Genomic DNA, 288358 nt, shown 5'->3' with positions numbered 1-288358 from the left:
ATAAAAATCTGATCTAAGCATAGAGCTTCATGATATAGCCATATTCATTATATGCTACCCTCCTCAGCAACTTTACAATAAAAAGCCTGATTACAGCTAAAAACAATGAAAAAAAGTTTTAAAAAAAATTATTTAAAAAAAATTATTATTATTATTATTGACATTTACATAGCGCCAACAAATTCCGTAGCGCGTTACAATATTATAGGTGGGGGAGATTTAACAATAAAAAGCCTGATTGCAGCTAAAAACAATGAAAAAAAGTAAAAAAAAAAAAAAGAATTTTTCAAAAATTATTATTATTATTATTGACATTTACATAGCGCCAACAAATTCCGTAGCACTTTACAATATTATAGGTGGGGGAGATTTAACAAAAAATGAGACAATTACAAAAAGTTACAGGAACAATAGGTTGAAGAGGGCCCTGCTCAAATGAGCTTGCAGTCTATAGGAGGTGGGGTATAAAACACAACAAGACAGGAGGTAGCAATCGAACTAGGTGAGAGTGAGGCAGAGCTGGAAGAGAGAGTGCTGTCCTTTAGGAGAGAGAAAGAGACAGGTATGTGAGATAGCGTTTACTCTGGGAGAACATAAGTTTTCCTGAAGAGATGGGTTTTTAGGCACTTTTTAAATGATTGAAGACTAGGGGTGAGTCTGATTGTGGTAGGGAGGCTATTGCAAAGGAAGGGAGCCGCCTGCGAGAAGTCCGGCAAGTGCGAGTTGGCCGTACGGGTGTAAGCAGCGGACAGGAGAAGGTAATTGGCAGAATGGAGAGAATAAAAAGGGACATGTCTACAGATCAGTGAAGAGATATGAGAGGCTAGAATCGTTCAGTGCTTTATAGGTGTGGATTAGTACTTTGAACTGACTCCTATAGGATACAGGAAGCCAATGTAAGGACTGACAGACGGGTGAGGTGTGAGAGGAGCGACTGGAGAGGAAAATCAGTCTGGCGACAGAATTCATTACAGACTGTAGTGGGGCAATACGGGGAGATGTTGACAGAGACACTTTAGGTCAGGGGTAGGCAACCTACGGCACTAGTGCCATGCACGGCACTCGAGGTGTCTTTGCACGGCACTCAAGGATGCTAGAGCCAAACAGGCTCTGGCTTATCAGGAGTCCTAGTAAAACTTCAGATATCTGCTAATACAAAGAGGTTGTGAAGGACAATCCTAAATTTAAGCATTGTAGCACATGGAGGAAGTGATCTGAGATCACGTCCTCCCAGCACTTGTGAATGGTAATCCACATGTAGTAAAGCAGCCCGCAGCTGCTGTTGCAGCTCCTGTCCTTGACCTGTACCTGGCCAGCCTGGTCCCCACTGGACCCCAGGGAAGCTACCCACACTGCTAGATATACACAGAAATGCAGAATAACCCTCACCTCATACAAATAATACAAACAGCCCACACACAAACATACACACAATCAGCACAAATGTAACCCGCTAACAATCCACATGCATGCACACAACCCCGCAGCCTCTCACATGCAATACCCCAAACAGCCCCCACACACTACTAAACACACAATGTGACATATGCATCCACACACAATTCCACAAGCAGCCCCCATACACAGCCCACATTCATATGTATCATACATGATACCATAAACTACTAATGAACATATACAATATAATGGCTTATATACGCACAAATACAACGATACCAAACAACTGCAGTATAAATAACACAAGCAGAATACGGCAGCATACACACCTCAATTTAAAAAAAAAATAGGACCGGCACGCTACGGGACATCACAATCCTATATCGGCACAGTGCTGCTAAAAGGTTGCCTACCCCTGCTTTAGGTAATAGTGTTAAAAGTTACTTTTTTTCTTCTTTTAGCATTGAGGTATTTTACTGCAAAATGTGCAGGTCCCCTTCAAACATACATCATTAATAGTTGAGACTGGATGTGATGTGCAGCAATTGCATTGATCCTAAATTAGAAACTTGGAACTAATAAAGGACCAGGGAACAGTTCTCACAGCTGACAAAAGGTTTGTTTTAGGTGAAGCAGAAATTATCCCTGTAACAAATGATCTGCTCAGATACCGGGAGGGATATACAGCCTGCTGTTCAATAACTATGCACGTACAGTAATAAGTGGCCTGCTGGCATATGATTACATGACTTACAGGTCGGCGTGCCCTGCTGACAGATGATCTAGTTAAGATTAATAGAAGCACTTAGGAATCGATTTAAACTTACAGTATTTTTAAGGGCCAAAGTGAATTAAAGTAACTTAAATATTTATTAACTGTGAATATGTGTGCAGCTGCAGCAGCTAGAGGCAAAGCCATTTTTCTTTTGCTTTAATAAATTATTACATTATAGCCTGAGAATAAAATAATTAGCAAACACCTCTTCCAATGTGCAAGACAGAGAGAGAGAGAGATAATAAAATTAGTTACTTAATTTTCTCAGTGTTCTTATCTTCATCAAAAAATTTCATAAATAGCATATTGTATGTTTATATTACACATTCTAACTTATGTTAAAATCATGTTTCGTAGAGCCAACATGACCAGCTGTATAGTTTCTGTCATGGCGTTCAAAGTGACAGAGTGAGATGTCATCCTTGCATCTGTGATATAGATATATATTATTGGTGAAAATAAAATTGTGAAGTGTATCAGAATATGAAAACTACAATATATAGGTATGCAAATTAATTAGAACAGAAAGAACAGATGCCTAATAAAAGAAATGGCTTACAAATAAAAAGGTTCACATAATGCACTTAAAACCAGTTCATGGCAGCTTGTATGTAAACACACAATGATTCCAGTATTTTCTGGTTTTACTATGTTTATCTTCAGATCGTCAATATGTTTATATGCCAGTCAAGCTAATTTAGCAGGTTTTCTAATGCTCATAACCAGCTAATACCATGTCTAGTATTTTTATTTTGTAAGATTGTTTTGCCCTTTTCAGTTAGCATGACAGGATAGCCTAAACATGCCAATTACAATACCTATATAACTGTGCTCCACCACTGAAACACCGTGCCCCTATACATCACTCTGTATGACTTCAGAGACCCTGTAATTCCAAGACAGCAGCTAATCTTATTGCTGCAGTGCCGCAAAACAGCCAGGTTGGCCCACGTGAGACCCTTCCCTTGGAAGCAGACCATACCAGCCAATCTAGCAAGCATTCCTTCCGCTGCTGTCGATATCTGTTTGGCTCATGATGGGCATGCTAGCGTAACCATCATCTTAAAATATGCTATTTCCCTATGTTTTAAACCTAAGCACCCAGTGGCTACCAAGCTCCAGAATTAATCATAGTTTAGCATGAGTAAATAAATCTCTCTTCTTTGACAGTGTTAATGTCAGCATATACATGACGTCTCAATCACGCTTATTGCCTTACCATTATCTGACATAACTTTTATTAATCTGTTTGTTACTTTAAAAAAAAGTACAGTTCTCTTTTATGCCACAGTATTATGCCTTTTGAAATATCTGTACATGCTGTCGTGACAAAACAAGCATGTCTGTTAAACTTTTGCACAACAAAAATAAAGAATATAAAAAAAAAGAGAGACATAGAAACAAACAGGAATGCAATAGAGTAATACGTATGGTATCATTTTTAACTAAAAAATTATCACTCCCATGAGACAGAGCTTAAGGCAAGCTCTAGTAGTAACAACATGCAGTGGTATAATCCCTGCTTCTGGATATGTGACTTGATGTATTCTCAATGTAACCAGTTTTTATCTTGCAGGGAGGGGGACTTTCAGAACCCTGATGATCTAGTGGTGCTGGGTACCAGGTCTGCACCTTCGCCGGATGACCAGACCTTGGGAGACAGCTATGCATGGTCTGCACCAACCATAAATGCAGACCAGAGACTGCCGGGCTGTCTCCCATGTGCAATTTTAGTGGGACAGACTATGTTGAGGGGCCTTGCATTCAGCGGCATACTGGGCAAGCCCCTTACCGATGTTGGGCCCATAGTCCAGCACTTATTTGTGACAGAGTGTCCAACTGTTTAGTCTTCCTCTGGTATCAATGTTGCAGGTGAAAAGTCAATGCCTAAAATTTTCATCAAGTCTTTTTTCTGTGTTTTTGCTGCTGCAGAGTAGGCAGAGAAAGAAGTCTTTCTCACTAGATGCACATCTGATGCAGATGGAAAGATAAATATTGTAGAAATTGTAGATAAGTATTATTCACACACACACACACACACACACTGTGTTTTCCATCTACAAATCTGTGAAAATCGCAATTCATTATCATTTAAGTAGTTTAGTAGGGATCTGAAAATAGATTGTTTGGTGTATTAGGAGTTTATAGATTAATCACCACAGTCTGAAGACCACTTACATCCTGCTATATCTACCATGCTTTCTGTACCTTCCCACATCTGTAAAATCTCTAATATGCTCAGTATACCTGGAAGTGAAATACAATATTGTTTATATTAAATATAGAGCTGGCTAGTAAAGGAGCACAACCCCCTGTTCTAATTTGATTAGAGACATTGTTGTTGTTTTTTTTTTTATTGAATGCTAAGAGTCTTTATTTCGTAGTAATTTGGATTTTTTTTTTAAAAAAAGTTTAGAGAAATGTATCTATGTCTTTGAAAAGTTGATATTTATTAATCTATTTTGGGATTGTTTGTCTGTTTTTCAGGTGTTTTCAGACAGCATTTTTCATGGACGAAATTGTATTGAATTTTCCCCCAGGCTAAAACCTGTCATTTTTTGTATGATTAAGCAAACATTACATTTACTCAACGTTACATGACTAGAACTATACTAAAACCAAAACTTTAAAAGTATTTTGCTATTTTCCCATGGGTAATACAAAAATCTGTCAAAGCTGTTCTTTTAAAGTAGACATTGTTTAAAGGTGTCATGAACATTTTTTAAACATTTTCACCTGTTTTCACAAATAATCATCATGTACAAAAGCACTATTTTCTTTATAAACTGAATGGAATTATGCTTTGAGGAGCTACTTTATAATGTCTACTTTAAAAAAAGAACCTGGCTATACTATGTATACACATTTTTTTCTCAAATAACATATTATATATTTTTTTCAACACGTGAAAAAATGTTAACAGAACATATAGGAGAATGTTTTATTCAATAATGATATAGGATGTGTATTAAAAAAAAAGTACTATGGTGCAAGTATCCATAACAAATAGTAATTGTGTATAGTACTTTCCTTTCATGGAGTCATAGCGGATAGCATCTACAGTGTGGTCCACTCCATTTCCAACATGCTTTATCAAGCTAACCTCTTAATGGCCCTTGTGACATACTATTCGGTCTCAATTTGCCCAGGCTCCATGGCAATAGTGTGGTTCATTGATTTTGCATGAGCTGGGCTTTCAACCTGCTGATACAGTGAAAACAAAGCTGTACCCTGACTGCCTTGTTTTCCATCAGACAGCATGAGAACTGTGAGCTTGGTTTCAAGCTCACTCTTAGAAACAGAGATTGTGATGGCAGCTGTGAACCGATATGCCCATCTAGTATGTCTATAAGGAATTCTCATATTGATTTGATTTATTATTCCTTTAAAATCAACTAATGCATATCTCAAGCACTCTTTAATTCCTGCATTTTGCTAATCTTTATTACTCCTACAACGGAAAGGAAACTTTACCTATTAAATAGGATGTCCTCGAAATACCAAGCAAAGTTAATCCCAAAGGTAATGTTCTTCTAATGCCATTGTTATCCTGAAGCTGGTTCCTTCCTTAAATGTAATTAACTAATTAAATGATTAGGTTTCTATTATACTTCCTCTATATGCGTCCTCCCCTAGGGTATGTCCACAGGGTATATATCAAGATATTAGCAGGTAAACTATAAAGTATTTAATGGTGGGGGTTTTTTGCAAGGAACAGTGTACACCGATTCAGTGGCATTTCATTGTACTTTGTCTAAATTATTTACATTTTATAGACATTTATTAAAGTGTGATGTTCCAAGAAGTCACACAACAAAATGTATCTGCTGGTTCCATTGGTTTCCTTGCTGTTTGTCCCACGTTTAGTTTAGGCTACTTTTCTCCCATATTTAATGTTTATTAAGTTTTCAAAATAGCAATTGACAGTAATGCAATGCACATGACAAAAAAATGTATGTCTAGCACACATTAAACCCAATAGTTGTATACTCTGTTACAATCAAAGAAAATAACGAATGTAGCAAAATAAGGCAACATAATTAGGCATTTCATCACAATTGATCATACTAATCGTTACACTGAAACAGTCCTCGTACCTGTGTAGGCCTGTATTGCTGCAGTAGATAGAGGACTGCAAATAGACCACTACTTGTAAGCCAACACCCTTTTAGTGTCACTCACTACGCCCTTCATTACAGGCTAGAGAGAGATAGGAGATACTTCAGATTCAGCATAGTTGTAATATCTGTTCCCAGCTTTCCCAAACTTCTTTATATTTATCTAGCTTTCCTACCATTCTATAAGACATCTCCTCATAGAATATCCAACAAAGTTTAGTGTACACCTGAAACACTGCGGTGGAGAGGTTGATTTCCACAATTGTCTCATATAAGATTTAGCAGCTGCTAAGATGTGTACTACTAGATTTAACTGGTCCCATCATTTTACATATTGTGGAAACGTACAAAAAAGAAACACTTCTAGAAGAAGGGACTTGGAAATGTCATACACGACTGAATGGAGGATTGGATGTCTTTCCAGAACTTCTGCAACACTGGATAGGACCAGAAGCAATATAATAATGTGCCTCTCTCTTTATAACACGACTAGCATGTTGCCAACATATCTGGGAAGACATGAGCCTATGTATGTAGAATTAAGTACCATCTCATGAATATTTAGCAATAATGCATCTCCCAGTGATTTAAACATTTTGAGAACTTTTTCATATGAACAAAAGACTTCCTCCATCCTTCCGCAGTGAAACAATTACTTAAGTCAGATTCCCAGGTCTGGTGAAAGACATTGCAGACAGAGAGTGGTTTTGCATGCACCTCAAAAGTAGCACACAATTTACTCTATATGGTGTAATTGAATGGACAAAGCCATATTCCTCTGACAAAGTCGCAAAAGAGCGGACAACTGTAGAATTAACGACATGGGAAACCCTAGTGATTCCCACATTAACTCACCCTCACAAGTTTATGTCAGGCATGTAAAGTGATTATTGGAAGTGTATAAAACGTATGTGATAAACCTTTCAGAGACTTCTGGGAAGATCCTGACCTCCTCACCTGGGACTTGAATACAGAGGATATGGACAGCTGCAAAGCAGTTGTCCGAACTTTTTGTGTGTAGTTTAACTGTGCCTACAAATTTTCATATTCGGTTTCATTATCCATATTTTAGACTGTTGTTTGGCTAGACATAATACATGGATCTGATCTAGCCCAGCTAGTTAAATGGAGCCCCATCCACCCGTTGATAGAAGCTCCAGCTTCCAGTAGACAGGGCACTCATCCATTCAGTACGGGGATCGCTCTAGCACCTACAATCCCGCGACCCCCCACTGCCCCTTTGGTTAGGGGTACTCTTAGAAGGCAGCTGTACCACTCACCTGATCCTTGGTCACAATAAAATGTACATTAGCTATGCCGCTGTTCTCCCAAAGCTACTATGCTCTCATGTTCCAATGTCAATGTTTGGTTGTCACACTCTTGACCAGTTTGTCATCTCAAGACTTAAGTTGTCACCTGTAACATATTTTATATGCCCCATGTCCCCTCTTATTTTCTGTACCCAACCATGCGCTGACATAACAAAAAAAGAAAATATCAATAAAAATTGATTGTCAAAAAAAACCAAAAAAAAACTTTCAGAGACACTGATGAACACAACTCATAAAGGATAAAGGCACCTCTATGCACTGTTATCGTGTTCAACTTTAGATCACATATTGTGTAGTGGCCCCTTTGGCATTGAGTAAATAACGAGAGGAGCACTTCTGACGGGTGCAGTACTTTTATTGTTTTGCATCAAAGGTGTACAGGAGGGTTGAACACCACCAACGTAAATCTCTTTCACACCTTGAGCACCATGAAAACTGTAAAATGACATACAATACATTTGTTTACAGAGATCACCAAAAGGGGGTTACAGCAGAATTACAAATGTGGAGTTACAAGGTGGAGTTCAGTTGTCTTCACACATATCTAAATTACATTAAACATCTAAGGAAACATGACTATATGTACAAGGATTTGGATTACAATACTTAAAGGACCACTGAAGTCACCCAGACCACTTCAGCTCAATGAAGTGGTCTGGGTGCCAGGTCCCCCTGGTTTTAACCCTGCAGCTGTAAACATAGCGGTTTCAGAGAAACCGCTATGTTTACATTGCAGGGTTAATCCAACCTCTAGTGGCACTTCCCCGATGCTCAATGCGAATTGAGAAATGCTTTTCTATGGGCGTTTTTAATGTGCGCACAGCTCTGGCCGTGCATGTGCATTCAGCACCACTAGGGAGCTGACGTCAGAGGGGTAGGAGAGGTCACCAGCACCGAGGTAGCCCGACGCTGGGAGGGGGGCCCTGAGAGAGGGGGGGACCTAAGGATTATATATTGTTTTCCTGACACTATAGTAGTGATCCTTTAATATACAAACATTTGGATTATCTACAGCATATCTTTTAACTAACAGCATGGACACAATTTATGCCTAAGAACAGGGAAAAAAGAGGAAAGCAGAAAGGTTCCACCTGTGGCAGTCAGTGCTGAACAAGGACTTAAAGTAATAAGCGGACAGTTACATATTGCCTGTTCTCTCTTTCAGGTGTTGTCTCAACGGGCCCCACTGTACCTACATCAATTATCTGGATAACAACTCCGGCCTGGCTCTATTTGAATTACCATAGGACTGATTTATAAGTTACAACCAAAACTCTTTTACGGTAATTACCTTGGCCTTGTCTCTGGATGTCTTGGTTTGAATGCGGATTGCTCAAAGGAAACTGCTTTCTTCTATTTGGGCTGATACTCTGCTGACAACGTGGACTGGTTAACAGATATCACTATTTACTTTTACAGATTACCTGCTGTTAACTTGGACTGCATGACATATTTTCTCTATCTCCGCCCTGAGCTGACTTTATATTACAGAACCTCGGACTGGATCCTGGACTTTGCTCATTTGTTTAACCTAAATGACAAAGCATTTCACAATTCCTATGACTTTAAACTTATCAGCCGATGAGAACTATTACCTAGTAATCTCAACCCATTTAAATCCAGACATAAGAAGATATTAAAGGTATTTGCATTAACAAATTATACCTATTAATACATTTAATAACACTTTGATAAAGTCTACAGAACTACTTGCAGTATTTCAAATGAGGACTGACCAGTTTTCTAAAAGGTGATCTAATAATACATCACTAGTTGAGTCTGTGCAATTCTTCATATCCCTGTTTGGCTGAACTGGGACACATTTTTCTTAGAGTGACAATATTTATTAAAGAGTTACTTTAACCCTTCTTAAAAAATGATAAGAGTTAAAACTTTCCTGTAATCCAGCATGGGCTGAGGGCTCCTTCTTTGTCTTATATCAGCAGGGATCTCGCGAGGTCCAATCACCAGTTCAAGTGCATGTACATGCGAAGGGAGGGAGGACAGGAGTGGGAAATTATATATATATATATATATATATATATATATATATATATATATATATAAATAAATAAATAAATAACCAACAAGATTTGAAAACAAATTTGGGAAGAGCTATAATCTCCTATCCAGGGGCGGGCTGGGCTGGGGGGCAGGGAGGCAATTGCCCCCCAGGCCACCCTAAATTCTTTTAGGACCGGCCGCTGCAGGGCTGGCCCTTTAAATGCTGCAGCCGCCTGAGCACTCTGTTAAAAGTCTCAGGCAGCTGTAGCTGCTTCTCCCCTCCCCTTCCCTGTAGCCTGGCCGAGCTCCTCTCCGGTCTGCGGAGCCCGGCCAGACTGATAGGAAGGTGCACACTCAAGGTCATAATGCTCAATAGTTTAATAAGAAGGGAGGCAAAAGTTTAATGTCTACATGCAAATAAGTCAGGACTGTCCATCATTATCTTTAACCATTTGTTCTTGCAGCAGGTTTAAATACAAATTACTGATAAGATAATGTGTAAACATTTAACCCCTTAAGGATCGATGATGTAATTATATGTGATGAAACATCTCATTAATGTAATGAATGCAGGGCTGTACAGAGCTAAATAATCAGTTTACTTATTACTAAGAATGATTCTTTAAGAGTCAACTTGTGATCTGTAAGGGATTCAGTTCCTAGTCTGTAAGCGGTTAAGACGTACAGTAGGGTTTGTAGTGTGTGAATTCATGTCACACACGCAGTCTAATAGTCACTTTTTTTAACAAGATCCTTATGTAACCAATGTCCACCACATTGAAAAACTGTGTGAACAAGCTCTACGGCTACGCCACTTGTATGTGAGTGAAAATAAGACACCTTGCCTCAAGAGCCTGGATGTAGTGTCTCTGCACATTTTCTGATTGCACAATAGAGTAACTGTGACCTGTGCAAATTGCTGCATCCCAGCATCTCCAAAAAGCCTTTTTACTTCACTGGTATATAGGGAGAAAACAGAAATAAAGAGGAGGGAGTCATAGCAACAACAAGGCGATATCTGCTGGGCACCTTTCATCATTCTCTAAGGAATCGAGCGGCCAAATCAGACTTAATATCCCTTTTATACTGAAAGAAACATTCCCTTTTGTTCATTTTCCTATTTCGGTGCTCTATATATCTATTGTACAATGCTGTGAAATATATTTAAATCTGTATGAAATACAAATTAAACATGACAGCTAAACATTTTACAGCACTGCAAAATATGTTGGTGCTTTATGAATACAAATAATTAAAACGAAGCGTACTTTTTTTTTAAATGGAAAAATATTTAAAGCTGTTAAAGGTTAATTATAAATTAGTGCCAGTAAGAATCATACGTAAAGAAATTACAAACCATCTCAGACCCTTTCTTTGAGCATTGAAAACATTCCATTCTTTATTCTTAGTGTGTTAGCCCTCAGCAAGCACAGCCACATAGCTACAATGATCTGAGAGTAGGAGTCAAAATCATCTTGGTGGTGGATGTGAACTGGGTACGATTTTTATCTGTCATTAAAGGACGGAACTTCACCTGTTGCATCACTTTGTTCTCAGGGCACACACAATTGCTTGTGCTGTATGGGGCTGGAGTGCTGGTTATCATGGCACTGACTATTGTTCTCAGTTACAATGCAACACTTATCAAAAATGTGCTCTGATCACTGTAACCTTTCCTGTTCTATTAGATACTTGGCAAACCCTTCAACCACGCTCCCCAGAAATCATTGAAAACTTGCCCTGTTTTATTTATTTTTTCAACCACATATGACTATGCTGATAGATTTAACTGTGACTCACAATTTACTTCACATTGGTGCATTCTGGGAAAATGGGCCTGCGGAAGCAGTGTATTGGGATGGGATAATTCTAGTGTAGTGGGGCCAGGTAAAAAATATATCTATTTATTTTTAAACAAAAGTTGTCACTGGATATTTAGTTTGTTGACAAAGAACTGTTGATTAATATAAAATCATAGAGAAATCACAGTCATGTTGAGAACCGATAAGGTAACCATTATACCAATTTATAATACACAAAATCCCATTTGTTTATCATAATTGTGAAAATAGTAATGGAACATGCAGTGATTTGAAGTGTTCATGGTGGCACATTGACAGTATTGTTTTATTTTTTGCCAGGGGGTAGTGTGGTGGAATCTCGGTAAAAATAAATTTAGTAGGCCGAGATTACCACGTGGCATGTGTACGTGCATATGCTGACGTATCGGTCGGTTGGTTGCACGTGGTAAGATACGATCAGTAGTGTACGGAGCATGTGCAAGAATACAGGATGTAGTATTCCCCTCCTCCATTGTGCTGGACAAGCCATGCGGTCAAGCAGGAAGTTAGTTCTTATTTGTTTTGATTGGTTAAGAGAATGTGCGGGTGGAGCTTAATATGGGAGGAGTTATATGCCTATATAAGGAGCCTGCACTATTGTCTGGGGCTCAGAACCTGTTGTATTTTGGTGACATTAGTCCCTCTGAGTCCCGATCGGTGAACCGAATAAAGAATCTCTTCCTTCCTGAAGAAACCTGTGTCCATCTCTCTGTGCTTGGCTTCCGTCAGTTTCTCCGGTATCATTTGGTGCATTGGCCGGGAAGCTCATCGTTCAACGGTAGCTGAGAAGCAGAGGCGTGAGACGGTCTATCTTTGCCCACGTTCTCTACGGCTGCACCCCTGAACTTCTGCGTGGACCTCCCTTCGTCTCGGCGCCACTGGTCTGTTGTCCAGGAGATCATCGGCCTCTACGTAGTAAGTGCTGGGGTGTCCCCGTCGATGAGTGTGAACTCAGGTTCAGGAACGAGGAGGTAAGACGACCGCTGTTTTAGACGGCGGACCCACTAGGGGTATACCGATTGTGCGGTAGGCCCATAAGGGGTTAATCTGTGTATGGAATCTGCCCCCTCTGTCGGAGGGAAGGAGCGAAGGCGCACCGCTCAATCGAACGCTCTTTAGTAAGACCGATTGATTTGGTTTGGAGTCAGGCGGGGTTCTGTGTAAATAGCCCTAGCCGGACACCGGTGTCTTGTCTAGACTAGCGTTCTAGGGTGTACAATTTGTTCACTAGGTCGGAGGGACCGGGAGACTAAGTGGCGTCTGTGTAAATTCGGTCCGCTAGCTCTCAACCTATCTTGGCTAAGTGGGAAGGCGTGTAAATTTGGAACCCACTAGACTATTGATAGAGTAGAAAGACTAAAAGGGTTCTGTTGTAAATTCCGCCCTCTAGTTCGCTATATGTGGTGCTTGGGCAGTGTGGCTAACCAAAACGGATGTAGATAGTTTTAGGTAGTCCATCAAGGTACTGGCCAATAGATTAGTTGGGATTGTATATGTGATAAAGATTGTTTAATAACGTGTATATCTTGTTAGATAGCGTGAGCTCTGCCGTCTAGCGAGAGTGTTAATAGTGTGTTGCTGTATTATAGTGCACGGTACCATAACCCTGTATATTTACTGATACTGTATATAAGTACTAATAATTGTCGTCTATTGCATGTCTAACACCATAACCACTAATAATTGTATTGTGACCTTAAATTGTACTTTGACCTATGCTAACCGTACTGTAACTGCTATTTGTAAAAGACGATGTTACTGGGGTGTGTTATACACGGGTAATTCATATATAGAGAATTATAGTGTGGGTGACGGTATAGTTTCGCCAAAGGGCATAATATTGATTACTTAGTGACTGGTGTAACAGCTGTGTGTGTACGGGAATTCCCTGAGTGTTTTATTGTGTTACTGTGTACGTTTCACTTGGTAACTGTACCACGTGGTGCTGTTGCCGGAAGAAACGGGTGTGACTGTTGAATAGAGTGTGTGTATAGCATTCGTTGTCAACGACGCTCCATTGATAAGTATGGGCGCGTCGGAGTCGACGATTTTGGATCCCTTAGGATGTATGGTAAAGAATTTTAAAAAGGGATTCACAGTATGTGATTTTGGGGTTAAAATGTCTTCTGCCCGTTTGATCACTTTGTGCACTAGGGAATGGCCTACTTTGGTTGCGGCATGGCCGCCACGTGGCAGTTTGGATCCAAATCTGGTACAGCGTGTACACGTGGCTGTATCAGGTAGGCCTGAACTTTACGGACAGTTTCCATACATTGATTGTTGGAGGCAGGCCGTAAACGACTTGCCAAGATGGGTCCGAATATGCCACGAGGAGCAATGTCGCCTCATGGTGGCCAGGACTTGTTTGTCCACTAGGACTACGGTTAAGCCCATTTTGGACACGCCCCCTGAGTCCGAGATCCCTATGCCGCCCCCTTATTTCCCTATAGAGGAAGGTGATACGAGTACAGGAAGTTCCACACCCCCTCACCCATCTACTGCCTCCTCTAGCTCAGAATCTACCCCACGCCGTAATAAACCTCCCCTTCCGACACCAGCCCCCGTTAAGTCCATCTATTACGATTTGGCGCCATTTCAAGCTGCCGGTCAGGCTTCCTCTAGCCCGGCCCGGAATATTTTATTCACCGGCCTTCCCCATGATGAAGCTTCTCTATCCCCACGTCTTATTACCCCCCGACCGGAACCTCTAACCGACGCCCCTCCACGAAGCCCTATACTAACCCGACAACTGACCGGTGCCCAAAAACCCAAACATTACCAGATGCCTCTTCCTTTGAATCCTGGGTCAGCCTATCTTAATGCCTTAGGTCAAATGGTGTATGCTGACCCAGTCTTCGTATATGTCCCGTTCACGACTACCGATCTCTTGAATTGGAAGACCCACAATTCCTCGTATACTGAAAAGCCACAAGCCATGACCGACCTGTTCACCTCGATAGTCCAGACACATAATCCAACTTGGGCTGATTGCCAGCAATTATTAATGACATTGTTTAATAACGAGGAGAGGACTAGGATAAATCAAGCGGCTATTAAAGCGCTGGAGGAAGAAGCCCGTACTTTAAACCAAGCAAATCCAGCAGCATGGGCCGCAACTCATTATCCTAATGCTGATCCCGACTGGGATGTTAATGGCGCAGATATGGTTAGACTAAAAGCCTATAGAGACGCTATAATTGCTGGCATGAAAGCCGGAGGGAAGAAAGCCATAAATATGTCGAAGACGGTTGAGGTGATTCAGAAAAGTGATGAAGCGCCTAGTGTCTTTTATGACCGATTATTGGAGGCATACCGCTTGTATACCCCCTTTAATCCGGAAGACACTGATAATTCCCAAATGGTAAACTCTGCCTTTGTCAGCCAAGCTTATGGAGATATTAAGCGCAAGCTACAGAAGTTAGAAGGGTTTGCAGGAATGTCCATCACCCAACTAATGGAGGTAGCAAATAAGGTGTATATGAATAGGGAATCAGAAAGTAAGAAAGAGGAAGAGCGCAAGATGCGTAAAAAGGCGGATATGCTAGCGGTAGCGATCGCAGGCGTAGATAGACGGGGCCCAGATAGAGGCGATAGTAGGTGGAATAGGGAACCCCTGAGTAGGAATCAGTGCGCGTATTGTAGAGAAGAAGGGCATTGGAGAAGCGAGTGTCCAAAAAGAGAGCAATACGAGAGAGACCCACCCAGGGCAGGTTATGGAAACTTTAGAGGCAGAGCGAGAGGTAGAGGAGGTCCCGGAGGGAGTAATAGTGGTAACAGAGGAAGTGTAAGAGAAGATAGATACTATCCCGCAGCGCAAAGGTCCCGCGATAGAGAAGATAGGGACTTTGTAGGATTGGCTGACACGGTCATGGAGAACTATTGATGCCGACCGGGCTCCATCCCCCTTGGTCGAGCGGAGCCTATGGTCGATGTATCAATAGGGGGAAAAAGGAGTGCATTCATGATCGACACTGGTGCTGAACATTCGGTGGTGACTGATCTGGTTGCTCCTCCATCTGGAAGAACTATTACTGTAATAGGAGCAACTGGAAGGAGTGCTGCAAAACCGGTTCTTAAAAGTCGACTCTGTACATTGGGAGGCCACGTAGTAAAACATCAATTCCTTTACATGCCTGAATGTCCAGTCCAATTGCTGGGACGTGATATGCTATCCAAATTACAAGCGCAGATTACGTTCCTACCAGATGGAACAACATCCTTAAAGTTTAATGGACCTTCAGGTATTATGACATTATCCGTACCAAAGGAAGAAGAGTGGCGACTTTATACAGCGTTGACTAGCCAAAACCCTAAGAGTGATGAATCCTTATTCAACATACCAGGAGTTTGGGCAGAGAACAACCCACCAGGACTGGCCCGCAATATTCCACCCATTCGAATCGAACTAAAGCTTGGGGTTTATCCAGTGAGCCTACGGCAATATCACATCCCGCAGAAGGCTAAGAAAAATATTCAATCTTATCTGGATAAGTTCATACGGTATGGTATCCTAAAATTCTGTACTTCCCCCTGGAACACCCCATTGCTGCCTGTTCAAAAGCCCGGTACAGATGAGTATCGTCCTGTGCAGGACTTGAGAGCAGTCAATGATGCGGTTGTTAGTATACACCCAGTTGTGCCCAATCCGTATAACCTGCTTGCTTTAATTCCGGGCGGGGCTACCTATTTTACAGTCCTAGACCTCAAAGATGCCTTCTTTTGCCTTCGAATTGCCGCAGAAAGCCAATGTATCTTCGCTTTCCAATGGGAAAACGCTGTAACGGGCTCAAAACGCCAGATGACTTGGACAAGACTGCCCCAAGGGTTTAAAAACTCACCAACCCTATTTGGTTCAGCTCTAAGTCAAGATCTACTGGATTTCAAGTCCATCCCAGGAGAGTGTGAACTATTACAATATGTAGACGACTTGTTGATAGCAGCAGTCACAAGAGAAATATGTCAGCAAGCAACACACGATCTACTACACATTCTCTGGAAGGCAGGATACAAGGTGTCTAGGAAGAAGGCCCAGTTGTGTCTGCCAACTGTCAAATATCTGGGATTCCATATCTCTGAAGGTCGAAGGATAATGGGGCCAGAGAGAAAAGAAGCTTTGTGCCAAATACCAACACCCAAGAATAGAAGACAAGTGCGAGAGTTCTTGGGGGCAGCAGGCTTCTGTAGGATATGGATTCCCAGTTATGCGATATTGGTGAAACCTCTGTATACAGCTATCAAGGGTACAGAACACGACCCCTTCCTATGGACTCAAGAACAGCAAACGGCATTTGAAGATGTGAAGGGGGCTTTGATGAGTGCCCCAGCATTAGGTCTACCTGATCACACACGACCATTCTACTTGTATGTACACGAGCAGAGAAGAATGGCTGTGGGAGTATTGACACAGTACTTGGGATCATGGCAAAGACCTGTTGCCTACATGTCTAAGCAACTGGACGCAGTGGCCAGCGGTCTTCCACCTTGTCTAAGAGCCGTAGCTGCAGCCGCCCTGCTGGTAGCTGAAGCCGATAAACTCACTCTTGGTCAAGAACTTTATGTACGAGTTCCACATGCAGTACAGACGTTGTTGGATTACAAAGGAAATCATTGGTTCAGTAACAGCCGTATGACCAAGTATCAAGCAATGTTGTGTGAAAACCCAAGAGTGCATTTAGAGACTGTAAATACCTTAAATCCAGCTACCCTTCTGCCGCAACCTACTGAAAGTCAACATGATTGTTTGGAAGTAATGGATGAAGTATTTTCAAGTAGACCAGATCTTCGTGATTTTCCCATCCAGAACCCCGATGTCCAATATTATACAGACGGTAGCAGTTATGTGAAAGAAGGGATTCGCTATGCAGGATACGCAGTAACAACGATAGATAAGGTGATAGAAGCTCGGCCACTGTCAAAAGGAACATCAGCACAAAAGGCAGAATTGATAGCACTGACACGAGCGTTACAATTGGCTGAAGGTTTAAGAGTGAACATCTACATGGACTCCAAGTATGCGTTTTTAACCACTCATGCCCACGGAGCTTTGTATAAAGAAAGAGGACTATTGAATTAAGAGGGCAAAGAAATCAAGTACGCAGCTGAAATACTACAACTATTGGAAGCAGTATGGGAACCGAAAGAAGTCGGTATTATACATTCATCTGAGAGGAGATGGTGATGTAACCAAAGGAAATCGGATGGCAGATAGTGCAGCTAAGCGTGCCGCTGAATCAGGAAGACAGGAATATGTGGAACATATAGCTGCTCTTATTCCAACTCCACTGTCTCAATGGACTCCGGTTTATACAGCTCAAGAAGAGGAGTGGTTAAAGACTGAACCTGGAAAGTATTTGGAGAACAAATGGTATCAGTTAGAAGATGGGAGAATAGTCATTCCAGCATCACTAGCAATAGAAATCGTCCAAAACTATCATAACGGGACGCATTCTGGAAGAGATAGTACAGAAGAATCTCTAAGAAAACATTTCTACATACCAAGATTGTCCAACTTAACTCAAGCCATTGTTCGAAGATGTGTAACGTGTGCTAAAAATAATGCAAGGCAAGGACCAGTAAAGCCACCAGGAGTTCAGTATATGGGGGGACTCCCTATGTCCGATCTACAAATTGACTATACAGTAATGACTAAATCTGGTGGACATCGCTACCTACTAGTAGTTGTGTGCACCTATTCAGGCTGGGTAGAAGCATGTCCTACTCGTACAGAGAAAGCAGGAGAAGTTGTGAGATTCCTGCTACGAGAAATAATACCCCGATATGGACTACCCTGCTCTATAGGATCGGACAATGGTCCAGCTTTTGTTCATCAGTGCCTACAACAACTGACTCATATGCTTGGTATAAAGTGGAGACTTCATACGGCATATAGACCTCAGAGTTCTGGTAAAGTAGAGAGAATGAATAGAACTATTAAGAACCAGTTGGCAAAAATGTGTCAGGAAACCCAACTTAAGTGGAACGTCCTTTTGCCTATAGCTCTGTTGCGAATTCGCAGTACACCTACCAGAAGGATGGGTCTCTCTCCTTTTGAAATCATGTATGGGCGTCCACCTCCCGTACTTGGTAACTTAAGGGGGGATTTGAGTCAGTTGGGAGAAGGAATTACCCGGCAGCAGGTTGTAGAGTTGGGTAAGACTATGGAGGAGGTACAGAAATGGGTACAAGATAGATTACCTGTGAATATTTATCCCCCAGTTCATAGTTACCACCCAGGAGACCAAGTGTGGATTAAAGAGTGGAATAATGTACCGTTAGGGCCCATGTGGAGAGGTCCTTATGTTGTTCTTTTGTCTACCCCTACAGCGATAAAAGTGGCCGAAGTGACTCCGTGGATTCATCACTCCAGGGTTAAACCAGCAGCGGTGGATTCTTGGCAAGCTATATCAGATCCAGAGAATCCCTGCAAGATCCGGTTAAAGCGCACAACTCAGTCGGAGTGACGAGGAACCTTGTGGATTACAAATTTTATTGTTTCAGAGATTGATAAGTGAGTGTTGAGACGGCCATAATAAAGCCTGTCCGCTCACCGACGTGTAGTTTAAAAGCCAGGAAAGTCTCGAAGGGACCCCTGTGAAGACGAGCAGAACTCCATTCCCTGCAGCCCTTACATCCTGGAAGCTGAGGTGCCATCGCACGGACGAAGACTGAGGATGCAGCCAACGAAAGATGTATTTGTGATAATGTTTATTTATATGTATTTTTATATTCAGGAAGGTAGAGGTACCGACACTCCTAGCTTTGAGGTATGCATTAAGACTACAAGAACAGGTAACCATATTTCCCAGACCCTAATTTGGCATTCGCAATATGAGTGTAAAGGTGATGTGTCTAGGTGTAGATACTTAAATGTAGAGTATAGTGTATGCCATTTAGGGATAGGAGAACCTAAATGCTTCAATCCGGAGTATCAACCCCGTACAATTTGGTTGACTCTCAGGAATGGAGATCCTCAGGGGACCTTAATAAATAAAACGGTGTTAGAATCCGTACATTCTTCGGGTGTTCTACTATTTGATGCATGTAAATCAATATCAAGTGGTAGAAAGCCGTGGAATGTATGTGGGGATCTTAGATGGGAGAGAACGTATGGGTCTAATGATAAATATATATGTCCCAGTAGTAAAAATAAGTATGTGAGTCCTAGATGCCCAAATAGGGATTATAATTTTTGTCCATATTGGTCTTGTGTGGGGTGGGCAACTTGGGGACAAGGACATGATTGTGACTAAGTTGCCTACCAATCCATACTGTAAGTCTATGGAATGTAATCCAGTCCATATTCTTATAAACAATCCTGACCAATTCTTAGATAGATATGGTAATTTATTTGGGTTTCAAATATACGGGACGGGTTTAGACCCTGGGACAGTATTGTTTATAGGGATAGAGACCGATACGGTAACCTCCCAAACTCATCAGGTATTCCATTCGTTTTATGAAGAGATGAGTATAGATAATAAGATCCCCCATAACGCTAAAAACCTGTTCATAGATTTAGCTGAAAGTATTGCCGGTAGTCTTAATGTAACCAACTGCTATGTGTGTGGAGGTACTAACATGGGAGACCAATGGCCTTGGGAAGCAAAGGAGGTAATGTCCGGTTCTGAGGCAGTTGAACAATTAATATCTTCACAAGCCGATTATCAGATGAGTGTTAGAGGTAAATCTGAGTGGAGATTAAAGACCTCCATCATAGGTTATGTTTGCATAGCAAGGAAAGGAATGATGTTTAATACTTCTGTAGGAGAGTTAACTTGTCTAGGGCAAAAAGCTTATGATGATGATACAAAGAATACAACTTGGTGGTCGGCTTCAAATGTCTCAGAACCATCTAACCCGTTTGCAAGATATGCCAATTTAAAGGACGTATGGTTTGATTTATCTATCACATCTAGTTGGAAAGCCCCAGTAAATTTGTACTGGATCTGTGGTAAGAAGCATGTGTGTTAGGTATGCTCAAACCATCCTTCTTCTTGTTACCTATTGAAACAGGTGAGACTTTGGGTGTTAAAGTGTATGATGTGAATCATAGAAAGAAAAGGGGACCCATAGAGATAGGTGCCTGGGAAGATGATGAATGGCCTCCCCAGCGTATTATAGATTACTATGGGCCAGCCACGTGGGCAGAGGATGGTACCTTCGGATATAGGACCCCAATTCATATGCTCAACCGCATTATAAGGTTACAGGCGGTGGTTGAGATAATTACTAATGAGACCTCACAAGCGCTCAATCTTCTAGCGAAGCATAATACCAGGATGAGGACAGCAGTGTACCAAAATAGATTAGCCTTGGATTACCTATTGGCAGTAGAGGGAGGTGTATGTGGGAAGTTTAACCTGAGCAATTGCTGTCTTCAAATAGATGACGAAGGGCAAGCAATAGCTGAGCTTACTAGCCATATGGTTAAACTAGCGCATGTGCCTACTCAGGTATGGAAAGGGTACAATCCAAGTAGTTGGTTTGGTAACTGGTATGAGCAGTTTGGAGGGCTTAAGGCATTGGTAGGCGGAGTCATACTGATTTTAATGTTGTGTCTACTCCTGCCATGTCTTATTCCCTTAGTGGTTAGGTCTGTGCAAAGCCTGATAGAAAATATAGCAGAAAGGAAGGCTGCAGCACAGATAATGGCCGTATATAAATATAAGGCTCTAGATCAGGGAGAACCAATGGAGGAAGAGGAGTGTTGAGGGATTCACATCATAGGAAAAGTCTGGTCTGGTTCATGGTAACCTGAGGTGTATGCAAACCAAGGTTAAGTGATGCCTCAAGTAATTGTGAAATATCAAGAGGCATCAAAGGGGGGAATGTGGTGGAATCTCGGTAAAAATAAATTTAGTAGGCCGAGATTACCACGTGGCATGTGTACGTGCATATGCTGACGTATCGGTCGGTTGGTTGCACGTGGTAAGATACGATCAGTAGTGTACGGAGCATGTGCAAGAATACAGGATGTAGTATTCCCCTCCTCCATTGTGCTGGACAAGCCATGCGGTCAAGCAGGAAGTTAGTTCTTATTTGTTTTGATTGGTTAAGAGAAAGGTTTCCCTGGACTGAATAAGGAAGGGAAAAACATGACTGCTGCCCAGGAAAGGGGGGATGGATTAAAGGGGATACATATGTAGCGAGTAGGGTACTGGTATATATGGGAGCCTGGGGGGTGGGCCCTGGCCACTCAGCAGGTAGTAACAGATCTAACAGGAGCTTTCTTCAATCTCCTCCTTCCTACACCTCCTGAGAGTTTTCAAAAAAAAAAAAAAAAAGTTATAAGAATAGAAAAGAAGTTTTTACTGACCTTAACAAATTTATCTACTCACCTTTCCAAGTGAAGAGCTATGGCAGCGGTGTCCAAGGATTCCCTGGTGGAGATGCTGCAGGCATACATGGCGGCGAATGGCTCTGGGTCGTTGGATGAAGTGATGGCCGGCCTGCAGGGTGGCAGCGACGTTGCAGCAGTGACGGAGCCCGAGGAGAGGCAAGATGGCGGTAGGAGGCCTAGGCGATCCAGACCTCCTACGCGCCTTTCCCCCAGCCCGGTGCGGCGAAGCAGCGGGAGACCGAGAGTGACCGGGGCGAGCGGAGTGAGCGGAGCGGCTGGAGGTGTCCCCTTATCTACCCGGGCTGCAGGAGGGCGGCTGCGGCGGGAACTGGAGGCTGTTCGGCGGGATCAAGATGGCGGCGGACGAGGTGCGAGGTCGAGGAGTCCGGCTTCTTTTCCGGCCCAGCCGGATATGACGTCTGAGCGCGCCCGACGCGCGGGAAGAGTGACGTCAGCAGAAGCGCCGCGGGGCGCGTACGTGACGTCTGTGCGCCGGAGTGTGCGGACGTCACAGGCCCCGCCATCTTGGAACCGGGCAAACCGGTCCGGAGAGTCGGGCAGCCGGGAGGCTGGCCTGGAAAGTGCCCAGGATTCGTGGAGGGACGGCGGCCGGGCTGCCGGTCGGCCCAGCACATCGGGTGATGGCGGCCATGGCGGTGGTCGGCCGGAAGCAGCGGAGGATGGCGGCCTGTGGAGAGGCCGGCTGGATCTAGAGGAGGAACCGGCCATGGGAGAAGAAGACAGTGCAGAGGAGCAGGAGGAACAGCTGGAGGACCGTGTGCCTGGCAGCCTTCCTGTGTCTGGTGAGTCAGCCTGCGCAGGCGCATGGGGTAGCCTGGGTACCGGTATAGGGTCCAGGGAGTCGCAAGGCGAAGTTTTGCGCTTGCTTAGGGCTCTAGTGGCAGGGTTACCAGGGGCAACGCAAGGGGGGGCAGTAGCGCCTGCGCTAGGGCCCGCGCCAGCAGCTCCAATGTGCGCTTTTCGCCCCAGCATACCCGGGTGTGAGTTGTCTCCGCTGGGCATGCATGTCCCCAGTGAGACGCGCGAGAAGATAGTGCGTGGTGAATTTGTGGATTTGTTATCCCTGGTTCCGCCAGACAAGGATTCCGTAGATAGGCCGCGAAGGGGGGAGCCGGGGGAAGGGGACAAGGGCAAGCAGCTCCCGAGGACTTTCGGGAACTGGTTGCAGGGGTTTGCGGTTTTCGCCAGCGTCTTGTCCAGGCGGTTTCCGGAAAGGGCCCCTTCATTATTTGGATACCTAGATCTCATTTGGGGGGCTTACAAAATTTACGGCGGGCAATGCTGGTTTCGTTATGACCAGCAATTTCGGCAGAAAATGGCGGTGTGCCCCGGGTTGGACTTCGGGGTGCAGGACGGCAGCCTCTGGCTGCTTCTCATGACTCCCAGCCGGCCGGCGCCCTTTCAGGGCGCAGCCGGTGGCCAGACAGGGACACCGGCTGGTCCCAAACGAGGGGTTTGCTGGCTCTTCAATGAGAGCCATTGCAGGTGGTATAGTTCCTGCCGTTTTAGACACGAGTGTTCTCACTGTGGAGGAGCGCATCCTGCAGCGCGCTGTTTCAAAAAGGGAAAACAGGCTCCTCCAAAAGGTGGGGCGGACGCCGCACCTAAAGGCCTGGACCCCGGTGAGCGGGGAAAGGATGGCGCCGTGGCTCGCGCGGTATCCTAAGCGGCGGGAGGCGTTGCTGTTGGCGGACGGGTTTTCGTCGGGGTTTTGGGTTCCGTTTGTTCCCTCGGCGGAGCCGCGTTTTGCTAACAACTTGCGCTCGGTTCAGGGTAGGGAAGGGATGTTGCGGGAAAAACTGGAAAAAGAGGTATGTTTGGGGAGGATGGCGGGGCCGTTTGCCCGCTTGCCATTTGAGAATCTCCGGGTGTCGCCGTTGGGTTTGGTTCCCAAAAAAGAGGAGGGAGCTTACCGCATGATTCATCATTTATCATATCCAGCAGGTGAGTCTGTTAACGACGGCATTGATAAGGAGTTCAGCCGCGTCCGGTACGCGTCGTTCGACAGGGCGTTGGAATTGGTCAGGGACGCCGGGGTTGGAGCCTGGTTAGCGAAGTCCGACATTGAATCGGCTTTCCGCTTGTTGCCAGTTCACCCGGAGTGTCATCACCTCCTCGGTTGCCACTTCGAGGGTAGTTACTACTATGACATGTGTCTGCCGATGGGGTGTGCGATTTCCTGCTCCTATTTCGAGTCTTTTGCTTCGTTTCTGGAATGGGTGGTCATTCAGGTTTCGGGTTTCGGTTCAGTTACACATTATTTGGATGATTTTTTGTTTGTAGGGAAACGGGGGACAGGGGTATGTGGGGACCTTCTGCGCGTTTTTCGTGGGGTGGCAGCTGATTTTGGCATCCCGGTCGCGGAACAGAAGACGGAGGGCCCGGCAGAGGTGCTGTCGTTCCTGGGGGTGGAAATTGATTCCACCAACATGATTTTTCGGTTGCCGGAAGCCAAGGTCGCTTTGCTGTTTTGTTGGATCGACCTAGTCAAAGGAGCGCATAAAGTACAGTTGCGACAGATGCAGGTGCTGCTGGGTCACCTGGCATTCGCATGTCGGGTTTTGCCGATGGGTCGGGCGTTTTGTCGCCGGCTCTCTTTGGCGACGGTGGGGATTCGGGAGCCGTATCATTTTATACGGGTTACGAGAAAGCTTAAGGCGGACTTGCAGGTGTGGAGTTCTTTCCTGGAGAAGTACAACGGCCGATCGTGTTGGTTGCGAGCGGCGGTTGGTAACTCGGTGTTGGAACTCTTCACGGATGCGTCCGGCTCCCTCGGTTTTGGGGCATACTTCCGGGGCCGGTGGTGTGCGGAGGCCTGGCCGGACAACTGGCAGGGTAAGGATCTTATGCGCAACCTGACCTTCCTGGAGCTCTTCCCGATTGTAGTTGCAATGGAGTTATGGGGTCACGATTTACGGGACCGAACGGTTGATTTCCACACGGACAACATGAGTGTTGTACATGTGATAAATCGTGCAACGTCGGCTTCGCCGCCGGTGCTGGTGTTGCTGAGGCGATTGGTCCTGTTGAGTTTGCAGCATAATGTGTGGGTTAGGGCGTGTCATGTTCCGGGAGTGTTGAATGTTGTGGCTGATGCGCTTTCTCGGTTCCAGTGGCAGCGTTTCCGAGAGGCGGCACCAGAGGCGGAGCAGGTGGGGCAGCCTTGCCCGCAGTCTTTATGGGAGCTCGGTTCCGAAGATTGATGGGGTTGGTGACGGAGTCGTTGTCAGCATCATCGTGGAATTCCTACCGGGCAGTGTGGTCCAAGTGGCTCGGGTTGGTTCCGGGGGAAGGTAGCCTGGCGTCGGACTCGGGGCGCTTTGAGGTAACCTTACTGTTTTTGGAGCAATTGTTGGAGGAAGGGCGGTCATGTGCTGCAGCGGAGAAGGCCATGTCGGCCCTGTCCTTCTTGTTTCGGTTCCTGGGTTGGAAGGATATGACCAGGGAATTTAGTATTCAGAGAGCCCTGCGTGGGTGGCGTCGGAGGAGGGTCCCGGATCAGAGGAGGCCTATCTCGGTGCAGCTTCTGTGGGAACTCCTGGCGGCGCTGCGGCGGGTGTGTAGCTCAGAGTACGAGGCGTTGTTGTTCGGGGTCGCTTTTTCTTTGTGTTTTTTTGGGGCGTTGCGGATCGGAGAGGTGGTGGCCGCCAGTCGTCGGGTGGCGCCGCCGCTGTTGGTGTCGGATGTGCGGTGGGCGGTCAAGGGGCTGGACATTCGGATCCGTAAGTCCAAGACGGATCAAAGAGGTGAAGGAGCGTGGGTACGTATTGATGCAGCGGGCGGAGAATATTGCCCAGTGCTCCTGTTTCGGAGATTCTTGCTGGTCCGCCCTTCGGGCGGGGGTGCGCTGCTGGTGCATCAGGATGGATCTCCTATGACGCGATATCAATTTAGCAAGATCTTGCGTGAATCCCTGGTGGCGAGCGGGAGGAGCCCGCAAGGGTACTCGGCCCATTCCTTCCGGATTGGGGCAGCCACACAGGCTAGTGGGATGGGATTTTCACCGGCGGAGGTGCGGGAATTGGGGCGGTGGAGTTCAGGTAGGTTTCAGCTGTATGTCCGGCCGTACCTCTTATAGGGTTTAATGTCGGGGTGAGTAACAGTTTCTTCCCGTTCAGTTTTTTCTGTTTGTTTATTCTAGGTTCTCGCCCACGTTACGTATGGATACTAGGGCATTCTTACATCTATTGGGCAGCGAGGCGGGCGGATGAGCGCCCTTATGGCCGCAACCTGGGGTTTTCATATGATCAAGTACGGGTCCGATGGAGGGGCATTCGCGGGTTGTCGTGGAGCCAGGTGTACCCAGAGTGTCGTTTTCTGAGCAGGTTTGTTCCCAGTTCGGTGATGTTGGTCATCCATGCAGGGGGAAATGACCTGGGGCGGGTCCGGACAGTGGATCTCATACACGATATGAAGGACGATCTCGCCCGTTGCATGGCACTGTTTCGGGATGTAACGTTGGTGTGGTCCGAGGTGATCCCGAGGCCCTGCTGGCAGCTGTTGCCTTATGCAAAAGGGCTGGAGCGCAGCAGGCGCAAGTTGAATGTGGCGGTTTCGAGATTTGTTCGTCAGCTTGGGGGCATCGTAGTCCGGCATGTGGAGTTGGAGGGGGATAACAGCGCACTGATGCGATCCGATGGGGTACACTTAAACTTGATTGGTTTGGATATTTTCAACGTGGGAATGCAGGGTGGGATTGAGAAGGCGCTGGCGGCGGGGGGCTCGATGCCGGGCGAGAGGGTAGGGGGCCGGCATCGCGGTGGCGGAATACCTGGCCAGCGCATGGGAAGGCAAGTGCCAAGTCGGATTGGGGAGTCGCAGCATGCTTGGGCTGAAGGCGGAAGGCAGGCTGCTTTGGACTCTGGAAAAAGGATGTGAGATCTGTCTGATGGATGAATCACCCCATCAGCTGACAGTTGGTTTAATGCTGGTCAAAATGTTCAATAAAGCTGTGGCCGTTGCCCTTATCCATTATACAGGTGTTGTGTGTTTATTGGGCAACGTAGGGGTTGTGGGTCTGCAGTCAAGGTTTCCCTGGACTGAATAAGGAAGGGAAAAACATGACTGCTGCCCAGGAAAGGGGGGATGGATTAAAGGGGATACATATGTAGCGAGTAGGGTACTGGTATATATGGGAGCCTGGGGGGTGGGCCCTGGCCACTCAGCAGGTAGTAACAGATCTAACAGGAGCTTTCCCACCCTCCCTCCCTAGGATTGTGCCTTTTGGTAGAAAAGTGGCGGTGGTGGTGGTGTCTTTTTTCTTTGTGTCTGGTTGTCTCTGTTTTTGTTTTGTCACAGCGGAATACCTGGCCAGCGCATGGGAAGGCAAGTGCCAAGTCGGATTGGGGAGTCGCAGCATGCTTGGGCTGAAGGCGGAAGGCAGGCTGCTTTGGACTCTGGAAAAAGGATGTGAGATCTGTCTGATGGATGAATCACCCCATCAGCTGACAGTTGGTTTAATGCTGGTCAAAATGTTCAATAAAGCTGTGGCCGTTGCCCTTATCCATTATACAGGTGTTGTGTGTTTATTGGGCAACGTAGGGGTTGTGGGTCTGCAGTCATGTGCGGGTGGAGCTTAATATGGGAGGAGTTATATGCCTATATAAGGAGCCTGCACTATTGTCTGGGGCTCAGAACCTGTTGTATTTTGGTGACATTAGTCCCTCTGAGTCCCGATCGGTGAACCGAATAAAGAATCTCTTCCTTCCTGAAGAAACCTGTGTCCATCTCTCTGTGCTTGGCTTCCGTCAGTTTCTCCGGTATCAGTAGTTGCACCCCTACCACAAATGACTTAGGCAGCTCAGAACTCAATTATTTGCATATTTTATGTCTTTTGTCTGCGTGCACTGTACACTAGTAACTGACATAATAATCTTCCTCTTGTAGGCACGCTGATGGGGCCCATCGGGTGGCCCATGCACTTAGGGCCACCCGATGGGCCCCCTCCTTCAGGGGCCCGGTCAGCGCTGCGGCCATGGTATAGAGCGGCCGGGCCCCTTTAAAAAAAAAAAATGCCGCCGCAGCACAAGTGCTGCTGGGAGGAAGTGGTCACTTCCTCCCAGCTTACTCCGCGCGGGAGGAGCGCACGCCCGACAATGAAGAGGGAGAGCCAGCCGACTGCCAGTCCCATTAGCCCCAGCCAGCCTCCTGCAAAGACAAGGTAAGAAACAGGAGGGTGGCTGGAAAATGAGCTGTGTGCGTGTGAATGTATGTCGTCTGTCTGTGTGTCTGTCTGTATGTGTCTGTCTGTGTGTATGTCTGTGTGTGTTTGTATGTCTGTCTGTCTTTCTGTGTGTATGTCTGTCTGTGTGTATGTCTGTATGTATGTATGTCTGTCTGTGTGTATGAATGTCAGTGTATGTATGTCAGTGTATGTATGTCAGTGTATGTATGTCTGCATGTCATTATGAATGTGTGTCTGTCTGTCTGTATGAATGTATGTCTGCATGCATGTATGTCTATCTGTATGCATGTCATTATGTGTGTATGAATGTGTGTATGTATGGAAGTCAGTGTCTGTATGAATGTATGTATGCCAGTATGAATGTATGTATGTAACTATATATGTCTGTATGTATATCTGTATGTATGTCTGTATGCATATCTGTATGTCTGTATGCATGTATGTCTACCTGTATGCATGTCATTAAGTGTGTATGAATGTCAGTGTATGTATGTCTGCATGTCATTATGAATGTGTGTATGTATGTCTGTCTGTCTGTATGAATGTATGTATGCCAGTATGAATGTATGTCTGTATGTCATTATGAATGTGTGTGTGTATGTATGGATGTCAGTGTCTGTATGAATGTATGTATGCCAGTATGAATGTATGTCTGTATGTATGTATGTCTGTATGCATGTCTGTATGCATGTCATTATGTATGTATGAATGTCAGTGTATGTATGTCTGCATGTCATTATGAATGTGTGTATGTCAGTATGAATATCTGTCTGTATGTCATTATGAATGTGTCTGTGTCTGTATGTCCTTATGCATGTGTGTCTGTATGTATGTTAGTATGTGTCTGTCACTATGTATGCCTGTGTGTCTGTATATGTGTGTATGTGTGTGTCAGTGTAGCGGTACTTACCTTATCCGGGGGCCGGACGCGGTCCTCTCTTCAAGCCGCGCGCGGTCCTGCGGCTGCACGAGCCGCGCGCGGCTCGTCCGACTGTTCTGACAGGAAGGCGGGCAGTGACCGCGAGAAGCGGTCACGTGTCCCGCCTGCAGCTAAGAGCGCGCCGCGAATCTCGGGCGCGCTCTTAAAGAGACAGTGGGAGCCTAAATTGCAAAAAGGCTCCCATTGGCTCCTGTCATGCCAATCACCCCATACACTTACCTGTTGGGGGAGTGGAAGTGACAGGAGCCAATCACATTAGTTTGAAGGCTACTTATACTTACCCTTTTCCCTTAGTTCCTTGCCCTATCGTGGTTTCTGCTACAGTTCCCTTTAGTGCTTGTTGTGTTCAGTTGTGTTTCTCCGTATTTGACCTTGGCTTTGTATTCTGACTTCGTTTTCGCTTTATCCTATTCTGTACTGTTTGCCGGCTTGCTGATTCCTGTGTACCAGTCCCCGGCTAGTTTTCGTTTACGCTGTCTCTTTGTGCCCTTGACCTCGGATCGTTCCTGACTCTGTCTTATCCTATTACGTCGAGTCCGGCCACTCTAAGGTCCGGTAGACGTATCTCTCCTCTGTACTGTCATCTGTTAGGACTGGATCCTGCGTGTAGGGGTATATACTCGTTACATTACGATAGGGCCATGGACCCCGCAGATTTAGCTCAACAGATGGCGACCCATGAGGCTAGATTTGTAGAGCAGGATCACCGTATGGATCAAATAGCTCAGGCTCTCCAGACGCTCTTAGCTAGAACCATTCCAGCAACCGCACCTAACCCTCCTGCACCCCTGCTTCCTGAAGTATCGACTATGCCTAACGCTACAGCACATTTAACGCCTCCTCCTAGGTATGGAGGGGATTCTAAAACATGCAGAGGGTTCATTAACCAAATAGAGTTTCATTTTGAAATGTATCCACGTTCATTTCCCACAGAGAGGTCTAAAGTTGGGTTCTTTATGCACCAACTTACCGACAAAGCACTTGAATGGGCAAACCCTATTTGGGAGGCTAATGGACCTATGGTGCATAACTTTCACAGTTTCCTAACAGCTTTTCGCAGAACTTTTGATACTATGAAAAGGTCTAAGAATGCCGCTAGAGCATTAATGAGGGTTAAACAGGGTTCTAGGTCTGTGGCTGATTACGCTATACAGTTTCGTACCCTTGCCTCACAGGTCGATTGGACCAATAATGGGTTAACTACGGCCTTCATGGAAGGGTTATCAGACTCTATATTGGATGAGGTAGCAGCTAAGGAGCTTCCTATTGCCTTAGAGGACCTTATTGACTACCTCATCGATATAGATAATAGGATTCGTGACAGGCTCTATACTAAGAACAGGAATAGACGTTTTGTTACACCTATTCAACCCAGAGTTAATATACCGGAGAGTGTTAAAGTACCTGAAGAGGAACCTATGCAATTAGGGGTTGCCAAACTCTCAGATACTGAGAAATTACATAGGAGAAGGGAGGGACTCTGCCTATATTGTGGTAAGAGAGACCATATGGTAAAGGAGTGTCCTCTGCTCCCGGAAAACTCTCGCACCTAAGACCTTATAGGGGACTGGCCTTGGGTGTGATTTCTAAGTCTCCTACTTTGCCTCCTAACCGACTGCTTCTCCCTGTTTCTTTACATATGGGAGAGAGTTGTATAGTTGAAAACATATACGCCCTGGTTGATTCTGGGGCAGCCGAGAACTTTATAGACTCTGGTTTTGTAAAGAGAAACAATATTCCCATCAGAGAGAAGGAGATACCCTTGGCCGTTGAGGCCATAGATGGTAGACCATTGATATCTCCTGTTGTTACTCACGAGACTGCACCGCTACACATGTACACAGGGGTTCTACACTATGAAACCATTCGGTTCCAGGTCATCACCTCTCCCTCTTCACAGTTGGTGTTAGGGTATCCATGGTTACGTGCCCACAATCCCATTTTTGACTGGGAGACAGGGCAGATAAAATCATGGAGTGAAGCCTGCCATGAGTCATGTACTATTGAAGTCACGCCTGTGAATTCTATTAACGTTCCTACTGTTCCTCCTTTATCTACGACTATACCCTCTCAGTATTTAACTTTAAAGACTGTCTTTGATAAAAGAGAGGCTGACAAATTACCGCCTCACAGACCCTACGATTGTGCTATTGATTTGTTGCCTGGTACTATACCTCCTAAGGGCAGGGTGTACCCCCTATCGGTTCAAGAAAACCGTGTCATGGAGGAGTACATTAAAGAGTCATTAGACAAGGGATTTATTAGAAGATCCTCTTCTCCGGCTGGAGCGGGGTTCTTCTTTGTATCAAAGAAAGAAGGTGATTTAAGACCTTGCATTGATTATAGAGGTCTTAACAAGATCACCATCAAAAATGCTTACCCTATACCTCTAATAACAGAATTGTTTGACAGGCTCAAACATGCTACGGTATTCACCAAATTAGATCTTAGAGGAGCATACAATTTGATACGTATTAAAAAGGACCACGAATGGAAGACAGCCTTTAACACTCGGTCAGGTCATTATGAGTATACCGTCATGCCATTTGGGCTTTGCAATGCCCCAGCAGTGTTCCAAGAATTTATTAATGATGTCTTAAGGGATTTTATTCACTCATTTGTTATTGTGTACTTGGATGACATTTTAATATATTCTACAGACATTCACGCTCATCACAGACATGTTACAACAGTTCTGAAGACCCTTCTTGCTAATGGTCTTTATTGCAAATTAGAAAAATGTCTATTCGACCAGTCCGAGGTCCAGTTTTTAGGGTATTTGATTTCCGCCGAGGGTTTTCGGATGGATCCCCAGAAGCTCGCTGCAGTCATAGAATGGCCTCTGCCGCAAGGTCTGAAAGCCATCCAGCGTTTTCTGGGGTTCTCTAATTATTATAGACGTTTTATCAAAGGTTTTTCGTCTATAGTAGCGCCTATAACTCGTATGACTAAAAAGGATGGCAATACACGTGTCTGGTCTACTGAGGCACTTCAGGCTTTTGACTTTCTTAAGACTACGTTCGCCTCTGCCCCTATTTTACAGCATCCTGTCCCCTCATTGCCATATATACTTGAGGTTGATGCTTCCGATATAGGGGTAGGTGCTGTCTTATCCCAAAGAGAGTCTCCTGACAAGCCATTGCATCCTTGTGGCTTCTTTTCTAAACAAATGTCCAAGGCAGAGAGGAATTATGATGTGGGTAATCGCGAACTCCTTGCTATCATTTTAGCACTCAAAGAATGGAGACATTTGCTAGAAGGAACTAAGGATCCTATTCTCATATTTACAGATCATAAGAACCTATCCTACCTTAGCGAAGCTAAAAGATTGTCTTCAAGGCAGGCTAGGTGGTCACTGTTCTTGTCTCATTTTAATTATATAATCACCTATAGGCCAGGTGACCGGAACACTAAAGCGGACGCTCTGTCCAGACAATTCGAGACTATTGACAAACAGGAGATTGATGTCACTCCTGTCATTCCCCCAGACAGGATAATAGCAACTACTATATTGTCTATTTCCTCGTCCCTCTTGCAGGCCATACAAGCGAAACAAGGCATGGCACCCAGCGAGAGGCCTAATGATAAATTGTTCGTTGACATTCCCGAGAGACGGGATATTCTGTCACTTTATCACGATACTAAGACTGCTGGACATCCTGGTATTTCCAAAACAGTGTCAGCCGTTTCTCGGTATTTCTGGTGGGATACCTTACGTAAGGATGTTACTGACTATATAAGTGCTTGTACTACTTGTGCATGTATGAAAACCTCTCGTAGAGTTCCTTGTGGGCTGTTGCATCCGTTGCCCGTTCCCGAGAGACCTTGGTCTAATCTATCAATGGATTTTATTGTTGAATTACCCCCTTCGAATGGTAACACAGTCATCCTAATGATAGTAGATCGGTTTTCCAAAATGGCTCACTTTGTGTCTCTTCGCAAGTTGCCCACTTCCAAGGAATTGGCTCTTATCTTCGCTAGAGAAGTGTTTCGATTACATGGTATTCCCTTATCTATTGTATCCGATAGGGGTAGCCAATTTATTTCCAGGTTCTGGAAAGCCTTTTGTTCGGAGATGGGTATTTCCCTCTCATTTTCTTCCGCTTACCATCCCCAGTCTAATGGAGCTGCTGAACGTGCCAACCAGTCTCTAGAGCAGTACCTCCGTTGTTTTGTGTCTCACCATCAGGACAATTGGTCTGACCTGCTTCCTTGGGCTGAATTTGCTCGGAATAATGCCACTCATGATTCTTCCGGCAAAAGCCCTTTTTACGTTGTCTATGGCCAGCATCCCGTTGTTCTTCCGGCTGCATTCTCCTCTCAGGACATGCCAGTTCTGGATGAGCATTTGGCTGGTTTGCGTAATACTTGGGAGCAGGTTCAGCGTTCTTTGGTGGACTCTGCTGCCCGCCAGAAGGCTCAGGCTGACAAGCATCGCAGAGCGGCTCCTTCCTATGTTGTGGGGGACAGGGTTTTGCTTTCCACACGGAATATTCGCCTCCGGGTGCCTTCTATGAAATTGGCTCCCCGCTTCATTGGTCCTTATCGCATTATACATAAGGTTAATCCCGTTTCTTATGCCTTGGGTCTGCCTAAGAATCTGCGTATACCCAATGTATTTCACACCTCTTTGTTGAAGCCTTACGTACACAACCGCTATACCCGGCATACTCCCCCTCCCCCTCCTGTCTCTGTGGAGGGTCATGAGGAGTTCGAAGTATCTGCTGTTATTGACTCTCGTTTTCTTAGGGGTCGGCTTCAGTACTTGGTACATTGGAAGGGTTATGGGCCTGAGGAGCGCAGTTGGATTTCTGCGGATGCTGTTCATGCTCCCCGCCTTGTACGTTCTTTCCATTCGCGTTTTCCTGCCAGGCCTGGTCCTGCCCGCCCGGAGGGCGTGTCCTCAGGGGGGGGTACTGTAGCGGTACTTACCTTATCCGGGGGCCGGACGCGGTCCTCTCTTCAAGCCGCGCGCGGTCCTGCGGCTGCACGAGCCGCGCGCGGCTCGTCCGACTGTTCTGACAGGAAGGCGGGCAGTGACCGCGAGAAGCGGTCACGTGTCCCGCCTGCAGCTAAGAGCGCGCCGCGAATCTCGGGCGCGCTCTTAAAGAGACAGTGGGAGCCTAAATTGCAAAAAGGCTCCCATTGGCTCCTGTCATGCCAATCACCCCATACACTTACCTGTTGGGGGAGTGGAAGTGACAGGAGCCAATCACATTAGTTTGAAGGCTACTTATACTTACCCTTTTCCCTTAGTTCCTTGCCCTATCGTGGTTTCTGCTACAGTTCCCTTTAGTGCTTGTTGTGTTCAGTTGTGTTTCTCCGTATTTGACCTTGGCTTTGTATTCTGACTTCGTTTTCGCTTTATCCTATTCTGTACTGTTTGCCGGCTTGCTGATTCCTGTGTACCAGTCCCCGGCTAGTTTTCGTTTACGCTGTCTCTTTGTGCCCTTGACCTCGGATCGTTCCTGACTCTGTCTTATCCTATTACGTCGAGTCCGGCCACTCTAAGGTCCGGTAGACGTATCTCTCCTCTGTACTGTCATCTGTTAGGACTGGATCCTGCGTGTAGGGGTATATACTCGTTACAGTCAGTATGTATGCCTATATGCGTATCAGTATGTGTGTCTGTTAGTATGTATCAGTGTGTGTGTGTGTGTGTATCTGTGTCCTTTTGTATCAGTGAATGTGTTTGTGTCTGTGTGTGTATTCCTGTGGGCGGGATTTGGAAGCGGTCTCTGTGGGCGGTTTTGGAGTCGGGCCTCCAGGGGCCCAGACCCTGAGCTCAGTTAGGGGCCCCAAAATTTCTGGTGGCAGCCCTGGCTGTACTGAGAAAATTATAATTTGGATATTCTGGCCTTACATTTGAAATTCACTTTACATTTTCACTTTAGTAAATAACCCTGTCACATTTATTTTACATAAAGCATATATAGAGAAAAAGTAAAAACGGAATATGTAATTTAACATAAAAATAAAATAATAACCATAAATATGTAAATAAAATCATATGTAGTCAAGTTTTGAAGTCAATATGTTTATTAAATAGTTTGCTTTCCAATAAATTATTTTTTTTCTTTTTCTTAAACTTAGCTTTTAGAGATCACAGAAATGTAAGGGGAAAAAGTAAAAATGTATTGTCTATTCCTTTATATTGCTATAAATGTCACATAATGTTTGTCATTTAAACCTCTGTAAGAATGTACATACCAGCACGTAGAACCCTTGCACAGTCGTGGCTAAAGGTGGACTTACCTCCCATATGGAAGGTGATCTCCAACCTGAAAGAAGTATACTTAATGGACAATTTGACAGCCAGGGTGAGAGGCTCCAAGTCTAGATTTGAAAAAATATGGGAACCATGGACAAGTAGCGAACTTATCCACTACACAAATTAGCCTCTGCCCCCTCCCCCCCCCCCCTTTCTTTCCCTTAGGGCAGAGATCTCAACTTGAAGGAGACACCTCAACAGATAGGAATGGAAAGTGAGACATCGGATGCCCCCGCGCTTCGCGGACCTGACTCATTCTCCCGCCCCCTTTTATTTCTCTATTCCTCTTCTTTCGCACAAAGATAAAGTATTGAAAAAAAAAAAAAAAAGAATGTACATACCGCAAAAGTCCATTGGAGTGTAAATGTATTAAAGCTCTATTTCTATCACATAACTGTACCCCAGAGGTATCATTTTGATCTTCAGAATACTTAAAGGGACTCTCCAGTGCCAGGAAAACATATCAGTTTTCCTGGCACTACAGTGCCCCTCTCCCTCTTAGCCCCCATCCCATGTTGCTGAAGGGGTTAAAACCCCTTCAGTAACTTACCTGAATCCAGCGCCGTTGTCCCTAGGCACTGGGTCAGACTCCTCCCCCGCCGATGTTAGCCAGTGGGGGAGACCTAATGTGCATGTGTTCTGCAATGGCCGTGCGCGCGCGCGCATATTAGGCCTCCCCATAGGAAAGCATTATTCATGCATGCTTTACATCACGGTACATCACGGTATGCTAGGGTATGAGAGAGCAGGGTAGTAGCAATCCCAGTCCTCATGCCCCAAGTGCTTGGAGGCATGGAAAATATTGTCATTAAAGGGACTCTATAGTCACCCAGACCACTTCAGCTCAATGAAGTGGTCTGGGTGCCAGGTCCTCCAGGTTTTAACCCTTCAGATGTAAACATAGCAGTTTCAGAGAAGCTGCTATGTTTACATTGCAGCGTTAATGTTCCTGACAGCCGCTAGAGGCGCTTTTGCGACGCTGGATGCAAAATTCGTATCCAGCGTGCAGAACGTCCATAGTAAAGCATTGAGAAATGCTTTCCTATGGACTGTTTGAACGCGCGTTTGGCTCTTGCCGCTCATTGCAGCTGACGTCGGCGGGGGAGGAGAGGTCATGTTGAAGCATATAATTATAGAACCAGAGGACCCAGGAGGGAGAGAACTTAAAGGTGAATTAATAATGTACTTGTCTCCCCTCAGGGATATTTCCAAGAGAACTTATGTCTTCAAGTTTGGCTTCTTAAAAGGATATAAAGAAAAAAGCAGATAGTGCAATATGTATATAAAAAGGATACATTTAATTCAAGGTTGCACTTACGCATATAGGAAAAAGCAGGCTTATCTCCACTTGCAAATGGACCACAGTGAGATCTTTCAATCTCGTGGTTCTTATCAGTAGGATAAAGTGAAGATCACCATAAAACCAGATACAAATTATAAAAAATAAAACGAAAGTAGTAGCAGCTATCCAACGCGTTTCGTCCAATTAGACTTCCTCAGGGATATGTGTTGATTGATCCTCGTCCCAGTTTAAATAGAGGATAAATGGAGATTTCTAGGTGATCTTGATTGTTCCTGGGGAATTTTCAGTGCCACACTTGGCTTGTGTGTAAGCACTGATTATATACCGCAAAGAACTTTCATGGTCTCGGCCGGTTAGGACAGAAGTTCTGGATAGTATGCGTTCCACAGAGGAGCTCATACTTCGAGAAAGAACTGGATGCCGTCATTGTGGACCACGATGGAATGCACGCTACAAATCAAGATCATCCGGAAATCAGGATATGTGAGGCCCCTTAGCAAGACATAAGTCAGCAACCTACCAAAGGTGCAGTGTCAAATTATAGAAAGCTGTATTACTGGACCGAAAGCCTGGCTTAGGATAAAAATCAGAAGTATCAGAACTAATTCTAATCCAAAATTCAGACCAGGAGAAGGAATACTAGGAAAATAGAGGATAACCTCTGATACAGTGCAAGACTTAACTCAAGGTCAGGAACATAGCCAGGACTGGTATTTGGGAGTCTGTACTGACAAACTTGTGGTAAGGAACGTAGTTGGGTCATAACACCCAACTACATATACTGTCAAACACAGCCACATGCACACAGTCCCAGACACATAGTAACTCGCACACAGTCAAACACACAGTTACAGGCAGACAGACAGACAGACACACACACACACACACACAGTTACAGGCAGACTGTAACACAGTAACAGGCAGCATCACACAGTCACACACACTCAGTGACATGCAGACAGTCACACACACACAGTCACAGGCAGTCATACAGAGTCGCACACACAGTCACAGGTCAGTCACACACACAGTTACAAGCAGACAGTCACACACAGTCCTAGGTAGACAGTCATACACACAGTTACAAGCAGACAGTCACACACACACAGACATTCACGCACACAGGCACAATCCTAGGTAGACAGTCCCAGGCAGCCATTCACACACACAGGCGCAGGCACACACACAGTCACAGAAAGTCAGTCACACACACAGTTACAGGCAGACAGTCACAAGCAGTCCCAGGTAGACAGTCACATGCAGACATTCACACATGCAGGCAGGCAGTCACAGTTAGAGAGTCACAGGCAGACAGTAACACACACAGTCACAGACAGTCCAAGGCAGACAGTCACACACACACACACACAGAGTCACAGGCAGACAGTCACACACACACAGTCACAGGCAGACAGTCACACATACAGTCACAATCACAGTTTTAAACACACACACAGCACACACTCTCTCTCACTTACTGGTGGAGGAGTGGAGTCAGTGAAGTCCCTGGTGTGTAGTAGTTGGGGAAGCAATGAATCTCTGTGCAGTACTCCTGCTGTATTCCCGGCCCCTGCGTGTGTGAGCTGTCTCGGCTGCTCTGGCGCCCTGTGCAGCCACACAGCTCACAGAACCCCAAGCCTGGTCAGCCCTGGTGGCACCCCCTACCTTGTGGCTCGTCACTCTCTTCTCTCCCCCCCCCTCGTCACTCTCTTCTCCCCTCCCCACTCTCATTCCCCCTCCTAACCCCGTCAATTCCACTCCCTGTCAATTACTTCCCCCCCACCTTGTCAATTTATTTCCCCCCTTTCAATTTATTCCCCCCACCCTGCCTGTCCATTTATTCCCCCCTCCCTGTCCATTTATTCCCCCCCTCCCTGTCCATTTATTCCCCCCTCCCTGTCTATTTATTTCTCCCCCCTCCCTCTCCATTTATTTCTCCCCCCCCCTCCCTCTCCATTTATTTCTCCCCCCCTCCCTCTCCATTTATTTCTCCTCCCCCTCTCCATTTATTTCTCCTCCCCCCTCTCCATTTATTTCTCCTGCCCCTCCTCCCTCTCCATTTATTTCCCCCCCTCCCTGTCCATTTATTTATCCCCCCTCCCTCTCCATTTATTTCTCCCCCCCCTCCTCTCCATTTATTTCTCCCCCCCTCCCTCTCCATTTATTTCTCCCCCCTCCCTCTCCATTTATTTCTCCCCCTCCCTCTCCATTTATTTCTCCCCCCCTCCCTCTCCATTTATTTCTCCCCCCTCTCCATTTATTTCTCCCCCCCCTCTCCATTTATTTCTCCCCCCCTCTCCATTTATTTCTCCTCCCCTCCCTCCCTCTCCATTTATTTCTCCTCCCCTCCCTCTCCATTTATTTCTCCTCCCCTCCCCCCCTCTCCATTTATTTCTCCCCCCCCCTCCCTTTATTCCCCCCACCCTCCCCTATCTATGGTGTAGCGTGGCCGAGCTCTGTACTGTCCGCGGGTACAGGGAGCTTTTGTTTCCTGTACCCGGCCGGACTAAAAGGAAGTGAACACTGAGTGTTCACTTCCTGTTAGTCCGTCCGGGTACAGGAGACAAATGCTCCCTGTGCCGGCAGATCATACAGGGCTCGGCCACGCTACAGTGAAGGAGTGACAGGAGGGAGAGCTGAGCTTCCCTCCTGTCAGCTCCTCTCTTCATGCTGCGCCCGGGCGGTGCGCCGTCATGGACGCACCAGCCCGGGCGAAGCTGCAGCCGTCTGAGGCGCTTTACAGAGCGCTCGGGCGGCTGCAGCATTAGGGGGGCCGGCGCTCCTGGCGGCGCCCCCTCCCAAGGGGCGCCCTAGGCGGCTGCCTAGTCCGCCTTAATGGTAGCGCCGGCCCTGATTATATTCTTCCCATTTCTACCCTATTATACCCTAATATATTATATTCCCATTTCTACCCTATTATACCCTAATATATCATATTCCCATTTCTACCCTATTATACCCTAATATATTAGATTCCCATTTCTACCCTATAATACCCTAATATATTATTTTCCCATTTCTACCCTATTATACTCTAATATATTATATTCCTATTTCTACCCTTTTCAGAGTTCCATGCTCTCCCTTTTCTCTTATACCATCTTACTCAAGTTAATTTTCCCTGTTTCTTCTCATTTTCATACACACCCATTTGACATTTCATTTCATTGCTCTTCTAAAGTGCATCATTTTTCACATTCAAAATCTGTCTATCGCAAACCATCCTTGTAAATATACAATTCCCTCTCTCTTCATATACCCATACCCTTCTTCATCAACTGAAACAACTATATTTATCCATACACTATTTACATTTACATTGCCAGGTCATCCATTTCACATTCCCAAATTCTCCCTCTTCACAATCTCATATCCACCCACTTCACACTTGCCAACCTTCTCTCTTTAGATTCCTATACTGGCCCTCTACACTTTTCCATTCTCTTCACCTTCAAAAACCTTCTTTATCAACGTAAACCACTATCTTGTACCTCTTTACATTCCCATATCATCCCTTTTCACATTCCAATTCACGCCCTTGTCACAATTTCAAACCCTATCTCTTTAAATTCCAATTCACACCATCTTCACATTTCCATACTCGCCTCTACACTTTCCCATTCCCATCTTCTTCACATTAAAAAAAAAAAAACCTGTCCATATTCATATTTTAGGATCTGCCCTTCTCACAATCCCATCTTGGCACCACCTCCACATTCTCAAACCCTCCCTCTTTACATTTCAATATCCGTCCTCTTCACATTCATGTATTTAAACTCTTCATATGTGCATTACCACCATCTTCACATAACCAAATCCTACCTCTTCATAAACTCATTCTATCTCTCTTTACATTGGCAAAATCCATAACTAATAGACCCATTTTCATTACACCGTCTTCATAAGCCCATGCCTGCCCTCCTCAAATTCCATATCACTCACTCTACATATTTTCATACCCCTTCATATTTGCATTACAACCATCTTCTCTGTTCTAAACATTCCCTCTTCATATTAACACTTTTAACATTCTCATAATGTCGTTCTTCATCATTCTATAACCTCCATCTTCGTATAATTTTTATTCTGAATATTCCCATTTCTAAAGTCTTCATATTTTATCCATACTTTCCATCTATAGATTAAGGTACATTTTTTTACTTCTTTTTATAACATTCTTCACATTTCCTTTTTCAATTTCCACCATTCTCACATTTACATCCCTCCCTTTAATCTTCTGCAAATAGATTTTCCCTGTTTCTTCATATAAGTCCCCAAATTGAAATTTCCATTTCATCCTTCATCTTTCTTGCATCAACTTTTTCAAACACAAAATCATTATCCCATATCCTCCTCCTTCACATTACCAAATCATCCCTTTTAATATTTACAAATCCTCAATCTCCACTTTTCCCATTCCCACTCTCTTCATATACTTTGACAAACTGAAGCCACTATCTTGACCCATACTCTACCTCTTTACATTCTCAGATCCTACCTTTACACATTCCCATTCCAGCCATAGTTTCAAACTTCGTTCTTAACAATTCAATCCCCACACTCTTCACATTCTAATATTTGCTCTTTTCACATTTCCAAAACTTCCTTTTCAATATCTCGTATTAGCAGTCTTTACACTTTGATACGCTTCCTCTCCATATTCCCAAACACACTCTCTTCACTTTCCCATCCTTTTCACATTCATATAACCCCCTCTTCAGATTCCAATCACTCTCTTCACATCCCCATTACCACCCTCATCATAATACAATATTCCACCTCTCCACCAGTCAATCCTCAGCCTGTTTGCAGCCTTAACTTACTTATAACCTTCACCTTTTCATATCCATAGCTCAATTTCATTCTATAACCATCTTCACAGGTCCATACTTGCCCTCCTCACATTTCATATTCCTCCATACACAATTCCATACAATGCATTAGCACACTTTTCTCACTCCTAAACTCTCCCTCTTCCTATCCACATTCTACTAGCTCTTCATAATCTTGTACTATCAATCGTTTGTTCATGCTCTGCTTCTAAATATTCCCAGTTTTTGTCTTCAAACTCCCATAGTGTTCATAGTTTATCCATAGCCTCCATCTTTAAAGTAATGTACTCTTACCCTTTTTCTTTTGTACTCCCCTTCCCTTTTTTCATATGCACACATTCACCTTCTTCACATTTCCATACCTTAACTTTACTTATACCATTCAAATTTCTTTAACCATGTCATACTAATCAACTTGAAATTTCTATTTCATCCCCTTCCTCTTCACTCTCATAACTGTCATCTTCATATTTACTAACCCTCCCACTTTGCATCCCCATACCCACCCTCTTCAACCCTCAGTACCGGCCTTCAGTACTTTCACATTTCCATCCTCAGAAAACACTTGCTCTTCTCATTGCAATAACCCCCTTTTCCCATCCCCCAAACCTACCTCCACACATCCATCCTCACATTCTTCTCATTTGCAAAACCTCCCTCTTCCAATGCCATCTTAACAGCATTATGGGCCCACAGGCAAAGCAGTACACTGGGGCCCTGCCTACACAACTCACAGGAATAAAAATGGAAATTTTCAATAAAATTAAGCTTATATTTATTGATAAATAACACAAAATAGTCACTATATACAAACACATGAGATGAATATTAACCACCCAAAAAAAGTGTACCTCACAAAACTCCAGAAAGGAACCAACACAAGATATATACACCACAGAAGGGGAAGTATAAAATAGGGGGCTGTAAAATATACAAAGTGAATTAGTAGAAATACAACCTGGGAATCAGGGTGATGGTTATGGTATGGGATCTAAAAACAAAAAACTAAATATGGTGAAATACGTATGAATAGGACAGTGACTCCAGGAGGTAGAGAACTTACAAGACGTAAGAAAATATGCGCCTGTCTCCTCTCAAGGATGTCTGGAGATGGTAGGAATCTTCCCAGTGGAGCAAAACCTCAAGAGAACAAAAAATACAGATGGTGCAATAGTGTATAAAAATATAACAAATTGGGGGGGGGGGGCAAGGCAGCAAGCGGAGCAGACGCACGAAAGCTGAGCTCCTGCTGGACTCACCGATTATCACCGATAACTTGCCAAAAAAAACGTGACATACACCAAACCGGGATACTCTACCTGCATAAAGGAGGTCCCGGTGACACGCCTGACACTTTCCACGAGCGATTTGGTGATCGGGAGCCCAAGATGGCTAGCTGGGGCCTACAAGCGATGGAGACAGGGAGAGACGGCCGCTCTCCCAGTCAACAAACCGGAGAAACAGACCCGCCAGCACCCTGACCGGTGGGGGTTCTCCCGGTCCAACCACAAGAGGACACACACGGGCACAGAACCGAAGGGAAGAGGCATACGAGCTGAGAGACGAGGCGCGGCCCTGCAAAATAGCCGTCGCCACGTGGAATCAAACCGCAGAAAGACCCAACCTCATGGCCAGGCTAGATGCCATAATAGCTATATTCTGGGAGAAAATGGTGGCTAAGGAGCAAAAAGCGGAGGCTCACAGACAGGCCACACGCTCACCCAAGGTACTGCCGACACACTCCCAAAGCAGGCGCAAACTCCCTCCCCCAGATAGAGCAAGCAAAGGACGCCAAAACGGACGGAGCTCCCGGCGGGCCCGTAAACCCAAACGACTGACCTTGCTACAGACAGGGCACCGCTGAGACAACCACCCTGCACACTCCAGCTCACAATCCTGGCAAGCAAAGGTAACCCTCCGGGCTCCACACTCAGCCCAGCGACGGAAACCTGCACCATTGAAGGGACCCGGGCGGCACCCTACAAGCCTCCTCCACTTACCACGCATGGACTCCACTCCTCCCCCAGACATGCTGGACTCGCTTCTAGTGCAACCATTAGACTCTAAAACACCCCAACAGGGCATCGGCTGATCCCGGCACAGTGCGACCGATCCCTACATCTACAATTCGCAAGGACTGCACCGATTAGTTATATTTACTTTAGACTCAACGCATTTTGTTTAGCAAGTTTTGATTTGTTCTAGGGGGCACCAAGCATACAGGGAGGGAGTAGCCTCACGCGACCCCCAGTGTAACCCAGAAAAGAACACTTGGAAAACGCCCTAAGCGTATCCAACCCTCGTAAACCCAACACACTATTAACTCTCGCAACCCAATCTCACCCACACTATGGGTATATACCAAAATGAAAATAAAGCTTATGGGTGCATCCAGCCATGAAAGCCCCAATTACCCAGCCTTTCAACCAGCGGTCTTCTCTAAGCAATTAAGCACCGAAACTGCACAGCATGATACCCGCTGCCCCTAGCATACCCTGTAAGTGTGTTCTCTGAGTACTTTTTTTTTTCTAGTTTAGCTTACGTTACAAAACATGTTATTAGTTCACAGGTACCATCTGTTACTTTAAATTGGGTAGCCTGGCTGCCTGCATGGTTAATATACCGTATTTATCGGCGTATAACACGCGCCGGCGTATAACACGCACCTCTTTTTCAGAAGGAAATTCCAGGAAATTTCCACCCCTCCCATAGTATTCCCCCCCCTCATCCCATAGTGTTCCCCCCCCCTTTCCATAGTATTCTTCCCCCCCTCCCATAGTATTCTCCCCCCCCTCCCATAGTATTCTCCCCCCCTCCCATAGTATTCTCCCCCCCCCCTTCCATAGTATTCTTCACCCCCTCCCATAGTATTCTCCCCCCCATAGTATTCTCCCCCCCTTCCATAGTGTTCCCCCCTCATCCCATAGTGTTCCCCCCTCATCCCATAGTGTTCCCCCCCTTCCATAGTATTCTTCCCCCCTCCCATAGTATTCTCCACCCCCCATAGTGCCCCTCCCATAGTGTGTCCCCCCTCCCATAGTGTCCCCTAGTGCACTTTCCCTCTGTCCCATATTTACTTACCTGTCTTGAAGCGTGGGCCGGCTTCACAGCGCGCACCGCGGTACTGGAACTTAAATTTCAGGTTCCGGTTTCCGGCGGGACTGAAAGGAAGTGTGCACACTATTGTGTGCACACTTCCTTTCAGTCCCGCCGGTTGTGGAACTTAAATTTCAGGTTCCGGTTTCCGGCGGGACTGAAAGGAAGTGTGCACACAATAGTGTGCACACTTCCTTTCAGTCCCGCCGGAAACCGGAACCTGAAATTTAAGTTCCAGTACCGCGGTGCGCGCTGTGAAGCCGGCCCACACTTCAAGACAGGTAAGTAAATGTGGGATATCGGCGTATAACACGCACCCATGATTTTCTCCCTATTTTCAGGGAGAAAAAGTGCGTGTTATACGCCGATAAATACGGTAACTAACTAAACTCTTAAAGCAAATAAGCATATATATTACTTATCAACCACCTAAAACACCATGGTACCTCAACAATAACCTGAACAACCAACCACCCCCCTGCTTAAAGTTTCTCTTGTATATAAGCATACCACTAGCATTGTGCAGGGTAGCTACGTAACTACAATGAAAAAGCGAGTCTAAAAAATAAAAAAAATTGCATTTCTTTTATGTGACATGACACTGTACAACTGCATGAATAACTTGGCTTACTCTGCTGTCGTGGCACTGCAGACCATATTGTATTTCTCTGCATGAAAAATAAAGAATTAAAAAAAACAAAAATATAACAAATTTAATACAAGGTTGCACTTACATACGGAAAAGAAGCTTGTCTCCACTAACAAGTGGACCCAATAGGAAATCCTCCAATCCTAGGAGATAGAGTAGTATATTGGGCAGTAATACAAATACAATGGACATTAAAAACAAATGTATAAAAGTCTGAATATCAGCTTATCCAATGCGTTTTGTCATAATAATGACTTCCTCAGGGATATACAGTTCATCGCAAACCTCCCGGTTTTAATAGTGGTCCGTTTGGAGCTTTCAGGTGTTTCCTGTTTGATTGTGTGTGCTCCACAGTGAAGCGCAATATTCGGTGTAAGCACATTTTCATGCGTTCCACCGTGGAACGCACGCTGGGACTTCCTCTTCCGGCTTAAATATGGGCAAATGACGAGAACACAGTGTTCACACACGAGTAGTGTGACACTGAATCTCGTCTTACATAAACACTGCTATGAATAAATGGTTCCTAGGCAGAACATGTACAACAAAATACAATATATATTCTTGAGATGGCTTGAATCCCATAGCAGGAATCATATGTGCTAAATATTAAAAACAAAATATAAAAATGTATAAAATGGTCGTCTAAGGGACCATACTGGAATAGGATAGAATAGTACAAAAAGAGATGTACTGGAAAATAAATATATTGCTAGCTAAAAGGCAATGGGGAAAAAGGCCAAATCCATCTGTGGTCCAAAGCTGGAACAAGGACCCACATCACAATATATAAACAAAATATTATATGACTTGAAAATTCTGCCTATGTATTCATCGTCATCTTATCTGATAAATACAGCACACGAATACAAGTTAAATATGGGGATAAATTATCAGTTTTTTTTATTGGATCTAAAAAACAAAACAGTAATTAGAATCCATAATAAACACCATATACATAGGGCAATTAGAACAAAATATTGCAAAAAAGGGGGACAACCCAAGATACCAAGATAGAGAAAAGATAGTGAAGTGAGTTAATGGAATTAAATCAGGCAAACTACATCGATGTCTTGGATTAGACCGTTTTTTCAAGTTCTCAAATTATCCATTGGGCTTCTCTTTTAACTAATTCTTTAATTTTGTTCCCTCCTCTCCAATGGGTATCTATTTTATCTATGCCCATGGCAATAAAAGTGGACCAATCAAAAACTGTGCGTGTACTGCAATGTCTGGGTACACAGTGATCTAATTTTTTTTTCTTTATATTGTTGAAATGTTCCCGAAATCGAATGTGTAAGTTTTGAGTGGTCCTACCCATGTATTGGGCCCCACAGCCGCACTGTAACAAATAAATGGCATATGTGGATAAACAATGTAAAAATGTTTTTATTTGATATGATTTATTGGTGTATGTACCCATGAAACTTGTGGTCTTTTTTCCTTGATAAGTAAACATTGAACATGTTCCACATTTGTGGAATCTATGGGATTTTGCAGATTGTACATTTTTTAAATTTTTTTTATTATTTTTACTAGGTAAAAGACTGGGGGCAAGTTGGCTTTTAAATTATCAGATTTCCGATATATAACCAAAGCATTTTCAGGAATAATTTTTCGCACAATGTCATCTTTTTTCAGAATTGCCCAATTATTTTTTTTTTAGGATTTTTTAGATTCTTTTTGCATGTGTGTTGTATTTTGTAGTAAACGCAAAATCAAAATTATTGTTTTTCTTGGCATTCTTTTTAAGATTATCTTTCAAGAATTCAGACCGATCTCTACACTTGATCTCATCCTGTTCCATCTCCTTCTTGTTGTATCCTTTCTCTAAATATCAATTTTTTATTACTTGTGATTGTTCTTCCAAGATCTGTATATCAGAACAATTTCTCCTCATACGGGTTATTTGTCCCTTTGGGATGTTTAAATCAAAACAGAAACAACCAAAAAGGGTCCTAGGAAAATTACATGAATACAAGCTGGAAATAACCAAACACAGAATAGGTGAATAATAGAAAAATATTATACAACCGGAGTAAAACACTCTATAACAAAATCTGTAAAGTAAAACATATATATATGGTGCAGTATATAAGGGTTAAATATCAGGGTGGGGGTGGTAGAAAACTCACTAGATGGATGTATGTTTAGGCATTTATCCCATAAATAGGGTCAGAGATATCTTCAGGAACGATCTTCTTAATGGCTCAGAGTAGCAGGGAGAAGAAAAAAAATATATATAGGGCAGATGGTATTAAAATATAACACATTTATTGCACAACATTGCCCTTACAAGATTCCAAATATAAAAAGGTATATCACCACAACCAGCGTGGTTACCGGACTTCAGGGTGTAGGAGGAAGCTCCAGATGGTTTCAACAAGTATGGTGGTAAAATATACAATTAAAATTGAACTAACAAAGTACAAAGGATAAAGGAAAATGCATATGCAGGTTCTAATCCTGAGGAAAGTCCACAAGGGCGACTGAAACGTTGATCCTAATTTTAATGTGAAACAATAAAGAATCGACGGTTGTAACTACAGACCGTGAGTGCAGCTACATTTGCAGCTTTTTTTTTTATATATATGTATATATATATATATATATATATACACACACACAAACACTAGACATGTGCATCAGTGAAATTTTTATTTCGTACAAATGATTTCGTACCAAATAAAAATTTCATTAGTCAATCCCTAAGTCTTCATATTCCTAAACCCTCAGTCTTCATATTCCTACATCGTACCTCTTTACATTTTCATAACATTTCTCTTCATAATTCGATATCCTTTATCTTTATTTTATACCCTTTTCCTGAGAATTCCCATGCTATTTATCTTCACATTTCCATATTCATAATTTTCCATCATTAGTTAAAGGAGCAATATAGGGTCAGGAGCACAAATATGTATTCCTGACCCTATAGGGTTAAAACCACCATTTAGCCCCTCCTGGCCTCCCTAAATATAGTAAAATCTTACTTGTATTCAAGTCTGGAGCTGCTGGCTTTATCCTGGTTTCCTTTAGACCTGCCCACTGCCTGCTGCCATCATCAGAAGTGGTAGCCTGATCCAATCACAATGTTTCCCCATAGGATTGGCTGAGACTGACAAAGAGCCAGCACAATTCAAACACAGCCCAGGCCAATAAGCATCCCCTTATAGAGATTAATTGAATCAATGAATCTCTATGAGGAAAATTCAGTGTCTGCATGCAGAGGGAGGAGATACTAAATGTTTGGATGCATTTAGGCAGCCATGACCCAGGAAGGATCTTTAACAGCCAGGAGTGGCCAGTGAAGTTATCACTAAGCTGTAATATAAACATTACAGTGTTTACAGCAAAAAGCCTGAAGGTAATGACTCTACACACCAGAACAAACTCAATAAGCTGTAGTTGTTCTGGTGACTATAGTGATCCTTTAACCCCTTAAGGACCAAACTTCTGGAATAAAAGGGAATTATGACGTGTCAGACATGTCATGTGTCCTTAAGGGGTTAAGGTATTCTCACACTTTTTAATTAGAACATTCCTTCACATTTGCCTTCCACTTTTTTTTCTTCATATCCCCATTTTCACATTGATATACCCTTTGTTTTCTTTCTTATACCATTGTCTTCCAATTCCAATACCATTTTTCTTCATATTTCCATACCAGCCACTGCCCATTTCCATTTTACCATTCTTCTTTTTTTATATCGTCTGCTTCACAATGTTCTTTACATTCTGGTACCCTCCCTCTTCCTATTCTAATACCCCCTGTAGCGGAGAGGTAGTATAATCCAGCATAGGCAGGTAAAGCATACAATATTCCAGGTAGCGTAGTAAGAATCCTTCCCTCCCAAGAACTAGACGAAACATAGGCTGGGAGTCAACTGAGTTCTTTATTCACAGGTCACAGTATTTATGCGATTCCCCATGCACGGGGTTTCCCTACTGACATTACAGGGGTTGTACAGTAGGGGATTACATGGGGAACTTAAGAACCTGGACATTTCTCCCATAATACCCTGCTGCTCGAGAGGGACACTCCCACTAGAATATGCCGTTAAGTGGATTATCCCCTCGTGCAGCAGAACCACTATTCTATATAAAAATACATAACTTACATTTTACTCTGTAGATTTATACGAACGGACGTTTGGTAGATAGCTGGGGTCTGAGCACACATTTCGTGAAAGTGCCGCTCCAATCCCAGCTTAAATAACCGAACGCCGCACGAAATACTCATTTTTTCTAAGTTACCCTCAAACTACCGAATGACTCTAAAGAAACACATTACCGAAGGACCGGGGCTCCCGAACGGCTTGGAAGTCCAGCGGTATTCGTGCCGTCGAGTAGCCGATTTTAGTTCCAGGCGCTCGACGACCAAATACCGCTGGGCTAACAAAGGATCCAAGATGGCCGACCGTCGCGTGGTCGGTATCCGAACGACGGCCACCCTGAATCCTCTTAATTACCGATTGCAACAATGTTGCAATCCTTAATGGGAGCCACACGACCTCCTGTGTGTGGTCTCCATTCGGCAATTTGTTTGTTTCACGGATGGTGTTGAAATTCACCGTTCGTGAAACGATTGTAGAAATGCTGGCGTTTTTTTTTTTATGCCGGCAGCATACGGACGCTATAATTCCCCTGAACCATTTTACACAGAATACAAGCGCTTGGTTCTTAAAGGTGTATACACATGCAGAACAATATATAGATACATAAAGGACAAGGTACAGTGGCTGGATTTGCCACACCCCCCATTTGCATTCCATAAACGCTCTTAACATTTCAGCCCCCATTTTTCCCTGCTTGCTATCAGTATTCCATAATTTTTGTCTTTACATCCCCATACCCATCTCCACATTGTCAAACCCTCCATCTTATTAGAGATTTATCTTCTTGACATCCTTCTCATTCCCTCCTTTTGAACACTGCAATATCACCCCTCTTTTTTCTCAAACCCATTGCCACATCATTGCATTTAGATACCCTTCTTTCTTACATTGCCACATCCTCATTTTTTATACCATCCTTTTACACATTTCAGTACCCTCCCACCCTACATCCCCTTACCACCCTGTCCATGATTTTACCAGCCACCTTCTCATTCCATCTATTGTACTAATCCTCTTCATTCCATTCCTTTTTTCATTGGCCATTTAGTGATTGTTGCTAGTAGAAGAAAGTTGAAGTTTTGTGCCAAGTAGATCAAAATATAAACATGTAATAAAACTGTAATTTGTCACAAAAAAACTTGTCTCATCCCTTATATATTAGTAATGTGTATGTGTACTATAAACAAATGGTAATTACAAGCATATATTTATATTCTTATACTGTAAACAGTGTGTATAACCTACTTTATGCAGCTCACTATACAACAGTAAAATGATTGTGTCCAAATGAAGAGCTAAAAGTCCTAGTTATTATCAAGGAGGAATTATCCCCTACACATAAAAAAAACAAACAAACATGGTACAGGCTGAGCAATGCTTTCCTGTGGGGTAGTCCTAATGTGAGCGCGGCGCTGGTTGTGCATGCCCCTTAGGTCTTCCTCTTCGGGTGTCATCAGTGGAAGGGTGCAGCCTGTCCCAGCACCAAAGGACAGCGGCGCTGGAATCAGGCAAGTGATGGAATGGTTTTTAACACTCCCAGTGCAGGAGGGGTGCGCTGTAGGTCACTATAACAACTTTGTTTTCCTACCACTATAGTTTCCCTTTAATCATGCATGTTTTGGTAGCTGTTAAAAATAACTTCACAATAAATTGATATCGGTTGTGCCACCTCTCTTGCAACCTGTTTTAGTCTCTTTGCAATCCACACAAAACAAGGAGATGTCGCGTAGGCTCTCAGGTTCTACGCAGAAATTCCACAAATTAAGGAATGGTTGGGATCAATATCACAACACATGCAAACCCACTCCAATCCAAGGGCCCTCCCTATGCTTTCAAGTTTCCGGTTTGATATTTAATGCCTTTGCTTATGCAGTGTGCTCCAGAATTTGTCTAAATATTTTGTACAATATGAGGAGTACTAGTTTCCTAACACAGGATTAATAATATTCCAATGTCTAAGCATTGTACACCTTTAGCACCTATGGAATGCGTTTTTCTGTTCTATATTTGCACATGTTTGGTAAAAATGAAACATACCCCCAAGAAACTCCCAACAAACAACCTCTAATAAAAAGATTATAAAAGTTCTCTTTGCAAATGATGTGTTACATAAGTAATAATGGTAACAGTACCCATTGCTGCAGCATTTTCAAGGGTCAGATGTGTACAAAAAAAAAAAAAAAAAAAAAAAAAGATAATTGATAGTATATGACTGAATATTAAATACAATGATTGGAAGGTTGACATTATGTTGTAATGAACATACTGCTGGTAAGTTTGATGATGATTTTATAATAGTATATATAATTTAGCCTTCCTCTTCACTGCTACTCCATGCATCTTCAAATGCAGGATTTAGATATGCCTTTGACCCTGATTTTACAGAGTCCTCATCAGGAACAGGCTCACGTATTGCTGGCACCCAAGCAAGAACATTGCAGTCTTTGCTGCCACTATACAGCTCCTGAAACTGAGGCTGAAACACACAGCAGTCAACATTGTTATAATGTCCTCTTAATACACTAACCTGTCGTCCAGAATAAATAGTATATACCACTATAGTACTGTCATATGGTACAAACACAAACTCAGGACTGCAACCCTCAGACACTGTGAACTTGAGACTTTTCCTGCTGCTGTTACAAACCTTGCCATAATTTACAAGTGTATTTTCACCTGACGCACTGTTCCAAAGCCTCATTCTATCATCAGTCCCTACAGTTATGAGGTGAAGACCATCACTGGTAAAACATAACCCATTAACTCTACCATTATGGGCCGTATTTGCAGTTTCCAAAGAAGACTTGGACTTCTCTCCATTGTGCTGATCAAGAGTAATTAGGCAACCAGTTGCTTTGCGGACATCCCATAATTTAACTTTGCTATCAGCACTTGCAGTTGCTAAAATATGATCATATCTTGGAGACCAACGGACTGCAAGCACCTCTCCTCTATGACCCTGCAAAATATGAGAACAAGAACCAGATTTTAAGTCACAGAGTTGCACTTTTGGGCTTTTTGTGCCAACTGCTATCAAACTATGCTTTGTAGCCAGAGGAGACATGTGGTGGCTGTATACGGTTCCTTCAAAATGAAAAACTTCAGCGAGATGTAAGGAATTTGTGTCCCATATCTTCAGTGTCTTATCAAATGAGCTAGATGTAAACATTCCAGTGTCGTGAGGATACCACTGTACAGTCTCAACACTGAACTTGTGCACATTGGGGTGACTTTTTCCTACTTTGCATATTGCTTTACAAGTGTAAGAGAGAGACTGACTCAAATTTTCAAGGTCATACACAACGATGATGCCATCAGCTCCACCAGAAAGCATGTATCTGCCCTCCACAGGATCAATATCAAGTGTGTTGATGCCATTTTCATGTATTCGCTCAACATCCCTATCTTTGTTTAACTCCAAACTCAGAACTCTTCGAGTGGTTTCTGCACGCCTAAGAGAAACTGGGCTATCTAAGCCACAAATTCGAGCCCATAGAGATCCAAGCATTCTCAGAATTTTACATTTGGAACTGCAGAAATCTATAAATGATACATTAAAACATTGACAGAAGTAGTATTTTCTTGATGGATGATGGAATCATATGGTCAAACAATCCAAACTTGAATACGATTTCTTCAGAATATCTGTCAAATATGTGATGTCAAAAAGCTCTAAAACAAAGTGAAAATTAGTAAGTTGAGTAAATGACATAACAAAAAAACACCAATAATGTTTGTGTATGAGATATATAGATATATACACACAACTTATCTGGAAATGTAGATCATCTTATTTATTTATAAAATCTTATTCTGCTATAAAGCATTTCTAAAAACATTGTAAGTATAAATACATAGGTTAAAAAAAAAAAAAAAAATGAAAATATTTAGAATAGGTTCATAGTGATTTATTTAATATGCTACATAAAACACTGGGGGGTTCACTCATTACATTGTAATTTACATGCCACCTTGTATAACATTTGGTAACAGATTTTAAAGGGTTACTCTAATCATCATAACCACTATGGCACACTGTAATGGTTGTGGTGTCCAGTCACAGTTACCTAGTATTTGGGCATACCGTTTGGCAATGATTTTAACATAATATATGCAGTGTTTCAAAGCAAAATGCTGAACTTAGACTCCACACACCATGACCACTTCAATTCACTAAAGTAGTCGTGGTGCTAGGAGTAACCCTTTAATACCTACACATTAAATTCTTCAGAAATTAAATGTCAACATAATGGGTTTTATAGACCTGTGCTACAAGGCTCAACATTTTAAATCCTAAACTACTACCCTGGCTCAAAACAGTGAGTCTTGGGCAGCTATGTTGCAAGCCTTTAAGTCACACTGTGTTGGGCCCAGCTGAAAACAAGTGGATTCTATGAACAGTAGAAGCTCAGACCCTACAAATATCCGTGCTGAATAACCCTTTCAAAGTAGCAGTTACTTGCTGTTACGGTAAACAAGAAAACAATACACATAAAGGGGCGAGGATGTCAGAATTTTTAAAGTCTGGCAACAATGAAGAAAAAAAAAAAGAAAAAAAAAAAAAAAAGAAAATCGGTTCCCTACATGAATGCCCTTTGAGATCAGTAGCTCAATTTATTTTAACCTTTCAATCAGCTGCTTATTTAAAACTATCAACCTGTGCAATGTTTGCATTCAAAAACAAATATAAAATGTATTATTATAACCGTTAAAGGACCACTATAGGCACCCAGACCACTTCAGCTTAATGAAGTGGTCTGGGTGCCAGGTCCAGCTAGGTTTAACCCTTTTTTCTATAAACATAGCAGTTTTAGAGAAACTGCTATGTTTATAATAGGGTTAATCCATCCTATAGTGGCTGTCTCATTGACAGCCGCTAAAGGCGCTTCCGCCCTTCACACTGTGATTTTCACAGTGAGAAGACGCCAGCGTCCATAGGAAAGCATTAATAATGCTTTCCTATGGACTGGCTGAATGCGCGCGCGGCTCTAGCCGCACATGCGCATTCAGCCGATGACGTCGCTATGGAGGAGGAGAAGAGAGTTTTAACCCCTTCCTCTGCATTCAGCCTGGCGGGAGTGGGACCCTGAGGGTGGGGGCACTATAGTGCCAGGAAAATGAGTATGTTTTCCTGGCACTAGTGGTCCTTTAAGCTCGCCTAGCAAAAGTCTATTGTTGATATAAAATGCAATTCCCACAGATACATTGCTTAGAGAGCTTTACTGCGAAGAATTATTATTGCCATTTACATAGCGCAAACAGATTCCGGAGCGCTTTACAATATTATGAGAGGGGGGGGATTTACCTATAAATAGGACAATTACAAGAAAACTTACAGGAACGATAGGCTGAAGAGGACCCTGCTCAAAACGAGCTTACAGTCTATAATAAGCTGGTCTGATTAAATCATGTCCAGCCCTGAGGTCACACAGTCACTATGGACCATAACCACTGTCAGTGCTAGGTGTACAGGCTAAAAGTGCAGAGTACCTTCAGTGTGGGAGGGCCAGCCCGGCCAGCAGGCTCACAATACGAGAAACCATCACAGTGCTACGCCGCTCCTGCCAGCCCTCTTCTTCCTGTCTCGTGTTCCGTCTCCCATGGATGACCTCACTCAGAGCGCGACTGCGAGCACAGCACTGGTTGTTGCCGAGCGACTGACGTCATCCCAGTGCGCCCTGTCTCTCTCTCGCTCTCTCCCTCCCGTGCCTGTGTGTTTCTCCGCGAGCACCCTTCCGCGAGCGGCGCGCGTGCCAGGGCATGCAGAGGGACCGGCCGGACGGATCCAGCGGCACGTGATAGGGAGCAGGTGAGCGGGTATCCGCCGGCATTACCGGCTCGGAGCGGGGGAGGGGGCAGCTATATGGGGAGTGTTTAAAGGGGCAGAGGGTCTTCACACCCCGCACACTGCATGGACTGGGTTCATCTTCATCATCATGTGTTATCTGTGTGTGAGCACTGCATGGCCGAGCTCGGGGAGCGGGGGACACACACAGCGCTACCTACATGTGTCAGTGTGCTCTGTGTACATGGATAGGGATATATAGGGACACACTGAGCGATCTCTGTCTGTAACTCTGTGTACATAACCAGCTCATTGTATACTGTAATAACAGCATTTATTGCTTGATAATATTGTACAGCGCCGCAGAGTAAGTTGGCGCTATATAAATACCATTATTATTAATAATAGTAATATATATATATATATGGTGTACACAATGTCCTTCCACATGTATTGCTGTGTATTTATACCAAACTATGTCTGTGTCAAGATGTTTATTATTTATCATGTTTTAGTGTAGAAGTCACACTGACCAATAAGCTACTTACTATAATTACGTTTTTTTTTATTTATTTTTATTTTTCATCTTACATATATCTGTGTGTGTGTGTGTATATATATATATATATATATATATATATATATATATATATACACTAAACACTCTATCATTCCATGTTGATTTTCATAATTTCACATTTCTGTGTGATTAGCCATATATTTGCCAGTTGCATTGTACAATTACCGTAATTACTGCAATTTTGTAATAGGTTTGAGTGTGAATGAAATGCACAGCGTGTAAGTGAAATGGTGTTTTGAATCCTGACCCATATGGGTACAAAGAAACCCTTAAATAAACTCCTTTACTTGTCAACCTGTACGGCTCTGTCCCTGATGGTCTAGAAGGGTGGAAATTCAGATGTTACCACTTCTGCACAAATGTGTTCTTCTGCCTCTTTCAGTGAATCCAAATGCACCACCCCACTAACAAGGCAGTGCATGTTAATTACATGATGATTCTGTAGTGTATACAAAAAAGGAAATGCACCTTTTGTAGTTTAGACAAGAAATTATTTTTCGGAGGGCACTTCAGATAGTTAGTATGTCAACAGTTGAAGACTCCTTTTGCTTCCAAAACTGTAGCTGTTTTAATTTGTTCACAACTAATATTGACACACTTTTTTGAATAATCTACTATGCAATGTAGAGATCATTAGTGAATAGAATGTAGCATGACAAATGGTAGTGGTGGGAGTATAGTCGACAAGCATGTCATAACTTTCTTTTGGCTCTTCAGTGTTTAGGCTTGATGACATGGAGAAATAGGGCCCAGAAGAACAGCAAAGGAATGTAGTGCTAGAGGTGTACACAGTAATATGCTTTCGGTGTAATAACACATTGAATGGGGTTTCCCAGTTAACCCCCCCCCCCCCCCATCATCTTTTGTCATCTAGTTAATAGCTGAAAAGCACCTCTCCATCAGCAAGTCTTGATGACTGAACTTTGAGTATACATGATTAAGGCTTGACGCTAAAATGTTTTCCATAATTTTGTTCTCCTGATTTTGAATAAAACTCCCCTGTCTTTGCACTGCTCTGCAAAACCTTTGGAATTTAATTTTGAATACTTCTAAGGCACTGCGTATCTCTTCCATGGTGCTCCAGTTGTGGTAGCAGACTTTATTGGGTTCCCTGAGTGCAACACTACTTTTAGAATTGGCTTTATTAAAGTGATCTAGAAAGTGCCGGTTTTCTTTATAGTAAATTCTGCCTGTTTTCACAGAAATTTCCATCTCGGAAGACTGCTAAATTTAGAGTGGCGGGAAAAAATAATAATTTAAATAGAACACTTGTCAGAAAAAGTGCTGTAAAAACCATAAACCTGTTATGTTGCTGAAAAAAATACCATGCACCCAAAAATTATTGTTTTGGGTGTAAAACCAGCAACAAGTTAAAACATCTGTCAGATGTAATAAATTGCACAAACATTTGCTGAAAATTAGATGGACATTTATTTATTTATAATTTTTTTTTTTATAAATCTCCCCTACTGTGTCTTTCTTCTATTTTCTCTATGCTGATATCGATACAAAGAGCAGAAATTGTGACAAGCATCTAATATGGAGCTGTACAGATTTTACATTACATTGTATTTTTTTTTTTCAAACCTTGCAAACACATACCTATCTGTATATAACTATATATATATATATATATATACATATATATATATTAGTGTATATGTATATTGCATTATGTTACAATTTGTTTCACATCAATCTACACCCCATAGTGGCAAAGCAAAAAACAATTTTCTACACCAAAATATTTAAAAAACATTAAAGCGAAAGATATTACATTTAGAGGAGTATTCAGAAACTTACTTCAGTACTTACTTGAAGCACCTGTGGCAGTGATTAAAGCCCAAGTGTTTTTTTTCAGTAGGATGTGACAAGCTTTGCACACCTGGATTTGGGTGGTTTCTGTCATTCGTTTCTGCAGATTCTTTCAAGCTCTGTCAGGTTGGATGGGGACACTCAGTGGACAGCAGTTTTCAGGTCTCTCCAGAATGTTTTTTTTTTTTTTGGGTTGAGAAATGGGTTTTGCTGGACTTTCACAAGGTACTTAAGGCAGTCTTGGATTGTCTTGGCTGTGTGCTTAGGATTGTTCTTTTGGAAGTTGCACCTTTGGCTCAGGTTTTCATTAAGGGTATATATGTATTTTGCTGTGTTCCGCTTTCCCGCTACCCTGACCAGTCTCCCAGTCCATGGCACTGAAAAACACACTCAGAGCATGATGTTACCACCATCATGCTTCCCTGTTGGGATGGTATTGTGCAGATGTTGACAGTTGCCTGTTTTCGTCCAAACATGACTTTTTGAATCAAGGACAAACCGTCTTCCAATCTTCTTTTCATCAGACCGGATGATCTTTTTTTTTTTTTCTTCAAATTCTCGCAGTTTGAGAGTCCTTTATGTGCTATTTAGCAATTCCACACAGACTTTCATGTGTCTTGTAGTGAGGAGAGGCTTCCATCTGGACAGTCTGCCATTAAGGCCAAATCAGTGGAGTGCTGCAGTGATGGCCGTTTTCCACGAGTTTCTTCCATCTCCACTCTGGAGCTCACCCATAATGACCATCTGCTTATTGGCCCTTATCCCCCAATTGGTTAGTTTGACCAGGCAGCCAGCTGTAGGAAGAGCCCTGGTTGTTCCAAACTTCTGTTATTGATTTTTGCTCTGATGTGCATTTACAGCCGTGAAACCTTATATAGACAGGTATTTTTCTTTCCAAATCATGTCCGAGTTATTGAATTTGTCACAGGTGGACACCAATCAAAGTGTAGAAACAGCTCAACATTAATCCAGAGAAAATGGATACATGTGAGCTTCAAGTGTAAGAGCTTTGTCATTATGGGGTATTAAGTATTGATTGAGGTGAATATAAAACAATATAAACAATTATAGCATATGGCTGAAACACAAATGTGAAAAGAAATTAAGGGTCTTACATTTGGAATGTATTGTGTGTGTGTGTGTGTGTGCGCACGCTTACTTTTACTTACTTTTTAATTGCCTCCGAATGAATAGGATAGTAAATGGTGACTAATCATACTGCAGATTAAGAAGGTCTGGATGATGTTTTTGTGGGTTGTGGCAGGAAGTGATTGCTGTCTGTAATAGACTCTGAAAAGCATGTGTAACATATAGGGTGTTAGTAAGTGGATTTGAGTGTTATGTGACACTGAAATAATTACTACTATAGAGTTAGGAATTGTGATATTAAATATTCGTGAATTTGAAATGCAATAAAAAAGCAAAAAGAAGCTATGCTGACAGTACGTTATAAAATTAGCCTACAACATAAGTTAAAATTCTTTTATTGACAGGCAAGTTTGTTAAAAGGTTTTAGCAAATAATATTTAGTTCTTTGTTAAAGGGTTAGTCCAACCACCATGACCACTTCTGCTTTTAGAAGTGGTAGTGGTGATAGAGATCTCTATGTGCAGTGTTTCTGCTTGAAACGCTGCATGTTCAGAGATATAGGCACATTTGTTCCGGGGCTAGTTACAGCCCCTGCACATGTGACATAGGCAGGCCAGAATTCTATTCTGGACTTACTATTGCCAATTCTGTGTATAAAATACTTTTGACATCAGCATTCACATCACACTGGCTACCGACAGATGGTCAGCTTCTCTAGAGTTCTTCTAGAGTGCCTGCAAGTTTAAATTGATTTTATACTGCTAGGAAAACAAAGCTGTTTTCCTGGCACTATAGAATCCTGCAGTGCCCCCCTCCCTCCCGCGCAGCTGAAGGGGTTAAAACCCCTTCAGTCACTTACCTGAATCCAGTGCCGATGTCCCTCGGCGCTGGATCAGGCTCCACCCACGCTCCTCAATCATAGGGACATAAAACATTGCACCCAGACCACTTCAATGAGCTGAAGTGGTCTGGGTGCCTACAGTGTCGCTTTAATCCTTGGTCTCCACTTCCTCTTTCTATTGAGCCATGCCTGCCGTCCCCAACTCCCTATAGTAATTAATTTTTTTCTTTTTGTGATTGGTTTTTTTTTTCTTTTTCCTCCCTCTCTGCCTCCCTAGCCTTCATGGCACAGAATATGCACTTGCGTTCTGAGTTGGGAGAACACTCCAATCAAATGCTTCTCTATTCTCTAAGCATTTAATTGGACCACAGAGAGGGAGGCCTTGATGTTGGATGGGGCGTGGAGACCTCTGTGGAGAGTTCCAGTGCCGGCTTCTAAGTAAGTGGATTCTTTCTTTTATAGGGTGGGTCTTGCACCCTGCCCAGTACAGATAATATAATGATTATGCTAATTTAAAACAGCCCCTGAAAAGACACCTTTTCAAGTACTTCTAATTTTCGTTATTATAATTTTCAGCTCCCAGGGTTCATCGCACTTACAGAGACAGGACATGAGGGAACTCCAGTTTCTTCATCACATGGCTACTGCTAAGGCTATGCAAATTGGTCTCCTTCACTTGCAGGAGCTGTGATGTGAACATGCGTGTGTGCATGCCTTCACACAGCACCACTCAGAGCATCATGCAGTTTATGACATCTAAGTGTTCATATGACTCAGGACGAATACAGAGAAAGCTGTATTTTCCCATATGTTCACAGAGTGTGGTTTTTGGATGTTCAATGGTTCCTAAATCTGCCCTCATGGCCCACCAACAATCCATGATTTATGTATTTCCCTTTTTTACTCCAGTGGAGATACTGACAAAACTTGGACTGGTTTGGGAACCACTGCCCTAGATCAAGATCGAAATAAAAGAAATGGCAAGGTGATAAAGGCAAATTAAAGGTAAAAATCCTAGACAACTTCTAGCACGAGGACCACTTCAGTAAGCTGTAGTGTTTCTGGTACTTGGAGTTTTCTATTTGATATAACAGATTCACACTGCGTACCAAATTTAAAGCAAATCGTTTTTTCAATTTTTTTATTTTTTTATTTTTTTTTAGTTATGCAAGGTCATAAATACACATATTTATTTATTTGCTGTGAGCAATATATCTTTAGAACCCTAAAATGTTTACAAATATGTGTATATACTTTATGTATCAACTTAATGTTGGAACTAGCCAAGAAGCATATCCATAGAGCACTTTATAAAATATTCAAAATGTTGTGCTACAGCAGAACTGATATATTTTCTAAAAGTACTAAGAGTTGATTCCCCCCCCCATGTATTGTAAATCTGTCTTTGTCTCCCTCCTTGTATACCTTCCTGTTACTGTCCTCTTTCCTTTCTACTTGTTAGCGTTATCATCATTATTATTAGTTTTTATATTGTGCAAACATTCAGCAGCGAGGATTTGAAGTAGGCGGATATATATATATTGTTAAGATTCTTGCCCAAGCACACTTACTGGTGAAATTGTTTGGCCGTACACAACTGTGGCAGTGATCTGGATACTGCCCTCTCCCATGGCATTGGCATCCAGCTTTGTAATGGCGAAACAATGATTTTCAATGGCTGCGCCTGGTTCATCCACCAGTGGCCAAGTAACAAATTGTTATGCTATTAAAGAATCACTATAGTGTCAGGAAAACAAACTTGTTTTCCTGACACTATATAACCCTTAGGCCCCCCCTCCCTTGGCGCTGAAGGGGTTAAAACCCCTTCAGTTACTTACTTTAATCCAGCGTCAGGCTCCCTCTGCGCTGGTGACCTCTCCTCCCCCACTGACGTCCGCTCCCGAGTGGAGTGAAATGCGCATGCTTTCCTATGGACGTTCTGCACGCTGAATGTGATTTTCACATCCAGCGTCACAGAAGCGCCTCTAGCGGCTGTCCGGAAAACAGCCACTAGAGGCTGGATTAACCCTGCAATGTAAACATAGCAGTTTCTCTGAAACTGCTATGTTTACATCTGAAGAGTTAAAACCTGGAGGACCTGGCACCCAGACCACTTAATTGAGCTGAAGTGGTCTGGGTGACTATAGTGTCCCTTTAAAGACCATTTTGGACTTCGTGCACTGCCCTGTTGCTGTTCTTGACCTCTTATAACATTTATTCTTATTCCTGGGGATTTATTGTTTCTGACTTTGACTTGATATTGTTGACGTTGATCTCTGTGACTTTTGATTTGGCAAGTTTTCCAATATAGTGTTATTCTTATTCCTTTGACTACACTAGTTGTCCAGAGTATTTATGGTTTCCTTGACCTTGGTTTGCATTTTGACCTTACTATCTCTTTTTGCTTTGTGTGCTAGGATCGTGAACTGTAAGGATTAGTAATACGCTTGGTCTCTATTTTCTTGTTTCCCATATTTTAATCTATCATAGGCATGTTGGCTTAGTACCATACAGTGGCATTAATACTGTCCCCATCTTTCTCTTTTTTTTTTAGTGTGTCTCTCTCTCTCTCTCTCTCTCTATCTATCTATCTATCTATTAAAAATAATGGCAAATACAAAAAGTTAGATGCGCAGAATAAAATTTTGGAGCCACAGCTATCACATGGAATATGTCCAGAATTGATTGATTATAGTATGTAAGCTAAATGGTTGTGATAAATGACTCGGTTATTGTTAGTGTGTTCTGTGACAGTAGGCAATTGTATATTCCTATCTAAAGCACACCCTCACAGCACAATATTACACACCCATACTCCCTTTCTTCCACCTTCTGAAAACAGCAAATTAAATCAAGCATATCACCATCTGCTGCACCCTTTAAAGTGGTATTGTTACAGGCTTGGAAGGATAAGTAAGCTGTTAGAACAATAGATGTAAATGCAAACATTATTGAACTTGGAATAGTTTATGTGGAATTTTCAATTAACCAATGCATAAACAGTGATACACTATAATGTCACACAGAAGGTTTACTGCAACCAAGTGGTTACATCTCTTATATTTGTATGACACCGTATATTTATTATATATTATGTTTGCATTAGTAAGACTATGATTTTCTTTAGAAGATTACTCAAAGCACAATGACCACTTCTGTAATTTGCACACATAGAGATTAACCCCTCCGTCAGAAACATTGCACACTCAGTTCTGAGCACAATTGGCGCCTGCCTCCAGCATGCTTGCACCAGACTGCCAATGGCAGCATAGCCCCCCTCTATGAAAACCATGGTGAGCGAGCCATGGACTCTCCAGGCTTGCAGTAACATTTTAGTTTGTCTGGCACTGGCAGCATAGGACTATTTTGAGCCCTGATATAGCTTATTATGAATACACTGCATTAAGTCAGGCATTCATGAGAAATGACACATTTAAGTGCAGAATAACTGAGCTAGGAACAAAGGTGTAATGGAGAAAGGTCTAAATCTGATATCACCTGGTTAATTCCTGACAATTCACAGTTTAACAAATAACCCCTGGAATTATATTTGGAACCATTGTTAACCAAATTAGCCTTTTAAATATTAGAATGTAATTTTGATACCGTATGATGATGTTTAAAAAAATAAAAATAAAATAGAAATTCCATAGATTGCAGTATGTTTCCAGGTTACATCCTCCACACTATCCTCCAATATTAACATTCTATCTTCATGAAGTCAAGATTATTTTCTTACTGTGCATTCCATTAACTGCACTTAACCCTGGCACTTCATAATTTGCAACTGCACAGCCTAACATTTTCTGTATATGAATCTACACATTGTTTTACTTGTACATGCTATGCTTTTAACATCATTACTTCTCTCTGCAGATACTGCCTTCTTGGTACCAGGCATGCTTGTAATTATTACGTGGGCAAGCTGATGTTCTTCTGGCTAAAGAAATAAGGGCCCTGGCTGTTTTGTATCAATTTGACTATTCCACTGCCTGCTCCTATGCATTTGTGGCTGCAGATATATAATGCTCAGTGGATATTACTTTGGACATTGCCAAAAATTCCCGGAGATTGAATAAAACTGAACTAATGGGCAATTGACTTCAGAAGAATTTGGACCAAAAGGTCTTCTTGTGTCTTGGTCAAAAGCGGAGAAAACCGGAGAAAGGAACAGACTGGTTTCAACATATATCTCAATTTCTTCGTCTTGTGTTGTTGCTGTGAACTTATCAATTCCGTTCATGATGGCAGCTGCTCTTGAAGCTGTTTGGCTTTGAGACTAAAAGAAGGGAAGTCTTTCTTCTGTGTAAAGGGAATCCTGCAATCCAACGTCAAACTGTCTCCATTAAGGTGTCACTTCAAGCAGGTATGTTGTCTCTTTTCTTACAGAATGGCACCCTGTCCCTTATGGCCCTGCTTTTATTGAAGACGATGAGCGTATTTGCTGGCAACTTTTTACAGTGTAAACAATGTTGTGTGGATTATAAATAGTATTTAACCCCTTAAGGACACATGACATGTGTGACATGTCATGATTCCCTTTTATTCCAGACGTTTGGTCCTTAAGGGGTTAAACAAACATATTTGAAATAATAATATTGAACGGCCCTTGTATTGTATTAAAGTGGCCGTTTATTCAGGAATCACTACCGAGCTCTGTGCACGTGTTTCAAACTGTTTTTTTTTTTTTTTTTAAAGCACATATGCGGTTTAAAATGCTTAAAAACAATGGAATGTATATATTTTTTAAATCTGTTTTTAATCAGTTCTACATGGATATTCACTAAAGTGAGAATGTCATTGAATTCAAAGGGAATTTCAAATTGAAGGCCAAAGTAGCCGAACTGAAAGTAACGCAAATGTCCCGGCTCAGCTATTTTGACCTTAAATTTGAAATTCCCTTTAAATTTCCTGCAATTTTCACTTTAGTGAATAACTGTATTCATTTCGGGATATGGACTGTTTGAAATGTTTTATCCAGATAATTTGTCTAATTGCAGCATCATACAAGAATTTACTTCTGTGAGTGTTACCGGGTGCACATACAAATACAACATCAATATTATCTGATTGCCACACTTCTGAGACATTACATGGGAACTCTGTACTAATACATGAGCAGGGATATTTGTGCTGCTCTAAGCAGCTGAACGCTGCGATTTGTTGTGAAAAAGCACCAGTGACAAAAGTAAAACACAGTAGCAGTTTATTACTGCGAAATAAACACACACAAATATTTTCTCTTTACAACAGTTGCCATGATTTTCTGCACTTTCTCTGATGCCCATCTGAAACCATGTTAAAATTATTGTGGTAAGAAGATACGACTTTAGTTGTGTGCCTATCCCCTCCTTGAAGGTTTGATTATTTAATGTATTAGGACATTACGACACAGATTATTTTACTAAAATATTTAATTTGGCAACGCAAGCAAGGCTACCTAAGTAAACCATACATGGCCACGCTGATACCTCACCTCTCTCTCTGTAAGGAAATTTCGACGCTTTTTGACTTAACCATAGTAATACAGTTCTTATTTCTTTTACAATCCAGCCTTTCTTTGAAGAAGAGAAGTCTCTCTTTTATACAGTGGCCAGAAACATACCAAGTAAGAACCCTCATAAGGGGTTTCTGATGTTTCGCAATCTAACAAAAGGTTGCATTATTAGTAGCTTTAATGAACAAATCACTTTATTGGCGAAGACATACTGGTAGCTTTGTAGGTCTGAACAGCAAAGAATTCTTGTTTCAATTAAGTATTGTGTTGCAGAAGGGAAGTGATAGCCATTGACCTTCACGTAATGCACAGTAAATAGGTTTTTGATATTTTTTTTTACATTCTAGATGAAGCACAAAGATCCCAAGGAAATATATGTTTCGGTGTCATTCTTCATTTAACACAGAGTTGCTGACTTTGCCATTTAAATGTTATGTTTAAAAATGTTGCAGTTTAGATTAGCATTGCCTTTCTATTTGTTTAATTGTTCTTATTAAAGTAATCTCAAACTTTGATTTGAATATGCCGCCATTGTAACTTTAAGCTGGATGCAGTCTGCTTTGTGTTTGCTGCATAAAAAAATAGGTGAGAGGAAATGAATACTATAATAGTGTGTAATAGAGTGCAGTGAAGTTATACTTTGACCAAATATATATATGATCTATTGTATTTATTTATTTGCTGCCATATTTAATAAGGATAGGAAGAGCAGTTTTTCTTTTGTTACATCACATGCTGCATATGAGTAATTTTAAAGCAGTATTTATGAGTCAGATATTCATCAATGTGTATATCTAGGTAAACTTACAGATATACCCTTGGAAAACGAGTCATGCAAACAAGTCTTATTATAATGTAAGCTTGATATTGTTTTCAATATGGTTTTATTGGTCTGTGCCATTTTCAGTACATAACATACAAGTTGTATAGGATTCAGAAAATGACCATCTACGTGTATACAAATACAACATCAATATTATCTGATTGCCACACTTCTGAGACATTACATGGGAACCCTGTACTAATACATGAGCAGGGATATTTGTGCTGCTCTAGAAAGGGATGCACCATTTGCTACACTGTGTTGACAACATTTTAAAAGTGAGAAATTACACTCTCGTTGGGTATCTGCTAGTTTTTAGGATATGTAGATTATAAAGGGAGAACACCAGAGCCTCCACTGCCTCTCTCTCCACTCTGGCCTCTTCACCGCCACGGGTTCCACTTGGCACCCAGGCCACCGGTTTGCCAGGGGCCTCAACTTCGCCTGCATAATGGTGCTCACGGATAAGTGGGTAGTCAGATACAGAGGCAACGCTGCGCCCCTTAACAGGGGAATGATCCCACCATCTACGGGCCATGGCTCCCAGGACTCAGTCAGTATGGAATCCAGCCTGCGTTAGGATGGCCATCGCTTCTAGTAGAATGTAGATCAGGCAGTCTGGAAATTGTGATGCAGTCTGTAGAGATTAATAACAACTAGTATTTATATAGCATCTTTCTCCCAGTGGGAGAAAGCACTTTTCAGCGCACGCTCTCGGAATTAACCAAATCAGCAGCTGAATAGTAATACATGTTGTTATTATTACCCAATTGGTGGTACTCATTTTATCGACCTCGGAAGGTTGAAGGGTTGAGTTGACCCTGCTGGGATTTGAACCTGTGGCCAGGCTTTGTAGTCAGGGAATTTACCAACTGAGCTACCTCACCGACTAACAGGTGCGAGGGTGAGTAGGTGGGACCAGCTAAACATAACTTATTTACAGAGGCCGGGATGACCTCTCTGGGCCAAAAACATTTGTTGCTGGTGTAGATTTCATTGTACAGTGTTTGGAGCCGGGGCCAGGGCCGGGGCAAGGCCCCGTCAAGCTGCACGGATGTCATCCATAAGCTTGATATTAAATAAAAGTAAATTTTTACATTTGCATAAATTAATGGGGCATATTGTTATGTCTTCCTCTCATCGCAACTTTAATACTTGGCTTTATTCTGCTAGGAATGCTTTAACTCTTGGACCAGAACTAACACCGTGCTAAAGAGATATTAACAGTCACAATTGTGCAATATGTGGTCCTTTTGCATGCTGGGTCCCTTGGGCTTCCTCTTGCATCTAGTCTTCCTTTGCATGAGAAGTTGGATGTCTTTGTAGAATAAAGCACAGATAATCAAAGATTTCACTTATTGTCTGAGAACACTCAGCTGACGCTCTCAGCCAGTGGTTGCTGTCCCGTATGGCCCTTCTTTCTTTGGAAGCTGACAGTGTTTCCCTGCAGGAAAAGACCGAAAGCATAGGCTGTGGCTGTGTACTTAAACAATTTGTCTGCTTACTGTGGGATAGAGCCAGTGCACTCTTGTCACCATAACCACTACAGTATTTGGAGTGTGCCTTTAAAGCTGTGCTTCTTTGCTTTGAGGGCCTGCCGTAATGCATTAACTCTGAAATATATTGCCTGTCTCTGCTCGTTTTGGTTATAAAGTAAGGCATTTTAAGAATGGTGGAAACCTAATTGCTCAGAACGGATGCTCTCAAGACAAACCTTTTCCAAGGTGGTCTTGTGATAATGTAGGTATTTTTTTTTTTTTTTTTAAATTGTATCTACTTGACTTCTACATTTGCATCACAGCACCTAAGGGTTCAGATTTTTTTTAATGCATGAGAGAAATCATACAAGCCTAATATAAATATTATTGTTTAATTAAATCTGACTGTGGTCATATATTGGACAAACATATCCTAAAGAAATGTGGGAGCTCTGCAGCATAAGTGATGGGCCTCCTTAAAGGGTTGCTCCAAGCACCATGACCACTTCAGTGTTTTGAAGTGGTCATGGTGCCTGGAATCTGTATGTGTGATGTTTCACTATGACACGCTGCACGTACAGAGTTTACCTCTCTGCTGCCGGTGGTGTAATTCCAACGTCATTGGAGTGTCATCAGCCAGCCTGAAACCTGAGAGCTGGTCTGTTTATTGATTATTGTCAATTCTGTGCTAATTTCACTGCACAGAAGGTCAGTTGTCTGAAAGTGGTCAGCTGAGGCTCTCAGCCAAAGAATGGCTGCAGAAGGCAGAAGCGCGTCATTGGACCATCAGGTAGCATTGAAACCTGGCAGATACCAAGGCAAGAGGACAAACCATTGCTACAATGTGCTGTAGTGGTTCTGATGATTAGAGGAACCCTTTAACTATTGCATGTAACATGCCTGTGATGTTGCATAAAGTCATTGCATCACGGAATATGTCTATTTTTGACATCTGTTTGAGACCAATTTAGTGTAAGGATTCTCACCCTGTATTGCTACTTGGTTACAATGATACCCAAAAGAATACCAAATACTAATGGTGACTTAATGAAAAGTTGAGAGTCTTCTTTAAGGTATTAAAGTTTCCATTAGCAATTTAATGGAGTCTTCATTTTTGATATCCTAAATTATACTGTTCCTCTGATTCCAAGAACGTTATCTCTGCAACACTTTCTCATGTGATATAAATAGATGGAGCAGTTTATTACACAGCTATAATGGGTTGCACCCTGTATTGGTATGTTTCTGCTTCTAACAAGAACCATTGCGAACATATTTATCCAGACATGTACTACTCATCATCTGATTTCTTTCCAAGTTCCTCTACCAGCCCTTTCGGAAGCAGAAATATATTAACAGACGAGAAACTACTTGTTTATTGTTAAGGAGGAATTAAAATCTGCATATGAGAAAATGGCACTAAATCCTGTTAAAGCAAATACAAATAAGTCACAGTATACAAAGAAGAGCGTTTGATAGCTTATGTAGAAAGGTATGTAATATATTGTCAAATTTCAAAAGTCTTTTGGGACTTCACGCACACAAGAATGTTTTCATTAATGTGGAATTGCTGAGAACGGACTGTGTGAGAAAGTTGGAGCTTGTTTCAGCTTCTGCTATCTTTGCCTCAAATGTACAATTCTCTTGTACATCTGTTGGTTAAATAAGTAGAGCCCTGCATATTTCAAGTAGTACCCAGTGTTACATTGTTATTTGCCATTGTATGAATTGTCAGAAACTTAAAGTGAATATGAAGCAAATTCAATTTCCAGGCTAATTCTAGCAGGATAAACACCACATTTATGATGAAAGGAATACAGTCTTTTTTTTTTTTTTTAATGCAAACAAAATGTATTACAACTAAGACCTATCTCCTCCCCCCCCCCCCCCCCAAAAAAAATGTGATTCATAGGGATTTGTTTAGTTTAGTATATAGTAGGTTATTTTGTGCATTAGTTTAAGCAAGGCCAGCCTAGTAATGTAATAAAGGGTTCGCTTGCATTGCACTGCTTTGACACCAGCCATCTTGGGGAAATAATGCATGCCTCATCGATATGCATTTATTCTGGTCATGGAAAGAAACCATGCTGCTAGAGTGACTGTATTCCTAAAGACCAGTTCTACCTTTTAGTTTCTCTGCTTCTTTTGAGGACAAAATGAATATGCAACAGCAAATTTCTCTAAATAAAATATCTTTCCTCAGGAGATTTCCTCAGACACCAGCATGACTATAAAATATGTTTCTATCAGTGTAGTCTTTTTGCTGCAGATTCATAATAGCTGTGGATGTTTGTTTTAAAAAGCTAATGTAATATGCATTCATAGTACCACTATATTGAATCGTTCAATAATTCCAAGGCATTCTTCTTTTCTTTCTCCTGAAGAATATGTTCACCATCAAGCCACTTGTTGTTAAAGGGTTAATCACACTACCATGACCACGTCTGCTTTTAAAAGTGGCCATGTTGTTAGCAGTCTGTGAATGCAGTGTTAAAACGATGCACATATTGAGATTCTGCAGTTTAGTGCCGGGGGCTAGCACACGTGACTTTGTTCTGGACTGCCATATTTCAATTCTGTGCAAAAATGTAATTTGTCAACCCTCCCTATATCTCTATAATACTAGGAGTGCTCATAGTTTATTTTTACTTAAAATCCCCTCCCTCTCTTACTCGCTCCATCCCCACTCCCTACCCTTGTTGGCTCAGAGTGTGTGTATGATATCTGAGCTAGTGAAATTGTCCAATCAAGGGCTTATCTGAGAAGCCTTTGATTGGACTGTGTAAAAAAATGCTTATGACATAATCAGAAAATGAAGTTGAAAGGTAGGGCTTACAACAACCTTACTGGAATTTAAAAGCCAGGCAAAACCCCATCAATCAACAGATAGTTTTAGAAAGGTGCCCTTAACACCCTGTGTCAGTTTGGCAGTGCCAAAAGGGTCAATGATAAATCCTGCAAACCTTTGTTCATATTTTGGACAGATAATTATGTAAAATATCCTCATTATCAGGTTTGTGGCAAAAGGTGCATGATGTTTGGGTGCTGGGATATTTTTTTTTTCTGGTCTTGGTCTTCCATCTGCTTGAAATCAGTTTGGAAAACTGGAGAAATGCTAGAGATGCTTGCGCTGAGTTTATCTTGGTCATGTTCTGGTCCTTGAGGATGCCGAATGCCATAGAGTGCAGCTCATAGAGAAGTATTACATTCAGTGCTTCCCTATGAGAAGCATTTGATTAGATGTGCTCGCTGCGCACTCACATCTCATCCCCCATTCTATTATATGAGGCAAGCGACGCCTCCACAATGATGATGTTGGTGGGGTGGAGGCAGCATTACTGAGTGAGTCTTGACACTCGCAAAAAATGAAGTAAAGCCTTTATTCACAATCTTTTTTTTTTTTTTTTTTTTACAGGCAAAAGTGAGGTCTTGAAGTTAACTTTTGTACTCCATTTGAATTCATAATGCTAGTGTTCCTTTATACACCGTTACTCACACACATGCAATTGAAAATTGATTCTCCATCTTTAGTTCTACTTGTGAGGTGCAGGTTTCTGCCCCAGTGATAAGATGTGAGCTGCCTCTGCACTCTGCAATAGCAGGGACAGTTTCTGGGCCTGATGGTATGTCACATCCTCACACTGCTTTCAGTATGTCAGTATTCGGGAAAGCAAAGGGATAAGAAAAGCTCTCTCTATTTTTGTGGTATGCAGTGACAACTGGCTGCCTTGCAGACCATGGGGGCTTTCAGGGGAGATCTCGTGATCTCCCATAACCGTCAGGGGACATATTTTCGGAACCAATATACATGCTTGTGGAGCCCAGTTAAAAGATGTTTTGTTGGTTTTCTTTCCATATTTTCATCAATAAACGTTTATTTCCTGAAGAGCTGACAGGCTGTTAAGACCCATAAATCCAGATTAAGGTATACTGGTTGCTTGTATGACATGTATTTTCATCCATATCTTTCATTCCATGAGCTAAGCTGATTGCTGCTATTTTTTTTTTCTGCCAGGGATGGTAATCACTTGTCTATTTGGATTGATTCCACAGAGTATATTGAGACAGATGTCTTAGAAATTCCAGCCCAGCTGGCTCCAAACCCTGCATGTGTGTAAAGAATGTACACTAACTGTGATCTGTTGTTGCTGGACAGAATCCCATGTTTTTGGAATTCTTTTTTTAAATTAGTAGCAGTTCATTGAGGAGTTTCTAAATGGATTCCAAAGTTTGGAATGCCTTGTAAGGAATTCTTTACGCAACTAATTCCATTAGGAACCTCGTAAATGAATAGTACAAGATTATTAGCATGTAGAAATCATTGAGCAGGCCTGCTAGTATACATGCAGTAAAGTCTGTTCGATAGGCAGAGTTGATATTCCCATCCAAGGGAAAATCCCAAAGGTAGCTAACGTGAAAATTTTACTATACTGAACACCATATACTATGTCAGTCCAGCACACTAGACTAATCTAGTATTATTCAGACTATTGAGCTAAAATGTGTGTGTGTGTGTGTGTGTATACATGTATGTAATAAATCAAACCAGTGGTTAATTGGGATCATCCACATAAACAAGTATACATTCATTAGCAAGCTAATCATGTTTCTCATCGTACAAAGTATTCTTATTTAAAGGAATACTACAGCGTTATTAATACAAACGTGTTCCTAAGGCTGTAGTGTCTAGCAACTATTTAGATATCCGAGTCTTCCTGTGTGCATTAAACAAAGCAGTTTTAATTACATTTCTTCCACAGGCATGCTGGTCTTGCGATGGCTGCCCTGCCTCCCAAAGCTAAGATAATCAGTCCTTATTATCTTTGGCAATGCAATACTTCTTCATAGGGACAAACATTGTTGTGCTGTACCAGTCTGCATCTCCTCATAGAAAAACACTGAGTGAGTGCATGTCTATGAGGAATGTCTATCGTCTCCTTGCAGACTGTGGAGATACTGAACCCAGGAAGTCCCTCTTGTGACTGTTGGAGTGACCGCCACTAAAGGTGGCATTAGGCAGCACTGTCACTGCGTTGTTTTGGAAAAAGGCAGTGTTTACACTGCTCAGCCTACAATGGCAGGCTCTTTGCTCCAGAAATACTACATTAAAGGATCACTATAGGATCAGGAACACAAACATGTATTCCTGACCCTGTAGTGAAAACCCACTATTTAGGTGACCCCCCATAGCTCCCTCAGAATGGGCTAAAACTCACCTTATTTTCAGCTCTCCACAGGTCTGCCGGTGCTGGCCTCGCCCCCTTGGTGACATCATCAAAACTGCTGATTTTTAGCCAATCCAATGCTTTCCAATGCTTTAGCCAAGGGGACGGGGGCCAAACACCGTTATAATAGTACTGGTGCCTATAGTGTCCCTTTAACTATTATGCACTGATTATTCCTTTTAAAGGCACAAACATGCACATGGTTTTTGTGGCCATAGTCTACGGGAAGAGGATAAAATACATTTAGAGTGTTGAACTGAGTTAGATATTATTGGTGCAATGTTAAAAGAAAGGAGAAATTGTAAAAAAAAAAAAAAAAAGTTTTAATGCAAGCAGTCAGAGTACTACCAAAAAGTTAAAGGACCACTATAGGCACCCAGACCACTTCAGCTTAAAGGACCACTCTAGTGCCAGGAAAACATACTCGTTTTCCTGGCACTAGAGTGCCCTGAGGGTGCTCCCACCCTCAGGGACCCACTCCCGCCGGGCTCTGGGGGGAGGAAGGGGTTAAACTTACCTCTTTCTCCAGCGCCGGGCGGGGAGCTTTCCTTCTCCTCTCCTTCTTCCTTGCGACGTCATCGGCTGAATGCGCATGCGCGGCAGGAGCCGCGCTCGCATTCAGCCGGTCGCATAGGAAAGCATTTACAATGCTTTCCTATGGACGCTTGCGTGCTTCTCACTGTGATTTTCACAGTGAGAAGCACGCAAGCGCCTCTAGCGGCTGTCAATGAGACCGCCACTAGAGGTTTTGGATGCTGGATTAACCCTCAGTATAAACATAGCAGTTTCTCTGAAACTGCTATGTTTATAAAAAAAAAAAAGGGTTAATCCTAGAGGGACCTGGCACCCAGACCACCTCATTAAGCTGAAGTGGTCTGGGTGCCTAGAGTGGTCCTTTAATGAAGTGGTCTGGGTGCCAGGTTCAGCTAGGTTTAACCCTTTTTTCTATAAACATAGCAGTTTCATAGAAACTATGTTTATAATAGGGTTAATCCAGCTTCTCACTGTGATTTTCACAGTGAGAAGACGCCAGCGTCCATAGGAAAGCATTGTAAATGTTTTCCTATGGACTGGCTGAATGCGCGCGCGGTTCGTGCCGCGCATGCGCATTCAGCTGAGGAGGAGAAGAGTCCCCCGCCCGGCACTGGAGAAATAGGTAAATGTAACCCTTTCCACTCCCTAGAGCACAGCGGGAGGGGGGCCCTGAGGGTGGGGGCACCCTCAGATCACTATAGTGCCAGGAAAACGAGTATGTTTTCCTGTCACTATAGTGGTCCTTTAAGTTAGTGGTAGAGGGTATTTTAATAGCTATAACGTTAACATTGTTGTGTAATAATGAAAATAAACTGCATGGGAATTAAAATGAAATTTTGTAGCGACTGCTTCGTGACACCCAACTATGTTGCTTGGGGTGTCCCTTTAACCCCAGATTGCTACCTGCTTCATTTGCATATTTATTAGTAATGAAGTCCACTTGTATTATTAAGAAATCCATAATTCTAATATAGATCATGTTATTCAACTCTTTGGTATTGAGACCTGTGAAATAATAGTGATTGAGATTTTGTACAGTAGATTTGGAAATTACATTTCATTGTTGTTGCTGATTGGGGAAGCGCATTTGTATAAATAAAACCTGTCAAATAGCTGAACGATAAGTAGTGTATTGTGAAGGGGAAACAAAGAGTTCCTTACACCGTAGCTCTTTAATAATTAAAGTTGTCTTGTTTTTCTGCTACTTCATAGAAGATTACATTTTATCTCTATATTGTACAGGTCAAATGGCTGCAAATTGAATGGATTTTTTTTTTGTAGACTCTGCTATATGCCTTTAATTTAACTATTATGCTGTCTGTGCCGTGCCATTGGCATAGAGGTCAAAATGACAAAAGTCTCTTTTAATACATGTTGAATTCAAGAGAAGAAAAATAGACACTTTAATACATTCCCTTATTAACATGTCCCAACTGCCAAATAGGTTTGTGTCTCACTTGTTTTGAACTGGAGTTCAAAGTGGAAGTTAGAGCTTCTTTATGCGAAGAAGTTAATTGGTTACAGTTTATGTGAGAAGACTCTCCTGGAGCTGGAATAAAGGCGAGTTTAGTGGATTTGAACCTTTTTAGCTGAAATTAGGAGAAGGGGAGTTGCATAAAGATTTTAAGCAATACTTATACAGTATATATAAACAAACTTCAGGTTGGTATTTCAGGTAATCTGTACATTTTCAAGATATTTTGCCTAGAGGTTTCTTACATACTTGAAGCTGACTTTGTTACATTTTATTAATGGCTGCCACAATTTAAAGGGACAGACTATGGTTTGCAATATGCAATATGCAATTCTTTGGTAACCCCTATACACCCACCACACCCTTCCCCACAGTTATTGTCTATTGTCATAGTTATTGTCTATGACACGTTATAAAAAGAGAATACTTCAATCATAAAGGTAACACTTTGGCAAAGAGTTTGCAGATCTCAGTTTGCACATGCTGTAAAAAGGCTTTGTTGTGAAAATGCAACAATCATTCAGACCATTTATGTATGAAATCTGAGCAGTCTTTTCTTTTGAATTGATTTAGTCACTGAACTTGGAAGGCTTACAGGGTTACAGGTTGAAAACTATCGCTTGAATGGTCTGTCTGCCTGTCTGTATCTGACTGCCTGTCTGTCTGGCATTTCATCTGTAAGCAAGTTTACACCATACCATGGATCTAGAAATAGTTCAAGTGTTAATCCAATCCTTTTTCCATCTATTTCTATACATTCTTACAAATAACCTATTGTCCACTTGTCACTTGGTTCCCCCTTAATTTTTGTGAAAACCCTGTGTAATAAAGGTAAAACCTACTTTGAATCCAGTGTTGGGCTACGTTCTCCCCGATCTTTTTCATGTTCTTTCGGTCGTCCCACTGTATCGTTTCTCCTTCTCCAAGATCCATTCAAATGCTTGTCATTGTTGGACCTCAGATGCATGCACAGCTAGCCTTGTGACCTGCCAGTCCGCTTCTCCTGATAGAGAAGCAATGGATTCAATGCTTCTCTATCAGAATCAGTGAATGCCACATTGTGCATGTATGTAGTGTGAGTGGTCACTAGTGGCAAGAAGACATATGTTGTAACTCATCTAGCGCTTCAGTCCACCAACCTCCCAATCCAAGAGCAGAGAAGTTGGAGGAAGGGACATACAAAGAGTAGGAGAAGGAAAAAATCTGCTGCAAAAAGTACTGTAGAGAGGAGGGGATTTAATAATGAGCAAGTTGGCTTCCCCTTGCAGGCATGATCACAGCACTGTCTGCAAGAGAAGAAGCCCATTATGACTGCCCGCTCATGTGTGCAGATGATGGACATATTTTTGCACAGGACTCACATTAGTCAGTCAGGAACAGAGTTCTGGACCGACTAACTCACGTGTGCTTGGAATGTAACAACACTCCTGCATAAAATCACTAAAAGCAACCACATGGTGGTTGGACTAACTCTCTAATAGACCACACTTGCAATCTGTCTAGCAGAGCCTTGATTCCATAACTATGTGTTAGTAATTCAAAAGGACACAAATGCTGTGTTTTTATACAATGCCTATTACATATAATGTAGTATTAATTTGTGTAAATAAAGTATTTGCATATATAAAATTTGGTGCACATTGAATATTTAATGGTACTGTCATACCAGCCAGTTAAAGGAACACTCTAAAATTAGTAATATAAACAAGACCACATCAGGAAGGGACTCTAGGGGCTGTCTGAGTTACTGCCACCATATGTGTCCCTAGCCAACAATGTAAATACATTTTAGAAAAAGCCTTATATGCAGAGGCTTCAGGGACAGTCCTTTAAGGTGACATGCAAAGCGGAAGCCACACATGTCTAATTAATATGACACATATTGTGCCAGACTTCGATTAACTAGCTGCTCACATGCAGTTCTGCTTTAATCTTATGCACAACATTGCTTAAATCAGATATGTAGTCTATTTTCCTCTTGTCTTCTGAAAAAAAAATCTCCAAACTGAGATTTTCTTGCTTCAGCCAGCATACCTGCATGAAATACTTGACAGACATTTTATAATCTTACACTTAACGAAATGCTTGCCTTATTTTCATTTGGTATTGCTGTAGAAATTAAGCATTCTCAATAGAGATTCATGAAGATATTTTATGTGCAAGAAGAATTTTTGTTATTTACAGGAACACTACACTAGCGTTAGGAATGCAGATCTTTAGTGTACCATACAGACTGCCACCAGAGAAGACCTTAGAGGGTTACTCCACCCACAATGCCCACTTCAGTGATTTAAAGTGGTCGTAGTGGTCGTAGTATGTATGTGAAGTGTTTCAGCTTGAGTTATTGTTAATTGTGTGTTGTTCCAGGCTGCCTATGTCACATCGGTGCATTAAAATAAGGCTATTCAGAGTGCCCACTGCACGCTGCCGACAGATGTGATTATCTTTTCCTTGCAGGCAAAGTGCCTGCAAAGGATGCTCCCTACGTCTTTCCCTCTGTTCTAAAAATGGGATAAATCCGCCCTCCCCATGCCGGCCCAGTGAGCAGGTATGTGCTCTGATACAACAAATTGGATCTATGTGGTGCTTGTGATTGCACTGCGACCCTGTGACATCGGAAGTGGCATGGAAGTTATCGCTTGTATTTTCTGGCACTTGATTCAGGGTAAGTAAGCCTTCTTCTTTTTTTTTTTTTTGCAGGTTTTATTGGAAATCTGGGGGACGGCTTCTCCATAGTACCCATTAGGACATTTTACAGTAAGGGTACCCCCCAAAAGTTTGGAGTAATCCTTTAATCTTGTAATGTAAACTGCAGTTTCCTAAAATCTGCAATGTTTTACATTGCAGGACAAGGACACTGCACTCGGACCACTTCATTGAGATAGAGAATGAGTTTCTGTGATTGAATGTGTCTTGAAATTATCCAACGAATAGTTGCCTGAGTTTCGAAAATAATTTTTTTTTTTTTACTATTTTTCTTGAAATTACCCCTGATGACTTTCTTTCTTTTTTTTTTAATTCTTTCTTTTTGTTGTGCACGCATGAACATAATGCTTGTATAGCCACAACAGCTAAAGCAAGCTTATTTGACCATAGAGTATAACAATAGTATGGCATTTTGAGTATCGGCACAATTTTTAAAAGGTATAAAAGAGCAGTTACGAAAGTTAACAACAAAAGGTAATATATAATAAAGCAAATTCCATCCTGGCCGTATGATTAGTGTCGGCGTATGTGCGTATGGCCTGGAGTAAGCCTATAGTTAAAGGCAAGGTGTGCGCTTACGTGTCTCATGCCCCAGGGTTAGAGTGAGACTCTGCACTTGAAGGGAGCATGTCGATACGCCTTTGTTGTGGGGCATATGGAAATTCCATTCATAGACCATGTGGGTGGTCGTAGTGTATCGTGAAATGTGAGGGCTGTGCATGGCCTAGAGTGTCGTATGTGTGGGGGATTAATAGAGAATGCTGACGCGCAACCTGATGATGTAGTTGTGCAGCTCCTAGTTAGTGACCTCGTTGTGAAGTAGTAAAGGCGGAACTGGGGGTGTGTGGTGGTAAATGGAGCCAACTAGTAGTAGTAGTAGTGTGGTCGAAGAAGGCATGAGTCCCATATCTGTCAGGACAGTGTCCATCTCCGCGGCGTCCGTCGCTTTATATTCCTTGCCTTGGTATTGGAAGAGGAGTGTGTGTGATGGTCCCCAACGGTACTTCACTCCATTAGCCGTCAATGCCGCTGTAAGTGGTCAGAGAGATTTGCGCCATTGCAGGGTTGTGCGCGAGAGATCAGAATAGAACGTTAAGTCCATGTCTTCAAAGCGGTACGGATTCTTCCCTTTGATGGCGCCCATTAGAGCAGCTTTGTCTTGCCCGTTTTGAAATTTGACCAGGAGGTCACTTGTCGCTGAACTTGCGAGTTGTGGTGGCTTGGGGAGGCGGAACATGCCATCCAGCTGTACCCCTTTAGCTAGTTTGGGGGACAGGAGGGCCGTGAAAAGCCGTCTTAGAAGATGGGGAAGCTCGGCCGGGGATATTGCGTCTGAAAGGCCTCTGATCTTGACATGCTTCCACCTCCTTTTGTCTTCCATAGCTGCCAGTTGGTGGGTGAGTGTAAAGTGGGCTGAAGAGAGGTCTTTGACCTGATTCTGCAGCTCTGTGATTTGTGCTGTCTGTGCCTGAGTGGATTGCTCCACTGCTGAGAGGCGGTCAGTGAACCCCTTAACATCCTCCCTTACCTGGGAGATCTCCGTGGAGAGTGACTGGCGTAGGTCTGTCAGGAGAGAGGTAAGTATCTCCATGGTAACTGGAGCGCCCATCGGCTGTTGCTGAGGTTTGGGAGGTCCCTTGTAACCCAGTGTCTCAGGGCAATGAAGGGATGTGTCATCCGAGCTCTCTGAAAAATCTTCGTAGTCGGCCGCCATGTTGGGTGCCGCCGCACCATGAGGCCTCCTCAGTAAGTCGCCGATATCGGCCGTGAACCGCGGGCGATCCGGCCGTGGTTTTTTTGTTTTCCTCCCCATTGAAGGGGGAGTGTGAGCAGGCTGTCTGCTGTCTGGTGGAGTAACACTTGCGGTTGATTTTGGGCCGTTTTGGGCTGCGGTCGTCGGAGAGCAGTGAGTATGCGACCGTTCATGCCGAGAGCTGGCTCCGCCCCCCCTGATGACTTTCTTAAAACTCCGTTATATGTACCTACAACAAAAAAATAGAACTACTAACAAAAAAAACCTCCTTTACCTGTCAAATCCTTCTCTGAGTTTTGCCCCTACCTGTATATGATAACATGGAGTAGGTGTCTGTAATCAATAGTCAAAAACAAATAAAAGTCAAATAGCCTATAGTAGATACAAAAGCCATGGTGAGTTTATCTTCTATTTAAAGAGCCCGCTGTTATGCAGATAAATATTACCGGTATATTGACTTGGATGGGGTTAAAAAAGGAAAATGGAAAGCATTTTGAGGTGTGAGGAATATAATATCATTTTTCATATTTTGGCTGTGCTGCTTTGATAGGCTTGTGTTTATATTGAGCATCTGTGCTTTTGTGCTCAGAGGAAGAAAGCTTGTGCCTCTAAACAATGTGTTATTACTGCAGTCTGTATGTCTGCTACAGATAACACGTCACTGGCATTGCCTGTGTGCTTCGATTTGCAATAGGGACTAGACTGCTGCAGCATACATATGCTTATTCTGTCCCCTTTCCCTCCGTCACTGTGTTTTGATACAACCAGGCACAATTATTGAAGATATCTAGTTTCCAATGTGAATTTAAACACTGTTGGAACGTGTTTAAATAATTGCTCACACCAGTGAGTCACAGTTATCAATTGATACCTGGGGCTTCCCCATGGTCAGTTGACTTATTAGTTGCAAAAAAAAAAAACTAAAATGAATTGAAATCTCTGCAGCTGAGCAATCATGCTCAGCCAAAGTGTTTTTAAGTTAGCGGTTGCCTAAGGGAGACCCCCAAGGTTTGAACAAATCCTGACTGCGTCTCCCAGCAGGGCCCCATGTTGATTGTGACTGGTGCTGGGCTTTGCCAGCTTCCCAATACTAATTAGAGTATAATCAGAGTGTTATGGTTTCAGCATTAGTTATCCGTGGGTTAGTTGTAGGGTTAGGGCTACTGCTGTTTTAGAGTAAGGGACAGTATAGGGTTAACGTTAGGGCAGTTATATGTTTAGAGTTAGGTTAAGGGTTGATAGAACGTTGGTGGAGGATGTTGGTATATGGTTAGCGCACCTAACACAGCTTGTTTTCCTTAGAAGTTTTCATCTCCTGTACTGGTAATTGAACTTTAATCACACACAAGAGCTGCAGCGGGCTCTACCAGGCAGAGAGAGGGATTGGATCAGGAGAGCAGGGGTCGGTAAGCTTCGGCTCTCTAAATATTATGGACTACATTTCTCCTGATGCTTTGCAATATGTGAGCTGTAGTCCACAACATCTGGAGTACGAAAGGTTGCCTTCCACTTGCCTTATTGGATTGAAGGATGCTTTGTGAGCCAAATATAGTATATCTGTGGAAGCCTGGAGTTGTGGGAGGTACTTCTTTCGGCTATTTAAAGTTCTCACCTCCTCTAGCCAGTAACTGTATCTTGATTGGCACAAAACTTATCTCACCATCCACTCCCAATTTTCAGAACACTTTTCTGAGCTAATTCCGGTTTGTTGGTTTCGGTACATAGCAAGCGACTTATGTATATTCCCTATTCCCTATGTTACCTTTATTATGTTTATTTCTTACAGCTTATTACCTTTTGTGTCCCAACCACAAATATATCTATATAATATAAAATTGTATGTATATTGAAGTAACCTCCATAGAAGGGTAATAAGCCTTTGCAACCCGTCACCACCCATATCTACATACCATATGCATAAAACCCTTTTGATATGTCATCAGATATGTTGCTCATTTACATAGCAGGTTTTGAGCTGTGTGTACTTCTAAATGTGTGAAGTTATTATGCAGTGAATGACAAGAATAGTGATTATCTTGAAGTGGCTGCAACCTCTCTGTCATAGGAGATGCATGCCAGGAATTTTAAGTAGTAATGAAGAAAGATTCCTGAAATATGACCATTTTAATTTTGTTACAGATATCAAGGTTTTAAGAATCATACTTTTATTGGGAATGGACTTCTTACCTGTTATAAATACAGAATGGCTTATAAAACTATTAAGGTTTAGCCTGTGATTGCAAGTCACATTTCTCTGTCAGCAGCCATAATTAGCTGATAGCCATATGCATTTCCTGAAACTGCATACCGTACTACCTTTTCAATTAAATTTCTAAAGAAATTTTAGTTCTTTGTTGATCACAGTAATGTGTATGATTAGGCAAGCACAGTGCGTTTCTTTGCGTTACCAGCAATGCACTATTTTATGAGTGAGTGAATGGAAGCCATAGTGGCAGCCGTTATTAGTGATAGGCCAAAAACATATTTGAAAAAAGGTTTAAAGCCTGTGGTAAATTTGTAGCAGCTTCAAGCTACAAGCTCTTGTTAATAGGAACACTTCAGTTACCATAACCACTACAGTGCTCTATAGTGGTTGTGGTGGCATGAGTATTTTGGTGTCACTTCCCCTGCCAACTATTTCAGAAGATTTGACTTTTAACCTGGGGTCTGTTGGGCTCCATACTCTGCCTCCCCTACAGTGATAGGTTGGCGGTGCAAGGCTTAGCTAATTGGATGAGAGAGATTTGCTGATTGCCAATATGCTAGCCCTCACTGTGCTCATTGGGTGAGAACCTCAGCTGAAATCCTGCACCTCCGATACACATGGCACCCAGCTCATTGTAGTGGTTATTGTGCTTAACGTGTTCCTTTAAAGCAAATGTTTGTTTGCTGGTACAGCTGTTAGGCTAATACAGCAAAATAAATCGATATACTGCACAGATATGTTTCATCCAAAATGTTAATTTCTTCAGGGACCCCCCCCCCCAAAAACACACAATCTGTGTAGAAACTGTTTTTAACATACAGTACATGGTGCCACAATCTTGGGTATATTGGTATATTAACCATTTTATGTAAGGATCTTTTCACATGAAAAATAAAAGAAAGAATCACAGTGTAGCAATTTAATACAATAAACACAGGAATAACAGAAAAAGGAAACACAAAGCAAATGGACAATTAAGAGCATGTTAGTTGTGCAAATGCGCTTAGTAGCCATAGATGCTAAGTCCCACAGGATACAACAGCTCTCTTTCTTTGTACCTCAGGATACAAAATGAAAAAAAAGATGAATCCAAATACAAAACAAAAAATAACAGAACATAAAAACTCCCCACAGGGGAGCAAGCAGCTTGCCTACACCTCCAGAGTGCATCTTAAAATAGTGCAAGATCCCTGTCCCATTGGTGGTCGGTCCGTTGGCTGTGTCAGCTTTGTTCCATTGATTTTCGTCTTGAATCCATGTCTGTGTCAAGTCCCATCCGCTGCGCAAAGTCTTTTCCGGCGCAATATACCGTAAGTGACACTTGTGTTCCATGCCATGTTCCAGACTGAATTGGAACGCAATTGGTGTCCGCAACTTGTGTTCCATGCTTCTGGAACTCCTGCGTTCCATTTTCTTGACCTGACATAAACTCAGCATGAAATAGTGATAGAGAATTTTAGTAACGCCTTGGCATGTCTAATAATCTGACTCAAAATAAACACATAGTATTTAAAATTAAATACACCATAACCTTCTAATAAAAACAATCATTGCTGTTCTTCACTTGTAATGGTGGATACCACATTTCTTCTTTGTTATTTTAGGCATTGTCTTGAAGACAACATTGGTCTCAGTTTCTCCTGAATGTTGAAATGTTATTTTTAATATGTTAACCAATTAATTCTATCACGGACAATGTTTAATTGGACTTTTGGGACTGCTTGTTTACATGGATTGCTATAAGTAACAAATACATTTTAAGATGGAATTTTTTTATTCTTTAGATTTAGAAAACCATCATACTTTTATTCAAAGGGCAACCTATCAGATTCATTGCTAAAACGCAAATCTTGACTATTTTTCAGAAAATATTAATTCTTTCTCCTACTTTGTTCCATGGATGTGCACATTTCATTTCATCCTTTGCTTTGTTAATGAGTAGATGTCGACAGCAATTATGATGAATCCATTCACTGAATATTGTATAAATGAGCAGTAGCCAATGTTGTGAGTAAAACAAACATTACCTATTCTCTGTGATAAACACAGAAAGAAATATGACAAAACGTACTGACAAAAAAAATTACAAGGGCTCTGAGTTTTGCAACAGTAGTTACAGTTATTTCCCCCAATGTAAGATAATCACTCTTGCCTTTATAACACCTTCAGTGAGCTGAAGTTGTTTTGGGAGTTGGATGGTCCTTTAAAGGATCACTATAGGGTCAGGAACACAAACATGTATTCCTGACCTTATAGGGTTAAAACCACCAGCTAGCCCCCTGGGCCCCTCATGCCTCCATAAATATAGCAAAATCTTACTGTATTCAAGCCTGAAGCTGTAGATCTGCATGCTGTTTGTCTAAAAAAAAACAAAAAACAAGCAGTCTGCTGACATCATCAGAAGTGGTTGCCTGATCCAATCACAGTGCTTTCCCATAGGATTGGCTGAGACTGACAAGGAGGCAGATCAGGGGCAGAGCCAGCATGATTCAAACACAGCCCTGGCCAATCAGCAATCCTCATAGAGATGAATTGAATCAATTAATCTCTATGAAGAAAGTTCAGTGTCTGCATGCAGAGGGTGGAGACACTGAATGTGTGGATACATTTTAGGCAGCCATGACCCAGGAAGGATCTCTAACAGCCATCTGAGGAGTGGCCAGTGAAGTTATCACTAGGCTGTAATGTAAACACTGCATTTTCTCTGAAAAGACAGTGTTTACAGCAAAAAGCCTGAAGGTAATGATTCTACTCACCAGAACAAATGCAATAAGCTGTAGTTGTTCTGGTGACTATAGTGTCCCTTTAAGTCATTGGGGCAGAATAAAATTTCAGGGTTAAAATCTAGAGTCCAACCATCTTTAAACATCATCAGCTGCCACTGATTAAACCGTAAATCCTCGGTCATTATTCTCTGTAAGCAGAGATTGCCAACAATTAAATAATATAGGTCTCCGTGTGCTATTTATATAAGCAGGTGCTTTCTACGTAGCAGCTATGAGTGGTAGGGGGAAGCCCAGAATGTGTGCTTACTTGCTGCATGTATGCAACCTACACATGTTCTTTGTAGGGAGCTTCCTAGGAAACAATAGTCGCTTTTAAGTGAACAGTGTTTATTTTTAAATTAATTCTTACATTCTGTAGTTTCCTTTGATGCTGTTTAAAGGACTGTATAATAAAATTCTGTAGTAGTTTGAATCTCAGTCAGAGAATTTTTTATTTAAAGGAAATGACAATATGTCTATGAGTGTTAGAACTTATTCATGTGGTAAGTCTACCAGTGCACCTCTCCTCCCATTTCCTACAATTTCCGGAGTAAACTGTTAGACTTGGTGACGTGAGTCTATGAGGGAATTTACATTTCTGCACTTTAGTAGCACTGTGCTGGTGTCTGATCATTTTCCTCCAGCCTGACACCTTCTGGTTACATTATAGGAATACAGGGTAATTCAAAGTCAGAGTTTCTGTGTACTGTGAATATTAAGGTCATTCAAAATAATTTTATATAGCAAGATATTAATTTACACCATCTCCTAAGGGCTTGAAATGGCATTCGAGTGCATGTAACAGGAGTAATAGTACATGCCATTTTGGAAAAGGGTACTTAAAGACTAGACTAGTTTTTCATTAATTCCTTATAATTTAAAATGAATACCATTTAGAAAATGGTATAATACTTTTATTTTTATTTAATAATAGATTTTGAAGATTTGTACCAAACACCAGTAGGAGTCAACATCAATTTATGAAACACAGGTCAGAGCAAACTAACTTAAAGTAAATTAAATTGTTATGGAGCCCTGAGGTTCCTAGCACTTTCTTACCTGATGGGGTAAACCGTTCTCAAATGGTTTAAACTCAAAAGTTGCTCTCCAGAGCTGGATCTTCCTTTCCTCAGCGGCAACTGGCTTGTTCATTTGACTTTCAGCTGTGATTTTTATTGGCCTACACAGTGGGCTAAATTATGTTGTTCATGAATGAAATTATTGCAAAATGGTAAAGTGCATTTTCGACAGGTGATTTATGGAAGGTTCTAATTACTAACATAGAGAACATTCTGAGGACCAGGATGGAGTGTGAGACCTGAATCCAGATCTCCCTCTTGATTTCTGGCTTATTCAATTGAATTTCAGGAAGAGCGGAGTGCTGATTGGAGTGGTTGTCAAACTCTAAGTCTAACACTGGCCTAATAAACAAGGTTTAAGTTCATGTGGGCCGCAAAAAACCCAAAACTTCAGTCTTCATAGAAACATATGTTTATTTAGGAAAGTACAGTGTAAATAAAGTTGCCTAACTGACACTGGATTTCCTCCTGCTCGTAGGGATTCAGAGTTAACAAAAGAGCTAATGTATTTGCATGTAACCAATGCATCAGTCCAACTACCTTGACCCAGTGGTGTATCCTGGTTTTGTGCTGCCCTAGGCATGACAAAACTCAGGCGCCCTCCCACCCAACCCTCCCCCCCCCCATCCCGCCTTCTAAATATACACACACACACATTCACTGACAGATACGCATACACTAGCTAACAGAAACACACTCACTAACAGACACACTAACAGGCAAACACACTCACACTAACAGACGCACACACTCACACTAACAGACGCACACTGTCAGACACGCACACTGTCAGACACGCACACTGTCAGACACGCACACTGTCAGACACGCACACTATCAGACACACACACACACACACACATATGCAGGGAGGTGTGACTAGGGTTCATAAACAAAGGGATTTAACTCCTAAACGGCAGAGGATTGAGCAGTGAGGCTGCAGGGGCATCTTCTATACACCAAAACTGCTTCATTAAGCTAAAGTTGTTCAGGTGACTATAGTGTCCCTTTAACACATATAGTGGCTGCTGGGCGGGCGGACGGCTGTCGAGGGAGCACTTTCCCCTTAGCACTCTGCTCAGCTCCCTCGTGCGCCGCAGAGTGATGCCGGGAGCCGGAAAACACACACTCACTAACAGACACACACACTCACACTCAGACACACACACTATCAGACACTATCAGACATATTACGGCTCCCAGCCTCACTCTGCGGCGCGCGAGGGAGCTGAGCAGACAGCTCAGAGGAAGGGCTCCCTCGCCCGCCAGCACCGCCCGCCTGACCGGCTTGTCAGTTAGCCGCAAGGCAAACAAGGCATTTGCCCTGGGCATTTGGGGGCGGCTTTTTCTGCCGCCCCTTGGAAAATGCCACCCAAGGCAAATGCCTTGTTTGCCTCGCGGCTAAAACGTCCCTGCGTTGACCAATTAAGAAACGTTTGGTAATGGGACTGAAATGGTGAATGTATGCTGTTCCACAGCTGTAAAAAACTAATTACCGTATTTATCGGCGTATAACACGCGCCGGCGTATAACACGCACCTCTTTTTCAGAAGGAAATTCCAGGAAATTTCCACCCCTCCCATAGTATTCCCCCCCCTCATCCCATAGTGTTCCCCCCCCTTTCCATAGTATTCTTCCCCCCCTCCCATAGTATTCTCCCCCCCTCCCATAGTATTCTCCCCCCATAGTATTCTCCCCCCCCCCCTCATCCCATAGGGTTCCCCCCCCTTCCATAGTATTCTTCACCCCCTCCCATAGTATTCTCCCCCCATAGTATTCTCCCCCCCTTCCATAGTGTTCCCCCCTCATCCCATAGTGTTCCCCCCTCATCCCATAGTGTTCCCCCCTTCCATAGTATTCTTCCCCCCTCCCATAGTATTCTCCACCCCCCATAGTGCCCCTCCCATAGTGTCCCCTAGTGCACTTTCCCTCTGTCCCATATTTACTTACCTGTCTTGAAGCGTGGGCCGGCTTCACAGCGCGCACCGCGGTACTGGAACTTAAATTTCAGGTTCCGGTTTCCGGCGGGACTGAAAGGAAGTGTGCACACTATTGTGTGCACACTTCCTTTCAGTCCCGCCGGTTGTGGAACTTAAATTTCAGGTTCCGGTTTCCGGCGGGACTGAAAGGAAGTGTGCACACAATAGTGTGCACACTTCCTTTCAGTCCCGCCGGAAACCGGAACCTGAAATTTAAGTTCCAGTACCGCGGTGCGCGCTGTGAAGCCGGCCCACACTTCAAGACAGGTAAGTAAATGTGGGATATCGGCGTATAACACGCACCCATGATTTTCTCCCTATTTTCAGGGAGAAAAAGTGCGTGTTATACGCCGATAAATACGGTACATTATCTTGCTGATTTTGAAGTCCTATGAGTGTGTTCTTCACTTTGGCTGAGATCATCAAACTTGATGATCTCAACCAATTCAGTGCTTACCCATAGGAAAGCGTCAGAAGGCTATTTTTTGGCCAATCAGCATCTCCATGTGGAGCGTTCAATTCCTGTCTTGTGGTAGGTCGCAGCCACACAAAGTGGCTCCGGGGCAGGTGGGCCGCAAATATATTAATTGTGGGCCGCAAGTTTGACATGCTTGATCTAAGCCAATCTGTATCTTCCTGTTCAATTAAAAAACAGTTACTTTATAAATTAAAGGAGATATGAATAGAACAAAATTCTTGTACTTGGAGTGAAAGGTGGCTTAAACTCAACATGTTTTTTAAAAGTTTTAGTTTTTGGGAGATTTAGACTGTTTCCCTTGCATCCAGCACAGCCATGACTGAAGCTCTACAGTGTTACACCATTGTAACTGCCTGAGTTCCCTGCCCTCTGATAGAATCTTCCTCATGTTGTTGACATGCTTCAGTGCATCAGGGTTTGTAAGGAGTAACATCAGTCAATCTGTTCTCATTCTGCTGAGGGCAAGAAGTGCTTACTAGAGGACTAACCACAGCGCATGCACAGCATTTGCTCTCCTTGCCGGTAAGTCCTATCAGGAGAGTTGATTGAAAGGTGGGGGAGGAACATATTTTTAAATAGGTTTTACTTCCAATCTAACAAAAATTGCTATAAAATACTTTTATAAAACTTACAGCGCCGAAGGGAGTAGTTAATGAAAATGTATCATATTGGACAAAGGTGATGATCTGTTAACTGCCAGAGTCTGCATTCAGTCCTAGGTTTATCAATGTCCTTCCAGATTACATTGAAAATCATTACTCATTATGCTGAGATGACCCATAAGGCACTGTCTGAGAGATGTTGACAAATTGAGGGACAGGATGTGGATAACATGGACAGGGTGGGTGGGGGGAGATCAGTAAATAAGAAGAATATGATATGTATCATATAATAATTGCTAGATTTTCACACCTCAGCAACACTATAAGCACCTTAACCCCTTAAGGACCAAACTTCTGGAATAAAAGGGAATCATGACGTGTCACACACGTCATGTGTCCTTAAGGGGTTAACCAATCACAGCCCATTGTAAGGGTTATAATTTATTTATTTATTACTGGCATTTATAAAGCGCCAACAAATTCCACAGCGCTGTACCATTGGGAAAAAGACAAACACAATAAGAACAGACCGATATAACAGGTAAAGCGCCCTGCCCGTGAGCTTACAATCTAAAGGTTAAAATGGGGAGATGAGACAAGCGGTAGCAGAGGAATTTGTATGTGATGGCAGAGAGAGTTAATGGTATAACTGCAGCAGCTAATAACATGTGCAAGTAATAGGGAGGTGATTGCCTGTGGTTCCAAACAGCTGGAGGTGCATGCCATATAGTTAGAAGGAACGCGGGTGGGTAGAGCCAAGCAATATTAAATGGCCTTCATGTTGCAGGGATGGATGGTTTGGGTCTTAGGAAGAAAGGTAAGACCGTTACTTTACTTAAAAGGAATTTACTGCTAGAATACAGGTACCATCATCTGGTTCGGTGTCAAAACCGATTTGTAGTGATTTGACACAAAGGATCCCCCCAGGGCACCTTCAGCCCAGCATCTTGCTTATTGAATTATTAAGGTCGACTTTACACTTTCACATTACCTGTGTTAATGTTGCCTAACTTTGCCAGTAGTGCCAGTAGTCTGCTAGCACCATAACCATTAAAATGGACTGCAATGGTTATGGTGCTTAGTGTGTCTTTAACCTGCACCAGAAATCTATTTGGAACAAAAATATGTTTTGATACAGATGTTACCCACATTTGATAAGCTGCCCTTCTGCCTTCAATGAATCTCTATGGGAAAAGGTAAAGTTCAGCGCCTCCATGCAGAGCGTGGAGATGCTGAAGTCCATACTGCACGTTGTGCAGCATAGACCCAGGATCACTTCTAGTAGCTGTCTCAGTGACTACCGCTGGAGGTGTTCCTAGGGAGCAATGTAAATACTGCATTTTCTCTGACAAGGTAGTATTAACATGAAAAAGCCTACAGGGGCATGTCCCTTTTTATTTGTGGCACCTAGGAAAAGTGTGTAGGCATGCAGATGAGCACCACTCACTTACCTTTTTAGCCTCAATAGTTTCCCTGTTTTAAGTAGAAGGTTGTTATTTTGTGAACATGTACACTATTTTGATGCAGCTCGGTCTATACTGTCAACGTGATCTTGGTCAACATTAATGAGGTTGAATGAGTTCCCATACAGATATGTTATGTAGTATTATCTAAGTTCTTGTGTAAATTGCTCCTGAATTGCAATTACAAATTTTGTGTAAAAAGCCAAATACCCTGTATGCTTTAAAGAAGACGTTCCACTAAAGTGTACCTTACTCTCTTACTCTCATACTCTCACTCTAGTAAAAGCCATCAACGTGCTTCCTGGAGTAAGAAATTAAGCATAGATAAGTGTAAAATGCACCTACCTCCACAGTACTTGTGTGTACTTGAGCATTGCTTTAGTAGTGGTCTAAATGTGCATATCACCACCACGGTTAAAATAGCGCAGTTCTAAATTAAGTGAATAGACAAGTTGGGATTTTTCACCCAGTTTGCAAATTCAGGAACAAATAAGTATTTAGGTATTCATTCTTATGGTGTTGAATGCTGCTATCTATATCACATGACTCCTATAGATGGAAGAGCCTGTGCAGTGCATGACTGTGACTAGCTACATAAATTTAAAAATGTAATCATTGCAAGCTATTGTTACATAGTTATAGACATAGCTGAAAAAGGATGGTGTGTGAGACCTGTTCAGAATCTGGGGTTTGCTTGAATACTATAGCATCCCAACAGTGTGGATCCTTTAAATTTATTTTTTGTTATTTTCAATTAATTAATTTGCTTATTAACACACAATCCATTAAAAAAAATATCAATTCCAGCCCAAAACTCCATTTAAGCATTTCTGTGCTTGTATCCCTCAATTTATCAATATGAATACAAACCTAGACAGTATTGTCAATTAATACCGCTGATACTTTTGTATATAAACCATAGCCTCCTCCTCTATTCATTTCTAGGGAATGCTTGATATTTGCCTGCTCCTGAAATACCATATAATTGATCATCGTGTGAACATTCCACCAAAGCGATACTTGCTGTAGCCATGGATATCCTGTAGCTCCGTTCTCTAACTTCTTTTATTAAATATATCTATATAAGGCTTTTATCTTGTTAAAAAAAACAAAAAGAGTAAAGTGTAATTAAAAATGTATGGTTTTACGAGACTCCTCCCTCTATGTCTTGCTGGTAATTAATTTCTTTGATGCAGAAACAGGAGGCACTTCCTGGATCACTGCTGCACTATGTGCAGCACTGCCAATGAGCGTCTCCACGCTCTGCATGGATGCACTGAAGTTCCTCATACATATGCATTGATTCAATGAACCTCTGTGAGGAGATGCTGACTGGCCAGCATGGAGTTTGGCCGCACATGCGTATTGGCCTCCCCCACGCATGCTTAAACTCCCTCACTGTGTTAACCTCTACCACTTCAACTGGAAGGCTATTCCATGCATCCACTATCCTCTTAGTAAAGTAATACTTCCTGATATTGTTTTTAAACCTTTGCCCCTCTAATTTAAGACTATGTACCCTTGTTGTGGTTGTTTTTCCCTTTTTTTTTTTTTTTTTTTAAATATAGTCTCATCCTTTACTGTGTTTATTCCCTTTTATGTATTTAAATGTTTCTATCAAATCCCCCCCGTCTCGTCTTTCCTCCAAGCTATGCAAGTTCCTTTAACCTTTCCTTGTAAGTTTTATCCTGCAATCCATGAACCAGTTTAGTAGCCCTTCTCTGAACTCACGACAAAGGTTCAATATCCTTCTAGAGATATGGTCTCCAGTACTGAGTACAATTTTTCATATACCTAACAAAAAGGAAGAAGGTGAAAACAGCTTACCCATCACACAAAGCCACCTCACTGACAGTGGTGTAAGAATTTGTTGGAAAAACTATTGCACCTCTCTTAGACATTGGGATAAGACACTTTTTATACCCCTGTAGCATGTCGGTGAACAAAGAGTAGGTGGTTGTGAGTAAAATTAAAGGAACACTATTGTGTTAGGAATACAAAACCGTATTCTTAACACTATAGTATCCCTCCACCTGATGCACTACCCCTCTGTCCCTCCATCATCCATGGAAAACCCATTTAAATAATTACCTGACTCTAGTTGCGAAGGATCAGTCTTCTCCTCCAACTACAGTGCAATCTGTGAACCTAATTCACATGCACGATGAGCCCCATGCAAACGCATTAGACCTTCCCCACAGTAAAGCATTGACTCAATGCTTTCCAATGTGGTTTTGCATGATGCTGGATGTCCTCAAGCAAAGTGTGAGGACATTCAGCGTAATTTCACAGACACTAGACTAGGGGACTGGGACACTGCACCCAGACGACTTCAATGAGATGAAGTGGTCTGGGTGCCTATAGTGTCCCTTTAGGCAAAACAACAGTTTAGGGCTATGCATATGAATGGAAATAATGTGTAGATATGTGGACCTATTAAACTAGAAAAATTAGTAAGTATACTGTTTGGGTATATGAAAGTATGAAGAAAAACAGTATGAGTAACAAGTACAGACTCTGATAAAGATAAAACATCTAGAGCAGAAGCAGCTGGGATGATGGAACAAGGGGTGTTATATTTGAGGTTGGAACCAGACACTGGCATATATGCAATATGCTGTTTAGGGAATCATCCAACCTCATATTGCTTGAAGTTAAAGGCCGATGCCATGGAAACCAGACTCCAGGCAGGAGGCAATGAAGGGTATACAAGAGGAATCTGCCAATACACACACAATGCAGTAAACTGTTATGTATGCTTCAGCAATGGCTGCTGGGATCAACACGTTTATAATAGTGGAGAATACGTGATCATAGCCATTCAACAGAAGTCTATAAAGGGAAGCGGGTGATGGTAAAAGAATCCAGTAGGGGAGAAAGGTTAATACCTGTAGCATAATGTTCAACATTAGAAGTGCAGGTTAGGGTAGATAGCGGTAACCAAAAAGCCCTGAGATCAGTGGTATTTACAAGTGGGTAATAGTGCTCTCTCTTTGGTGACTGTTTCTGCAGAGAAACTGTTAAAAAAAACCAAGCACTATATTAAAAAATACACTGCTTTCTGCCTTTTAAAAGACATAAACTCAGTACATCTATTCACAACTCAATGTTCATGATGAATTCTCTTTTAATTGAAAAAGTATTTAACAGTGTGGGTTTGTGGAATATAAGATTGATATAACATTTATATTGTCTTTTTTTTCCAGTCTGGTATCACTGGAAATATTGGACAACAAGCATTCTGTACTTGGATGTATATCTGCGTACATTTACACATCAACATTAATATAAAATCCTATATACATTAAAACACTGGTTTGATATTGCAGGCACATTGTTATTTTTTTAAATTTTTATAAACTACATTCAGATAACACTCCATGTGATGCTCAATGTAGTGGGTAATCTGTGCATGGTTCTTATTCTTTACATTTAGTTTAAAAGCACACATCTCTCCATCAAATTGTAGTCATGCATGTTCTCCATGTGTGCCTCGTTTTATCTTTGATCCCTAATAAATTAGTAGAGTAACTTATGGTTCTTGATAATTCAAAAGAAATTGCAGTGGCGATTCTTCCATGACCTGGATTCGTTTGCCCCCACATTTACTTGGTTCCATGCATGGTAGCTGCCATTTTTTCTAAGCCCACTGCTAAATCCCAATTTTATTACCTGACTGGGATTTCATTCTATATTAAAGAACACATTTTTTTCTTTATCTGATCAGTCTTCCTATGATTTGAAAACAAGGCTGTCAGTAGTTTTTTGTTAAAATAGTTTATTTTATCCTTTCCTTTTATGATGAATAAGATATAAAACAAACTGGAATCCATCCTACTGTTCAGTCCAACATTTTCTGCACAAACTTTGTGCAGTCTTCCCAACCAGTTCCTCATTCAAATACACAAATAATGCAAGCCCTGTAGTTATAACCTTGTGATGTAAAAACGATGATCGATAATGTCACAGGAGCAGTGCTGAAGGGGTAGACCCCTAAAACCTTTTTGTTATTTTTTATAGAGCAATCGGGGTGAGGGAAGGCCTGGATATTACTAGGGAAAGCAACATTATGGTGTTATAACTATAGGTTTATATTGCTAATGCTATAGTGTTCCTTTAAAGGACCACTCTAGGCACCCAGACCACTTCAGCTTAATGAAGTGGTCTGGGTGCCAGGTCCATCTAGGCTTAACCCATTTTTTTTATAAACATAGCAGTTTCAGAGAAACTGCTATGTTTATTAATGGGTTAAGCCTTCCCCCTAATCCTCTAGTGGCTGTCTCATTGACAGCCGCTAGAGGCGCTTGCGTGTTTCTCACTGTGAAAATCACAGTGAGAGCACGCAAGCGTCCATAGGAAAGCATTGTAAATGCTTTCCTATGCGACCGGCTGAATGCGCGCGCAGCTCTTGCCGCGCGTGCGCATTCAGCCGACGGGACGGGGCAGAACGGAGGCGGAGAGGAGGAGGAGAGCTCCCCGCCCAGCACTGGAAAAAGGTAAGTTTTAACCCTTTTCCCCTTTCTAGAGCCGGGCGGGAGGGGGTCCCTGAGGGTGGGGGCACCCTCAGGGCACTCTAGTGCCAGGAAAACGAGTATGTTTTCCTGGCACTAGAGTGGTCCTTTAACAACAGAACATGGAGTTGTTCAGTATGTTGTGCAAAAGTTACACTCTGGGCTAGGGTAGACTCCTATTTTCAAACATTCTATGCATGCATTAAATTCATTACTATATAAACCAAATAAATTAAATCGGTATATATTTCATTTAAAAAAATGCAATTTTACAGCAATCTCAATGATTTAACTTACACAGTGAAATTTCCCCAAACTGGAAGTGGCTAAAACATTTCAGCAAACCTTTATCATCTTTTTCTTTTATGTTTTTTTTTTTCAGGGAGCAATTTTACTGAGAACAAATAAATAAATCGTTGTTCATAGTAATGATAGTCATGCTGCAGCTTCCATTATATTCCTGCATTCATCCATTCATTGTATTTTCATGAATAAAATTAACCAGTCTTAACCTCATCTGCGTATCTCTAATGGAAAGCTAACAACCCTTTCAAAAGCATGCCACTTCCTCATGAACACCCACCATAAGTCCAGCAATGCTGCTTTAGCCAGGTCAGAGCCAGTAATGCTTGTAGCTGTTGGTTTTCTGTGTGTGTAGAAAAGCCATAGGTCTTGCCTGAGCAAGACTGGCTGCCTGTTTTATTAGCCTCCTAGTTATCCCAGCAGTCTTATTATCTCTACAATATAAGGGATTTAACCCGTTATCAAAAGACTGCCAGTAGGTCTCTGAACTATATGGTTTATAGAGTTCCAGTACTGTGTATCTACATCATTTTAATGTAGTCTGCGTGTATGACTCAATTATCAAGGCAATGTGTGCAGAGAAGAGGAAATAGCCCCGGTGTATGGATGCTACTGAACAAGCAAACTAGCATTGTTTTGTTGAAATGCTTCTAAAATGAGGTACGTAAGCTGTAAAGATTTCACATCAGCATCATCTGTAGTAGAAGAATAAACTCATTTTTGTTCAATTTTCAATAAACACTTCGAGAATCTGCATTTTGGTCCTGCATTGGGTTCTGAGGGTTAAAAGCAATTTAGTTTTTCTCTTTTCTCTATCCCTGAGCCGGATGATAAGCTGGCTATTACACCAAGATCCATGATGCCATTATGCCATTTCTCAGCCTTTTGTTATTTTTATCTACACCAAAAACCCTCAATTAAACATTCCCATCATTTAAAAAATGTGTGAAAAATTGAGGTTTGATTAGAAATAGTATATTGTGTGTTTGTTTAGAGTGTGTGTTTGTTTACAATAATATATGTATATATATATATAATTTATTTTTGCCATTGCAGTTTACTCTTAAGGTGAGTAACCTTTATAGAGATGTTTTACTTTCTAGAGTTTTGCTATATATATATATATTCCTATCCAGGGATCATACTTTCAGTTCTGCATCCATCCAAATACAAAGTCTGTAGAAATTCCACTTTGATTCAGAAGTACATATCTCAATATCTCAACCTGCAAAATATATCATTCATTTAAACCATTTAAGAAGCTAGATAATATATTGTGATCATTGCAAAGCATGTCAGATCTGCTGTGCTTATTTCCCTTAAGGGGAGCAATGCTCTGTCTCACAGCTCTGAAGCAGCAAGCTAATTTTATCTGGCGGTTTCACAGACCAGAAATATAGCATTAAGGATAACATCGGTTTAAAAAGAAAAAAAAATTTTTTTTTTTTTTTTTTTTTTAAAGGAATCTCATTTTGTGACTCAAGTTTGGTGATGGAATTTCCTGTTATGCTCATTGAATGAGAACAAATATCCCAGGGTTTGTGTGATTGTTCTTGTGATTGTAACTGAAGGCCTACGGTTGCTTACCATTAACAGCCTTTAGCTTTAAGACTGTGCACCATGGGAAGTAGAGTCCACTTTAGCTGTAGAGTCCAAGATTACCAATCATTTAGTGGCATATTCCTCAATCTCTCAATTGTAGCTTATTGAGATCAGAATAGCAAAAATAAGGCTAGAATTGCCAAACTGTGACATAGCTCAGATGAAGAATTTATCGAAATCGACTTTGTTTGTCTTAAAGGATCACTATAGGGTCAGGAACACAAACATGTATTCCTGATCCTGTAGTGCTAAAACCACCATTTCGGTGGCTGCCCCCCTATCAAAATTTAAAACTCACCTTATTGCCGGCGCTGGCTCCTCCCCATTTGTGACATCATCAAAATTACAGATTTTGTTTCCAATCCAATGCTCTCCCATAGGGAAAGCATTGGATTGGCTAAAATCGGCATGGGCGGCGCCAAATGCCATTTTGGCCACTCAGGACCTCCTCATAGAGATGCATTGAATCAAAGCATCTCTTTGAGGAAAATTCAGTGTCCCCATGCAGAGCGTGGGGACGCTGAACGGCAGGGCTGCTTACTGTGAAGCCCCTCCAGTGGCCATCTAAGGAGTGGCCACTTGGAGGTTTCCCTATGAGAAGGCAGTGTTTACATGAAAATGCCTGAAGGCAATGATTATACTCACCAGAACAACTACATTAAGCTGTAGTTGTTCTGGTGATAGGTGTCCCTTTAAGTCTTGTAATTTGGATTACAGCTTGTTGCAATATGGTAATAACACAGCCAGAGTGTTTCTTGGGCACAATGTTAGGTTTCTATGTGCACCCTTAATGATGCTGGCGCTCAATGGGTTAGCCGTCTTCTTGCTTTCGCCCAGATTGTATTAGGGAATATAATCTCATTTTTTGCCCCTTCGATATCAGTTTGCACATACCTCCGGTGAATATATCATTTGTTCTGTGGATGTGCATCCTCCAAATCAATATTACAATAAAGAAGCTGACACACAGAAACCAAGCTGTAAATAATTGATTGCAGACGGTACTTTTAATATCTGGGTAAAGTAATTTCAGAGGCTATGGCGAAACTGCCTCACATGGCATATTATAATAATATGGATTTTGTCATGTACATATGTTTTGAGGGTCATACTTTTTATGTAAATAATAAAATAATAATAATTTGAATATCCAATGTCCAGAATATTATGAACTAATTTAAAAAAAATAAAACTGTCTTGCTAACTGCCAAAGGAAATTAATATTGAAATACTTTTTTACAAAATGTTTTGACTGCTATGGTTTACCAGTCCTTTTTATCTTTATCTCCCAGTTAGTGCCCTTTATGGAAATGCTTGCTTATATAAAATGCTAATTATCTGCTGGTTCCCTTTTATTCCAGAAGACTTGAAATTGGTAATTTATTGTTTATTTTTTTTAATAAATCGCTCTTGTACATAAAATATTTCTGACCTCCGTACAAATAATATTAATGCTCTGTTTACTAGAAAACCTTTTGGATGACCAGCACATATAGGTTGACGAAGAATTACCAGATTTTACTAATTACATGACGTAAAGTCATGATTTTATTAAGGACACAGAGGCGAATCTCTTTATTTTATTCCTCAGCAGCAAAGAAAGATGAGATATTCATAGCAGAAAAATAAACGAATACCCTCAGAGGGTTAACCATTACATCACAACATCCTAGCCTATGAGAGCAGTCCACATAGCATATACTCCCATGTGACCCCAATCTACTCCTCTTTCCTGTTGATGCCGAAGCCCATAGTCGATGACAAGACAGTAGTGATTGAAATTAGACCATCTAATCAGTTATGTTTAAATAAAGCACATTGCAGGTAACTTTTTCCTAGGACCATAATAATAACCAACCGAGACAACAATCCAGACATTTAAAATCAATATCTATCGCTTACCTGGGTTGGGCGAATTTCGGGTCTGTCCGTTGTGGCGCAGGCCATGTTGGGGACCGTAGGGTGCGGGCATTCCGCCCTAACCTTTTTTTCTTGTGGCCTTATCCAGGTGTTTCCTGATTCTAGCAGCTATATATTGTGCCACGTGCTCAGTCGGGTACCATTCGACTGACCTTGGGTTCTGTAAGGAATCTGGGTCAAACAGGGGTTCACCCTGTGGGTCTAGAATGGCGGAAGCATTCGCAACTTCTTTAGTGCCTATGGCCGGTTTGCATGCCAAACTACGGTCTAACTACTAAGTATCCAATCAGCTCGCGCCCGCCCCCTAAACTAGCAGCGCGAGCCGAGGAAAGCTCGACAAAACGCTTTGCCACACACAATATGGCTGCCACGATCCGCAGCCGCGACTGCGCATGCGTGAGTGGCCCCGGTCGCAGAATAGGCCGTGTTGGAACGAACAGTTCCTGCGAGGTGCCAAAATGACAACTGACAACACTATAAACACCAAGAAAAATAATAAAATATAAAACTTAAAGTCAATGAAAACACAATAAAGCAAAATATGGCAGAGCAATATTTTTGTAATACTTAGCTGAGGCAGCAGCACAAAGAAAGAGGAGTAGATTGAGGTCACATGGGAGTATATGCTATGTGGACTGCTCTCATAGGCTAGGATGTTGTGATGTAATGGTTAACCCTCTGAGGGTATTTGTTTATTTTTCTGCTATGAATATCTTATCTTTGCTGCTGAGGAATAAAAGAAAGCGATATGCCTAATAGGAGCCTCCTTGTCCTTTCTATAAAATCCAGTCTGGTTTGAAATGTTGCCATGGTCACCTTTTACCATTTTGAGAATGCATCCTCTGATTATCTAACACTGTTCTTTTGACTCATATGACTGCTTAGAATGCATGTATTGTATATACAGTATTGTAACATATTATAATATATGTTTGTCTCAGTTTATACTTTTACGGGTTGGAATTTTTAGTGAAACTTCCAACACAGTCACTCTGAGTATTTCATAAAAATTAGATCCTTGTGAAATGCTTATTTTTGATGGTGGGTAACAGAGCCACTTCAAATAACGATTACTCACCTAGATTGCAGCTTCAAGACTCCTCTGCTGCAGCCGCCTGCTGCACCTCCCAATACGTCCGCTTGCCTGCAGTTTTGTCCAATCCAATATGAGAAGCATTGGTGGACAAAGTACACATAACAAGACCCCTGCATTTAGACCACATTATTGAGATGAATTGGTCTGGATGACTTGAGTGTTGCTTTAAATTCACAGCCATGCTCTCAAACTAAGTAGCAGTCAAAAGCATTAAGGTAAGCAGAAGCTGTGTGTGTATGAGTATTTCCATGACTGTCTATCTATTTCAGGGCTCAACATTTTCACTTGCCATTGGCTAGTGGAAATTTGTATATAATTTTAATTTTTTTATTTTTATTTTGATACACAGTATTTGCATATAAAACCCAGAGCTGTCTATAACAGCACAGTAGAAGCAATGTAAACACTGGACACCCTTCAGCATCCTGATCTAGTCATTCCAGTCATAGGACCCAGCTTAAGTTGGTTAGCCTTCTTCTCGTTTCAGCTCGGTGAAGTTAATTCACTTGGTATTACTTTAAATTTTCCACACAATCGGCACTTTTTGCTGAAAGGCCCCTGTAGAGGCAGCAAAAGGAGGGGAGAAAAAAAAAAAGCCTTGGCAAAAAGCGACTGAATTGCATCTGCAGATGAATGAGGATTTAAAATTCTATGCAGCAGACAGTATATCCAGCAGGCGAGTAAAAGGTTACTGAATTATTTTGCTTATTTGCAACCACAGTCTCCATAGCCAGAGAGCATTCTTACCCTCTGCATGCCCTGCCTCTGTGTCCTCAAGCACATTTAACCCTTTCAAGGTGTTACACACTGCAATGGTTAACTGATCTGTTTATGCCAAATGGTACAGCTATTTGATTAGGTGGGTGGGTTTTATCTCTGTCCCATGTTTTTATTTAGATATAATAGCTGTGTGTCACTTTTAGTTTTCAGCCATAGTGATGTCTTCTTTCCTTTCTTTCTGATATTGTCTCTAAAGCTTAGTTAAAGGGATCCCACCGAAATAGAATTGGTGATATTACTGCAAATTGTTGGTAGCTGAAAAATTAAATGGTGTAGCTTGGTTTTATAAAGAGTTCCTGGCTGTAGACTGCTAAAATAACCTTTTGTAATGGCTGTATCTGTAAGTGACATTTGAAATGCCTCCTGTTTAACCCCTTAAGGACACATGACGTGTGTGACACGTCATGATTCCATTTTATTCCAGAAGTTTGGTCCTTAAGGGGTTAATCATGTGACTTTGTTTGGCAGTTCATTCTCTAGGTTCCTGCGTGCATGGTGTGGATGTTTGGATCCATGCTATTGATGCCGGATTGTACTTGTCACATAATTACTGTAGAGCTTGGTGGATAGAGTAGGATTGTGCTCTCCGTGTGTAATTGGCAGATCTCCTGTGAACAGTGGAGTCAGGAAAGGTCAGTTGCTGTGATTGGCAAGTGGATGAACACATGTAGTGAACCACTGCCCCATTTTCCTGACTAAAGAAGGCAGTTCCTTTCAGGTATTGACTATTTCTTGAACAGGGTACCTTAGGACAGAGAGAAGGGGAGTGGTTGATTCCTGTTGGCCACTTGGAACAGAGAGCTTCACTATCAAGGAGGAAACAGGTTGGGTAGGTCGTAGAGCAATAACGTCCAAACAGACATAGCGTGACTGGGCAGGACAGAGAAAGTACATCTGAATGTGTTTGCAATGCTCAGTATGTACAGTGCATCTAATGACATTGACATAGCTCAGATGAAATATCTGCAAACAGACTTACCTCATTCATGCACTGGTGCTTTGCGAATCTCAATCCGTGAGCTGAGGATTCAAAAGCTGCATTTTGTTCAGAGAAGCAGTAAAGTCACTGGCTTAGACTACAACAAGATTTTTTTTTTTTTTACAATTTATTTCTTGTTAAATACATCCCCCTGTGCTATTGATCAGTGTTAATTTCATCCAGGGATCTGCGTAATGAGGCAGCCAGCTAGTCTTGAGTACATGTGGGACAATATCAGTGCTTAGTTTCTAAGCAAAGAACTCATCTCCTGAGCAAGTCAATGTGTGGCTGTGGCTGCAGCATCGTTTCTTCTTTAATGAAGAGGCTGGGCCGCTCGACCTGCTGCTTCGATTTGCTTTCTTGCAGCTATACATCAGACCCTTTGCAGAGGCTGTCCATCGAATGCCTCAGCCAGCCAAAGGTAAACCATAAAGATTTCTTTCATACAGAGGTTCACTCTGGAGGGGCATGCAGGGTTTAAACCTAAGGCTTAACTCTATACTAAAGGGAGGTGCAATGTAGTGGCAGCACCCTTGACCTTGTAGGACATGCCCAATATCATTTGGCTGTCATCTGCCTGTGTTGCAGTGGAAGTGTGCTGCAGTAATTGATTCTGTAATAGGATCAGTTGATTTACTGGCAGCCCAAAGATGCAGTAGCTTGCTTGAATCCAGGAGAACTCTAATGGATTTTATTACTGTAGGACTGCTGCGTTATAGTCTGGGAAAGTACTTCTGTGAACATTTTCTCTATAAACACAAAACATACCTGTGGTAGACCTGATGAATTTCTGTGTTAAAGCAAAACCGGTTATAAAATATTGCCCTGCAAGTTATTCTTTCTCCTAAAGTGGAAACTGAAAGTGTTCTCAAAACTTTTTTCAGTTCAAGAGAAAACCTAGTAGCTTCACTTCCTGGAATACATAACATAACCTCTTCAAATGCTATGTAAAGGATCACCAGCATATTAATATTACGTGTATATATATATATATAAAACTAATAAAACAAATAACAATTGCTAAAACATTTGTATTTGTACCTAAAAGCAGATGTTTGATTTTTTTTGTATCAACTTTCCATGCCTTCAGAGACGTGAATTAAAATAGCTTTACTTTTTTTCTTGCTTTGTCCCCTTCCTGCTCTGTGTATTATTAAAAGTTACTGTCCCCTTTTCAGGAAGTAAGGTGAGCAGGGCAAGATGTCTCTCTCAATCGTGCAGAAGCATCATGTGTGCTCAAAATCACATATGCTCAGTTCAATTATTGACATTTTTTTCTTTTGAAAGAATATGTAACAATACAAAAAAAAAAACCCATCTGTTTTGATTTTCTTTGAAACTATCATTTTTTAAATGTATTTTTCACACTGAAAGCTTACAGCTTTGTCATTCTTCCAGTTATACTGTGTATCTTTTCTTACAAGCAGTAGGTGCCCAGTATTGTCCGATAGTCTACTAAGTTTTCTACATTGACTTTATGCATGCAACCCTGCTCCTTTTCATTGAGTGGGCTCATTTATTGAAACTATAACATAAAGAATGCCTCAACTAGGGAAATATTTATTATTGCTCCCTTGAATATTGTTAAAAAGATAAGCTTATTACAAGCAGGGTACCAACAATTTCCTGCGGGCACCTAGCTTTTTGAGGAATTCAGTGCTAATTCTAGTTTTCTACCATATCACAACGATGGACATTGTTGTCACGTGACATGACAAAGCAGTCTAATGAATTATAAAGACTGCTGAGATGTATGTCTGTAGAGTGCCATTTATCATTCTCCTAATAGATAAGTGGCATACATTTTAGTTGTACAGTTTCATTACACAATTATTTAAGCAGGATCTGTTTTTGAAGAGCGAACACATTTCATGATAACGTTTAGATGTTTGTATATGCTTCAAATCTTAGTCCACTGGAGGCAGGTTTTAATTTAGTGTTCATGTTTTGATGATTAGTGTATAGTTTGAGTAACTGTTGCTTTGTTCTAAACACAATTGAAACCAGGTGATTGCCTGTCTTTAGGAATACTTTGATTTTAGAGCTCTGTACTCTCGGCCTCAGACAAACACACCCTTTATTAATACATTCTTAAATTGTGATAGGTTGCATTCTCTTAGATTACTGTAGAACCAATTTATTAATGTGAACAGTTGAAGTATTGAAAACGTATAAATGGGAATAGCAGAGGTCCAACAATGGAATATTACCTGTACTTTGTAATTTATAGATGAAACTTTGAGTGCACTTCTCAAGCAACTAACCTACTCCTGTTCTTACCAAAGAGAAATAGGAAAAAAACAAGCATATACCAGCATTGTAGTAGTTTTACTTTGTTGTTTTTCATACAAGGTAAATATGCTGCAGTTTTATTTGATTTTATGTGATTTATTTTTATGTAACATACATTATGTGATAGTATTGCATTTCTGATTAACCCCCCCCCCCAAAAAAAACAGCTTTCTTCAGTTTAATCCAAAATACATCTGTACAAATTCCAAGTTTCACAAAATATGTGATTCTACTGTTTAAAAAATATATATATATGTTATTGCATTTTGTGTGATCTACAACATAAAAGACCGTAGTTGTGTAGATAATCTTGAAATACATGTCCATAATGGAAGTGTAGTATCCGCTGGCAAGTGGTTATTTATGCACAAAACAAATACTCACTGCGCCCACAGTTACCTTCTTTAAGCAGTCTATTCTAGGAAGCTTACCATGCCTTCATTAATTAACATGGTAATGCAAATTTTCAAAGTTATTTTCAAAATTCTTCTGATCTAATGCAGCGATTTTATTACAAATATTTCTTAATCACAGAAAAAGTTATACATCCTAGACCTAGAGTGTTCTCTTGATACTGATTTTTATACTGTTTGAGCTTGGAATTTTTTTTATTTTTTTTTAAGATTTATTATATTTTTAGCCCTTATTGTAAGTATACTTGTTTACCAGTTTTGTAGCCTTTCTCACATTGGTTTTAGACAATCACTCCACAGTTATCAAGATCTAGTTATACCAAATGTGGCTGTGCTTAGAACTCTCAGCAATCACGGCTCTTATTCAGCAAACTATTTGCACCAGAGTGTGTAATTGTTTACCTATCTACAGAAAAGTGCATCTGTGACATGCTGTAATTATGAGATTGCAGAGAGCACAGCAGCATGCCTGGGAGATTTTCTTTCACTTAGCTGCCATGACTGATTCCGAGGAAATTGAAGAACAACCCACAATATATGTTAAAACAGCCTAGCTCCATTTAGCAGTTCATCTGTGTTTTTTTTTTTTTTTCTGTTTTTTTCCCCCTCTCCAAAAGCTCGTTATTTTATATAAAAGTTAGTTGGTATGTGATACATGATATAGAAATTAACCAGCATATTTAAATAAAAAAACGTGTATGGTTTCTAAAATATATTATTTAAATATCGTCAGGATTAAAAAAAAAAAAAAAAAAAAAAAAAAAAAGAGCTACATTGAAATCTGAAAAGAGAGAGAGAAAAAAATGTGCTCTGCGTTACCCAAATAGTGACTAAACCATTGCAGGAACTCTGGTGGGTGAAGGGATTTTCAAAGTACCATAAAAAGTACGGGGTGCTGTAGAAGATGTGGCCGAGATGTGGCCGAGGCAATGCCGCGCATGCGCATTAGTGCACCCATAGGAAAGCATTGAAAATTAATTTCAATGCTTCCCTATGGGGAATAGAGCGACGCTGGAGGTCCTCACACAGCGTGAGGACGTCCAGCGACGCTCTAGCACAGAAAACCTGTGCTATAGAGCAGGAAGTTCCCTCTAGTGGCTGTCTAATAGATTTCATATCATATCATATCACTGATTTAAAACACTAGCAGATATATAGACACGCACACAAACACAGATACACACAGACTCTCTTATAGACTGACAGACATACATAAACACACACACGCACATTCTCTCACACACTCACTTTTTATTGGTTTTACTTTTTTTTTTTTTTTTTTTTAAAGGTGGATCTTTTCCATGGGGTCCAGTGTGGCTGCTGCACTCTTCAAGCTCTTCTTTATCTGCTCCCGTGCAGTGATGCGGGGATATTACATCACAGCACTGTGTGCAAGGAAGCAGAGGGAGCAGAGCAGGAAGATCACAGATCCACCATGGGGGTGTGAAGGGGGCTGGCTTCACAGCCTCTGAGCGGGTTGACAAACAACCAGGCAACAGGACAAATCTCCTAGTTGCCATGTTTACCTGATGTCTGGGGTTTTGTCGAGTAGTGGCTTGGAGTATTCCTTTAAAAGTCTGGGTGTGACCGTTATTTGTTAATTAATCTTATAGATAGTTCATTAAAAACAGAATAGAAAAACAAATAAAAGCTTTGCATTGTCCCTCCTTTGCTTGGTTTCCAGATTTTGCAATGAACTGGTTCAGACCAGGATGTCACTCAGCTAGTCAGCAGACTCGTATTCTGTTGAAAGGATTCAGAATAGAGGTTTATGTGATATATAGCTAAGGACTCCACAACAATGCATTCATTATAATAAATGGATGCAATGACTAAACTGCTGCTGAAACCCCCCAAAGACAATATTGCCCACTATATACGGTCTTATGTTAAGGAGCAATTTTACAGGGGGGGGGGGAGGGGGGGAAGGGTGGGGGAGGGAAACAACAACTTGTATCTTATTATTATTATTTATTCATTTATGTAGCACTCTACAATGGGTGATATGCAAGTGTCACAATTTTTTGTGGGTTGGCCCTTTGCTCAGTGTTCATTCTTTTGTTTTATGGCACTTTGGCTATATAAATATGTGGACATGCAGAGAAAAAGTATAGCTTCCTTGCCTACCCCGAGCTCAGAGAGGGTTAATAAACCCTTTCTGTACTCACATGATTCCACCACCTTGGGTGCTGGGCCTGCACTTTGCCTCCTCCAACGTCACCTGACATGTGCGACAAGCGCCTGAATTGCATTAGGTCCTCCCCATTGGAAAGCATTGCTGCAATGGTTTCCTATGGGTATTTAACCAACTGGATGTCCTCATGCAGAGCCTAGCAAGCAGCAAATGTCTCTTGTGGCTTTCTGACAGCCACTAGAGGCAGACGTAGCCTCTATGTAATGTAATGCAATGTCATTTTTGATTTTTTTTTTCTAGAACTGCATTGATTTACATTGATTGATTAAGGGGGGCAGGGACACTGAACCCAGACCAGGCCTATAGTTTTCCTTTAAAATATTGCTGTTCAAAATAACTTCATAATCAATTATGTACAGGGACATAGGAACATGTTTTTTTCGTTTTTGTTTTTTGGCCCAAAACAAAAGCAATGAGCAGATATTTTAATGGTGCTTGGGATGTTCTTTTTTTTTCTTTTCTTCTGAAAATAGTAAAATCTAGCATAGATGCTGCCTGTAGTGGTTATGATGCCAGGAGTACCCTGGCTCTTCCCTGAGAATGGGGCAAAGTATTTTGCAACGGTTTTCTTCAGAAGAAGCCAGATACTGATCCCACAACTCATTCATTTGCTGTGAGTGTCAGCTGGGTGCTCTCAGCTAATGAATAACATTATGTGCTCATAATATGCACAGAATTGACATTAGCCAGCCTGGAACTCTTGTTCAGTGCTGGTAAATGATGTAATAATGACTCTGCCAGGGTTGGAGATACACCTCCAGCAGCATCATTAGAGGGTTACACCAAGCGTCATAAACACTGCAGCCTGCTGACTGCCCTCAGCAAATTAATATGTACAGAATTGACAGAGAGCCCGCAACTCTACTTACGAGATGACTAATGACACTCCAATGATGCTGTTATTCCCTTCAGCAGAAAAGGGGTTACATTTTGTATGTCTATTGTTTCTGCGTGTTTTCTGGTGGTGTTTTGTCCATATTTGGACAGCAGCGAGAGGCTGAGTATCTCCGTGCATGCTTTTAAAGTATTCCCTGATTTTAATAATACACTTAGGAAATTGAGTTGCCAATACACTTTTGCAAATAATAGAAAAGAAAAAAATATTTGCAACAAAAACAAAGAATATGAGAACTCTAAAAACGGACCTGCTCAGGTCTCAAAATAGTTTTTGCTCACTTGTGCCATTACAGAGAGAACAAATTCTGAAGCATATCAGATGCCGGCATGTTCTTTCTGCACGAGAGATACAGCAACCCCGGACGAGCTAATATCCCTCTAGGCACAGTGAGCACAAGTTAATGCATTGCAACAAAAAATAGAGAATATGAGAACTTTGAGAATGGACAAAAGCAAGTTTTTGCTCACATATGCAGTTACAGAGAGAATACAAACATATATGCCTGAGATCTACTTTTTTATATTTAGTCCTAAAGGAGACCCATGTTTGTAAACTGCAGAGTAACAATTCACAGTAATGCTTAGCTTCAAGCAACATGTGCCTCTACTGGGCTCCAGCTTTTTATCTGTCATCTTGCCAGCTTTCATTAACTTAATTTAACAAGTGACGATTTGTAAAATGTGCTTTGTTATTAACTGAGCTCAGAAAGCAGTAGCCTAGTAGTGCTGGTGGCTATTGAAATTAAGTTATCATTGAACTGTGCCTGGTTGCTGTTCTTAAAGAACCACTATAGTGTCAGGAAAGCAAACTTGTTTTCCTGGCACTATATAATTCTTTGGTTCCCCCACCCCTCCCTCTCTCAGGGCTCCCCTCCAGCTGGGCTGAAGGGGTTAAAATCCCTTCAGCCACTTACCTTTATCCAGCGGCAGGCTCCCTCGGTGCTGGTGACCTCTCCTCCCCCTCCGACGTCAGCTCCCGAGTGGTGCCGAATGCGCATGCGTTGCCAGAGCCGTGCGCGCATTAAAAACGCACATAGGAAAGCATCTCTCAAAACTTTCCTATGGACATTCTGCATGCTCAATGCGATTTTGCGCATTGAGCGTTGAGGAAGCGCCTCTAGCAGCTGTCAGGAAGACAGCCACTAGAGGCTGGATTAACCCTGCAATGCAAACATAGCAGTTTCTCTGAAACTGCTATGTTTACATCTGAAGTGTTAAAACCTGGGGGGCCTGGCACCCAGGCCACTTCATTGAGCTGAAGTAGTTTGGGTGACTATAGTGGTCCTTTAACCCCTTGAGGACGCAGGACGGTTCAGGACCGTCATCGGCATTTTTGCGTTGCCGACCGACGACGGTCCTGAACCGTCCTAAATTTAAAATGTACTTACCCGATCGCCGTCGTTCCCCCGGCGGCGATCGGCGGTGCTCCCGGTGTGGGGAGACTGCCTGCAGCCCAGACAGTCTCCCCATGGCGGTTTAGGACCCCTGGGGCCATGTGATCGCCCAACAGGGCGACCACATGGTCACAATAGGTGTCCTAGTCTCTGCCTGCAGGGGGACTGTCTGTGCTGACAGGCAGTCTCCCTGCTGCTGTAAAATCATAAAAAAATGTAAAGTTATAGTTAATAAAAAAAAAATATATTATTATATATGTGTATATATATGATATATAGACATATATTATACCTATATAATATATGTCTATATATCATATATATAATGTCATGCTAAGTGTATTTTTATAATAATGTGTACATATATTAATATAAAAATACACTTATAATTAATATGCACACGTATATATATAATAACTATATATATTGTATATATATATTATTATAAAATACGAATAATAAATAATTTAAATTAAATTAAAAAAATTAAAAATAATAATAAAAAATTTAAAAAAAATTATATATCTATACGAAATTTTATTCTAACTGTATTTTGATATTAATATATATATATTTATATCAAAATACACTTAGAATGAAATTGTATATATATCTATGTATATTTAAATAAATAAAAAGAATACGAACTATTCATATGTCGATATACAAAATTACATAAATAATTATATAAATATACACGTAGACTTCAAATATATAAATATGCATATATATTTAAATTCTACGTGCGTATTTAGGTAATATTTTTACATAATTAAGTTATTTTATTGATTGCAATTTAAGGGACCTGCCTGCCAACCCAGGCCGAAAGACCAGAGAATTTAATTTGCTATCACTGTATTTTACCCTGTAACGTTCTACGACACCCTAAAACATGTACATGGGGGGTACTGTTTTACTCGGGAGACTTCGCTGAACACAAATATTAGTGATTCAAAACAGTAAAACATATCACAGCGATGATATTGTCAGTGAAAGTGATTTTTTTTGCATTTTTCACACACAAACAGCACTTTTATTGATGATATAATTGTTGTGATACATTTTCCAGTTTAGAAACACTAATATTTGTGTTCAGCAAAGTCTCCTGAGTAGAACAGGACCCCCCATGTACAGGTTTTATAGCGTTTTTGAAAGTTACAGGGTCAAATATATCGGTCAAATATTTTACATTGAAAATGGCCAGGTTGGTTAGGTTGCCTTTGAGAGCGTATGGTAGCCCAGGAATGAGAATTACCCCCATGATGGCATACCATTTGCAAAAGAAGACAACCCAAGGTATTGCAAATGGGGTATGTCCAGTCTTTATTAGTAACCACTTAGTCACAAACACTGGCCAAAATTAGCGTTCAATTTAGTTTTTTACTTTTTTCACACACAAACAAATATGAACGCTAACTTTGGCCAGTGTTTGCGACTAAGTGGCTACTAAAAAAGTCTGGACATACCCCATATTGAATACCCTGGGTTGTCTACTTTTAAAAAAATATGTACATGTGGGGTGTTATTTAGCAATTTATGACAGATAACAGTGTTACAATGTCACTATTGATACATTTTAAAAATGTATGTTTTGAAACCGCAATATCCTACTTGTACTTATAGCCCTATAACATGCAAAAAAAAAGCAAAAAGCATGTAAACACTGGGTATTTTTGAACTCAGGACAACATTTTGAATCTATTTAGCAGTTTTTTTCATTCGCTTTTGTAGATGAGTAAAAGATTTTTCACATAAAATTAAAAAAACGTGTATTTTTTTCAATTTTTCATCATATTTTTTCATTTTTTTAAAATTAAATTAGATGAGATTATATAAATAATGGTATGTAAAGAAAGCCCCTTTTGTCCTGAAAAAAACAATATATAATTTGTATGGGAACAGTAAATGAGAGAGCGGAAAATTACAGCTAAACACAAACACCACAAAAGTGTCAAAAAGATGCCTGGTCGCAAATGTACAACATCGCAAAAAAAGTCCAGTCCTTAAGGGGTTAAGTTTACTTAGAAAAAAACTCAACTTTTACTTTGAAATAAAAAAAAGGATACATTGTAATTATGTCTATAATGAAAGATCTATAAGAGATCAAATAGGATTGTTATCACATTATTTAGATTTTATATAAAACTGTGTAAAACCATAATTTGTAAACAGCAAACTTGCCCTAAGCCATTTGGTATAGAATGTCTAATCCTCCAAGGACAGTTGCTTGGAATTTAGAAACTGTCATGATCTTGACTGCTTTCAACATGAAAGAATTCCTGTATTGAACTGGGAGTTACATCATTTTACAAGGTAATTGAAAGTGAAAGATTACACACATTTGTTTATCAAGACAGCTCTTAAAGGGACACCAAAGTCACCAGAACAACTACTGCTTAATGTAGTTGTTCTGGTGTGTATAGTATGTCCCTGCAGGCTAGTAAATGTTAACATTGTCTTTTCAGAGAAAAGGCAGTGTTTACATTACTGCTTATGAACACCTGTAGTGGCACAATATGCTGACATACAGCATCTCCACGCTAATTTAGAATATTATTTTGTATAATAATCTTTGCTCTTTAAATGCTAACAGTTGTTTTATATTCTAGACTGATGAAAAATAACAACTATAGAAAATCTCCCTAAAAAGGCAGAAATCAGAATGAAGGAAAGAAACACTCTATCCTCTGAAAATTTGAAGAAATAGTTGTGTTCCTTGATCCATATTTTCACAAATTGTACTCTAGTTTCACGACTACAAAATCTAGATTTCTATGTGTCCAGCAAAAGCCTGAGAGAACGTGTACCAAGTAGTTGGAAGTTTATTGTGCAAGCAGGTATAATTGCAGAGCTCAGCATAGTTTCCCTATGATACTGTTGGAGAGTTAAGATTGTATGCAGTGCTTCTCTGTGAGAGGCACAGCCTTTCACTTTGTGCTGGGGAGCCACAAAGCAATCAAAAAGACCACCCTCCTCCTGGCAGGGTGCAACCATGTCCGTTTAGAACCCTTCTGATTTCTCTTAGATTTAAGATTAAAGACACAGGGGAGACGTGTTGCTGATCAGTGGAGCTTAGGGAAATAACCCCTCGATAAAGGTATTCATATGGTTTACCTGCGTAATGTGCTACGTCAGTCTGACACCATAAGTATGATGCAGTCTCCCCTGCCATCATCCTTCACGGTAATTTTCATTATTAGAAGAAGTGTCTGTTGCAGACTTTTAAAAACCTCAGCCTGTTTATGCCATTTTATGTTAATGAACAATTGATACAGGTTCTGTTAAGAATTCAAAATGAATAAATGCAGAAATGCTATTGTACAACAAAGGATATTGGGCATTAAAATGTTTCATTATATGTTGCAAGCATTTTATTTCTATATCCTATATCCACAGTTTAGCACATTTTTGGTAATTCGAGCAAGCATTGTCCTATTTCTGACATTGTGCAGTTTATTTCACTTTTTTCTTTCATAGAATTAAATGTATAAATATAGCATGCCATTTGAGAATTATGTGTGCTTTTCTGTTTTCCCATAATAACATTTTAAAAATATAGCAGTACCAATTTATTTTATGAATTTCCACTTAAAGGGAACCTGTAGTCCTAAATACACCAATTGTTATTTCGAGAGTAAAGGTTCCCTTCTGTCTACCTCCCCTTTGGTCTGTAAAAAAAAAAGAGTACAATAAATATTACATGCATCTTTTCCTGCACATCTTTTCTCTGCTGCAGCCTCCAGCTCCGCCTCTAGTGATATCAGCAAGCATTCTTATGTCATTCATTATCTCGTCCAATCCATTGCTTCTCATGAAGACTGCCACTAGAGGTGAATTTAACCCTGTAATGTAAAAATATGTTCCATTGCAGGGTTAAACCTAAGGATCATTGCACCCAGACCACTTCACGTCAGTCTGGGTTAGTATTATGTACCAATACAATGTATCGTCATGGAATCCTTACACAGAGTATAAGAGGTGTACCATTTTTGACTTAAATTGGATAAGCTTGTCTAACTCACATTTAAAATTTTACCTAATGGAAGCAGTCTTGTCTCAGTTACTACTCATTAAGTCGTGCTCTTAATTGTTCACTGCATCACACTCCTCATTAATGGTTCAATATAAACAAAAAATCTTGGGCAAAGTTCTAGACATTAAACAACTATCACAGAAATCATGAGATATGTCTGCTGACATTTAAAAAAAACAAAAAAACACACACACAAACACATACATATATATATATATTACTTTACAATTAAATAATGATATTTATAATATTATTTATTTGATGCTATACTGTGATTAATGTATATACTGAAAACCAGTTGAGAGACTGTCTAACAGAAGATAGAGCCTGTAGCCTGCTGGTGGATTGATTAGTGGTTTGTCTATTTTGAGCAGTAATAGATTGTTGGTCTGCCTGGATATTATTTTAGAAGTGGCTTCTCTACATCTGTGCATAAATAATGTGCATATGTGACTTACCTTGCCCTTGGATACTCATATTTCCTTAGAGTAGCAACTCAGGCATGCATCCGAGGATAGAGTGCTCTTAATTAACTCATAATATTGTTTTGTTATCAAGTTGAGGTTTGTGTCATATTATGTTATTTATCTCAGATTTTAACTTATAAATGCATTTTTCAATGCCCATTTGATATATTTTGTCTACATATGTTGTCTACACCAGTGGTAGTCAACCTTTTTTTACCTACCGCCCACTAATGCATCTTTTTGGTTGAAAAAAATTTCCTTACCGCCCACCAGTTTTCGCGCAAATGCTGAATAATTTTTAGAAAGGAGGGTGTTTTACAAAAAATAAATGTACGTACATTTATCTTTTTATTTCTACTTAATGCAGGTTTATAAGGTTTTTAACTTTATAAAGTTTAATGAGAAAACAATAAAGTAAATTTAAATTACCTTTACTAGTGATTAATGAGATCCTTGAGGTTGATGCTGCGAGACTAAATATTTGAAATCTGGTTCGATTTTCGTAAGGAACAAACGAAGGTCTCTTTCAGTGATATTCAGACGACTTCTCTGTTTGCGCATAATATGATTTCTCATCTGTGCGTCAGCTCATCTCCTCTCCCTCCTCAATTCCCCTCCCCACCTTTTTTTTCCCTTTTTTCTATTTTTTAACCTTCCTTGTAGCAATGCCCAGTAGGAAGGCTGAGCTAGGTAGCCCACTTACTATATAGTCCACTATAACAGACAGACACACGTACAAGACACACGTACAAGACACACATACAGACACACATACAGACACACACACACACACACGACACATACATACACACGACACACACAACACATACAGACACACATACAGACACACATACAGACACACATACAGACACACATACAGACACACATACAGACACACATACAGACACACATACACAAATACAGACACATAGATACACACACACGACACATATATACACACACACACGACACATATATACACACACACACGACACATACAGACACACGACACATACAGACACACACGACACATACAGACACACACACAACACACACATACATACACACATACATACATACACACACACACGACACATACAGGAACACAGACAGACACATACACACAAGACACATACATACAGACACACACAAGACACACATACCAACAGACAGTCACACATACATACACACACACACAAATATACAGACACACACACACACACACACACACAAGACATACATACAAACACACACACACACACACACACACACACACACATTATATTTAAGTCACCCTCCTGTTTCCTACCTTTTAGATTCAGGAGGGTGACTTTCCCTGGGGTCCAGTGGTGGCTCAGGTGGATGGGAGTCAGAGTTCCCACTCTGACTCCCTGGTCTTCCTCCCGCGCGGCTCTCAGTGTTAGCTGGGAGGAGTGACCGGGAATCACTTCCTCCCAGCTCTGCGATGTCATCACAGGGGGCCCAGTCGCGCAGTTAAAGCGCCCAGCGCTGACCGGGCCCCCTCACAATCCACATCCATCGGGTGGCCCTGACAGCATGGGCCACCCGATGGACCCCTCCATATGCAGCCCCGGCGGTTTGCCGCGCGGGCCGGGGCCGCAAATTGTCACGGCGGTACCCAGTCACAGTAGTACCGCCGGCTCGCACCCGCCCGCCCGTCCGTCAGGTCGTCAAAACCTGGAAATCCCTACCGCCCACCTGAAATCCTAAAACGCCCACTAGTGGGCGGTAGGGACCAGGTTGACGACCCATGGTCTACACTATCACAGTTTCAACACATGAGAAGTGAAATAAATTTTTTTCCAAAGTGAAAGAAAGAGAGCTCTGAAAACATTTTTGACATTATGCATCTAAACTCATGAAAATACGATATTCACCAATTTTGGGTTTGCTTTAGTTAAAAGGAACACTATAGTGTCAGGAATACTAACATGTATACCTGACACTAAAGGGATGATAGCATTGTTTAGGTGGCCCTTGTTATTTTACATACCTTTCCAGCTCCTAGCGGTTGGCACTGTCCATGCTCCGCATCCTTGGCTGAGATAATCGATTTTGATGATCTCAGCCAATCCAATGCTTTCCCAAAATTCAGCACTGCACCAATCAGCATCTCATAGAGTGGCCATCTGAGTGACTGCTACTAGAAGTGTTTCTAGGCAATAATGTAAATGCCTTCAGGGACATGCTATACACGCGCCGTGTCCTTGTGGGTTTCCCCATAGTTCTGCAATATCCCCATTAATTGTTTGTTGCATATGCCAGATTGGTGACAGATATCATGGGCTGAACAGTTAAGAAGTTGGTTTGTTGTGGAAAAAAAACCGCAACAAAACGTGAATCCAGACCAAACTGAGATTTTCATTGTGGAGTCTAAGAGTTGACTATGGTTCGGGTAAGGATATGTTGTATGTCCAGTTTTTAAAAGCTTGAGACAGCTTTTGTAACAATTGTGTACAACCTCATTATGCATTTTACCTTAAGGTGAAGTATATAAGCGCTAGGTGCAACTTGGTTAAGGTTAAGTTTAGTTACATAAAACTACCGTGAAGGTTTTGTGCACTGCAGATCTTGAATTGGTAGCTCATGTTTTTGTATTGATGTACCTGATCTATATGAAATTATATGTTTGCAGAGCTATCCTTGAACCATGCATCACATAGTGAAGTCAAAAACATTATTCCTATTTACTGTGATATGCCTTTCATTAGCTTTTTGTGATGAGATGGATTATACTTGGGTATGACCGCCTATAAAAACCTTGTTAGGGTTCACAGTATTTGTGTTCTTAGTTTTGCTCCAAGAATGCTTATAGATGCAATGCCATCTAGGATTGCCACCTAGCAGGTATTTTGACAGCTAACTCAATCAATGATTGGCTGTTGGCCGCTGTTCTTTAACCTGCCTGCAGTTAGCATAAACCATATTACTGCTTGCAATTGGCTCATTGAACCAAGTAGAGAGCAGAGGAACATGCAACGTTAAAATTGCAGAACTTGGGCTCATCCAGTCAGTAAAATCCTATTCCATTCCATTTGCTTAAATAATTGCACCCTTCCCCAAGACTAACATTTTGTTTATAGAGTGCTTCAGAAATGGAATATCAACAGTGACAGTGTTGACATTAGCTAAAGAGGTCTGTTTTAGCCTTCCTTAAATCCATTTATTCCCAAACCTATTTCTATCCTTTTACATATAACATAAATAAAATGTAGTTGTACTTTTTCTGTTGGCGCTAGTTTGTTTAACATTTGGTGGTCTTTTTATTGCTTGATTCTTGGAAAACCTCCCCTGGACAAGTTTGCAATTCCCATCTTGCTCAATATATATTTCACTTACTGTAAAAACTAAAGAAAAAGTTACCTGCGCTCTCTCCTAAATCCCTATGTAAATTTAAACAAATGGATTTCATTTAGTTACTCCAATGGGCATTGGAGGGAATGCCCGCCTGCCAGGAACCTTGCTTCCTTGAGCTTCTGGCAAAGATATCTCTAATGAGACAGATGGCCATTGGAGTAACTAAATAACCTCCATTTGTTTAAATATACATAGGGATTTAGGAGAGAGCGCAGGTAAGTTTTTATTTGTTTTTTACTGTATGTATTAGGGCTGATGTGTACTGTGGTTGTTGCTGCTGCCAAGGAGAGATAGGAGTGAGCGCAGGACTTGTTTTTTTATATATATTTCACTTAGTCTGCTCTTGTTTGTGCAGTAATATCTCTACCATTATCAGTATCTCAGTGCCAAATCAAAGCTACTTCATCCTCCTTAAGCATTGCACACATTAGGAAGTAGCTTGGCCACTGGGGAACATCCGATTCAGGTCTGTGGAGTCTGTACTACTAAACATACTTCACACATAACAATGAAAGTTAATAAGCAGATGGGGCAACCGGTTTTGCAGAGATTAGAAATGTGACCTACTCGGTTGCACACAAACTGCTTACTTGTGTAAGAGTGTGTCGAGTGGAGGGACTGACTAACTGTGTACATCTTTACTTCTGCTTGAAGCAGGAATTTATGGGATTTGCAGTTCATTTATCAGAACTACAGCTCCATGAAAGATTGTTGCTGTACTTTCAGAGGACATGTACATCAGTTATTAGACACAGTAGCATAAGAGGGAGGGACTATTAGAGAGCTGTGAACAATCAAAAAGGAAGTATTTTAGAATGAAGGATATAGCAGAGACATGAAGGCAAAAATGTATTTGTTCTGGTGAGTAGAATCATTCCCTTAAAGGAGCACTATAGTGCCAGGAAAACAAACTCTTTTTCCTGGCACTATAGGGTCATTATGTCCCCCCCACCCTTAGGGCCCCCCTCCCGCTGGGTTGAAGGGGTTAAAACCCCTTCAGCCACTTTCCTTTCTCCAGCGCCGGGCTCCCTCTGCGCTGGTGACCTCTCCTCCCCCTGCCGACGTCAGCTCCAAATGCGCATGCGCAGCACGATCCGCTCACATATTCAAACAGCTCATAGGAAAGCATTACTCATTGCTTTCCTAAGGACGTCCAGTGTCTTCTCACTGTGATTTTCACAGTGAGAATCGCGGAAGCGTCTCTAACGGCTGTCAGTGAGACAGCCACTAGAGGCTGGATTAACCCTCAGTGAAACATAGTAGTTTCTCTAAAACTGCTATGTTTTCATCTGCAGGGTTAATACTAGAGGGACGTGGCACACAGACCACTTCATTGGGCTGAAGTGGTCTGGGTACCTATAGTGGTCGTTTAAGGCTTTTTGCTGTAAGCACTGTCTTTTCAGAGAAAATGCAGTGTTTACATTACAGCCTAGGGACGTCTTCACTGGCCATGCCTCAGATGGCTGCCAAAGGTTCTTCCTGAAGCAGTGCTGCACACCACTCATCATTCAATGCCTCATCCCTCTGCATGGAGACACTGAACTTTCCTCATAGAGATGCATTTATTCAATTCATCTCTATGAGGAGATGCTGAGTGGCCAGGGCTGCGTTTGACTACTGTACTGGCTCTGCCCCTGACCTGCCTCCTTGACAGTCTCAGCCAATTCTATGTGAAAGCATTATGATTGGCACAGAACAACACTTTCTGATGATGTTGGCCAAGCAGGTAGATCAAGGGCAGAGCCAGCAGCTGAAGACTTGAACAAAAGTAAGCGTTTACTATATAATAGTAATAGTGTGTGTCTGTCTATCAGTGTTTGAAATCAGTGAGTGTGTGTGTATGTCATTGTTTGTTAGTGTATATAAGTGTGCGCGCCTGTCAGTCAAAGTGCTACCTTGACAAGAAGGGGTGGGGAAAAATTAATTTAGGGGAGGTGTCCGAGCTTCGTCCTGCCTAAGGCAGCACATAATAGTAATAGCACACCTACATACTCAGCTGTCACATGGAAGTCTGTCTGCCAAACTGTGACAGTGGGAAGAGTGTGGTTATGGAGGGGCTAATAGCATCCAAACTCTGGCTACCTTTTACCTCCACAAGGTCATAAAGTATCTCCAAATGAACCCCCATATCCTACCTACACCACCCCAGATTAAAGGGTTACTTAAATGTCCATGACCACTTCTGCCTTTTGCAGTGGTCATGGAGGAAGGATCTCTACATTTTTGCTTGTTAGAGTGCACACCCCAAGATATTTGCACCCACCGGCATACGTGATATATAGCACACTCGCGCACGCACACTAGTTCACCAACATAAACCTTATCACATGTTACCAGCCAAAAACTACCGTACATCTGAGGGTGGAAAAGAGCAGCAAGGTTTAAAAATTAACATGAGAAGTGATCATTAAATGGAGTTAAAAGTGCAGTGTATAAGTTTTCCATTCGTGTCCTTTTCTCTCCTTACATGTATTTCATTTTGTCTAGCAATGTTGCAATATGTGTTCAGTCTTATAGTTAAGCAACACCATGTAATTTTCAACTCTTTTATAAAATCCTGCTTTAAAGTGAACGTGTACACTCCTTGACTCAGATCTGCATATTAACATTTGTTTTTTTGTAATCACAATTATATGATTGAACTCCTCTAACCTAGGACCTCCCACATCTCTAACTAGTAGACCTACCCGAGTCAGCCGTGTCTTCCAGATTCCTGTTATAAGCTAGCTTTACATACTTTATTAATATAATTAAATTTTTGACATCATATAATCATTCTCCAAAATCAGCACTACTGAGTTGGCGACACGTCGCCTCCTTTCCTGCTTGCAAAGAGCCTTTTACGTCTCATAAAATGTCTTTTGCCTGTTCGTTTACATAATTGTAGGTGTTGAGTCAGTGAAGTACAAAATATTTCTAAAAGAAGGTCACAAATATGTTCTAAATACAGCACTAATACACACTCTCAAATCATATGTATCCATAATTGGATCTTCGTTCCACTGGTTGCTTGCTATTTCGTTTCTTCCCCAACTTAATAAGAACGATTTGTTAAAGGGACATTCAAGGCAACAATACAACAAAAGGTCATACTTAACTTTCGGAGATGCATGCACTTTGCAGAAAACAAACTGGCAGATTCACTGTAGTATACTTCTGATATTTTTCCTGGGATAGCCTGTGAAACAGACATTCAGGGAAGATAATTTTATATCTTAAAGAGATTTCTACCTTCAAAATAACTTCATCTCTGTGATTAAGAAAATGTTTGACCGCTTTCCCCAGAGGAGTGCCTGACATGTCTGGGATAAATAAGACAGCAGCAGCAGTATGCACTTACACGGTTATTTACTAAAATGGGAATTGTGTGGAATTCACTAGGGATTTGCAAGGTCAAAATAGCTTACATGGAAATATTAGGGAATTTGTTCCTATAATTTAAAATTTCCTGATAAATTGGTGGTTTAATGATTTACCATGTTAATATAAAGCCCCTGTCTGAAATGTTTATGTCCTTTGTAAAAAATAATTTGAGAGACCCCACTCGGGTACACAAAATCAAAAGCTGAAATGTGATATTTTGTGAAAATGCAGCAATACAAAATACCTACAAGGCTCTAAATCTCTACTCTTTCTATTGCTGTCTGCAAGAGGAAATTGAGTTCAAACTTTTCATCATCTGCACTGTAAGAGTGAAGGATTAGATATGTACTAAGGACAAGTCTGAATTTAGGATTTTACATTTTCTCCACCACTTTTTTGTAGATTGGAAATTTAAAAATTTCAGAAATCTGGATTAATTATGTGTGAGAAAGAGAGAAGAGAAAATACTTTAATTTGCCTACACTGCCCTGGCGTTAAGTTGGTATTTGGGAGAGTAAATAAAAGTAATAATATTGACATCTGGTCTTCCCATTTATTTTGTGTCCAGGACAGCAATGTTCCTTTAATTCTTCTGTTGTATTACTCTACTCCCCATCCATGTTGGAAGGCTTTTAGTGAACCTTCATCTCTTTTTGTAAAAAAAGTTTTGATTAAATTGACACTCAAGTCTAAAGTTGAGTCCCCAGCCAATGTATTTTAATGCATTATAATACTACTTTCAAAGGGACACTCCAAGTTCTATTACCAGCTCATTGTAGTGAGTATAATACAGCAAGACTGTGGATGCAGTGAGTAATGTTTTTAAAGAAACTTGTGGTCTCCTATGCAGTAATAAAGAGGTTTCCTTGGCCAGGTTAGCAAGTTTCAGATGTGCTGGATATCTTGGTTGCACCAGATTGTAACTTCAGTTTGGTACAAAAGTAAGCAAAAAAGATAAATGTTCTAATGATCTTGGCGTTATGAACATAATACAATAATATTTAAAATAACATACTTTTCAAAATATATGCCATTTCTCCCCAAAACTCATAACATGCTTGCTTCATCTATACTAATCAGTTAGTGGCCTTCATGACCCTATCTGAATGGTTTTAGGCCATTCTATCTCTTGATTAACCTGTGAAAGCAAGCATCTACCTTGCTGTGAAGATGATTCCTCGTTTTAATATTTTGTAACTGTGTAGAATTTAACACTTAATAAAAAGCCTGCCTTTGTAATATAGGTTTCTTTCTTGCTATACAGATTTTATATTACAAAAATATATTATTTACTTTAGGCTACAAGTGAATTTTTAAAGTAACCTTTAATAGAAGGTGGTAAGAAATCCTTTTAACTGGAAATGTGAATTAAATATTAATCTATTGCTTAGCAATAATTGACTGGAAAAACCAAAGGAAAGGAGAGGTGCAGCAAATGAAAGTTGGTATAATTTGTCTTTTACTCCACACAGCATTGCATATTCTATAAAACACATCTCAAGGCAACATTTTACAGAATGCTCTTCTTTCAGAAAAAAAAAACAGATGAGTTATACCCAGTTTTGCCCTTGGATATTGTATGAGACTAGGTGATTCCAGGCCATGTGTTTAATACTTTTTTTCTCGTTCTTTTTAATGCAGAATGTGAAAACATTTGCTTCTTCAGGCAGTCTAGCAAATGTCCATGAAGTAGCAAGCTGGCTTTTGGAAATGAATCAGGAACTGCTGTCTGTGGGCAGCAAGAGACGGCGAACTGGCAGCTCTGTGAGAGGTAATGCTTCGTCCAGCCAAGCAGATGAGGAACAAATGGACAGAGTAGTGGAGGAGGAGGAACAGCAGCAGCATTTGCGACAAGAGGGTGAGGACATTGTGCAGAATGGTGAGATCAATGATGAAGGTCCTGGAAGTGTGGAGAGAAATGACCCCCAGCAGGAACATTTAGAAGAAAACAACAATAGCTGTGTCATAGCTGACCATGAGTCAGCCAATCAGCCTGAAGAGCATGAGCAGCACCAAGAAGAAGATGAAGAAGAGGATCAAACCGGTGATGTGGAAGATGAGGACGAAGAGGAGATGGACCAGGACAGTGATGACTTTGAACAGTCTGATGACAGTAGCCGGGAGGATGAACATAGAAATGGCAATGATCTTTCCAATTCCAATAGAATAATGGACATGGAGATCCAACAGTCTACTCCTTTCCACACGAAAACTGTGAGTACCAATACGTTTTATCATTTGCCTTTTCTTCAACTGTTGGGGTTTTCCATAGTCTGTGTTTGAAATAGCTAGGTTTGCATTAAATGTTGTTTTTAAGTTTGTAGGAACATTAAAAATGGTAACACTTTCTGGTTTGATTAACCGACTAACACATTATGTGAAGCCCAGTGCTTCATGGAGCGGTACCTAAATCTTCCTCTTATCTTATTTTTACATGTTTTTCATATATGTATTTTTAATGTGTTTTTCATTATTGGTTTGATGGCTGGGAACCTACTTTCACATATAATGCTAATATCTGTTTGTTAAACAGATCAGCTCTTGTGTAGTTTATATAGGTGTAGGTTAACAGTATGTTAATTGTTTTATAGATATGTTTATAGAATCCCGTTCTACATGTTTTATAGGAAGATTTATGGTAGTCTAGCCAACAGGGCCGGCGCCACCTGTAAGGCGACCTAGGCAGCCGCCTAGGGCGCAACTTACCAGGGGGCGCCTGATCCCTGTCCCCGCTGCGCCTCCTCATGCTGCGCCGCCTGAGTGCTTTAGCAAGCCCCAGGCGGCGCAGCACTGCTGCACGGAGGGCGGCCGGGTTTGTGACCGGCAGGAGGGAAGCGCAGAGCGCTCCCTCCTGCCGGTCTCTCCATGTAGCGTGGCCGGGCGGCGCGGAACCAGGGACAGGAACCTTTGTTTCCTGTACCCGGCCGCCGGCGGAATGACAGGAAATGCTCACTGAGTGAGCATTTCCTGTCATTCCGCCGGCGGCCGGGTACAGGAAACAAAGGTTCCTGTCCCGCGTTCCGCGCCGCCCGGCCACGCTACATGGGCAGGAGGGGAGGGTAAGGACCACTAAGGGGGGGCAGGGGGGGGGTTTAAGGACCACTAAGGGTGGGGGGAGGGGGGTTTAAGGACCACTAAGGGGGTGGTAAGGACCACTAAGGGGGGGAGGGGGGGGTTAAGGACCACTAAGGGGGAGGGGGGTTAAGGACCACTAAGGGGGGGGGGGGGGTTAAGGACCACTAAGGGGGGGGGGTTAAGGACCACTAAGGGGGGGAGGGGGAGGGTTAAGGACCACTAAGGGGGGGGGTTAAGGACCACTAAGGGGGGGAGGGGGGGGTTAAGGACCACTAAGGGGGGGAGGGGGGGTTTAAGGACCACTAAGGGAGGGGGGGATTAAGGACCACTAAGGGAGAGGGGGGGTATAAGGACCACTAAGGGAGAGGGGGGGGTATAAGGACCACTAAGGGAGGAGGGGGGTATAAGGACCACTAAAGAGGGGGGGGGTATAAGGACCACTAAAGGGAGGGAGGGGGTATAAGGACCACTAAGAGAGGGGGGGTATAAGGACCACTAAGGGGGGGGGTATAAGGACCACTAAGGGGGGGGGCATAAGGACCACTAAGCGAGGGGGGAGGTATAAGGACCACTAAGGGAGGGGGGGGGTATAAGGACCACTAAGGGAGGGGGGGGGTATAAGGACCACTAAGGGGGGGGGGTATAAGGACCACTAAGGGAGGGGGGGGGGTATAAGGACCACTAAGGGAGGGGGGGTATAAGGACCACTAAGGGAGGGGGGGATTAAGGACCACTAAGGGAGAGGGGGGGTATAAGGACCACTAAGGTAGGGGGGGGGGTTATAAGGACCACTAAGGGGGGGGGTATAAGGACCACTAGGGGAGGGGGGGAATAAGGACCACTAGGGGAGGGATGGGGGGTATAAGGACCACTAGGGGAGGGATGGGGGGATAAGGACCACTAGGGGAGGGATGGGGGGGGGGTAAAGACCACTATGGGAGGGGGGGGGGGGTAAGGACCACTATGGGAGGTTGGGGGGGGGGGATAAGGACCACTAGGGGAGGGGGGGATAAGGACCACTAGGGGAGGGGGATAAGGACCACTAGGGGAGGGGGGGTAAGGACCACTATGGGAGGTTGGTGGGGATAAGGACCACTAGGGGAGGGGGGATAAGGACCACTAAGGGGGGGAAGGACCACCAAAGGGGGGTAAGGAGGGAGGACTACTAAGGAGAGGGGAGGAGGGTGATTACCACTAAGGGGGTGGGGGGAGTAGGGGAAGGTCTACTAAGGGGTTTGGGAGAGGGAGGACCACTAAGGGGGAGGGGGGAGTGAGAAGACCACCAAGGGGGACTGCAGAGGGACAGGGGGCCAAGGGAGAGCACTAAGTGACAGAAGGGGAGAACACGGAGGGACAGAAGGGAAGGGGAAATCAATAATTGAGGGGAGAGCACTATGATTTTTTTTTTTAAAAAAAAAAAGAAAGCTGTTCCCATCTCAGTCCCTATCCTACCCCACAAACCCTCTCTTTTACACTACACACATACACAATGCATCCCCCCCACACACACACACAGAAACATACAATGCATTCCTACTCACACACAGACACACCCGAAACACACAATTCATCCCTTATGTTCTCTTACATAATTAATGCACCCCTTACAGACACACACTGCATTCAATTACATACACAGAAACAAACCTTGCACCCCTTACACACACATACACACACACAGAAACATACAATGCATTCCTTACACGCAAACACACACTACATCCCCTATAAACACACTACATCCCTTACACAAATTGCACACATAAAACATCCCCAACTCATGGATGGGCCATGTAGGTGGATTTATGGGTGGGCATTGTAGGCGTATGCCCCCTGGGGGCCCAGACCTTGAGCTGTGTAAGGGGCCCTAAAAAAATGGAGCTGCTTCCTGTTCGTTAATTGTTGTGAGCACTGTTAAAAACAGTCTCCAGAGAGCCTCTTCTACACCAGACCTGTGGAGCCAGACTAAGCCCATCATCAGCCTCTTGTCCTCATCTGGTGGTAAGTAGGCAATCCAATATATTATTAGTGGCACTAATCTCTAATTTACCTCACATTAAATGGATACTATAGTCACCAGAAGCACTACAGCATAATGTAGTGGTTCTGGTGTCTATAGCCTGTGCCTGTAGGCTTTTTAATGTAAACACACTGTCTTTTCAGATAAGACACTATGTGAAGACTGGCGTTGGCCCATATGGCAGAGCATATGGGCGGGGCATTGTGATGTCACATGGTGGGCTGGACATATGGGGGGCGGCAAAAATTTTTTTGCCTAGGGCGGCAAAAATCCTTGCACCGGCCCTGCTAGCCAATCTTAAGCAGTAGTTCTGAAGAATAAATGTCTAGTTTTCTTTAATTTCCCTTTATATTTGCAAGGATAACTATATAAGCTTACAAGATATGGCGATACTTGTCCATTAAACCCTACCACTGTATTCCATTTCATAGGATAGAACCTCCTGTGTTCAGTGTATGTCCAATATAGTATGGAATGCAGGGATTGTGGTTTAACAGACAGCCATGCTTTTTTTTTTTTTTTTTTTAAAGCAGGGCTTGTTATGATACCATTGTATATGAAGAAGTGTATAGACTGAGCAGTCATTGTTGCTATTCTTGCTTTACTGAGTGCTTTAAAACTGATTTTTTTTTCTGACCAAGATAACAGGATTATTTTAACCTTTGCCTGCCAGAAAACCAGCGCATTGTGATTTGGTATAGCTTTTCTAGAATTCTGGTTTATCCACTGGCTTTAAACATTTGTTATAATCCGTGTAGCCACCAATTGGCATTCAGAGCAATTGTGCTGTAAAGCAGCACTTTTCTTGTTGTGTCTAAATGCAACAAGGCGTTTAACAGAACAAAATTCCACTGCAAGCCTGGAATCTTACACCGTTATTCACTAAAGTGAAAACGGTCTAGAATTTCAAGGTGAAGTTCAAATTTAAGGCCAAGATAGCTAAACTGGAATCATAGAGGATTTGGAGAATGTTCCTAGTTTGGCTAATTTGGCCTTAAATTTAAAATTAACTTTCATTTCACTTTGAATTCCTTACAGTTCTCACTTTGGAGAATAAACCTGTTAGTTCTTTTACTATATCCCTACTCCTAAAATGAGAAACCTGTGGCTGTTGGTTGCAGTACCTCCTTAAAAAAACAAACAAAAAAAAAACAAGCAACTATTATGGAAGTAATGTATTATTAAAAATAGGCACCTCTTATTATCTTGACTATAGAGAAAATCTCCATGTATCTGTGCCTTCTACAATGAGGTCAAGAAATGGCTGGAATCTCTACAGTCCTGGTTCACCCATTTTCTTTCAGTGGGAATGCAACAGCTAGCGTGGATCTACATGCTATGAATTGCCAGATGCTGTGTGAATCAAGCATCAGCTTCATTATCGTTACTTAATATTCCAATATTGTAAACAGATGATCCTCACTAACTGGCCGAGTTCCGTTCTTACGAAATCGTTGTAAAACAAATTGGTTGGTAAGTCAGGATGTTCTCACTTCTCTAGAGCCAAGAATCCCTCAAATGTATGTTTGGGAGAAATTCCCCACACATAGTCCTCTCTAACGTGGGGAATCTCTTGAATCCCTGCATTAGAAAGCTGGTTGTAAGTCCGGTATGTTGCAAAGTGAGGACTGCCTGTATCTGACTTTGATAGGCAATTTATATTGGACACTGTTCAGGAATTCGATCATCCAGATGGTGCATCTTAATGGCGTCCTCAGTGAGCTCTTCATATGTAGCCTGACTGTTCTACAGCAAGCCCCAAGGAAATGTACGTACACAAATCTTTGGTAAAGCCTGAAGAGATATCATAGAGGATGGCTCACTGAGTTTGCAGGCGTGAAACATATGATTCACTGTGTCTTTGCTGCATTGCATAGAGTTTGAGAAGCTGTCTTGTTTTCATATAGATTCAGTGGTAGCAATATACATTTAGGAATCTTAATTTAGAATATTGAATGAAAGCTTTTTAACAATTTGAAATGGTCTCCTCTGCACTTTTTACCATGTAAAGCTATAGCAACTCATCCTGCAAATAGATTGTAATGTGCTTGTGGGCAGTATGATGGAATGCTTCCTCCTTGTATAATTTCATTATGTGAATTTTAGAAAGAGAATTAATCACAATTGCACAATCCTTCAGTGACAGTTTGGCCTGTCTTGGAGATGTAGGATAATATAAACGCTCCATTGTCAACGGATAAAAAGTGTTATTTAGCTTTTTGCACAATTACACACATGTGAATAGTTTAGATATGTGTGTTAAAAGGTTGACAATATATGCAACAAGGTGCAATATCTCTTAAATACCTGCATTTACTTAAAGGATCACTATACACAATGTCATCCTGACACAATGTCATCCTTGGGGGACCCTTACCCTCAGGGTCCCCCTCCCGTGGCGCTGAAGGGGTTAAAACCCCTTCAGCTGCTTACCTTAATCCAGCGCAGGGCTCCCTCAGCACTGGTGACCTCTTCTCCCGTGCCGACGTCAGCTCCTGAGTGGAGCTGAATGCGCATGTGCGGCAAGTGCCGTGTGTGTGTTCAAACAGTCCATAGGAAAGCATTTCTCAATGCTTTCCTATGGACGTTCTGCACGTTGTATGCGAATTTTGCATCCAGCGTCGCAGAAGCGCCTCTAGCGGTTGTCAGGAAGACAGCCACTAGAGGTTGGATTAACCCTGCAATGTAAACATAGCTGTTTCCCTGAAACTGCTATTTTACATGTGAAGGGTTAAAACATGAAGGACCTGGAACCCAGACCAGTTCATTGAGCTGAAGTGGTCTGGGTGACCATAGTGTCCCTTTAAACAAAACACAACTTTCAACTTACTGTAGTGATATCTTCCTAGACCAAGAAGTAGCCTAAAGTACTTCAGCCAGTCAGCCGTTCCATTATATTCAAAGAGAGAGCTCGTTGTATCTCTTAAATTCCTGCCCTGCGGATATGTATTCCAACACTTGCAGCAGTTTAATTTTATTCCCAGACGTGGCTTTTAAAGAAACACTACAGACACATAAAGCACTTCAACAGAAATTTACACTTTTATAGCAGGGCGGGGAAATATCTCTCGTCCGCTCTGTGGAGCGGGCAAGTTGGGCTAGATCATGCCCGACTTCCCCCTCAATGAGCTGTACTGCAACTCCTTGAAAAGCATTGGAAAGTCTCTACTTGGCATAAAATGAAAGTCCTTGTCGGGGAAAGAGCGGAGGCCTTGCAAAGACTGCAGACATCAGATCTGGTGTTTTTGTGTATAAAATAGATGCATGTTTTCTTTGTGGGGTATATCTACCAAAATGGAGTGTTCCTTTAATCATAGCTCCATTCATGCTGAATAGGGCTGTAGACACAACCTACAGCTCTGGCCCCTTCATAGAATGCTATGGCGCAGACAGCAGCATGGAGGGAACTTATAGAAAACACATATTGCTGCCCGGGACTCACTTGAAGGAACAAATGCACTTATAGTTTTGTAGACACTGTAGTTGGCATAAACTGTGAGAAGTGTAACCTATAACCTATCTATTAATTGTTTCAATAAAGCACATAAACAGCAGTGGGCCGGGGAACAACACAATGTTTTGTATTGCTGCATATGGAAATTTGTTTTTCAAAGGTCATCACATTTATCTCCAGTTTTTCAGTAATCCTTTTTTGGAGGAAACGTCTAGTACAACATTATCATATTCTGTAATGCTTCAGTGTCTTTCCCATAAGGTCAAATCCAAAACATAACATTTTGTTTACTCTGGAATGATTTCAAAAGTTTTGAGGTAATGGAAAGATTTTTTGCCACTGATGTGAAGGGATCTTCCTCTTTAAGTGACACGAGAACCTGACCTCTAGGACAGTTGTACTGGTCTGTGTCTGAACTGTTTAACTTAATGGTAACTGTGAGATTTATATGAATCAGACTACTAAAGTGACTATTTAGAAAATAGTCTTTTAGAAAATAATTGTACTTCTCATAGACTGTGTCAAAAGTGTATCTGTGTTAAAATGGCGATATTGGATTTAAAGTGGACTGCAATTGTTATGATGACAGGAGTCTTAAAATTGTGTCAAACCGTTTAGTTCCTCTAGGTGACACTGTCCGTCTCCTTTACTCTGGAAGCTCTCTTCATTCAGTTAAGTCCAGCGGTAAGCTAACCCAGCTCTGTAGAGTTTAGCTATGAAAAGCTAACAAAAGCTCTTATGAGCTAGCTCTCCTGAGTCGGAGAGTGTTAACCATGTGAGAAGTCAAGTTATTACTAAATGATTTGACTACTTACGGTATATGGGGGGAAGGCACTCTGCATCATAACCACTACTGCATCTATAGTGGTTACGTTGCTTTGGGATGTTGCTTTAAAGGGGCATCAAAACAACTTTGGCTTAATGTAGCAATTTAAGTGTATAGATCATGCACCTGAAGTCTCACTGCTCAATTATCTGCAATTTAGGAGTTAAATCACGTTTAGTTTTTTTTCTGTTTACTCAGCCCCAGCCACACAGCATGTATGAAAAAAAAAGTTTTAATTTTAAATCAGATGTTCACTTAGAAGTTTTTATCTCCTGGTCTGTAAAGTTAACTTTGACCATACACAGGAGGCTCCTGCGGGGTGTGCAAAGCTATTTACAGGGCAAGAGATAAGAAATTCTTAATTAGAAAGTGCAATAAAGCAAATTTAAACATTAGATCTCACTTTACAGAAAGTATTTAGAAAGGCTGTGTAAGTCACATGCAGGGAGGTGTGACCAGGGCGGCATAAACAACGTGATTTAGCGCCTAAATGGCAGAGAATTGAGCAGTGAGCTGAGAGAGCTCAACACAAAAGTGCCTATAGTGCATTGTAGGATGTGTTATTGTTGAACTGACTGGCTTAGACTCGGCCAGTGATCGCTAACTTGACACCATAAATTGTTTCTGGACTACATTTCCCATGATGCTCAGCTAGCTTTTAGACGAAAAGCTAGCTGAGCATTATGGGAGATGTAGTCCAGAAACAATTTATGGTGTCAAGGTTAGCCGTCACTGGACTAAGATTCTTTAAAATGGCACTCTAGGCACTAATAGACATCTGGGGCAATGTGTTAAGTTACAGTTCGTATTTCTTTTAACAATTTCTACTATTCCGTTTAGCTCCATACTCCTACCCTATTTAAATCCTTTCACTCTATCCTGCCATGTTTCCTATTTTTGCTCTAGAAGTAATGCTGCACACAATATCCTGAAAATAACAAGCTGACAATTGAACTACAACTCCCAAAAACTGTTGCTTTTCCTGTAAACCACTGCTTATGGGAGAAGCTCAACAGTGCTGTGGGAAGTATAGTAAGCATTAGTCCTGTCTCCTGGTTAGGTGAGAGCCTGGTGCAAATTATGGATAGCCTGGAATATTAAAGGAATACAGGGATGGCAAGTGTGCTGTTTTTATTAATGCACTCTATTTTATGTATTCGGATCAAAGATTGTGTTGGATCCAGCCTTGAGTTCACTGTAGTATTAGAATATTTTTAAAAATAAAAATAATATAGTAACTGCATTCCAGAATAATGTATACATGTTTTTTGTTATGTTCTCTATCTGATTAATATATTTACTGTAATTCACACATGTAGACAAAATAATGCTGGGCTGTAGCATCCATAGGGTGAAATTCCAAGATTTTACTATTAACATGACATAAAGTCATGATTTTATTAATGACACGGAGGCTCCTGTTATGCTTCTCTTTCTTTAATTTTCCCTCAGCAGCGAAGAGAAAAAATGTATGTAAAAGAGAAAACACATAACATTAGCATATTCAACAGTGCTACTAATCAGTCTCCACCCCCTTCAGTATTTAAAGGTGTAGCACTCTCTTCCTCTTCCTCTTTCAGTAGCGATCCGAAGACCAGCCAATAACCGAACAAGAACTTGAACCGGAACTTTAACTTCGGACAGTAGTCATACATCCCTTCTTTATGGGAAAAACGGTAGAGTTGTCCTCTGAACTTCTTTATCATCCCGACATAAGTATTCAGGCTAAAAAAGAGGAGAAATATGGTAATATCTTGACTCACACCTGGTTGTAACATATCACAATGAATATATGGTTACCTAGTTGGAGAGAAAAACCATAGTCATAACATCGTCAGTCATGAAAAACAAATTGAAAAACTAGTATGAAAGCTAATCTTATAGTCACTCTAACTGGGAAGAAAACCAGAAGGTAGGCCTAGACTAATACTGACAGGCAAGAGAGTTTATATAAGGTCCACCCAGGGAGGGTGGGCGGGAATAATACTCGCCTCCGTGTCATTAATAAAATCATGACTGTATAGTGCTGTATAGGTTTAAAATAAAAATCCTGGAAAGTGGATTCTGTAGACCAATCCGCGGCCTTCAAGATGTCTTCCAACCGACATCCTAACGTCATGCTTTTGAGGCCATTACACCCCTGACTGAGTGGGGTGAGAAAACCGAGACGTCTATTCCGGCCAAAGCCAATAACCATTTTACCCAACGCGCAAGCGTAGGTGTGGCTACCGGGGAGATGTGGCTTCTTCAGTGAGACGAACAGAGGTCCGTCATGAGATGGACGTAGAGCAGAAGTGCGTGACTCATATTTTTTCAGACACAGTATCGGGCATAGATTGGGGGGCCATTCGTCTAGGAGTTTGAACACTACATTGACATCCCAAAAGGATCCGTATCTAGGTTTTGGTGGGCGTGAGAAACAAACACCCTTAAGTAGATGACAGACCAAGGTGTTCTGTCCGATTGGGAGTCAGTCTACCTGATCATGTCCCGCCGAGATTGCAGAGCGGTACAGGTTGACGGTGCGGAAGGCTTTGCCCGATTCGAACAGATGCGCCAGGAAATCCAGAACCACCTTCACAGATGCTGATACGGGATCCAACGATCGTTCCAAGCACCAATTGGCCCACTGTCTCCAGGCCGCAGTTTAGGCAAGTCGTGTTCACGGTGCCCATGCGTTTGCCAGGAGTTGTGTAGTCATTCTCGAAACTTCTGTGATTTCCCAGGGTCCCCGGAAAGGAGCCACGGCATGAGGCAAAGGAGTCCTTGATCTATCAGAGCGTGACTCTCCCCGTCCGGATTGGTGAGAAGAGACGGGTGATCTGGTAGCAATCGCGGGCGATCGATCGCCATTTCCAATAGGTGGGGAAACCAAGGTTGCGACCTCCAACATGGGGTTATCAGGACCATCGTGCTCCTGTAGCGCCGGAGGTGTGTCAGGGATCGAGCGATCAGATTGAATGGCGGGAAGGCATAAGCCCGGCCCTTGGTCCAATCTTGGAGGAAAACATCGGTTGCCACGGCTTCCGGGTCTGGGCGCCAGCTGAAGAATTGAGGTAGTTCCGTATTCAGTCTGGACGCGAATAGGTCTACATTCAAAGGTCACCACAATTGGGCGATCTTGCTGAATACACTCGGTAGAAGTCTCCAATCTCCCGAGTCCCTCAGGTAACGGGAATTCCAATCCGCAGTGTAATTGTCCAGGCCTGGAATGTGTTCTGCGGTAACTGACACACTGTTCCGTAAACAGTAGTGCCAAAAGTCTTGAGCCAAGACCGCTAAGATGCGTGACTTGGTGCCTCCCAGATGGTTTATATACCGCACTGCCGAGATAGTTTGAGTATGATAGAGCATGAGATGCCCTTGGGTGAAAGGCTGCGGATGGCAAATGAGGCCGCCAGTAGTTCCAGAGAGTTTATGTGTAGGAACGATTCGTCTGCTGACCATCTGCCTCCGGTGGATATGGAGCCACAGCGCGCGCCACAGCCATGTAAGCTGGCGTCCGACTCTATCACCAGGTCCGGGGTGGAACCGAAGATCGCTCGTCGGTTCCACGCTTCCATGTGGGTCAACCACCAGTTCAGTTCTTCCCTGGATTCCACGTCTAGAGTGACGTTGGATTCGTATGAGTGGCCATTTCTAAATGCAGGCCGTTTTCAGTCTTTGTGGCGCCCGATAATGAAGCGGTCCCGGAACAATCGCCTGGATGGAGGCCGCTAAGAGACCAATGAACCGTGCCAATTGTCTCAGGGAGATGTCCGGGCAGTTCATAAGACACCTTATCTCCTTTTAGATGTTGGACATCTTTTCTGCCGGGAGGCATAGCATCTGTCGAACGGAGTCGACTCTGAATCCCAGGAATTCCATTTGTTGGGAAGGTCTTAGGACCGATTTCTTCCAGTTCACCAGGAAACCGAGGTTCTGAATGAGATGCAGGGTCCATGATAAATGAACAAACAGTAGGGACCGTGTCCCGGAGAGCAGGAGGATATCGTCCAGGTAAATAAGCCGGACCCCGTGCAATCTGAGGAAGGCAACCACTGGTTTCAGTACCTTTGTGAAGCACCAGGGAGCGGAGGACAGTCCAAAGGGAAGGCATGTGAAACGCCATTTCTTTGTCTCCCATTGGAATTGGAGCAGTTCTCTGTGCTCCGCCGCTATGGGGACTGTCAGATAGGCGTCTTGCAAATCCAGTTTGACCATCCAGTCCCCGGGGAGTAGTAGGTCTTGGAGGCAATGTATGCCCTCCATCTTGAAGTGTCGATATTGGATGAAGGCGTTTAAGGGTCACAGGTTTATAACCAGGCGAACGCCTCCTCCCTTTTTCGGCACTAAGAACAGGTTGCTCACAAAACCTGGGGCATCCAGGGGGATTTCCTCTATAGCCTTCTTGGCTTGCAATTCTCTGATCTCCGAAGAGATGAGGTCGTGATGCGTGTGTGACATGTGAAGCACTCGTGGAGGAGTGTCCTGAATGGGAAAGGATGTAAGTTCTAGGTGGTAACCCTCTATAGTCTGTAATACCCAACTGTCGGATGTGATCATAGCCCAGGCCCGATAGAACAAGGCCAATCTGCCCCCCACATTTATATGGGAAAAATAGGGAAACAGTGTACTCACCATAACAACGTTTTCCAGTGGATGCTCCTCGACCGCCGCGGGCATTCCAAGGCCTTCTGCGAGAAGGGAAGAATGGAGTGTAGGAGCGTTCTTGGTTTGGCCTCTGAGGATTGAAGGAGCCTCAGCCCGGTCTGGAAAAAACGCGGGGGGTTGCGGCCGGATAGACGGCTCCTACCTCTACCGGCCCCACCGAAAACCTTCTGGTGGAAGACACGCTTGATGGAGGACTGGGCTTTGTCCAAGGCCGTGAAGGTTTTCACGTAGGAGCCCAAGTCCTTTACGAAGGACTCCCCGAACAACAAGCCTTTCGCGGAGGCACCAGGCTCGTTGGGAGCCATGCTAGCCAGCTTGGGCTCGATTTTGAGCAGGATGGCTTTCCTGCATTCGGTAGACATGGCCGTGTTGGCGTTGCCGATCATGCAAACTATGCGTTGGAGCCACCCAAACGCAACATCAAAATCCAGTGGTGCCTCGCCCGACTGAGCTGTTTTCAGCAGTTCATATAATTTAGTGACCGGACCCAGAGTGTCTAGAAACTTGTCCTGACAGTTTCGAAGAGAGTAATCTAGGCCCTTCTTGGGCTTCCAACCGGTCTTAGCCGGTTGGGCAATCTGGGGGTCAACTTCAGGGGTTTTAGCCACTGCATCAGGCATGATAGGTCGGGGGCATTCCGCCCTCAGCTTATTACGACCCTCTTGGGAGAGGGATTTACGTACTCTGAGGGCCAGGTATTGAGCGATGTGCTCAGGGGGCTCCCATTCAGCGGAGCGAGGGTGCCTCAAATTGTCAGGGTCGAACGCAAGTGTCTCCTTTGCTCACCGGCTGTGTCCGCCCCAGGCGTGTCTGACTGTGCCTTGGCATGGGTCGGTCTAGATGGGAATTGTGTACCCGGTAGATCTTCACCTCCTGAGGACTCGTCCCCGTAGGGATCTGAGTAATGGTCATCTGACTCCTCATTCCCATCATTGTCCGACTCAGACATTAAATCGTGGGCCCAGTCTCTGGCCGCCGTAGTCCGGCCAGTAGCTCTATTGCTCATATTCTGAGCCTATGAGGCTAGGATCAGCCAGGGGGTCAGGGCCAGGGGTCCCTATTAAGGGGTTGGGGTGGCCAGGTAGGTCCTCACCAGATGACTGCATGATTATAGCAGGTGAGTGTGAGAAAGAAAACAAGAAAATAAGGTAAAGGGTGCAGGATTGCTTAATCCAAGCACAGGTAGGTAGCAATACAAAACAGAAGTAGTAAATACCCTGGTCCTGGGTGGAACAAGCAGAGTGGCGTCGTGTGCAGTGTTAAGATCCGTTTCAAACTGCAGCACGAGTGTTAAAATGGCCGCCGGCATCGGGCGGCGACGGGAAACCAAAAAGATGGCCGCCGCGAGCGTCGTGCACATGCTCGCCGCTCGCGAGTGGCGAAAATGAAGAAACCGCTGACCGACGCGGGAAAGAAACGGTGGGGAGGAAAGGGAACCGCGAACAGGGCGGGGTGGGTTCGGAGAGAGCCCTCTAAAGGTACCCGGTCGGGAGAGGGGTTAGGGGGCGAAGCACTCGCCTCACAGGGGAAACGGCTTTGGTCTGCCTGACAAGGCAGACCTGTTGACACCACAGGACCCAGGGGCACACAATACTGTAAACAGAACAAGTGAATAAGCAAAAACACCAATGAAAAACTGTAGTTAATAGGTACTACTAGCAAAGTAAGCATGTGGGAGCAAGATCTAAGTCCCTAAGTGAATAGGGATAATATAAACAGTCCCACAGCAACAATATTACAAAGCAAGTAGGAGAAAAGTACTTAGCTGGTCTGAGGGAGCAGCGAAGAAAGAGGAAGAGGAAGAGAGTGCTACACCTTATATACTGAAGGGGGTGGAGACTGATTAGTAGCACTGTTGAATATGCTAATGTTATGTGTTTTCTCTTTTACATACATTTTTTCTCTACGCTGCTGAGGGAAAATTAAAGAGAGAGAAGCATAATAGGAGCCTCCGTGTCTTTAATAAAATTATAATTTGGTAGGTTTGAGTAACAGTAAAATTTTTGCAATTTTATAGATTGCTACCAAGTAACCCTTATTTGTAAATGCTAAAGTAGCTAATTTTTTCCCCACTCACTTTTCCTTTCCTCGTGCCCTTTGTATTTCAATAGATATACACCCCCATCACTTGCCTTTATTTTATATTTATTTATTTCTTGCACCAGATCTCAATATCTGGACACCTACATTTTGTTCTCCTTAATCCACGATGAATGCAGTTTGCCCTTATGCATGTTTCATATGATTGATGGTTTATGGGTAAATTACATTGGCTACTGCCAACGATGATGTTTTACATAAGAAAAGGTTTCCCCCATTTTTTCTCATGTTAAAGTACAAGCAAACATGAAGTTTAGAATTGAAAACACAAAAGTAAATAGGACAAAAAAAAAAAAATCTGCTAAGTGACAGTGCTGCTTTAACTTTAAAAAATAAAAATAAACCAACATTCAGAAGCTTACCTTGCAATAACATAGACAAGTGCTGTTCAAAGATTTAGGGTGCGTTACTCTGACCTCGCTACTGTTCAGACGAAGGAATACCAGTTACCAAAAAACGGAAGAAAAAAGAACAGTGAAGCCTTGTAATTACTCCACATTTATGCATTGCTCTTTGGATTGGCCATGTTGAACTTGAGTTGAACTTGACCTCTCTGTTAAATGGGAATGCAGTTTTAGCAGAGAATGTTATCTGAATGTACTGTACATATGAATAGCAAGCTGTATTTCATTCAGCCACTAGAGGGAGAATAGTACCATTTCTGTTACATTGTTTCCTTTATCGTTGCCTGTAGTGCATATTCCAGACAGAGACGCTTGAGGCTGCAGTGGGCCTATTCTTTTTAATGCTTTATATATATTCTGCATTGGAATGTAAAACAACTTCTATAAAACATGAATCAATTCAAACCATACTTTTAAAAAAAAAATTATCCAAAATTAGTAGTGATTTGCCTTACTTACAAGAAACTTATTGCTTTTCCAATTATTAATTCAAATAACAGATTATATGTAATAGATCCTCTGTGCATTATTTTGTACTGTATACATACATGTAAATGCCTGGTTTTGATGCTTCTCCTTGTTTATTTTTACTCCCTGGGGGCAGCCATGTTTAAGTATTTAAAGCAATATTTATCCAGCTGAAAAACTACATACAATGAACAAACTGAAACAAACTCAGCACATTTGTGAGATGCCCAGGGCTCGCATGTTATGTCAGAATTTTTGACTATTCGCTATTGGTTACCTGTGTGGTGTTTGGAAGAGTAAGCATTGTTGTGTCCAAAGAGGACTTTCAGAAATGCACTAAAAAGTATTTACTTATATGTATTCCTACAAAATAATACACACGTATGCTATAATACATATAATCTTTAATTCAAAGAAATGCTATATGGGCATAGCAGGGAGTTCAAGGAAACTCGGACGTAATGACATAAATTGCAGCAGTATTATTGGCGTAAAAAGGAAAGACTTGCATAATGAGATGGAGGTGCAAAAATTGGAATAAAAACTAATTTAAGCTTAATGAAAAGGAAAATAAATCCTGCCAGCATAATTCATGTGATACTTCACAGTGAATTTACATTGTAAGGCCAAATTAGCCAAACTGGAAGAATTCAGTAGCTTTCAGTTTGGCTACGTTGGCCTCAAATGTGAATTTCACTTTGAATTCCTGACAATTCTCTGTGAGTGTAACCTAATCTGCACATTGCACCTAACATATGTTGGTGTGATTAAAGGGAAACTCTAGGCTCAGTCTCCCTTCACTTTATAGGCCAAGGTACAAAGCAAATGGCATTTATTCATTCACTCCTGGAATGCTGCACATCGAATTCTTCACCAACACAAGTGGTGAAATAATTCACATTCTCCTATGCCTAAGCTCAAGGGGTGTATTCACTAAACAATACATTTTATTGAATTGTAATCCAAATTGCAAAATTCAGGGGAAAATAACCAAAGTATAGCTATGGGCAAGTTGGGGATTTCCCTCCCAACCCCCAAATGAGCTAGATTTCTCAATTTTATTTTCAATTCACCATCTGTATTTTTTTGACTACTCCGTTAAATAAATGAATATATGGTAGAAATCGCAATATTTTTGGTGAAACTTGAAAAAGCTGTCCATTACTGCATGCACGGTATAGTATTACATTTCTTCAATTTCTAAACTGTTCACATTGTTAATCTTACTAATGTTGAAACCGAAAAAATCTGGTATCCTTTTCAAATGCTGTCGTGCTAGTGAAACTTGGATGTAAAATGCTGTGAATATTGCCAGTCTCAGACAGCCAGAATAAGCAAGGTCTACTATTTTTGTGTAAACGTACTGTAGAAATTACCATCCTTGCTTGTCTCTAAGTGATCCAGAGACAATCAAATAAAGTCTGTTCATGCACGCTATTGGGGGTGAAGTACTGATGGGTCATATACAACTCAAGAAAAATGCAGACTGAAGGTCCTGCCTTTTCTGAACAATTCTCACCACTGCTAGTTGCAGAGAAATAAAATAAGTTTATATTTAATCTTAATATTAAGTCTTGGTAAAGTGTATCTATCACAAAACACAGAGATTAATCCTTGATAAAATTTCTCTATACATGAAATGCATAGATTGTAAGCTTAGGCTCTGATAGTCTTTGGAGAATCTTTTCACTGTACGTTGATTTAATCGATTTTAGATCTAGAATTGTTTTTACTCTTGTAACGAGCAGTAGTGGTAATGTTTCAGGGCACTCATACCCCCTTTTCAAGGGATGGGTTATGCCTCTACTATATTGTAGTTATATCCGGTGATTATAGGGCCCGTGAACAGAATTCATTAAATGGCCAACATCATTGTTCATTCAGTATTAGACTGAAACTGATTTCCATTATGGAATTGAATATTGCTGCTGACAAACCTGGTGCAATAAAAGTGTTTCACAAAGATAAAATCTTTATGTAATGCTCATATTGACTGTGTTGGAATTTCACTGAACAGTCAAGATATCATAAGCCCGGGACAAAACTTGACAAAATGCAGAGCAACTATTTTCTTTTCTCAGCTGTTACTAATGACTCCACGCTGTGAGGAAAAAGGCTCGTAGCATCCTTCTGAGACATCAGTGTTGTATCTACCTTGCCCTGCCACCCCCAGGCCACCTCACAGCAAATGACAATATCGCCATCAGGAGTGACTGAGCCACTTTAACTCCTAAATGGCAGCGAATTGAGCAGTGAGATTGCAAGGGCATGATCTATGTACCAAAACCGCTTTAATAAGCAAAAGTTGTTTTTGTGTTTAGAGAGTCCCTTTAAACTGTAGCGAGTACCCATCCCTGTACTACTGTGTTTCACCTACTGCATTCACCATAATAATATATTATGTTCATTATTAAAACATCGTTTTCTTTTATTTTCTTTGTTGATTGAGTTGTCTGTTTTTATGAGAACTTTATTAATAAATTGTCTGTTTATTCTGTAAAAGAGGGTGTTGGAAAAGCTGCTGAACAGGTGTAATGTAATGTTTGTCCCATCCCATTTATTTAATGGTAATGTCATTCAATATTCAAAGCTATGAATAAATTTGCCATCATTACATATTTATTGTAGACCAATAACCTTGATTTATTTGAAAACCGCTGTGTGTCTTGAACACGTTTCATGTGTAGATCATCACTCACAGGCGGGAACGATGACATGTTGTGGTATTAATGCTCTATAATGGTAATATGTGTCTACTCCTAGTGACAAGCGGAAAGTACTGTATTGTCTGTTTCACCTTCTCCAGTCTGGCACTTGCATAACACTATAACATGACACCAGGGAAATGCAAAAGTCCTACTAAAGGAATACTGCAGATACATGATAAAATGTTCACATCTTGGAAAGTGATGGTAAAAAGATAACATACCCCTTTTCACTATGTTTTATGAATGTATTACTAGTGATTAGCAGCACCCGGTATGAAATTGGGTTCCATCTTCTTGAGTTTGGCTAAACTATTCTAAGACGGTGCTCTGGACTTTATCACACCATAACAACTTTAATGTGTTGAAGTTGCAATAGTGCCCAGAGTGGTCTGAAATAAAAACAAACCAGTTTAACCATATAGTGCAATCAATTACAAACAGTATTACACTCCTATGCTGTACATAGTGAGGAATTATCATAAGAAATCTAGGCACTCTTTACAGAAAGAAAATAAAAAAAATCTCTTATTTTACATGTCTGACTGGCGCTTATTATTGGTATTAGTTGTAGTATTTATACAGTGCATCAATGAATATATAAAAATGAAAACTGATGTGACTCAAAAATAAGGTGATCAGCAGAAGAGATGAGGAGTGAACCTACAGCCTGGGATATTTTGAGCCTACAACTATTGAACAAATTGTGAGTGTTCTTCGATAGCAACAGTAGTAAATGGAGGACTTTCACTGCATGCCTCATAGCGCCACGCAAATAAATTCCTCGTAAACATCTTCATATTTCCCAGCGTCTTTCAGATCCTCATTCCTATTCGTGCCATGTGTATCTCATGGAGTGGTTAATCTACCTGTTGTGTTTTGTCATTGTGAACATAGTTTTGTCAAAAGGTGCTGCCACAGCATTAGTAACTAATGAGGATTGAAATTCTTTCGGTAGCAACTGTTGTCCCTCTTCATTTCTCCCCTTTACTCCGTCAGTTGGACAGCTGGTGAGCTCTGCCAAGCCACCAAAGTTAGCCATGGGACTGTCAGGAAAGCTTTGTAAAGCATTTCAGAAATGTTCCAAATTGCAAGACACCTAACCATAATCTACATTATTGGAATTCTTACAATCCTAAGATGCCCCTGTGTATCTGTTTGCATACATGCACTTTTATTTCTTACCGCAGCAACCTTTTTTTCTAATTGGCAATTTGTGATTAGTGTGTGAGAATTGTCAATACAAGTGGCCCCACAGCATGTTCCAACGGATTTAGGGATTACCATGTTCTGTTTCAGTAGTGATATTGATATATCCAGGATTCTGAGGATTGTTTGAGAACTGATTTAATCTTTGTTCTATATATATAATTTTTAGTTAGTGATCTTTAGGTGTTTTTTTTATTTTGTTTTAATTTTGGACTTTTTGTTGTTGTTTATTTGTATCTTTATTATAAACCTAATACATAATAAAGGTAGGCAAGATGTCTAATTCAAGAGAGCATCATATCATAATATTGACGCATTGACTTGTGTAAATTAACTCCTTAGACTTAGTTGTAATCATTATTTGACTAAATGTAAATAGAATTGTGATTGAACTTCCCCTACATTGTGGCTGTGGATGGTGGTGTTACTGCTTGTTGCCAATGGAATCCAGTATTGAATTCAGTGAAATTGACCCATGCTACTATGTCACATGCAGCCACTTCTTTAGAAGCAGTTAGTGAATTATTATTACCATTACAGTCATATGTCATTGATCATGAAAGGGGTTCATACAGATTCCCAGCCTTTTAGAAATAACACAATATTAACTTGTGTTAATTGCATATACCATATTTTCCTTCACAAAATGCTTGGTTCCAAGTGGAAATATTATCACTTTGAATTATAGCTAGGCTTGCATGCCATCACTTTGACCACACGAGGGCACCAAAGGATAAGGTTATGTTGTAGCGGTTAATGTCACAATTTCAATCAGTTATTTTGGGATTTATTTAGATTTATTTATGTCAGCTTTGCAATTAAGACGCAAGGTCATTAAATCTGCTTTATTAGTAAACACATTTTTTTTAATATGATGCCATTATTATATGATTAAGAATATTTAAATATTTGATGTAATAGAACAGTTTTCTATTAAATGTTATAAATGTCATAAATTATAAAACGCCCATATTTTCCCAAAAACTTGGATTGTCAATGCCTTGTGTATTTTTCGTTAAAATAAATAAAGTAAAAATTGCAGCTTTACATTACCACCATGAATATAGCATCAAGGTTTAGTGATTGCATTGTACATATCATTTGAGTGTAAGCTGCTATGAGCAGGCCCCTTACCATCTATTTTATGTAAGCAATTAATTGTATGTTGTGTACACCATTGTAGAATGCCTTGGGATATGTTAATATTTTATATCTAAATTTGTAATTAGACATCATGTGCTTTATAAACCATGCCTTTTTTTTTTTAATGTATTTTTTTACGTTCTTTGTATTAATTGCAAAGATATGCCCAATATGTTTCCTATACTTGCTTCTCTTGGAATGGGAGGGGCTCCCAGCTGTTTGAGTGACAAGAGCAGTCTGCCTTCTCATTTGGAGTTTATAATTCCTTGCTATACTAGGACAGCATACACTTCAGCAAGCCTCAGATAGCTCTGGGCTGCAAGGGGAGAGAGAAGGCCTGGAGAATCTGGGACCCACTTTAGGTTACTCCAAGCTAGAAGCTGCCTGCTTACCTTCCCGATGATGAATAGGAACATTTCTTTATATTAGCCTGAATGTTAAAAGGTAGGGGTATATCGAGGATGTCCAAGTCAGAAAAAGCAGCTCCAAACTATGAACTGGTGCCCCTTGAACTTAAAAGTACTAAAGAAACGTTGCCACACCAAACCGTAATGAAGACCTTTTGTATCAGCATTATTGCCCATGGCCTCCCTTTCTGCCGCAGACGGGTAAGTACCAAGTTTAGGTTTATTAGTTCAGAAATCACAAATATATACAGTGCTTTGGCTTTGCCTAATGCTGCACATGCAGTTTATGGTCTCTCTCTCACTATAATATATGTGCGTTTTGTCTATGAAGTGTGTGTGTGTGTGTGTGTGTGTGTGTGTATATGTAAAATATAAATAAATATATATGTTAGTATATGACAACTTAAATATATTGACGTTACAATTTACCTAAAAAAAATACTGCTTTTCTTGTAGGCCAAAAATTCACCTGTAAGCCCACTAATAAACCGTTGAAGGTTATTTTGTCCTCTCTAAAACAGGATATTTGGTTGAAATGTGTTTTACTGAAGTCTTAGGTTTGTTGCTTTCCATATTAACTCTGATTATATTTTCTGAGTGTTCGCTTAGTAGCTTCTTAAACCGTAAACTCTTTACTTCACCTTTCTATCATGCATGCATTATGAGCACTCTTGTTAAACTCTTTACAGCCCCTGTAAATAAAAATAGCAAGTCTCTATGCCATGCTTGCAATCTAGTTTAAATATAGATAATCATGGCCACTTCATCTGCGCTTTGCTGCCATTTTAAATATGTGCAAAAGTTCCCACTCTCCGTTCGATATAAAACCAGTTTATTTTCATTTTACTGCAATGGCCTCTGTGTTCTCCACTGACTGGTGGTAATTTTTTTCTGTTAAATGACTTTTAAGAGAAGACATTTGTCTTGTAATTGTGTAGGTCAAATCTTTGCGTACTGAAAATACTTCATGATTTTGCTACTTACAAACGAAGCTGGATAAATAAACATTTTCAACTCAATATTTTGGTATTGCTAATGTTAATGAAAAGCCGTGGTTAAAAGTAAAAATTTATTCTACATTAAGTGTTTTATGTAAAGAGATCACTAATCCTCGGGGTCCGTGAGACAATTGTCAGGTCTGATAATGCATTTATTAATGTTTGACTTTTTTTTGCACACACAAAATAAAATGTTAAAAAAGTTTAGGAAATGAGACTTGTCTGAAATATACTCTTTAGTATAACAGGAAGCTCCGAGAACATCCTCAGGCACGAGTTTTATATTCTCCAGTTGAAGGTCGGCATCCATTTTGAAACACGTGGCATTTGACTAGCCCAAGACAATATGCACCCTCTTTCGTGTTCATGTTCTACAAAACATTATGTACAAGGCATTGATTGAAAGACCAATGATATGGTCTGGAATAATGACATTTAAAGAAATGCTCTGTTTTTTGCCAGAAAAGTGTTACTTTCTATACAGTTTATAAAAAGTTTATTTTTCACCATTCCATGAGACTTTACGTTTCTCCTGTCCTATTATTGCAGTTTTTCTTATTCAGCTCCAAAAAAATCCCCAGCTCTGCAGAATTTGTTGGTTGCATATAAATACATTTTAATGTATTTTTGGATCACTTCTTTTAAAAAGCTGCTTTTCTGTGGGTGGAATAATTTGAGTATTTGCAGACCATATAGGCCATTATTTCTGGAAAATGATTGTTCTTGTGTTGGCACTGGTGTGGTTTATGCAAGACATTTTAGGGATAATAATCTATCTCTCTGTTCCTCTCTCTTCATATGTATATCTGTCTTTCTACAAACTGAGGGAAGGAAGGGAGCCTTTCTTATATTAAGTCATTTTCACAAATGTTCTATCAATATACTGGCTGTTCCTGTTTCAAGCATATCGTTTCATCATTTGGGAACAAGTGCAGTCTGGTTCATCCTTTGTGTTCTTTTGTCTTTGAATCTCTCCCCAAAAAGTAGCGCTTGAATATTTTTGCTGGGTGACTATTAAACTTAAACGAATAAACTTAAACACATTTGAGAAATTATTATATTAAATGTGAATGAGATGGAATGCTGTGAGCTGTATCTTAAATATTAACTATTTGAGTGCCAAGAGGGAGCAGTACTGCATTTTCTTCTCTCTTTTGCATTCACGGTTAAGATTAGGTTTGTGGTTTTTCTTTGTGAGCAACTTCCATTAGGGCACATATAAAAAACTACTTGCAAACATTTCGAAAATGCCTGGCGTGGTGATCCAATGTAAAAATACTTCCGTTATGGGATCTGTCTGTTCAGCTCTCGTACATCTCCTGTATTAGTTATATTGAGCTTCCATCAAGCCCTTGACTAAAAATGGTCATAGGGCACATAGACGCCCATCTGGATTTTGTAGGTCATTTTGGGAGTGTGGCTACCCGCTGTGCCATACCATTTTATCTGGAATATGTGTATGTTTAGAGTTAGGGAGCCAAACTGTGTAGGTGGCCAGTTTTTTTTTTTTTTCTTACCCAACACATAGTAAGTACATTGTGCTCAGTACATCAAAATAAATGTCTCTTAGAGGGTTTTCTCACTGTCCACAGCAATGCAACTGTTAAAGGGACACTATAGTCACCCAGACCACTTCAGCTCAATTAAGTGATCTGGGTGCCAGGTCCCTCAGGTTTTAAACCTTCAGATGAAAACATAGCAGTTTTCGAGAAATTGCTATGTTTACATAGCAGGGTTAATCCAGCCTCTAGTGACTGTCTCGTCCGGATAGGCACTAGAGGCGCATCTGCGACGCTGGATGCGAATTTCGCATACATCGCGCAGAGCGTCCATAGGAAAGCATTGAGAAATGCTTTCCTATAGACTCTTTGAATGCATGTGCCGCACTTGCCGCTCATGCGCATTCCGCTCCACTAGGGTGTTAACCCCTTCAGCGCCACTGGACCCTGAGGGTGAGGGCACTATAGTTTCAGGAAAACCGCTTTGTTTTCCTGACACTATAGTGATCTTTTAAATATTGAGAAACTTTTTATTTAGGTCTAAGGGTATAACAGAGAGTGACAAATTTCCATAATATTCAGGAGCCAGGAAAAAGTTTCATGAACTTTTTGATTGCCAGCAAAGCAATGCATTGCGCATTCCTCAGGCACCCAAATAATTAGCAGGTTAATTTAACCCACTCTTCTTCTGCTGCTAACCCATGTCAGTGGTGAAAGTAGGAGAGCATATTGGGAGATGCAGTGTTTTTTATTGTGGAAAGGGAGTGTTGTAACTACAAAGAGAGCCTCTTCTTCTCTAGTGTCCATTATATGTCCCAGCACTGTGCAGAATGAATATATCCGTATATGCTCAGACTGCGTGCTACATTCCCACTATCAGCACTATAAGAAGATCTTTTCATCTCCATTGAATGTCAGAGGCAAATCGTCTCCCCGGGTACTGTTTCTGTTTCACCATGGTGTTTAAAGGGGCACTCTATGCACCATAACCACTATAATTTACTTTATTTACCGGGTACTTTATAATTTACCCCTTTAAATTACTCCAACATCCTGTATATTGTAAGTTTGTTTCCATCAGACTAAGTTTTGTTATTTCTTTTATTAATGGTTATAATGGGAAGAATCATGCATGCATGAGGTTTAAATAACCTTAGAATTGTTTTTGGTTATTAGAAGCTAATAACTTTTCTCTGGGATTCAAATGCTGGAAACTTGTAAAGCCATTAATAAAGTTTTTGTCGAGCGGTATCACTAAAGTGCAAGTTTTAATTAAAAAGCATCACTATCTATGAACACATTTAATGGACTTAGCAGGCAGTACAGCTGCCTTCACTCACACTGTGGTTCTATTTAGACACTGGACACAACTCAAATGTTCTGTTTGGATTTATTGGCTACTAATTATTAAGTGAATAATACTTGATGGCTTTGTGAAAGATAAATCAAGCGTAGCAATTAATAATCGTTCAGCCATAGCGGTTTTATTTTATTTTATTATGGGACTAATTTTCTTTCTTATCCCAATGTGACAAATTTGAGAACATGCTACTTTTGCCCATAATTGCATCCCAGCAGGTGTCCTTGATTAAGAGGCAAAAAGTTTAGATGTAATTTAGGCCTGCCATGTGAGTCTGTTGAATTGCAACTTCAAAAAGATGAATAGTCTAATCAGAAATACGTAGAAGTTTTGATTGGATATAAATTGAGACCCCCATGTTAACTTTTTATGATAAATAGTAGTCATTATCAGTATTTGCTAATGCCGACTGCTAGAGTCTCAATTCTTATCTTTTCTTTTTTTTTTATCTGTGTGATATAAATCCTTTTTGACCTGGAAACAGGGCCAAAAAAGGGTGAAAAAATAAATATTTTCATTGATATATATTTATTGCAACAAATCTAAAACATTTTTTGCATGTTTGGGATTCCTTTACTACACTCCAGATTATTTTATTTTACAATTATTTGCATGCTACAGAAAATATATTGTCAGAATACAATATGCTCCTTCTTCACGTACAACTGCAAAGGCGAAAATAAAAAAAATATCGTTATTTATGATCTACAATGTGTCCAAAGGGATATAAATTCTTTATATTGAATTCAAAGAAGGGCTCTAAAATGGTGAATTACCTTACCATACTGAAATAGTGCAAGGTCTTTCATAACAAACTTGGAGGAGAGCAACCAGGAAATAAACTTTTTAGTTTAGTCATTTGGGATTATAGACCGTTGATAACGAAAACATTTTCAATGGTAAAAAGTAATCAAGCAATACTTTGCTTTTGGAGTGTGGAACAATAAAATTTATTTTGAGAATAACTGAGAAGCCGAATAGAAAAACTGTTAAAATTGCTAACATAGTAAAAGAGATGGCGAATCTAGTATTCTAGACTAGAGAAAAATACTCCATACTCGGTCTGAAATTCTAGAATGAGCAGATTGCATGTGTCAGCTGGTTGTATCTGCTGTCACCATCTAAAAAGCTGCTTCTAGTTATTATTGGAATGTATATAATACAAACTCGTATAAGTTATGATCAGAAACTATTAAATGGGACTAAAGGGCGCTTATTTTTAATAGGATTGCTGTTTATACACACCCTGGAATGACTTTAACAGGACATCATGAAACCCATTCTGTCTGCATGGGTATGATATTGGTAACACCTATATGTAAGGTGTTCTAGATCACCGTTATATGCTTAGCACCTTACAGCAGACACACTACTCAGCATTATCGAGCCTTTCTTTATGCTGTTTGACAAAGTGAGTTGTATAGCTATTTAGTTAACTTGCCAGTTGGCTTAATTAAAAAAAAAACAACAAAAAATGACTTTAAATTACTTTTTCTAATTTCAATTACAAATTGCTTCATGTATGTTTTTCTCATTTGCAAACACTGAAATAGTGGACATTTTTAAGGAGCAGAAACCTTAAGAGGACTATAGGAATATAGTCTGCATCGGTTGTACCACCCTCAAATTGGTACAGATTGGTCTTGATCAATAAGAGCGGTCCTATAATATCTCAGATTTGTCAGTAGACCTCTGCAAGTCTTTTTCCAGTTCCTATGTATATACCATTAGAGAGTACTACTCATTACGCACTGTATGTATTACATTTGTATTTATTTTTCATGCATTATATAAAGAGGAAAATCATCACATGTGACCACCATTAGTGGATTTAATAAACCTCCACTTTGTTTTCGGTTTTATTGAGGATGAAAATTATGGTAGTCTATTGCACAAGTATAAAGTTACTATCCGGTTGAATTTTTCAGGTTAAAATATTCATTTTTGTTTCTTCATTTATTTCTATTAAGTGCGTTCTTTCTACATGTATATGTTTTCTTTCAGTAAGTTGGTTAATGGTTCATGACGTATGACTAAAGCGACAGCAGGTGTTTCCATACACTATGAAATAGATCCCTTGCTCCTTTTAGAGGCTGTATAATCTTCTTACAAAGTTTAATTAAACGCCTATTTATGAACTTCAAGTCACATCTGTTTGTCTCAGTAATGATAAGTGTGGCTTTTCATTAAAGAGAATTTCCCAGGTTATATATATATTTTTTATCCATTTGTAAAATTCTATGTAGATAATGCATGTAAAAATAATCTACAGGGAAATCTATTTTAAAGCGTATCTGTCACCGCCATCGTCTTCCTGTTGCACTCTTCTGCTCCTGGGGCTTCAGCTGCCAGGAACTGACATCACTGCTGTAGTTCCGCACAGGTCTATGTAGGATCCTGCGAAACCTTGGGATTCTCTATAGATAGAGCTAATTCCACTGCAGCTGTCACCGATGAGGGCTGGGGGAAATGATCAGCCTTGACAGAGGTAGTTTCATCTAGTGTCAAGCAGTGTCAGTGAAATTCTGACACAGGCAATCTAAATATTTCATAAAGATAGAATCGTTATGCAATACTCATTTTGCAGGGAAGGGTGACAATGTCGCTCTAAACTGCATTTCTCTGCGTTCATATGCCCAGACTCAAATCTCTTCCTCCAGTAACATTCCCTATAATTATGTGTTTTTAGTATTGTCAGTACACTCACCACGTGCATGGCTGCCCTCCTATTCATCAATTGGGAATATATATTTTTGTCCATTTCAGCCTCTCGGAGTACCTGAGAAGTGTTGTTGGGGGTTATATGGGGTTTTAATATAAAAAAACTAATGACTTCTTTTCTTACTCTTACATTCTCTTAATTGTGGTACCTGAACATTCAGTGCTATTCGACACTGTTAAAAAGTAAAATGCTGTGCACTGGATGTATTATAGTTATATATTGAAGGAATGCAGAAACATCTAATGATTATATTTGGACAATGTAATCATCTAGGTTCTCAAACACATACAAAAGAAAGCTCAAGCAACTGCAAAATAACTACTGCTAAACGCGAACGGTTATAAAATATGGATATATTTTTGCCAGATTTTTTTAATAACTGGTTAAGTCTTTTGGCTCATGTCAGACAGACCATATTACAGATGTATATTTCCAGCTCATGTTGTACCAGTTTAATCTACCAAAGTATTACAATTGCTATCAAAATTTTCTTTTCTACGCCTAGATTATCTCGTACCTGTTAATGACTACCAATCTGGAATAAAAACAAATTGTGTATTGTTTTCTTCCCACCTGACATGCACCAGAAAGTCATTTAGCACTCGAAGCTGTTTATTTTGCTTTGATGGATAAGATAAGTAAGCTCTGTCATTAGACATGTGTGTTCTTCATGGTTGGAAGATTCGCAAGTTATGTCGTGTTGATGGCTTATTGACATGCTGATTCTGTTTCGCTTTTTTATTTATTTATTTTTTTGCATTTTATCTGTCAGCGGGACTTTTCTCCATTTAGAAAGTGTGTACAGATGGCAGCCTGATCCCTGCTTGTTTCTGTGTTAAAACAGTACCCACAGAATAGTGTCAGCAGGTGATATTTGACTTCGTTTATCAAGAAAAAAACAAGCACTAATGAACAAATTATAGTCCAATTTGATACCAGATCTATATGCATTGCATGTATTTGTTTACAGAGGCAAATATCACATCTCTCGCTCCTGCATGGTAATATTACTCACAGCCCCAGGGAATACCACTATGATGTTACAACCTCCCACCATACTGTACAAGAGTTCCAGTTTGGTAGGTAAGCTGTCTATGCTGCCACATTATGCAGAGACAGATGCTTCCCCATTAACTACTGGACCCTTCTACCTGCTATTTTCATATCACCTCCCTGTGCTCTCCGCCACAGAGACAATTGATGTTTGAATGTGTATGCATGTAAGCTTTTCTCTGATTGCTTATTGTGTGTGAGTGTGTGTTTGTAAGAGTATGTTTTTTGCCTGGCTTTGAAATCAGAGGTGGCCCACCCTGTTTGTTTGTGTGTGTGTACTCTTAATTCCTGGACATATACATGTTACAAATCAAATGGTTGATAAATATGCTATCCTTGTATTAAGACAGAATTAAACACTTACAGTGATTTAAAGTGGTTATGGTGTCTGCAGTCTGTATTTGCAGCATTTCACTTTGAAACACTGCACATACAGATATTAACCCTTTAGGTGCCGGAGGTGGAGTTACAGTGGCAGTGTCATATGGTTGTCATCAGCCAGGCTGGAACTAGTCAGTCGTTGGCTGAGAGTGAACAGTTGATGCTCTCAGCCAATGAATGGTGATGGCCGCATCACTGTACCACCAGGGAGCATTGGAGCCTGGCAGGGACCAGGTAAGGGGGCTAGCTGTTGCTAAAGCCAGGCCAGGGTACTCCTATCATCATAATCATTACAGCAGGCTATAGTGCATATAATACTTGGGGTAACCCTTTAAGTCGAATTAGTCAGATGAGCAGTTGGAAGTTTATCTCCATCCTTGAAACTCCTATAGTCTGCATATGATCAGAATGCAGGGACTTGGTATGCCTTACCGTTCAGCTGTTCAGCAGCTGTAACATTATGGTACAAAATAAAAATAGGCCACAGTAAAAGCTACGTGATATCTGTTAATATTAATGTGTGATATTTCATTGTTCTTTTCATGCATGATGTGAGCAATATGTTTTTTTTCTTGTAATAACATCACAGCAGTGTATTCAATCTGTTGAATGCCAGTGGATACAGGAGTTTCTGTCAAACTGACATAAGAGTGTACAATGTCATAAAGGACTTTTTAACTTTTTAAAGGGCCACAATGTAAAATCAAGGGCATCGTGCAACCTGATATGTGTTGCTGCCTCTACTGATGGAGACCCTTAAATATAGCCCTGATAACTGACCATTATGTTTCTTCTTTAGCGTGCAAATGCTTTTTTACTTCTCCAACTGAGCTATCCAGCACTGGTTGGTGAAGTAGCAGCTGTGCCAACTATAGCAGGTGGGCCCGAAGCCAGGGCTAGGAATGGAGTTCCTTGACTCTGCTTACCAGCCAATCGCAGAGTCATGTCTTCCTACACACTTAAGATATGCAGCAGGCGTTGCAGTGTTATCAATATCTTAAGCTGAGCAATGTAACATCTAAAGAGTTTTACTACCTGGCAGCTTCATACCACAGACACTAGGACAAAAAGAAGCTTGATAATTTATTTTCTCCAGCTTCCTGACATGCATCATCAATATGTGGTTATGTTGCCCAAAAAGCAAACAAAAAAAACAAAACAAAATGTTAGTCATTTCTTTTTTAATGGATTTCAAAATTAGCAATTCATTATCCTCCATAACCCCTTCTTCATTGCTGGGGTTTATTCAATAAACTGGGATTTCTCGAAGATAGATTAAAAAAAAAAAAAAAAAAAAAAAAATCTAAAAGAAACTATTAATTTGAAATAGGCAAACTGGAATATTTATCCAACTCTTTTCCAGCTTGACTATTGTTTCCTAATTTAAACTAAATAAAAGTGTGCTGGCACTTCAAATCAACATAAATACAATGCTCATAATAATAGGTGGATCCCTACACCTTAAAATAAAATACCATACAAAATAATACGAATAAAAAAAATAAGAATGCACCCCATGTTTTTGGCCTGCTAATCTGTGTGTTCCTTCTTAAGGCAGCTAACATACCAAGTTTTCATATCCCATAACGATCTATGTGCATTATTCTCTGAAATGCATAGTTTAACTGACATGGTGCAGTGATACCACTGGAATATACATATCTCAGTCTGTCTGAGATTAGTGGGTGTCACCCTTCTGAACAGCATCTTCTTTTTTAATTAAGACCTCTCCCTCTAGTAATATTATGGGGGAGGAGGTGAGAGATGGAGGTGACTCTCCAGCTGCTCTCCTGGCGTGTTATCATAAAGAGAGATGCTGCATTAATGGCTGTAGCTCCAAATAGCAGCTGCTGCCTGGGGTTGTAACTTTACCCAGATTCAAGCATGTCATGCCTTATACATCTTGATGTTACGGTAAGATTAAAAGAGACATAGTGCTACATATAAAAAATATAAAATGTGATATCAAACACATAATGCTGAAGCTTGTTTTATGGGAAAGTAACTCAACCTAGAGTCTCATAGTTTATTATGATTTATTATGACAGATCTGTCAAGTCACACAATGTCATTATGCGAGACATGATTTACCCCCAGTCCACCACCTGATCAACATTGCTGCTCTCTCACCTCCGAGGACTCAGAGAAAGTGAAGTATAAGCACATTATTAATGGCAACACACTCTTGATGAGTTTCCGGGCATTTAAGCATATGCTTGAGTCCAGCTCCCAATGTGTGGGCAGTCATTTTGGCACATGTTCAGTGGGAGGACACACCTCCTTTATAGGTTGGCACATTTCCGTTGCATTGTGGACACACCCTTCTGTTGACTCCTCCCCACCAAGCCCCTTACCTCTACCCATAATGGACCTGCCAAAGTTAGCCTGTTGGTCATTGAAGACCTTACTTTCCCAGAATACATGGCTCACAAATCTAATTACGGATACAACTATTGCACTGGGCCACACTAAACATTCACTGATTTGTTTACCACTTTGAGTGTGCATCCATTTGCTGGATAGGTTTCCTTATAAAAATAACGTGCTCCCATCATGAAATGAGTTTGTCATTATAGGTAGGAGGCCGGGAACCCTGCAGCTATGCTGAATATATAGGTGTTGTTAGACACTTTTTTTTTCACTGTTCCATTTAGAGAAGTAATTATTTGGAACCTTGGCTTGGCCACTTCTTAGGACATAATGCATTACTGTCCCAGGCAGCAATGTGATCGAGATCACAGCACAACCTATAATATTTCATAGACAAATTTTCATAAATTGCACTTTTTGTAGCTGTGCATTCACATGGCATGTTATTTTCATATAAAGCAGTCAGAGATTTCAGTTATTTAAGTGCTTCATGCGCACACTGTACATTAACTTGTTTGTTCAGCCTTGTGACATCCAGGAAAGGAGGCAGATGTAGTTTTAGCTTGCAAATCACTGCTACTATATTTTAACAGAATGATGCGGGGCAGGGGCAGACAATTCCGATCACCACAATCTATGCAAGGAGCATATCGTTATGCCTCGCTTGTCCATTTCCAACCAGCAGTAACATTTTTGTAGTCATCATAACGCAAAGATTTTCAAGCCTTAGTTTAAGGGAAGAGCTAGTGGAGAGTTGATTAATGACTTTAAAGGATGCTAAGTGAATAAACTGCTGATTTGCTCTTGTCAAGAGTATTATACAGCACAAAAATAACATAGGTTGGAGAAATATAATTCTTTTTTAAAATGTCCCTTAATTTTCTGAAATCAGGACATGTCGCCTGTAAAAAATAAATAAAAATATAGCCTGTCCTTTGATCTGAATGTTATAAATCTGCTAGCTTACCATGACGGTATATGTAGTCCATAACAGCTGGCATGCAATAGCTGTGTCTAGAGATATGCATGTGTAAAAATGAATTGTAGTGGAAAAGACCACACACATTGGAAAGATAATTAAGCACCGCTAAATATTGTGTGTATAATTTCCCTTTAAAAACCATAGTGACTAAGTAAGTGCTGGCATCACCGTCTGGAGCGGCAAACAAGCCAACTTTACATCACATGCCCTTTGTAGAGCAATCTTTGGTTTGCAAGGGAGCCAAGATATCGTGCAGACACGCTCAACACATCTGTCACAGTGATATTTCAAACAAGTGTGTGCTGCTAAAAAAAGGAGGCCAGATTAGTGAGATCACCACTTGGGGGCAAGAGGGATGAATAAAACAAATTGCAGCTTTTTATATTTTCTGCAGAGTTTCACGGAGAATTGTCACTGATTATCAAGACCGCTTACAATAGAGCAGACTTACTGGACACAGAGGAGCTGTGTGAATGCATGTCTAGGAAGAAAAAAATGAATGCCAGTATATTTATTTGTTACGCAGTACTCACACATAGCATCACATTAGCAGTCTCCTGGTGAAATCAAGCCTAGACTATTTGTTTTAGTCTTAAAAACCTTGCACATATTGACTGCAGGGTTGCTCCAAGCAAGCGAGAGAACAATGCTTTGGCTGCATTTCAATAGGGTGGCATCTGGCTCCACCTTTGAACTGTGCACAGATGAATATTTTATGCAGTTGCCCGAACTGGTCCCCAGTCTCTGTTAGTTTGATGCATTACAGCAGCACAGAGCTAATGGTGATGCATTTCAATGCAGTGTTCTGATTAACCCTCTGGTACTTTAGAGTTAAATAACTGGTTTTATCTGTTGGGTTAATCTATTAAAGCAACAATTTCTTTTAGCCTTATACTTTGCCTTCTTTTTGCAGGCAGCGCTAATTTTCCCTCCATGTTTATGCGCAAGGCAAATTCGTCACACATAACGTTTCTATAAAGCATAAAAGGTCACCCCACTGCCAAAATATAATATAAATAAAAAACACTGTTTAGTAGATATGACGCAAATGAAAACTTGCATGCATTTAATTATGCTTTTTTGTTTTTAATTTTTATTGGAGGTATATCTAAAAACTCTTGGAAAAACCTGGAGTTCTTTTGTCTGCAGCCTTTGCAAGCCCTCCCCTTCTAACACCGCTTAGACTTTCTGTGGCTGTCAAATCGCAGACTTCACAATGCAGCTCAATGAGAAGTCTTTTCAAGGCAGGTGCTCTGAGCAATTGATGCCTCTTGAGCTTAGCTCCAATGAGCTAAGCAAACCAGGAAGTAAGAGGACCTGTTGTCTACTTGAAAGCCAGGGGGGTGTAACCAGGTTAATTTATAAAAGTGCCAATTTCTATTGTATTCTGCACTTTTTGTAAAATAAAAATAATAGAACACACTCCTCACTCATAAATCTTTTCAGCAAGCTAAACTGCTTTAGGGGTTTGAAGTGTCCCTTTAAGACGTGAAATGTAAACCCCGGTACATGTCAACGCTAAATATGCAGATAAATTATTGATTAGGTGCTTTAAAACCACAGCGCTTTCTCTTTATATTCTGTCTCTTTATTTGCATAAATAGCTGCAGGCGAGTTTGTTTTTAACCTTTTAAAGTTGTTGGCGAACACCAGCCGGTTGCCAGTGTGCGACACCCTCATACACATGACAGGCACTTGATTGCCACGAAACTGTGATACATGCCCGTTTTCAATTTGCCATGGAAACAGGGTTGGAAAGGAAATATAGCAAGCAAACAATAAGCCACTCAAACATCGGAAAACCTTGTGCTGATTGTATCTTAACCCAATCGAGCATCAGACTAATGTCTTTGTACTTCATTTCTATGTAATTGGAGGTGGGGTGGGATGATATCGCAGGCTTGCACTGAGTAGATAAACATTTGTAAAGTTCATATGATTAAGTGCTTATTTAAAATAACCATCAATAATAAAAAAAAAATACACTGAATAATAATAGAAGTGAATGCATTTTGTGTAGATTAGAATATCTCATAATCGAATTCCATACTCTTCTTTGGATGAACGTTTCATTTCCATTTTATACCATGCAGTGCTGCCCTGTAGATGTTTTTTTTCCCCATCAGTCCTCCTGATTGACCTACCTATGTGAAGACAAGTGTTCCTGCGTCATCTGCATTCTGTTAATGTCACATAGCAAACTGTTTCTGAAGAGCTGTTTGTGTTTGCAGATCTCAGGTTGCTTTCAAGTAGATACATTAATGAATCAAATGTTCCATGCAGGTTGTGAATATAATGAAATCTGTATGCGCTACCAGAGATACTGTCTCTCAGATCTGATCATAAATCTGTCACATTGCGTATGTTATTATTGGTACTGTGCTGTCTGAGCCGACCTCTGTCCTTGGGGAAGGTTTCCAACATCCGTCTTCACCTGGAAAGATGAAAATTCAACTCAAAATGTTTCGTAATTACTGAGGATGTGTATGCACATCAATGGCAGAGAAAAGTATGAATGTTGTGGAGGGAGTTTAGGTATAGTGAAGTCTCTGCTTCACTATACCTTCTGTTGATCCTAGGCACATATAACCTCTGGAACGTAAGGTGCGGTGCTCAGCATCATGGGAGATGGAATCTTATGCAGCTTGTCATTGATTACCGGTTATTTGACTGCTATTGAATGACACTTCATGAAGCCACCTTTAATCTGAAACTCACAATCATTACAGTGGCCTGAAATTAAAAAGGCACAATGTAAAAAACTGTATATAGTAGTAAGCACAATCAGGCAAGAAACACATAAGAAAAATAAAATAAATGAGACAATGGTGGAATGGTGAGGAGGAGCAGTTACCTGTTAATATAAATACTTTAAGAACATGTGGCTTAAAGACTTTCTCAAGGGTGTTATCTCTCCATTTTTGTTCCGATTGGGAGTAATCCAAGTCTAAAAAAGACATGGGCTTTGAAAGAATTAATGGAGACAACTGCTTGTCTGTTATCCCTTCCCTGAACTATTCTTACATTTTGGTATTTAGTTCAGGGCTCTACAATAATATTTTAACCATTTCACATAATTGTTCAGTTGAGAAAATTTTTAAAAAAATGGTCTTATTGAATTTAGCCGCTGGCTATTTGCATACTATAAGGTGCTGCACATACAGAGTTTAAAGGGACACTATAGTCACCCGAACAACTACAGTTTATTGAATTTGTTCTGGTGAGTAGAATTATTACCTTCAGGCTTTTTGCTGTAAACACTGTCTTTTCAGAGAAAAATGCAGTGTTTTCATTACAGCCTAGTGATAACTTCACTGGCCACTCCTTAGATGGCTGTTAGAGACCCTTCCTGTGTCATGGCTGCCTAAAATGCTTTCAAACATTCAGTATCTCCTCCCTCTGCATGCAGACACTGAACTTTCCTCATAGAGATTCACTGATTCAATTTATTTATTTTATCAGGAGATGCGGATTGGCAGGGCTGTGTTTGACTTGTGCTGGCTCTTTGTCAGTCTCAGCCAATCCTATGGAAAGCATTGTGATTGGATCAGGATACCACTTCTGCTGATGTCAGCAGGCAGTGGGCAGGTCTAAAGGAAACCGGGACAAAGCATGCAGCTGCAGACTTGACTACAAGTAAGATTTTACTATTTTAGGGAGGCATGAGGGGACCAGGGTGGCTAGATGGTGGTTTTAACCCTGTAGGGTCAGGAATACGTTTGTTTTCCTGACCCTATTGTGCTCCTTAAACCGATTTGCTGCTAGAGGTGTAACTCCAAGACTTCTGGGCTGGATAATGTAAATTCTGTGCAAACTTTCACGCACAATGTGCCATTTATTGGCTGATAACGGTCAGCTGGCACTCTCAGCCAGCGAATGGCAACTGGATTGACTTCCAGCTTCTGTGGTTCTGAAGAATCGCGTCACCAGAGAGGAAAGTAGCCTCGGAGAACACTGGTACCCAGGTATGAGGGCATACCGTTGTTAAATGGTTTTCTCCATTACCGCGAAACTGGGACAGGGTACTCCTGGCATCATAACCATTGCATTGGGCTTTAGTGGTTACAATGTTTGGAGTAACCCTTTAATGTGACCTTGAAAAGATTCATTGGTTTTGTTGAAGAGAAGTACAGCACATAGGGTTTCAAAGCATAAAAACCCACGGATTACATTTCAGTATGTTTAATTGCTTCTTTGGAAGTCATGCATCCTCCGACCATAAAGGGAAACTGTATATCAAACGAGGTTAAATCACTGCATTTGGAAAATTGAATCAGAAGGCAGACTGCCTCTTGTATTGGACATAAAATGAAGTGTGGATTTCTGTATAAGATAGATTGTTGTATATAACCTTTCTAGCACACACAGTTTATTTAATTTGCAAATATAACCTAAGCCGCCCCCTGTGTGGTCTTTTGGCAGTGACTAGGTGCTTTACAAAGATTACTGGAAGGAGATGGCATTTCCTGCAGTTCTGGCGGATACTTCAGATTCAAGAAATACTTGACAGCATTACATATGTCACAAGATGTAAACAGCCACGGCCTGCTCTATTTCCTTGTGCGTGGAACAGTGCCTCACTAACTGTGAGAGTAAGGGGTCCACCTGAACTTTGAGGGGAGGTTGGGTGTAAGCCATCAACCTGCTGATCTTTTTTTTGAGTGAGTGAATTAAGGTGCTAGCCAGTGCACGTTTTTCAAACTATGTGTTTATTTCCTAAACAGTGAAATTAAGTGGAAATTATAAGGCCAGAGTAGTTGAGATAGAAAATTTCTCCAAATGAGCTATAGTCATTGCTTGGTTGTGTTTTAGTCTGATGTTCGCGGTTCTGTGATCAGTTCATCAAGCAAGCATTACAATACCTATATGAAATCTTAATACACCAATCTATAGCTAAAGGTTCAGGAGTCGTTTTCCTGTCTCCTCAAAGCTTTAGTGTGGAACAAAGAGGAATGCATTGCTAGGCTGAGCACCTTGTAATATAAACAAATTCTGTAGAAAAAAGGTATGGACAACTACAACAAGTCAAACAACAAATATTACTTCAGAAAATTCCCAAGCAACTATGGCCGGATATTCTTGTAAATAGGATATCTCTGACTTCGTTTCGGGGTGTATGTCTGCTTATAAGTAGGTGCCCTCTGGCGTCTGAAACACATTTAGTCTTTTTGATGGATTGATGATGGCTTTCATGTACACATGTTTTTGTGCTGGATTTTTATTCAGAGCAAAATAAAAATAGAGTGTTACTGGTTTATGTATTTATTTTAATTTTAAAAAGTTCTGTTTTCCACTTTAATCATGAAGTGTGTGGTCATGTAAACCATTACATGAATGGATACAATATAGAGATTTATCTGCATGCTAAATCCACTGAATTCCATGGTGATTGCCCACTTTTTACAGTAGACCATAACCCTTTCATAACCCAAAAGTCACCAATGGAATGGGCCTGCTAGTCTCATTGGTTTCCATGGCGATTGTCCCACATTTTAATACTTTAATTTAGACCCTGGACCTCCTCACCCCGAACTGCAAGGCACATTCCATTGGTGACCACAACAAGAGTACATAGTCTTAAATTAGAGGGGCAAAGGTTTAAAAATAATACCAGGAAGTATTACTTTACTGAGAGGGTAATGGATGCATAGAATTGCCTTCCAGCTGAAGTGGTAGAGGTTAACACCGTAAAGGAGTTTAAGCATGCATGGGATAGGCAGAAGGCTATCCTTACCATAAAATAAGGCCAGGCCTAATGAAAGTATTTAGAAAATTGGGCAAAGTAGATGGGCCGAATGGTTCTTATCTGCCGTCACATTCTATGTTTCACTATAGGCAGTCTTTGCAAAGTATGCAAAGACTCTGGAAGGTGACAAAGCCGCTTTAATGTAGTGGATATATAATACATTTAAAATACTTAACAATCACGCCAAATTAAAGAAAAACCCCATAGGGTGTGCGTGTAGTTCTAGTTAGCACTGCCCAGGCAAGGAATTGATCAGCCAGTTGGGATACAGATGGGTACTTTTCTGATGGACTTTTCAAAGTTTTGACTTTATCCTATAAACGCCAATTTGCGCATCACCTTTTACTTATTGTAATGCAGTCCATTCTATACTGGCCCCACAGTGAAGTAGTTTTAATATAATTTCAGAACCTGGAACCAAAATTCTAGGGCACCTATACTGGTTTTACATGCTGAACTAGTGCCTTGAGTTAACACTTATCACCAAAGCAGAGTCATCTATTTAATACTGTAACCCATTTATTCTGGTAGACCCCCAGCACGGAATCACTGTGTCTTCAGTTTCACAGCTTCTTTACTGACTTACTGGCCAGACACACACATATAAATATCTGCAATGTTATAAATATTGAGTAGCCTTAATTAAACTGAGCAATCAATAACCTATGTGAGTTGGGGAAGAGATCTAAGATTGGAGTGAAATATAGACAATGCCTATACTAGTGGACAGTAAATAGTCCTATAAATAAATATATTCTTTAAACCTGTTAAACCTGTTCAAAACTGAAACCTGGCAAAGCAGACCAGATTGGGATATACGATATTTGTGGATTTATAAGGTATCTGTAGATTGTATACATTACCATACTATTTTTCATATAACACGATTTAAATATGCCTTAATATGGTTAATTTTTTTTTTTTTTTTTTTGCTAAAATGTAATTGATTGCAGAGATTATTTGGAAGTGCATACATTTAGCAGTTGTTCTTGGGGGTCTCTGAAATTAAGTACATTTAAAGGGACACAAATATGCATTAACTTGCTCATATACAAGGTCATGATTATCAAGAATAGCCCCTAAACACCCAAAAAAAAAAAAAAAAAGAGAGAGAAGTTCTCCCCTCAGCCCGTTCTGAGATGTGAATTCCCACTCGCTAGAGTAGGAAGGAGGGCCTGGCTGAGGTGAGGGCATGGAAGACACAGAGGAGGGGGTCATGCTACAATTGGCTGTCTGGCCCGGCGCTAGTTGTGCACCAGATTTAGGTTTTCCAAGAGGAACTCTCAGAAATGTAGTTTTTCCTTTGTTATACCTGCAAATCTCTTCCACCTATGTTGCTTTGACCTATACTGTGAGATATGTATGTAGCCTACCATGCTTGCAGACTCCTCTCTGTTGAAGGTATGTTGTAGAGCTGCAAAATGATTGGATACCTGGATTTATATGTTTAAATATACATGTGTGCGTATATGTTTAATGCATTAAAACCTTGTATTTAACACAAGTTTCCATTTAAACATACATGTACTTATAAAAATACTCCTGATTATATCCAACACTTCAATTACCGCAGCACAGTCAGGTAGCAAGCTTTTTAATACATCAGTAGTCCATTTTTGACATTTCAGCTTTTGAAAAGTCTTCTTTTCGGCTTGTTTTCATGCTCTCATTGCTTTACACAAATCAACAGTTGCCATAGCAACGTCTATCTTGGTGCAAAGAAAGTGGCCTTCTTAACCTGTGTTTGAAAACAACTGATATACCTGGAGTTTCTCCACAGAATGTTAACAGTTTAGCAAGCTGACGTCACAGGGTTAAACCTTGGCCTTTGCTGTGCGAATGCTGTGAAAAGCATAGTTCCAGCGCTTAGCTTGTAATGAGGCAAGGCATGCTGCATTTCAGTATAAACAATACTGAAGTGTAAATATCCTTGTTATCAGCTTATTTGGACCCCAAGGAATGCTGTATCTAGATAAACAAGTGCTAGCTAGAGAATTTCAGATCAGAAGTGAGTAAGCACAATTCCCTTTTTTCATAGGCCTAGTATATTTCACCCTGCAACCAGCAGAGGGCAGAATCCGATTTTATACCAGAATGACTTGTTTATTACATCTGCAGGCAAAGATGGCTGAGAGATATTACTATCCCATTTAAATGGAATTACATATGGGGAAAGAAAATAAATAATGAAAGACAGGTGTGAAAATAGGTTCTGTTATCACGCTTGTTACAGGACTCTTAATTATTTAATTAGAGTTTACAAATACTGTTACAAAAATCTTTAATCGTCATTCCCATGTTAAAATATAATCTTTGTTTTGATGAGCTAATTTAGTTTCTCCAGTGTAACCCTTTGAGCATGAAAGAGTTATGAAGATCATAATGATTACCTGGCCATCTTGTACTTGAATGGTTAATATCTGTGTTTTGTCATCCTGCTGGAAATGGGTATTTAAACAATATAGTTCTTGACATAGGACTGAATTCTGCTGCCTGGGATAAAATAATTCACATGTATGGTAAAAGTGTTACTCAATCACTAGAGATATGTTTTGTCTAATAATCTAATTCATAGTGAGGTATTCTGCTTTCGTTACTCTCATGGTACAAGTGTTTGTGGTTCACGAGATCTGTAAGCTCAGATAGCACTATTTGTCGATACAGTTCTGCGTAGGATCAAGATGCTGAGACGAGGTAGCCAGGCAGACTTCAATTACCTCAATATAATATGCGTAACACTTGTCAGAGATCAAGATTCATCTCAAATCACGTTGCCGTGAATAGCCCTGTGTAAGACATTAATATATGATGGCCTTACAGTGTAGCTTTGTGGCTGTGGGATGTGCTTAATAAGTTATGAGGCAGTGTTGTATTGTGATTACAAACGAGAGGTGCTCTGTTCACACCATAAAATAAATCCGTCACGTAATGAGCATTGATCTCATTTAAAATTCTCTGTGGATTGGTCTTGTGATGCATATTCTCTTTAAGTGACATTAACTTCCTTTCTAGAAGTCAAAATAATTATAGTACGAAAGCCATGATTTCTGCCCACAGAGAATTGAATGAGCACACAGATCATATATCTACATCAGAAGGACTCTGACAGGAATGGTACATTACTTCAGTAGAGAAACATCAAGGACTTAGTGAGTGCTCCTACGCATGGTCTGATAGGAAACATGTAACTTACCGCGGTCACGGAGACTAAGCTTCAGATTCTTTACTTCTTGGTGGTCGATTCCCAGCCATCCATCTTTTTTTTTAGCTACAAATTCCGTTATCAAAGCTTTGACTGATGGGAGTTCTCATATAACTAAGAGATTTACTTGAGCAGTGCTCTTTCAATGACATAACTTTGAAAGTCACCACCATCAAAAAAAGTAGCAAAAAAAAAAATAAAAAAATTATTTTTTGAAACTAGCTGTTTTTTGGCTCGTTTGGCAAAACGCCACAGGCGATTAAAGGGGCAAACCAGGCACAAAAACAACTTCATCTAAATTGCGAGGAGGCCCCCAGGCGCTGAAGTTTCAGTAAGCACGCAAGGGCACCGCTGATTGGATTAGAGTGGTCAGCTGACACTTTCATTCAATCAGTGACTCCCCATTCACAAAACTGGCTTGGAAAGAAATATAACTTTTCCAAGCTAGTTTTGTGAATGGGGGGACATTGGTGAGAGCTTCACGGAAACTAAAATTTTATAAGCCGGATGCCGCCTGGGAAGAGGAGATCAGTGCTTGATTTGAGGTTAAACTGTTCAAGAATGGTTTAATCTCTGAAGGTCAGAGTGCCCTTGAGGGCCTCCTGGCACCATAACAAGTTTATTTAGATGACGTTGTTATAGTGCTTTAACCAGCTTAAACTGTCCCTTTAAAACATGATGTACATATTTTATACGGGGAAAAAAAAGATAGATATATACATCCTACAAGGGGATCAAAGAAAAACATTTTCCCCCTCTCCCAATCTCATTGTATTTCATAGTGTTATCTCATATTATTACATCATTATCTCTTAAGGGGTTAATAAGGTTTTAACAAACCAACTATAAACCAACCAAAAAACAATAGTTTCCTAAAATACTGGTTTTGACTAGCGTTACCCTTTCTGTAGTGTCTAACCAAAGTTAAATCGCACCAAAGTTAAATCAATAAAAAATGCTAACATTAATTTCAAATGTATTGCCATGTCCAAGTTCTCCCCTCAGCCCGATCCCTCGGCGTGTCCAAGTTCTCCCCTCAGCCCGATCCCTCACCATGTCCAAGTTCTCCCCTCAGCTCCCCCTCTGTGCTGGCTAGCACTAGCAGAATGCCAATTTTGCCCAGAATTGACGTTGGCCGGCCTGGTCTTTTTTCTGGTCAGCTAATTTCACTGCCAGAGATGGTAGTTACACGTCTGACAGCTAAGAGGTTGAACTCTGTGTTTGCAGCTTTTCCGAGTGAAAGGCTGCATACTTCACAGGCCATGACCACTTCAAATTAGTGGAGTGATTATGGTTCTTTAAGTCATTCTCAAACAGTCAAAATGTAAAGTCCCACTTATTTAACAACTGCAGGACTGTATAGAGCACCAAATGCACTATAAGTACACTCATGCTAGCACTGAGTCAGGTTATGATCATTAACCCCTTCACACAGCCATTGTGTATTTTAACTATTGCAATTGAAATGTGCTTATTGCAAAAAAAAAAAAAAAAAAAAAAAAAGTGTCTGCATTAGTTACCCAGACAGCAGAGCAAGCACTATAATGGCATTACTATTGCATTACTCTCCAGGACACTTTAACTACTCGTATTCTGGGGTTGTTTTCTTTGCAAACCACTTGGTAGTGAAGAGGTTAAGGACAGAGCTCAAAATGTAAAGTCCTACTTTCCAAGACAGACTTACTTGCCACTGCAAGCCTGGAGTATCCAAGGCACATTCTCCAGGGCTCATTTTTGGCTCCGTAGTAAGTGAGTTTAAATTTTCAGTTGTCGTGTAAGGAATATATGTGTGTGACCTGGGAATGGGGTGTAAGTTCACAGTGGTGTACTTTACAATGTATGACCCTTTCAGGGTTTTCACTAAACTGGGAATTGGCCAGAGAACTTCATGTTTTGTTATAAAATGGTCGAGATCAAAATGGAGCTCAGTTAGAGATTTTCTTACATTTTTCTGTCCGATCAGTTTTCTCTTTTGGTAGATAATCCTGATAGATTTTTTTTAGCATTATTATTCAAAGTGAAATGTGTAATTGCATGTTCTTTTAACACTTCCAGCATTTAATTTCTGTCTGAACATGGAGACATTTGAATAATGTGGTAAGTGATTGAACTTGAAGGAACATACCAAGCACAATAACCACTGCTGTTCACTGTAGTGATTATGGTGCCACAAGTGCGCTACTGCTCTCCCTGTCAAACCGTCCTGGTATGTTCTGACAATTTACATGGATCATTCCGGATGTCTGCTGCAACAGCTTGCCGGAGAACCTGCTTAGCCATACAGAACTAAGCAGAGCTAGGCATGACTGCGCTTCAGTGGAAGCTAGATTTCCACTGAAACTTGACTAAATTAACAGTTACAAAAATAACAACATTTACTTAACCACGTTGGCAGCAAGTTTAATGTGCCTTTACTGCTTTTCACATTTGTATTATTATTAGTAGTAGTATAATTTCTGAGACTTCTGGTTGCCCTATTCAGTGCATCAGTGCACATTAGGAAACTCAAGAAGGTCAAAATCCTTTTGTTTTTTTCTAATCAGGAATAATCTCAATACCACAACTCATTAAGAATATACTTATTATTTATATCATATATGCTATTTGGTAGGAACTCAATTAATAACACTGTATGTAGTTAATTGAGGTGATTATTGACATGTGCTTACCATATATTATAAGTTATAAATGGATACATGTTTGACACAGATTGAGTTTTTTAAAGGTTTCTTTTATATGATGCTTTCGATTTGGTAGATGTAGGTTCCAACTGTAGCTAGACATTTAATATAGGTAGCCTGAACACACTTCATTTGCAGCTATGAGCAGAATGTAATGACCATCTGGCCAAACCCTTTTATTTTGCAGATTCTAACAGTAGTTAACTATGCAGACTGATTCTGGTTCTTTATTTAATACAGTAGCATATGTTGTGTCCATAAAGTTAAGGCTGCCTGTGAAGTACGGAATGACCACATCGGTGTCAGATCATCACAATGTCTCTGCTTGAATACGGCCAATTAGCTGGAAGGAGCGACCGTGTTGATTGGTTTCACAGTGCCTAAGCAGCATTTTATTTTTAAAATTTTAATCTTCCATGCTAATATTAGGCTTGGCACCTTTATAAATCTCCGCTCTCTTCGATAGAGTTCCCATAGCTGCAGCTTATGTTAAAATTGGCCTAAATCAGACTGTCAAACACTATCTCCAGTGGAAAGGGAGACTTCTTGTATAAAAGTCCCTTCAGAGAAGCAAAATATACTTTACAAATGGTGAAACTTTCTTATTTGTGTTTTGCACTGAATATACAATTTCAGTCATCTACAAAATGCTGCTAAAAAAGGTTGGGGGACCAATAATGGACACGTTTACATTTAGCGTCATTGATGTGATTCTCTATAAAATACTTTTACCCATCATGTGAGATTACTTATTAATTCAGAAGGCACTAGAAGCACGGCAATATGAGCATTTGTTTTTCTTGCAAATGTTATTTTCTTGTAACTATATATTTTTTTTAGCCTAATATACTGTTGCAATAAAACCATGCCTGTCAGGTAGGCAGATGCTATACCTGTCATACTTACTTTCTGCATGAATTGGGCATCAATGGGCTTGGGAGCTTTCTACAAATGATTGAGTGAGGCACTGTGGAAGCAGGTAACGATCTAACGCACATTATTTTATTATTACACCACCAGAATAGTCCACACAAAATGAAAAACATACCTAGGGGAATGGGCCCTATACAAATGATACATACATACCTCCCAGCATTTCAACTGACACTTTTTTTATTTTAGGGGTGTGAATGGAGGTTTGGCCAGAGGCAGGATGTTCTGATACTTTTTTTTATTGGCTTATTCATAACAAATTATCCAACTAAAATAACATTTAGAACAAGAACAATGTATCTTATTTACACAGAATGATTTCGAAACACATTTATTGTAGTTTAACCCCTTAAGGACACATGACATGTGTGACATGTCATGATTCCCTTTTATTCCAGAAGTTTGGTCCTTAAGGGGTTAAAAAATACATTAGTGTGAGCATTTCTACTGTTGAGCTCTGTTATACACTCAGACACAGCAACAATTTGAAACTTCCAGTAAAGAGGGACAGATGGATTTGGGCCTAAAACAGGGGCCATCCCTCCTAAATAGGGACACTTGAGAGGTATGATTTTATTCCATATCTAATGGCCTAGATGAGACAGGGTAGTATTTCTGGTGAGTCACCACACGGCCTGTCCTTTTTGTCCTATATTTTATGCTGTAGCGCTCACTTAGCCTCATTTATTCTATATGATTTTAGTAATGGTAGCTAGAAAGGCATCCAGCATTGTCACCAATGTGCCAAAGTAGCTATATCCTTCTCGTTGTTAGCGGTTACATGTCCTTGTTCCTTGTGAAGTCATTTTTTACCCTTGGGTTTCTTTTGTTACTAATTCCTCTGGGTTCTGATCTGTAGCTAAATAGTGTCCGTAGCACTCTGTGTAATTCAGCTGATTATACTCCGTGAGCTATACTGAAATGAAAAAGAGCTTTTGATAGAACATATTGTCTGTATAAAATAATAGGGTATTATTTAACTACATCTTTTGAGTATTGAATAGCAAAGTGACATTGCAAGAATACAATCTGGCTTTCAAATGTAGTAAGTTATCTTAGTAATTTTAAATTTTCCCGGTCTATTTAAAGGTTCACTATAGGTTCAGGAACACAAACATGTATTCCTGACCCTATAGTATTAAAACCACCATCTACCCCCTCCCCCTCTCCCCCCGGGCCCCTCATGCCTCCATTAATATAGCAACATCTTACTGTATTCAAGCCAGAAGCTGTAATACGGGACTGTTCAGGAAAACTCAATATGGGTTCGGGCAATCCCAGGTAATGATGCCAGGCCACATTGTCGTTTAAGGCTATGGATACAATCCATGCGGTATGTTTCTTTAAGGCTATGGATACAATCCATTCAGTATGGATACAGTCCGTGCTGCATGTTTCAGTCAGAGCATCAACTTGATCCTTGTTTCTCTGTAGCAGTAACTAATATATCAGTCTGTGTGTATAGTTTGTTACATGAAACAACCATCACAATTCTTGTGGGCGAATTGGAACCAGCTACCGCTTGGCTCACTCACAGATTGGACAGAAACACAGCTACGTGGTGTATGCTGCCAAAATCGGCGGATGTGCTGAAGCAGGCTTAGTGGCTGTGCACTAAATATAACTTTCTCCCAGTACATGCCACCAATATTTAAATCAAAGATTTATATTGTCAAAAACGAAAACACAACAAAATAATTCAGCTTTCTCTTTTCTACAAAGAAACACAGACTCCATGAACTGTAGGGGTACATCAATTAAAATATACATCGGTTTTTTTTTTAGTTGTTCGTGTAGCGAATAATAAAATAAATCGGGAGTGAGTATGTGTATTTAGTAGAAAAAATACAAAATGTTTATCAATATGGGATGAAAGTTGGCACTCTGCAGTAGTAGCCAAAATCTAACCAATGTGCAACTATATTATATATAGAGGGAGTTAAGGCATTACATATGGAGTATGTATGTGATTAATGGATGAACTTCTTTTTATTTTATAATTGGTGTATTTTGTTGTAAACGGGAACTATTAATCAGACACACAGTGATTCTATTTAATGCCTTAGTGCCCTCTATAAATTATCTAGTGAATAATATGCATCATCTCCAGCAATGCAGAAGCAGACATGGTGTCTTGCAAACCTGTCTGTGCTAAAGGAGTCTCTAACAAGCTGTTTGTTTAGGCAGACACTCTCCTCTGACGTTACCATCTAGTTATACATGTATAGTCTGGCTGGCATAGAAAGGTAGATTAAGATTGTGTTTTTAATTATTAATTTTTCAAGAAGGTGATATTTTATTATAGATGTAACAGAATAGGCTGATGTTTTTGGGCAATGTGGTGAAATGCTGGCTGCCTTCTATCATTCTGCCCCCAGAGGGCTCATTTTGCTTATAAGTGAAGCCCCGTCCACTGACTCATATCGCAGGACTCCTACTTTACAATGTGGGCAGCTATTGCAATTTTTCCCAAGCCAAGTCATTTTCCATGCGCAGCTTGATGCCAAGCTCTGTATTTGTCATAAAGTCTTTAAATGTGAAAAACTGCGACTTGCAAGGTAAAGCCTGTGACAACCTGAGCACGACACAATCTGGCTGCTTGTTTTTAATAGAAGGCAGTATATGGCTCAGTGTTTCATGATCAGATTTCATGATTGCCAAAGTAACTTTAGGCGACAATCAGAGACCTCTTATTTCTATTTATAATTGTATATTTTGGTATAGGATTACTTTGAAATTGATAGAATATTACTCTGCTGTCACTGTTTACAACTTGTCACCTAAACAGATTAGTATTTCACGCCGTTTACCTGCCTGATGCAAAATGGAACCTCTTTTTGTATTTACATCAACCATTTTTTTTTTCTAACTTCTTTTATACATTTGAAGGCTGTCATCACTCCATTGTCCACCAAAGTTAATTGTAACTGTGATCTAAATGAGAAGTGTGAGCTTCAGCCTTCTCCTGCTGCCTGTAGTTATTATTATTATTGGTTATTATTTATATAGCGCCAGCTTATTCCGCGCGTTTTACAATAAGAGGGGAATTTACCAAATGAGACAATAACAAAATGTAACAGGAACAATAGGTAGTTGAGGACCCTGCTTAAACAAGCTTACAATCTAGAGGAGGTGGGGTATAAAAACACAAAAGGAAGGGTGTTGAGGGAGACAGCAAATAGACATGGTGAGAAAGTGGAATTGGAGGTGAGAGTGGAGTGTGGCCCTTTAGGAGAGAGCAAGATGAAGGTTTGAGAGAGAGAAGTTACTCTTGGAGGCCATAAGCAATCCTGAAAAAGTTTTTCAGGGACTTCTTCAAGGAAGACTAGGGGAGAGTCTGACAGGGGTAGGCAGGTTGTACCAAAGGAAAGGAACTGCCCGTGAGAAGTCTTGCAGGAATGAAGTTGCAGTAAGGGTGCGAGCAGCAGACAGGAGAAGGTCACCAGTAGAGCTGAGAGACAGAGAGTGGGCATACCTATGAATCAGTGAAGAAATGTAGGAGGGGCTAGAGTTGGTTAGGGCATTATAGGTAAGGGTTAGTATTTTAAATTGACACCTGTAGGGTACAGGAAGCCAGTATAAGGATTGACAGAGGGGTGAGGTCTGAGTGGAGCGACAGGAGAGAAAGATTGGCCTGGCAGCAGCATTTATCACAGATTGTAGGGGGGCAATACGGCTTCTGGGGAGACCAGTTAGGAGGGAATTACAGTAATTCATGCAAGAGATTAGTAGTGCATGAACAAGCTCCTTGGCAGCATCTTGTGTAAGAAAGGGGCGTATGCACGCAATGTTTTTAAGCTGGAATCGACAGGTTTTAGCAACAGAATGGACATGAGGCGCAAAGGTGAGGCCAGGATCAAAAATTACACCAAGACAGCGAGCTTGAAAGGATGGGGTGAGCCAGGTACCGTCAACTTGCAGGGGACATGACAAGAATTCCTTTAAAGCTGCCTATGTAAATACAGAAAACATTGCACATAGTGTAATTTTTGAAGAAATAAATGAAATTATATAGTACAGTTAGAATAATTGTAATTTGTTTTCACTAGCAAGTGTGTGTTTTATCTAGAGAGGTGAAAAATCTATTGAAATAAGATACATATGGGGTAATTTTTGTAGAGTGACACTGGTAGAAGCTCAAATAGCATACTGAATATTTTATCCTTTATGATAAGATTAAAATAAATGAATTTACATTATTTATCAAAACATCCAAAAACTATTTATTTTGTTCATTTTTATTTAAAAATGTTTTAATCTTTATGACTTAGTTCTTCTTGCTGTACCTGTATAGCTGTTCCCCCACACATGAGCCAAGGCTTAATGCTTGGAGTCATCTGTTTATTAGAGGCCACGCATGGCCTTTTATGCAAACCCCATGCAAGGGGTTTCCTACACAAAATAACAGGGTAATTTCTCCCCAGAGATAATTGAGTCAGGAACTGTACAAACTCATCTCCAGGCACAGAAAACACACATTTCTAAAACACTACAAAAGTACCCCCAAATAAATAAATAGTCCCACAAAAGTCACATCCTCTAAAAGCCCGATCTGAGTGATCCAAAAATCCCCCATATCGGTTCAGGTTTTCCATGGAAGTCATAATTTGACCACCACACACGAGGTCCTGCCCAAAATAGTTCCAAGGGTCATGTTCGGTAGTTTTAAAACGAACAAACTACCAAATGTAGTCAATAGTCATACCGTGGAGCTTGTTCACCTTGTTCGTGGGAAAGTTTCCACCGAAAAGTGCCCTTCTAAGTTGTATAAAACCGAACGCAGGCAACGATGGAAGTCTAACGGAGTTTGGGAGTTTCAGTGTCCGATTTCAGTTCCATGAACTCGACAACCAAACACCGCTACCTGCGTTCATGCGAACAAGAGGGTCGCCACTTTGTGGTCGTTCATACGAATTGCGCCCACCCAGACGAACAATTAGAACACTGCGGTTGGACACGTCACAAGGTGTCAATTGGGTTTAACAAGCACCTGGGTGGTCTCTGCTTTGTGCGGTTGTTTGGGAGCTGGTTTGGTTCCCGAACCAAATGGAAAATCCCACAAACAAAGTCTTTTTACATGGCTTTTACAGGGACCATAGTCCTGAGGCAGGAGGCTGGAAAGCAGGCTCCTCCAGGAGCCTGTGGCGAGGTTACTTTCGCAACACATGTATTTTAATGCTATAATCAAACACTGCTGATAACTACAAAGTTATTTTAGGTAAAAGGGCCCCTTAACGGATGACAAGGCTCTTTTATAGGTGTGGTCCTAAAACGAAACATCCTAAATCACTGGCCCAAGGCAGAATCAGGGTGTGTTGTGACAATCTTCCTTTTGTCTTTGGCCTTATGACCTCAATAAGCTCTTTTAGTTGACAGTTTGAGCATCAATGCTTTGTGGATTTTGCTACTGATAGAAATAGGCATAAATAAAATCTGTTGATTAATACATAGGTGGTAAAATCCTTGTTTTGCTCTGATATCTTCTGGATCCTTATACCCAGTGGTCACAGCCAGGGTCAACGCATTTGAATTGTCATTAAGTTCTTGTCAGACTTCATAATTAATTCAATACTATGTTCTTACAGCAAGTTTGGCTGGTGAGCTGGGTTACTCAGTGGGGAAACCTGGAAATGATCAATGTACTTCCCAAATATTTTAATCTTTTAATTTTTTTTTAATTATTATTATTATTGGAATTTATATTGCCAGAACTTATCCTGCAGTGCTTTCCAATTTTATAAAAGGGGACACATTTAATAATAGATGGGACAATTACAAAATGTTACAGGAACAGGAGGAGGTTGATGAGGACTCTACTCAAACAAACCTAAATGAACAATCCTAGTCACCAACCACTGCTATGTGGACATTTAACATTAATTTGTTTATATTGTTTTATGTCATGCAGTGAGCATGTGGATTGTGAATGTGGTGATCTATATAGATGATGGCTAACTTCACGTCTTCACGTTTCTGGCCAATCCCCAGTCATTAGTGTGCATGTTTCATTATATTTTGTTCTAGCTTAAATGAAACTGCATCAGACTACAGTGCAATTTTCATGTTTGTGCTGTGTTTGACAGACTTGGTAGTAAGGCCCAATTACAAGGACAAAATATATAGCTGTCCTTGTACACTTTTTTAAAGAGTGGAACTCAAGCGCTTGTCGAATTGCCGAGTGCAGAATAAATAAACAGCACATAATGCTCGAATGACTAAAACGTAGTGCAGAAAAAATGCTCTTAAAACCTTGAGACTTAACTTGCTCTTCCCATAAATCAAGATCATGTACAATTTTCTACACGGAAAGTATAATACATTTAACTACAGATAAAAAAGGGTTAATTTTTCATGTGGATTAGTGTTGTTCTGCTGAAGAAGGGTCACGCAGGATGGCAAGGCTTTCGCTAGTGAATGAATGCCTGTAAATGTGTTTTTTGTGTGTGTGTGTGTGTGTTTTTTTACCGTGTATAGTGTTCCCACACACTGCCATCTAAGAAAAGCACATGTGCCGACTTAGAAAAAGGTGTTTGTATTTAGAAATAGTTCAACTCCCACTCTTCTTGTTGGCTCTGGTACTTCAGATAGTCATAGCAACTGAGGGAACAAAACACCATTATCAGAAAGGGTTCGCTATAATAGCTTGTGTGTGTGCTATTACTAAGCAAACTGTTCTCCCAAACTCAGTACATACAGGTTTGGAGGGCAACCAACCCAGTCTGGAATTTGTATAGCTGCATAGACTAGGAAGGTACTTTGTAGGGACGTCAAACATCCCACAAATTCTAAGCTATGGAAAAATTTCCAACTATAAGTAATAGTACTTGGAGAATTGCAAGGGATGCTCATGCACCATAACCAGTGCAAGGAATGTAGGTAGTTATGATGCCTGAGAAATGTATCGTGACTCAACCCGACAGCCTTGATGTGCATCTCCTTAAACATGTGGTTTCTTGAATTTTGTTAATGGTATTTAGGATTATTTTATCAGTCGCTTTGACCTGTGAAAAAGCATATCATATAAATAAGTATCGAAACTGGGGCAAGGCAACCTTTGGTGCGGCAGATGTCTTGCACTACATAATCTTTGATGCTGTCAGCATTACGGGTGTAAGAGCGTTATGGAAGATGTAGTGCACAACATCTGCAGTCCCTGATTATTCAGATACCTTTTGGTGGGCTTAGTGGCTCTCCCATTTTTATATTTGTAGTCTGGAGAGACAGAAGTTTGCTTTTACTCAGATCAAAGTTTAAAATGCACCTCAATTAATCTTACAAAGAATTGTGTCACTATATAAAAGTTATACACAATTGTATCAATGAGTATTACTACAATTAGTTATGGCTGTATAAGTGACAGATATCCAAATAAAGACACGGCATCACAACTGACTAATTGTAGGTGTAATGGTTTAACTCAACATGTTGTAACGCAAGCCTTTTGTCATTCATTTACAGAGTGTCAGCAATTCTGTGCTACGGTGCCTTTACCATACATATATAGAAATGTGATGTGCTTTATACAAGTGCCATGGATAAAGGCTCCGCATATAAGAAATGGAAACAAATGCAATCGGCATGTTTTTGGGAAAAAAATACATTTGCATCTTACAGTTATGAAAGATTCTGAACCCTAAAGGGTTACATCAACCAAATCTGTGTTTTAAAAGGCCACTACAGTCACCAGGACAGGTGCCTACTACCCGTCCCTGCAGTCTTTTTATGTAAACACTGCCTTTTCAGAGAAATGGCATTGTTTACATTACTTCCTTGAAACACTTCTAGTGTCAGTCAATCAGACGGCCACTTGAGATGCTTTCTGGGTCAGTGCTCAACAGTGTGCAGCACTGACATTCACAGTCTTCATGCTCTGCAAGGAGACTTTAAATTATCCCCATATACATGCATTGATTTTATTCATCTCTATGAATGCCATAGGCGCATTATTGCAATTTGTCATGCATGTGCAATAGCCTTCCAATGCTTTTCTATGATTTCAGCTTTGGAGGCGCTGCGAGCTGTGATAGCACCCACGTGGCACTCTAAGAAGGTATGTTTTATACCTATTTAACCAGAGCCAAGGGGGCTTGCCACCTAAATAGCAATTTCCAAGCTATAGTGTCAGGAATACATGTTTGCATTCCCGACACTAGATTGTTACTTTAAGAAAATACTGTTTATAGTCAGAATACTGTAACCCTTCCACACAAAAAAAAACTCCAGCTAAAACTTATCTCTGTTCCAAGGCCAGGTTTTTCTTGCAACTTGATCCATCTTCCTCGGCTGACTTCACTTCTTCTCATCGATTGTGGATAGATGTCAGGATGGGCAGGCTGAGGGGAGGACATGGAGGGCAATGGGTCATACTACCATTGGCTTCTGATGCCAAAAAAAGCTGTGCATGCTGGCATCAGACGACTAATTTGCACAGTATTTACTTTATCCAATGTGGAACTTTTGCTCAAGGCTGGCTAATGATGCCACAATGATAAATCCGGAGGTGGAATTACACCTCCAAGCACAATGAAGTATCCCTTTAACTTCGCTGTCTCTACTTTAGAATAATGTTTTTTTTATTTTAGTATTATTATTTTATTTTTTATTAAACTACATGTCATTCTATGTGGATACCCACACACAACTAACAATCATTGGTCTCAGGGCTCAAAGTTTCCACTTGCCTCTAGTCATTTGTAAGTAAAAATGGAACCCTGGTGAGTAGAAAATGGTGACTGCTACAAAATCTCTAGGCTTGCAGCAATTAGTACATTTTAAGGCCCATCAAGTAGCATAATATTGAAATTTTAAGTCCTGGTTAGGCTAACAAAGAGAGGTCCACTTTGAGGATTTTATGTGGCATTGATGCCTTTTAAGAGTGCAGCCAATTTTTAAATACCTGCCAAAATACAAACCACCGTAAGTGTGAGCAGTCTTCTTTCAAGTATTTTATTTACTCCAGCCTTATTTGATAAGCGACTTATAAAACATATATCCTTCAGGAGGGCATTGATTTTAATGCAGTGCTGCAGTATAAGTATAATAGTCCAAGTAAAAGAGATTCTTGCCTTACATATGCTCCATTACTCTCTCTATACAAATAACATGTATAAACATGATGCATACAAATCTGTGAGATTTGAAGTTGTACCGATGCAACGAATAACTATTCATGCTTTCTGAGACCTGCTATGTAACTGCCTCCAAGCAATTTCAGTAGATTTTTTGGGGCGGGGGGCAAGCAACGTGGGGGAGGGGACCAGTCAAAACCCATTTATGTAATTTTACAGAAGGGTATTCCTTTTTTTAGAATAGTGCCATCAATTCAGTAGAAACCAAACCTGATGGTTATTCATTGCATATTTAGTTTTTGCTACTTCCTGAGCATATCCTCTTAACGTTGTACGAACAAAGCCTTTCCTGCTTTTTGGTGTTGACATCTCTGAAAGACCAGTTTTAAAATGTAAATATAGTTCCTAAGTAACTATGAGTCATACATATCATTCAGCCCCCTTATCTACCCATCCCTCCCTAGCAACAGTGCACCATGTAATTGTTTATTCTTTCTGAGAGAAAAATCTATTTCCAACATATTTTATATACTGATTTGGATACCCACTTGTCTTTATTTTTTATTTTTTTTTACTTAAAGAACCACTCCATACACATAACACACTTCAGCTTGCTGTGAGGAGTATCCCATTTTAATTGCACATTATAAAAAAATCAATTAATAAGCAAGGTCAATCCTAAAACACCATTTAGAAACAGCCAGGAAGGTTTTTTTCCACCTTGCCCGTGCCTGCCAGTGCACTACCCCCTCAGTCATAGTAATCCTGTGAGCATGCATGCCCACAGGACTCAATGTACCTCTAAGTCCCTGGCTCCTTAGTCCTCAACTGCTCCCCCTTCTCTGGAAAGTGCATGCGCAGCTGTGAGTCAGGATTCTTAATGATTGTTCTGATTGGTCATTTCCCTCAAAGGGGATGGCTTGCAAAGGCTGTAGATAGGAAATCTGCAGCTTTTGCATGTGTTTTTTTTGTTTTGTTTTTTGATCGATCTATAGTGAAATCCATGCAGCAAAACACTAGTCAATCATTTAAAATAAATAAAATAAAGTGGAGAGCTTCGTATGGTGAAATCTAAAAGCTCTATATTATGTACAACTTGACCATTTCATGCATCAATAAAGGGCATACAGCATCTAGTGTCTATTATTTTAGGCTGCCATATGACGCCAGTGTCCCTGGCAATTATTGAGAGGTGTATGATAATGGTCTATGGGTTGTTTATAGTATTTTGTTTTCATGGATTCATAAATATGCATAGTAATTATTTTATTTGTGTACTCTACCTTCGATACAAATTGCAATTTGTCATTTTTAGTGTATTGCTTTTATTTTTGTTGCGCATCAGTTTGAGAGATGAGCAAAGTTTGCAAAAGCTATAGGATATATACAGTGGTTTGTCGGCCAATATTTTTCCTTTTTTTTTTTTTTTTTTTTTAAATAAAGGCTTAGGAAAGTCCCATTTTGGTTTTATGCACTACTTGGAAATATCCATTTAATAATGGAAAATTCTACATTTAATCACAGGCCTCTAGTAGGGGTTTAAAAGAAACCTTGTTTACCAAAAGCAGATGTTATTTTAGATTTAGGCAATACGACTTTTGTTCTTGATGACCCTCTGAATTGAAGGATGTATCATTCATTGACTAGTGAGAGGGCATGTTGTGGCAAGACCCGTGGTTTTCTTTGAAATCCTTAACTTAACATCATGAGTGCATAACGAAGGAAGTACTAGACTGACAGCCATCATGTCTGAAGACTATGAACGTGGATGAACATTAGGATTTTCTGCTAAGAATAGGTCTCTCTTAAAGGGAAGGAAGTTAAGCAGTTCATGACCTGCCTGCTCCCAGTTGAAAGGATGAAATGTGTCTGATATTATCAACTGAATGGAAAATGTTTCAGTCATCAGATTGTGGAAAAAACAAACCTCTAGAACCCTCCGCTTTCTTGTTTGTAGTTGTGAGTGACTTTTAAAATGCCAATTATGTAGAGAACAGAAAAAAATGGAGACTCTGTGTCCTTCAACACATATTCACTATTTTGTCCACTGGGGACTATTATGATAAAAATTATTTGTGTTACACAAAAATTTGAGATTTATTCTCCCTGGAAAGAAAAATGTACTTAGAAAATATGTGCACATGTTTTTAAATTGTTCTACAATGGTGAAGTTAAGAAATAACCTAAGTTTTACAGTGGAAATCAATTGTGATTGTGAAAATCAATTCTTCGACTATAAGAATATGCTCTGCTGGTTTTGGCAAAATGTGGCAGTGGGTAGAGCTAGACATGGCTCCTGCTGCCACCTATTGCCTGCAGCATATTTCGGCCTGTTTGCCCATTTTATAGCAGTGAATATATATATTTTTTTTAAATACACAAGATTAATAACTAAACTAAAATCTGATTTATTTTTTTATTTTTCTTGTGTTTTTTGAGAATTGAAAGGGAGTTTAGCCAAATTTGCAAACCTACACATAACCAACTTGTGGACATTTTCCAATATGGCTATTTTGGCCTAAAATGTGAAATTAATTTGTAATTTTGGACAATTCACACTTTAGTGAATAACCCTGATAGTGTTATCAATCCAATGAATTCCACTAGATTCACTGATAGCCACCATTTAAAGGGTTACTCCAAGCACCCTGACCACTTCAGTAAGTTAGGTGGTGTTAGGAGTTTGTATTTGCAGCGTCTCAGTTTTCTGCACATACCGCAATGTAGGCCAGATATAGCCCACCTTCAGCAGCTTCATTAGAAGCCTGGAAAGAGAGGTCTTGTGCATATTTGCTGTCTGTGTGTCTGTGCTTAGCATGCTGGTGGTGACAGACAACCAATGCTGCATGCTGCCCAATTCCTCACTTGAGACAGTTTTTCGAGACGTCTCTCCCCTGCATTGAGAGCGAGGGATGTCACCGCAGGAGGATCAATGTTAGGTTTTGTAGACAGACTATATAGCAGGAAGCTGGATAAACTGATTCCAATATCACAGTACAGATGAGGGTCAGAGAAAGTGTGATCAGGAATGCAGAAGGTCAGGTCAGGCAGGACAGTTTCTTAAACGGTAAAACAGGCAAGGGTCAAATACCAGAAATCAGTAGTACAGCAGGAAATGAAGGTAACTCACTATGAGCACATTATAACTGAGCAAAGAGGAATTGGAGAACTACTGTTAAATAGGGGAGAAGAGGCACGCCACCCCTCCCCCACTCTCCTCACACCACCCGTCTCCCTTTAAGAGGGCATTATTCCACTATGCGTGTGCCTAAGGAGACGGGTCCTCCCCAAGTCTCAGCCCACTCCATGCTTCCATGGAGAGGGGCTTTTTCTCCGATCATGGGCCACGAATAAGATGTGGCACCACTTTGGATGGAGAGAATTTTTTTTTAGTGTATTTCCTTCATTTATTTATTTTTGGGGTGGGTGAGGGGCATGCCAACAAGGGTTATTGTAACTAAAAACTAGTAAAATACACTTTTTTAGTAAAAAGAGTTCATGGAGCCAGATCATGAGGCATAGCATTGATCCACGTAAAATTGTATTTTATGGTATGCCTCATCACCAAGTGTGAACATCTGAAAGTGAATATGGCAGGAGATCTAGCTATAGGTGGATATGCTAATATAATTCCTTAACAAAGAAGAATGAATAGACTTCTTATATAATATTACACCATCTATACAAAAAACATGTTCATTGCATGTCTGTGCATTGCCAATGACTCTGGGAGACTGAAACAAACCGATACTCTCTCAGATCATCTGAAATTACTGGCCTCAGGCAAATGCAGACACTCTTTGTCTCAGATCAGTTGGGTACTGACCAGAGGCATTTTTGTGGAGTACTCCAAAGGGCGAAGCAAAGAGACGGCTCCTAATTTAGAGTGCATATGTTACAACATGCATGGGTTCCAGAGCAATAAAAGTTTAAATATTTCCTTCCCAGAATGTGCAATGAATATAAGACAAAATAAATATGAAAACACAAAATTTAACATCATTATACATTTAAAGGTTACAAACACCTATATACGGTAAGTATGTTTTCCTCTTTTCATTAAAAATCACCTCAAATCTTTGTGATTGTCTGGTTTTTCAGCTATAAGTTCAGTATTTTGTCTTAGTGTGCAAAATTATAGCTTTTGCTTATTTAGTTAATGTTAAAACTCATAGAAAATTAAGGATACCTTGCTTTCTTTTCCTCCTGACACTCTCTGTGGTTTTAGCAAGCCTCGCATTTAGCAGGTGGCTGTCAACAGTAATTGTGAAGCAACATAGATGGTCAAATTATATTTTGTTATATGAAAAGACCCCTGTGTCCTTGGTCATAGAAGTCTTCTGAACACAATAGTTGTATTTTTTTCTTGCCTGCAAAGCACTCTGGACTCTTAATATATGTACACCCACTTAACACCACATATGGTAGCAGTGTCACCACAATGACCTCACTAACATCTGGTATATATAAGGGATTAAAAGAGCGGCTTTGCAAGAGGGAGAACATTGAAGTAAAAAAAAAAAAAATCAATGCATCTGATACCACAATGTCTCCCTCATCATTCTAATTTGGCTTGTGGGCAAACCAGAATGGTGCTGGGACAAAAAAAAATCACTTACTGCAATTTACCCTTTTTTAAGTAGAAAATACAGGAACTCTTGTTATATCTTCTCTAGCATTTATTATGCAAGTTATACAAAGTAAACATAGATTTTAATGGGGACTCTTCAGAACTATCAAAATTCTGACAAAAATCCACAATGAGCTGTCCTAAATAATTAAATAATTTGTACATAGCATAGTTGTGGGCATGCACCTTTTTACGGCCTGACCTCTTCTGCTCCTGACTCTTTAGAAGCCCACGTCTCTGCTGCTTTCCTCTTGCACATGCACAAGAGTACAGCATGGAGGGTCCTGACTCCGTAGACAGAGCCAATTTCCTGCAACCGTCATAGGAGGGATTGACACTTCTTGACGGTGGTAGCTCCCTACTTTGTCCCAGTATATCTTTTGACTGGGTTGGAATTTCTGTGATTTTATCTTTATAAAATACTAATTTTGCATGGAAGGTGGGTGACACGCGCCTCTTTAAGTCCCTCAGTGGGATAGCTTTGTCTTATTTATGTTTTGAAAATTCTGTTTCACATTCCAAACATTAATATAATTTTGTAACACTTGGCATATACAGGTACATTCATGTACAGTTCTCTGCTTTTCTTAATGTATTAACACTCGGAATATAAGTTTTGTTCTGTAAAGGTTTACTCTAATTAACCTTGACAATTTCACTAATTTGAAGTGGTCATGGTGCCTGACCTATGTATGTACATCCTTTTGCTATGAAACACTGCACATTCAGAGTTTGACCCATCTGCTGCTGAAGGAGTAACTGCGCCTCAGTGTCATTGCGGAGTCATTATCCAGCTGGTATGGGAAGGGTTGTAACTTTACATACAGTCTAAACTACTTTTTTGTAAATGTAATGGTGAAAATGCAACTCGGTATATTAGGGTAGCAACTGTTAAAATCATGCATCTGGCAAGAGATTAATAATGTGTGTATTGTTGTATTCTTTCTATAGTCTGTCTTTTCATTTTCACATCTATACTATACACTTTGTAACAGATCTGGTTACGCCTTAAATCATGGTCATGCATTATCAGTTGCCATCAATTAATGGAGGTATCGTATATTTACTCGTGTGTAAGTCGAGAAATTCTAGTCATAAACTTCATTTTAATACGCAGAGTTGACTTATCCATGGGTCAGTGCTAGTTTCAATAGAATTTTGTACATTGGATGCAGGGCAATGTCGAGTCCCGAACGCCGTTGTCCTAGCTCGTCGGAAAGTTGAACGGGCAGGGGTACAAGTTTCAGCGGGGTTCACGGGCTTGCGTAGCCGACTAAGAGATCCATGCCGCCTACGGCCATGTACTGCTGCCTGTGTTCGGGAGACAAGATGACCACTAATTGTTTGAACACCTGCGTTTATATATACGAATGGCGGACACCCAGGGAATACTTGATGTGGTTAACAGCCAGGGGTGGTCGGTGATTACGAGGTGTTAAGAAGGGGGACCACACAGAGTCTGTTCGGTGACCGAACAGAAGGGGAACAATTTAATTCGAATGCAGGGGGTAAACTAAAGAAACAAGGTACAAATAAGGGACTTGTCCACGAGTCATAGCATATTTCACAATTGTTGGTCAAAAAACTGCACTCTACTTATAGACGAGTGTATACGGTACATTGGACAGCTAATGGCTAGTTGTACTGAAGGCTGGATGGTTGTATAATTGTGCTTGTTTGTGAGGGTTTTCTTTTGTTTGAAAATACATTTTTTATTAGGAATGTCAGGCATCATTACAGAAACTTTTGTCAGGTTTACAAGTAAATTACATATTACAGGAGTAATATCCTGAACAAGAAATACAAGGGCATAGTGTGTTTGAAAATGTGACAGTAGACACTCCAAATTCATTTTAAAGTCTTGCAAAATATTTAAATATAACGGAAAAGAAACACATTCATTGCTTTGAATAACTGATACGCATCCCACCTCTCCATCTCAATTATCTGGCCTCTGCTAGGGAGGGACGATTCTCCCAGTATTAATCAAGGTATTAACGGTCTTGGCTGCCAAGATATTTGGTATCCCATGGTCCCTATGGTTAAGCCAGAGCATAAAAACACAGAGATAATTCTTAATTTGTGAACCAAAATGCACTAAAAACCTAAAAGTGTTGCAGTATCCAGGATCTTCCCACTCCACTTAGAGGTAAACTTGATGTTAGATTGTTATCATGGGATACAGTACAGTCAATAAAGGGTCACGTCCCGCTATAACCTTCTTATTACAGGGTAGCCTGGCTGCACAGCCTTCATTTACATGTGAAACTATTCTTATAATTTTATATGACTTACTGGATATACAAGTTGTGAATAAAATAAGCAAATTGGGCCAAAAAATAAAAGTATGACAGGGTAAACAATAAAATTATAATTTCAAATTTGAAAACACTTGGACTCATGTACTTCCATTTAAACTGTACAATTGTGTTTTCTGCTATAGTTTGGTTTCTCATTAAGCTTTATTTTCCTATCTGCTTATCTTACACGCTTCTTATAAATGTGCAAAGTCTTCCACATTATGATGTCACAACCACATGTATTTCATTAAACTGCCAAACATAGGTGTGTCTTTTCATGTTTCTTTCTTTCTGTACTAAGGCCAAGTCTCACATGATTTGAGAACCGCTAGATGAGAGAGAGATGGTGTCTTGCTTTGCATTCTCCCCTAGGCGATGCTTGAAAGGCTGTGTTAGCAGCCTATATGCACTTAAGGAATCCATGTTAAATGGGTAGAAGCAAAACGTTGATACACTGTGAATGCTCATTTAGCCAGAATTCCTCATGGACTGTCATTACAAAACAGGTTTCAAACTGCTCTGAGACACCCATATAAGTTTCTACTTTTTAAAGTTTAACATCTCTTGCACTGCCAGTTGCTGTATAAACATAGCCTGCAATATATGAGAGAGATTCACTCATCTAAAATCTAACATTAATTTGCTTGTTTGGGCACAGTGAGTGATATTTTTAGCAATTGTTTGTGTAAGACAGTTCTGTCAACTTTCAGGGTTTTGAAAAAACCCTTTTTGGTGACATCCACATGAGGTGTTCGGTAGCCAAGGGGTACAGCATGAGGTAGATGTACTTACCCATAGCTGTCCCCTGAAGGTACCACATGCTTTCTTTAGCTTCTGGAGCTTCATTTGCGGATTCTAGAAACAGGTGTCGGAATTGTCAAAACCTAATGGCAGAAGCTCCACCTTCTGTCATGCTTGACCATGAGAAAAAGTAGTCCGTATCATGTAACATTGTATTGTTGTGTCATATTTTATGACTGCATTGGAGTTGTAATGAAATTCCAACATAGTCGATGTGATTACTTCATAATTACTTCATGATTCTGTCTTTATGAAATACTTAAAATGTATGGTCTGGTAACAGATTTGTTATGTTCTTTTAGTAACGTTCGTTCTGTCGTGGTTGTTTTTGGAGCATATTTGACTTCTAACGGAGTACAGTTTGTCTCACTACAATTAAAGTTCACAATATTGTCAAACGGTTTGTACAAGAAAATTGGGAGAACCACTTTGATTCTTTTCTGTTGGTTTTCATCCACCACCAAACTTGTGTAATTTTCTTTGCAGTTTTATTTTCTTTAACTTTTTTACAAGTGTGTTATTAAGCTCTCTTATTTAGGGGAAACAAAAAAGTCTAAAAAAAAAAGTTAGGAAAAAGAGGAGCCAAACATTAACAAATTACAAACTTGGCAGGCAAGAAATAAAATGGTGGACTTGTATATACTTATCACATGTCTTAGGCATCAACTTGTAAAGGTTGTAGCAACTGTTTTATACATAGGATACTGGCACATGCAAACATGCAAAGTAGTTGCAGACGTTAAATACAAATGTAATACTTTTTATACATTGTTTCAGTCTCCTCCTTTCTATATGCTGACTGACAGTTGCAAACGGCAATGCTTATAACAATGGATGACAGAGAACAAATGGGGTACTCAGGATATAGACCTTATAGTGCAGTGTGGATTTCTACTTTTGTCAGACCTCCTAAACACATATGCATTATATATAAGGGATAATATAATATTGAATACTGGGAAATTGTTTCCCCTTTAAAATTATGTTTCTCAAATGATATTAAATGGTGTTTACATTTACTAAGGAAAAGGGGTCAAAGTGGACTTGTCCGTCACTGCAGATTTAATTGGATAGTTTGGCTTCAGGCAGGTATGGCCTTGTACTAAGTCGTGCTTTGTGCTAAAGAAATTGTCAACAGATTTATCTCTTCGCACTTCTCTCATGTCTGGCACCTCCTCTGAAATGGTTGGCATAATGGACACACAGTGGCCCTCCCTCAAATGCTTAATGCGGTATCCCAGAATTCCTAGCATGCTGCTGCAGTCTAGGTAAAATTGCGATATATAGATCAAATGTTATGTTAAAAGTGATGGCACAGCATTTTTTTTCGATGACTAGTGCACTTTAATGTAGTGTTTTCTTTCAGTACTTATAAAACCATTTTCATTAGTAAAGGTACACTATGAGATAGACAGCTGCCATATGTAACCACAGATGTAGTGTTCACATGAAAACTGTATGTATGTAGGAAGATAAACTACCTATTAGGGGATAAGTGCATCTTTGTAAAAACAAATGATATGCTCCTAAGCTCAGGGCAATTGTCTGCTTTAGATCTGATCTCTTGTGTTTATTTTTAGTATTTGCAGTAATAGCAGGAATTTATATAGTTTTTTTTTTTTTTTCCCCCTTATAGCCCAATTTACCGCACGTTACATTATGTCAAAGTAGAAATTCAGATTAAAGTTAATACAAACACTGTTGGGTGCTAATTCAAAGTTTAGGGATAAATAGATGTTGAGTGTCTTATATGTTTCTACTAAAAGGGATTCTTTGTGTGTATGAGAGAGCTACACAGAGCTGGAGAAACCTGTTTGAATACTGCAGCATCAAATTCTGGTAAACAGTGGATTGAATGAGAAAAAGGAGCTATTTTAGGGATTCTGGGGACTAAGAGCGTATCTGATTAGTTGGCAACTAATTCTCTTTTTGGAAGACCTGGATATAATATGGCAGTCCAGATGTGAAGGGACATAGACAAATACATGCACAAATACAGACAATGATTGTTAGGTAGAAAACAGAGAAAGGTTGCGCCAATGTTAAGAATATATAACCAGTAAAAACTATACAACAATAAAAATAATAATAATAAAAAAGTTCCAATGTGTGTCTGAAGATCAAATGGTTTTTAGTCTCTAATTCCGCTGTGGGGGTGGCTTCTCTTGTTGTTATGGTTCACACCGTCTCGTAATATGGAAGACACAAGAAAAGAGGACCAATCGTGCGGAGTGTATTACAGTAAAACGTAGTAGTATAAAATCTTAAGTATTTCACTCACATTTAGATGAGCTATAGCCAGCTCTGGGTTTGTAGGCATACAGCGGAATAATCCCCGCTTACAGGATTTGTTGATGCTTGTCCTTCAGGGGTTTGGTCCAACTTGCAGGAGAAGAAGATAAAAACAGCAGATAGTGCTCTCTGATGGTATTTTGAGTGATGAATAAAATAAGATAAAATATACTCACAAAAGGAGTGCAGGTCTCACTGCACTTTTTGGATAGCGTTAGTGGTATAATCCCCACTTCAGGATATATAGTATAAAAATGCCAGGAAAGATAGTAAAAATTATAGTTGTGTATAAAAAATGATAATGGTGCATATATCTAACCAAAAAGTCATTTATTATTTAAAACACAATATAAAATAACCATAACGCGTTTCACCGCTGGGGTTTTATCAAAATGGTTTAACATATAACCTGGCACAAGAATAGTTTATATAGGTACACTAGTACTTTAAAAAATGGCGCCAAGATGACATCATAGTTAGGTGGCCAATCAGAATCATACACTGTACATTTAGAAACAGATTTAAAATTGAGTTTAAAATTTTAAACCAAAGGGGTGTATCTTTTATAAAACATTTGTTTAAGTCATATCCGATCGTTATTTTTTAAAAACGAGGTTTAGAACTTTAGAAAATGAAAGTTGTAAAAATCGCACGTCACGTGACCCGCACGGCACCATGGGTAATGTAGTGCGTCGGTCACGTGATCGGCTTCTACAGAGTGGGAAATGCTGACGTCCATTACAAGAGGGGCGGATGGTAAAACATCATGTGACCCGCGGCCAATAGGAGGAGGGCACGTGGGTCACGTGATCGGCAGATCGGCGAAAGGGCGCATGGGAAATGTAGTTTAGCGCGCCCTTTTGATCATAAATCAGTATAAACTAATAATAATCTGAAAATACATATTAAATATGTATACAAGTGGGTAAATAAATAAATGAAGGTAAATACTGGCTAGTTCTAAATAAAAGAATAGATGAATTAATCAAGTTTGAATGGTACTAGCTGATTTAACATATAAAATATAACATTTTGTAATAGTGCAAATTGGGAGAAATAAAATGAGTATATAGACATCACTTAAATAAACTTAATAAAACCAAAAAGCAATAGAGATATTTTAAGACACATTATATGTAATAGATGGATAAAAAAATAGAATAATTAAGATGAAATAAAATAAAATAAAATAGAATAAAATAATATAATGAGACACTTGTCAAAGAGTAACTAGTAGTGGAAGCTCTACATTTTAGGCTTTCATTAAGGTGCATATACACATTTTGGCACGTATATTAATGGTATACATATAAGCGATAATGCAGTCAGGCTGGGGGTATCCCAGACTATAATGCCGTAGGTGACAGCTATGAGTTGGATAGCCCCAGACTGACTGCATAAAACCATACATAATAAAATGACATTAATTAAAAAACCAATCATATTATTATAAAAAACCAATCATATTATTATAAAAAATTAAATAGATCAAAGTCAGCGTTTAAGCCTTGGGGGGTTAGAGTTTGTAAATTGAACACCCACTCCATTTCTGATCTCCCTAAGATATTTTTTATGTTGCCCCCTCTCCAGGGCAATTTACATTTTTTGATACCTATACATTTTAAAAATTTGGGATCCCGATTATGTCTAATAAAGTGCTTTGACACGGAGTGATTAGGGTATCCATTTTTTATATTCCGGCAATGCTCCGCTAATCTGGTTTTTAGACATCTGGTGGTCATACCTACATATTGGAGGCCACATGGGCACTCCAATAGATAGATGACGTTGGTGGTGTTACAACCGATAAAATCTTTAATAGTATAGTTTTTGTTGGTGATATTGGATTTAAAATTAGTAACTTTACAGTGTGTGGAGGGAGCAGTGCTCTTACACACAATGCATCTTTTGCATTTGTAAAATCCTGTAGCTCCATCTAAAAAGGTGTGTGGTGGATTTTTTATTTCCTTAGTGTAGTTTTCAGTTAAAATGGATCTAAAATTTGGTGCACCTCTAAAAACAATTTTCGGTTGTATTGGTAAAATTTCTTTCAGGAGATCATCCTGTCTTAAAAGATGCCAATGTTTTTTGATTGTTTTTTTGATAAAACCATTTTTGTTATTATAATTAAAAATTATAGGAAGGGTGGGGGCTTCTGTGTTGTTTTTATCCTTATAGGTGAGGAGGCTCTCTCTAGGTTTTTCTTTTACTGATAATATAGTGTTGTCCAGTTTTGTTGGTGAGTAGTTTTTTTCTATAAATTGTTTTTTTAAAACCAATGATTGTTCGTTAAAATCATTAATGTGGGAACAGTTTCGGCGTATTCTTAAAAACTGGCTTTTCGGTGCACTCTCCAGCCATGGTTTGTAGTGGCAACTGGTGTGGTCAATTGCCGTGTTAGTGCATACTTTTTTAAAAAATGTTTTAGTGTGTATTGTACCTTCTTGGATAAAAATGCTTAGGTCTAGAAAATTAATTGTCTCTTTACTGTATTCACATGTTAAAACTATCCCTTTGTCGTTGGAATTAAGGTGTGATATAAAAGAGTTAAGTGAGTCCTCCGTGCCCTTCCATATAAAAAATAAATCATCAATGTATCTAAAATAGGAGACTAGGTTTTGCTCCCAGGCATGCCGTCCCCAGATGGCGCTGGATTCCCAGTCAGCCATAAAGAGGTTGGCATAACTGGGAGCAAACCTAGTCCCCATAGCTGTTCCCCTTTTCTGAAGATAAAAAGAATCATAAAACCAAAAGTAATTGTTAGTTAATATGATGTCTATACCTTCTACAATAAAATTAATCTGAGAGTCTGGAATTCTTTTTTCGTTAGATAGTATTGTTTTGACAGCATTGCATCCAAGTTGGTGGGGGATAATGGTATACAAGGAGGTGACATCACAAGTGACGAGTGTAAAATCTGGTTCCCAACAAAAACCATTTAAAAATCTCAGTAGTGACATTGAGTCCTTCAAATAAGATTTCATAAGTTTTACCGCTGGTTGTAAATTTTATTATTATTATTATTTTTATTGTTGTATAGTTTTTACTGGTTATATATTCTTAACATTGGCGCAACCTTTCTCTGTTTTCTACTTTGTATTCTTTGTATAGAGGGTTAGAGGGTTACCCTCTATAAGGTCGCTGCCTGTTCAATATATTATTAGCGCTAACCTACACCCCTTTTTCTTTTAATGATTGTTAGGTGGCAAAAGGAAGATTTGATCATGGCTGACACTTAAATTTTCTCTGAGAGTTCATGATCACCACACAAAGTGATGGTACATGCTCCGAATTGCAAATATAACTGCAATTTTCCATATTCCCAGACAGTGGGCTATTCTCAAGGCAGTCTTTTTTCAGAGATGTTTCCCATTAGAAGTACTTTTGTTTTATCCATGTTCCATTTAGGCCAGTTGGCACTCTTCCGCCCAAGGAACTCCGCTAGAAAGCATTGCTACTGGATTATACGCACTCAGTCTAAACAATAAGAACATTTGTATATCGGTAGCATATTCACACCTTATAGTATTGTCATCAACAAGGGGATAGGATCCCAATAATACCCTATGACTCATTCTTTGATCTCCAGATAATTATATGAGTCAGCTAAAGATTACGCGATCCACAGAATTATTTTAGGTGGCCAGTTAATAATTCATGCTCCACATTTCCAAAAGGTATATGGAGACAAAGGATGATTTCCAGTAAACTGTCAATCTTGTCACTTGCCATCATGCAATTATTCTGTACATGTGCTGTCACAGTAGTGTGCCGTCTCCTGAAACCCGACTGGAAAGTATTGTAGAGGTTTACAGTTGATAATCACATTTCAGATTGGTTTGCAACACCTTTCACAATGGCTATTACTTGAAAAGGGAGGTTTGAGATTGGTCTGTAACTGCTGTGTTTCGTTCTGGAATGCAAATTTTGAGAAGAATGTAACGTTTTGCTACCTTTTAGAGATGTTGAAAAGATCATTTTTTGGGATATTTATGTGCAAATACATTGTTTTGGTAAAATTGGTTCCATGCCCTCTATTAAATGGAGTGTCTGAACTGTATCCATATTGTAGGGTCTCACTCTTGAGGTGTGAATCGACCTGGAAATTTAAATGGGCAAGTACATTATTTTTAAGAACTGTATGCAAAAAGAAATGTCGTAATAAACCAAGCGTTTTCATGAATAACCCTAAGACAGACACAAATCGGAGCTGATTTTTTTTGTTTCTCCGTAGTGTAATAAATGACCCGCTAGTGCAGTGATATGTTGGAGAGTCAGAGACCAGATCATAATTTAACAATGATTCAAATTCAGTGTATAAATATGTATATTCAATTTTAAAATGGTACCATATGATTCACTTGTGTGGTCTGCAGAGTTGTATGAAATGGTGTTTGTCGCGTATTTGTGAGGTGCTCAGGTCACAAGGTGACATGAAAGGAAGGTACAATTCTAAGGTTAGATTTTAAAACCTGTAGTGGAACAGTACCCAGAGGGCTCCATTTGTTACATATTTCTCGCTCAAGTCAGTTTCGTGGTGCTACACACGGCCGGATCCAGATACTGCAGCAGCCATAAAATAAATGAACCCCTTTAAAAGCCAGAGGGCAAAGTATTGATCACAGGACAAGTAGAAACTGGCTGTGCTTTCAGTAAACTCGGGTAGAGTTGGCTGCTATGTCAGACATCCTCTGTCAGTGTTGTGTATTTCTTTAGCTGCAGGATTGTTAACCTTACACTCCAGAGTGTTCCAATGGATTACTCTGCCCAGTTATATGTTGCAGTGAAACAGACATCTTTATTATTTGTTCAGATTTCAGCTTGCACCCCAGGATGAAGAGTAGCTGTAAAATGTTCTTTACTCCAACAACATGTTTATCTTCTACTACCTGCCTATTAATGTAATGTAAACTATATACTTGAAGCTTTATATAAACATATTGATTCATTTGTTGCTGCATAAGTGCATCTATTTCCGTTTAATGGAGACACATGCTTAAAGTAGATTGCTTTGCTATCTACACCATAAGGAGAAGTAATTTTTATTTCTGTTAACCCAGACAGAATGCCCATTTCTTATTGAGGGCCTGTTACCATAACTGCATAATATGACCCCACAGATGGTCACAGTGAAAAAAAGAATTGCCTATGAAACAAATTCAATTGATCTGTTTAACAGCTACTACACAAGGGACTAGTACAAGTTGAGGGCATGTGTATGCTGAGTTAGAGAAGGAATATGGAGAGTTTGGCATTTGGACCCTTAGCAAAGATGCAGTCTATTGATGGGCATTCTCCCTTACAAATCTCCTCTACTGAGGTATATTCTCCATTGCAATAATATTCTGCTCATGCACCTTCTGCAGCATAAACTGATCGATTGTGGGTTTTTTTTTCTTCAGTAAATTAAATGAGGTGTGTTCTTCACTTTAAACCAATTCATTGGGGGCATTCTTACCTGTAACATATGAACATTCTTTATTTTAAATTGTTATATTTCAGAAATCTTCATAACACCATGCCTAACTATTTCTCCTTACTTATAAATATGTCCCATACCAGCCCATCCAGCCCAGACCTCGTACATGCACCTCCAACTCTCACAGACTTCTGTTTGGCTGCACCAATCATGTGGGATGTTCTCTGCACCATCATACTCCCCAGTCTCAATTCTGCCAAAAACATTAAAAACTCACTTATCAATGAAACAGTTAATAGCCTTTTTCATTGGATTTATTAGATCTTATTTTGCAATAAATTGTCTTGGAATGTTTATTTTTTTTTGTGGAATACATTTTATCTTTACTATACCCTACTCTCTTTTAACCATGGGTTTTCTATAGATCCTCAGATGTAGAAATATAACCTTCATGATAAATACATTTTGTTCTCCTTATTTGTTTGAAAGCATATTATACAACACTGGAATTAGTTGGTGCTTTATAAATAATAATAATAATAATAATAATCTGTCAAAGGACAGTCCTCTTTGTAATATCCAATTCATGAGAACCTACACACAAATCTAATTGCTTAATTCTACTTAACAAACAAGGAACTTGGTAATTTCTAACACACCTACAAATGCTCTCGGGTCTTGACACATAATGCCTTCTGTTCTCAACCCCCCCCCCCCAAAAAAAAAACTTCAAATCCTAATTGCCGCTAATGAATGCTTGACAGACTTTTTATAACTCTCAGGAAGGACAGTATGTGAAGGTGAAGAGCAGTACAGTTTCGTAATTTCCTTGTTCAGCTCCAGAATTACTTGCAGATCAGAATATAGCAAAAAGTTTCATATGGAGGGATTTAAACCTTGTCAATAATAGAGTACTTAAAAACCATTGCTAATTTAGTCAGGGATACTTGGCAGGAGAGCGATATGTCTGCAGTTATGTTGCATTCTAATGAACACAGGATTGGTAGATGAAACTACACAAAGCGGCAATAAGCAATCGAGAATGAAGATGGAGCTTACTTGTGGTAATGTGGGCCTAGGGGGTGAATTAGAATCATAAAACTTTTGCTCAGATGTGATTTTCTTCTATACCGAGACATCAAAAAATATTAACTCAAAGTACATTTGCTACACCACATGCATTGGCCATATTTAGAATTCATGTATAACTTGTCTTTCTTGTTACATTAATTGATGTCTTAAAGCATGAAAGGTTATATTATTAAAGGATAATGATATACTAGTTATATAAAGAAAACATTATCCCAGAAAAGCAAGTCATTCTCAAATAACATTTTAAAGATAGAAATATAAACCTGTATTCCTAACGCTATAGTGTCCTAGACCCAGGGCCGGTGCAAGGATTTCTGCCGCCCTAGGCAAAGATCCATTTTGCCGCCCCCTTATGTAACTCTCTCACTGACACACACAGACACACACTCCGTGACAGACACCCACTCTCTCACTGACATACTTACACTCACTCACATAGAGACACTCACTGAGAGACACACACACAGGCAGACAGACACTGACATACATTCACTCACTGACAGAAACACACACACACTCACTGACAGATACACACACACGCCCTCCGGCATCACAGAGGGCGTGCAAGGGAGGAGTGGAGAGCTGCAAGAAGAGTCTCCCTTGCCACCCAAACTGCCACCACCTGCCTCCTCTCCACCGGCAGAGCAGGCACCTGGCTCTAGAGCCTCTTGCCCAGAGCTGCGGCTCAGGACAGAGGGAGCCCACCAGAAAATATCCCGGTGGGCGCCCCAAGCAGGGCAAATGCCTAGTTTGCCTAACGGTGGCGCCAGCCATGCCTAGACCATATATAGTCTCAGGCCCACTTCTGTCCCCATTATCCTGTAAAAAATGTAATTGAATTGAATATATTGAACTGAATATATTTTAAATATTTTCCCTTTTTCCAGCGCTGAGACACACTAGGTGCTGCTGGCCTGCTACTTCTCTCGCAATTTCATCCTACACTTGGCGCTTTTTTGATGATTGACAGATCCAATGCTTATAGAGGAGCATTGTGGATGAGATGTTCATGTGTGGCGAGACAAATCAAATTCTTCTCATTGAATCAAATGCTTTCATATGAGCTGCGTTTTCTGACTTTAACCCCTTAAGGACCAAACTTCTGGAATAAAAGGGATTCATGACATGTCACACATGTCATGTGTCCTTAAGGGGTTAAATGTCATTTTTGCAGTTGCAACAAAAATATTTTGCACTGCAGGGTTAAAAATTACAGGGCCCCTGCACCCAGACCACTTCATTGGTGGTCCTTTCAAGAGTTCTGAAAACTATTTTGTGATAAGAGTGTAAATGTTACTGAAAAGGAAAACGGAATGTGCGTGCCTTTAACTGTTGTAGTTAGTGACCAGCTAGAAAGTCCCAGGTTCTCCCTACCCCTGTATTTAGCAAGCAAGTATATACTCATTTCAGCAGTGCAAATCAGGAACAATTTAATCCAATAAACTTTTCTCATATTAATAAACTTTAAAGTAAATTCCTTGCCAAGGCTCCACTTATGATTTAACCTTATTGCCTGTAGAACCTTTTTGTTTAGTGCAACAGAGTATGCTTGTGTTCATTGTGTTCAGTTAATAGAAATGATAATAATTTGAGTTGTTCCACTTGTTTTGCTATTGAGTCATGAAGTCCGTAGCATTGCTAAACATTGAGGTATTGCCCAACGTTTGGAGACTTGAATAGAGCACTTTATACAGTTTAGGTATCTAGCTCGTTTTAACATTGTGCGACCCCTAATTGTGGAATTATGTAGATTTTCTTTGGGAAAGAAATAGAGTAGTTCCTAAGTGCATAGAAATGCATTATTCAAACTCTCCTAAATTAGTTTGAATTGCTGCCTTCCTGGGTCTGGGTGCGCTTTGAAGTTGAACCATTCCATAGAAAGTTTACTATAGCATTTTTTTTTTCTTACAAGCTTCCTATTCATACTTTACTGAACCCCTTCTGTTCTACACCTAACACTTGTGTTTGCTGCAAAGTTTGATTAAAGGCATTCTGTCCATTTCACCCCAGCGTTCTTACTGTGCACTATTTTCCAGCTACTCAGGCTTATTACCATACAGCTGCCTGCTAGCACAGAGTGGCAAAAGCTGCACTGTCTGCAAGTAGAAGTAGCTGTCTTGGAAATGGGACACTGGCAGATGGGACATGTGCTTGAGCTTTTTTTCCCCCTCTCCTGATAACAGACTGCATTAAAACTCCATGGATTCAGAGCTGAAGAGGTATCCAGCATTTTAAAGACCTTTATAGAATTTTCGTTAACCCATGTGTGTAATACAACTTGCAAAGTGGATCATAGCATTTTAAAATATATAGGACAAGAAAACCTACAGGAACGATAGGTTGAAGAGGACCCTGCTCAAACAAGCTTACAGTCTATAGGAAGTGGGGTATAAACACATTAGGACTGGAAATAGCAATCAAATCAGGTGGGAGTGAAGCAGAGCTGGAGGAGACAGTAGAGTGCTGCCCTTTAGGAGAGAGCAAGAGACAGGTATGTAAGGTAGAGGTTACTCTGGGAGGCCATAAGCTTTCCTAAAGAGATGGGTTTTAAGGCACTTCTTAAATGATTGAAGACTAGGGAAGAGTCTGATGGCGGTAGGCAGGCTATTTCATAGGAAGGGATCCGCCCACGAGAAATCCTGCAAGTGCGAGTTGGCCGTACACACACGCTCATATACACTCTCATATACACACACACACACACTCTCATGGGAGAAAGAAAGTATGGTACCCATTTTGAATTCTATGGTTTTACATATCAGAACATATTAACAATTGTCTGTTCCTTAGCAGGTCTTCAAATTAGGTAAATACAACAAAAAGACTCTAGGCCTCAGTTAACATGTTAATTACACTGCAATTAGAAAAAGACTGAAAAATATGGTTTGTTTGGGAGGGTTTCCAAGAGATCGCCTCTTCTCTCTAAAAAAAAAAAAAAACAAAAAAAAACATGGCAGCACGGCTTAGGTTTGCAACGTTGTATCTGAAGCCACAAGACTTCTGGAACAATGTCCTATGGACAGACAGCACCAAAGTGGAGATGTTTGGCCATACTGCACAGCACCTTGTTTGGCGATAACCAAACACAGCATATAAGCACAAATACCTCATAACAACTGTCAAGCACTGTGATGGAAGAGTGATGATTTGTGCTTGCTTTGCAGCCATAGTACCTGGGAACCTTGCAGTCAGTGAGTCAACCATGAACTCTTCTGTATAGCAAAGTATTCCAGGGTCAAATGTGAGGCCATCTATCCAATAGCTAAAGCTTGGCCCGAAATTGGGTCATGACACAGGGCAGTAACCCCAAGTACACCAGCAAATCTACAACAGAATGGCTGATAAAAAGGAGATTCAAGGTATTTCAATGGTCCAGTCAAAGTTCAGACCTCAACCCGATTGAAATGCTGTAGCGGGACCTTACGAGAGCTGTGCAAACACAAATGCCAGCAAACCTAAATGAATTGAAGCAAATTGTAAAGAATAGTGGGAAAAAAATGTCTCTGTAACCATGTGGGACACTGATAGTCATACAGAAAACGATCACTTTGCTGCTAAAGATGCTTCTGAAGGCTATTGAATCGTGAGGTGTACTTAGTTTTTGACACATGGCTACTCCATTTTGGGTTTATTTTTGTTAAATCATGACACCTTGCAATATGTTATATCTATTTATAAACAGGGCTATACATAGGACACAAGGTCACGCATTTAGGCTGGAAGAAAGGAGATTTCATCTAAGGCAAATAAAAGGGTTTTTTTTACAGTAAGAGTAATAAGGATATGGAATTATTTGCCTGAAGAGGTGGTTTTATCATACAGTCCATACAGATGTTTAAACTGCAATTGGATAAATACTTGCAAAAACATAACATACAGGGATATAATTTCTAATAAGTGGGGTAATAGCTGCTTGATCCAAGGAGACATCTGACTGCTATTTTGGGGTCAAAAAGGAATTCTTTCCTAGTTTGTTGCAAAATTGGAAGCGCTACAGACTAGGTTTTTTGCCTTCTTTTGGATCAACAGCAAAAGCAAATGTGAGGAAGGCTGAACTTGATGGACGCAAGTCTCTTTTCAGCTATGTAACTATGTTGTGTGTTGTTGTTCATTTGAGGTTGTATTTACCTTATGTTAAGACCTGCTAAGGAAAAGGTGATTGTTATTATTAGGTCCTGATATGTAAAACAATAGATATTTTAAGTACTACAATGCATGCTTTTTTAAAACAAAATAAAATCTGCTGTCACATTTTGTTTAGATGTATTTATTGATTTATTTTTTTAAATAGCGATTTGAAAATAAAACAACTAAATTCAGGTTAAAACAGACAAGCTGCAACTATATTTGTGTTTGACATTTCTTCCAAAGCCTCAGATTTTGCCATTTACTGCAATTCACTGAAAGTGAATAAAACCATCTGTGTTGCTTCTTCAACACATAATACTGACCACCTCACGCTATTATCATGACTGAGAAATAATAAGACAAAGAGGGTATCATATAATATTCTCAGGGAGGCTCACCTATATTGAACATTAGAGTGCAGTCAGTATTCCCTCTAATCTAGAGGTGATGAATTGAATCTTTACAGAAACCACGCCCTGATCTTTGAATGAAAAACACTAAGTTCACTATTGGTTTTGACGTTCAAGTAGCCTGAGGCTTATAGGAGTTTCAGTCCAGTTACAAATGAAAGGTTTTTGTTGCCCTGCTTGCTGCTGGGTTACCACACACACAGTTCTAAACACTGGGATTACTCTTTCTATTTATTTTGTGTATATTTGCTAAAATAAATGCCAGAAAAATGACATCCAACAGGAAATGTTTGATAACTTGCAGCCTAGCATTGTGTTCAGAACAGGGTAAAAGCAAACAAGCCGCTCACTGCTAGTATTTGCAGGATCTACATAACGTTCTGGAAAGGCAGATTTCTTTTAAATATCTTACCATTCATAAACATTGCAACAGGCAGACTTCCCCTAAAGTGTCTTTCATAAATTATTGAAGCATTCCTGCCCTTTGAGGTTCCCAGGTTCACTGATGTTTTATTACGTAACAGCAATAGTATGCAGAATTCTTCACTGAGGGAGAGAAAAATAAAAAACCCTTTTGCCTACATATATTTCCATAGCGTTTGAGAATGATGTTGACAGAGCTGAAGATTAGAGTTTGGTGCCTTCTTAACCAAAGGGTCGGGTTCTGTGTACTGTCAAACAGACATCTCAGTCCAAAAGCCTTCTGAACTATCTTCTTTCTGCCCTGCTTTAATGTTGACTTAATGCTGTGATGAGTTAATTGAGATTGAAATCTCTGGGGCAGCTTAAAAGAAGGCTGCTGTTCTTCCAAACTTTAACTCCCATGATGCCAGTGGAATATTGCATGTTGACGCACATTGACTTATGCCTAAAGAAAAAAAAAATCTTTGATTTGGCTAAAAAACAAACAGTTGTCAGTTTTTCTGCCTTGTGTGTTCATCATATCCAAATCCTTTTATGTCAGAATCCTTGGATCATTAAACTACCCACAAACTGCTATTCAAAATCGATTTATGTAACTTTCATTTCTGTGTGTGTCCAGAGTTTTCAAGGGAACGTACATTATTTAAAATTACTTAACATTTTATTTCTTGTTTCAATGTTTTTTTTCTTCAGAAAAAGGGTTGTATACATTTTCTCTGCAATTTTAATAATCTCGTTTCAAATTGGTTTGTTTTATAAAGAAAAGTAATTTAAACATGGAAATCAATTTTCAATTCAAAAAGATTATTTTGCAGACATCGATAAATAGACAACATTTAGAAATCCTAGAGACTTATGTAAGAGCCAGGATCGAGGTACATCTGAGTTTCTAAAACATGTCTCCTGCTCCTTAAGTTACTCTAGCTTTGTAATTATAACATTTCTAAATTGCAGTTGTTAACTTTGACCGGACATGGGAGCTGGTGTTGACCACTTTTTAATTTTATGCATTATGTGTTACTATGGAATTTATTCACTAAGCAATGCATGTTGGTGAAATGAAATCCAAATTGCAAAATTTAGCCACAAAATGTCTGATTTGGAAATGTGTTCAATCTTGTTTTTAGTCACAGCTTGGCTACTTTAAAGTGGCCCTGTCACCTAACCTACACTCCCCTCACGTAGCCGAAGTAGTTCATACTTTTACTATTGTATAACTTTAATAATAATCATTGTTTAAAGGGACACTATAGTCACCTGAACAACTACAGCTTAATGTATTTGTTCAGGTGAGATCTATAGCTCCCTGCAGGCAATCTAATGTAAACACTGTATTTTCAGAGAAAATACAGTGTTTACATTGATTGATAGGAATACCTCCAGTGGCCGTCACTCAGACGGCCACTAGAGGCACTTCCTATCATGCAGGGCCCTAAAAAGGCCCTGTACACGTCAGACGTTTGAAAATACGTCTGACGTGTGCAGGAGTGAGAAGGCACTGTGTGCGCACCTTCTCTCTCCAGCCTGTCAGCAGAGGAGGGGGGCGGGCAAAGACCATGCATGCGCGGTAGTGCGCTGAGGACTTCAGAGGGCGGCATGAATGCCGCCCTCTGAAGTCTGTGCGCATGTGCGGAGAAGCCGCGCATGCGCACAAGGGAGCAATGCCGCTTCCAAATGGAAGCGTCTGATTGCTCCCTGCTCGCGCCCGCCTATTTCGTCATTTTGACGAAATAGGGGGCGCGGCTTCACGAGGCTCCCGGCGCTGGAACCAGGTGAGTAAACAGGGGCTGCCTGGAGAGTCCCTTTAATTGGGCTGTCCAGGGTGATTATTGTGACATGCCAGTGCAAAAATATAAAGTGAACACTTTAATGAAACACTGTGTTCCTAACGGTATAGTGTCCCTGCCCCTATCTAGTTTAGTGACCCCTCCCACTTTCACCATGAAATTAATAAAATGTTTTGCTCACTTTATTTATGCCGAGACTCCCTCTGTCTTGCTCAACATCATCGAGAAGGTTTTGCCTCCGGCAGCGATGGTCCCATCCAATGCTTCACATAGAGAATTTATATGCCCAATGAACGCATCCAAGCTTTGTCATAGAAAAGCATTACATTTACTGGGCAAGCGTTACGGAAGCACCTGTAGGGGTGGTCAGGAAGGCAGGTACTAGAGGTGGATTTAACCCTGAAATGTAAACATTGCAGTTTCTACAAAACTGCACGGTTAAAATAATCTGTTATGGTAAGTAAAGAACAATGTTTCAAACAGGTTTCTATAGAAATGAATTATTTTTTTCTCTTTGTAACGCTTATTAGCCAATTGTAACAACATGATATAAAGCATAAACTAACATATACATATGTAAGTAGTAACTTATTCCTGGTGTCTTTCTATGGCTATGGGATAATAGCTTTGTTGTTAGGATGTTATTAAAATAATATATGTGCTATCTATAGCTTGGCTAGTGGAAGTTCACCTTCCAAGAGTGTTTCCTGTATAATGACTGAATATCCTTTATCATTGTTTTATGGCTTGCAGGGAGTTCGTACACGGAGTGATTACATCATGGGTTATTTCAATCACGGACTGTACGGAAGTGATGTAGAATAAATACCAGTATCTTTGTGGAGAAATTTTAAACCATAAACCTGATTACGCAGGGCCTTTCTCTCCTTTTCTTTTGGAATCAAAGCTTCTCTTGTCACCAGGTAGTTGCTTGTGGGTTTTTTTTTTTTTTTACACTCACTGTACGGTTTTGGAGACTGTGTGAACATTTCATCATTGAAGCTAACCGTACTTTATAAAGGACCTAAAGCATGGCCAGCATTATTATATGATGAGATATTTTTCTCCTGCAAATTAAATATATGGTGTCTAACAAAGTATTCTCACAGCATTGAGCCTAAAATAATCATTAAAATAAAATATCTCTTAATCTGCTTTAGTCACAGTTGCCTATTTTCGCCTCAATTTTGTCATTTACAGTTTCCTGTGAACAACCCTGTAAATATTTTGGGCTTGTTACAGTGACACCCCAAGAAACCACTTTTCTTTGTAGTGTTTGTAGGGCTAAGTGGGTATGAGAGATCCCCTCCATTTTATTACTTACCTTTCACCTGATTTGACAAAAACTGAAGGATTCCCAGCATCCTTATACTGCGAAGTCATATTAATAAAGCCTGTTCCAAGTCACTGTGGTTGAAAAGGTTAACCGATATGTGACTCTGCTGAAAATGAGTGTGGTAATAATGGTACAGCTATATCCTCTTATATCCTCGTATTTACAGCCTCTTGTCGCATGGCAGGCGCACATAATGCAGGAATTATTTACAAAGGCCTGTATCTCATGAACCCTAGGGAAATATTTAGGAGTCGATCTCTAATAAAATGAAATGCATTTATTATAAACAAGCTAAGGGACATTACACATATGTTCATATGTTTGTATTTAAAAAAAAATACACGTTAGTGCCATATTTTTATAATAAATCTGTCACACCTGTGTAGGTCCACCCCTAACTCTGAACAGACCCTATGGTTAACAAGCCATATAGTGATATATCTCTGGATCTTGGCTACAAAAAATTGTATGCACTAGTTTAGGCTATAAGAGAAGAGAATGGTAGGCTGCAGTTTAGTTCAAGGGACACTTCAAGGGACACTATAAGGACCAAAACAATGTACGCTTAATGAAGCAGTTTTGGTGTATAGATCATGTCCCTCCAGTCTCACTGCTCAATTTTCTGCCATTTAAGAGTAAAATTACTTTGTTTATCCAGCCCTAGGCACACCTACCTGCATGTGACATGCACAGCCTTCCTAAACACTTCCTGTAAAGAGTCATCTAATGTTTACACTTCCTGTATTGCAAATTCTGTTTAATTTAGAATTTCTTATCTTGTGCTCTGTTTATAGTTTGCTCGACCCTGCAGGAGCCTGCTGTGTGTTATTAAAGTTACGTTTACAGAGTAGGAGATAAAAACTTTTAAAGTAAGTAACATCTGATTGAAAATAAAACCATTTTTTTTTCATTCAGGCTGTGTAAGTCAAAGCAAGGGGAGTTGTGGCTAAGGCATAAAAGTAAACAAAAGTGATCTAACTCTTAAAGGGACACTGTAGGCACCTAGACCACTTCAACTAATTGAAGTGATCTTGGTGCTGTGACCCTTTTGTACTTAGTGCTGCAATGTAAAACATTGCAGTTCCAGAGAACTGCAATGTTTACATTGCAGCTCTAAGTCTGCCCTCTGTGGCTGTCTAACATCCACTAGAGGGCTTCCGGAATCCAAACTTACTTTTGGTCTGTTATCTGACGCTGGACGTCCTCACGGACCTCCAGCGGCAGATTTTCTTATAGGAAAGCATTGAATAATGCTTTCCTATGGGGAGGTCTAATGCGCGCGGCCAGTCACCCGGCGGGGGAGGAGCGGGGGCGGAACCTGACCCAGCACCGAGGTACATTGGCGCTGGATTCAGGTGAGCCCTGCGGGAGGGGGCCTAAAAACTCTATAGCAGGGCTCGACAAATCCCAGGCCATGGCGCCTAAATATTTTGTCCTGGCTTCTGGGATTGGTCAGCCCGCTCCCTCCTCCTTCTGTCTCAATCCCTGTGCAGGGGAATTGCAAGCTAACCTGGCAGGATACCAGGTAAACACGGCTCGGCTCCCCGCCCTCCTCCCGACCCCATACTCGACCCTGCTACCCGCCCACATGCCGCATACCCAACCCTGCTCCCCACCCGCCTCCCGACCCCATGCCGCAAAGCCGATAGAACACCGGCAACCAATCCTTTCCCCTGCGTGACCTCAGTGCCGGGAGAAAGTTATTACAGTTCCCTTCACTTCCTCCCGGCACACAGAGAGCAGCTGAGACATTGAGGAGGAGAAAGGAGGGAGTCTGGAACAGTAGCTGCCTACTCCCATCAGCCGCAGCTAGCCCCACTAACCTGTCACTTGCTGCTGCCTAATCCCACTAGACACCAGGGAAGCCACACTCCTGAGCCCAAAAGGTAGAAAACGGGAGGGTGACTAAAAAATATGAATTTTAAAAAATAAAATTTTAAAGAAAATGTTCATCTGTCATGTGTATGTATGAATGTTTGTGTGTGTGTGTGTGTGTGTGTGTGTATATATATATGTTTAAGTGTATTAATAGTACTTTGTGAGTGTGTCTGAATTTCTCTGTCAGTGTGTGTGTGTGTGTCTGACTGTCAGTGTGTGTGTGTGTGTGCGTGCGTGCCTGACTGACTGTCTTTTTCAGTGTGTGCGTGTGCGTGCCTGACTGTCTTTTTCAATGTGTTTGTCTGCGCGTGTGTGTGTGCATGTCTGACTGTCTTTTTCAGTGTGTGCGTGCGTGCGTGTCTGACTGTCTTTTTCAGTGTGTGCGTGCGTGTCTGACTGTCTTTTTCAGTGTGTGTGTGTGTGTGTGTGTGTGTGTGTGCCTGACTGTCTTTTTCAGTGTGTGTGTTTGTGTGTGCGTGTCTGACTGTTCCTTTCACTTTGTGTGTGTGTGTCTGACTGTCTCTTTCACTCTGTGTGTGTGTGTGTGTGTGTGTCTGACTATCTCTCAGTGTGTGTATCTCTGTCTGTGAGTGTGTCAGTCCGGGTGTCTGTCAATGAATGTGTATGTCTAGGTCACCAGCCCCCTCCGATCGCATGGGAATGATGCTTTTACTCATCTTTTTAACCCTCCTTAACTGAGATCATCAATTGCCAGTCAACATTTTCTCATAGAGATGCATTAAATCAATTAAAAACATTTCTATAAGGAACTTGCAGCGCCTCCATGCAAAGCGTGGAGACGCTGAATGTAGGTGCTGCAAATTGTGCAGCACTGAGATAGGCGACACTTTAGTGGCCATCTGAGTGACAGCCTCTAGAGGTGTTACTAGGCAGCAATGTAAACACTGCCTTTTCTCTGAAAAGGCGATTTTTACATTGAAAAGTCTGCAGGGACAGGCTATAGTCACCAGAACCACGGCATTAAGCTTTAGTGGTTCTGGTGACCATAATATTCCTTTAAGAATTGTATTTTTGTCGTTAGGGGGGGAAAAAACTGGCTCCTAACTTTTTTAACTGGCTTCTAAAATGAAAGCAAATTTGTCAAGCACTGATCTATAGTGACAGGAAAACAGCTTTGTTTTCCTGGCACTATAGGATCCCTTTAAATGGCAGTGAAATTTCAGTTGCTTGATCTATACACAAAAATTGCTTCATCAAGCTAAAGTTGTTTTGGTGTCCCTTTAATGTAAAGCGGACCATTCCCAATCTGATCTTTTTTAGGGCATGACAAATAATTGTGAGATTTAGAGAACACCAGGCTATTGATGGCTAACATCATATATTTTTGTATTGTGGACACAATACTCACAAGAGTGAATACATGTTCTCTGTGTTCACTTGTGTGTCTTCCCATACAGGGTTGACAAAAATTCAGCTCAGAGCTACTCTTTTCACTGTGATCATCCGATATGCTTAAAGGTAACAGAACATAGCCTAGTGATTTCTTTTCCTTTTTTTTATAGCTCCTATTTGACAGCTACTCAGCTGCATAATGCTTTCCTAGTCATGTGGAAATTATCAAACTTAAAATGGTGTGATTAATATTTTATTGTTAAAACCTATGAATGAGATGCTAGGCATGTCTAGGATACCAGGCAAAACGGGGAGTATTTTGACAAATCATGTATCATTTATAACAACTTGTAAGACTGCAAAGAGTTATTGAAACACTGCATTATGCATCATCCCTAAAGATGCTATAATGCTATTGGGTGCTAATAAATGAAAATTGTTACAAAGTTTGAAGAACCTAGAATAAAATAGAAATTATATTGGCTCTGTCTGACTTTGTTCTTTGTGTATATTTGAACTAACCCTCCTAGGATATTTCTCTTCCTTTTGCATACTGCCGGCTTGGTACATGAGAAGACTTGTCAAAAAGCAAGTTAACTTCCTTTTACAAAAAGTGCCCTTCAAGTTTTCTTTTGTGCGTCCTTTCAGCCAAATTTTGTGACCTGCTTTTCAATTCAGTTCTGTCCTTTTAAGTAAAGCACCTCATTAGTCCACAGTGAAAACGTTCAGTATTTCAGCTCTGAATTTGCAGTATGTACATGATTTAGAAACACAAAACATATCCTCGTATCCACATCATGGATAGAAACAGAAATTTTAATTTAAATAAGATTTTTGAAATAAGAATTTGAAAAAAACACACTAGTGAACATAACATTCATTGATTTTCAAAACCCAGCAAGTGAGCTGCATTCTGATTATTATAATTGGGGCTAACCCGTGACACATCATGTAATTAAAGCAGTGTTGTCAGGCAATCAACTAATCGTGTAATTTTAGGTCAACCATTATACTTTATTAACATCACATTTAGTGCTGATATAGCAGGAGTGTTTAACCCCTTAAGGACACATGACATGTGTGACATGTCATGATTCCCTTTTATTCCAGAAGTTTGGTCCCTAAGGGGTTAAAGAGGATTTAAAATATAGATTTATTTTTTTTGTCATTAGAATGAATCTGAAGGCAATGGGGAAGTAATATTATTTAGGTTTTGGGCTCTCCAGTCTTTTAATTACAAATGCGACCTGCGTGTAAACGTGTCCTCAATCTACATAATTTCTAGTTCTAAGTTACTTTACTGCATTTATTCCTTAATCACAAAGGGTAGGTATATGCATATCATGGCAAACCTGGCAAGTTGTCCATAGTGAAAGGGGTTAAATAAGCATGCACAATATGCAGATGAGATCCTCAGTCAAATCAATCTAAAGTGAACTTGTCATCTGTAAATATGTGGTTGACAACCCTTAATATATACATTGCACCGGGGTAATCAACAGCAAATGTATAGATTAAAGAAAAGAAATGTGAAAAGTCTTGATAAAAAGGGACTTGAAGTGGGATTAATATGGCTAATATATTTTAAATTAAATGGCTATAACCAATACAGCTTTGCTTGGGTTGAACATAACATGCTATAGCATGTAAAAAAAAAATACTTTTCACGATCATTTATCCTAAAGAATTCGATTTTTTTTATAAGAATGTCTCTGGTAATTTAATAAACATTATATATTGCAGTTCACTTACCAAAATTAAACGTTAAGCAATTTTAAGGAAATCTAGCCCTAAATGTGATGTCTTGATGTTATTGCCCTATGTGGGCCTCTCCTTTATAGATACTCAGTCAATGCAAGCTCCAAACTTGCAGTCTTTAACTCTTTGCTTATATCTGAAAGTTAAAAATAAAAATTCTATACACAATACAGTGTATGGCTGCAAAGTTGTGCTTTATCACGTCACAATATTATACTCGTTTGACAAGCACAGTTTAATAAAACAATAATAATAATAAGCAGTGCATTCACCAGTTTGGAAACTCCCATATGGATATTTGGGAGTCTGTCAATCATTACCACTTTTGCATATTATATTGCATGTTATTAGATCTCCATAAGATTCCCTCACACTGTGCAGTGAGCACTAAGAGTGAAGCTTTCTCTGCAGGTCCTGTGTGTGTGTGTGTTTTTTTTTTTGTTTTTTTTTAACATTTACATTAACTTAACTGATAAAATAGTATGGCACACCAGTTTTATGTAGATTGTGTGAACTCATGAACATAGCTGCCCTCGCCATCTGATGATATGAGGTTCAACTGGTCTTAAAATGTTTGTGCATGGTCTTTCCTTTGTACAGCACAATGTGAACTGTTATCAAGGAAAAAGAAAATTATATATTGTATATAAAGAGAAACCACATCTAATAATATTTTTTTTACAGAACTATATAGCAGGGCTGTGCTGACAACAAGATGATTGTAGTTATTTTACCTAAACTCTGTAATTTCCGTATGCTAATTTCAGGCCCAAACCACACTGTTTTGAACAAAAGAATGAACAGAGACAAAGGAAGTTGGTTGGTATTTTACAATTATGGTAAAAGCAGACATGCATCTATTTTTCCCTTCTGTCTTTGAAAATATCTATCACAAGTACATTATCTCTTATTTCTAACAGTGTAAAAAGAATCTAGAAAAAAGTGATGAAAACCATTGCTTAGTGCACATATAAATGGAATTCTTTAAGTAGGTGTGCTGGTTGGGAGTTAGCAGCTCCAATTTTACTGGAAAAGTTTTGTGTTTTGTGAAAGACACTAGCTACCTAAATCCAGAGACTGCAAACCAGTCTGTGTACTGCTGTTCTTATGAGTATCAGCCCATGGCATAACTAGCTAACGGCGGTCTCAACTTCCTGCATTTGTCTCCTTCTTAATGCCTGTTTCCTATTATAATATACCAGTTAATCTATGCCCCTCTTCTCCAGTTTTGCCCATGCACATATTGGCACCTTTTAGGTATTTGGACTTTTTAGTAGTCTGGAGCAATTTATTTTTCATGTTTAAAGGAACACTATAGGATCAGGAACACAAACGTGTTCCTGTCACTATGGTGTTTAAACCTCCATTTCGGTGCCTCTCCTCCCCCTTAACCCCTTAGATGGGGTCTAAATGTGCCTTATTTCCAACACTGTGTGGCCCTGCATCGAATCTGCCTCCTTGGTGACACCATCAGAATTTACAATTTTTAGCCAATGGGAAAGCATTGGATTGGCTGAAATCGTGAATGAGGCGGGATTGGGGCAGAGACGAACGCTGGCTTTGCCAATCAACATCTCCTCATAGAGATGCATTGAATCAATGCATCTCTATGAGGAAAATTCTGCGTCTCCATGCAGAGAGTGGAGACTCTGAACTGCAGCACTGCCCCTGGAGCACCTCCAGTGGCCATCTGAAGAGTGGCCACATGAGGTATCCCAAGGGGGCTATGTAAACACTACCTTGTCTCTCAGTGTTTGCATGGAAATGCCTGCAGGGAATGATTATACTCACCAGAACAACTACATTAAGCTGTAGTTGTTCTGGTGACTATAGGATCCCTTTAATTTATTTAACTTGTTCATTTCTCTCTTTGTTACTGTAATTTGGTTTCAAATTGGATGCCATTTGAAGACACAGCATGGATCTTTAGGCTGAAACTGTTAACAGCAATTTGTTTTGTAGCTATTCTCTGGGGAGTGTTGGAGGGAAGGTTAGGCTTGCTGCCCATCTGGGAATTGTTTTATTTTAAGGAGTAATGACTCATACTGGGTGAGCAGAGAGCTGTCAGATTAGACATTTTGGTTGACATTCATGCCACACGTCTTTATGAATACATAATCCTTAAAATAACAACATTGTTGACTCAAAAATATTGTCCTTAAGGATGGAGAGAAAGTATTTGGATATAAAATTTATATTTTCAGCTATTTCATAGTGGTGAATTTATCATCAAAGCATTGCCTTTCCAGCATGAAACCCTCCCTTTCAGCCTGTCATCCACATATTCCTGATTTTAAAATATCTCATGATCTGCAAGACCAATTCTTACAAAAATGCACATATCACCTGGTCTGTAATGCAAATACTTTAATTGGAATTACAGGCATCATTCTAAAATCTATGCTGCAATATCTTTGCTGTCAGCTAGGCTGTGGTAAAGGGAAAATTCGTAAGCGGATTGCAACATCTTCTTTTCCAAAATTTGCAGAGGAGAGGCAGAAAGTTTCCATCCATCTATCCATCCATCCATAAATATTCATTTAAGAAGTGTTCAGACCTTTTAATTTTTCTTTATGTTGCAGCCTTACGCTACAGCTGTTTGGGTTCAAGTCCAGACTCTGGCTGGGCCACCAAAGACCCAAGGATATTCACATACTTGTCCCTAAGCCACTCTTGTGTTGTCTTTGCTGTATGCTTAGGGTCACTGTCCTGTTAGAGAGGGATGTTCGTCCCAGTCTTGGGTCCTGAATGCTCTTGACTAGGTTTCCATTAAGGATACCTCTGTATTTTGCTGCATTTAGATTTCTCTCACTCTCTATGACCTGACCAGTTCCTATTCCCTGCCACTTAAAACACTCTCAAATTATCATGTGATGACCACCGTTTTTACCGTTGGGATGTTATTGTGCAGGTTATGAGCAGTGCCTGGTTTAGTCCAGACATTATGCTTTGAATTGAGGCCACAGATTTCAATCTTCACTTCATCAGACCAGAGAATCATGTTTTTCACAATCTGATAGTCCTTTAGGTGTTTTTTGTTTTTTTTAATTCCAAGGTGCTTTCATGTGTCTTGCAGTGAGGAAAGGCGTCTGTCTGGCCATGGTTGTCCTATCACAAGTTTCTACCATCTCCACACATAATTTCTGTAACTCACCCATAGTAGCCATCTGATTTTTGGTTACTTCTTTTACCAAGGCCTTTGTTTTTGCTCGCTTTGGCTGGGCGACCAGCTCTAGGAAAAGCCCTTGTTGCTTTAAACTTCTTCCTTTTAAGAATCATGGAGGCCACTATGTTCTTAAGAACCTTCAATGCAGCCAAAATGTATTTTCTAGCCGTACCCAGATTTGAGCATTAACACAATCCTGTCTCTGAGTTCTGCAGGAAGTCCATGATCTAATGGCATAGTTTTTCCTCTGATATGCTTCTCAGCTGCAAGACCTTATATAAAGAAGTGTGTGCCTTTTCAAATTATATCCTATCAATTGAATTTCCCACAGGTGGACTCTAATCAAAGTGTAAAAACATCTCAAAGATTATTCAGAGAAACGGGATACATCTGAGCTATTCAATATCAAGTGTTCTGAATACTTATGTCAATATGATATTTCAGAGATTTTTTTTTCAATACATTAGTAAAGCTTTCATAAACTTTCATTTAAACAAATGTAGCATAAGGATGCAACATAAACCGATCCAGGGGTCTGAATCCACTGTGTGTACAGTGCCCTCACTATTATTGGCACCCTTGGCAAATATGGGCAAAGAAGGCTGTGGAAAATAGTTTTTATTGTTTTACCTTTTTTTCTTTTGTTAAAAAAATACACAAAAATACTCATGGATATCAATTTCAAACACAACACAGGTTTATCCAAAAAAACTAAATAATTATGAAATATATGTGTTGCACAATTATTGATACACCTATCAATTCATATGCGAAAAATATATTTAATTTAGAAGTTGCAGTCAGCTGGTAATGCTATGAATCAAACTTGAAGAGGACGTGTGTCTATATTGTCTCAACTCAATGTGAAAAGGATAGTTCGAGTGGCCAAAAAGCTCCAAGGATCACAGCTGGAGAGTTGTAGAAGTTAGTTGTGTCTTGGGGTCAGAAAGTCTCCAAACCTACAATCGTCCACTACATCACCACAAGTTGTTTAAAAGGTTTTCAAGAAAAAAGCCTCTCTTTTCATCCAAAAACAAACCCAAGCATCTTTAGTTTGCCAGACGCTACTGGAATTTCAAATGAATTTTATGGTCAGATGAAACCAAAATAGAGCTTTTGGTTAGTAAACACCTGAGGTGGGTTTGGTGCACACACAAAGGTAGTCATATGGAAAAGTACCACATGATCGCGGTTAAGTTTGGTTTTAGCTCTTTAATGTTTTGGGGCCTTTTTCTGCCAGAGGACCTGGGCATTTTATTAGGATACATGGCTTCATGGCAGAAAGCTTAACATGGGCCGTGGTTGGATTTTCCAGCAGGACAAAGATCTAAAACGTATGTCAAAATCAATATAAAAGTGGTTAACTGACCACAGAATAAAGGTCCTGTCATGGCCATCCCAGTCCGGTGACTTGAACCCTATTTAGAGACCCGTGGGTTGAACTGAAGAGGAGAGTCCACCAGTGTCGACCTTGCAATTTGAAGTACCTGAAAAGATTCTGTATGGATGAATGGTCTACGATACTGGCATAGGGAGGCAGCACAAAGTATTTTTTAACAAACTATCAAAAGGTTAGACTATGAAGACACATTTTTCTTAGCCTTCTTTGCTCATATTTACCAAGGATGCCAATATTAGTGGAGGGCACTGTGTGTGCATATATGCTATTTAGCCAGGTCTTAATTATTGTATGCTTGCTCACCTAGGGTGAATTTCTACTCGCCAGGGGTGAATTTTCACTAGCCAATTGCTAGTGGTGATAATGCATCAACACTGGTATATTACATTACTACCTCAAACAGTGAATGTCAACATTTTAAATGTGCCTTTTGTATAGGTGAAGTATCAAATGGATGCCATTTCAAAGTATCCTGTTTTGGTGGGACCACTTATGTCTTATAAGAACAATATTAACTATATTCTTAATAGATAAATAGAAAGCTCTTTTTATGTAGTGAAAAGGTATGGCTCATTGCTTATCTGCCTTGATTCCGTCCTCATATCTGTGGATGAATCCTATATGACTGATAACACCTGTTATGCAGTGGTTTGAATACAGGGTTAGACAGTGATCACTAGTTAAAGACTTTGCTGCTCTGGAAATTCACACCACAAGGTTACTAAGGCTTCAAAGAAATGATGTGACCTCAAATACTTGACATTCCATTTGCAGCATGAGGGTTGGGAGACATCTGCTAAAGGCAAAGAACATGCTAAGGGCAAGAAATAAAACAACTTCTTCTGTGGCCTACTTTGTCATTAGTAAAGCCATGAAACTGCCAGGAGAATAAAGCAGAGCTATCAAATTGTAAATATTCTTCCAGTATGTGTATGCAAATATAAAGTGTGTTCAGCTGACAATGCAAAGTTAAGGGGGAGAAAGAAGCATGTTGTTATCCTAAACCTTTATAATCGCTACTCACAAAAGATTTCTAACACTGATTACTTACATTGGAAGACAAATGAGAACACTAGAAGGGCTTGTGTTTATTAGCCCAGAGCAATGGCTACCTCGGGTTTCACCTGTGTAGAATAGAGTAACTAATTTTCTCAGTCCTTAGCGAAACTCTGCATTGTTTCTGCAAAATAAAAATAAAACGGTGATACTAATATAAAGCTAGACAATTTTATACTAATATGGCCAGAAGTGCTTGGAATTTAAAAAAGATTTTATTTATTTATTTTATATGATATATTATGTAATCATCGTGCAGCAAAGAAGCAATTATATAACCCATGTGCATAATTTGATCTAGCCTCTCATTTAGAGGTAATAGTGAATCTTAATTACAGAAATACCACAATGAACTGTTAAAGGTGCCTGAGGAAAGCAAGTGGAACATTTGTATCTCAATTTATATGTCATGGTACTTAGTCCATGAAAGTATTATGTATGTCTGTTGGATCGGTACACACATGGTGAATCTCGTAGAGCGTTTGCCTACCTTTGGCCTTTAACTGTTGTTAGGCTGTAAATAAAAGGCGATATGAATTGTACTGCTATGAAAAAGCTGGCAGTTAGCAGTCCATCAGAAATCATCATGCAGAAAATTATGGGTTTTGGTTTGTTTGTGTATATATGTGTGTATGTATACACAAACATACTTACATACAAACACACAACTACCAAAATGTCCGCTAGCCATTGACGAGTGAAAATTTAGCTCTGGTAAGTGTCACGGAAACCTCTAGGCTTACAGTGGTGCTATATATATATATATATATGTGTGTGTATATATATATATATATATATATAAATATATATATATATATATATATAGTTAAAATAAAATTTGCACACCAGTCAAACCATAAGACTTGCTTTTCCCACAGAAATCACAAATCTGCAGTGATGTTACTACCGCAAAGGATTCTGGGTAGGCATATGCAAATTAATTTAACAAAGAATGAGGCAAAAATGTGACTCTTTGTTAAACTGATTTGCATATGCACACCCAGAATCCTTTGCGGTAGTAACATCACTGTAGATTTGTGATTTCTGTGGGAAAAACAAATCTTATGGCTTGACTGGCATGTGGATTTTTGTTTAACATTGTATTGACTATCCACAGACTTCAGGTGGAAGGAGTTTTCAATCACAGTTTTTCCCCCACCATAACCTACTTGGATTTTGATATATATATATATATACACATACACACACACACACCACCCCTTTTCTTCAGTTTTCTGTCACGTAAGCAAGGTTTCAAATTTCTTTTACACATTTTCCCCTCTTCGTACAAATTGTATCACAGTTCCCAATATATACTCTATACAGAAAATAAACATTCAGTATCTGAGCACTGAAAATCAAATTATAGCCTGTGAAATATTTGCAGTTAGTAGTTATGTCATTGCCATGAAACTGTCCATATTTTACCTATAAAAGTATTAAAGGAACACTATAGTGTTACAAAATACAAAGCTGTATTCCTAACACTTTAGCAACCCTGTGCCCCTCAGCGATGTTAATGGTTACTTACCTGATTCCAGCACTGATGTCCCTTGGAGCTGGGTTTTGCTCCTCCGACACCACCCCATCGGGGAAACCTAATGCGCATGCCCTGGTGTTTAATTTACTTGCACCCTAGATATTGTGACAGTAAAGATGGTGGAGTAAGGTTTTTGCTTTCATCTCACTACTCCTTCAAACCAATTTCCACCTGCCCTTCCCTCTCTTTCTCCTCATTTGAAGATCACTCAATTCGCCTTTTCAAACCCATCTCTGCAAATGTTGCTATTACTTACCACCCACATGGTTCCCCTCTTCTACTCCTTGACCATTTTGCTGCTTGGCTTCACTACTTCCTTTTTAAGTTATATTCCTTCTCTAATTCTAAGGGACTTTAAAGATTAACCCACCCTTGACATCATTACAATTGCTTCCCCCTTGGCTTATCCCACTGGACTACTTCTCTCACACGTAGCTGGCAATAGGGATTGATCGATTATCGCTTTGGTTGATAATAGCCAATATTTGGCATTTTGGCAATTATTGGTATCCACCCGGGTGCCGCACTCAGTATTTTCTGTTTCCTGCAGAATATCGGTATTCATTAGCGACTATCGTTACAAAAGGCCACCGATAATTGGTATCGGCCCTTAAAAAGCAATATCTGTTGACCCATAGATGGCAAAACCTATGATCTTGTTTTTTTCAGCGCTTGCACAGTTTCTAATCTCTCTAACATTTCATTTCCTCAGTCAGATCACCACCTCTTATTTATTGTTCTTCAGATCCCCCTCACCAAACATGCTCAGACTAACCCTGCTCAACATAGGGGGAACCTGAAGTCTCTTGACCTCCAGCTACTGTCAGCTGATGCATATTCAGCTCTTATCCATCCATACCTTCTCCTGTCCCTCTCAGGCTCATATATGTCCTCATATAATGCTCCCCTCACATCAGCCCCGATTGCTGCAGCCCAGGTCCAAACACACACCTCAAGGAAGACCTACCTCCAACCATGGCATACAAAGTTGACCTGCTACCTGCAGATATGCTCATGTTCAGCCAAATGCTGCTAGAGAAATTCTTGCACCTTGTCAGACTTACTCCATTATAAATTCATCTTGAGTTCATACAATGCAGTCCTCACCCTTGCTAAACAATCACTTTTTTTTCTCTCATTAGTTCATGCATCCACAATCCCAGGCATCTCTGATACCTTCAACTCTCTTTTTCGCCTTGCTGTGGCCTTCCTCCAAAGCAAACTGTATTCTATTTTACTGACAAGGTTAAGCAGTTAAGGAAAGAATTCTCCCACTTTGCTCCTCTCTCTCTCTCTCAACCGCACATGCCTTTCCTACTCTTCAGGCCTTCTCACTGGCTACTGAAAAGGAGGGGGCTGCGCTTCTTTTTTCCTCTTGTCCGCTTGAGCACATCCCATCTCATTTTATCAGTTCTTTCTCCCCATCTTGTGCCATCCTTAACGCATATTTTCAACTGCTCTTTTTCTTTTCTCATGGTCACTGCTCTCCTTAAACATGCTACTGTCGTACTTGTCAACATCACCTGACCCGTCTTCTCTTTCCAACTGCCGTCCCATATCTCTGCTCTTTTTCTCCTCAAAGCTTCTGGAATTACTTTACTCATCTGGTTTGCTTTTTTAATTCCATCTCTGTCCTTGACCCTCTTAACCCCTTAAGGACCAAACTTCTGGAATAAAAGGGAATCATGACATGTCACACATGTCATGTGTCCTTAAGGGGTTAAATATGGCTTCCGCCACCCTCTACTCTACTGACACCACTCTGATTAAAGTAACTCTTTGATGCCGCTCTCTTGTGGTTCTTGTCTTATCTCTCCCAACGCTAATTCAGTATCTCCTTTTCTAATGACACCACCTCCAATTGTCCTGTCTCAGTTGGAGTCCCCCAATGCTCTTTTCTTGGTCCCCTTTTGTTTTCTCTTTATGCTTCCTGTCTTGGCAAACTTTTTAATTCCTTTGGATTCCGATACTATGGGGATGCCGATGACACTCGGATATATCTCTCCTCCCCAATCTTTCCCCTGTTTTCTTAGAACGTGTCACTGATGGGATTTCTTCCCACTTTCTGAAACTCAATCTTCATAATGCTGATACTCCTCTTTCGCTTTCACTGCAAGTTGATGGAACTTGCAAGCCCTTCTGTCTTGGTGTTATCTATGATTCTGGCCTCACCTATATGCCTCATATCTAGTTTGCTTCATCCTGATGATCCACTTTAAAAACATTGCCTTCATCTGCCCCTTTCTTACGCAAGATGCTGCTTAGGAGTTTGTTCATGCTCTAGTAATGTCTCGCATTGATTACTGTAATGTGCTCCTAATTGGTCTCCCCAGAAATCGTACTGCCATTCTACAGTCTAATGAATGCTGCCGCTATCCTGCTTTCTCTCTTCTGTTGCTCCTCTTATACCTCGCCCCTCTGTCTATCCTAACAATGGCTTCCTGTGCCTCATAGGAGTCAAGTTAAAATACTAACCCTTAGATATAAAGCTCTAAACAACCCATTTATCAGTCTCTCTGCTTTGCCGGTGACCTTCTCCTATCTGCTGCCCTAAGTTGCAATGAAGTTAACATTTTTTAAAAATGCAAGCTAAAATCCACAGCCTAGATCAGGGGTAGTCAACCTTTTAATACCTACCGCCCACTTTTGAATCTTTGTTGATGGTAAAATTTCCTTACCGCCCACCAATGCCACAGTAACTAATTTTATGGCGCTAGTGTGTTTTTTTTTGTTTTTTTTCTTTCTATTCTACTTTTTTTTTTTCTATGTGTGTATGTAAAGGGGCGGTGTGTGTGTATATATGAAGGGTGTATTGTGTGGGTGTGAGAGTTGCTTTGCGTGTGTGAGGGTGCTGTCCGTGTGTGAAGGTGTAAAGGGGGCAGTCCGTGTGTGAGGGGGCATTGTGTGTTGGGTGAAGGGGCAGTGTGCGTGGGGTGTACTGTGTGTGAGGGGGCAGTGTATGTGAGGGGTGTAGTGTCTGTGAAGAGGGTGCATAGAGTCTATGCTGTGTGTAGGTGGGTAAGATGTGAAAATCTATCTTAATGTCTTCCTCTACCTTCTTCTTACCTTCTACCAGGGAGGAGGGACATAATGCTGCAAGCCCTTGTGATCCAGTGGTGGCATGTTCATTTTAGCCTGCAGCTCCTCCGGCTGCAGACTGACTCTCCTGTCCTCCTGTGTGCACAGCACTGTATCTGAGCGTTGCCATGGTAACACACGGCAACACTCCGACCAGCCTGCTCGTGGGAGGCCCTTCATTCCCTCTGCTGGAACTAAGTACCTGCGGGCCAGTGAGGGAGATCTTCTCACCAGCCTTGGAGAGGACTTACAGCAAGACAGGCTCTGCATTGGCAGTCAGGGGAGATGAAAGGATCTCGCCTGTTGGTCTTGGTCCACGGCCCACTGGGCATTTTCTGCATAACCCACCACCTCCCACCTGAAATCCTAAACCATATGGGACCAGATTGACTACCCCTGGCCTAGATAAAGAATTATTTTGGCCTATTGTTGCAATTTGCTTTTAAATTCGCTACAATTTACTGTAGTGTATAGAATCCCAATGTTTAGCCAATGATGGAAAAGCAGAACTACCTTTCTTTTATTGGTAGCAGCGCTATAACATCATTATAGCCACACTTTAATATTACTGTATTGTATTATTAGTTATAATTATGGGCCTCATTACAGTTTCAATTGCTCCCATGATAGTGGGGCTTCTTCTCATTGAAGTGGTCAGTGTCTCAAATCCCCTAGTGCCATCCTTCATTTTAATGCTAAATGAGAGTCCCCAGCAGCCCATACCATCTGTGTTGCTTGAGTTTATGAGAAAGTATTAACTGAGAACAATGGGTGACTGTGATTGGCTGAAAGTTTGGAAGGTAAAGTGTAATCTGTGGGTGGCCTCTTATTCAGTGTTCAACCACTTTAAAGGGACACTTCAGGCACCCAGACCACTTCTGCCCATTGGAGTGGTCTGGATGCCAACTCCCACTACCCGTAGCCCTGCAACTGTAAATATTGCAGTTTTTTGTCTAGCCACTAGAGGGCACTTCCTGGTCTATAGCACAGGACGACGTTATGTGAGGACCTCCAGCGTCGCTAAAAATCCCCATAGGAAAGCAGTACTTTCAATGCTTTCCTATGGGGAGGTCTAATGCGCGTGCGCAGCATTGCTGCGCATGCGCGTTAGGTCTCATCCCGCCGGCGGCCGCGAATGAGCAATCTGTCTCTCCCGCCGGCTGACGTCGGCAGGGAAGGAGCGTGGGCGGACCCTTCAGCAACCTGGGATGGGGGGTGGGAGGGAGAGGGGACCTGCAGAGCCAGGAAAACTATTTGTTTTCCTGGCACTGGAGTGTCCCTTTAACACGGAGGGAACATCACCAGAGGACTACAGGGACCATCACTAATTCAATCAGATGAAATGGTTATAGTGTCTACCATGTCCCTTCAAAGCACTTTTTACTGTTCACAAAATATAGGGGTGTTTAAAGGGGGCTCAGGTTCAGGGGGTGCTGAGAGTTTAGTGTCTTAGAGGATATAGACCACATTGTCATTTATAGTGCCCCTGTGACACACAGCCAACACCACTTGGCTTAAATTTACTGTCCATAACCTCTTGAAGCCAGGTTACCCCTGACCTGTTTTTAACATGTTGACCAGGCCCTCTTTGAAAGGTAAAATTGTAAATTACTCAAATATGTTGTCACTATTTGAATGATAATGACAATAAACCCTAAATCCATTTTATAATTATGTTCTGAATTTACAGTTTGTAGCATAGGCTATTTATGGTATTCAGTGTAAACAATTAGTTCCTAACAGACTTCTAAACCTGGTTAGCCCCACACTGTAGCATTCACTCTGAGAATAACAATGAGTTATTGATGAATTCATTATGTTGGTAAAGTGCATTGTTTTGATAATGGTTTTGAGGATCCATTCCCATTGACCACAGACAGCACATATTTAATTTGTAATATAAAAACTCTTAGGCCAAATTGGCACATTCCCATTGATTTCTTGTTTCTGGGAATAAACCGAACTATATACCCTATGGAATGGGGCATTTTTGGCAGGTTATTTACAAAATACATTTTAGCTTAAAACAAAACATGCTGGTATTTACTTGCTACCAAGTTACGAGGTTTGATCTTGTTCTATCCTTGTACATAGTGGCTATGCAGTGTGTTGCATTTCTAACCAGAAGAATGTTTCCGACAGTAATAATGTAACCATGTATGTTAACATTCTATATAGAGCACGTGAAATCCCCAACCATTGAATTTGTCCATAGGAAGACTTCACAGAGCTAGATCTAATTTTTGGTGATCGTTTCAAGCGGTTGTGATACATGCACGTCATGCTGGTGATGGGATGCAGTGGTTATTTCAGTACCAGTTTCATATCCTAGTCGTATTTTGGGGATCTTGGTATATTGGCACTTGTTGATTGTTAAGTAGATACAATAGGTAGGTGACTGTTAGAGCCAGATGGGCCCGTGCTGACAATATGCCCAGTGGGTACATGGTGCAGGGCATGCCATACCTATAATCCATATTCCATGTAGGGTAGTGAACACATGGTTAGCTCTCATTGCGGCATCCCACATGTATGTATACTGCATTGGCAGACTAAAGGTTGGCTGGGCGTCATGAGAAATGCAGTGGACTGACACATGGGTTGCCAAGGTTTGCCATCACTGTCATAGATGATCTGGCTTAAGCTGGACACGGGAAAATGTTAGTTGCTCCATATACAGTTGGGAGATTCTTCTTACAGAGGGGTTAACCCTTCGAGCGCCAAATTATTGCGCAGGGTACGTACCTAGCGATGACATTGTTAAGGATGCAGCTATGCAGTTTTCCAGTCATCCTGCCTGAGTTACCGGATGGGCCATGACTGGGTTAAACGTGCAGCAGTGCGCGGTATTGCAGTGACGCTGGATGCAGTGAGTGCGGTGCAGCCCGTGTCCCGGGGTGGGAAGGGTTAACCGTGGTCCTCAGGTTGACAGCCCGCGCCCCCGCCCCTCCCTCTGCTCTCAGTCTGTGTGTAATTGATGTGTGGGCTGTGTTAGCGCCAGCCCGATCCTGGACTGTACCATCCCAGCTCGCTGAAGGAGGGGGGTGCGGAATGTGATGTGCTGTGTGTGGCGCTGTAAGAAATCAGTGCAGGCAGGCTGTGATCGTGTCCGCCCCTCCCCGGCTCCCAGGCTGGTTGGCTCTCAGTGTGCTCAGTCCCCGGAGTTGCTGGCAGTGCTGTCTGTGCTGCGTGGAGTTAGAGCTGCTCGCACCGTGCTCTCTGTCTCTCTCTGTCTGACGTGCCCGAGCATGTCCGCATCACACGCTGGGATATACATACCTGCAAAGGGGATCCTCTGCTCATCACTGACCGCCAGCCGCAGTGTCCCAGCACCCCGCACCCACTGACCAGGAATATCTATAGAACACACACTACAGCCGGCAATATGGGATTCTACGGCACTTTAAAAATGATCTTTTACAAAGTAAGTACCCACTGAGTGATGGGAGCTCAGCACCGCACATGGCTGCTTTCTGCCAAGGATCAGTGAGGGCAAAGTGTGCATTGGATGTGCTGGAAGGGGAGAGGGAATGAGGATACAGAGGGAGGCAGAGATGTGCTGGGTTTTTGATGCTGAAAATGAAGGTACAGCATCCTCCCATCCTGCACATGCCATATCCACATCATGGCACTTGGCACACTGCTCGACTGGCATCTGTAACCAGGATTAGTGTTTCTGCCTCTCCATTGCCTGGTCACCTTGTTCTGTATCATAATTCTCTCACATTTTTTAGGAGAATGGGGATGCCCACTCCTCCCCACCCCCCTTACCACCCCAAATGTTATTCCAGCTGGTTAAAGAGGTAAATGCAGGATCCAGATTATGTAAATGGTGTGCAATAAAAAAAAAAAAAAAAGAAGCCGCACTGTGTGCGGGTCTGCAGCATTGCTTAAACTTAAGGAAGCATTGATCCTCCAGTTGTGTGTCTGCAAACATACTGAGAGTTCCTGGCAAGGTTAAAATAGCGCATTGCCTGCATATAATAACAACCTGCTGGTCAAACCCAGTGCCTAGCAACTTTATTTATTGTAGTGAATGGAATTCTGTTTTACCCTGAAGTGGCAGAGAAGCTGGTTGCCAACAGCTGCTGTACCAAATGACCACCGTGATGCTCTTTAGCTTTGGGACACATTTGGCCTTTTTTGACCCCAAGTGTACTTTTGGAGAAAAGGGTTTTCAGTTGATGGATAGGAACATCTAGGCTGGCTTTTGTTTACTCATGTGCATGGCTTGAGAAGTTTTAGCCAGCTAGTTACATGGCACAAGTGTATGGTGTGTTAAATGCTAATTTTGTTGGATTTGCCCATGTAGAGGCTTCCTTTCACTAACTGGAAGGCATAATAATATAAATTATCATAATTGTAAATATTGTAAATCAAAATCATTGGTAGAATACAGAGATGGTGGCAAATGCATGCCCTGGATGTTAATACATAGAATTTGCAGTTGAATGAAAATAAATAAATATATACCCATACTTCCACTACCTATAGCTGTCTCCACAACACTGGCTTCTCAAGGGTCAAGGCTGAAATACTAAGAAATATAGTTTTAGAAGAATGTAACATTTAATTTAACAAAATAAACATAAGAGATCTATGTCAAGATCTCAGCATCTTACATAAAACATTAAATATTTTATACATTTTGTTAAAATCATTTAGCATTTTATAAGGTTATCCAAGTCCTCGGTTTCATGATTATATTAACAGATCTGTTAAAATCAGTTGTAATTAGTGTTTCTCTGTAGTTACAATGTGGAGCTTCCCACGCTATGCAAATTAGATGCATTTCCACTAGTAAAAGCTTGTTACTAGAATATTAAGATTAAATTGATTGATGTAGTTTAATTGCAAGACAATGCTTTTATATTCTTTGGAAGAGTACCTCTGATTGGCAAAGCATGGAAAAACGTATCCTCACAGCAGTTTACCACTGGTTCATTATAGAGGGGCGCGTTGATCTAAAAGGATGGCAGACTTTTTTTTTTTTTTTTTTTAAACTCAGACCGCATGCAAATGTAAAATTGCATTGACGGAATAGCAACTGTGTAACATACAAATCAGCTTGTCCATTGTCTGCACTTGTACGCAATTTTAATTTTAAGCACGTTTACTGAACTGCAAGACAGGGCAATATATTTCATCAAACTTAAAATCCGCATTTCCTCTACTGCTCGGGAAAAATATTAAAATCTGTTGCCAACAGGTTCTGCAGTGGTGCAAGCTTGCTAGGATACCTGTGGCTGATAGGCTGTGGTTTTACCGTATCATCCTCAGCCAAACCCCTGGGTCTCTAAACAATGTATCAATAATGAACTTGGCACAAATATACCAGAAAAGGCCAGTAGAATCAAATAATTTGATTCACTCCTCCTGTGATAAAACATATGGCTAATCCGTATACTGTGCAGGACATTTTGCTTTATCAGTTTTATTCTGCAGTAAAATTAAGAATAATCATAGACATTGGTGAACAGTATTTATATTAGTTTTGAAAATTAATATATAATTGACTTTGATAAAAATTATTTGGGAAGCTATATCTTCTTGATTATTCAAAGCCCTTTTTATGCAAGTCTCATTGTATGTGCAAAAACAACCCTTTATATGACGAATTACATTGGGAACCTTAGAGTCTATTCTTTAATCTTGGGACAATTCTATACACTACTGTCCATGTCTTGTGGCATAGCCTAATTTATATTTTATATTCTAAGGTCCTAGAGGACTCTATACTGGATTGCCCAGTTCGATGTGTTGAATAAAATGTTTCTAGTTTGTTTTTCCTAAAACTTGTCTATTTTGTGTTTTATTTTCTTTACTATTATTCTGTCCCACATACCTCTATTTTATACTGTTTTTTAGTAAAATGTTCCCAATATTTCAAACTGCTGTTTTGCCAGATTGTCTTCTTCAGACGCACTGTTTTATGCATTGTTTCTTTTTATTTCCAGATGAAGAGAAAGTTGGACCACGGATCCGAGGTCCGTTCTTTCTCTTTGGGAAAGAAGCCCTGCAAAGGCTCAGAGTACACAAGGTAATTAAATTCAATAATCACTCCTTTGGTCATGACTGGAGTGTACATCCTGTCTCACCAGCTGCTGAGCTTCTTTTCTAATTTGAACACAGCTTTGGTTTCATTATTACTCTAGAGGGTAGTTTTTAGTAAATAACAGCAGATTAATTGGGTGCTCTGATGAAGATCCATGTTGTTTCCAGATTAACCAAAGCCATTGATTGGGAGGAAAATAAAGCATGAATTTGCCCCCACTCCCCGATAATGTATAGCTCTTGAGCGCAGTGATACAAATGGTAATTGAGCTTGGGCATAAACAATGAGTTGTACTCACTTTAGCTTGCCCCTTGCTATCCTTCAAGCAATCAATGAATGTGTTGAAATGAGCATTGTGAACATTACTAAGCCACAGAAAAAAGATTTACTTGCACCTTTCTCGGGGTAGCAGTGCCTATTACTCATTGGATGCACATATTATAAATCCTCCTAAGGCCTTCGGTGTCATTAGTGAATGTATACTGTCCCAAGGTGTGGCTGAGTCTGCTGCATTCCTAATATTACTATTAAAAAAAAGCACATTTTTATAATAAGCGTTACTTCTGACATTGTTAATTTGGATAAGGTCCCTATTGAAATATGTAATTATAGGACTGTGTAAGTATCACTACTCCACCAGAAACCTGAACTTTGCCAAACACACATGTATGAAAAACATGGATTAAAGGGAAACCGTTTTTTCCCCTCTGTTCTCAGCGGTTGAACACTGTATCAGACTTGGATGGTAGTATTTCTTGCTGGGGATGCTGGTTCTAACGAGTAGCCAGAAGTGTCCAACAAGTAACTTTCTAGCTATTATGGTACTACAGCGTACACAGTGCTTTGTCAACCAAAATGCATGGATTTCTATAAAGAAAATGTGGTAAAAAATATCTAACTTGACATTTTATTTTAAGAAACATGTCAGCTGTTCTTCAACTGAATACATTACCTGCATTTTGTGCCAAATTAGTCACACCTAAAAGGTTTATTCACATAATACTTGGATTTTGTTGCAAAATGTAGCTGTGTCTACAGATAAATTGAATATTCTCCCCCACTCCCCCCCCCTCTCCCAAATCAGTTTTTTCTAGGTTTTGTACTTCAGTTTACAATTCGCTACAGTTATGTACACCACATATTATATTTACAATTTGTTGCCTAAAGTCTTATTCGTTCAATGAGGCATAATGATAACATACTTCTGCTCTATCTAGCAATGCCTTTTTATTCTGTTAGCAATATATCATAGTGACAAGGTTTGAGAAAGTTTAATTCTTGTCCAGCAGAATAAAACACACCACCACATATTGTATGTAATACATGTTTTTCTTCTTCATGTTAAGTTCTAATAAATATTTATGTATACAGTTTATCTCTATTTTTTGTGTTTAGAACATTATCTTTAAATTGATACAATTGTTCATATGGCAAATGTTTTGCACCTCCTCTGTTGGTGTGTGAGATTACATGGTACATTGGAGTCTATGTGAAGTGTATTAATGAATTTGCAAGGATGTGACCACCTGATACCCCCAACGGAGCAATCATTTTAGCATAATTCATTAAAGCTTTCACACTGAGATTAAACCAGAAGACCTTCTTCTTTTTTTTTTTTTTTTTTTTTATAATGAATCTTAGACCCTAGTGTATTTCTATGCTCTCATAGGTGGAGAACAGAAAGCTATTAATGTAATGAAAACTGCAATCACAAAAATGTCTTCAGGGAATCCCTGCCCTTAAGAGCTTTCTGTATTGGTAATCACTAGGAAATTAAAGGCTGGAAAGAACTTAATGATGATGTAACAGCATGACGTGATCGATAGATAATGCTACCTGCTCCACCTACACCTTAAAATCACACATGCTATACTGTGCAAAAACTCTCTCCTTCCGTATGAACGTTTGGTGGGGGGAGAATTTGGTGATATGAATAAGCCAACATTCCAATCAGATCCTTAATCTTAATCATTCTAGTGAGCTACACAAAGCAGTAAATATGAATGAAATGGGTTGCTAACTGCTTTTAGTTTATGAAAAACCTATAGCACATTAGACCGCAAGCTTCCATTGCACTCAAGGGCAGAGTGTGAAATTAGTCAGGGGTAGAGTACATGCCCACTGGGAATGTTCGCCAGAAATGTATGTGCTTGAGAAATTGATTACATGCTTGAAAAGCGTGTCATAGTCGCCCAGTGCCCCAAGTTTGAGTGACAGTTCCAGCAGGGTCTGTTTAGTAAGCCATTTATTCTATGGTGGAATTAAATGGAAGATATTTAGAAAGTGTGATTTAACCTCCCACGCTCGCACATTTTTATGTTAAACGAAAATCTTTGATATTTATTTCTTTGATTTATATGGCCTTGTAGCAGCAAATATGTTGAATCAATTTAATATGCCAGTTTGACTTTTAATTTGCTTCTGACCTTATAAGGATCATTGGGCCTCTCTTGTGAGAAAATTTTAAGGTTTGTAACAGATTTCAGTTTAAAACCCACTGTCAGTAGAACTTGGTGCCAAAATAACATGTTTATTTTTGCATATTAATAGCTGCTGCTGCTGTTGTTTAAATAATTTTATCTTAGAAATAAAACGTCACCTGTGTTTCACATGAACCTAATGCTATGGGTTAAATATGATGTTCAGGCCAGTGTTTTGTTTTTGTTTGTTGTTTTTGTAATTCTAGATACCAATTGTTTTGTTTTTTGTTTTTTTTATTTTTGCTTTTACAGTACAACAGGTCTAGTGCCATGTTCAGCAACACCTACCACGTTTGGCGACTTAAGGGCGGCGAACGGGCAAGGTCAACAGAGACGTCGAATTACATCAGTACAACCTCCCACAGGCCTCCAGGAATGGCTAAAAATGTTCCAGGTACCCAATAATTCCAATGACTCTTGGCTAGAGCTTTCCTGTTCAGCAAAATATTATATGATTAATACTGCAGATTGGAGACTCCCACAATCCTTCTGGTTCTTTTACAGAAATGATGCTGCATTTTGTCAGTTCTTTCATGTGGAATCATAAGCAATGAATGCAATATAAATGCATATATGAAGTAGAACATTAAACTCTTTACTTCTAATCCCCCAACTCCTTTCTGTAATACTTTAAGCTTTTATGTAAAGATTACTGTTGAATTTTGACATGTTTAATAGGTTTAGCTTTATTTGTTTTATTGTTCTTCTGTTTGTAATATCTGTTAGAACATACTGTGAATTGGTAAAATTCCTTTTTTTTCTCTTTCTTCTTCTCAGTAAGCATAGGTTATTTTGTTGTTGCAGTTTTTGCTTATTGGTGTCTAACAACTGAGGCAGGAATAGCTAACTGTTACAGATGTTATCATTGTTTTATATGTTGGATTCCATGGCTCTGGATTTATTTGGAGCTGGTTTCTTGCTTGATGGTCATATAATTTTATCAATTAGCTCAATATTAAGTATTAAGTATTATTATTTTTTTTCACCCCATAGTTGTTGTTGTGTGTGTTTTTTGTTTTGTTTTTTTGTTCTGTTTTTCTTTACCCTAAATGTTACAGGGCACATACTATATGATATTGTATTTTTAACAAATTAACTGTTATGTCAAAACACCATGTATGCACCACACTCATTCGTTTACTAAATTGGGAATCAGGAAATCTGCCTATGAATTTTTTTTTTATGATGTGTCTAAAATGGATGCATTGTACTCCTTTTTGTTGCTTGTCCTTAAGTTTCTGCTTCAGTGGTTTTCATGTCCAGAATTTGAGCCAGCAACACAGCCCTGTACTCCCTTTTGTAAACAGAATGAAAGCAAACAGTTCTGTACTTTTTGACAGAGCAGCCTGCAAAGAAGATCACATCAGAATTGCCAACTAACAGTGTTCATCATATCCATGTCTCAAGTACCCAACTTATCTGCTTTTATGGACCTCCAAAATAATAATAAAAATAAATAAATATATATATTAATACATTTATAATATCCAAATGCTTGCACTCCAGTAATAATAAATATAAAGCCTGGTGCTTATCATTATTACTTTTTGACATTTGTGATCCATAACATGAATATTTTATTAACGTGTGTGTGTGTTGGCTGCACACTTTCTACATTTTGCTTTTAAGGGCTTATCATAGTGACTCCCCTCAGACCGATCCTGTGTATAACCTATCAAGTTCTTAAAAAAATTTTGGATGCTTAAAATATCAATATTTGTGAATGCAACAAATATATTGTAAATGGGATTGTGGCCATGTATATAGCAGTGAGTTTTTTGAAAATTTTCTCTCTACGCAGCTAAATCCAAAGGCCACTACTCCATACTAATTCTTCTTGACCTCTCAGCGGCCTTTGACACCGTTGATCATGCTCTCCTTCAAACACTTCAATCGCTTGGTCTCTGTGACTCTGTCCTCTCATGGTTTTCCTCTTATCTCTCCCAACGCTCATTCAGTGTCTCCTTTTCTAATGATACCTCCTCCCCTCGCCCTGTCTCGGTTGGAGTCCCCCAAGGCTCCGTCCTTGGTCCCCTTCTATTTTCTCTTTTATACTGCCTCTCTTGGCAAACTTATTACCTCTTTTGGATTCCACTACCACCTGTACGCTGATGACACCCAGATATATCTCTCCTCCCCGGACCTCTCCCCTGCCGTCCTGCAACGTGTCACTGCTTGCCTTTCTTCCATCTCTGACTGGATGTCCTCCCGCTTTCTGAAACTCAATCTCTCAAAAACTGAGCTCCTTGTCTTTCCTCCTCCTAATACTGATCCTCCTCTTTCGCTCTCCCTTCAAGTTTGTGGTACCAACATCAGTCCATCCTTGCAAGCGCGCTGTCTTGGCGTCATACTTGACTCTGGTCTCACCTTTGAGCCTCATATCCAGCATGTTGCCAAATCCTGTAGATTCCATCTTAAAAACATAGCCCGCATCCGCCCCTTTCTTGCACCAGATACTACCAAGGAGCTTGTCCATGCTCTAGTAATTTCCCGCATGGATTACTGTAACCCTCTCCTGATTGGTCTTCCCAAAAGCCGTACTGCACCCCTACAGTCCGTAATGAACGCTGCTGCTAGACTGATTTTCCTCTCTAGTCGTTTCTCTCACACCTCACCCCTCTTCCAGTCCTTACATTGGTTTCCTGTATACTATAGGAGTCAATTCAAGGTACTAACTCACACCTATAAAGCACTGAACAACTCTAGCCCCTCTTATATCTCCTCACAGATCCATAGGTATGTCCCTTCTCGGTCTCTCCGCTCTGCCAACTCGCGCTTGCAGGACTTCTCGCGGGCGGCTCCCTTCCTATGGAATAGCCTGCCTATCGCCATCAGACTCTCCCCTAGTCTTGCATCTTTTAAGAAGTGCCTTAAAACCCATCTCTTTAGGAAAGCTTATGGCCTCCAAGACTAACCAATACCTCACATACCTGTCTCTTGCCCTCTCCTAAAGGGCAGTCCACCTTATTTGATTGCAAATTCCTGTCCTAATGTGTTTTACACCCCACCTCCTATAGAATGTAAGCTCGATTGAGCAGGGTCCTCTTCAACCTATTGTTCCTGTAAGTTTATTTGTAATTGTCCTATTTATTGTTAAATCCCCTCTCATAATATTGTAAAGCGCTAGAATGAGTAATATGCAAAGGCAGAATTTTACATTTGTCTGCCATGTTTTATGACTCTTCATAGGAAAATGGCCTAGAGGAAGCTTCTAGTCCTGTAACAATGTATCTTTCTGTGTTACATGTAGTCTAAGGACTCCTTTATTGGATTTAAAGGATTACTATAACCCATTTTTACCTTTCCCTTTTTTTAGGAAAGAAAAAAAGCATAATGCCCTATTGGGCTTTTCTAAATATGTCCGCTTCCCGCACTAGATTCCACACCCGTGTATTACCACTTCCCTCTCATAGAAAACAATTTGATTGGACTGTTTCACGAACTCACTGCACATGTTGAGAGAATACAACAAAAACAAAACAGAGGAATTGTATAGAAGGCAGGGAGGACTCTAATATGGAAAAGAAACAGAGTTCCAGGCTGCGTTAGTCACGTGCTGACGGTGTGAAAGTGAATAGATCTGTGGATGTGCAGCATTTTAAGCAGAAACGCTGTACATCCAGACTCCTACCACCATGATCATTTCTTAAAGCACAAGTGGTCATGGTGGTTGGACTAACCCTTAAACTTGTTTGTGTCACTGTCCCCAACGAGGTCCATGTGGGCGTAACCCTTGCTTGTGGAGGTAAAGAAGATTTACTCCTGTGTCTGCTGTTCCAGCGTGCAGGAGATTTTACGGGGAAAGTCCTTGTAAGGACTAGAGCTCCCAGGACTGAGTGTCATCCAGTGCCTGGGGCTGTCTAGAGCTCATTCCCCATTCGGCTCCAGGAAGGAGCCCCAGTCAAGTCACGGCGACTGTGGTCAGAAGTTCTGCGGTTTGTCCCCTGTTCCAGCTAGGAAGCGGTCCTTTGGCGGAGGTACCCAGTTGGGGTACAGGGAGCTCCGCTACAGTTGTATTGGAAAAATTAAAGTCCGCTGTGCTTCCAGTTTGGCTACTTTGGCCTTAAATTTGAAATTGAATTTAAATTTCCAACAATACTCACTTGAGTGAATAACTCGTTGAATCTCAGTATGTCAGTCTAGGCCTTGGTATAGTCTTTTTGGTTTAACCCTGGGACTACATCTCCTTTTTGATATAATACTATATTTTACTTACTACATCCCAATTTTATATTGTGTCACAAGACCTCCAGCTTTGAACATTTAGCAGTTATGTTAAAATCAATGTATTTTTTTGTCTTTTTGGTACATTGATTCTTTCTTCACATACTAGAAGCATTCAGAACTGAAAAGGAGAAAACTGGAAGCTAGGCTCTTAGATTGTCAGGCCCAAACATGCTGCCTGCAGGGAGGGGCATGCAGGTAATTATTTGAAGCATCTGGGCTGTATGCCAGGTGTTCCTCGTACTCATTCCCAGTGGAGCTGTAATATGTCCATCGTATAACTACCTATCAGAAAAGCGCTACTCTTTTTATATGCATGATTTGTCCTTCACAGTTACATGGCGTAAAGCCATTCATCGTATTCTCCACTCCCTCTTCCTATGCTCTAATTGCACGTTCCCATTCATCGGGTCATTTGGTAAAACTCCTAGTATGCAAATTTTAGATTAGAGCAGATAAACCTCTGCATCTTGTGTTTTTAACAGAATTGTAGTTGTGAACAATAGTTCCATGGAAAACATACTCGACAAATGTGGTCCTTTTCATCTAATTGTGTTATAGTTGGCCTCGGATGGCATGAGAATATTTTATGCCAACGAGATCATCAGCATCAGAATTCACACTGGCACGGCAGATGTACTGTAAATTGAAGTTAAAGAAAGCTCTTTTACCAGTGGAATAGTGCTGGGTTTATATACTATGTCCTTAAGTACCCTTAGTTTGCAGTGGTTTAAGCCAGGACATCTCTCTGTCCACAGGTTAATTAATTGAAATAATACGTTGTTTTCTCATGCCTTGATTTATTTTTAAACTTCTAAGTACATATACTGACTTTTTTTGTAAACCTACAAACCACTTTAATATGTCCTAAAAAATCTGCACATAAGAGAAATACACATAGCCACGCATGTCATCTTTTATTTATATTCTGATGTTCCTTTTTGTTTTTGTTTTTTGTTTTTCTTTCAACTTTTTTTTAGCTCAAGTGATATTTTCATAAAAACCTTTTGTTAAATTGGCTTTCTTTTTGTCGGATAACATTTGCTTCCCTAAATTAATCTCTCTGTAGTTTTGCCTTGGTAGATTTTTTTTTGTACAGTGCTAAATCTGAAATTTGGTGTAAATCAGCCACCTTATTAACCGCCAGATTAATTAGATTAAATAGTGATTACACAGTGTTTAAGTCCTTGAATTTAAATTGTGCTTAGTAGTTCCATCGTATGATGTAGTGTGTAAAGCAAAGCCCAACACTGTGGGAATTTACAATACAAAAAAATAAACTAGTGCTACCCTGGAAGATATCTACATTAAACTCATGTCAGTACTGTGCATATTAAAACCTATTTAATATGCATGGTAGTCTATCCCACCATCATTGTTTCTATATTTTTAAAAATGGCACTTGTTTACAAGTTGAATACTAACAATGTTGTATCCCAGCTACAGCTCTAACAATTATCTTGTTATTCATGGTTCCTAGTGAGAGGTGCCCCAATATTTGTGTCTACCATGTAAATCCGGTTCCACACTTATTCTTTTCATTAAAAAAAATGATGCGCATGTCTACCACTCTACTACTTGTGCCCTCCAAATTGATTCCATTCCACTTAAAGAATGTTTTACACTCTATGTATGTGAGATTAAGGGGGCACTGTTTATGACGTTAAAACCTTGTTGTGAACATTTCACTGTACCTGTTCAATTTATTTATTTAAGAGTTTTGTCATTCTTTTTGGCGGTTCTAACATGTACCGTTACACACAGCACAAAATAATTGTACAAGGACCTTAGATCAATTTAAGTTTGTAAATGAATAAACCTGTCACTTATAATTGCTATACCTTTGTACTACATGAGACTACTGTATATTTAAAGGTGCAAAACATAATACATTTTCCGTGATGGATTTTCTTAAATAAGCTACTAACCCTTATAATTCTACCTATATTTCTTTTCTATCTCCCAAGATCTTAACCTGTCTAATTCAGGGTGAGTTCTGAAAGAACTGGTCTGATTTTTAAAGCTTTATTATGGCTTAACAGTGTTACCAATTGTCAGCTGTGTTTAGTCTCATCAGCTGCCTTTTATATCCGTAAACCACAAAGCTGCACCTAAACCAGTTTGCCCTCTTCTAATGTTTGTTCCCTCCTCTTTCAATTTGTGTTTGCATAAAAATTAAAACCCTTTTGATGAGATGGGCTCGTCTGCAATAAAGCACGTTCGGCAGACATGCAGCATTTTCAGTTATTAACATACTGTGCATATGATGCTACTAATCAAGCCCTAATTATTAATGCAAGATGTAGAATATGCCCGTTAGCAGCAAACCGAATGTGCTATATACTTATTAGAATGAGCTTAACCTAGAGAATGGTTGGTTATTAAAGGAATAGTATAGTGTTTTGATGTGTGGGAATTATTTTTTTGTTTGTCTGGGATCAGTGAGGCAAATCATGTTTTGCTACGCTGACTGGGAAATTTGACTTCTGAACAGACATTTATTCTGAAATACTTCTTGTGTGTATACTCATTGCTTTGGTTCACAAAATGATCCAGGTGTCACAAGAAAATGTGATCAGCGCCTGTCTGCACAAGCTGTGTAGGAGTGTAATCCCAATGTATTGCCTATGTTTACTCAGTACTGTTCAGGTAAATGTGTCTGACAGGGTAGGAACCTATGTCTTATAAGGGTCTATATGTTCTCTAAAATTTAATTGGCATAATTGAAAAGTGTCTCTATAAAAGGATCCATGGTAAATAAGTGTGCATCTCTATTTTCTCAGAGGTTTTTGTTGCCCGTTCATTTATTTTAATCTTTGAATTAGCTAGCTAAAGATAAGATGAACTAGCCCTATGGCATGCTTTGCCTTGCTAAGTTGATCTTTTATTTTAGTGACTTTGCTTATTTCTTTATTGCACAGTACTAAGAGAAATTGGTGGTTGTGCCTTGTTTTGTCACCCAGAAAAAAATGATTTATATCCCAGTTTTGGGGTTTGTTGTCCTCATAGTATATAACTGAGCTGTGCTGATGTTCAGATATGTTTTTTTAATGATAAATATTTAATGTTCTGGTATAGGATGGTCTGAAAAACTATTACCTTGAAAAGTAAATTAAGGAAAATAAACTAATAAACTAACATTGCCTCTAAAGCACACTGTTTATCAGACAAAATTATTAGTTCAATGTGTTGAAATCCTGCTCTTTGGTCTACTTTAAGAAGTAAAATGACAATTTGGTGTGAACAAATACAAGAAAGTGCTATTGTGAAAAATAGCAAATCCAGTGATTCCCATCTTTTCTTTTATAAGATTCCTAAGCAAATTGTGTAGGAGACCAGGACAGACCTCACTTAGTTCTGTTTTTATGTTAAGGTGTTGGGTTGTGGACGGACACTACTCACCATGGTAATCAGCCAGCCTTCAAAAATGAAAGGATTTGTAGTGAGATTGACTCAACGTGACAAAACCACATTCAGCAGGCATGCACCATATACAATTAACATTGTGTGTGAAGCTAGTAATCAAGTCCTGATTAATAAAGCATTACGTTAGGCCTATGGCTGTTAGCATGTTTAGTATTGTGATGCTTTTAAATCTAGTTTCTTTATAAAAAATATTGCTGTCCTATATATATTTTTTTTATTTGTAGATCTCCACATCATGCTATGAAGGTAGGAATGCTGATACTGCAGCTTTTTTAAATCAAAATCTGCAATGCTAAATGGTTACACCGCTTCATATAATCCAAACCCGTATTTAATGCTCCTTAGACTCATTGCCCAGGCTTTAGGCTGCCAATAGCTTTCTGGACCACCATTGGCAGGCCTACTGTTAAGTCAGATCAAGTCAGACATTTTTTTAATATGAATTGTGTAATCTCCTGTCAATTTTCCCACTATAGGCATCACTGACCTGAAATAATGCCAAGTTGTAAGGGTTTAGGCCATATGGGTTGGAAAATGTCATAACAATTTTGGACTGATCAATTCAAGGCACATCCACAGAGTTCAGAAGAAAATAAACATGTTTGAGTGGACTCTGTGCTCTTGTTGTCTTTCCCTTTTTGTTTTACTTTCATAATGATAATTGCCATGTAGAAGGCCTTTATTCCATTGCCTGTCAAACCTCAACTTTGATAATGCACGTAGTAACTACTGTAGCCTATGCAATCACACTAGAGTGATGAAAAGGCAAAATGCACATGTTGTATGTTGTTGCTAGACCACGATCTTTAAATAGTGGAGATCACTGAACATTTCAGTTATTTACAGAGAGGTTTTTCTCTCCATGTAATTAAGTTACAACACATTTTGAATGTTGAGGTGAAGAAAGGCACAGTGTGTCTTATGAATCCTGTCTGTGTAAGACTGGGATAATTTGTGCAAACAAAGCCCATGTATGGCCAGAAAAGGAAGCCTAGTGTTGCTTGATGACATATTCTTTGTTTTGGATTCATTTGTGAATGCTGTCTTTCAGTAATCTAGTTCTCTGGTGGAGGTGTGCAAACGTATTAAACACACCATTGTTAACATCTCTCGGTTGGCTCTTATTTGATATTAAAGCTTCTAATGGTTTTCATTACACAAGCAGCTGTTATTACAAAACCAATAAAAGGCTTTCATATGAAGCGCTTGTGTTTTTCTAACTTTTATTGTTTTGGCACTTTGGCAAGAATATGCTTCTGGGACCCAGCGACAATAAAATACCCTCTGGTCCAATCCAATATTTAAGTGTATTTTACATGTGACAAATGCAAGATAGAAATGGACTTCGATGATTTTTTAGTATGACTGATTAACCCAGGTTAAAGCATAAAGTAACTGGTTGAAATTTTAAAAATCTCAACATAAAAACAAAATAGCTTCAGTACTATCTTTTCATTAATTATAGACAAAAAAAATATTGTCTTTAAAGAAGAGACATTTAGTGGCTCTCTATAATGGTTTGATATTTTTATAAAGGGAGGCATTACCTGCTGCTCTGTCAACAAAGACATTCAGCCAGTCACTGTCTACTCCTTGTGTCTCGTGACTATGCTGTAATGGATCAGCCCCTAACTACTGTAATACTGCTATATATACATTTAGTAATAACTGTTACATTGTGGCAAAATGTGCCCACAATCGATTCCTACACCTGTTATGTGAAGAACTATTCACTAAAGTGTCAAATTTATCCTAAAATAGCAAAACTAAATATTGCTATACTCTGCTTATGTTGACACAATTATGCAAATCCGTGTTTAATTCACTACAAATGGATGTTTAGTCATTTTGGGCTAGTTTATGATAATGAAAACGGTAGTCTTTCAACAGCTTAGGGATTATAGTCACACTAGCGACCTCCATAATATCTTAAGGCAGTGCTGTGCATTAAGCATAGTAAAGTTAATATCAGAATGAGAAATTGTTATTTTTGCTAGTGGCATTTGGCATTTAGCCACAAAATGATTGGAATACAGATTCCTTATCCAATATGACATTCTTGGCAATATATAGGCCTGTGCGAAAGACAAATTAGAAATCCCAGAATTTAAGGCAAGTAATAAAGAAATCCACAAATGGGTAAATTGCTTGTTTGGGGTCCCTGAGAAAAGTGTTTAGGGGCCACTCACTGTAAATTCTTGTAAAGAATTGGTGCAAGCAAGAAAGCCAACTAGGAGCACAGCTGGTCAGGGACATACTTGGTAACATGCAAGCAAAATGTCTGAAGTTCTGTTTCTAGATAAGAAACTGATTGAAAATCAAGAAAAGTCTGCAGTTTTTCTCATTGTGTTAACTGTTATTTGTACTGAAACTCATAGGCGGCTCTTAGTTGTCTTTTTCGTAGATTTTTTTTTTCCTCTGATCCCCCCCTCCTCCTTTCTCCTTAAATAAACTGAGTAATTTGCATTCATAGCATTTAAGATTGTAGTAATTTATTTATACCTGTATACTCTTTTTAATAATGGTTGGCTATCTCTTTTTTTTCCTCTTTTAGAGCTGGAGTGGACCAGAAAAGTTGCTGGCTTTAGACGAGCTTATTGACAGTTGTGAACCCACCCAAGTTAAGCATATGATGCAAGTGATTGAGCCCCAGTTTCAACGGGATTTCATTTCTTTGTTACCGAAAGAGGTAAGATTTGTCAGCTGCTGGAAGGCACTGGCAGCTGCTTAAATGCAAACCAGGCTGCTCTGCCACCTTAGCTGCTGCCATGATAATAATGATGTCCTGTGAAGTCACTTGTGCTGTGTTAATTGGTGTTAAAGACACTATTTCATGACTTAAAACCGTAATGTGAAAATACTTATGAGCTAAAGTGGCATAACAATTGCAGGTTCCAAATGATTTAAGCCATCCTCACTTGGTTTTAGTGTTGCTGATGTTTGTGTTATTTTCTTACTAATGTAAATAAAGATGTTTGTTGTGAGGTTTTCCTCCCCTCCCCCCCCCTTTTCACCTAAACAGGATTCTGAAATGATATCTAAAACATTAAAGGTAACCCTGTTTTTCAATTGGTGAACCAGTTACTAGTGGATATTGCAGAAATTAAAATGAGTTATCGATGGATACCCGCTCTTTCTGACCATTTCTATAGTTTCTAGCAGAAACTATAGAAAAGCTGTTGGAACACCTTACCTATTAGCAACTTCTTTTCCAGCACTGCTGCAACGCTGTGGTTCATTCCATCCCATCTCTCTACACACACACATTGATCCACACTGCATTGCAGGCTTCTGGTGCAGCATTATTCTCTTCTAAGTTCAGGATATACAGGGGGATTTTATAACTAATCCATCTACCCCACCAGCTTTCTTACATTCTTCTCTATGGGGTCTGTACTGTTGAACAGATTTAACCCAGCACTGTAAGGGTAAAGGTATTCAGATTTGGTACCATCTCTTTAGCTTCCTTTGCACAGATTAGAAATGTGACAGCCCTGCCGCAAAGTAGCACTGGAGTCTGCGTTGCTCTCATCTTTCAATTTTTCAGTTCCTGTCTGAATAGTTGAGGGGATCATTAGTAGATTTTAACGCTCAGTGTTCAGAGCCCCCGGTTTAGCTTAGCAGTTTATCTGGAACTTGTAGTTCAGTAATCGGCTTTCTACTAATAAAAGCTATTGGCTCAACTACAACTTCCAGAAACCTTTGTTGTGTACAGCTGTAGTACTGGACACTGCAGGTGAGGAGTGGGAAAAAAAAATGGGTTGAGCTTATGGAACTTGGGATCTCATTGACAGAGGTGCAGGAACCACCAAGCAAGAAAAATTACTTAAATTAGGCATGGTAAAAATACAGAAAAATTAGAATGAAAAATAATTACTTGTAATTAAGGTTTGTTTTTGTTTAAATGGTTATAGTTTCATAGACCTAGTGTTGGCAGGTTTTCTCATGAAATCTAGAACTATCTATACAGTACTATGCAGGATTCATGGTACATGAATGGATTAAGAGAGAAATACATGAGAGCCTCATATTCAAGGAGATGAAGGTGCAGTAAAATTGTGTAGGAAATTGATGGATAACTTATTGGCCCCAGTATGTTTTTGGACTAGATTTCCAACATCTTGGATATAACTTCAGCTTTTATAGTAAATCCGATATTTGCTGCAGTAGTGTTACTTCTACACTAGTTCTACTAAAGGTAGAGTAGCTTGGTTTATGTCAAGTCCATTCATTTTGATGCAGTTTATGCATACTGGAGCAGCAGTCACCAGGGAAACCAATGTACTATTCTCATTGCCAATTTTACTTTTTGACTTTTGAGCCAGCCTTGTTTAACTTGCCTGTAGACACAGTTGGAGTTTCTCTATAGGTTTCCAGAACCGTTTTGTTATGTATCATAGTTCTGAGAATGTCCTGCTTTGCTCTGGTGTATCTGTACAAATGTCCTGTTCAGAGTGACCTTGCTGCCCTGCTAGTCTGTGGGAGATGAACAGGTGAGCTCTATAAACAAACAGAAAAGCTATGTAATGAGTTGACCTCTTGAAATGTTCCCTCTCTTCTTGGTCATTGACTCCAAAGACCTAGCCACCCTCTATTTTGACATTTGCTAATGTACCTCCGTTCCCATGAAACATCTGGCAATCTAATTATTTGCATGACATTGGATACGTATGGTTATGGTTTCAATACCTCCATCAGCCACCCAAGCTGGTATTTTGGGTTTTTTAACATGCGGCAAGATTGAAGTAGTAATTTGTGCAGCGGCTCATGGTAAAGAATAGGCTAAGCTAGCATAATGACCTATATCTGGGTGTGTGACAGCTTTGGCTCTAATCTCACAAGCTCATCAGTCCTAGCATGATCATGTGCATTTAACCCATTTCCTGATCATTTGCAAAGATGTTTTTAATATGGAGTACACTTGGCTGTAATCTGCATTCTAAACCAACATAATACGGCATGCTTGAGTGGGTTTTCAAACAACCTTTAGACCTATGATAATAAAAAGCTTTTGCTAGTTCACAACACATTGTAAAAAGTTGGAGTTCCAGGCTGCTGCGTAATGCTGACTGCAGTGGCCCATAAGAAGTAAAATATTTTGGCATGAGGGGTTTAATTGTAAAGATTAATATGACTTTTATATCCTGATTAGTGACATTTTTAAATGCTGTATAAAATGAATTTGTCTTATGAACGGTAGGAAAGATTCTAAAATTAGGACTACTCCAGTTTGATACCATACAAAATTTATATTTATGTCGCTGTTCTAAAAGTCGCATTGTCCTCAGCCAGATTTGTAGTCCAACAACAGATGGTGTTCTGGAAATATGTTGCCCTGTTTTAAATTAGATAATCAAAACACATTTTACAAAAAGTTATCTTCATGGACTCTTTGATCCATACAAATTGATAATCATTTGTATTATATGGTGTCGTGTTTTGTTGTTAGTCTGCTTATGTAGATTTATTCTGTCATTTTCCTAGATTATAGTACATCCTGTACAGGGACTACAGAAGTTGCTGGGTGTATGTTTTATAAATTAATGGCACGGTGCATTACTGCAATCCATTCTATATGATCAAACCGGAAATACTGCACAAGTAAAAAAAAATACATAGAACAATCTATACCTTTGCTGGCCATTGTAGAGATGAAGCTGAAGGAATCTCCACTTTGACCTTGTGTATAATTTGTCAAAAAAAAGGTTGTGCTGAAAACCTACATTTTTCTGTGTTGAGGAGGGGCAGTTCTCATTTTCACATAATTGTCATGCCAATAATTTGATTGTCTAGTTGCATTTTTCATATATAAAGATTTTCAATCATGCATTAGTATTGCAGTTTACACCTATGTGCCAAGTAAAATGTCATTTTTCTTTCTCTAGTTCGGTTTCCATTGACATTTTGGCTCTGTATTGACATGTAAGCAATACAATACAGAGTTGTCCTTCAGGTGATTGGATATGACTTTGGTGCTCAGAGTTGGCTGTTTGAGGCACTGCAGATGTATTTGCCATGTTGATTGAAAGTCACTGTGTGCTTTATGGAATGGTCACACTTAGCACCGTGGAGAATATTACCAGTTACACGTAATGGTTTGTGGAAGTCTCTCTGTGTGAAGTCAAATTCATAAAGTTGGAAAGTTCAGACCGGTTTTATTTATTTATTTCACATAGTATGTTCTGTGGAATTAAGCTCATGAATGTCTTCTGGAAAACAATAAAAATAAAACGCACTAAAAATCACTATTATATACCTTTTATTCTTGATAATTTCTCCTTGCATCTTAAAATGGCATTCCCGTAATTACCTAACCCAAGGAAGGAAATGAAGCATGGTGGCTTTTAGAGGGTAAGCTTATTTGGGCAGGGCCCTCTTAACCTACGGTTCCTGTATATAAAACATGTTTTGTTAGAATTGTTTGTCTGTACAGCACGGCACAACATCTTGGTGCAATAGAAATCATTGTAATTGTTTATGGAATGCCAGGTTTTTGAGGTATTCCTCATAATGGTTTAATTTAAGCTGTTGAAGGATCCTGCCTTTGGAGGACTACAATTAGAAATGTCATTCCCTCCCTTATTTGATGTGTCTCATTTAAAAGAACCAGCTGTTAGCTGCAATCTGGCACAAAGCTTCATGCTGGAATATGGATGTTGGTGTCTGTGTACTACATTAAAGCACTTGAATAGTTAAATCAGAAGCGCAAAGTGCTCTCCAGGAGAGCCCAAAACACCCTCAAAAGTAGCTTGAATTGGCACCTCAGCCTAAATACCTATATGTTTACTTTTTTGTTATGTTCTAATTTGACTTGTGCCATTTTATATTGCTATTATGTTTGTACTTGGAGGATTTTTTTGTCATTAATAACATATTAAGTTATTGTGCCCTTTTAATTTTCTTTGTAATGTAATTGAGATTGTACAACTCTGCTTGCTGTTTGTGTGAATACATGCTTGTGCCTAATATTTGACCTTTAGCTTTTCTGTTCTTATTTTGACATTTGTCTCAATCCCGATAACAGAGGTGAACAACCCCATGCATGTAGTTTGGTAAATATTACCATTCTATGCAAAATGCCTTGCTCTCCCAGGATAGCACATTGAGACACACAGGACATTGGCCTTTGATATTAATACGATTCTTGCCATATTCAGCAGTGCACAGATTGACATTCTAAGGAGCATACTCAAACCTAGCAAGGACTGCTATTCACTTTTGCTAGTATCACCCATTTGTATTTTTTTTTTCTATTGAATGCGCTACATCCTTTGAACATACGTACAAACAAACCACTTTGCATGCATTTAAGAGTGCTGCAGTATTGCTTTCTGCTGGGTCTCAACACTTCCTTTACCATGATTGTCTGACCTGATTGAGCCAGCCTGAGTGGCAGCCACATGCCCAAAGCATCGTAAAAAAAAAACCAAACTTCCTTCTGTTTGTTTTGCTGTGATGTCCTTTTTGGTGCTTGTTTGCAGTTCAGGTACAAAGAGAAGCCCTATTTTATAGACATTATTTATCTTGGATTTTTAGTGGTAGACATTATAAAATGATTGAAGAGCCCATGACATTTCAGTAACAAAATGTGTAATTACAGCCGTTTCTTCTTTGTTATTTTTACTGGTGGGTAGAAAGGGTGGTTTCTTTAACGATAATCTGATTTTCCTAGTCTTAGATCTGTGGGAAGGATCCTTCTCTGTGACAGGTTACACAATATCTTCTGCTCAGTTGTGTGAGTGCCAGCTAACCTGCTCCTTATAAATTAGCATTCCCACCTCCAGCAGTCTCTGTGGGTGACATATTCCTCCTCAAGTCGTGTTTGTTTGGAGCTACTTTTAGCTCACTCTGTCTCCTGTCCTCTGCCTGAGCTTTTCTTTTGAAAACTCTCCTTTTGTTGGCGGCTCCCTGCTGCTTTCAGTACACTGAGGATTTATCAGGCAGCAGAGGGAAGTGTACAATGCTGACTGGGTAAGAGCATACCAACAACAGGAGAGGGCAGAGAACCTGTGCCAAGCTCCCAGACTGCAGTATGGAAAACATTGGAAGCTTTATCTTACTTGCCAGCATGAGACCGTGATGGGGTTAAAAGGATAGCCTGGCCATTTTTTATTTCGGCAGTGATCTGAATGTAGGTTGCCTTAATGAACTTTTTTGTTTTATATTCATTATTTATTTATTCTATTTTTTTTTTTCCTTTGGGCGGTTCAGTTCATTTAGTTTTCATTAGGAAAAAAAATACTTTCACACCTGCCTTTTTGATAATTGAATGGTAACTCATTAAAAACTCTTCCTTCCCCATAAAGCTTTGCTGAATGGGACTTTTTGGATTTAAACTCAGAGCCTCTTTTACCTAAGAGCTATACACTCCACTGGCTGTCACTGTGCAGGTTTTGCTTTTAGATAGAGCCTGTTTTGTCCCTATGTTTCTTTTTGTCTTTATTTTTTATTTCACCTTTTTGTTTTTAAGTTATATGTGTCGGTGCTGCAGCTACTTTGTATGGTTGCATTTGTGTGTATGTGTGCTGTGTTATATGTATGTGCATGAGCAGTTTGTGGTATTGCGTACTGTGTAGCATGTTGTGTGTAAATGTGGGTTTTGTATAAAGAGTGCTTTTGGGATTGTGTGTGGTTTATATGTATGGTGGGGCAGCTTGTAGGATTGCGTGTGGGTAACCACTTCAGTTGTGTTTGCATGTTATATCAGGGCTCGACAAATCCCAGGCGCCAGGTTGCCACGGCGACTAGAAATTTCGCCCTGTCGCCTGGGATTTGCCAGCTCTCAGTGTGGCTGCCGAAGCAGCTTTGATGGCGGGCGTCACGGGGAATTTTGGAGACGGCTGGCCGAGGCAGCGTGGAGACCGCCGCCCTCCCTGAGGAGCATAGAGGCGGCGTCCGCGGGAGCAGTGCTCTGCCTACAGCTGCTCTCTGCTCCTTCGCACTGTCTAATGATGCCGGGAGCCGGAATACAACGTAATTTTGAACCTGGCATCATTACAGAGCCCAAGGGATCAGAGAGGAGCTACAGGCAGAGTACTGCTCCTTCGCACACAGGAAGAGAGCAGCCCCACGGGACCCCAAAGGTAGGGAGGCTGAGTGGGTTTCAATTAAAACCAAAATGTAAGTGTGTGTGATTGAGTGTGAGAGAGCCTGACAGAGTGTGTGTGTGTGTGTGTGTGTGTGTGTGTGTGTGTGTGTGTGTGAGCCTGTCAAGAGTGTGTCCGTGTGAGCGCCTGTTAGTGTAAGAGAGTGTGTATGTGAGCCTGTAAGAGTGTGTGCGCGTGTGTGTGTGTGTGTGTGTGTGCACCTTTAGGTACCTGCCCCCTCCGATCGCATGAGGAATGTGTTTTTACTCAAATTTTCCCACTCCGTGCCAGTTTCGCCATGGCTGAGATTATCAATCTTTATGATCTCCGCTAAGCCAATGCTCTTCCTTAGGTAAGCATTGGGAGGATTTTGTGCATGCACAGTAAATGTACCAATCCGCATCTCCCCATAGAGATGCATTAAATTAATTAATCTCTGTGAGGAACATGCAGTGCCTCCATGCAGAGCTTGGAGACTCTGAACATGGGTACTGCATGTGGTGCAGCAGTGACCCAGCACTCTCTAGTGGCCTTCTGAGTGACTGTCACTAGAGGTTTTACTAAGGGTAAAAGTGTACACTGCCTTTTCGCATGTATGTATGTAGGCTTCTTGTGCGTGTGTGTGTCTCTAACACACACTCCCAGACAAAGATAATTACAGACACACAAAGAAATATATTCCAGGCACAATCATGTGATACAAAACAGGTACTCATGCACAACACAATGCATACTGTCAGAAACACACATCTCAGCATACACTGCTAGATACATTGCCAGGCACCACTTCAATTCACACTACCAAGGCTCACTGTTACACATTGCCACATACTTTTAGAATCACATATGCAATCACACTGGTGGCAAAACACTGCAAGACACTCACAATCATTCTGCTAAACACATGTACTGCTACTACACCACAACACCCACACACCAAATCCATTATTTTAGCCATCCTGTTTTTTGCTTACCATTTAACAGCAGAAAGGGGTTTCCCTGAGATCCAAGGTACAGGGAAAGGGCACTTCAGAGGGCTGCTCTCTTTCGGTGCAGTTTCTACAGGAGCGCTTGAAGGGAGTGATCCGAATGCTGCTGAATTGCTTTTGCAATCTGACACTAGGATCTATCTGAGGAAGTCCTTCTGGCATCTCGGGCTAGCTCTAATGGAGATCCTCAATTTTCTCAAGCCTGTTCGGGTCTGGCAGTCTCATGTGCAGTGTAAAGGCACCATAGATTGCAGACCCATGCTGCCTAGGATGTACTTTGTAAACTAGTGATAAGCCAAATATACCTTTCTTGGTTTTATTATTTGTTGATCTTATTTGTGTGCACACCTAGCAGAGTAAATTAGTGTTGTGAGTGCTCATTGTAGAAGCAAAAGCCTTTAAAGTGCACACTAAAGTAACACATAGCGGAATTTACGACCCATAAGCGCACTTCTTGTGGAACACCTAGTTATAATGTATGCATCACACATTACTAGAGGTAATTTGCTCTTGTGCCACAGGGATACATTTCTGATCCAGGCTTGGGAACAGAATATGGTTTATGTGAGTTTATCAGCTCTGTTTGGAACACATTTAACATTTGTATTTATTTCAAATCAATTGTCTGTACTGTTTAATGTTTTTATTTCAGGCTTGATTCTTTAAATTAGTTGTGTAGGTTTTTTTTTTTTTTATTTAATTTTTTTTTTCTTTTAGTTGGCGCTGTACGTTCTTTCATTCCTAGAACCTAAGGATCTTCTACAAGCAGCACAGACGTGTAGGTATTGGAGGATCCTGGCTGAGGACAACCTACTGTGGCGAGAAAAATGCAAAGAAGATGGTGAGTCTTTGTAGTGTACTGCATGGAGTTGACTTTCTGTGGCTTGTTTGTGCACAGCGCTAACTTTTTTGATTTCTCTGCTTCTAGGGATTGACGAGCCATTACATGTGAAGAGGAGAAAGGTTTTAAAACCTGGCTTTACACATAGTCCGTGGAAAAGTGCGTATATTAGGCAGCACAGGATTGATACCAACTGGCGGCGAGGCGAACTCAAATCCCCAAAGGTAACTGTATTGCAAAACCTTGACCAAAATGTGCAATTTTCTTTTCTTTTTTTACATTTGTTTTCTTTGACAAGTACACAATTATTTCCCCCCAATGATGGTACATTACAAATTATAGTGCATGTTGATCCTATCATTTAGTTTTATGAATTCCGTGTCTCCAGAATTAGTTTTAAGCACTACACTACAGACCTGTATTAAAATAATATATATGTATAACTGAAATAATTCTTGTGCTCTCTATTACTCTCTACTTAGGTCCTTAAGGGTCACGATGACCATGTAATCACATGTCTACAGTTTTGTGGTAATCGAATAGTTAGTGGTTCAGATGACAACACATTAAAAGTATGGTCAGCAGTAACTGGCAAGGTAAGTCCATAGTACCTTCTCTTAATCCTTTTTGTAATATCCATTTCTATTGTGCTTGAGATTTAGGGTTATAAACAATATCTGTATCATTTTTATTTTAAAGATCTTTTCGCTTCTGGAGTTACGATTTTGTTATCTTTCACAAAGTCAAATGTTTTAGACAAGAGCTGACCCTTCATTTGCAAAATGAGCCTAACATTAATCTGTATTACTGAACCCTGCTTTTAAGTTCTGTAGCCATCCTGGCATGACATTATAGTCCTAATGGTCAATGTTCTTGGCAGCAAATGCAAGTTTCTTTTTAAGGATTGTGTTGTGTATTTTTTGTTTGTTTTTCTGCTAAAGCCTGTAGTAGCCTCTGGGACTGTGTGTGTGTGTGTGTGTGTGTGTGTGTGTGAAGCCACTCCCTGTCTGCATTCCACATCACAGGATTTTCCCATGAAATGGTGCCCACATTGTGGTTTTCTGGAAAGGTGGGGCTTTCATGGTTTGATATAGTGGTTTCACTATTCCTCCTCTAAAATCAATATAGACAGAGTTATACAAACAAGCAATGTATTTTTTATATCCAAGGTGTGTTTCCGTGTGTCCAGAAATATTTGGCCACTGAGACAAGTTTTGTTATTTCCGCTGTTTACCAAAATAAATTCAAGTTGGAGTTAATGAGTACAGACTTAAAGTGAAGTTTCTCAGCTTTAATTTGAGGGTATTCACATCCAAACAGAGGAAGGGTTTAGGAATTACCGCTGTGTTGCGGTCACCGGCCCGCCGAGCCTCACGGTCGTGCCCGACCGGCACGACCGCTCCGACTACACGAGCTTACCTGCTCGTCGGCGAGCCGGGAACCGCGCGTGTAGTTCTTCCGGGCATCACGCCCGAATCCAATATGGCGCCGACCACGTGGTCGCGTCTATGGATAGCCCCGCCCCCGAGAATTATACTAACGTGTGAGTGACGTCACGACGTCAACGCACACGTACGTTCTGGGGTCAGAGGTCGCCCTCTGACCAATCATAGCTTAGAGAGGGGTATTTAAACCCCTAATTCACCCTAGTACTTTGCCATGTCGTGGTTTCAGTTTCCTGGTTTCCTGAAAGTGCTAGTTTCGTGTTTCTGATTTCCTGGTATCCTGATCCTTGGCGTTTCCCTGGTTATTCTGATCTCTGGTTTCCCTGACTTGGCTTGTCTTATCGGTATTGAGTATTTTCTGGCTTCCTTGACCTCGGCTTTCCCTTTGACCATTCTCTGTCTCTAGCGTATTAGTCCGGCCATTCTAAGGTCCGGTTTACGCTCTGTCCTGTTATTTTTCCTTTTCTGACTTATGTATATGTTTACATAGATTCTGCGTGCTGGACCACATTACTAGTCGTGACATTACGACATGGCCATGGATCCTGCAGAACTATGCAAACATATGATCGCCTGTGAAAATAGGGTGGAGGATATGGACCACAGGTTAGACCAATTTGCCCAGGCATTTCAGATCTTGCTCCAGAGGACTGCCTCTTTAGAGGTCCCTCCTGTACCACCTGTGGTTCCGCCACCTGTAGTGGTTCCCGTACCACATAAACCACCGTCCATAACCTTGTCACCGCCCCCTCGTTATGGAGGTGATTCTAAGGAATTCAGAGGTTTTTTAAACCAAATAGAATACCACTTTGAGGCCTCCCCAGGTTCATTCCCAACAGATAGATCTAAAATAGGCTATCTGATGAACCAATTAACTGGAAAAGCCTTGACTTGGGCTAACCCCTTATGGGAAAGTGGTGACGCAGTAGCCCGTGATTACAGTATCTTTCTTACGGCCTTTAAGGCTACATTTGAACCTAAAGGCAGGGAGAAGAACGCTGCCAAAGCCCTTATGAGAATCAAACAAGGCAGTCGTTCGGTAGCCGATTATGCAATAGAGTTCAGGACATTAGCGTCTGAGGTTGATTGGACCAATAGCGGTCTGGTGACTGCTTTCTCTGAAGGTTTAGCTGAGAATATACAAGATGAGACTGCAGCTAGAGACCTTCCGGTTAATCTTAACGAGTTTATTGCCTACATGATAGACATTGATAACCGGCTCAGAGAGAGAGAGAAAAACAAACAACGTAACAGACGTTCTAATTCGTCCATAGCTCCTCGTTTCTCTAACCCAGTGGTGAGTAGCCAAACGCCTCTTCCAGAACCTGAACCCATGCAATTGGGTAGTGCTAAACTCACTGAGGCAGAGAGACAACACAGACGTAACGAGGGGTTATGTATGTATTGTGGCAAGAAGGGACATCTAAGATCGTCATGCCCGGTTCGGCCGGAAAACTTGCACACCTAAGGCACGTACGGGGACCGACCTTAGGTGTGATGTATATGTCCCCTAAATTGACTAAGAACCGTTTCCTTATCAAAGTAACCTTATCTTTCGAGAACACTGCTGTTCAATGTAAGGCTATGATTGACTCTGGGGCAGCGGAGAATTTCCTAGACAAAGAATTCTCTGCAAAACATCTCCTGCCCTTAAGACATAAAGAGCAGTCGAGGCCATTGATGGAAGGCCTCTTACCCAGCCTTTCATCACACATGAAACTCTGCCAATCACTGTTTCAGTGGGTATTCTCCACTCTGAAGAAATGACCTTTCAAATTATATCTTCACCTACAGTTCCGATAATACTCGGTTTCCCTTGGCTCCTGAAACACAATCCACATTTGGATTGGATTGAAGGAGAGATTGTGAGTTGGGGTGAGAGATGCAAAGGTGTTTGCTTTAAGCAAATCCCACAACCTATTGGCACCATTAATGTTCCTTTTTACACCTCCCTTGACCACACAAATTCCACAGCAGTATATGGATTTGAAAGAGGTATTTAACAAGGTCCAGTCAGAAGGGTTACCTCCTCATAGACCTTATGACTGTACTATAAACTTATTACCAGGGACTATGCCTCCCAAGGGAGGAGTCTATGCCTTGTCCCCCCAGGAAAATCTTTGTTTGGAGGAATATATTAAGGATGCTCTCAGAAAGGGTCATATCCGTAGGTCCTCCTCACCAGCCGGGGCTGGATTCTTCTTTGTCTCTAAAAAAGAAGGAGACCTACGCCCTTGTATTGATTATAGGGGTTTGAATAGGATTACCATAAAAAATGCCTACCCTATTCCCCTTATATCAGAGCTATTCGACAGATTAAAGGGAGCTCGAGTCTTTACCAAGCTCGATCTCCGAAGTGCCTACAATCTAGTCAGAATTAAGGACGGTCACGAATGGAAGACCGCATTTAACACCAGAATGGGACATTACGAATACCTGGTTATGCCGTTTGGATTATGTAACGCTCCAGCGGTATTCCAGGATTTTATCAACGATGTCCTAAGAGAGTACCTTCACATGTTCGTTCTAGTGTATTTGGACGACATTCTCATCTATTCCCCAGACCTAGAGACGCATCACGAACATGTGAGAATTGTACTGAAAACCCTGTTACAGAACGGCCTTTACTGTAAACTGGAGAAATGCCAGTTTGACCAAACGGAGATACAATTCCTTGGATACGTTATATCTCCGTCTGGTTTCCAAATGGATCCTCGTAAACTGGAGGCAGTCTTACAGTGGCCATTACCCAAGGGCCTTAAAGCTACTCAACGCTTTATAGGTTTTGCGAATTACTACCGCAAATTCATAAGGGGATTTTCCTCCGTGATTTCCCCTATAACCAATTTAACAAAAAAAGGAGCAAATTGTATATCTTGGCCCAAAGAAGCAAGAGAGGCATTTGAACGATTAAAATCTTTATTTTCCTCAGCACCTGTCCTGACCCATCCTGATCCATCCAAACCGTTTATCCTAGAGGTGGATGCATCAGAGACAGGAGTTGGAGCCATTCTGTCTCAAAGAGAAAGTCCTGATACGCCTTTACATCCCTGTGGATTTTACTCTCGCAAACTCACACCTGCAGAGAGGAATTACGACATAGGGAATAGGGAACTTTTGGCCATTGTACTTGCCCTTAAGGAATGGAGGCATCTCTTGGAAGGTTCCAAAGAGCCACTTTTGATCTTTACTGATCATAAGAATTTGGCTTATATTGGGGACGCTAAGAGACTGTCCTCTCGTCAGGCTAGGTGGTCATTGTTCCTCTCCCGATTCAATTTCGTAATTACATACAGACCTGGTACTAAAAACACCAAGGCAAATGCACTTTCTCGGCAGTTTGAGACAGATGAAGTTCCGGAACAGGTGATATATCCTATTGTACCTCCTGAATGCCTCATTGCCACTACTTCTCCACTCTTCTGTGCCATAATAGCAGATCAAACTCAGGCACCTGTGGGAAAACCTCCGGACAAACTGTATGTGTCACCTCAGTTTCAAAAGAAGGTACTAGATTTGTTCCATGACAGCCTCACAGCGGGCCATCCTGGAGTCCATAAAACTCTCTCTGCCATCTCCAGGAGATTTTGGTGGCCTGCTCTTAGAAACGATGTCAAAGATTATGTTGGGGCATGTCAAATATGTGCTGTTTCTAAAGTTCCTCCCAGGTCACCTCCTGGACTATTACAACCACTGCACATACCTAATGCTCCATGGACCCACTTGGCCATGGATTTCATTGTGGATCTACCCAGTTCAAACGGGTTTAATACAGTCCTTATGGTCATTGATAGATTCACGAAGATGGCACATTTCGTCCCACTTAAAAAATTACCATCTGCTCAAGATCTAGTTCAAATATTCTTGAGAGAGATCTTTCGGTTGCACGGTGTACCCAAAAGCATAGTATCTGACAGAGGTACCCAGTTTGTTTCTAGGTTTTGGCGTTCCTTTTGCAAACAATTGGGCATCGAACTCTCCTTTTCGTCAGCATATCACCCTCAAACAAATGGAGCAGCAGAGAGGGCGAATCAGTCTTTAGAAGCCTATTTACGTTGCTTTATAAATGCCAATCAATCTAACTGGTACGAGCTCTTACCCATGGCTGAGTTCGCCAGAAACAACGCCACTCATGAATCTTCTAATCACAGTCCATTCTTTGTTAATCAGGGTTATCACCCCACTGTTTTTCCTTCTGCATTCTCAGACACAGAAATCCCCGCTTTGAACACCCGTTTAGATTCGATTCATAATACTTGGGATTCCGTCCATTCAGCTCTGCAAAAAGCCTCATTACGAGCGAAGGTCCAAGCTGGCAAGAAACGGGGCGCTAATCCTGTCTATATTCCAGGTGACAGGGTGTGGCTCTCCACAAGACATATCAAGCTTAAGGTCCCGTCCATGAAATTTGCCCCTCGGTACATTGGTCCCTTTCGAGTTACCCAACGTATTAATCCAGTGACCTATACTTTGGCACTACCGGCTCATATGAGAATAGCGAATACTTTCCATGTGTCTCTGCTCAAGCCCCTTACTTGCAATCGCTACACAAGGGTATCCACTCCTCCTCCGCCCTTGGTAGTGGGTGATCAAGAAGAATACGAAGTCCGTTCTATCATGGACTCCAAATTATCCAGAGGTGTCTTGTCCTATCTCGTTGACTGGAAGGGTTATGGTCCCGAGGAACGTTGTTGGGTTCCTGCTGACCGGGTCCATGCGCCCCGTCTTATCCGGTCATTTCACAACCGCTTTCCTCTTAAGCCGGGTCCTTCCCGCTCGGTGCGCGGTCTTCGAGTGGGGGGTACTGTTGCGGTCACCGGCCCGCCGAGCCTCACGGTCGTGCCCGACCGGCACGACCGCTCCGACTACACGAGCTTACCTGCTCGTCGGCGAGCCGGGAACCGCGCGTGTAGTTCTTCCGGGCATCACGCCCGAATCCAATATGGCGCCGACCACGTGGTCGCGTCTATGGATAGCCCCGCCCCCGAGAATTATACTAACGTGTGCGTGACGTCACGACGTCAACGCACACGTACGTTCTGGGGTCAGAGGTCGCCCTCTGACCAATCATAGCTTAGAGCGGGGTATTTAAACCCCTAATTCACCCTAGTACTTTGCCATGTCGTGGTTTCAGTTTCCTGGTTTCCTGAAAGTGCTAGTTTCGTGTTTCTGATTTCCTGGTATCCTGATCCTTGGCGTTTCCCTGGTTATTCTGATCTCTGGTTTCCCTGACTTGGCTTGTCTTATCGGTATTGAGTATTTTCTGGCTTCCTTGACCTCGGCTTTCCCTTTGACCATTCTCTGTCTCTAGCGTATTAGTCCGGCCATTCTAAGGTCCGGTTTACGCTCTGTCCTGTTATTTTTCCTTTTCTGACTTATGTATATGTTTACATAGATTCTGCGTGCTGGACCACATTACTAGTCTTGACACGCTGTTTAATATATAGCCCCCTCTATTTGAAGGGATCATAAGTAATTGGACAATTGACTCAAATCGGTTTCACGGACAGGTGTGGGCTATTCATTTGTTATATCTTCATCAACTAAGAAGGCAAAAAGTTTGAAGTTGATTGCAGGTTTGACATTCACATTCGGAGTGGCCAAATCAACAGTTTGGTACATTCTGAGAAAAAAAGAACACACTGTTGAGCTCTGCAACACAAAAAGGCCTGGACTTTCAGGAAAACTGTGGTGGATGATTATGGGATCACTTACATAGTAAAGAAACACCTTTCACAACATCCAGCCAGGTAAAGAACACTCTCCAGGAGGTAGGCATATCATTATCCAATCCAAGTTTACCATACAGAGAATACTTCACAAAAGCAAATACAGAAGGTTCACCACAAACCATTGATAAGCCTCAAGAATAGAAAGGCCAGATTAGACATCTTAAAAAGCCAGCCCAGTTCTGAAACAGCAGTTTTTGGACAGATGAAACTAAGATCAACCTGTACCAGAATGATGGGAAGAAAAAGGTATGGAGAAGGTTTGGATTGGTTTAAGATCCAAAGCATACCACATCATCTGTAAAACATGGTGGAGGCAGTGTGATGGCATGGGCATGCATGGCTTTCAATGGCACTTGGTTACTAGCGTTTATTGATGATGTGACAGAAGCAGCCAGATGAATTCTGAAGTGTATATAGGGATATATGGTCTGCTCAAATGCAGCCTAATTCATTGGAGTTAATTGGACGGCGCTTAACTGTACAGATGGAAAATGACCCAAAACATAATGAGAATGCAACCCAGGAGAAGTGGAATATTCTGCAATGGCCGAGTCGAACCTGATCTAAATGCGATTAAGCATGCATTTCTCTTGCCCGTGAAAAAACAACTGAAGACATTTGTAGTAAGGGCATTGCAAAACATCACAAAGTAGGAAGCCCAGCGTTAAGTGATGTCTATGCGTTCCAGACTTCAAGCAGTCATTGTCTGCAAAGTATTCCCGACAAAATATTGCAGGTTAACACTTTATTTATGATTGTGTTTATTTGTCCAGTTACATTTGAGTCCCTGAAATAAGGGGACTTTGTATGAAAATGGTTGCAATTGTTAAACGTTTCATGAGAAGATTTTTTTTATTCAACCGCTTGAATTAAAGATGAAAGTTTGCACTTCAGTTGCATCTTGGTTGTTTTATTTTGTGTGTGTGTGTGTGTGTGTGTATTGGGTATAATTACAGGGCTCCCAATCATCTGAATCTCAGGACGGCCGTTCCTATTATAGGGTCTTGTCCTAGGTTAATTCCCTAATACCCCGCTTCAGGAGATATCAGGGAACTTTTATATCATTCTACAAACTCAAGCAACGCGGGGCTACGAACACCCTGTAGATAGCTCTGAAGCAGTGCTCCCTGCATGGGTCAGGCTTATGTGATTGGCAGGCATCCTGGTATGCATGTACACTAGATTAACATACCAGTTCTTTGGGCAGACCTGCCTCCATTCTGGATGAGTTTGCCACTTTTAGGTGGCACTGCTAACACGGTTTGTGTCACTGGCCTTACCCTTTTTACCTCACCCACTGTCACCCCGATGCAGGGGATGCAATATAATTTGTATAAATGCTGATGATCAAGACTGGATCACACAGTAACAGATATTTTCAGTATGACCCTGAAAAAGAGCCAAGTAAATTTTTTGTTTAATGGTGGTTGAAATATCCCAAAGTCTTTATGCGCTAAACAACTATAGCAGTGTTGGTAGATAACACATCCAGTGCATCTGTTACGTTCAGGTTCTCTATATTTTTAGTGTCAATTTTTCTAAACCTGGTTACTGTTCACATTCTGCAAGTTTTCGTTGAAGGAAGAGATACATGTTCACAGTCCATGTAGACAAAAATGCTTTATACATGAAATGTATGGTCTGAAGGAGGGATCTAGTGTTTCACATGCACATTAAGCATAAAATTTAAAAAATATTTACATTTTTCCTATTTTTATTTTAGTATTTGCTTTGTTACAAAAATTTTAAATGCACAGCCTTTTTCCTTTTGTGCAAACTTCAAAATATACTGCTAAAATGTGTGTAATTGGCATAAAGTAATGGTCTCAGTAATTCAGATTGTGAATAAACCGGTTTGTGTTTGAAAGTACTTGGCTATAAAGTTCAAGTAGGCAGGTTTGGATAGAGATCAGTGTGTAATTAAATATAAAGTACACAGTTAAGGCAAGATGAGTTGAATAGCAAAATAAACACGAGTTTGATTATATTCAATGCCAATCCCTCAGCTGGAATACATCGATAAGGAATCCATGTGGAAAAGCGAACATTAAATCATTCAGTTTTATTTTTGAAAGGAATTGCTCATTAAACCTAGCAGGAAACTGCTCATTAAACCTAGCATTTTAATTGTGTTTAAAAATGGTTTTACCCATGAAAGATTAATGGCTATTTATTGTGTACTGTTTTTTGTGTTTTTTTTTTTTTGTTTGTTTTCTTCATACTGCATATTTTTTGTAGTTTTTTTTTTTTTACTTTTTGTCAGCAATATTTAATTTTGTAATCTCAGAATATGCAGTACTACTTAAATATACAGGCTACTGTGCACACTTAAAGCTTTAAATTGGAACAAGCACTTGTCATTGGTTAAATAAGATTTCTGAGTTGAGTATGTGGAGATATCTTTGATCACAAGATTTAAAAATGATTTTATTTGTTTTTTTATTTGTTTTTTTATTTCTTGGTTCTTCCCTGACCATGTTGTGCAGTGTAACACATAGCTAAGATAATGTGAGGTCGATATATCGTCTTAGTAACTCAGAGGTGCTACTAAATAGAAAAGCTTTTGTGGTCTTCATTTACTTACAATTCAGCAAGCACCATGTGTGAGATCACGATTTTAGCCGAGTGTCTTTAAAGGGATTCTCCAGTCCCATAAACCACTTTATGGTAAGAATCTCAAGAGAAATCAGCACTTTAAAGAAATCTGCTCAACTACTACTACTACTACTCTTGGCTGTCAAGCAGACAGCATGGCAGGCAAATCTAGCAATTGTTAATTTATTGTAAAGCGCTACGGAATCTGTTGGCACTATATAAATGCCAATAATAAAATTAATGCCTTCTGTCTTGAGGAGACACTCCTAGTTTGATTTAGATTTTTATTGGAATTTTTTTTTATTAATTTTTTTTATTTTTCTTTAAGTACATAAACTATTACAATAGCAGGCTACATCTTTGTTAAAGACTCAACATTGCTTCTTGTAAATGAGCATATGAGAAGAGTGTTTTTACAGCGTGTAATCCCGATACTTAATTGCTCAGAGTGATATTTACCATCTTTTCTTTGTTTCAGTGTTTAAGGACACTCGTCGGGCATACAGGTGGAGTCTGGTCATCGCAGATGAGAGATAATATAATTATTAGTGGATCTACCGATAGGACGTTAAAAGTATGGAATGCAGAAACTGGGGAATGTATACACACACTCTATGGACATACCTCCACTGTGCGATGTATGCATCTACACGAGAAAAGGTTAGTTGTCTATAACCTTTTTACCCCTTTACATCATGGATCGGTGAATATCCATGGAATAAAAATGTCACTGCACTCCTCTTGCTTCATACCATCGCTATAGGCTTTCTTTAAAAAAAAAAAAACATGGTAAAGTGATTTGACATTCCTTTTTTAAACTCTTTAATTCTGTATTCTAAAATTCAAGCTGTGTTTCATGAGCCATTCTAAATGTATATCTTACTGTAAGATATTAGCAGTATCTTCCTGGGTATGTAGGAACTGTATGTCACTCTGTAAGCAAGGTGCTAATAGTATCTCGATCTGTAAATCAGGTGTCCCCAGTATCCTCATCCTGTCAGTAGGACTTTAAATAACCCATGTTTCTAATAGCTCAAAAGGAAATTGATCCCATTGACAGACTCTATAAACATGTCCTGAATCCTAACACATTCCGTTTAGATTCTGTCCTGGTGACATGACTAGATACCTCATGGATACTTTGGTGGATAACCAGATGTAATGGAACTAGACAGGATTTTTACCATTGTGAAAGATTTAACTGACGTTCCATGGCATGTGTGTCATGTGTATCATTTACCTTGCAGCTATGTCATTGCAGAGCTGGGGAGTTGTAGATTAATAGAAAATAAATAGCTTAACTTCTATATCTATTAGAATGATTCACTTGTTTTTTTTTTGGGGGGGGGGTGTGTTTATTGTTTTGTTTTTGGTTTCCCCTCCTTTTTGGTAAAATGTATCTCCTTTTGGGGGCTGGGGGAGCTATTTTTTTTTTTTTTTAAATTCTTGTAGCTATGTGGCTTAAATTCTGATGGCCCTATATCTTATAGATATGTGGCCTAAATTCTGATGGCCCTGTGTAATTAATGATATTGCATATGTCCATAATATGCTTAACGTTCTTGATTTATCTCACCTCACAGGGTAGTAAGTGGATCACGGGATGCCACACTTCGGGTATGGGACATAGAAACAGGCCAGTGTTTACATGTTCTCATGGGGCATGTAGCAGCTGTTCGATGTGTTCAGTATGATGGCCGAAGAGTGGTTAGTGGAGCTTACGATTTCATGGTGAAGGTGTGGGACCCAGAGACCGAAACCTGTTTACACACACTGCAAGGCCACACTAATAGAGTTTATTCCTTACAGGTATGAGCAGTCTTGTGGGTTTTTTGTTTTAAACAACCTTGTTTAATTTATAAAAGGCATGTTTTCCAAACTAGAGTATTATAGCTTTGCATTTACATTTCTTCCTGCACATATATTCTGTTTTCAGGTTAGATGTAAAAAAAAAAAAAATCTCCTCCATAGTTGCATGTACCGATCATAAGAACCATGATGTTGAATATTAATTACCATTCAAAGTACTATTAAAATATCTATGTGGATTAATTTGCCACGTCTGTTATATATTGTTTTGTAAAAATTCAAATGGTATCTGCACTCAACAGCTTGTAAATATCCAACTAGCTTTATTGAATCCTGGAAAACAAAAGGGACAACGTTTCAGTCTTGCTATGAGACTTTTTTGTTCTGGTGTATGCATGTGTAATCAGAATTGTATTGTAAGTGGAATCTCATTGCATCACACACTTTTAACACTAGGTTCTACCATTCATTGAGGGGATTTTATTTTTTAGTAGTGCAGTCGGTCCTGTGATTTTAATTGGTTCTGGCATTCTCCCAGTTCTCAGACTCTCATTAAGTGGGATGGATTCTTATTTGATATATTAATCTGCTGCATTTATGTGATTCATATTAACTCCTGTAATGAAATGAAACTCTTAGAAGGAACGTAGGTTATATTTCTGCATATTAGATGCATAGATTCATGTATTTTATTTTTGTTGAGATCTACATATTCATGCAGGTGTCTATAGATGCATTTATTACTCAGGCACCGTATGATTTCTTTGTGTATGTAGGCCAGATGCCACTGTGCTTTGTTTATTTTGCTCCTTGCTCATTATTTTGTGAACTGAAGTCATGCTCTCTGGCAATTTTTATTTCGTCTGCAAAAATCCCCTTCAGTTACAAGAAGCTGCACATTTCTTAGACTGATTGACTGTGCCATTGTAGGTCACTAATTAGCAGAATATTTTTGTCTTATTAATGTGAAAAGGTTACGCTAACCTAATTTGATCGCAGAAAAAGGAAACCGGGCCATTGTCACTTATTTTGCACAAATAAAGCAAATTGCTTTTATTTGTTAAATATTGAATATACGGTACTTATTATTATTATTATTATTATTATTATTATTATTATTATTATGGTAAAAGTTTATCTGGCATGGAATTTGTAATGTCAGTTTTCATATAACCAAATTGGTTATAAATGTCATATTGATGATTATGTCCATTTGAGACACAATTTTTATTGAGTTGTTTTATAGTAAAATCATTTTTTTAATTTTTTGATGTTTTGTGTATGTCTATAAAAATCAACGGTGTAGGCTTGTCCGAAACCTTTTTTTTTTTTTTTTTTTTTTTATATATATATATATAGATTTTTTTTTTTTCCTTTGTTTTCATTTATTCCCCCCCCCCCCCCCCCTTTTTTTTATTTTAATCTTTTTCTAAAGGCAGCATGGTGAACACCAAATAAAACTAAACTTACCGTAATATCAACTGATTGTCGGTTCGGCTGATAAAATCTGCAATTTGGCAATAATGTTATCCCACGGTGTTAGGGAGCTATCTACCAAAAGGCTGAAAGACCTAAATTGGTCTTTATGCCAAATTTACTAATACTAAGTAAAGATTACTTGGTATTAGTAAATGCTGCCCCTACTTGCTATATCGCGAAGGCCCCTGCTCAGGGGTGGGGGGAGGACAGTAGGGCCCCCACCCGCTGCTCAGGGGTAGGGGGGGGGGGGTGGAGGACATTTCACCCCTCCCCTTATTGTTATTTATGGCCCCCATCCACTGTTCAGGTATAGCGAGTAGGGGCATTCGCTGGTAGCACTGAACTGAACAAACAAACACTGATATTCTGTGTTTGTTCATCTGACATTTCTATTCATTCATTCGTCTTTCTGACTAATGAATAGAGGAAATTTCCGTTCGTATGCCCAAGTGTTTAACTGGGCATGTGCGGGAATCTCACAGCTCTATCTAGTGTGGGCAGATGACATGTCCCACGGGGACTTCATCTACCCACGCAAAGATGGCGGCGCCCTAAATATAGGTTGGGGCAAAAAAATAAAGATGAAAAAAAAATAGGTAGTATGGCTGGCTTAAGGGCATTTGGGAGTGACTAGGGGGTCAGTTTGATGTAGTGGAGTGGGGAGGGGGGGTTAAAAAAAAAACAAAAAACAAAAAAAAACTGGATTCGGCCATGACAGTGCCGCTTTAAGGTCCTGGGTAGACCTTCTAAATATTCTGTGTGCAATTGAGTGTTGATTCATCCTTAGACAAGCTATTAAATTACGTGGCTGCGAGCAAAAAGTCTGTTACCAAGGCTAAAAAAAAAAAAAACAGGCTGCAAGGAGCCCTTTCACAGCTGAAACTCCAGGTATAGAAAGAAGCAGAAATATGTAGAAAAATATGTAGAAAAAATTCTTCAGTGATAACCGAAGGATAAATTCCATAGGCCAGGCCTGTCTTTCTTCATAGGTAATTGCGAAGAAACAACTCAGTATGCTTGAATGTTTACCAATTTGTTTCTTTCCAATTGACTATGGAGAAATGATTATCTGACTGTTCTTTAGAATCTGACATGCTTTCTACTCCTTCTCAACTTCTCAAATATAATTCAGGGAAAATGTGAAAGATCTTAAAAGAATGTCCATGTTCGAAAACCTTCCCAAAAATAGGCTTCAGTGCTTATTCTAAACTCTTTTTGGTCAGCAAACCAGATGGATCATTCCGTTAAATTTTAGACCTAAAAAGAGTCAATTAATTGTCTTATTTCAATAAAATTATTCAGAATGTTATGTTTTCTGAGCCACTTAGATCCTCAAAAAAGGAGATGTTACTGCTGCAAAATTTAAAGTGAAAAAGTAGCAATATTACCAGTTTCGCCAATTTGTTTGGACTGTGAAGTCTTGGTAGATTTCTTGGTAGATTGTAACAGCATGTCCCCACCTCCTAACACAGACCTAAGAATATGGAATAAATATGTCGCGTTGCAGATCCATACTCTGAGATTTTCTTCAGGATTCCATTCCCCACACTCTCTGTTAAATTATATACTTAGATATTTTTAACTAGGTTTAGCTGAGGGACTGAATCCATCTTCCACTGCCACCAATCCTCTTATTAGTTGGTTAGAACAATTTCCAGAATTAGTAGACTGAGGTGGCCTGTGGACCTAAAGTCCTAAGGACACAGTAAAGTCCCTTATAGGTATGTAAGAAGAATATAAAATCACAATTTATTAAAGTGTAATAAAAGGAAATATAAGTAACACATACACAACATACAATCCTATAGGGGGAGCATTATGCTCTGCAATCCTAATAGGGTAATGAGGGTAGCAGAGTACAGGCGGCTGCTTAAATTTAATTAAAGGTAGCAAACAAATAGGAGACCTATAATTCATAAGCCTCACTGACGAACAAGTTGGGGGGAAAGGGTGGGTAAATGTGTCCCAAAATGTGAGGCAGTCCTAAATAAAAAGTGACTACTAGATTTTTGTAACAAAGATATTACACCATGTTACCACTTGTTACTGTGCTAAATGATAGGGAAGCCATCACAGAGGAAATAAAACACATAGCTAAGCTAACCTGAACTCACTAGAAATAAATCGACTTTGAGGTCGCTATCTAGAGTGAGAACTAAATAAAGGGTGTAAAAGCTATTCTGATCACCCAATCTCCCTTATAGTAATGTCTTATAGAGGTTATCCCGAGTAGCCAAGCTGCTTGCTAAAATAATATAGAAAGAGAGCGACTTCAAAGTTGCTAACTAAAGAAGCTTGGCACACATTTTTTTAAGTTTTTGGTTAAGGTGTGCGGGTTTATGCATCCATCCATGGAGGGGGAATTCTCTTTAAAGGGATTTATTTAGGGCATGTTTTGCAGGCAGTATGGTAGGACCCTCATGAATGGTGCTGCTCTCACTACATCTTTTCATTCACCAATCGTCTTTAGTTAGCAACTTTGAAGTCGATCTATTTCTATACTATTTTAGTAAGCAGCTTGGCTACTCGAGATAACCTCTATGCGACAGCACTAAAGGGGAGATTTTTTTATTTTTTAGGGTTACCCTCTTCCTTAAACACATTACTTGCCTCAATTATGGACTTTCTTTACTTTTACAATTTCCAGAATTAGATGCAGCAATTAGTTTCCATCTTGAAACTCTTTTAACTGCCCTTATATTATATTTTTTTTCTTTCATGGAAAATTGCATTTAGTCACAATAACATCAACCCAAAGGGTGGGTAAACTTCAGGTCTGGGATTCTTACTCAAAATCACATTATCCATCAAGATGAACTGGTTCTTTGTCTGCTTCAAGCCTTCAGACAAGTAGGTTGTCAACCCTGCTACTCTTAAGAGGTTGTGTTTTTTTTTTGGTTTTTTTTATAACCAACTATCTGTAAAAATCCATCTAGTCCTCTTGAAAGTAAATATAGCCATCTGGGTGTGAGTTGTACATATTTATCTAGACAGTACATAAAGTTCTGGGAAATATTGGCATTTTTTCAAAGAGGAAATCAACACTAATGAAAGTCTCTAAAGTATCACTATCAACATGCATTGGCAAAATTATCTTTCTTATTCTAGTGTTATAAAATTCGACCAGGTTTTCGTCAATATCTGAGGGCTCTGAAGCATCAGCAAGGCAGACTGGTGACAGTCTCCCTTCCATTCTCAACACTAAAAAGTTTGGCATCCAGTGTTCTCTGGTTAGGTTCATTCATATGTATGGCTCGCCAAGGCTGTTATAGAATAAGAGCCAACCCTTCAATTCTTTAGCCTCTAAATGAATACTATATACCTACAAAATTTTATTCACAGTAAATGTCCCTTTTCCATATGATTACCAGCTGTATTTGTTTCATCCCATGTGTACGTATAAATGATCTGTTTTGGTATAAGAAGGTGTTGAATCATTTTGGATCCTGGGGATTGGTTTGCAAGGTTCTAATAATACAGGAAGGAGGAGTAAGGGATGTGCACATGCTTATCCTGCTTTGAGGAACAGATGCAAAACCCTACTGTGATTACTGTCGCTAATCTGATACAAAAGGAAATTTACAGCAGCTGAAATGTTGTTTTCTAGTTGACCAGTTTGTCTGGTCTACCCTCCATAAGTCAATACACTGCTAATTTAGTGTATGTTTGGAAAATGAACCCATTTATTTTGTACATTTCCCACCTGTTTGCCAATATAAAGGTATGCTGTAACCCACATCGTGTATGTAGACTTGAAGCAACAGTTTCAGAAATACATGGGGATCCTTATACAGTGTGTGTGTGTGTGTGTGTGTGTGTGTGTGTGTGTGTGTGTATATATATATATATATATATATTTATTTGTAGGGGGTGTTTATCATCGAAATTAAATAACTTTCACACATCGATTTTTAATGACTTACTTTTATAAAACACAAATCCAACAATATTATATAAAAGTAAGTAAAACATAATCATCACTGACTCCTGCATGACTAGTAATTTTGAAGTATTTGTATTTTTCTAATATGATCAGCTAAAATGTGTCCGGCTTTGTTTTCATATTCAGGTGTATGTGTTTAACTTCAAAACTGTTGAAAGTGAATCAGGATTGTGTATATGCAGGCATTTGTAAAAAAAATTTCGGGGGGGGGGGGGGATTTGATACCATTTTCCAGCAGGCACAGGTGAGCTGCAGCTCAGTAGATCTTTTAATGGATACATTTGCTGGCAGGTTCTCCAGCACTATGTATGATTAAATGAATACGTACTTAATGAACCTTGTCTCATTCACAACATTTGAGAATGAGGCCAACTTATAATACATTCCACAAAGGAAGTTGGACAACAGATATTTGTTTTTTACTTGCAGTTCTTTTATTACAATAAATTGATCAATTTATGCTGTCCACTTACACAGGTTAGGCAACTGATGTTTCTCCCACATATTGACTACATTCATTTCCCATGCTTTACCGTGTACTGCAGAATACGACTGACCATAATTAACAAATTGATATATATATTTTTTCTATACTTAATTGCAGTTTGATGGCATCCATGTAGTGAGTGGCTCCTTGGATACCTCAATTAGAGTGTGGGACGTGGAGACTGGGAATTGCATCCATACACTAACTGGGCACCAGTCATTAACTAGTGGCATGGAGCTCAAAGATAACATCCTTGTTTCTGGCAATGCCGATTCTACCGTTAAAATATGGGACATTAAAACAGGACAGTGTTTACAAACATTGCAAGGTAAGTCTCTTATCTCCTTACAGCAGACATTATTCAAAGATTGTCAGCAGTATGCTCAAAGAATCCTGCTAGATCATGTCTGGTTGCACTTAAATGGACACTATGAACAGCACAAACACTACAGCTCACGGTTATGGTTTTACTGCCAGGAGATAATTGATTTTTTTTTTTTTAATTTTCTTCTGATAAGTGAATGATTTGCCAAAACTCTGATCTATCCCTTGGACTTGGAGTACACAGTCTCTGCAGCCACACTGATCATGTGGCATTTTCATGCAAACATTGACTGTCAATTTGTCCAACAAGGATGGATGCTGACTTTTTTTTTAACATTATCCAAGCTGAACTGAAATACAGCTAGCAGAAAGCTAAATGTAACCGTACCTGGTTATTACTTTAATGTGATTTATCATCTTACGAACTCAAACCTGTGTATCTATTGACTTGGTGGCTTGGGTATTCCATTCACAAAGTTTATCTATGTGGGTTTGTGCATTTATATATTTTAGAAAATACATAGTTTATCGAGAAGTAGGAGTACATAGTAAAATATTCGCTTGAAGGACTGATGTCAGATAATTTGCTTCCATTCTAAAACGAAACAAATGTAAACTAAAGTGGCATTTTTGTTCTTCCAAAATTAAGATTACATTGGTAGATACCTTACAGTTGCGAATTATGTTTGCCAACCTAAACAATTTTTACAACACATTTGTTGAAACTAAAAGTCCCATTGTCTATTTTTCCTTCTATTTTTAGAGGAGGAAATAGTTACCATTCTGTTTACTTGGTTTATCTGACTAGACAATGCAAGCTGCCTCCCGTTCCAATTAAGTATTGGATCCTGTAAGGTGCAAGAAACTCTAAATAAATACAAAATAAATTCTGTGTTAAATTTCCACTTCCTGCATGTGTTTTACGGTCTTATTCTGTGTTGTATTCTTATAGTAACTTAAATTCGTTGCATAAAATATGTAAGCACTAGCAATTCTGAAAAGTATTTTTCTAGAGTGTGCAATTTATTTTAAAAGTGTATTTTTCAGCATTGCTATTATTTAGCTGTCAAATACGCTTGCGGGAATCATATTTTCTCCCTCTTATTTTTTTTTTTTTATTGAATCGAAAACCTTTATCTAACTAATAAAAATTTGTTTCCTAGGTCCCAACAAACATCAAAGCGCTGTGACCTGTTTACAGTTCAACAAAAACTTTGTAATAACCAGCTCAGATGATGGGACTGTAAAACTGTGGGACTTGAAAACGGGTGAATTTATTAGGAACCTAGTAACGTTGGAGAGTGGAGGAAGTGGAGGTGTCGTGTGGCGAATCCGAGCATCTAATACAAAGCTTGTATGTGCTGTTGGAAGCAGGAATGGGACTGAGGAGACAAAGTTGCTGGTGCTGGACTTTGATGTGGACATGAAGTGAAGGCTGGGGAGATGAATTTGTCCAAATTTCTAGACTGCATAATTCCCTCCTCTTGTTTTGCCTCCCACTTCTCCCCCAGTCCTTCCCTCCAAAAAATATCCATTGGCCTTGGCGAAGCAGTATATAGGCTTGGGACAACATACTGCAAAGACCTACAGAGGTTGAGTAAGACAACAGATGACATCTTGATGTACACAGACGTCACTTTTTAACGTGGAGTACTTTTTTTTTTTTTTTTTTTTTTTTTTTTTTTTTTTTTTTGCTTTTCTTTTGCAAAAAGACTCTCAAAAATCAAACCAAGGTGCAATTATTCCTTGAATCTGTTCTAAGTTGGTCACAGTGCAGCATCTGCAGTCTTATGCTAAATGGACCTTCAGAAAAGCTAGACCCTAACTAAAAAAATGCTGGTTGACTTTCAGAGAGAGCAGTTGCAACAAAATATTTTTTTTTTTCTTTCTGGTTTTGGAAATGCTGAAAAAACTGTGAATTGTTTTTGTACAGTTTTATCACTTTTTTTTTTTGCCGACTATTGCCAATGTCAATCAATCACAGTATTAGCCTCTGTTTCTCTATTTACTGTTGCTTCCATCTACACTCTTCAATGCACATGTTGCGCTTGGGTGGCAAATGTCTAGAAGTTCTCAGATGGATTGAAATCTTGATGCTGGTGCTAGCAGTAGGTCTTTACAAACGGGATTGTTGTCCCACAGCTGTACTGTATCCCCAGTGGCCAAACATATTTATGCTGCTAAAAGAAAGAAGAAAAAAAAAAGCAAATTTTTTTTTTTTTTTTTTTATTATTATTATAATTTTACTGCTGTGACGTTTTAGTCCCAGACTGAATTCCAAATTTGTTCTAGTTTGGATACAGAAAAAGAATTTTTTTTGCCACTGAAATCTGAACCCACTGTGCCTCTAAGAGGCCGGACGTGGGCCAGTTTCAGACAATTAAGAGTGAAGTTTGCCTGCAAAGAAAAAAAGGAAAAAAAAAAGATTTTTCATTTGAGAGTGTGCAAAGCTTATTTTCTTGTTTTGAGCAAAATGTAAACACATTCCTTAGGACAAAGCTACAGTAGCCTGTTCTGTTGGGAAACTTTTTTTTTTTTTTTTTGTGAGGGCTGTGGTGAATGTAACATTTGCATAACACAACTGACAACCTATTTTAAAAATGAATGATTTGGAAAAAAGATTGCTGGGTTCAATAGATGACAGTATTTTTTGGGGGGGAACCAACTGTTACAGTTTTAAAATGGCAACTTGTAAAGCAGAAGCTAAAAGGTTTTTGCTGTGCAAGCTTCACGTGAAAATAAACAAAACCATACAATTGTCAAGTTATTTGCCTCATTTTCCAAGAGTCACAACTCAAACTGAACTGTGAAAAGTGGTTTAACACTGTATCCTAGACTATTTTTTTTTTTTTTTTTTTTTTCTATTTTGTATTTTTTTTTTCTCCTCCTCATCCTCTGTGTTTTTTTTTTTTTTTTTTTTCTAATTTTGGGGGGAGTGGGGGTGGGATTTTTTTAAATTTTTTTTATTTTATTTATAGTCTGGTTTAAAATCAGATTCCATTTGGTTCATTTTACAGTTCTGTAACAACCCGATGTGATGGAGGAAAACAACGTTTAAAGGGATTGTGTCTATGGTTTGATTCACTTAGAAATTTTATTTTCTTATAACTTAAGTGCAATAAAAATGTGTTTTTTCATGTTACTAGTTTTGTCAATTTATTATTGTAAGGTTTTTGTAGTTTAACTGCTGTTATATATGCTGGATGATATTTAACATAGGCATCAATAAAACATGCATTTAAAGCAGCACTGTCATGCCAAACTTACCTTTCTCCTATGGTTCCCTCTTCTCTTCCTCTCTCAGCATATTTTCTTCCTTTCTGACCTACTTTTCTTTAAAGAATAAGACAACGTAGGGACTATTTTGTCTTGTGTATTTTTCCTACACTTGGCTTTCTTTGACCATTTCCTGTGTCAAGGAGAAGGGTGAGTACTTTCTCTGACACAGGAAATGGAGCTGATAAACTCCTCCTTTTGGTCAAAGAAAGTCAAGTGTAGGAAAACTACATAAAACAAAGTAGTCCCTACTTTGTCTTATGCTTTAAAGAAAACTAGATCACTTATGAAGAATGGATTCTGAGAGAGAAAGAGAAGTAGTGATAGGAGAAAGGTAAGTTTGGCATGACCGTGCCGCTTTAACATTAGCCAACATGATAGGTGGCTTCTGTGGGATGGCAAAGGCAATATACACATTTCTTTGCTTTTTCTTTATTTATTTTTTTATATAGTGATATGAAGCCCAAGTAATTCATGCATTCTGAAGTAAAAATATATTTTTTTTTTATTTTAACTCCTTGCTGAGGCAGTTATTTAATGAAGAATTGATCTACAATAAAAACTACCCGGTTATTTGATCTGCTTCAAATAATCCTGCGTAGGTTTTCTCCACTAAATAAATATTTTTAAAAAAAAATGTTTATTGGATATTCTTAACCATTGCGGATCAGTGAAGATATATAGGAGGGGCTAGAATTGGTCAGTGCTTTATAGGTGTGGATTAGTACCTTGAATTGACTCCTATAGGATACAGGAAGTCTATGTAAGGACTGACAGAGGGGATAGGTGTGAGAGGAGCAACAGGAGAAGAAAATCAGTCCAGCTGCAGCATTCATTATAGACTGTAGCGGGACTTGTGAGAAGACCTATTAGGAGAGAGTTACAATAATCCATGCAAGAGATTACTAGAGCATGGACAAGCTCCTTAGTAGCATCTTGGGTAAGAAAGGGACGGTTGTGGGCTGTGTTTTTAAGGTGGAATCTACAGGAAGTGGTAACAGACTGGATGTGAGGCTGCAAGTATAACGCCAAGACAGTGCGCTTGCAATGATAGACTGCCGTGGGTACCATTAACTTGAAGGGAGAGTGAAGGAGGAGGATCAGTTTTGGGAGAAGGAAAGACGAGAAGGAAAGACAGGAGTTCAGTTTTACAGAAATTGAGTTTTAAAAAGCAGGAGGACATCCAGTCAGAGATGGAAGAAAGGCATGCAGTGACACGCTGCAGGGAAGAGGTCCGGGGAGGAGAGGTATATCTGAGTGTCATCAGCGTACAGGTGGTGTTAGAATCCAAATGAGGTAGTAAGTTTGCCAAGCGATGCAGTATAAAGAGAAAATGCAAGGGGACCAAGTACAGAGCCTTGTGGGGACTCCCAACAGAGACAGGATGAAGGGAGGATATCATTCGAAAAGGAGACACTGAATGAGCATTGGGAGAGAGTGAAGGAAAACCAAGAGAGGACAGTGTCACAGAGACCGAATGATTGAAGAGTTTGGAGAAGGAGAACATGGTCAGCAGTGTCAAAGGCAGCAGAGAGGTCAAGAAGAATTAGTATAGAGTAGTGCCCTTTGTATTTAGCTGTGATTAGGTAGTTAGTGACTTTAATAAGAGCAGTTTCAGTAGAGTGGAGGTGGCGGAAGCCAGACTGAAGAGGGTCAAGGAGAGAGTTGGAATTGAGGAGCTAACCTTACCTCCTCCAGAGGTAACAGCGGCACCTTCGTCAGGGGCGTACCTTACCTCTAGAGGTAAGGTTAGCCCCTGACGAAGGTGCCGTTGTTGGCACCGAAACGTGAGTCAGGTTTTTAGTCTTCCCACTTTTGAGCACTTGCAGCACTATGCACGTTTAGCACTTTAGTTTAAGGTTTGATTTTTCTATCTTGGTAGGGATTGAGGAGAGGATGGGTGCGCTATGTGATTGTACCTTTTTAGCTTAAAACACCCATGAAGGTGTTATCTAGGAGTTAGCATTTTTAGGTTCTGTTACCACTTTAGCATAGAACACCCATGAATGTGTTTTCTTAGGAGCTGCAGACATTTCCACTATCATAGATGGATATCAGCTGTATTTAGTTTCTGTAGCTTCACTTCCTAGGTAGGAGTAATCTAAGAGCTTTTCTGTTCATTCCTGAGAGAGAAACCGATAGGAACTTTGTAACTGCACAGTAGCAGTGACCATCCGGCATCTCTCTTTTACAGACATTCCTGCTTATATTTTACTCTAGATCTATCCTACTCCTAGTTTTGTATCCGTCCTCTACCTCCCCTTTATGTGGTTGTTTCTCTCAGTGCACTGTTTAGTAGATTATCCCCCTGTGACATTTTGTTCCTGATTGATTGCACCTAATAATAGCCACTGGTCAGGATAGTCACTAGGGGCATCCCACCCATATGCTTAGAGGAAATTGCTTACCACTCCTCAAGTGGGACATTTTATTGTATCGATTTTTATTTCAGTGACTACAATAAAATACATTTTACTTTTACATTTGGATACAGTTTAGTTCCCAGGATGATTTGTGGTTGTTTACCCTATCAAGTTTTTGTTGATACATTGTTTTTTCTTTTATTAATCACACTTTCATTGATTTACCAGTCTGGAATCCCTCACTCATGCTGGGTGTCTGATCCACTCCTACATGGTGAGAATTATTTCCTTAGCTGTTCAATCTTGTTGGTAAAGTAGCATGCAAAGCTATCGGCTGTAAGGTTAGTTTGGGGGATGGCAACAGCAGGGCAAAGAAGGGAGTTAAATGTATTAAAAAAATATGCCTGGGATTGCGGGAGCATGAGCTAATGAGGGAGGAAAAGTATGACTGTTTTGCCACGGCTGTGCTGTATTAACGCAACATGAATTTGTAGTGGAGGAAGTCCGACTGGGTCCGTGACTTCTTCCAGCAGCATTCAGCAGAACGGGAGCATCTCTGCAGGTAGCGTGTTGATTTAGTGTGCCACCGTTGGGGGCGTGTTCTCAAGGTGCATGTTTGGAGCCGGGCTGCAGCATCCAAGGCATATGTGAGGGTAGGGTTGTTATGGTACTTTTTAAAAGTAAACCAAAATGTTTAAATGTCTATCTGTTCCTGTCCAAATCAATAAAATTGAATTGCGTATATACGCTGAAGTAATTAAGTCTGACACACAATGTTCAGGTTAAAATAACTTCGAGAAAGTTTATTGGCAAGTAAAGAAAAAGCGGGCGCGCAGGCCCTTTTAAGAGGCATTTTGCGTCATCATTGATTATTAGAATATCAGCAAATAAACATCATCAATTGGATTAATTGTTAAGTGTCGGGGTTAGTGTCTTACCTATTGGTTCAAAAAATTAAGAGGTTAGTCCCGTGCCCACCCACCAGAGGTGGGATTATTCTGGACACGGGTGGGGATAAGGGGGTCTTGAGCGTCATTTTACACGGTCAATGATATCAGGCTTCATGTCCAGGTGCAAGGTCTCTTATGAATAGAACATTTCATTACTACTGTGTTCTCGTGGCCTTCAAACTACACTATCTTACAAGTTCTAAGGAGTAGCCAGCAAGGTTTAAGGAGTAGCCAGCACCTCCTGGTGCGTGTCCTTGCAGGAAACACAGTCTTTGTCTACTATACTAATTGGGTTGAGAAGTTCAGTCACGTAAGGTAGTTTTTAAAATGAACAAGTTAAGTCATGAGGACAAAATGGAGGATTGAAGAAGTCAGGTTAGGAGGACAAAATGGAGGATCGTCACAATATAAGGTTAAAATGGAGTTAGTACAATAATTCAATACAAGTACAATACAGATTTTTAATAATTCCACATCAGTCCCCCCTATGAAATGTTAGATTCTAAGAGATAAAACTTTATTATGTTAGTATCAGAAGACGTGTTAACCCAAAGGCACAGAAACCCCGTGGCCGCTAGCTAGGTGTTAATGCAAAGTGCAAGTCTGTCCCTAGAGCTGACCCTAATAGGCTAACTCATCCGTCAGTATGGCTCTCGAACACTTCACACCCATGGGTGTCCCATGGCAGCTAACCCACCACTTCTCCACACGGGGCCTTTACCATTCACTGACAGATGCTGTCCCTAAGTTAGTCCCTTCCTAGAATTCCTGCACTTTATCAACAAAAGGGATTGTTTGCAGCGGCAGACAGGGTGAGTTGACGTCTTGGAAGTCTTGGTCATCAACTTCGAGATGGGTAAAAGTGGGTGCCGCTTGGTCAACAGTCTTCATGAGGGATTTTCTCAGACATGGGAGGATACAACAAAAGAGAAGAGCAAAAATAAAAAGGAAAATTGGTAAAGCCATACCAATCTGCATTAAAGCCTTTTGCCATCCTGTCATCCAACCAAACCATCTTTCCCAGGGATCTTTTATCCCAGAATTCCTTTTTAACTCTTCAGACAGGTCATTTAATTTCTCTATGGCTAATGTAACTTTACCATTAGGGCCTGTGTTTTCTGGGATATAGGTACAACATGTCATGGTGTCGGGCAAAATTTTACAAACCCCTCCTTTTTCGGCTAAGATCATATCTAGGGCCATTCTATTCTGGAAAGCCATTTGGGATGTGGCCTGCAGCTGTTCGGCCAACCCCTGGAGGGCGTCTCTGGTGTAATTAACAAAACGTTGTTGATTATAATAAATGTAATTTATCCAATTTAAATTCTTGTTTGCGGTAACTATGGTAAAAATTGATTCGAATCCTGCAGCAACTTCATCCCTTGCTTTAAACTCATTGGGCACCCCCCTAGGCACTCCAATGGCATCAATATACACATGAGGATCAAAACTTCCTTTCACTGGGGCGTCACGCTTAACCTTAGTGTGTTTGGACCCATGGGTGACGAGGTGTGTGTCAGAGATGATATGTATAGGCATAATAGCTTTAGCCAGAGTACACTCCCCCCACCACTGCTTGTCCATTCTGGATCTTAGCTGTAAATCCCCACACAACCAGTAAATATCCCCTAATGACCTGGTGTGAAACTGCAACAAGTCCATAGAGACATTTCTGTAGGTAGCACAATACCCCTTAGAGAAGTTACCCAAGAATTTACCTATTCCATCGTAATTAGCATAACAAGTGTAATTACCTTTATACACGGTAATACCATCTGGGGGTTTGACATCCTGGGTTAGGAGAGGATACTCTTTTGTCCATGCAATACATATGGACCTGTTAAAATTATAGTGATAGGCAAAAAGGCTTAAAACACATTCTTCTATATCTACTGGTAGGATTAAAGGCACGGTACCCAGGTGAGGCCGGGCACCGCCACACACATAGCATGCAGTTCTATTATGCTTATTAGCATTATATTTCATCCATTCTAACCATAGATTTACATCATTAAAACCTGTTTCAGCGGCCATGGTATCTTCAAAGGTGGGGTTAGCAATGGCCATCATGTCTTGAAAGGTCTGGATATGAGGTTTTAATGGGTTAGGGACCATATGGGTGGCCCCTTGCCACTCAGAAGAGTTGCACATATCTTTGAGGTAGAAATGCCCTAATTTTTGGTAGGAACCCTTTTTCCAATACATTCCCATCACATACTGGTCTGCATCTGTTGGGCTTGGATGCTCAATGTTGAGGATTAATTTCATTGGTGTACTCCCCCCAGGCTTTCTCAAAGTCATTCTCTGGAGAAGAGATCTACCATGATCATCTACTTTAGCTACGGCACTTTTTGGTTTGTAACCCCAGGCAGGCCCGGCATTCCATCCCGCCGCCCCCCAATGGTCACAATTGTGCCCCCATTGCTTGTCAACTACACAAACATATGGGTCTTTCGAATGAGGGATATCTCTATAGATGCTCTGGATTTGTGGTGTGGGAAATGGGCATTCTACAATATCACAGTAGTCAAAAGTATAAGTAGCCACTTGGGTGCACGATGAATTATACCAGAAGGTGTACCCACTAATATCTTTGGTAATGGCTACTTGCTGGGCCTTTATAAGGCTGATTAGGGAGAAGGTGTACCAGAGATACATGTTTGTGCGGTATTCGCTTCCTCTGGGGCAGGGGATTTCTTGCAGTGGGAAGCGTGGATCCAATTTGGCCTACCGGCCAGTTTGACGGAGGTTGCGGTAATCAGGAGGACTTGGAATGGACCGTCAAATCTTGGTTCCAGGGTATTTTTCCGCACAAACTTCTTGACCAGGACCCAATCTCCGGGAAGCAGGTTATGGGAACCTGTATCCAATTCGGGATCTGGAATTGAAGAGAAAACTTGGGCATGTATTTTGTTTAAAGCACTTGCAAGTTCAGTTACATAGTCTACTAAAACATCTGATTGGAGCTGCAACTGCTGCGGATAATAACAACCTAGTCTGGGTGCTGTCCCAAATAGAACTTCATATGGGGATAGTGAATGCTTCCCTCTAGGTGTGTGCCTGACACTAAATAAAGCTATTGGCAGGCTTTCTGGCCAGGGCATCTTTGTTTCTTGTGACATTTTTAACATTCTGGTTTTTAGAGTGCCATTCATGCGCTCCACTTTACCACTACTTTGTGGGTGGTAAGGGGTGTGGAAGGCTAGAGTCACCCCTAGAGCAGTCCAAATTTCTTTAGTCACTGTTGCTGTAAAGGCTGGGCCTTGGTCACTTTCAATGACTTCTGGAAGTCCGAACCTACATACTATCTCGGTAAGTAGGCGTTTTGCGGTTGTTTTTGCAGTGATATTGGCCACTGGGTAGGCCTCTGGCCATCCTGAGAACATGTCCACTATAACTAGTGCATATTCATGGGGCCCACTCTTGGGCATTTGGATGTGGTCAATTTGAATTCGCTGGAAGGGGTACATGGGCTTTGCCAGGTGTTTTGCAGGCACCTTGACTGGTCTTCCTGGATTGCATTTTGCACAAATGACACAGGCCTTACAGAAGCTGCTGATCAATGTTGTGATTCCAGGTGCTTCATAATACTTCTGTATGAGGGCGGCCATCAGTTCTTTTGACAGGTGTGCAGGCCCATGTGCCCATTGGACAACTGCTGGATACAAATTTCTGGGAAGACAAAATTTGAAGTTGTTGTAATATATTCCGTCCTTTTGGACAGCTCCTTTCTTTTTCCATTTCTGGATTTCTTCAGGAGTGACTGCAGCTTGCTGTTCTCGCAAAATTCGTAAATCAGTAGGAAGAGTTTGCAGAGCAAAAATAGGAACTTCTTCTTCTTCTTGTCCGGACACTTCTTCGTCCACTTCCTGCAGATCCCTGGCCGCTAGCTTAGCAGCCTGATCAGCTAAATGGTTGCCCTTTGCTTCATCTGTATCCAATTTCCCATGGGCCTTGACTTTCAAAACGGCCACCTCTTTAGGGAGTAGGAGGGCATCCATTAGCTCCTTAATTGCAGTACTATGCTTGACTGGTGTACCGGCGGTGGTAAGAAATCCTCTTGTCTTCCAAATTAGGCCGAAGTCATGTGCCACGCCCAGAGCATATCTTGAATCTGTATAGATGTTGGCACGTTTTCCTTCGGAAATTTTGCATGCTGAAGTCAGAGCCTGTAATTCAGCTTCTTGCGCAGACATTGCTGGCGGTAAGGATGATGATTTGATAACTTCATCTGTTGTGGTTACGGCATATCCTGTACGATATTTTCCTTCTTCATCAGCATATCTTGAGCCGTCCACAAACAGGGTAAAATCCGGATCTGGTAATGGATTCTCATGCACAGTTGGTAAGTGCACTGTTTCCATTTTCATCTGTTCAAAACAGTCATGAGGTGTTTCTGGGTCATAATGATTCACTATGACCAGATCTTGAAATTCTTTTTCTAGGAAGTGGCGTGGCCATGCTTCCAGAAGGTCAGTTGTTGGGTATTTGGCAATACCGTTTTCCTGTAGCTGTTCTTCATTCATGGTGGCCCATAGTTTTGCCATGGGCCCAAGATCATTCCATGACCTTGTCTTTAACTTGGTAACAGGAATATGTGGGATAGCAGTATCCCAATGGCGGTAGAGGTAGTTGAGTTGTTGAGGTAGTTGGACCAAGACCATGCTATTGCCTTCAGAGTCACAATAGAAATCTTGTGCAGTGAGCCTTACATCGGTCCAGTGGTAAAGCTCATCTTCGTAGCAAGGTTCAGGAGTAATGTTCGGCTTGTACCACATGGTACAGAAGGCGTAATCCGGGCCTTCACAAAGAGGTGTCTCATCTTCATAAAATGACAAATGTGGATGCATGACTTTCTTGATACATCCACAGAGCAGGTAAATGTAGGTTTCATCCGTGATAAATCCATAATAGATACCCCCCTCAGGGAGTGGAAGAAGAGTGGAAGGATTAAGCACTTGACATCTCTGGATGGAAATGTTGTCAGGCAAAAGAAGATGACACTGTAGGCGCAGGTGTCTGGCTGGAGACACGTGCTTGAGCTGGACCTGGTTGATGATAGCAGAAATGTCATGAGGGGCCAAAACAACCAGAGGGTGGCCAAGGACCAGGTCTGAGGTTCTTTCTATGAGCTCTCTGGCAGCAAAAACAGCCCTGAGACAGGAGGGAGTCCCTCTGGCCACAATGTCCAGTTGACATGAGAAATATCCAATAGGCCTCTGGCGGCCTCTTAAGTCATTAGTTTGGGTGAGAACTCCTGTTGCATGGCCTTGTCTTTCAGAGACAAATAATTTGAAAGGTTTGGAGTAGTCAGGTAGGCCTAAGGCAGGAGCAGAAGCAATGGCACGTTTTAGAGCATTGAAATTGTCCAGAGCTTCATTGGTCAGACAGAATGGGTCAGACTTAAGAGCATCATAAAGAGGTTGCATAAGCAGAGAGGCTTCTGGGATCCATGCTCTGCAGTAGGAAATGAGGCCTAGGAAGGCATGAAGAGACTTTGAAGTCCTTGGAGGTGGGATGTCTAGAACAGCTCTTACCCGGTCCCGAGTAAGATGTCTGGTACCCTGAGATAGGCAATGTCCAAGGAAAATCACTGAAGATTGGCAGAATTGCAGCTTGGTGAGTGAAGCTTTGCATCCCTGTTCTGCCAAATAGGAAAGAAGACTAATTGAACACCTTTCAGTAATGGGTATATCATCTCCACAGAGCAGTAGATCATCCACATACTGAAGCAAGACAACTTCTGGGTGCTCAGCTTGCCATGGGTCAAGGATGGTACCCATGGCCTTTGCGAATTGACTTGGAGAATTTTGTGCCCCTTGGGGCATGACAGTCCAGGTATACTGTTGCATCTCATGAGTGAAAGCAAACAGGTATTGACAGGATGGGTCCAGTGGGACACTGAAAAAGGCATTGGCCAGGTCAATGACTGTGAAGAATTTTGCAGATGGTGGGACTCCAGAGAGCAGAGTATGGGGATTTGGTACAAGAGGGGTATCCAGGACGGTAGCTACATTGACAGCACGGAGATCCTGGACCATCCTGTACTTCTCTGGCTCACCCTTTGGAGTTTTCTTTTTCACAGGAAATAATGGGGTGTTGCATTCAGATTTACATTTTACCAGGGCACCCTTCTCTAAGAGTGCCTTGATGTGGATAGAAATGGCAGCAGACTGTGCTGGTTTTAAGGGATATTGTGGCTTTCTAGGTAACTTAGCTCCTGGAATGAGCTTTACCACCACAGGGGGAACATTTAGGTGACCTATGTCCTCTGGGCCTGAGGACCATAACTTGGCGGGCACCTGTGTTTTTAATTCCTCTGGGAAATTAGACCTTAATTCTGCTGCTTCCTCACGGGGCTTTTCTAAATGCAGCATCAGAGGCAAGGAGCACAGGGCTGAGGTGTCTGATACAGATAGAGGTGTAAACATTTCTACCTGCCCATCCGGGGTGAAGGTGATGGATGCTTGCAGGCGTGAGAGAACATCAGCACCTAACAGGTTAATTGGGCATGTGGAGGATACTACAAAGCGAGCGAGCAGGCTAGAACCAACTCGTAGTGGAGTTGTTAGAGGGCTATGTCTCGGCTGGCCATCCACTCCAACACAAGAGACATCAATATTTGACAGAAAAGATGGGTCTGGCAGGTCTTGTTCTCGCAGAACACTACGGGCTGCACCTGTGTCAACAAGGAATGTGGTAGGGTGGCCTTCAATGGGCAAAGTCACTGTGGCAAGTGGCCCCCCTTTATCCCCTGTAGACACTGCCATAACAGGGGTCACAGACACAGGCTTGCCAATTTCCTATTCATCGGGTTCCTCAACTATTGGAACCCCTTTTTCGGCCTTAGTGGCCGGGGCGGGCCTGGATGGCTTTCTTGGCTCTCTTTTGGGTTCCGGGCAATCACTTTTAAAATGACCTTTAGCCTTGCAATTAAAACAGAAACCATCCTCTGGTCTGGTGCCCCTGGGAACAGGGGTACTGCGTGATACCATAAGAGGAGCAGAGCTTGGCCTCCTGGGGGTCTGGGTAGATTCTAGGCCCCTAGCAACTAAAAGCAGAGTATCCAGGGGAACAACCTTATATTCAGGGCGTGCCGCAATAATTCCCTTGCGTATAGAGTCTTTAACACCTTGGACGAACGCACCGGACAGCATTTGTGAATGAATCTTGTCAGTAAGATCAAATCCCAAATCTGTAAACATTTGATACAGTCTTGCATGGAACCTTTCCACTGATTCTCCTTTATCTTGAATAACATCAGTAAGGCCAGCAGCCTGATCTGCAAGTTTGTCTTTAGCCCATTCTCTTAACTGGGTGCAAAAGGTTACCCCGGAGGGGTAATCAACATCACTGGAAAGCAGATCTGTACTGAGGTGACGGGCCATGCTCGGCCAATATGCATCCCCTGCTTTAATAGCACAAATGCTCAGCAAATCACGCCATGCGGCGGAATAGGTCTTTTGAATTTGAACTATCCCTCGGTAAAAAGGCATAGGCTGTTTTTCTGGGTCAGGGAGCGATTTCATTAATGCGCTAGCTTGAGTGGGGTTAAAAGCAACATATTTAGGAGGGGTCCGTTCTCCCCGACCCTTGTGTCCAAAGGGATCATCGATAGAACGATGAGTTGAGGCTCCTGCAGCGGCTCCTGCAGCCTCCAACGAGTCTTGGGATAACCTATCCTCTTCTCCCTCATCTAATTCTATGATCTGAGCTCTCTTTCGTGCAGGGCCCGAGTAAGGTGACAGGACCGGAGGATGAGCGGGGGTCCCAGATGCGGGGGTGGCTAGCAAGTCATAACCTGGGGATAGGTAGTCACCGGGAATTACCGGCATCAGGGCTGTACTGGGGGCCGCCATATTGGTGGCCGGAAAAGGTACTGTATTAGGGTTAAGGGAAGAAGTGGCGGCCATGTTGGATGTGGGCACATCCGGAGCGGACTGTGCCGGACTGGGCATGACCGGAACCTGGGGAGTGGCTTGGGGAAGGGGTAGTGGATACCCGGGATAGGGCAGGGCCATGGGATATGGGAAGGGGTAGGGCCAGGTTGGGGAGGGGAAGGAGGTGGGGTATTGGACTGGGGTGGAGATGGGAGGGGACGGAGAGGGATTGGTAGAGGTGGGTGTAGAGGGAGGTGCCGGGGCAAGGGTGGAGGAGGTGGTTAGCTGGGCGGATGACGAGGGGAGGGGATCATTAACGGAGAGAGAGTGTAGGGAAGGAATGGCAGATGAAATGTTAGGGGTAGGTACAGCAGGTAGCGTTGGGATGGATGAGGATGATGGGAATGTTAGAGACGGGGAAGGGGAAAAGAAAGATCCATCAGAATTCAGGACCGGGCAGACAGGGGAGGTGACGGGATGGGTGTTAGGAGGATTGGGAGTGGGGAACATAGTCAGCTGGCTATCACCTACTGCTGACTGAACCTTGGGGATAGACATCCCCTGGGCGCCATTTTGGGGCGCTGGCTGAGGGTAAACCCCAGCAACACAATTCTTATGATACACAAACAATTTCACACCTTTGTGATTTATCTCTTCCTCAACCCAACCTTCTAACTGAATAGCCTTCGCTACTCTATACCATGCTTCAGCAGTCTTTAATAAACCATTATCTGCAAGCTTGCCTTTCATTTCTGCCAGTAACTTGCGCCAACTTTCTGGTTGCAATCTTCCACATGTCGGTACAGCAATTTTACATATTTTTGCAATCTTTTCAACACCTTTAACCATCTCCTCACCCTCTCTGTTTTCTACCAAATCACATGCTAACCAGCCCTTACTGGGCTTACCTAAATCCTGTCCCATAGTCCCTTTACCCCTATACCAGCGTCCTAGATATAGAGAGAGAGAGAGAGGGAAAATTGAACAAGAACGTCTACAATGCTCGACTGCCACCCGAGAACCGTGTGACTTTCTCAGGTGCGTCTTCCCAAAACGTAGACTAGTCACTGAATCCGCCTACCCGGGGTGGTAGACACGGATTGGAGCGAGGTGAGAAGTGTGTGACCAATCACTTCTCTTTTAAGAGGAATGGGAGTGGATAGTATAATAATATAGGAAGTACAGAAAAGATGAAAGGCAAGGAAAATCCTTAGAGACAGACACAGGAGTTCATGAGACTCCTATTAAACAAAACAAACAAGACAACAATACAGTTGAAATACAGTGCATGCATCACAGTTCAAATGAAATCAACAGTAATTCCTTTCCTTTACTCGTGTGCTTACTCAAAAGTCACCTCCCTCAATCCCGTAGTATCTTACTACCAGCGGCCAAGGATAACAACTAACACCGGTCCGAAATCCATATGCCTCCCTCGTCACAGCAGCCCACTAATAGTGTCTGCGCTACCCTCACTCTTGTAGTGCCCCTATAAAAACCCACTTTATAAGTCTCACTACTCCGTGGTGATGAAGACAGCAATGCCTGCCCGAATTCACACACCACAAAATAAAAATTGGAATGGCTCCAGCTCAGCGCTCAAAGCTGGAGGGTACCACCACTCTGCAAGCAGAGTAACGTGCACAGAGAAGCTAGCTAGGCTATCAAAGTGACACAAGAAGGATCCCCAGGAAACTATGAGTCTACACAATCTCCACAGATCCAACACACCTCTTTTTCCCTACAGCCCCAGCCACGGGGCTCCTAAAAGAGTTAAACAGGAAAAGATGACCCCCAGGAACACATCCACAGGTCAACCCCCCTTTTTCCCTACAACCACAGCACCGTGGTTCCTAAAAGGGGTAAAAACAGGCAACAGAAGACCCAGGCAAATCCCCTCAGGTCCACCCCCCTTTATCCCAAAAGGGGTAAAATACAAACAGATAGACAGACACACTGGAGACCCAGGCAAATCCCCTGCAGGTCCACCCCCCTTTATCTCAAAATGGGGAAACAGGCAAACAATTCAAACACACCCAGGCAACAGATAGACTAAAATGCAGGTAAACAAGTGAGTAACGAGACACCGGGCAAGATATTACCTGTCTTTGATGTCCTCCCGGGAAGCAGTCACAGACACGTGGACGGGTCAATCAAAGGGGCCGGAACATACCGGTGGCTCTGCAGAAGTCTCTACCGTGTACCTGGAGGTGATCAATCTCCTTTCCTTCCCCCCGGATTCCTCCGTCCACCCTTGTCTTCCTTAGGACGGCTCACCGGCCGGACATAGCCCGATGCCCCACGTTGGGCGCCAAGTTGTTATGGTACTTTTTAAAAGTAAACCAAAATGTTTAAATGTCTATCTGTTCCTGTCCAAATCAATAAAATTGAATTGCGTATATACGCTGAAGTAATTAAGTCTGACACACAAGGTTCAGGTTAAAATAACTTCGAGAAAGTTTATTGGCAAGTAAAGAAAAAGCGGGCGCGCAGGCCCTTTTAAGAGGCATTTTGCGTCATCATTGATTATTAGAATATCAGCAAATAAACATCATCAATTGGATTAATTGTTAAGTGTCGGGGTTAGTGTCTTACCTATTGGTTCAAAAAATTAAGAGGTTAGTCCCGTGCCCACCCACCAGAGGTGGGATTATTCTGGACACGGGTGGGGATAAGGGGGTCTTGAGCGTCATTTTACACGGTCAATGATATCAGGCTTCATGTCCAGGTGCAAGGTCTCTTATGAATAGAACATTTCATTACTACTGTGTTCTCGTGGCCTTCAAACTACACTATCTTACAAGTTCTAAGGAGTAGCCAGCAAGGTTTAAGGAGTAGCCAGCACCTCCTGGTGCGTGTCCTTGCAGGAAACACAGTCTTTGTCTACTATACTAATTGGGTTGAGAAGTTCAGTCACGTAAGGTAGTTTTTAAAATGAACAAGTTAAGTCATGAGGACAAAATGGAGGATTGAAGAAGTCAGGTTAGGAGGACAAAATGGAGGATCGTCACAATATAAGGTTAAAATGGAGTTAGTACAATAATTCAATACAAGTACAATACAGATTTTTAATAATTCCACATCAGGGTTATATGAGGAGATAGCCAGTGAGGGACAGGAAAAAGTAGGGATGGATAGAAGTTTGGAATCAATATTAGCGGATAGCTGATGGAGGGAGGTCAATATAATTCAGATTTCTTCTTAGTTGAGGGAGGTTAGGTTCAGGATGATGGGGCAAATTATAAGAGGTGGAGTATTGCAGAGATTAGAGATTGTACATTGATGAGAGAAAATAAGATCAAGGGTATTGCCAGCTACAGGGGTGGAGGACTTAGCCCAAAGGAGGAGGTCATTGAAAGTAGTTTTGAGGCTACTGAGGACAAGGGCAGGTTAATGAGAATGTTGAAGTCCCCAAGAATTAGGGATGGAATATTAGAGGAGAGGAAGTAGGAAAACCAAGCAGCAAAGTGGTCAAGGAAGAGGAGAGGGGAACCAGGTGGATGATAGATAACACCAATGTTAGCAGAGATGCATTTGAAAAGGCGAATTGACTGAATTTCAAATTATGAGAGAGAGGGAAGGGGGAGTGGGTATAGGTTTGAAGGAGCAGTGAGGTGAGAGCAGAAACCCTACACCACCACCATTGCTTTCTGAGTGTCTTGGGTTGTGGGAAAATTGAAGACCACCAAAGGATAGAGAGGCAGGGGTAGCAGTGTCAGAGGGAGAGAGACATGTTTCAGTTAAGGCTAGTAAGAGATGAAAAGGTTGTGCACGGCAGTGGATTTATTAACACTGCGAACAGAGCATGCATTCCAGAGGGCAAAATAGGAGGATTTAAAGGAAGAGAGACATGAGATGGGTATAAGATTATTGTGATTCCTGGAGTTAGTACATGGTGGGTTAGCGGAAGTGGGACCGGGATTTGGAGAGACATCACCAACTGCTAGAAGCAGAATAATTGAAAGTAAGAGAAGGTGGGAGTTGGATTTAACCCCTTAAGGACACATGACATGTGTGACATGTCATGATTCCCTTTTATTCCAGAAGTGTGGTCCTTAAGGGGTTAAAAGTTTTTGTGAGAGGGTTTGTATTTAGAGGTTTTAGAAAGGGTTAGTGAAGATAGGCTGGAAAGGTATAAGTAGAGTGCATGGGATGAATTGAGAGGGGAGAGAAGATGAAGGAATATGTAGCAAACCCTCCATTACTGATACATTTTGAGGAAGATTAGATGAAATAGCTGTACATCTGGGTACAACTTTACTGAAGACTTTATTACCCACACATTGACACCGAAGGACAAGTTCATGAAGGATAGCCGTTTTTTTAACCTGTTAAATGACTGTGGTCACAGAAGCATGTTCAATGACTCTTGTCTCCGTTCACAGACGCACCAACTAAAATGGATGCCTCTTTAGATCTGGTAACAAATAATGCCGATTTATTTGACAACATGAATAAGGAAATAATTGAGAAATCTTGTCTATGAAATAATGTTATTTGTAATCAAAAAAAAAAAAAAAGCAAATTCATGTGGATGTCTAAAACAGGGGGTAGATGGAATATCTTTGAACAAATATTATACACTTTTCTACATATATCATTGGTTCATATAAAAAAAATAAACACATTAAAACTAATGTGGTTTAGTAGGAAGGTCAGTTAAACAAAAGCATTGATCTCATGTTCCGAGGCATCATATACAAGAAGGCCAACAATGCTTGTATATGGCCAATTTGAAGTTCTTAAATAGAAAATTAAAAACAGACAGCCAAAGACAGGGCCAGATTATGACCCCAGTGGGCTTGGTAAAGGAACGGTAGGTGGGGTAAAGTGCAAAAAACAGTGCAGGCAAGTCACTCTATAGAAAGATCACTCCCCAATCCCACAAATGTAATAAGAAACCAGAAGTATATAAATATACAGGTGAGGGCGCCACTATCACAAGTGTGGTTATTTTACCACTCTGTCGGCAAGGATGACATGTGCAAAAAAACAATTAGAATAATACATAGTGAATGGTTAAAATGACGATTAAGAATAACAATACAATAAAACTCACAAGAGAAATGGCACAAAAATAATTATTTCTATTTGTGCAAGAAAGCTTTTAAGCCTCATGGGGGGCTTACTCCCCAATCTGTGGAACTCGCCGTTGGTACCTCTTAAAATCAGTCCAGATGTAGGTAGGGGTAAAATAAGTATTAATCCGGCTCATGGGTATCTGCTTCCTTCCTTGGGGTAATATGCAAAGCATATAACAAAGCAGCAACCATATTACCCCAAGGAAGGTAGTCGATACCCATGAGCCGGATTAATACTTATTTTACCCCTACATACATCTGGACTGATTTTAAGAGGTACCAACGGCGAGTTCCACAGATTGGGGAGTAAGCCCCCCCCCCTTGAGGCTTAAAAGCTTTCTTGTGCAAATAGAAATAATTCTTTTTTTGCCACTTCTCTTGTGAGTTTTATTTTGTTATTCATAATCGTCATTTTAACCATTAAATACTTCACTATGTATTCTTCTATTTGTTTTTTTTTTCCACATGTTATCCTTGCCGACCCAGTGGCCTTGGTGCTGACAATTATGATGGGCCTAATTACAAAATCTTAACCAAAAAAAACTAAAACAGTCCTACCTATCAAGCGTCATGTATCTGATGGAGATGGTGCTGGAGGGAAACTCATAGGATGCAGCTATTAGAAAACACATACTCTATGCTAATCTCACGCTTTCATCTTTCAAGTAAATCCATATCCCCTAACAGCAGTGTCCAGTGAAACAGGGGAAGTCTATGGACTGGGTGAAAGGATGGGCCACTGACGCGAATCATGTAACCAGAACTGCCCAAAGGGGCAAACATACCCTAAAGGGGGGCATGTCTGAATTTGAAGGACAGCCTGGCATGAATGCATGTCAGGCTGCTTGCAAGTCATGCAGGCTGGCCAATTAAGGGCATACTATGCAGACAACACCCTGAGCTTGGCATAAATGTGTCTAATGATGCACTCGCTCCACTCTTTCTATGGACTGTCCTCTAGCAGTCACATGTACACCTGTCTCCTTACCTTCTTACTAGCAGGCAGAAGCTCCTGGTATATAATCTGGGACAGAGACAATGTGTATGTAGTGAGTGTAGAAGAAAGGGAACATGCCACAATGTTAGAGAGACCAAATTCAACATTACCTAAACTAATTTCATTGTCAGCCAGTCCACACAAGTTTTGTTCCTCTACATCCCCGTGTCTGTGTCCCCTAGTGTATGTGTCCCCATGCCACTAGGACACTAGGGGGCACTGGGAGACATGGGAACACTGGGTGACTTTGAGACATGAGGGGACACTGGGAGACATGGGGCACTAAGACACTGTGATACATAGGGGACACTGGAGATTTGATAAAGACCTGGATACAGGTCGAAACGTTGAAGGGTCCAATAAACCTGCTTAACTCTATCACAGTGAGTTCCTAAGATTCTTTCTTTTATACTAGGGACACTGAGACACTTGGGAGAAGTGGGAGACTAGGTAACACTGAGACACTACGGACACTGGGAGACATAGGGGACACTGGAGACTTGATAAAGACCTGGGTACAGGGCAAAACATTGCGGTGTCCAATGAACCTGGATGAATCTATCACAATGAGTGCCTGAGATTTTTTCTTTTATACTAGGAGACTTGGGGACACTGGGAGACTAGGAAACACTGAGACACACCAGGGACACTGGGAGACATGGAAAAACTGAGACACTAGGGACACTGGCTGGGAGACTGGGAACACTGGGAGGCATAGGGTCACTGTGACACTAGGGCCACTGGCTGGGAGACTAGGGGCCACTGGAGGACATGGGGCCACTGTGTCCCTAGTGTGTCAGGGTCCCCATTTCCCTCAGTGTCTCCCAATGTCTCTGTGTCAAACGAGTGAGAGAGGCATGGAGGGAAATGCTGTAACATCCTATTGGCCGGCGCTTGTATTGCCAAATAATCTCTGTTTGAACTGAAACTGACATTTGTATTGCCGGTGTTACTGCTATTCTGGCACCGGCTAGGCTGCCTCCAATACTGGAGCAATACTGGCCAGGTGGCAACCCTAAGAATAGTGTGCAGCTCCATCAGCCCCTATGTTAATCCAGCCCTGCCTAAGAATGTACATACATTCTTGAAATGCTTGGGGGTGAAAAGGTCATTGAAACTAGAAATGGGAGATCAGAAAAAAGAAGACCTTTCAAAACACTTTTACTTAAGCACATAGCAAAGAAACTATATGATATATGATGTGCAAATCACTACAAAAACCTTACAGCAAATGATAGTGAGACACAAGACAAAGCACTGCAGTTAAAATTAAGGTCCCAGGTCCAGATGGTATTCACCCAAGAGCTAAGTGTAGTAATTTCCAAAACACTGTTTTTAATCTCTCAGTAGTTGTACCAAAGGATTGATGAAAAGCAGATACAGTGCCCATATTTTCATAAGGGATCAAAATTTCTGCCCAGAAATTACAATAATTTATGCAGAGCCAACATATTTTGCAGCTCTGTACAATAATCAAAACAAAACAAACAATTCTAACAAAACATTTTAGATGTACAGGGACAGTAGATGAAGAGGGCCCTTCCCAAACAAGCTTATAATCGAAAAAGACTAAAGACTAAGACTTTTGAATTTAAACTCTCCAGTGCACAAAAAAAGAATTAAAAAAAAATCTCTGTGTTGTGCCTAATCATTAAATTCATGAAGTGCCAATATCAAAAAGCAATAATCAATTTCCCTAAGGTTTTAAAAGATATTGGTGGGCACCAAAACCCTTTTCGGGATGAGTGAATTGAGTATTTGAGAAAGGGAAAGACACTGACACCAAGTACTTGTAAATAATCAATACAAACTTTATTGACTAACAGAGACTTAATTAATAAGTAATAACATTTAATCTATAGTGCAGATTCAGCTTAAAGGAAAAGCTCAATTATCTAGATATCAGCTTAAGTATACATCACCATAAGCGAGGCTTGCTGCACTCGACTGAGAGAACTTCTGGCAGTCAGGCTTGAAGGGGACCCTCTCTTACTGGGAATCAGCAGAACCAGCAATACGCGTCCGTATTACAGGTGGGGAGTGCCAAGTTTTCTCGTCTTTTATACTTTTAACAATGGGAAGGAAAGTCTGTATTTTTCCATCAAGTCTCCTTATCAGTGCAGCCCAGCAAAGACCCTGCAAAAGCGTTGGATGGGACTGGCAGATGGCCAAGCTGGTCAGGACAGGGGCGGATCCAGAACCAAATCTCGGGAGGGGCACTTAAGTGGGCTAGAACGGGGTGAAAAGGGGACTCTTGTTTAGGGGATAGGAGGCTGTGCACATATGCGGCCACACACAGTGATATGGAAACACAATAACACACTGACACATACACACAGATACAAACATACCTTCAGACACATACACTGGCACACCCACAAATACAAACCTATACCTACACAGGCACACACACACATACCTACACACACAGATACACATACACAACACTGGCACTCAAATACATACACATACCTTCACATAAACACACTGGCACATAGATACACATATACCTACACATGCACACTGGTGCATACGCACACACACACACACACATATCCCTACACATACACACAATGACACACATACCTTCACATACACACACAGATACAAGGTAATAGAATATACAGGCAAAACTCCAGGTACTGAAGGTGTATTTATTGGAGGGTAGAAAAACGTAAAAGTGCAAACGTGCGACGTTTTGGCCCTTGGGGGGGCCTTAATCATGTTTAAGTCCCTCTAGGGCTGAAAAGTTGCACTTTTATGTGGTGTTCTACCCTCCAATAAATACACCTTCAGTACCTGGAGTGTTGCCTGTATATTCTATTACCTTGTATTGTTGGACGGATTAGCAGTGTCTATCTAATGCAGAGCACCTCTGAGTCTGTGGGCCGGAGTGAAAAGCGGAACCTGAGTGCAGTGGACTACGTTGTCTGTGGTACACACAGATACACATGCATACATACTCACAGATACACATTAACACTCACAGATGCACACACTGACACTCTGATACACAGTGACACTCACATATGCACACACATACTCAGGGCCGGACTGGGAAAAAAATTAGACCCAGGCATTTTTCAATTTTTGCGGCCCCCTAAGAAGGGGGCGGGGCCAGAGAGGGTGTGTTTTGTCATCACTAATGACAAGCACGCCCCCTCTCAAAGTGAGCATGTTGGTTCAATGCGCAGAGCCCCGCTGAAGAGCTCTAGCATTAGAAAAAGGCCCTGTATTTGTTCTGCGCAGCGCAAGCAAATGTAATAACATGCTTGCGCTGTGTTTGCTTTTAAATTGTCTCTGGTGTCTCCACAAGTGGGATACCAGAGGACAAAAGGGCCAGGAAAGTGTATGGTGCATGTGTTTGGAGCCTGTTTGAGGGATTGCGTGTGTGTAGAGTGTGGTGTGGGTCAATTTAATTTGTATTTGTGGTGTAATATGTGTGGCTAGGCTGTAGAGAGTGTGTGTATAGGGGCATAGTGTTATTGGGGATGTAGCGAGTGTGTGCACACGGGCAGTAGTGTGTGTGTATAGGTGACGTAGTGTATGTAGGGGTTGTAGAGAGGGTGTGTTTAGAGAATGTTGTATGTGTTTGCTTACAAGGAATGTAGTGTGTGTGTAGGAGATCTAGTGGGTAAAGGACCCAGAGTGTGTAGAGAAGATTGTGTGTGTGTGTGTGTGTAGAGGATTAAGAGTGCATATAGAGTAAGGGATCTAGCGTGTATCTGGAGCGTAATGTGTGTAGTGGTGCTGTAGTGTGTGTATATATATATATATATATGTATGTATATATTTGGACGTATTGTGTGTGAGGGTGTTTTTATCTGCCGTCACATTCTAGGTTTCTAATTTTCTTTGTCTGTTAACTGACTGAGGGTTATTTTATATATATATATATATATATATATATATATATATATATATATATATATATATATATATGTGTGTGTGTGTGCTGTATGTGTGTGGGAGTGAGGGTGCTGTCTGTCTGGGCATGCTCTGTGTGTCTCAGGGTGCTGTGTGTGTCTGGGGTGCTGTGTGTGTGTCTGGGGGTGCTGTGTGTGGAGGGGGTGCTGCGTGTGTGTCTGGGGGTGCTGAGTGTGTGGGGGGGGGGTGTGCTGTGTGTGCCTGGGGGCTGTGTGTGTCTGGGGGTGCTGTGTGTGTGAGGGGGCTGTTAATGAATTTATTTTAATTCATTTTCTATTAATAATTAAAAACAAAAGTTATATCCCCTCTCTCCCTTCTTACCTTTAGCCTGGGAGGGGGGGGTGCCGTTCTGCCATGGAGGTGAATGCTGTGCGTCCTTCCCTGGTGGTCTGTCAGGGTACCTGAGGTCTCTACCTCCGAGAGAGGTAGAGACTTAGTCGTTCATCCATCCGGACGGCCTGATTTCCCTCTTCCTCGCGGTCCATCCGGTCATGCAAGGCCGGCCGCGAGGGAGTGACTCCCTTTTATAGCATGACGCCCGGAGGTCGACGTCAGGACGTCAACCCGGAACGACCTGTCACTCAATTGGTTCAGGACCAATCAGGACTCGACGGAGGTGTGTCTACTTATCTGAACAGGGCATTTAACAGTGCTTCTTTCATTAGCTCATTGCCCTGTCGTGGTTCTAGCTTGTTCTAGTCACTCAGTGCTCGTGTTTTCTAGTTATCCCTTTTGGTTTTTACCCGGCTTGTTTGCTCTATTCTGCTTATCTCTGTTACCCTTGATTCGGCTTGTCTATCGCTTACCTGTCTTCTGTTACCCTCGACCTCGGCTTGTCTTTGACTATTCTCTACTGTACTACTTACGTTAGTCCGGCCATTCTAAGGTCCGGTATACGTATCTGGCTACTGTTTGTACTCTGCGTGTTGGATCCCTGTCCCGATCCTGACATTACGACAGGGCCAATGGATCCTGCAAGTACAAACAGTCAGCTTGGTTCTCCTGATCCTAGGTTTGAAGCCATGGATCACAGAATGGATCAGATGGCGCTAGCACTACAGGCGTTATTATCTCGTGCCAATAATCCACCAGAAGAGTTACGTACTACTCCTATCTCTTCTGTAGGTTCAGGCCTAGAGGTAGCCACTGTAGGTGCTTCTTCTCGCATTACCCCACCAGTACGTTATGGTGGTGCTCCTGAGAAGTGTCGTGGTTTTTTAAACCAAATTAGTATCCACTTTGAATTGCAACCTCGCTCCTATCCTACGGATAGGGCAAAGGTGGGATTTATTAACACCTTACTCATTGAGAAGGCTCTGAGATGGGCCAATCCACTGTGGGAGAACGATAACCCGTTAGTATATAACTATAACGCATTTGTAGCTGCTTTTAGAAGAACTTTTGATCCTCCAGGTAGAAAGGTTAATGCAGCCAGATTACTGTTACGCCTGAGACAGGAGAACCGAACCGATTATGCACTAGAGTTCAGGTCTCTGGCGTCAGAGGTCAAGTGGAATGAGCAGGCGTATATGGACGTATTTTTGAATGGGCTATCAGATGTAATCCTTGACGAGGCTGCTACTAGAGAACTTCCTGAAAATTTAGAGGATTTAATTTCGTTCATTTCTCGTATAGATGAACGTTTAAGAGAGAGACAGAACACTCGAGAGAGGAACCGGAGACCTTCCTTTAGGTTAGCTCCCGCATTTCTAAGTCCTGACTCCACGATCTCATTGCTCCCTGAACCTATGCAGGTAGGCTATACCCGCCTCTCTGAGGAGGAGAGACAGTACAGGAGAAAGGAGGGGTTATGTATGTACTGTGGAGCCAGAGGTCATTTACTCTCGAACTGTCCTAACCGCCCGGGAAACGCTCGCACCTAAGTTTCTCTAGAGGACAGGCCTTGGGTGTTTCTATTTTGTCCTCTACTCCTAATTATAAAGATCACAGGCTTCTGCTACCAGTTTCCTTAACCTGGGAGAAGGAAGTGGTAAAGGCTATGGCCTTGATAGATTCCGGAGCTGCTGAGAATTTTATCGACCAAGCCTTTGCTACTAGACACAATATCCCATCCCAGTTAAGGGAGACACCCTTGGCCGTTGAGGCCATATATGGTAGACCATTACTGGATCCCGTTATCTTTCGTGAGACCATACCCATTAACTTAAATGTTGGTATCCTACACGTGGAGAGTTTATCTCTCATGCTCATTTCGTCCCCTTCTGTTCCCATAGTTCTGGGGTATCCATGGTTGAAGAGACATAACCCTATTATCGATTGGGAATTAGGGGAGATACTCTCGTGGGGTCTGAGCTGCCAGGAGAAGTGTTTACGCAGGGTTTCTCCATTGGCCAATATTAATGCACCAGGTAGTTCTACTCAGTCCACAGAGAGACAGATACCGCCCCTGTACCAAGACTTAAAGGCAGTATTCGACAAGAAGAATGCCGATTCATTACCTCCACACAGGCCATTTGATTGTAAAATTAAGCGTCTACCTGGTACTATGCCCCCGAGGGGTAATGTATATCCTTTATCTGTTCAGGAGAACTCTGTTCTAGAGGAATATATCCGTGAGAATTTAGAGAAAGGATTCATTAGGAGGTCTTCTTCTCCTGCCGGGGCTGGGTTTTTCTTCGTTAAAAAGAAGGATGGCACGCTGAGGCCTTGTATTGATTACCGAGGTTTGAATAAAATAACTATCAGAAATGCCTATCCCATTGATTACCGAGTTGTTTGATCGTCTTAAGGGCTCCAAAATCTTCACCAAATTAGATCTCAGAGGGGCATATAATTTGGTGAAAATCCAGCATGGACACGAGTGGATGACGGCGTTCAATACTCGGTATGGCCATTATGAATACACAGTTATGCCATTTGGACTTTGCAATGCTCCTGCAGTATTTCAGGATTTGATTAATGAGGTACTTAGGGAGTTTCAACATGATTGTGTTATTGTCTACCTGGACGACATACTGATACACTCTAGGGAGATTGAGACTCACCATAGACAAGTCAGAAAGGTACTACACAAACTTCTGCAACATGGTCTATACTGTAAATTGGAGAAATGCAGCTTTGACCAGTCGCAGATAGACTTTCTTGGTTACGTGATTTCTGGGGAAGGCTTTAAAATGGACCCTGACAAACTCCAGTCTATTTTAGCTTGGCCGTTGCCTAAAGGACTCAAGGCTATTCAGAGGTTTATTGGTTTTTCCAACTATTATAGGCGCTTCATTAAGGGATACTCTTCTATCATCTCGCCTATTACCAATATGACCAAACAAGGGGCTGATACTAAGACTTGGTCTACGGAGGCTCTTGTTGCGTTCAAGACTCTCAAATAACTTTTTGCTTCTGCTCCCATTCTAGTCCACCCTGATACGACTCTGCCGTTCTTACTCGAGGTCAATGCCTCTGAGACGGGAGTTGGTGCTGTTCTGTCTCAAAGGTTAGGGGTAGACAAACCGTTACACCCTTGTGGGTTCTTCTCTAAGAAATTATCTGGGCCTGAAAGCAGATATGACATCGGTGATAGGGAACTGTTAGCGGTCATTAAGGCTTTAAAGGAGTGGAGACATTTACTAGAAGGGACATTACACCCTGTTACTATTTTAACGGATCATAAGAACTTGTCTTATATTGGGGAGGCTAAGCGCCTGTCCGCCAGACAAGCTCGTTGGTCCTTGTTCCTTACTCACTTTAATTATGTACTTACTTATAGACCTGGTTCTAAGAACTCTAAAGCCGATGCTTTGTCTCGTCAATATGAACCGTTCACTATAACTGAGCCAGTCCTTGCCTCGATAGTTCCTAAGGGTAACATCATCGCTAACACGAATCTCAGGATTCACTCTCCGTTGCTTACTGAGATCATGAAATTACAGCATCTTGCGCCCAAACAGACTCCTGGGGATCGACACTTCGTTCCCGCCACTCTCCAACTAGAGGTGTTACGCTGTTTCCATAACAGCAAGGTGGCTGGGCATCCTGGCATTCGCAAGACGTATGCTTTGATCTCTAAAGATTTCTGGTGGCCTGATTTACGTAAAGATATTAAAGAATTCATCGGGGCGTGTGAAGTTTGTACCAAGACTAAGCTACCTCATTCGCTCCCATGCGGATTTCTGCACCCTTTAGAGGTTCCTGAAAAGCCATGGTCCTGTTTGGCTATGGACGTCATTGTTGATTTGCCTATCTCTAAAAAGCAGACTGTTATCCCCACTGTGGTGGACAGATTTACTAAGATGGCTCACTTCATTCCCTTACCTAAACTCCCATCTTCGCCCGAATTAGCAGAGATATTCGCTAGGGAGATCTTCCGTTTACATGGGATACCTTCCCAAATTGTATCGGACAGAGGTTCCCAATTTGTTTCCCGTTTTTGGAAATCCTTCTGCTCTCAACTAGGCATCAAATTGAATTTTTCTTCTGCCTACCATCCTCAGTCCAATGGAGCTGCTGAACGCACCAACCAAAAGGTTGAACAATATCTACGTTGTTTCGTTTCTGAACACCAGGACGATTGGGTCGGTTTGATTCCTTGGGCGGAGTTTGCACACAACAATCTCGTTTGTGATTCTACGCATTCTAGCCCCTTCTTCATGAATTATGGCTTTCATCCTTCCATTCTCCCTTCGGAGTCTTCTT

At 40.7% G+C, this 288358-nt stretch overlaps 2 protein-coding genes across 5 annotated transcripts; one reads left to right on the top strand and one right to left on the bottom strand.

The window, feature by feature from the left end:
* Positions 1–50457: 50457 nt before the first annotated feature.
* ERCC8 (ERCC excision repair 8, CSA ubiquitin ligase complex subunit) lies at positions 50458–54789 on the bottom strand. The gene is made up of 2 exons (XM_063458533.1): positions 54711–54789; positions 50458–52892 (listed from the first exon to the last, which is right to left on the bottom strand). Exon 2 carries the CDS (start codon positions 52726–52728, stop codon positions 51529–51531), a length of 1200 nt encoding a protein of 399 aa, XP_063314603.1. The 5' UTR covers positions 52729–52892; positions 54711–54789; the 3' UTR covers positions 50458–51528.
* Positions 54790–54950: 161 nt separating this feature from the next.
* On the top strand, positions 54951–260925 carry FBXW7 (F-box and WD repeat domain containing 7). Of its 4 annotated transcripts, none has more exons than XM_063458523.1 (13): positions 54951–55029; positions 63207–63696; positions 120656–121228; positions 220277–220359; positions 223107–223248; positions 233059–233193; positions 241297–241420; positions 241508–241644; positions 241903–242016; positions 251671–251852; positions 252776–253001; positions 259028–259238; positions 260398–260925. In XM_063458523.1, exons 3-13 carry the CDS (start codon positions 120725–120727, stop codon positions 260664–260666), a joined length of 2127 nt encoding a protein of 708 aa, XP_063314593.1. In that variant the 5' UTR covers positions 54951–55029; positions 63207–63696; positions 120656–120724; the 3' UTR covers positions 260667–260925. The 4 variants fall into 4 exon arrangements, with proteins under 4 accessions (XP_063314593.1, XP_063314594.1, XP_063314595.1 ...); XM_063458524.1 differs by lacking the exon at positions 54951–55029 and adding an exon at positions 59728–59768; XM_063458525.1 differs by lacking the exons at positions 54951–55029; positions 63207–63696; positions 120656–121228 and adding an exon at positions 141405–141679.
* The last annotated feature ends 27433 nt before the right edge of the window (positions 260926–288358 follow it).

This window comes from Pelobates fuscus, chromosome 6, assembly GCF_036172605.1.
Source record: "Pelobates fuscus isolate aPelFus1 chromosome 6, aPelFus1.pri, whole genome shotgun sequence".
Lineage (NCBI taxonomy): Eukaryota > Metazoa > Chordata > Amphibia > Anura > Pelobatidae > Pelobates > Pelobates fuscus.
This window is presented reverse-complemented; position numbering and strand designations above follow the sequence as displayed.

Bases quoted from the DNA above. Each gene is read 5' to 3' on its own strand.
- FBXW7 (XM_063458523.1), top strand. From the start codon at position 120,725: ATGAATCAGGAACTGCTGTCTGTGGGCAGCAAGAGACGGCGAACTGGC. The intron at 241,421-241,507 runs GTGAGTCTTTGT...CTCTGCTTCTAG, and splicing joins AGAAAAATGCAAAGAAGATG to GGATTGACGAGCCATTACAT. The intron at 241,645-241,902 runs GTAACTGTATTG...CTCTCTACTTAG, and splicing joins GCGAACTCAAATCCCCAAAG to GTCCTTAAGGGTCACGATGA.
- ERCC8 (XM_063458533.1), bottom strand. From the start codon at position 52,728: ATGCTTGGATCTCTATGGGCTCGAATTTGTGGCTTAGATAGCCCAGTT.